Source organism: Pinus tabuliformis, chromosome 6, assembly GCF_031772625.1.
Source record: "Pinus tabuliformis cultivar Carrire ecotype Pingquan chromosome 6, CPIR1, whole genome shotgun sequence".
NCBI lineage: Eukaryota > Viridiplantae > Streptophyta > Pinopsida > Pinales > Pinaceae > Pinus > Pinus tabuliformis.
In genome coordinates this window covers 1,661,914,555-1,662,202,912 of record NC_142292.1, presented here as the reverse complement: position 1 = coordinate 1,662,202,912, position 288,358 = coordinate 1,661,914,555, and positions in this window count along the sequence as shown.

The window sequence follows — 288,358 nt, the reverse complement described above, 5'->3', positions numbered from 1 at the left end:
AGCATTTCTTGTAGTGTAAATACCATATAGAAATTCTTTCAAAAATGAAGTTGGTATTTTTGGAAATGATTTATTGCATATTAGTATTTGGAACAACTCTTAGTGAAATCCATATTCATTGGATCCAATGCACCATTACACCCACATGACAGTATATTAACATTTCTTGTAGTGTAAATAACATACAAAGTTCTTTCAAAAATGAATTTGATATATTTTGGAAATGATTTATTGCATATTAGTATTTGGAACAACTCTTACTGAAATCCATATTCAGTGGATCCAATGCACCATTACCCCCACATGACAATATATTAACATTTATTGTCATGTAAATACCATACAGAAATTATTTCAAAAATGAATTTGATATGTTTTGGAAATGATTTATTGCATATTAGTATTTTTAGTTACCTGTGTTTACTAATGACCCTAAAATTTTTCTATAGTCGAATATCCTTACTATATTTGGGAGAGAAAGAGCTCTTAAAAGTGAGAGAGTTGCATCTCAAGGTTAGTTGTGTTCTTTGCTTCCTATTAGAGAATTTCCATCAGTACACCCTGACACTTGATTTTATGATTCCACTAGTAAGAATAGATAATAGAATAAGCCAGAACAATTTGGAGGTTGATTAATCCTTTAGATCACTATGGTTCTTTGGGAACCAATCTATAGTCCATGTAACAATCCCTGACCCCTCAAAACTATTTGATGCTTGGTCTTACAAGAAAACGGTATATTATTCATGTGTAGCTATGATTTCATTCACCCTTAGTGTTTATATTTTTGGAAAAAAACTTGTCTTTATCTTATCAATAGATTTACATGGTCTGAGGGTATGGTGCAAATTACTCATACCTGGACATAGCTAAAGTCTATGACCCTGTAAGAGACCAGTGGAGTCAGCTTCCTAATATGCCAACTGCCAGAGGGGATCTCATGTGTGTCGTGGTTGCAAGGGAGATATATGTACTTGGAGGATATTATGATGTGAGTAAACTTCTAGACAACTTGTCCTAGTTTTCTTTTAAAATACTATATAATCATTAATATTCCTATATAAAAACAATGACAACTGATTTTCTTCATACATTCCTAGACCAATGTTTAGTTTTTTAAACTCATGAATTTCAGAAAATGGATTGTTAGTAGTTATATACAATTAGGTTTGCATGTGTAGCTATGATTTCATTCACCCTTAGTGTTTATATTTTTGGAAAAAAAATTGTCTTTATCTTATCAATCGATTTACATGGTCAGAGGGTATGGTGCAAATTACTCGTACCTGGCCATAGTTGAAGTCTATGACCCTGTAAGAGACTAGTGGAGTCAGCTTCCTAATATGCCAACTGCCAGAGGGGATCTCATGTGTGTCGCGGTTGTAGGGGAGATATCCATACTTGGAGGATATTATGATGTGAGTAAAATTCCAGACAACCTATCCTAGTTTTCTTTTAAAATACTATATAATCATTAATATTCCTATATAAAAACAATGACAACTGATTTTCTTCATACATTCCTGGATCAATGTTTAGTTGTTTAAACTCCTGAATTTTAGAAAATGGATTGTTAGTAGTTATAAACAATTAGGTTTGAACAGATGTCTTTGGTAGTCTTGTGTCAATGGTGACTTATGTAACAAGCATCAAAATTGTGCATGTAGGGTGGATTTAATGTGAATAATTCATTTTCAAAGAAAATGGAGTCCTACAACCCCACTTCTGCAAACTGGACATCACGACCTGACCTCCTCACAGTAAGAGGAGACGCAGTAATTACACTTCTGGCCTCTCCCACTTTATCATCTATGTTACACTCAATTTACTTTCCCACCCCAAGATATAACACCCACTTCTCTTAATACAATTAGTATATGGGATCTCGAGTTTGAGGTTGTTTAAATAGTTTAAAACCTTATTCTTGAATCTCTTTACGAAGTTCGACCCTTTTCTATATCATTCCTGTGATATTTCAAATCTTAATCAGTTTGACATAAAATTAGATCACTACCACTCCAAATACATGGCTGAAATCCAGTTTTCTGTACAGGGAATAGCTCTGCTTCCAGGAGAGAGAATTATGCTCATTGGTGGAGAAGGCCATTATAAGGACAATAGTGATTTCAAATACCCAAAGCATGTAAATGAGGTATACGAAACAGATGATCTAACTAAATGCACAGAGTGAATGCTCACATATCTATATGTTTAGTAATCCACAAAGATGTTTAATAAACAATAGGATCTCTTCCCATGATTTGTCAAAAAGACGCATTTTACATAGATTTGGACAATTCAACCTCTAAAGAGAATGAATTCGGCCTCCCCTTTTGGTGATGAAATTTGATTTCCTGAGGTAGAGAAGGATTGTTCTCAAAGGTTGATCAACTCGGGCTACCAAGAATTATTTCAGTCCAAAGTTGCATTAGTGTTCAACCTCTTGTATAGGATCTTTAGGTCGGCATAAAAGGCTCTATATTTCCTCAGAAAGATATCATCGCAAAAATATCACAGAATATTGAGTCTTCAAAAGTATGTTTCTCCAAAAAGTTCTCCTTGTCGTATAATTTATTAATACGACAATTTGCATATAATTGTCCCAAACACTACGGCCAGCTGGCCATTACACCAAATAACACATAATATATAAGTAAGTTCCCATAAAATATTTAAGAACACAGTCAAATGGAAGGCCCAGTTGGATAAGTTATTTTCTGAACAAAATAAAAACCCTAAGTTGTGTAGTTCGAGAAAAGGGTCTTGGCCTCACAGTCGAGCACCTTGGAAAAAGAAATTAAAATCCACATAAGAACTTGGGTGATTGTATGTCGAGCAATGATTCCCAGTTTAGGGAAAACCCATATCAAGATAACTATGTCAGGGTCTAGAGGAAGAGGTGAACCTGTAAAGACTGAGCACTGTGTTAAACCCTCAAGTAGTTGGAATACTCGAGGAGGAGAAATAGAACACTATTCAACACATATCCAATACCAAAGGACAAAAAAATAAAGGAGACCTTACCTTAATCATAGAGGGTACAGGGCTCTACCTTTTTGCTCCTGTGGTCATGATGAAAACACAAGGTTAAAGAAAGAATTTGTAAAATTGATAGTAAAGAAGAAAAACAACCTAGGGTTAACTGAGAACTCTTACAGAGCATTTATATGGAAGTGAACCAATGCTTTCCCCATTTGGAAGTAGAGGAGCTTAGTCTCAGAAGGGTTTTTCACCCTCAGAAACTTTTGGGAGAGCGATATCTCAGAAAATAAGCACAAAAACAAATATAAGCACTGAAATTTGCAAAGAATGGAAAATAATATTGATCTATCTTAAAAACCTACCAATTAAAAAAGACACTTACATGTTTCTGCCAAAAAAAGGAACGAAGAACCTAACCTAGAGAAGTAGACCCTGTAAGACTACCATCGCTTTATAATACCAAAGTCATGGAAGTCGAGCGAGAGAAAAGAGTAACAAAGAACTGGTTACTACAAGGGAAAAGCACATACATAAGTGTAACAAAGGTAGGAAGGTTGCAAAGCTCATTCCAAATGAGTGAAAGAGCAAGGCCGGAGTTGTCCATAAGAGAAATAACCACACCTGGCATATTAGAAGAGCACCTGTATTAGCTAGGTAGTCGGAGAAAGCCTGAAATAACCTAGATAACCTTCGTGCATGCGTACCTATACACCATTGACAAAGAAATGTAAGTGGGGTATTGAGGACGCATCAGGAAAATATATAAAGCGACTATCCAGTAGAGAAGACTGTGAACCTCACCTATAATAAATAACCTATGTGAAAAATGAAACCCCGGACGAAAGAAAACATGGGTATAAAACCCCAAGTTGGTTCTCATGTTCGAATTGAGAAAAATGCAGGAGGGTTCACTCCATGCACAAGTAACAAAGGGTTTTCCTCTCAACCCTGTTGGGGTTTTTCCTGAAATAACAGGACACGATGAATCTGGAGAATTTCCTTCTCAATCGGAGACCACAAAGAAATAACCACACCTGGCATATCAAAAGATCATATATATTAGCTGGGTAGTGGGAGGAAGCCTGAAATAACCCAGATAACCTTCGTGCATGTGTACCTATACACCATTAACAAAAGAATGTAAGCATGGTATTGAGGATGCATCAGGAAAATATATAAAGCAATTGTCCGACAGAGAGGACTGTGAACATCATCTATAAAAAATAACCTATGTGCAGAATGAAACCCCGAATGAAAGAAAACCTGTATACAAAACCCCAAGTCGATATTCATGCCCCAAATGAAAGAAAACCTGTGTACAAAATCCCAAGTCGATACTCATGCCCCGGACGAAAGAAAACCTGTGTACAAAACCCCAAGTAGATACTCATGCTCAGATTAAAAACAACGCTAAATGGTTTACTCGAAACAATGTAAAGATGTCCACTGGTGTTGAGGCTTTGGGCACTCGTCCTGCTCCAGCTTTTGAACTGAGAAGAAAAGAGAACTATTCCTGAGCATTCCATAGGTCAGGTCAAATTAATCAAGGAAAATCTAGAGTAATTAGTTAAAAACCTAGAAGAGGATGTATAAAACAATGAACTTACCCAAGTATCCAAATCGTTGATGAGATCTCAAAACTAGACCTCAACTTATTTAACATCCTTAAGGATCCAAATACACCAATAGAGGGTCGCAGGCATATGATGAAATTATTCCTTCAAGATTGTGTGAGTTTCACCTGCAAGAGAAAAGGAATTCCAACGAAACCCTATAAACCAAATCCAGAAGACACCCACAAGTTCAATATTTTTCATTTGATCATATACGCTCCACAGGACAAAGGCCTACACAGTGGCCAACAGATTTAAGCAAGATCCTGGATGACACAAGTCCTCACCACTCCCATGTGACATCTTAGAGCAGACATGGATCGTAGAACAGTGTTTCAGAAAACCTATGGAAGAGGTAAGATAGGTATAGTTTTAGTTATAACGAGAACTTTAATCTAATGGTGGCAAACATTTTAATCGTCTAACATCAAATCAGACAGATCATAGTAAGACACATAAGGCAAGAGGGGAGTTGATTTCAAAGGGGAATGGCTTATGGCATAATAACTAAATTATATTAAAAAATAAATTATAATTAAAATAAAATAAAAAAATTATATATATTGTTCATTTGATTTAAAAATACAAAGGTATAAAAAAAAATTATGGAGCATTGCATTGACATTTCATTTATTTCAAATAAAATAATCAAAGATGTTGAATGTAAAGTATATATTAAGCATTATGGCGTAAATCAATGATTTACTTAGTGTCTTTTCATCTTATGCATTGAATATCACTTTATTTTCATCCTATCAACAAGAAAATGCATTGAGTGAATCATTAGCCTAGTGCATGATAGTGATGAATGTGTTTCACTTTTAATAAAATCAATAATTCATTACATGTTTATAATAATTCTAATAGTAAATAAAAAATGTAATTATAAAAGTAAAAAATATATGAAATGAAATGGGTTTAATTTAGCTAAAAAAACATATATAATTACAAATTATCTTTAATTATATAAATTCAACAGAAATATTGTTTAGCAAACCTAAAATATTAACTTTTCAATAAATTCAAAAGTATTTATAACATGATCTACATTATACACTTTCTTCTGACCAATTCAAAATTGTGATATTAACAATGAAATTGTTAAATAATAAATAAAATAACTAAATTTCAATTCACAATTTACTTAGTGTCTTTTTAAAAGCTTTGCTTCTTTTAAAAATGAATATCAGTTTGAGCCGGCTATAATTTCATTTGTATTGCGATTTTATTATCTAAATTAGATTTTTTTTTTTAATTTAAACTGTGAGTATTTGAAAATGTTGGAAATAGATTCAGCATTTTCAAGAATTTTGGAGCACTTAAAATTTTGAATTTGAAAGCTGTAATTTGAATTTTAAAAAAATTGTCAGGTTTAGTCCAAATCATACCCAAAAGACCAGTTTTTAATGTTGATTTTGAGAAATTCTTCTGGAATATTGTGTAGTATTATTGAAGTGTTTGACCTCTAAGGCAAACACTTCACCCATCTTCAGAGATAAAAAACTACATTATTATTATTGATGTGAAAATCACAAACAAATAAATAAAAAGATATAAGATAATCAAGGTGTATATGGATATGTCCCAAAACCCAGAGACATCTCAGAAGAGTGAAAGTATGCTCCTTTGACCACCAGTAAAATGGCGTGCTTTGATAACAGTGATGAATCAACTTACATTGGCGATTAACACAGATAATGACTCTCATCGCTACTTTTTTTACATGGCCCAAAAAAACAGCAATCGCCTGCAACACAAAAACCCATCCTACAAGACCAAACCACGTACCGCCGTTAAGTCATCATGCAACACAAAAACCCGTCATACAAGACCAAACCACGTACCGCCGTTACAGTTATTTCAGTCCTTAATCTCTACTGTCTTTCCTCCATTCACATTGCATCTGACCACAATATTTCTTGAAAGGGAATGTTAAAATTCTAACTGTAGCGCCATGACAATACAGTAACCCGGTACATTATCCGCCTGCATTAAAGTATGTCAGGTTCATAATTTTACAATTACTTCGAACTCTTAAGTTGTACTCGTCCCATTTTTCTGACATAAATTGGCTGTAAATTTCATTGCCAGAACGCGGTTTCATATCCTTCGGGAAGGGCTGCAGATGGCGCCGACAGAAGCGGCAAAGCGAATATAATTCTGAACCACAAAGACATTGAAATATATCTCTGACATATACTTTATGATCTGTTTCAAATCCAAGTGTCATAGAGAATACTTTATGATCTGTTTCAAATCCAAGTGTCATAGAGAATCCATTAAATCATGTATACGACAAATATATTTTTATATCATTAAATCTATATTATTTATATGTTATTAGTTTATTTTATTTTTATTTTAAAAATTCCAAAAATCTACTCCATGATAAACTAGTTTCATTTTATTAATAATATATACAGTTATATTAATAACAAAATAGACAATAATATTTTCATATAAAATTATATTTATAACCATAGTTCATTAAGGTTTTTTTGAATTTTGAAAATCCAATTTTCTTTTATTTGAAAATTTATTGTTTCTTTTCCAACCATTGAAATGAAACAATGGAAGAGTTTATAGTTTCCCAAAAAACAATTCATTTTAATAAAAATCTACATACATATTTGCAAGGAATTAATTGGTACATATTTAAAAGGAATTAATGGGTACCACAAAGTCATTAATGGGTAACTTCAATGGATTATTGTACAACACCAAATAGACTAATCATCATTAAAAACAAGTCTGGGAAAAGGGCTCTAAATGCAAGGATTCCCCTTTTTAAATAAAACGTTCACAAAAATTCGGTACCGAATTTGCAAGGATTCTCCCTTTTTAAATAAAACTTTCACAAAAATTCTACCGAATTTGCAAACAAAACCGGTTTGTGACAAATTTTCAATTTATATTTAAGAGCCATTAATGGGTAGTGTAAGAACATTGCAATTTATATTTAAGAGCCATTAATGGGGATTGTAAGAAAATTGCATCGTCATTGAGATGGTCATTTACTAATACATATGGATGGATAGAAAGTTAATATTTAGAAAAGGTTGTTTCTGAGATTTTATGGCGAGGTATATTATAGATTTTTTTTCAATTGAAAAAAATATTTTTGGAGCAACTTTCAAGTATATATTGTCTTAACTAAGATTGGATCAAACCTCCACACCTAATCATTGGATCACATCCTCACGACATGTACACTATACATATATGGAGAGCAAACTAATTAATTTACCTAGAAAATATGGCAAGAAAATTTAGTGAAGAAAGGTAAAGAGGATTGTCACAAGAAAGCTTATCAACATACACTATGCATGATGGACAAAGTGCATAAAGAAATTGGCTAGTTTTTATAGATTTCAGTGCTTAAGTCATGCCAGTCCTCTCTTTTGTCCTCTCTTTTGATGATATTTTGCTATGATAAAATATCAAATCCCCACCATAATAAACCTATTTCATGCCTTAGCGATATTTTTCTATGATAAAATATCAAATCCCCACCATAATAAACCTATTTCATGCCCCTTTTGTTACATTTTGAATTTAATTTGATCAATAAACCACTTCTTAATGTATTTTGTTATTTTTTTTTTTGTTTTTTCAATTTCATGAAAATGTTTGCATTATAAATTTAGTTTACAGTTTTTTTACTAGAAAATAACGCTTTTCATAAATGTTCATCTGTTTTCATACTTGCAATCCAATTGGGAAAAACATAGACATGAGTTTTTTTGGCCATGATCCTGAGATATAGAGATCCAATCAACACACGGTTAACATGACTAGCCTTCCTACTAAAACACATATTTTGTGAAGAAATTCACCTAAATATGAAAAAACATCATTTTCCCATGATTTTGATGATGAGAAAGTCAAAATTTATCTATAAGAAGGCTCATATTAGTCTCTTGTTACACACAAAGATATTTGTTCGTAATTTATTTCAAATTCTGTGTATAAAAGAAAAACTAGTGAGCTTACTATACAACTTTTAGATTCCAAACTCTTAGATTTCTAATGTGATCTTAATCTTTAGAAATTTATCATTGGAGCTTTGATTTAAGCATCATTATCAACAATATATGTAGTACTTGTGAGTTTTACTAGTTGGTAGCCTTCCGTCTACATGCTAAGGCATGAATGGCCCTCGTTGTCTCAACGTGTTAACTTATTTGCATTGTTGTTCATAACTATAGATGTTGGTACATATTTGGTGTAATTTTCCTTCAATCTTATACATACTTAAGCAAGTAAATCATTACTTTCATGAAATTTTAACTATCTTGTCCATACTTGTTCATAGCTCCCTATTTTGAATCATCAACCTTGTTCCTTTTAGTCATCATATTTTCACTATTGTTCATGAAAAAATCGAGGCTTTATCAAGTCTTTTTATTATAAATTAGCCAATTTGTTTGAAAAACGATTATTGATAAACTAGGTAAAAGATTAGGAGAGCCTCTCTTTCAAGAAAAGGCCCTAATGCATGCATAGATTATCAAACTAGTCTTCCATGAAGCATTGTAATCATGTTTTCCACAAATTAGTAAATGTCTTGAGAAACAAACTTATTTATTTTTCGGTTAGAAGATTAGGATTGTCCATCCATTGAGAAATACCATAATGCATGCAAATTCCACCAAAGTATATTTATTCAAGCATTATTTCCATTTTTGAGTATGTCCTTTTATTTTAATACTTGAAATCAACTATGATGATAAGTACAAGACTAAGGCATCAACCATTGTAATTCTTTGAATCCAGAGAAACTAAAATTTATGGAACACTAGTTCATTCTTGATCTTCCAAAATATTTTAAGTAATCTTTTATTTTTGAGAAGTGTGATTAGTTTATTTTAGTTGTTTGGGTTGTTAAATCATAGTTTTGTTTCATGCTTTCTTGATTTTATCAGCTCAAGAGTTTTGGAATGTAGTTTGCTAAATTTCCTACTAGTTAACTTAAGAAACCTAGCTTTAATCTTCAAGGGAAGTAATATTTTTCTATTTATTAAATTGACAACAAATCTAAGACTAATTCCTTACATACAATTATGTGCTTCTAAGTTTACGAATACCTAGATTGATTAAAATACCATGTTCTAATTTATGTCAATTAGATTGACAAGCCACATGCAAATCCAAGGAATTGGGCATTCCACATTTGAGGGTTGTGATGGATGGTAGAATTCTCTTCCTACAAATTTGTGGAGTGTAACAACCCCGAGTTAAAAGTTCATGTAATAAATTTAATAAAGGGAAAATGAGACCAAGGTCATAGGAAATGTATTCCAAGTTGAATGTTGGGAAAAACTTCCTAGTGAGTATTCATTTGGTTTATTATGGCTAAGGGAAATTGGCAAAGGCTTAGAAAAGGGAAGAGGCATTAATTAGAATTTATGAAATAAAGGAAAAGAAGAGAAAAGGAAGGTGAAAGGTCACAATTTGCATGTGAGGAGGAAATAGAAGGAAAATGGAGTAAAATTAAAGAAAATAGAGGTCTCATTAATAAAAATGCGTCTGAGAATTATTTGACAGCCTTTTCACAGCTTTGGGTTGGAGCTCTCGTTTCCTCTATTCTCTCTCTCTCATACTCTTGCACACTTAGAGAATTCTTGGAGCACTCTAACATTGGAGAAAGGAAGGAAAAGGAAGGGAAGCAAGGATCAAGAAACGAAGAGTTGGATCAAGCGACTACAAAGGGATTACTTGTAGGTATCGAGTTGCATGTATGATTTCCTTGCTAGTTTTGGCATGCATGGTACATGCATGTGTGTATTTGGTTCTCTTGCTATCATTGGCATGGGATTTTCCTGGTGTGATAGTAGTTTCATCTTTTCCTTTCCATTTTTGGATAGCCATGTTGTGAGGGGTTATTTCATTTGGTTGAGTTGAATTTCCAGATGGTTTTGGAACTGGGTGAGGAGGTCTCAGGAAAATTCCCAAGGGCTTAGGAATCCCTTGACCGGTAATGGCAGGATACACAGTAAAGCCTGAAGGTGGAGGCGGGAAAATTCCTCAAGGTATTGCTGAAGAAATTCAGAGGTATCCATGCTTGTTTAGGCCTAGTGATCCCTTGACTAGTAATGGTGAGATTGCGGTAAAGTCTGGTAGTGTATGTTTCTTGTTTGGACCTAGAAATACCTTGAATGATAATGGCAGGATACAAAATAAAGCTTGGTTGTATAGATTAGGATTTTAGGCCTAGAAATCCATTGACCAATAAAGGTTGGATACGTAGTAAAACTTGGGGAATCCTCAAACGTTTTTATTACGAGTCCCACATTCATGCTTGGAATATGGCGCGGGGGTGATTGGCTAAAAGAAATATTTGGCCCAGCCCAATCTATGGTCGTGTGGTATGTGAAAGTCCCTGACATGGTCGGTTTTTGCATATGTTAATAAGAGATATTTTCCTCTTCCATTTCATGAGTATTTATAATTTCTATGATGTGGCTCTGATGGTTGTTCTAGCATTGTTATTATTTTGGTTATATGTTGGTTATAAACATGGTTTTATGACATACTTTAGTTATGGATCTCATCATGTTTTGATTAGTAAATGAATGGATTATGAATGCATGTCCTAATATATGTTATTGTAGCTATTGTGACAGGGAATTAGACCTTCTTGACGATTCTTAGATAAGTATCATACCCCTATGTTCAGATATGCATTCATTACTTGTAGATTACATGTTTTCGATATTTTTGATGAAATGTCTATCATGGTTAGGCGTAGTTAGGTCAATTTATTATCTAAGTTTTGTATGGAAGGCTTTGTCTTTGTTTCATTCATTTTTCTAGAAAGTTTCATTAAGTTCTTGGCAGTGGTCTGGAGACTAGCCCTAAAAAGGTGCCTCAGATCTCACGGTTGGAGGCATAGAACTGGGTGAAAAGACTATAGTCACTCCCTTGTAGGCTTATGCATGCAACTAGAGGGTTACAATATAATTTATGCAGTGTTGTGCCAACGTTTGGGAGTTTAGGACATTGAAAAATAGTCTTAACTCAGGTTTTGGGACCTTAAAGGGTGGTTTAACCCTTTGGGGTCCTATAGCACCTGAGGGAAGTTGGTAACATTTTGGTTGGGTGATTCCACTTACTTAACTATACCTAGGAGGTTGAGTCATATCATAGTAATGCCTCATCACATATTCACCTCGGTGGACTGATTAACTTGGGCAAGTATGGGAGGAGGGTGGTTACAGAGTGGTACCAGAGCATGGTTCAACACTTGGACTGGAATAGACGAAATGTCTTTGTCATGCATGCATGAAGATTTTATATGTTCTTGATGTGTATGCATGGTGGTGGTCATTGTTGCAGTTGTGTTGTCAATTAGAAGTTGATGATGTTGTTTTTGGGATGTGTTTGTCATGAGTGCATGTTAGCTGGATATGCATTTGTTATGCATGTGAGTGTCTATATGTTGTTGTGCATGAATTTTCATGGTTATGGTTTCCGTGCATGAGGTCAAGGTATGTAGTTGGTATTTTCATGCATGATGTTGATATATTGTTATCATTATGATTATACATGTATTGTGCTAAGCTGGTTGATATTGCAGGCGAGATATCCTCCCCTAAACCATATCGAGGTATGTTGGTTATGTTTATGTTTGGTTTATATGACATGATATATTTGTAGGAAGAAGAAGATTAAAGATGACTATCAAAATGGTCGATTACAGTTTATGAGACTCTCCCTACAGATCAGATGAACAACATGGTGATGGGTACTCTCTCGACATAGCAGACACTTTGAGAAGTTTGAAGCCAAAATTAAAAGTTGTAAAGAAAATAATGAAAGAATCATTCAATTACAAGAGATACTTTCTAGGGCATAGGAGAAACAAGAAGAGGTTAATGTAGTCATCCTTCAAAGCTTGTCAAACTTGCAGAGACATGGAAAACCATGGATTAGCTATGGATAAGAGGATAGGACTAATGGGTCATATGGTAGTAGGTATCATGGCAGGTATAGGTCAAATAGAGATGACATGGTCAAATATGGAAATTTCTTGGATACACCTGATAGGAGATGCAGTAGACATGGGATTTACTCTATTTCTAGTTCAAACTGGTATCAGGTCATCATCACTATCATCCTTACAAGAGGAATGATAGGGGATATTTGTTGGATGAGTTAAAGAAAGCCAACGCACCTACATTTGATGGTCAATTAAATAAGTAGGAAGATGTAGTGGCATGGTTGCTTGAAATGAAGAAGTTCTTCAAGTTTCATGATTAGACCGAGAACATGAACGCTAGGATACCTCTTTTCATCTTCAAAGGGAAAGAAAACATTTGGTGGGAAGATGTGAAGTGGGTCAGAGACATCAGGACAAAGGACTTGAGTTGTGTTAATTTTAGGTGTGTTCTATGCTTAGAGCAATTTATTTCAATTTTCATAGTTAGCTCAATATTTTTTCTAGATTAGTAATCACATCAGCATAATAGTAAATTACAAATAGAACATAAGCATAAATCACAGAAGATAAGCCAAGACAAGAGGACACAATATGTGGTGCTAACCGGGGACAAACCCCAATGTGGGGAAACCCTTAATCAATTCTTCTTATATGTTCCTCAATAGTTCAGCAGAGAGAGAGAGAGAGAGAGAGAGAGAGAGATAGTACATATACAACAGAAGTCCACACTTTTACTTATCTAAATAAGAGCATAGGTCATCTATAAGAAGATCATACATGAGGTAGCTAAACTCAGTTGAAGACATGCTGCTTCAACTGATTCTCCAAGGTGACTCCATCGCCTTGTTGCACCTATCATTGTGCTTCTCCTCATCATCATGTTGCACTTCACTATGCTGCACCATGCTACACCCATCATTACTATGCTGCATGCATGCTACAATACCTCATCATCCTGCTACTGCAATACCTCATCATTACCATGTTCTCCCATTGCTACACCAATGTCTAGCAATACTGATCTACACCATGTTGCACTATCTATGTTGCATTGTACATCATTCTATGCTCCTATGTGCACTATGTTGCATTGTACAACATGTACTCATTGTTGTCCCATGTACCATTGTTGCACCAAGTATCATTGTTGTCCCATGTACTATTGTTGCACCAAGTATCATTGTTGTCCCATGTACTATTGTTGCACCAAGTATCATTGCCCAACTTGGCTCCCACAGGCTGCTCAACAAACTGATCCAAAACTGGTCAACTCCTTTGACCCAACACATATCAAAACACTGTTGTTTGTGGCTCCTGCACTGCTGCAATTTCTAGGATTGGTTACGGCACACAATACAGTCCCTAACGTCCTCAAATCTAGCCCATAATTTACCTTATAAAGTGTGTTTGCCCTTCAATGGGAGGCTTCCCCTCCATGTTGCTCTTTTAGGGCAGATTCAAGCCATTAAACACAGACTTATCCTCCTAAAAAACAATGACATCCTACAGGTGTATAGACAGACTTGTGGCAGCCTCTTATGAGGACTGTCCACCCACCAAACAACCTCCAAACTAACTTGCTATCCCTGCCTTGACTGTGGAGTACAAGAACAAGTCCTCAACCCTCCCACCAATAGTTCTGTCCACAAAAACAAACCCCTAAACAAACCTTAACCCGCACTATTTCAGATCCTTTTTTGCTATGGCTAGGGCACATAATTATTCTCTCCAACGAGTTCTCTTTCTAAGGTACTTGTTTCGCAAGATTGGATGCGTCCTAGATCTAGGTGCATAGAACTGATAGGGCATCATCTAGGACTGTTTTTACACTTCATGCTAGGTTCCTTTCCTCCTACATCTATGGCTTCCTCCTCTTAGACTTCCCTTCCACTGAAACCCAAAACAAGTAGAGAGGAATCAAGAGTGAAGTGTGTATCCAAATGACTATCAAGTCACCTCCTTTTATACTAAAACGTTGATCACACAGGGGGTTATTTGGTTGTTGGCCGACCTTTACGAATTGCCCCATAACACAAATAAATTCATATCTCCATGAATACTTATCGGAATCGGATGATCTTTAGATCATTCCTACACCTCTTGATGAGAGGAATCCAAGAAAAATATCAGCTTCCATAAATAAGATGACCCACATGGAGTTTGACCCTAGTTTCCAATTTTAACACTCCCTCTCAACTAGTGAGAACTCCATCCACTGATCCATCTGCCAGACTGTATTATCTTTGCCATTAGTTCCCTACACTACTCTCCTATACTCTGCTCAGTTCAACCATGAAGAATAAGAATTGACCGAGAATGTATCATACCATTCTCTACTGACCTGAAGTTACTACCATATGAAGAGAGTGTGTCATACCACTTTTACTGATCCAAGATCAATTCCAAAAGAGAGTGAGTTATCTCACTCTTACTGAACTGAAGTCAATTCCAATTGATCCCAGATCAATATCAAAAGAGAGTGTCTCAAACCACTCATACTAACCTGAATTCAATTTCATTTATCCGAGATCAATATTAAGAGAGTGTCTCAAGCCACTCATATTGATGCGAGATCAATTCCAAGAGAGAGTGAGGTATATCACTCTTATTGACCAGAAGTCAGTTCCAATTGATCCCAAATCAATGTCGGTCATCCTAGCATAGGGAGTATGGTAGATACACGATGTGTCCATCGATACTACTATGGTCCCTAATCCCATTTCCCTACTCATTGGCCAAATGAGAGGTACTTCCCATGTGTCCTAGACTACATGGGTAGGATGCTTCTATAGGAGAACCACTCATTCTTTCCATAAGTCACAACGAGGTATCACAGGGGAAGGCTAAACCATTCACCCTATACAAAGCACACCATTAGGGGAGAGTGAGTCGCCCTATGGTTGCTTGTTTCTCCAAGAAGTACCCCAAGCCCCCCGGAGCTCCCAGAGATCAATGCATGCATCATCCAGGACCCTTACAAGAGGATGTCTCAATGACTCCAAGTCATTCTAGAAAGTCACAAATTTGACCTTTCCTCAGGACTTTGACAAAATGTCTACGACCTGCACATTAGTCCCAATGCGATGGAGCCTTCTTGCTCATCGATGTACAATATCCCAAATAAAGTGGTACCTGATGTCTATATGCTTGGAAGGATCATAACACATGAGATTCCTCAACAGTCAATTCCCCCTCTGGTTATCACAGAAGATCACGGTGGTATCCATCATGTGTTAAACATCTCACTGAAGAGCTTCCTCACTCAGGCAACTTCATACAAGGTCATACTCATAGCTATGTATTTGGTCTCAGTGGTGCTTAAGGCAACCAACTTATGCTTCCTGCTCATCTAGGATATCGAAGCAGAACCCAAAGAGAACCAACACCCATAAGTGCTTTTTCAATCCTCCACACTGCCTACCTAATGAACATCATAATAATCATGCAACTTCACATTTCTGACAGTGTATCTCAATCCATGAAATATTGTGCCCTGAAGAAATCTCAAAAGGTTCTTGGCACCAATCCATTGAGGCTTAACCATATATGAGCTCAACATTCTAACTAAAAAACATATATCCAGAAGGGAGTTCACCAAGAACATGAATGCTAGTATGAGTTTGTGAAACTCAAAGGCATTTCCCAAAGCAGGTCTGGTATCCCTACCACGTAACTTCTGAAAGTTAATATCCATCGAGGTATTAATGGGCTTGCATTTCACCATTCCAACTCGAGAATCCAAATCCCTCTTACTTTTTCAAATGAGACAGTTTGCACCTATCAGAAAGAGGTTGCCTTCAGAAGGTGCGAGTATGAGAGGTCTATCATCCATAACCTTCAAGCAGTGGTTTGGATCGTCTTCATTCCTAGTGAATCTCATCTTCATCAGACATCTATCAATCCTCTCATATCAAGTCTTCGATGTTAGCTCTAAATCATAAAGAGCTTTCTTCAACCTGCATATATGAGATTCATGATCATGAATCTCAAACCCCTTGGGTTGTTCCAAACTTGTGGACTTGCTACAATAGGGGAATGGTCCCCTTGTAAGGTTTTCCTTTGTTACATCTCGGAGATGTACCTTCATGCTCTTCCTGAATTCGGGCATCCCTATCACCACATGACTCACATCGGGTAGGGCCCCATAATAAGTAGACCTCCAGTGCTATAGATGAGATGTGTCAACTGACGTGGTCCCCAATGGACCATCCTATAATTTGATATAAATTTCCAATCCTGAACTCAAAGATAAAAGCATCTTTGAAAATTCTATTTTCAAACACATACATTTCCATCGATGAATGCCACCCTAAAACCTTTGATTTCCATTATCGAAATGGACACTAGTTTCTTCTTGCGATCAATTACATCAAAGATATTCTTGTAAATGAATAGATTTATCCTCATTCAATTGAGGGGTAACATTCCCTATACCCTTTCTTTTATAGGTGGCATTGACTCCAAGTATAATTTCACGATTGTTTCCATCTCTACCAATTTAAAGAGAGCACCCTTCTATCCAATGAAGTGCCTTGAAGCACTACAATCAATAAGTCAGATTCCCAAAGAGTCTAGAGGAGAGGGAAAATATGGGATAATGCTTCTTTATCTTATCAGAAACAACATTTGATTCTTCATACCTGGGGTTCCTTGCTTTCTTTGAAGAGTCAACTATTTCCTTGATGAACTGCATTACCTGTCATTCCTATGATCATTGAAGATGTCCCTATAATGATTGTTATCATCAAGTGATGTGTCCCTACCATTCAGACACTCCTTCTCATAATGGACGAACTTATTACAAACAAGGCATCTTCCTTTCATTCCACCCTTAGATCTAGACTTCCCAATGAAGTGATCTTTAGGTAGGCCATCAGAAGCTTCCGCTGCTCCATTCTCATAATATTCTCTGCTTCGACTTCACCCTTGGTGAATTTGAAGAGGGATGAGGAATCTAATGATACTTTTTTCCTTTCTAACTATCTTCGGTGATTGATCTTTCACTCTTTCTTGGGCTTTGTCTCCACCTCAACTCCGATACCATGTTAATTTTAGGTATGTTCTGTTCTTAGAGAAATCTATTTCAATTTTCACAGTTAGCTCAGTATCTTTTCTAGATTAGAAATCACATCATCATAATAGTAAATTGCAGATAGAACATAAGCATAAATCACAGAAGATAATCCAAGACAAGAGGACACAAAATGTGGTGCTAGCCAGGGACAAAACCCAATGTGGGGAAACCCTTGATCAATTCTTCTTATATGTTCTTCAATAGTTCAACAGAGAGAGAGAGAGATAGTACATATACAATAGAATTCAACACTTTGACTTATCTAAATAAGAGCATAGATCATCTTTATGAAGATGATACATGAGGTAGCCTAACTTAGTTGAAGACATGCTGCTTCAATTGATTCTCCAAGGTGACTCCATTTCCTTGTTGCACCTGTCATTGTTCTACTCCTCATCATCATGTTGCACTTCACTGTGTTACACCATGTTGCACCCATCATTACTATGCTACATCTCATCATGCTTCACTAATCACGACTATACCCATCACTATACTGTTGCACCATGATGAGATCTTCATTTAACTATGCTACAATACCTCATAATCCTATTGCTGCAATACCCCATCATTATAATGTTTTCCCATTGCTACACCAATGTCCAACAATACTAATCTACACCATGATGCAATATCTATATTGCATTGTACATCACGCTATGCTCCTATGTGCACTATCTTGCACTGTACAACATGTACTCATTGTTGTCCCATGTACTATTGTTGCACCAAGTATCATTGATATCTGATGTACTATTTCTGCACCAAGTATCATTGTTGTCCCATGTACTATTGTTGCACCAAGTATCATTTTCCAACTTGGCTCCCACAGGCTACTCAACAAATTGATCCATAACAAGTCAACTCCTTTGACCCAACACATATCAAAACATTGTTGTTTGTGACTCCGGCATTGCTGCAATTTTTGGGACTGGTTAGGGCACACAACACAGTCCCTAAAGATCCTCAAATCTAGTTTAGAATTTCCCTTATGATGTGTAGCTGCTCTTCAATGGGAATTTGCCCCTCCACACTGCCCTTTTAAGGCAGATTCAAGCCCTTAAACACAGACTTAACTTCCTAAAAAACACTGACATCCTAAAATTTTATAGATAGACGTGTAGCAACCTCTTATGAGGACTTTACACCCACCAAATAACCTCCAAACTAACTCACTATCCCTACCTTGGTTATGGCCTACAAGAACTGGGCTTCGACCCTCCCACCAACAGTTCTGTCGACAAAAACGGACCCCTGAATAGACCTTAACCCACACTATTTCGGATCCTTTTTTCTATGGCTAGGGCACATAATTCTTCTCTCCAACAAGTTCCCTTTCTAAGGTACGCATTGCACAAGATTGCATGCATCCTAGATCTAGGTGCATAGAGCTGTTAGGGCATCATCTATGACTACATTTAGACTTCATATTAGGTTCCTTTCCTCCTGCATCTAGGGCTTCCTCCTCTTAGAATTATCTTCCACTAAAACCCAAAACAAGTGGATATAAATCAAGAGTGAAGTGTGCATCCAAATGACTATCAATTCACCTCCTTTTATACTAAAACATTAAGCACACATGGGGGTTATTTGATTGCTAGTCGACCTTGACAGATTGTCCCATAACAAAAATAAATTCATATCTCCATGAATACTTAGCAGAATTAGATGATATTTAGATAAATGCTACACCTCTCGATGAGAGGAGTCCAAGAAAAATATCAGCTGCCATAAATAAGATGACCCACATGGATTTTGGCCCTGGTTTCTAATTTTAACGCTCCCTCTCAACTGGGGAGAACTCCATCCGCTGATCCATCTGCCAGACTATACTATCTCTGTCATCAGTGCCCTGCACTGCTTTGCTCTTCTCTGCTCTGCTGAACCACGAAGAAGAAGAGGTGATCGAGAATGTCTCATACCATTCTCTAATAACTCGAAGTTAGTCCTATATGAAGAGAGTGTGTCATACAACTCTTACTGATCCCATATCAGTTCCAAAAGAGAGTGAGTATGTCACTGTTACTGACCCGAAGTCAGTTCCAATTGATCCTAGATCAATATAAAAAGAGAGTGTCTCAAACCACTCATACTGACCCAAAGTCAGTTTCATTGATCCCAGATCAATATGAAGAGAGTGTCTCAAACCACTCATACTGATCCTAGATCAGTTCCAAGAGAGAGTGATCTATATCACTCTTACTGACTCGAAGTCAGTTCCAATTGATCCTAGATCAATGTCGGTCATCCTAGCATAGGGAATACAGTAGATACATGATTCGTCCATCGATACTACTATGGTCCCTAACCTAATTTCCCTACTCATTGGCCAAATGGGAGGTAATTCCCATGAGTCCCAGACTACATGGGTAGGATGCCTTCAAAGGAGAGCCACTCATCCTTTCCATAAGTTGCCATGGGGTATCACAGGGGAAGGCTAAACCATTCGACATATACACATCGCACCATTAGGAGAGGGTGAGTCACCCTATGGTCGCTTGTTGCTCCAAGAAGCACCCCAAGCCCCCTAGATCTCCCAAAGATCAATGCATGCATCATACAAGACACTCACAAGAGGGTCTCTCAATGACTCCAAGTCATTCTAGAAAGTCACAAATTTGACCTTTCCTCAGGGCTTCAACAAAATGTCTATGAATTGCACATCAGTCCCAATGTGATGGAGCCTTCTTACTCATCGATGTACCATATGCTAGATAAAGTGGCACCTCATGTCTATATGCTTGGAGCGGTCATAACACACAATATTCCTCAAAAATTGAACACCCCTTTGGTTGTCACAAAAGCTCATGGTGGTATCCATCATGTGTCAAACAGCTCACTAAAGAGCTTCCTCAACAATGCAGCTTCATATGAGGTCATACTCGTAGCTATGTATTTGGTCTCAACGGTGCTTAAGGAAATTGACTTTTGCTTCCTGCTCATCCAAGATATCGAAGAAGAACCCAAAGAGAACTCGCACCCAGAAGTTCTTTTTGGATCCTCCACACTTGCTACCTAATTAGCATCAGAATACTCATGCAACTTCACATTTCTAACAGTGTACCTCAATCCATGAAAGATTGTGCCTTGAAGATATCTCAAAAGATTCTCAACACCAATATAGTGAGGCTCAACCATATATGAGCTCAACATGCTAACTAAAATACATATATATGGATGGGATTTCACCAAGTAACATCAATGCTAGTATGAGTTTGTAAAACTCAGAGGAATTTCAATTAGGTCCAGTATGCCTACCACATAACTTCTAAAAGTTAAGATCAATTGAGGTAGTCGCGATATTACAGTTCACCATTCCAACTCCAGAATCCAACCCCATCTTACTTTTTCCAATGAGAGGGTCTACACCTATCAAAAAGAGGTCATCCTCAGAGCGTGCCAGTATGAGAGGTCTATTATCCACAACCTTCAAGCAATAGTTTGGATCGAATTCATTCCTAATGAATCTCAGCTTCATCAGATAGCTATCAATCCTCTCATATCAAGTCCAAGATGTTAGCTCTAAATCATAGAGATATTTCTTCAACCTGCATACATGAGATTTCTGATCATGAATCTCAAACTCCTCAGATTGTTCCAAACTTCTGGACTTGCTGCATTAGGGGAATGGTCCACTTGTAAAATTTTCCTTCGGTACATCTCAGACATGTACCTTCATGCTCTTCTTGAATTGAGGCATCCCTATCACCATTTGACTCACATTGGGTAGGGCCCCATAATAAGAAGATCTCCGGTGTTATATATGAGATGTATCAACTGGCATGGTCCCCAATGGACTATCATGCAATTTGATACAAATTTCCAATCTTGAACTCAAAGATAAAAGCATATTTGAAAATTATATTTTCAAACACGTACCTTTGCATCGATGAATGCCACCCTAAAACCTTTGATTTCCATTGTTGAAATAAACACTAGGTTCTTCTTTCGATCTGGTACATAAAAGATATTATTTTAAATGAATCGAGTTATCGTCATTCAATTGAGGGGTAACATTCCCTATACCCTTTCCAGGATATGTGGCATTGACTCCAAGTATAATTTCACGATTGTTTCCATATCTACCAATTTAGAGAGAGAACCCTTCTATCTGATGAAGTGCCTTAAAGCACTACAATCAATAAGACATATTCCTAAAGACTTTGGAGGAGAGGTCAATATAAGATAATGCTTCTTTATCTTATCAGAAACAACATTTGATTATTCATACCTGGGGTTCCTTGCTTTCTTTGAAGAGTCAGCTATTTCCTTGATGACCTGCATTACCTGTCATTCCTTTGATCACCGAAGATGTCCCTAGAATGATTGTTGTCATCATCAAGTGATGTGTCCCTACCATTCAAACCCTCCTTCGCATAATGGCATAACTTATTACAAAAAAGGGCATCTGCCTTTCCTTCCACCCGTAGATCTGGACATCCCATTCAAGTGATCTTTAGGTAGGCTGTCAGAAGCTTCTGTTGTGCCATTCTGATAATATTCTCTACTTCAACTTTACCCTTGGTGAATTTGAAGAGGGATGAGGAATCCAATGATCCTTTTATCCTTTCCAACTATCTTTGGTGATTGTTCTTTCACTCTTGTTTGGGCTTTGTCTTCACCTCAACTCCAATACCCTGTCAATTTTAGGTGTGTTCTATGCTTAGAGAAATTTATTTCAATTTTCACATTTAGCTCAATATCTTTTCTAGATTAGCAATCACATCAACATAATAGTAAATTGCATATAGAACATAAGCATATATCGCAGAAGACAAGCCAAGACAAGAGGACACTAGATGTGACGCTATCCAGGGACAAACCCCAATGTGGGGAAACCCTTGATCAATTTGAATTATATGTTCTTCAATAGTTCAACAGAGAGAGAGAGAGATAGTACACATACAATAGAAATCAACACTTTGACTTATCCAAATAAGAGCATAGATCATCTCTATGAAGATGATACATGAGGTAGCTGAACTTAGTTGAAGACATGTTGCTTCAACTGATTCTCCAAGGTGACTCCATCTCCTTGCTGCATCTCATCATGCTTCACTAATCATGACTGTACCCATCACTGTACTGTTGCACTATGTTGAGCTCTTCATTGCACTATGCTGCACCCAAATGCATGTTGCAATACCTCATCATCCTTCTGCTACAATACCTCATCATTACCATGATGTCCCATTGTTGCACCAATGTCCAACAATACTGATCTACACCATGCTGCACTATCTATGCTGCATTGTACATCATGCTATGCTCCTATGTGCACTATGTTGCATTGTACAACATGTACTCATTGTTGTCCCATGTACCATTATTGCACCAAGTATCATTGTTGTCCCATGTACTATTGATGCACCAAGTATCATTGTTGTCCCATGTACTATTGTTGCACCAAGTATCATTGCCCAATTTGTCTGCCACAGGTTGCTCGACAAACTGATGAAAAAATGGTCAACTCCTTTGACCCAACACATATTAAAACATTGTTGTTTGTGACTCGTGCACTGCTACAATTTCTGGGATAGGTTAGGGCACACAACACAGTCCCTAACTGTCCTCAAATCTAGCCCAGAATTTCCCTTACAAAGTGTGGCTACCCTTCAATGGGGAGCTGCCCCTCCACACTACTCTTTTAGGGCAGATTCAAGCCCTTAAACATAGACTTATCCTCCTAAAAAATAGCGACATCCAACAGGTTTATAGACAGACTTGTGGTAGCCTCTTATGAGGATTGTCCACCCACCAAACAACCTCCAAACTAACTCGTTGTCCCTGCCTTGGTTGTGCCCTACAAGAATAGGGCTACAGCACTCCCACCAACAGTTCTGTCAACAAAATCGGACCCCTGAACAGACCTTAACCCATGCTTTTTTAAATCCTCTTTTTCTATGGCTAGGGCACATAATTCTTCTCTCCAACGAGTTCTCTTTCTAAGGTACGTGTTGCACAAGATTGGATGCATCCTAGATCTAGGTGCGTAGAGCTACTAGGGAATCATCTAGGAGTGTGTTTAGACTTCATTCTAGGTTCCTTTCCTCCTGCATCTAGGGCTTCCTCCTCTTAGACTTCTCTTCCACTAAAACCCAAAACAAGTGGAGAGAAATCAAGAGTGAAGTGTGTATCCAAATGACTGTCAAGTCACCTCCTTTCATACTAAAACGTTTAGCACACATGGGGGTTATTTTGTTGCTGGCCGACCTTGACGAATTGTGCCATAACACAAATAAATTCATATCTCCATGAATACTTATTGGAATCAGATGATATTTAGATAAATCCTACACCTCCTGATGAGAGGAGTCCAAGAAAAATATTAGCTGCGATAAATAAGATGACCCACATGGAGTTTGGCCCTATTTACTAGTTTTAACAAGTTGGCATGAGTTAAAAAATATTTTCAGAAAGAAGTAATTGTCAGAGAGGTGCTATGACAGTAAATCCAAGGATTTCTATGAGTTAAAGGTAAATGGTCACCAAAGAAAACAAGACCTCAAGTTTACAGGTTTGCAGGTTTGGTTGTTTATAGGACGTTTAAAGGTGTTGGGTTGTGTTATATTCTTTCCACGTAGTTAATAGGGGGTTTGAGGGGCACCCGTAACCCAACTTTATGGGGTCTGGGGCAACGCCCCAGAAAATTTTTGTTTTGGACCCTATGTTAGGTTGGCCGGACCCACCTATGGTTTTGTGCATGATTTTCGCACATGTTTTTTGGACGCGATGGTTTTTGGTCCATGGTATTGGATTCTTTAGCATGTATAAATATGTATTATAACATTGAAAGGAAAATAATGAAAACTCAAGTTGGTAGTCTTGGTTTTGGGATCTAGGGGAAAATCTCTGTGTATATGTGTTCTACTCTCGCATTATTTATTTTCTGTGTTTTAGAATTCATATGCAGGTAATTTTTGTACGGGGTTAAAACCTACAAAATGTTTCTAGGCTTGTAGGATTATGGGTTTTCATTTTTTTGTTGTTTACAGGTCTTCAAGTTTGTGTTTGTAGTTTTGGTTGTTTACAGGTTGTTTATAGGTTTGCAACTTTGGTCGTTTATAGGTTGTTTACAGGTTTGCAGGTTACAAGTTATAGGTTACAAGTTGCAGGTTAGTGCAGTTGGATACAAGTACTAAGAAAATAGTTCATCATTGGGTAATATCTTGAGAAATTGAGTTGAATGTTATACCTACATCAATGCATCTGAATTTACTTATGTTGGGTTTATACAATATGTCTTTGGGTATGGATTGGTTTTATCTTCACGGGACTAAGGTGGATTGTTATGAGAAGGATATTGAGTGCTTGGATGACAATGGAGAACTAATAATATTGTAGGGTAAGAAGAAGGATACAACAATCAAAATGGCTACAACTATGCAGGAAAAGAGAAATCACAGGGAAGGATGTGTGTTTTTTGAAATTCATATCTCCAGTGATAAAGGTAAGTGTATTGAGGATGTAGAAGTCTTGAAGAGGTACCTGGTCTTGCAATAGTTTCAAGACATGTTTCCAGTCGATATTTTGGAGTTGTCTTCTCATAGGGAAGCACACTTTTCTATTGAGTTTGTACGAGGAGTAGAACCAACATCAAAGGCACCCTAAGAGAATGAGCACCCCAGAGTTAGTGGAACTGAATCTGTAGCTCAAGGAAATGCTTGAAAAGGGATACATAAGGCCAAATGTATCACCTTGGAGTGCATCAATGTTGTTCGTGAAGAAGAAGGATGGTACCCTCAAGTTGTGCATCAATTATAGGTAGTTGAACAAGGTGACAATAAAGAACAAATACTTGTTGGATTGATGATTTGTTTGATCATTTGAATGGAGCAGAAATGTTCTCAAAGTGTGATCTGAGATTAGGATATCATCAGGTACACATTAATGAAGAGGACATATACAAGACTATTTTCAGACCAGGTATGATCATTATGAGTTTATTGTAGTTCTTTTGGTTTGACTAAAGCTCCAACTACTTTCACGTGTTTGATGAATAATGTATTGTGTCCTTATCTGGAAAAGTTTGTTATTGTATTCATTGATGATATATTGATATATTCTAAGAATGAGGAAGAGAATTTCAAACACTTAGCAGCAGGACTGATGTTGCTAAGAGAGCATCAATTGTATGCCAATATTAGCAAGTGCAGTTTCTTTCAGACAAAAGTTCATTACTTGGGGCATGTTGTTTCCAAGGAAGGAATAATATTCAATACGGAAAATATAAGAGCTATCATGGAATGGGAAGCTCCTAGGAATGTGGATGAGGTTATATCATTCATTGGATTAACATTTTACCACAAGAGGTTCATCCAAACTTCTCACAAATTTCCTATCCTATTACATCATCGTAGAGGAAAGGAAAGAAATTTGAATGGACAGAAGAATGTGCAACAATTTTTAGTAGTTGAAGTAGTTATTGACAAACCCTCTAGTTCTAAAGATTGCAGATATGGATAAAGAGTTCATGGTATGTACAGTTCTTGCAAGAGAGGACTTGGTGGAGTCCTAATGCAGGAGGGATAGGTAGTATGTTACGAGTCAAGGAAACTGAATGAGCATGAGTAGAACTATATGACACTTGATCTTGAGCTGGTAGCAATCATCCATGCATTAAAGATGTGGAGGAACTATATTCTTGGCAAGAGGTATGTGTTGATGAGTGATCACAGTGGGTTGAGATATTTATTTGACCAACCTAGTCTAAATTCCAAGCAAGCTAGATGGTTGGCCATGATCAATGAGTTTGACTTTGAGATCAGGTACATTAAAGGAAAATATAACATGGTTGTAGATTCTCTTAGGAGAAGAGTACATGTAAATCACATAACATCTATGATTTCATATGGGACAGATTTATATGATCAGATCTTATAGGCAAGAAAGCAGGATGATAGGTATAGGGAGCTTAGGCGTAGCTTACAACAACAGGGTACAAGTGATCAGGATGTGGACTCTCATATCACAACGGATGGTTTGGTCATCTTTAGGGACAAGATATATGTGTTGGAAAATGATGAAATCAAGAATCTTATCTTCAAGGAATTTCATGTTGATCCATATTCAGGTCACCTGAGATATCAAAATGCATTGACAACAGTGAAGAAGTTCTACTATTGGCAGAATCTGAAGAAGGAAGTGGCAGAATTTGTGGGTAGATGTTTGGATTCTCAATAAGAAGATTGTAAGAATCTAGGTGGTCTACTATTGTCGATTCTAATTTCAAAGTGGAAATGAGAGGTCATTTCCATGGATTTCATTACAGGTTTTCTGAGGACATTTAGATAACATGATTCTATTATGTTTTTGGTTGACAAAGGTAGCACACTTCATAGTGGTTAAGTCTACTTATTCAACTAGTTAGGTAGCACAAGCCTTCATCAAAGATATAGTAACTTTGAATGGTGTTCCAAAAAAAATTGTGTCGGATGAAGATGATAAGTTCACTTCCAGGTTTTGGAAGGAATTATTTGTATGTTTCGGTACATAGTTGGCCTTTAGTACAACTTATCATCCATAGATAAATGGAAAAATAGAGAGGGTCAATAGGATTTTGGAGGACATGTTGAGAATGTATGTCATGCATCAACAATGAAAGTGGGAAGAGTATCTTCCACTTGTAGATTTCTCTTACAATAATGGGAATCAGAAGTCACTGAGGATGAGTCTGTTTGAGGCACTTTATGGCTGGAGTTGTAATACTCCCATCAGTTGGAATTATACATTGAACAGGGTACTTATAGGACCAAACATTATTATGCTCTTAACCTGTGAGAAATTCCATAATACCAAATATGTGAAGAAATACAACCCAGAACACAGTATAAAATGAGAAAAACAACAAGTATTTTATTATTCAGAGATAAAAGAAATGTTCACTTGCCTCTTCGAGGGGGAAACCTCCAGCAGAGCACATATCGATTACAAAATAAGACTCGATGATATTTTCCTTTTAACTGCAACTATTTATAGATAAATTACCTTCAACAACCTAACGACTAGTGATCCTTTGTATAACATGGGTTAACCACTTTATTTATTAATTATGGCCCATTTGTAACTAACTGTGGTCCCTTTCTTAAATGTGGGTCAAGCACTTACAATTATTAATATGGTCTTTATTGAATCTCTAAATAACTATGACTATGACTCGACCTTATTGGGTTTATCACATAAATAAAGGGGTTAGGGTTGGATCCTAACATGCCCTCCCCCATAAAAAATAACCTTTTTCTCAAGGTTGAAGATGTGGAAATTGCTGAAGAATAGTGGCTAGTTCCAAGTTCACATCTTCTGGAGAGTTTCTTTCCACTTGAAAAGGACTTCCTTGATTGTGTGACCACACGGATGTCTTTCATGAGTATCGAGGACCTATTCAGGTTGGAGCCACAGTGAACATTCCTCATCAAATTCGAGTAGATTGGTTTGAATTATGCAATTGTTATCCACCCCTTTCTTGAGGCATGATACATGGAAGACTGGATGGATTTTTGAAGTTGGTGGCAAGGCCAGCTTGTAGGCTAGTTCTCCAATGTGATGAACTATTTGATAAGGTCTGTATAATTTAGGAGCTAATTCTGGAAGCCCTTTTCTTTGAGTGATGTTTTCTTATATGGTTGTAGTCGTAGGAATACCTAATCCCCTTCTTGAAATGTGCACTCTGAACGATGCTGGTCTACCTGTTTCTTCATTCGATTCTGAGCTTGATGGAAATTATCTTTGAGACAAGCTAGCATGGTGGCATGGTTTTGTAGGAGTTGATCAACTGCGTGCACTGTCTACTCAATTTAATGTCTTAAATTGCTCTACATAAATTATCAATCCGGGTATCGTAAACTGATGAAGCGTGGTGCACCATATGTGCTTAGTTAACCTTTCTCTTACTTCGTTGTTTTATAGTTTATGTTGTTTTTTTTTTTGGGGTTTTGTTCTTGTTGGTTTTCTAAAGTGTTTAATGCAAATGGAAATCTTATTCTAAGGTCTTAAGAATACTTTTAAAGGACAAGTATGGATAAAGATTTCAAGACAAGGCCTATGTCCCTAATGGTAACTTCCAAAACTTAGCACTTCAAAAGAACTTAAAACATGTTATTGATGGAATTAATATTTAAGCAAAAGTGTAAATATACAGCTAGTTCAATCAAAATAAAATGCAATAACCAAACAATGAGCTAGTGACTATGAGACCCAGTATCCTTGCTGCTTCAGCAGAAGGACAAGATGATTCTATCATGTAATTAGTCATTAAAAGGCTATGTGCATCACTAATATACAATCAAAATATAATGCAACAACCAAACAATGAGCTAGTGATTATGACACCCAGTATCCTTGCTGCTTCAGCAGAAGGACAAGATGATTCTATCATGTCATTAGTCATTAAAAGGATATGTGCATCACTAATCTACAATCAACCGGTTGAACACACTTGCATGAATTAAAATTGCATGAATGAAAAATCTAATCTATCAAACTTGAAAGCAATCAAATAACATAATGAAATCAAAGCAAAATTGAACACACTTGCATGAATTAAAATTGCATGAATGAAAAATCTAATCTATCAAACTTGAAAGCAATCAAATAACATAATGAAATCAAAGCAATATTTACAAAATGAAATCTACTCTACCTTACATTCTACAAAGCAATATTTACAAAATGAAATCTACTCTACCTTACATTCTAATATGCTCCATGACATCTACTTCACATCTCCTTCCATGTTGAGAACATCAAAGCTTTATTCAAATTCTTCAAAAGTACAAAGTACAACAAAGCTCTCCAAAGCTTTCAAAAGCCATCAAGGAAGAACTACAAACTCACAAGCTAAAAAGACTTAAGAACTCCAAACTCTAAGCTAAAGAGGACTAACAAATGAAGGAGATAGATCTCCAATTTATACAAAAAGATGAGAGCCATCTTATTAATGAGAATCCATGAATCTCTCCCTCTACCTCTAGAGTCCTAATAAAAATAGGAACTGATAAGACACATGTCTTCTTAGAGTTACAATACAATTAGGAGATGTGACACATATCCTCATGATCCCATGATTCTTTCCACTCAAATTCGAATTTGGCCTTGGGGTGCCACATAAGGGTCTTCTAGAAGCCTCCTTTCAACCTACACATGTCAACAATCTCAACCCATCTGTTAGGTATAAGCATATGCACATTATTTTCTAATGTTTAACCACAAATTCACTTAAAAGGCTTAGAAATAATAAAGATTGGAAAAACATAAAGGTGGCCCAATGATAATGAAAGTGGGATGAATGTGGTGACATAGTAGTGAAATGGAGGTGAAATGGAGGTGATATAATGGACATAATAGTGAAAGTGTAATGGAAATGAATGAGATTTTCAAGGCTCAACATGCACCTTAGAGCATCTAGGGATATAAGAAATAGGTGAAGGTGGGATTTGTCCATACACTTCTTCATATGGAGTCATCTTGGTGGTTTCATTATAGTTAGTATTATACCACCATTGAGCTAAAGGGAGCCATTTTATCCATTGATGTTACTTTTCTGAAGTGAAGCACCTTAGGTATGTCTCCAAACATTTATTGAATGCTTTAGTTTTACCATCAGTTTGGGGATGATAGGCAGTAGTTAGTTGGATTTGGGCGCCTCGTAGCTTGAAAAGTTCTTGACAAAAGTTACTGGTGAAAGTCGGGTCACGATCAGACACATGGAAGTTGGCATGCCATGTAGTTTGAAGATCTGGTCCATGAAAGTTTGAGCCACCAAAGTGGGCGTAAATGGGTGGGGTAGAGAAAAAAAATGAGCATATTTAGAAAGTATGTCCACAACCACCATGATGATGGATTTGTTTCCTGACTTTGGGAGACCAATAATGAAATCCATAGAAACATCCATCCAGACGGAGGCAGAGATTGGCAATGGTTGTAAGGTTCCTGGTAACTTGATTGTTTCTCCCTTGTGGCATTGACACACATCACATTCACCTACAAAGGTAATAATGTCATTTTTCGCTCCCATCCAAAAGAAAGAACGACGAGTGTGAGCATAAGTCTACTGAAAGCTTGCATGCCCTATAGTGGGAGATGAGTGAAACTCTACCAAAATACGAGTTTTGAAGGTGGATGTTGGCGATATCACTACTCGACCCTTGTAGAGAATAATCTCATCCTTCCAAGAGTAGCCAACTGAAGAATTAGGATCTGCTCTCAAGTTATTAATGATTTGGGAGAAAGGGGTGTGAAAACCATTCCTTGCAGGCTTCTTCAATCCAATCTGGTACCGGAAGAGAGATTGATAGTAGGGTGCTTTCATCCTCAAATTGGCGCGATAAAGCATCCACTACTACATTGTCACACCCTTTCTTGTAAATTATCTCATAGTCATATCCCAAAATTATGGCCAACCATTTATTTTCCTTTGGTAAGGATAGATGTTGCTCCAAAAAATATTTGAGGCTTTGATGGTTTGCGCAGATTTGGAAACGCCGCCCCATTAAGTATGGTCTCTAGGTATGTACTACATGTAATATGTCCATCATATCTTTCTCATAGGTAGATTGTCCCAAATGTTTCCCACTCAGTTGTTGGCTGTTGAAAGCCAAGGGTCAACCTTCCTGCATTAAGACAACACTAATACTAGTACCTGAAGCATCACATTCAATCACAAAAGATTTGGTAAAGTCGGGTAGTGCCAATACAGGAGTGGAACACATGGCTTGTTTGAGAGCCACAAACACTTGTTGTGCTACATCAATCCAGAGGAATGAATTTTTCCTGAGAAGGTTAGTGAGGGGTGTAGCAATGGGACCATAATTATGGACAAATTTGCGATAGTAGCCAGTGAGACCTAAGAATCCCCTCAAACTCTTCAAGATTTTTAGTTGGGGCCAATCTTGCATTGCCTTTATCTTTTTGGGATCAACCCTGACACCTTCACAACCCACAATGTGTCCCAAATACTCGACTTCTCCACACCAAAAGAGAACTTGGACAATTTAACAAATAATTTGTGATTCTGAAGCAGTTGCAAGATCAAGTCTACATGATGAAGATGTTTTTCCCAAGTTAGGGTATAGATGAGAATGTCATCAAAGAAAAAAAAGGAAAAATGTTCAGAGATATGGTTTTAGTAGGTGATTCACGAGGCTTTGAAAAGTAGATGGAGCATTACAGAGACCAAATGGCATGACCAAGAATTCATAATGGCCTTCACGAGTGTGGAAAGTAGTCTTGGGAATGACTACTTCTTTCATGTGTATTTGGCGATAGCCAGAGGAAAGATCTAGCTTGGTAAATAATTTAGCACCATGTAGTTCATCAAGCAGATCATCAACAACTGGAATAGGGAATTTTCCTTTTCCAGTGAGCTTATTGAGGGCCCGAAAGTCCGGACACATGCGCCATTCCCCATGTTTATTTAGAACCATGACCACTAATGATGAATAACGACTGATGCTAGGGCAAATAATACCTGCTTGAAGGAGTTCCTTGATGATTTTTTCAATTTTATTCTTTTGGGCAAAAGGATATCAATATGGGCACACATTAGACGATTGGGCCCCTGGGACCAAACTGATGCTATGATTGTGTTCCCCTCGATATGGTGGAAGATCTTTAGGTTTTTCAAATACCTGCTGATGGCACTTTAAGACCTATTGCATCTCAGGATGAATATGAAGAGTAGTGGATTCTATGGCCTGGATGGCATTAAACTAGTAAATGACTCCATGATGGCCCTTTTTCAACAACTTTTCCATTCAATGCGAGCTGATGATAGAAGGAGCACCTTTCTGGAGTCCACAAAGTGTACGAATGTGTTCATTATGCTTAAAGCTCATATATAACTCCTGGAAATCCATTGTGATTTGGCCTAGTGTGCGAAGCCATTCAGCACCCAAGACAATGTCACAACCACCCATGTTAATCGCAAACAAGTGGGTCTTTAGGTGGTAGTCTTCCATCTGAAGTTTAATATTTTCGCATAGGCCTTCACATTTCATTATCCCCCCATCAACAATAAGGACCCATAAATTATAGATTTCCCTTACAAAACAATGAATAGTTTCGGCGACTCACTTATGGATAAAGTTATGAGTGCTACCACTATCAATCAACACTACTATTGGGTGATGTTTAAGAAAGCCTCTAATTTTGAGAGTTTGGGGCGTAGAAATGCTTGCCAAAGCATGTAGCAAAATAATTGGTTCATCTGGAATAGCTGTGAGATCATTATCCTGTTGGGTTTCCTCAACTTCGTCCTCTAGCCCCGTAAGGGGTGGGGCTTCCTGAGATGAGCTGTGATTAGTAACATCAATTTGAAATAATTTTGGCTCCTTGCATTTATGCCCCGGGAAGTATTTGTCATCACAGTAGTATCACAATCCTTATTTTCTTCTTTCAGTCATTTCTGTTGGAGACACCTTTTGAACCTTAAGTGTTTGGGTAGGGCCCTAAGCCTGGGTGGAATTCCCCTTGGCTACGAAATTTGGATGAGTAGACTGGGTAGCTAACGTAAGTTCTACCTCGACAACCTTTTTTTCATCATCTATCCATGTAGGTGGGTGGTGCATCCAGAGATGTGCTTGGATCGATTCTTTGAGACCACTAATGAAACACTCCAAGTATAATTCATCTCCTAGACCTTCCATTTTAAAGGCCAATGTCTCAAAGGATGTAATGTAGTCTTTTATTGTGCCTGTCTATCGGAGTTTAGTGGGATGGCCCAAAACATTAGATTCTCTATCAAAGCGGTCACCAAGGGCTTTTGAGAACATGTTCCATTTTATGTTCCTCGGATAACATTTCTGATGCCACTACCACCATTGCCATCTTTCTTGGTCCAAGTAAGGTGGCTCCAACATGTATTTTAGTTTGATGATCATGGATATCATTGAGGATGAAATATTGTTCCATTTGTGCTACCCATACTACTAGATTAGAGTCATCAAATTTATACATGTCCAGCTTGGGTGGCTGAGGGTGGGAATGTTGGTGATTTCCATGGAAGTGAATATGATGGCTAGATTCTCCTTCGAGGTGTTCATCAATACTAGGCACCTCCTGATGATACCCTGTCATGCTCTTGGTGAATTGTTCAAGCATTTTTGAAATGTCGTCCAGTTGTTCCTTGAACGAATCCAACCTTGTTTCAAGTCTCTTGATCTTCTCATTGGCCATGACTTGAGCTCTGGTTTCTACCATGCACAGATCCCGATCACTTGAAGTCACTCTGAAATTTTTTTGGGACCGCCCAAAAATTGAGGTTGACTAGTGAATGGTACCACCGAGATTAGCTCGTCATCCTGAATATTATGGGCTAAGTCTCTTGTAAGCGTCTTGGGGAGGACCCATAATTTTTTATTTTTTTTATTTTATTTTTTACTCTGAATGAAGTTTTACTCCCCGCAGATCAATACTGCAATGGAAAAATTCTAGAAAACTTGATCCTACCCAATGTCCTGCAAAAAATCAAGCCCAAACTATAGTAGCAACAAGCCTCACTACGCATAGAATCATATCTGCCTATGAAACCCCAACTACTGAATGTGAGTTGTACTGCGGCGACAGAACCCCAACTAGTGGATCTGATTGGTGCAATGGCGATAGAGCCCCAATTGCTAGATTTGAATTGTATTGTGGTGGTAGAACCCCAACTGGTGGATTTGATTGGTTCGGTGATGACAAAACCCTAACTGCTAGATCTAAATTTTACTACGGCGGTAGAACCCCAACTCGTGGATCTGATCTAGCATATAAGATAATGGGTGATCTTCAGAGAGCCAAGGGAATTATGGTCACAAAGGAGTGTTAGGTTCTATAGATCGCAATATATATAAGGGTCCAACAATAGTACTCGGCCCAATCTTTCATGGAACTAACTAAGGAGGATCAATCTTACCCTTAGCCGTACTACCTGACTACCCTATTGTATGCACGAGTAATCTCCTTGAGTGTTGTTCTTAGTGTACTGTAGCAACAAGATTATTGATAGCTTATCTAAGATGATGTTTTAGGTGAGCCTAGGGGGCTTCTGATATCCCAAGAGGGTACGTGGAAGTGCAGTCCATGCGTGGTTCTGTCTAATGCACTACTACTCAAAGGGGTACCCACAGGGGTTACAAGGGATTCCAACAAGAGTGACCACCTCTTGTATTTCCTACGTGCATGCCTCCCCAAATCCACAAGTTTATGCACTCAATGACATACCCAGTGGTTTAAAGATGCTGGAACACTTCTCTAGCCTAAAAAAAAATCTACAAAGATGGAGGTAACACTGGCCCTGGAAAGTGCTCTGATACCACTTGTTATGCTCTTAACCTGTGAGAAATTCTAGAATACCAAATATGCGAAGAAATACAACATAGAACACAGGATAAAATGAGAAAATCAACAAGTATTTTATTATTCAGAGATAAAAGCAATGTTCACTTGCCTCTTCGAGGGGGCAACCTCCACCATAGCAGAGCTCGATTACAAAATAAGACTCGATGATCTTTCCCTTCTAACTACGACTATTTATAGCTAAATGAATTTCAACAACCCAATGACTAGTGGTCCTTTGCATGACATGGGTTAACCACTTTATTTATTAATTATGGCCCATTTGCAACTAATTGTGGTCCCTTTCTTAAATGCACGTCAACCACTTACAATTATTAATATAGGATTTATTGACTCTTTAACTAGCTATGACTATGACTCGACCCTATTGGGTTTATTACACAAATAAAGGGGTTAGGGTTGGGCCCTAACAGACATGTTGGCAGTCATGGAATAGGAAATGCAGGTTATCAAGAAGAATCTAAAGGCAATACAAGACATGCAGAAAATTTATGCAAATCAACACAAGGCATTTAAGGAGTTTCGGATTGGGGAGCATGTTTATTTTCACATCAATCCCAATAAGATCTCCTTGATGATTGGTTCATGTGCGAAGTTGGCACCTCGTTATTGCAGGCCTTTCAAGATCATTGAGAGGATTGGACTAGTGGCCTACAAACTTGCATTGCCTATGATAGTGAAAGTCTCTGATGTCTTCCACGTTTCATTTCTTAATAGATATGTAAAAGATGTTGACCATATTATTGATTAGTATGTATTACAGCTTGAGAAAGAAGGTGAATTCTAGTAGGAACCTCAGTGCATTTTGTAGTGGAAACAACTCATGCTCCAGAGCCAAGAAATCGAGCAAGTTAAAGTGTAGTGCAAGCACTTTGGCCATGATGAAGATACATGGGAGATGGTTGATTAGTTGCAAGCTATTTATCCTTCATTATTTTCCAATGAAGGAAAATGAATTTTGGTATATGTACATATATATATTTATGGTTATTATTGTAAATACCGCAACGAGCTATGTTAAAGCTCCAATAAGCAGTATGTTATGAAACCAGCTTACAAAAAGATAGAAAAGATAGATCAATGCCTTAGAATTCAGCCTCTTCGAGGGGGAAACCTCCTTTACATTACACAAATGAACAATTCTTGGATGATACAAATGAAAAGACCTCCTTTCTATATATAGGAGTTTAAGGGGTCATAATATAATCAGAGCCAACATAACAATACTAATGTAAGGGCACAATAATAATAATAGTGGGCTTCTATGGGGCACAATAGTAACAATATGGGCACTACATGGGTACATCAATATAATAAGGGGGTTGTACTAATAACAATAAGGGGTCACACTAGTAGTATAGGGGCCTAACATGCCCCTCTCCTTCAAAAAGTGTTGTCCTCAACGCTTGAGTAGTTCTTGATGCTTCTGTATAAAATTCTTGTCCTCCCATGTGGAATCTTCAGTGGGTAAGTTCTTCCACTTGATGAGATTCTCTGAAATTGATTGATTTCATAGCTGTCAGATTCTTGTTTTTGTGACTGCTCTAGGTTCCAATATGATTTTTCCTTCCTCTTTAATTTTTGGCAATATTGTTTCAATTTCTCTGAAATTGATTGATTTCATAGCTGTCAGATTCTTGTTTTTGTGACTGCTCTAGGTTCCAATATGATTTTTCCTTCCTCTTTAATTTTTGGCAATATTGTTTCAATTGGGATCTTTTGCAACTTTTGAATAATTGGCCATACTTCTTCATCCTTCTTCCATTCATCCCTTTCTTTGTTTATCCAATATGGTTGGATAATAGAAATAGCACAAAACAATGCTTCCACATCCTCATCCTTTCTTGAGAGTGCATCTGCAACAAAATTTTGCTTCCATTTTCTATAGATGATGTTAAAGTCATAACCCAACATACTTGTGACACATTTTTTCTGTTCTTCTAAAGATAATAGTTGTTCTAAAAAGTATTTAAGACTATCATGATCCATTTTTACCTTGAAGTGTCTTCCCATTCGGTAAGGTCGCCATTTCTTAAGTGCATGTAGTATTTCCAACATTTCCTTCTCATAAATAGCTTGCTTGAGATGTAGCAGTAAATATACACAATCACCTACATTAAAACATTTTTCACTATGATGTTGATCTACCTGTTGTTTCATTTGATTTTGCACCAAAGTGGCATTATCCTTTAAAAGTTGGAGAACTTGTTTTTGATGCTCGATGTGATCTTTCACTACTTGAACCTTTTTCTTCTTGATATGTTCCTCTATCTTTAGAGTTTGAGGAGTGGTAATTTCTTCCAATCCTTTACAAGATATGGTTGGATTCATTTCTTGATGCTCGATGTGATCTTTCACTTCTTGAACATTTCTTTTCTTGATATGCCCTTCTATCTTGATAGTTTGAGGAGTGGTAATTCTGACCAATGAATTACAAGATATGGTTGGATTCATTTCTTCTTTCTCGATGTGATATTTCACTTCTTGCACCTTTTTCTTCTTGATATGTCCTTCTATCTTGAGAGTTTGAGGAGTGGTAATTCTTGCCAATTCTTTACAAGATATGGTCTGATTCATTTCTTCTTTCTCTGGGGTTGGGTCTTGGCACATATCCTCTTCTTTTGATGTTTCTTGATCCTTTTCTTCCTCCTCTTCATACTCTATGTAAAATAATTTCTTCTCAACACACTTATGACCTTTTGTGCATTTGCTATCACAATTGTAACAAAGCCCTTGATCCGGATTTAAACAGGAACGCAACACATTACAGAGATAACCATAAATACAGAGATGAGATAACCATAAATACTGAGATGCAGCGGAAATAATACTTCATTTCATTACTGTAAAATACTGAAATATGCTTACAACCAAAAATGGAAATAAACCAGCTAGGGCGATGGTAGCTTATCTCTGAGAAGAGATGTGCGGCTACATGCCTCTGAACTGTTCCGAACTGTATTACAATGAGGCTCAAAGGCCTATTTATTGTTGCGAAACAATGGAAAACCCTTCACATCCCGAAACCTAACCCTAGAAGACGAAACGCCAAATTGTGGGCCCCGTTTGGGTAAATTGGTACATCAATTTCCCAGGGTCGTAACTTTGGCATACGATCTCCGTTTGACGCGTATGATAGCTCGTTAGAAAGATCTATCTGAGTACTACCACTTTGGGAGGCAACATGGGTCCATGGACCCATGTTGCCCCAGATTCCCAAAAAAACGTCGTTTAGGGCCTCAAAACGGCTCCGGAAGTTCAGGACCCGAAAAACTGCTAAAAATAGTAAATTGTGATACAATTTAGGAAACTGAAAAGACTGAAAGAGACAGTTGTGGGGGTCCAAATGGGTTGGTGGGTGGCCACCAACATCCACCTGGATCATTCCTCCCCCCTTAGGAAGCAATGGTCCCCATTGCGTTGAGTTCCTCCATCTGCTGAACTTGTCCTGCAATCTCTGATGTGTCCAGTGATGGTGGGAAGCATGGTCGACGATGGTCCACATTGAACATTTGGTGCAAGCAAAGGAATGGAGGAATGTTGTGCTCCAAAGCATTGTTCCCCATAGCCTTGGTATTGCTGTAAGGACCATGTCGGTGTGGTCTGAGCTTCTGATGGGTTCTGGTAAGGCGTTCTTTCTGTCGATGCAGCCAGACTTTGTTGCCCACCTGAAACTTGTGTGGTACCCAAATGCGTGAGAAGTTGTTCCTGTGTTCTGTCATGACCGTATTCCTTTGCTGCTGCTGCTGCGTAGAGGAACCCTTTGCAGGGGTCATGGATGTAGAAACAATCTTCCCCTTACTTTGGGAGTGGACCAGACAAATGAATTTCCTAGTCTGTGATATGAGCTTGCTGCCTTTCTTGGTAGTGATCAAAGATGTGGTGGTAGGTGGGGCTACCTCTGGTATCCTGTATAATGATTTATTCAAAGAAATAATGACAGCACGAGGCCTGGACTCATACACAGCATGTCGCCTCCACAAGTATGGTTGGCCTAATAATACATCACAAACATCTAGAGGTGTAACATCACACAATACCTCGTCTATGAAGGGCTTGATGTTGTAGGGAAGGCGGCACTGCTGGCGAACTTTGAGATCTCGTCCTTCATGAAGCCACCCGATACTGTACGGCTGTGGGTGTGGTGTAGTTGGTAGGCCCAACCGCTTCACGACCTCTGCTGAAACGAGGTTCTTTTGGCTGCCACTGTCGACAATGAATTGTAGCGGCGAACCCTTCACCCACATCTGTGAGTGGAAAAGACGCTCCCCTTCCTCTGGATTTTTGGGCTCATATTTCTGGATCTTGGCGGTGGCAACAGTGGCGCTGGGATCCGCATCAATGATCTGCTTCCCTTTGCCATTCCCCTTGTTGGGTTCTGGCTCAGGATCAGAACATGCATCTGATTCGGAAGCCTTCAACTCGGCCATCAGCGACTGCTTGGTCTGACACTCACTTGTGTTATGAGTGGGACTCTTGTGGAACTCACACCACTTTCCTGTGTCCTTCTTCGGCTTCGTGGTGTTGTTCTTTTCTTGCGGCTTCGACGGGTTGTCTTGGGTCACCCCGCCTTGGCTTTGTCCTTTGGGCTTCGGATTTGCAGATCCAAAGTCTCGCTTCTTCTGTTTGAACTTTTGCTCGATTTTGACAGCGTATCGGTATGCTGTGCTGAGTGAGGGGATGTTCAAGAACCCCATCTCTTCCTGGATGTATTTGTGTAGGCAGCCATGGTATTTGAGTACCAGATGCAGCTCAGAATCTTTGATGCCCAACTATGTGCGAAGGGTATGAAAAATGTTTGTGAACTCCGGCACATCTTGGTCTCGTCCCTGCCGCAGTGTGGTCCATTTGATGTATTTGTCCTCATAGCTTCCGACAGGGTAATACTTCTCTTTGATGGCATCCCGGAAGTCATTCCAAGTGGGTGCGGCTGAAAATATTGAGCCTGTACTTTCATCCTTCTGCTCGCAGTAGGTTTCCCACCAGTCCTTGACGTGGGGGGCTGCTTTGAGAAGAGCGAAAACAATCTTTTCCCGACTTGAAAATTCGTGAACAGAAAAATACCCATCTAGCAGATTTAACCATTTATCTACGGCATCTGCATCTATTTGACCCTCAAATATGGGGATTTCAAAATTAACTTGTACCTTGAAGGGTGTGGCATTTCCAGAGTTGCTGTTGGAAGCCGATGCGTTGCCTCTGGGTAGCCGCTGAAGGATCTGCGCAAAGCTATCCATCATCGCGTTCCTTTGCCGCTCGAGCGCTTCTTCGAGCAAGATTTTGATAGGATCTCCTGCCCCCTCGTCTTTCTTCTCATCCACCATGGGAGGCCGTCGGGATTTGCGAGGCTGGTCTTGCAAAGGTTCGACTAGTTCAAGCCCTAACTCCTTATATCCCGACCTCGTTGGGGACATGCAAAGAAAAACAGAGAAAAAGCAGACCGCTCTGATACCACTGATCCAGATTTAAACAGGAACGCAACACATTACAGAGATAACCATAAATACAGAGATGAGATAACCATAAATATTGAGATGCAGCGGAAATAATACTTCATTTCATTACTGTAAAATACTGAAATATGCTTACAACCAGAAATGGAAATAAACCACCTAGGGCGATGGTAGCTTATCTCTGAGAAGAGATGTGCGGCTACATGCCTCTGAACTGTTCCGAACTGTATTACAATGAGGCTCGAAGGCCTATTTATTGTTGCGAAACAATGGAAAACCCTTCACATCCCGAAACCTAACCCTAGAAGATGAAACGCCAAATTGTGGGCCCCGTTTGGGTAAATTGGTACATCAATTTCCCGGGGTCGTAACTTTGGCATACGATCTCCATTTGACGTGTACGATAGCTCGTTAGAAAGATCTATCCGAGTACTGCCACTTTGGGAGGCAACATGGGTCCATGGACCCATGTTGCCTCAGATTCCAAAAAAAACGTCGTTTAGGGCCTCAAAACGGCTCCGGAAGTTCAGGACCCGAAAAACTGCTAAAAATAGTAAACTGTGATACAATTTAGGAAACTGAAAAGACTGAAAGAGACAGTTGTGGGGGTCCAAATGGGTTGGTGGGTGGCCACCAACATCCACCTGGATCAGCCCTTTTTCTCTTTGTTCTTCCAATTGTTGTGGTGTAACCCTTGTAGGTTGTGGAAGGCTAGGAGAAACAATACTTCCATCTTTATAGTTGTGAGGGGTAGACTTCCTTGTTGCCATAATTTTACTTCCCACTATGTAACAAATCCCTTTTACTCTTTCTAGTTGTTGTGGTGTTTCTCTAAAGAAGGTGTTGCTCTTTGTATCCTCATAATGTGCTATCATTTCCTACGTGAAAATTGACCACGTAACAAGTTGTTTATGAGAACAAAGCCCTTTATACCTTAAAAATTGATTTGGTTCTAAATATGAAGATGCAATACATATCTTTTGTAACAATGGTACACCATGTAGATCAAAATATTGCTCCATTTGAAGTATCCAATTTACCGGATCCTTGCCATCAAACTTCCTCATGTCGCCTTTTCTTGATTTTAGGAGCTCGATCTTGAAACGACTATAACTCTATAATTTCGGTTCTTCCAGTTCTGAAATTGTGACCTACAGTAGCACTCTGCGTCCTCTTTCCAATGCCACTAGTCTAATAAAATTTAGATTCTCCAATAAAGAGTTTTGCATAAATTCCTACGATGACCTGATTATATACCTTTTAAGAAGAGCGAACTTGTATGAAGTGCCACATGTCACTGTTTTGACCTTAGGATCTGAAAAATATACACAGGAAACTACAATCCGTCCTATTTTTGTAACTTCTTATGAAATGTCAATCTGAGGCTAAGAGAGACAGTTATGACTATTTTCCCAAGATGGGCTGTTTGGAATGTAATTCAGGGGTCTGCAAAAACCCTAACTTCCTCAGACTATATCTCCGAAAATATAGCGAGACAGGATCTGAAATTTAGAGCGAAGGTTCAGACCGATTTCTTCTCAAATGGGTTTTTTTCTTAGCTTCTGAAACGTCGAAGCGAAAGAGTTATAGTGAAAATTCCATGATGACTTGTTTTAGCTTAAATTCTGGAGCTTGCAAAAACCCTAACTTCCTCAGATCATATTTCTGATAATATAGTGAGACAAGCTCTGAAATTCAAACCTGAGCTTCAGCACGATTTCTTATCAAATGGGTTTTTTTTTTAGCATCTGAAATGGTGTAGAAAAAAAGGTTATAGTGAAAATTCCACGACGACCTGTTTGGAGCAACGAAACCCTAGAATCTAATGCTTTGATACCAAATGTTATGAAACCAGCTCACAAAAAAGATAGAAAAGATAGATCAATGCCTTAGAATTCAGCCTCTTCGAGGGGGAACCTTCTTTACATTACAAAAATGAACAATTCTTGGATGATACAAATGAAAAGACCTCCTTTCTATATAGGAGTCTAAGGGGTCATAATATAATCAAAGCCGACATAACAATAATAATGTAAGGGCACAATAATAACAATAGTAGGCTTCTATGGGGCACAATAGTAACAATATGGGCACTACATGGGTACATCAATATAATAAGGGGGTTGTACTAATAACAATAAAGGGTTATACTAGTAGTATAGGGGCCTAACACGGTATGGTTGTCATATTGTCATGTTTTTCATGTTGTGTTACTTTTCAACATGTTGTTCATTATAAATATTGAATCGAGCTAAGTTATAAAGCTCCATGGGTAGTAGGTTATTTTTTCAACAATTCGCTGGTCACAGTTTTCATAGAACACCGAGGACAGTGTTGCCCTAATGAGGAGGGGTTTGTAACAACCCTAGGTTAAGAGTTCATGTAATAAAGTAAATAAAGGAAAAATAAGACTGAGGTCATGGGACACGTGTTCCAAGCTGAATGTTGGGAAAAACATCCTAGTGGGTGTTCATTTGGTGTATAGTGGGTAAGGAAAATTGGCAAAGGAAATGACAAAGATTTAGGAAAGGGAAGAGACATTAATTGGAATTTTATTTATGAACTAAAGAAAAATAGGAGAAAAGGGTAAAAGGTCACAGGTTGCATGTGAAGAGGAAATTGAAGGAAAATTGAATATAATAGAGGCATGATTAATAAAAAGGATTCTGAGAATCAATTGACATCCTTTTGACAGTTTTGGGTTGGAGCTCTCTCTCGCTCTATTATCTCTCTCTCACAATCTTGCACACTTAGAGAATTATTGGAGCACTTTAGCATTGGAGAGAGGAAGGAAAATGCAGGGAATCACAGATCAAGAACGGAAGAGTTGGAACAAGCAACTACAACAAGATTACTTGCAGGTATCGAGTTTCATGTATGATTTCATTGCTAGTTTTGCATGCATGGTACATGCATGTGTGTATTTGTTTCTCTTGATATCATTGGCATGTGATTTTCCCAGTGTGATAGTGGTTTCATCTTTTCCTTTCCATTTTTCGATATCCATGGTGTCACGGGGTTCTTTCATTTGGTTGAGCTAGATTGCTAGATGGTTTTGGAACTGGGTGAGGTGGTCTTTGGAAACTTCCCAAGGGGCTAGGAATCCCTTGACCGGTAATGGCGGGATACATGGTAAAGCTTAATGGTAGAGACAGGAAAATTACTCAAGGTATTGGTGAAGAAATATGGAGGCATCCATGTTCATTTATGCCTAGTGATCCCCTGCCCAGTAATGGTGATATTGTGATAAATCCTAGTGCTGTATGTTCCTTATTTGGGCCTAGGAATCCCTTGACCAGTAATGGTGAGATACATAGTAAATCCTAGTTTTATAGATGAAGTTTTTGAGCCTAAAAATCCCTTAACTGGTAATGGCGGGACACACGGTAAAGCCTGAGGAAGCCCTGGTTGTTTTTGGTGTGAGACCCACATTCATGCTTGGAATATGGCACAGGGGTGATTAACTGAAAGAAATATTTGGTTAAGCCTTATCTATGGTCGGGTGGTCCATCGAAGTACCTGACTTGGTTGGTTTTTTCATATGTTAATGAGTTCTTTTCCTCTTGTATTTCATGAGTATTATAGTTTCTATTATGTGACTTCGATGGTTGTTCTATCATTGTTATTATTTTGGTTATATGTTTGTTATAACCATGGCTTTATGATTGACTTTAGTTATGGATCTCATCATGTTTTGATTAGTAAATGAATGGATTATGAATGCATGGCCTAATAGATTTTATTGCAGCTATTATTGAGAGGGAATTAGACCTTCTTGATGATTCTCAAATAAGTATCAAAATCTTGTGTTTATATATGCATTCATGACCTGTAGATTACATGTTCTTGATATGTTTGACGAAATTCCTATCATGGTTAGGCATAATTAGGTCAATTTCTTGTCTAAGTTTTGAACACTTTTTCTTTGTGTCATTCATTGTTATGGAAAGTTTCATTAATATCTGGGTAGTCTGGACACTAGCCCTGAGAAAGTGCCATTGATCTCATAGTCATAGGCATAGAATTAGGTTAAAAGGTCTGCAGTCGATCCCTTGCAGGATTATGCATGTGACTGGAGGTTACAATCAATATTTTTCAATGTTGTGCGAGCGTCGAGGAGTCTAAGAAATTGAAAAGGAATTTTAACTAAGGGCTTGGGCACTTGAAAGTGTAGTTTATCCCTTAGGGGTCCCGTAGCACCTGAGGGAAATCAATAAAGTTTTGGTTGGACAATTCCACGTCCTTAATTGTACTTAGGAGTTTGGGTCATATCATAGTAACACCTCATCACACATTTACCCTGGTAGACCAGTTAACTTGGGTAAGTGTGGGAGGAGAGTGGTTACATGGAGTGCAATAATAAGATGCACTTGTTAGGTGCACAAAAATTGGACACACATCCATTCCATGCACTTTTTGAGTGCACTCTTGCCAAGCTAACTTGGTTGTCTTGGGTACACTTGTTGGGCACATGGTACTTTGGGTGTATCACCATTAGACATTGGATAGTTGGTGGAAAAGCTATGAAGGGGTTAGAGGAACCATTGAACACACTTGAAATTATAAATGTGGGAACGTAGATCCACTTGAGAATGAACACAGTTCCACTATGCCTCATTGGATGAAAGCAAGGGGAGAGGAACCACAGCTTGAATGGGTACATATATTATGCAACACTTTGGATACTATTCCAATGAACTGGTATTTAGAAACAAAGCTATGACACAGAACCATGGAGTGGGACATTCTAAAGGAGAGATTTATGTTAACATTTAGTTTTGAGGATGGATTTTATTCTATTGATGAAGCATTACAAGAAATAAAGGCTACGATATTCAGAATGCCTATAGAGCCTATCACATGGGTACAACCAAATTGGAGTACGTAGCTGCGCCGTGCTCTAGAATGCTACAATGTTACCTCAGAAGAAGGTGAGTAAGACCCCAGGAATATCAGTATCCTTGAGTCAGAGGGACAACACGAAGTCACTAGGCATAAGGTGGAAGTTCCTAACATTTCAAAACCATTGAAAACCAAACAAGTGAACATTGGGTTGGAAGCGCAGCCAAAGTTCCGAATATAAGTGATTATTGGGATGAGGACACAGTTGACAAGGTCACGGAGTTATTATGGGAATATCAAGACTTGCTTCAGGACTTGGTCAAGAAGCTTACTCTTTTAGATGGATTCTTAGGTTATCACCAGATCAAAATCACACTAGAAGACCAAAGTAAGACTACCTTCACTACAGAACGGGGCTCTTTTCAGTATACAGTTATGCCCTTTGGACTTAAGAATGCCCCTGCGATCTTTTCTACGGTGGTAGTCATAGATTTTAAATCATTTATTCATAATTTTTTGGATGTTTACTTTGATGATTAGACAGTGTTTGGGTTTGGATACTTGTAGGAAGTATTAGATCTCCCTAAATTTGAAGAAGTGTATATTTTGCATACCATATGAGATGTTTTTGGGCCAAGTTGTTTGTAAGAAAGGATTGATGGTGGACCCTGCTAAAATTGTAGTGATTATTAATTTGGAGCCTCTGAGGAATGTGAAACAATTGTGCACTACATTGGGCCATAAAACATACTATAGAAATTTCATCAAGGCATATGCGCAGATCACTACACCCATGGAAAAAATATTGAAGGATCCGACATTTTGTTGGGATGATGATTTCCAGAAAAGTTTAGATGTTTTGAAGGAAAATATGGTTACAACACATATTCTAGTGTTCCCCAATTGGAAGAAAGAATTATATGTATTTGTAGATGCATCTTTCCTAGCATTAGGAGTTGTTTTAACTCAACTAGGCACAAGAGATATCGACCATCCGATTGCATTTGCGAGCAGAAAATTGTCTAAGGCAGAGAAGAATTACTCAACCATGGAGCGCAAAGGATTGATGATGGTATATGCACTCCAAAAGTTCAGGAATTATCTGTCGGGTGTGCACATCAAAATGTATATAGACCATTCAACTTTGAAGTACCTGGTCAACAAGCCTGTGTTGGGGGGGGAGGGTGAATTTGTAGGTGGCTACTATTATTTCAGGACTACGACTTTGAAGTAGTTGTGAAGCCTCGGAGATTAAATGTTGGACATAATCACCTTTTGCAGATTGAGATTGGAGAAGAAGATACAAGTCTTGATGAAGGATTTCTTGATGTGTAGCTCTTTGATGTGCTTCTTGCAGATAAAAATTTTGCAGATCTAATCCAATTCCTTTCTATAGGTACAGCTCCTAAAGGATATACAATGCAACAGAAAAAAAATTGGCTGTCAGGATTGTGGATTTCTCTATCATTGCAAGGAACTTGTATAAAATGGGCTTAGATGAAGTTTTGAGTAGGTATGTACTGGATTATGAAAGACAAAGTATCCTCACTAAAGCGCATGGAGGAGTTGTTGGAGGACATTATGCGGGAAGAGCGACTGTGCAGAAGACCTTGCGAGTTGGGCTATGGTGGCCAACTGTGCATAAGGATTCCAAGGAATATTGTAGGGTGTGTGATATTTGTTAAAGGACTGAGAAGCCATCGCAGAGGGATGAATCTACTCTAAAACCGCAAGTCTCATTACAGGCATTAGATAAATGGGAAATAGATTTTGAGGGACCTATTCAGCCACTGGGAAAGAAGATAGGAGCACGATACATCATCACGACAATAGAATTCTTGACCCAGTGGGGCAAGGCAGAGTCTGTGAAGGATTGAAACTACAGCTGCGACGTTTATACTTGAGTACATTCTATCTAGGCTTGGATGTCCTAATATTTTGATGAGCGATAGGGGTTCACATTTCCTATATGAAATGATTATTGCTTTTCTTGATGAATTCCAGATGTATCATCAGAAAAGCACACTGTATCATCCTCAAGAAAATTGAACAGTTGAAGACTTTAATAAGATCCTGGAGAATTCTTTGATGAAGATCTGTAATGAAAATAGGAACGATTGGGAAGTGCACATACCAGCTATTCTTTGGGAATATATAACTACTTGTAAGAAGTTGACTGGACAGACACCATTTAGGCTAGTTTATGGACAAGAAGCAGTGATGCCAATGGAGTAAATCATGCCTAGTTTGAGGATTGTTGTAGTCATTGAGATGGTAAATTGGGATATAATGGAAGAATGCCTCATGCAGATACTTGAGTTAGAAGAAGATTGCTTCTTGGAAGGCTTTCATCAGCAGGTGTAGAAGGCTCGAGAAAAGGCGTGGCATGATCACCACATTAAGCAGCACACCTTTACAAATGGAGATTTAGTATTGATGTATGATAACAAGTTTATGAAGATTCTACGAAAGTTTCAGATGAATTGGTTGAGACCATATATCATCAATTAGATTACGGATGGAGGTGTAGTTCAGCTCGCAAAGCTGAACAGGGAGCTATTTCCAGGAATAATCAATGGGAGCCTATTGAAATTGTACAGGGGTGTCCCGCTCCTACGTAATGACTATATGGATGTAGGATAGTCTTACCACTTCAGGAAGTTGCAAGGAAGTACCAAACTATAAACTGCACTGTCAGAAGGACAGTTGGGTGAAGTGAATGGGTTGCACGATGGTTAGGCGAAAGGCATAGATGTGAGCTACGATGAAGGAGCTACACTAGCAAGGTGGTTCCGGTGCAACCTATCCAGAAAGTAACTGTTGAAAACACTATAGATAATTGGATGGCTATTTTTGCTTGAAAGGGCATAGGGGGGGAGCAATTAATGAGCATATCTTTGGAAATATACCTCCAAAAGAGCATTAATGAAGGAGATCTAGAGGGAATCGATGGATTTGAATTCAAAAAGGGCTAGAGAGATTTCCTTGAGATTTTGCACCTAAGTTTGAGCTGAGACAATTGCTACATATCTGGACGAGATTGGCAAGAGATAGAGAAGGAGATTTCACAGCAAGGGCTTGGGTTTGAGGTGGATTTATCTGAGTTGCAGAAGAAAATATTTTAGGAGAGTATTGACAAAATGACTACAACACCACCAGTCCCTACTACAATGCTTAGGTCATCGAGGCCAAAACCTATTACCTTCTCAACAGGAGAGAAGAAGCAAAAGAAGCCACAACAAGCCTTGTTTCAGAAATCACTACACAAAAACCCAACTGAGGTTAGACAGAAGGGTTGAATGAATAAAAGAAAGCAACTGAGAGAACCTATGGACATGGATGAAGAAGAATTGACTATGGTGGTGGAATATATCGACGTCGAGGAAGCAGTGCCATTACTCGACTACCACCTTATGTACTCCCTAGGAAATCCACTACCAAGGTCACTAAGGACCCTAACTCGCTGAAGTACAAAGTATTCACACCATTACTGCTGGAGGAAGTACTTGTTGAGGGTGACTTATTGGCCCAGCTATCATTTCTAAAGATGGAGGACTCAGATCTAGGCGATCATGCGTAGTTTTCGTAGTTGGAACCCAGCAAATATTTGAAATCAGTCTACTATGAGGATTTGGGTGTCACAAGGCTTGAGCCAATGAAGTGGGCCACCAAAATTGAGCACGCAAGATTCCTCAATATGTTGTGGGTCCCACACTTTAGCCACAACATAATTAATACTATCTATGTGTGTCAATTGTTGGCACTGGTTTATGATGGGTGCCTTTGGCTAGGAGGGCCCATTCCAATTGATGATATGCTGGTCCATAGAACCACCTTGTTATCTTATCAGGGCTCAAAGCCTCCAAACGCTTTTGTAGGGAAGTTGTAGGAAAAGAAGCTAGCAGATCAGATGAAGAGCAACTTTGGGTTAGTGAAGAAGTCACAAGGCTATGCCATTATCTCTATCTCGGATGGAGCTATGCAGTTTGTTGCACAAATTTTGGTAGGAAAAATAATGCAGAAGTGTCACGTCGATGAAGTTCCACCCCCAATAGTATCTTTAGTTGTGCAGTGCAAAAAAGGGGTCCAATACAATTGGGAAAAGTACCTATGTCACGATTTCCTGGAGGATTGTCGTGAAGCCCGAGAGGATGGAAAGGAATTCCACTACGTGTGGTTACTTATGTTGTTCGTGCTGGTAGCATGGAGGATGCTTGAGGATAGCCAGTTCCTAACAGAGGTTCGACACTTGTGCAAGGATGAAAAATTCTCCTTGTTATGGATGATGAAGGATCCTAACCACATCATTGAAATAAAGATGTTCTTAGTATTGTCCGAGTCAGAATTGTAGATGGTGATAAACCAACGGGCATAGTTGTCACCTAGTCTGCATGCGCAGTACACAAGTATCGCAGATTTCAAGGCAAATTTCACAATCTATCCATATGCTCAAAGAAGGATGATGTAGGAACATGGCACAAGTTTCCATATCTAGTTGTGGAGGATGAAATTATGGGGGTCATCAGAAAATGGATGAGAAATTGGCTCACCACATATGTCAAAGCTGCAGGAACAATTAAGGTTGCAGAAAGATAAACAGGGAAAATAGCAACTGTAATAGTGACCTAGAAAGTCAAAGAGAAAGAAGCACGAAAGCCTTTTACGAAAGGCAAAGAAAACAAAAGGCTTCTACCAACGAAAAGGTAGTGCAAAAGGAAGAGGATTCAACAAAAGAGAAGGAAGTGCTAAAGGAAAAATCTATGCACACAACAACATCGCTGATCACCATTGACTTCAAGGAACCTGGGATGGAGCGCACTAATGTAGAGGTCAAAACCGGAGATGAAGAAGAAGAGGGTGCAGACCCCTATCTCAGATCGGAGGACTTAGAGTCCCCTTTTAGGGTCAGGAATAAGCAAAATAGAAGTTCCATCGGACCTTGCACGAAGCGAAAGTCTGATAAGTCTTCAAGTACAACATCATTGGTCCTCACAGAGGGGGACGTTGATGAGATAGGAGATGTTGTTTGCTATGCCACTGAAACCATATGGGGACACATCGAGGACTAGTACCACTAGGTATTGGACAAAGTACAACAGAGCCTGAAGGAATTGTAGGTCCAGACAGGGGTGATCCAGGAGAGCACGAGACAAGCGAGCGCAGATCAAGCGAGCATGACAAAGTTTAGTTCCATTGAAATTAGATACGAGCTCTAAGTAATACCACTACCAAGGGGCTCTCTCAAGTTTGAGACAACCGAAGACTAGGAGCGCGCAGTTTTGGAAAAATATAAGTATCAACCTTGTAGCAGTACCTATCCAAACCTTGCATGAGCTGCACTAAGGAGTTTCAGATGAGCTCCACGTCTAGGAGAAACAAGCATTGTTGATTATCGACGAGGTAAAAACTAACAATCAACAGATTTTTGCAAAGAAACTTCAGGCTTTGCAGGGTCACGATGAGGTGATGCAACACAATTAGTAGCTCAGGGCCGCCCTTCCCCAAGTATGAAACAATCTCCTTGAGCTCCAAATTCCGACAGAAGCAGTCTCAACCGAGAAAATTAAGAAGTCAGCTACTGCGGTGAAGGATTCCAAGGAGGAAATTGGAAAGGTTTGGTTTGAGTTGAAGTTGCAGATTTCTGAGCTTCAACTGAAGTTGTAGCCAACCACTCCTCTAAAATTCAAATAGTGTGCGGCTGCTATTAAAGAATATATGACCACTTTGGCCACTCTAGTCAAGGACTACAGCCAATTGTTTGAGCATACAATGGATATGTGGACCTCGTTGCTAGAGGATCCACACTTACAAATGATCGAAGCAGACATCTGTGAGAAGCAGCTGCAGTTTGATGAGATCAGGGTGACAACGTGGACCTTAGAACCTGTGCAAAGGTTCAGTAGTGTTAGGTCCCTAAAATACTAGTGATTCCCCCATTACTATTGTCATTGTATCCCTTATTGTTATTGTTGTGCCCCTATTGTCCCCATATTGTTATTATTGTACCCCATAGAATCCCACTATTGTTATTTTTGTTCCCTTATATTATTATTGTTATGTCGGCTTTGATTATATTGTGACCCCTTAGACTCTTATATATAGAAAGGAGGTTTTTTCATTTGTATAATTCAAGAATTGTTCATTTGTGTAATGCAAAGGAGGTCACCCGCTCGAAGAGGTTGATTTTGAAGGTGTTGATCTATCTTTTCTCCTATTTTGTGAGCTGGTTTCATAACATTTGGTATCATAGATTTGGATTCTAGGGTTTCGTTGCTCCAAATAGGTCATCGTAGCATTTTCGCTATAACATTTTCACTACAAAGTTACAAAAGATAAAACAAAAACCCATTTGAGCTGAAATCATTTTGAAGCTCGGGTCCAAATTTTAGATCTTGTCCATTGTATTTTTGGAGATATGATCTGAGCAAGTTAGGGTTTTAGCAAGCTCAAAAATTCCATCCCAAATAGGTCATCATGGAATTTTCATTATAAGTTTTTTTCTATGAAGGCTCAGACTCTGAAATTAAAACCCATTTTAGTCAAAATCTTGGTGAAGCTCAAGCCCAAATTTTAGATATTTTTTCGCTATATTTTCAGATATATGGTCCAAGACATTTATGTTTTTTGCAGGCTCTCAAATTACATTGATGAGTTGCATAAGAAGGCCTCCATTATCTCCTCAAGGACGTAGCCATGGGATGATGAGGAAAGCTAAATGTCACAAACCATCTAGAGAAAGTTAAAGGCTCTGAAATAAGCATAGAGAACCATGGGCCTTGTAGTTGAAGGTCCAACCACAGAGAAACTAGTTGAAGAAGTTCACTAGGCCGTCATGCAGGAAAAAATAGATCTTCAAGCATTGAAGATTGAGTTCAGTGGTCTGCAAGAAAAGAATGATGCATCACCTATAGAGTAACTCAGGACAAGTCATGACTTTGTGTTGGGGGCCTGTTGGGATAGGGTCCCTTGATGTTAAGGCCTTCGTTTTGAATTTTGAAAGTTTTGAAGGAATGAAGAGGGAAAAATAGGTGGTGGGTGCAACGGTCAAGTTGCAGAGAAGACAACTGGGAAAGGAATTATGACCATGTAGTCGCGGGGAAGTTGCAACAAGGTCTGAGGAGCAAGCGCAACAATTGAGCGAATAAGGAGGAGGACAGGAAGCAGCCGAGGGGAAAGACAGTCGAATGAAACTGACAATTCAAGTAGCAGAGGAGTAGATAAAAGAAGAATATTGCAAGGAGGAAGGGGTTGGTATCTAAGGGAGTCAGGGGAACAAAAGAAATAGATTTGAGGACTAGAGCAGCAGTGAAAGGGTAAGAGTTGGGTTCGATCTAATATCTAAGGCATTCTATGGCCATGGTATTTTATGTATTTGATCACTACATTATGTCGAATGTATGTTGTAATGAATCTTCTGTTGGGTTAATATGAACGAGTAAATGGACTAGTTGCATGGTATTATCTGTGTCTATTGTTGTGATTTATGTGTCTACTCAAAAGCTTTTATGTTAAGTGTCTTTCCTCATATGAATATGATATCCATAATGATATAATGTTATGATGAATGTATGCTTTAAGATGTATATAGAGTAATGGTTGGGTCGTCCTTGATATCCTCTTAAACCCGTCTTAGTTTTGATCATGGCATGCCTCAGGTGACACTCCTTATCCCTTAGGGTAGGGTGAAAATTTCATCGTTGTCCTAGACTATAGCAGACCCTTGTTGGTCCCTTGTGCCTGAACCTAGGGTCTTTCCCTGATGACATTTTTGTGCCAAAAAATGGTTCCAATTTCGGGACCCGAAATCACAAGAACTGGTTTGGAATATGGTGTCAAGGATATTTAAGAAGGAGATTCACGACTGGTGGGACAACCGAGTAGATGATTCTTATTAGATCATGCCCACTTGCCGAAGCCAACCTATCGCTAAGGTGAGCAAAGAAATTTTGTACTTAGAGGTTGTGCATGATTAGTACGAGATCTTCTGGTGTAAGTTCCCAGAAGACTTGTATAACTGGCTATGGAGGCTAAAAGTGAAGAGTCAGCCAGAAGGAACTATGCCAACTCATCGCAACTTGGTTCCCACAAACCTCACAACACTTCAACACATGGATCATGAGTTGACGAGGGCAGTATATTTCTGGGTACAGACTACTGTAGAAGGGTACATAGTTGATTTCACAGCAAAGAACTATTAGTCCTTTCTAAAGGTAGACAGAGTGTTTAGATCGAGGTTAAGAGGGAAACTAGTGAATGAAGTTCCTTTGTGGATTAAGATGTTCATGGCAGAAGAAGGATTGTTACCTCTACCTAGAGAAACTATGATAGTGTAAAATCCCAGTATTGGGGGAAGGGCATAAGGGGAGATTGCTACCATTTTGGGAAATGTAGATGCCACTGAAGGAATGGACATAGAAGGATCGCATAGAGATAGAGATATTAGGGCACAAAGGAGAGATCTGTTAGCATAAAAGTGGCAGGAAAGAGAGGTACAAGAAATGAAGAAGAGATGTATGGGACCCCACCCAGCAGGAGTGGTGTAAGGGAGCCCGAAATAAGGAAAGAGTATGGAGAAAGAGGTAAACAAGAAAAGGAATGTTGACTAGAAAGATAAGAGGCAGGAGAATGACAAGGACTCTCCCTTACAAATTGCGGGTAAGATGCAGGAAGGAAGAACTCACAACAATTATGAAGAGGAGACAAAATGTGAGATATGCGATGTGATGAGAATATTGTTCACCGAGGATGATACGTCAGCTACAATTCAATAGTAGAATCCCTAAATTTCAGGTAGTGCTCACCCTGACCTTCCCTTGGCGCTTTACAAAAACCTTGACAAAATTGTTGCTAAGTTGATTAAAGTAATACTATTACATAGTGTGCATGAAAAATATAAGGAGGGTTTTAATAAATCTAATAGCAGTGGGCCTAGAAGTGTTAGTAATCTAGGGTTACAAGGATCTCAACAACCTAGAAACCAAGGATTTGTGCCCTTAGCACACACTTGAATCAACATGGCAAGGTCCTTTACTAGATATCCCGAGTTTGTTGGCAGATGGAATGAAGATGTAGAACAACATTGGTACCTGTGTGAAGCTATATAGAGAGCACGCCAAACACCAGATAATGTAAAGTCGACTGAGTTCCAAACCACATTAAGAGAAATATCTCTAAGATGGTTTATCAAATGGGTAGAACAAAACTAGAATCCTTAAGTGGATGACATTAAGAGCGGCTTCGTTAAATAATTCAAGGTGCCACAAACAGATCAACAGGGACTGTCTGAATTATGGGAGATCAAACAAAAATAAGGAGAGACTTCTTGGGAATTGATGCAGAGGTTTAAAGATGCTATTGGCAAGTAGATCTATACCATAGATCCCAACCATCAAAGGGATTGCTTCATTAAAGCGCTCTTACCCCTTACAAGAACACCGTTGACACAACAAAAGATTGGAACTCTCCAAGATGCCCTAGAACAAGCATTGCACATAGAAGCCATAACAAGATACCCGCATGAGTATTGAGGAGGGACGGAATCACAAGATCCATTGATCATGGGCCTCCAAAATCAAAACGCTAGTCTGACAGAGAAACTAAAATACATACAACCAATTTGACTGATGCAACCCAATGCATGGTGTACTCACTATCGGGTGGAAGTCCATGCGGCGACTAACTACCCAAGTATGAGAGGCACAAATAGTTTAGGGGGAATTTTAGTATCATCAGGGACCCCGCCAATAGTAGGAGTTGCGACAGTGGGATCACAAGGAGATTTCTCGGGCTGAAACATGCAAGACTACTATAGAGTTTGTAGGAACTATGGAAATTTTCCTTGAGTATGTCTAATACTACAAAAGTATTCCAACGTACCTAACAAAACTTACTATGACTTTCATGCATCCACAATTCACCACGCTAATCAATGTCAAGCATTAGATGCCTTAGCAGAGCGGCTAGATAGGTCCACATTCAGATTCAATGAATTTGGTCGTGGGGGACGAGGAGGATGTATGGGAGGAGGAAGAATAGGGGGTAGAGGACCCATAAGGTTCTATAATTGTGATAAGGAGGAACATGTCACCAGAGACTGCTCACTCCCTATAAGGCCTTGGTGCTCACAATACTGGGTCAATGCACATTCCATGGAGGATTGTCTTAGGTTCCAACCCTAACCGCCTTATTTATGTAATAGGGTCGAGTCATAGTTATAGTTAAGTAAAGAGTCAATAAAGCCCATATTAATAACTATAAGTGGTTGACCCACATTTAAAGGAGGGACCATAGTTAGTTGCAAATGGGCTATGGTATTACATAGATGGTATTAATAAACCATGGTATTGATCCATGGTATTGCATGTATGAATCCTATATAAAGGATAGAGACTCCCCTCGAGGAGCATTGTGTCTTATTTTGTAATTGAGCCCAGCTCTATTGGAGGTTGCCGCCTCAAAGAGGCAAGTGAACATTGCTTTCCTTTCTAAATAATAAAATATGTGCTATTATCTTTTGTTGTTTTTTGTTCTGGGTATATTTCTTCGCATATTTGGTATTCTGGTATCTTCTCCCAGGTCAAGAGCATAACAAGTGGTATTAGAGTGCTTTCCAGGGCGAGTGGGATCTCCATTTTTAGCATATTTTTTTTTTGCTAGAGATGTGTTCTGGTGTCTTTAAACCACGAGATCTAGTGTTGAGTGCATAAACCTGCGGATTTGGGGAGGCATGCATGCATCAAATGCAAGAGGTAGTCATGCTTGTTGGACTCCCTTGTAACCCTTGTGGGTACCCCTTCGAATAGTAGCACATTAAACAAAACCATGCATGGACTGTCTTTCAAGTACCCTCTAGGTATATCGAAAGCCCCCTAGGCTCTGTTGAAACCTCACCATAGATAAAGCATCAGATGTCTTGCTGCTACAGTACACCGAGAACAACACTCGGGGAGATTACTCATGCGTACGATAGGGTAGTCGGGTTGTACAGCTAAGAAAACAGTTGATCCTCCTTGCTTAGTGCCCTAAAAGATTGGGCTTATTACTACTGTCGGACCCTTATGTATATTGCGATATGTAGCACCTGACACTCCTTGAGACCATAGTTCCCTTGTCTCTCTCTAGATCATGCATAATCTTTATCAGAAAAGATCTAGCAGGTGGGATTTTGTCGCAGCCGCAACAATTAGTTCTGCCATTCAGATCTCTCAGATTTGTCAAATCTGCCAATTAGATCTATCAGATCCGTCATCTAGATCTAGTAGTTTTGGTTTTGTAGCAATCACAACAATCAAATCCACCATTCAGATCTAGCAGCAGGGGTTCAATCACTGCCACTTTCCTACTCATACTCTGCAGTTGAGGGTTCGCCGACAGATCTGACTATTTGTGTGGGCCCCTATACCTGGGCCTAATTCTCATAGGACATTAGGCAGAATTTATTTTCTGGGAATCGACTACTATAGTATTCCTGAGACACTTATAGGAGACAGCCCATAAGAATCAGGTCGACGAGCTGAGAAAGGTGGTACCATTCACTTGTCAACGTCAAAATTTTGGGTGGTCCCAAATTTTATTTAATTTTTTTCACAGCAGCGACAAGTGCATTGGATCAGTGCATGGTACAAACTAGAGCTCAAGCTATGGCCAATGAGAAGATCGACAACCTTGAACAAAAGTTGGATGCATTAATGACAACGATCCAGACATTATCTGACACACTCACGACGGGAAAGTCCGGGGAACAATCAGAGGCATATGCTTTTAACGAAAACATTGAGGGTGAGTCTAGCCATTCACTTCACTTCTTTGGAAACCACCAGTAGTCCTAGTTGTGACCACCCAAGCTGGACATGTATAAATTTGATGGCTCTCATCCAACCACATGGCTAGCACAAATGGAGCAATATTTCACATTGAATCACATCAGAGATGAAGCGACTCAGCTAAGTATGGGTAGCATGTACTTGGACAACGAAAGATGGAAATGGTGGTAGTGGCATCAACGTTGCTATGGAAGGCCAGTGACTTGGTATGTATTCACAAAATCCCTTTTGGATCGCTTTGACCATGAATCTAATTTTTTGGGCCGTCTTACTAAGCTCTGACAGATTGGAACAATGCAAGAATATATTACAGCATTTGAAGCCTTAGCTTTCTGCACAGGAGGTCTATGAGATGAGTTCTACTTGCAATGTTTTGTCAGTGGTCTCAAAGAAGCCATACAAGCCCACGTCCGACTGCAACACTCAATCTCATGGCTCGATGCTTGCAAGATAGCTCATGAAGTAGAATGTGTGTTAGTAGCCCAGTTGACTTATCCAAATTTCATAGCCAAGGGTCACCCCACCCAAGCTCCAAGCACTACCTAAACACTTGAGGTTCAAAAGGTGTCACTAATGGAAATGGCAGAAAGAAGAAAGCAAGGATTGTGTTACTATTGTGATGAGAAATACTCCCTGTGGCATAAATGAAAGGAACCCAAAATCTTTCAAATTGATGCTACTGATCACAGTTCATCGGAGGAAGCCCCACCATTTGAGGAACCAGAAGAGGAAGATGAGGACAACGAGCCGGACAATGCACTCCTAGCTACACTTGACAAACCAGTTATCTTGCTTCATGATTTGGCAGGGATTTCTTCTCCCCAAACTCTCAAAATCAGAGTTTTTATTAAGCATCACCCTGTAGTAGTCTTGATTGATAGTGGCAGTACACATAACTTTATCCATCAAAGAGTCACTGAAGCAGTGCATTGTTTTGTCAGAGCAGTCTCTAATTTCCAAGTCCAAATTGCTAATGGGGGGACAATGAAATGTGAAGGGCGTTGTGAAAATGTCAAACTTAAAATGGGGGATTATCAGCTAAAGACCCACATGTTTGCCATACACATGGGTGGGTGTGACATTGTCTTGGTTGCTGAATGGCTCCACACACTCGGCCCAATCACAATGGATTTCCAAGAGTTATATATGAGCTTTAAGCAGAACAACCACACACATACCCTCCACAAACTCCAAGCGGGTGCTCCCTCTATCATCAGCTCGCATAGGATGGAAAAATTATTAAAAAAGGGCCACCATGGAGTTATAGCCCAATTTAATGCCATCCAGGCCTTCAAACCCACTTCTCTTCATATTCATCCTAAGATGCAACAGATCTTAAACAACCATCTGTCAATCTTTGACAAGCCTCATGAGCTTCCACCCTCGATAAGGGAACATGATCATAGCATTACTTTGGTCCTAGGGGCCCAACCACCAAATGTGCACCCACATCGATATCCATTCGCCCAAAAGAATGGAATTGAAAAAGTCATCAAGGAACTCCTAGAAGTAGGTGTCATTCATCCTAGCATTAGTCCTTATTCATCCCTTGTGGTCATGGTGCTCAAGAAAGATGGGGAATGGTGTATGTGCCCAGACTTCAGGGTCCTCAACAAGCTGATGGTCAAAGATAAATTTCCCATCCCGTTTGTTGATGATTTTCTGGATGAACTAAATGGGGCTCAATTCTTTACTAAGCTCGACCTTCACTTGGGCTATCACCAAATTCACATGAAAGAAGTAGACATTCCAAAGACTACTTTCTGAACTCATGAAGGCCATTATGAATTCCCGGTCATACCATTTGGCCTTTGTAATTCCCCATCCACTTATCAGAGCCTCATGAACCACCCACTCAAACTATATCTCAGAAAATTTGTCCTCTTTTTCTTTGATGAGATCCTCATCTATAGCCACACTTGGGCCACACATCTTCAACATGTAGATATTCTCTTGCAACTGCTCTAGAAGCATAAATTATTTGTCAAGATTTCCAAGTGCTCTTTTGGCATGGAAGAAGTTGAGTATTTGGGCCACATTATGGGGCATGAAGGTGTCAGGGTGGACCCCAAAAAGATCCAGGCAATGCAAGAATGGCCTCAACCAAAGACCTTGAAGAGCTTGAGAGGATTTTTGGGTCTCACGGGCTACTATCGCAAATCTGTTCGCAATTATGGTCGCATTGCTAGACCCCTCACTCAGCTTCTCAAGAAAAATTCATTTCTTTGAAATGATGAAGTGTAACAGGCATTTATAGCTCTCAAACAAGCCATGTGTTCCACTCCCATATTAGCACTACTAAACTTCACCAAATCTTTTGTGATTGAATGTGATGCTTCAGGTACGGGTATTGGGGTAGTCTTAATGCAGGAAGGTCAACGCTTGGCCTTCACTAGCCAACAACTAAGTGGGACAAATCTAGAAAAATATACCTATGAGATGGAGATGATGACCATCTTACATCCAGTGGATACCCAGTGACCATTCTTATTGGGGTGGCGTTTCCAAATCTGCATAGACCATCAAAGCCTTAAATATTTTTTGGAGCAACGCCTATCCTCACCACAACAAAATAAATGGCTCTTCAAAATGTTGGGATATGATTATGCGATAATTTACAAGAAAGGGCATGAAAATGTCATAGCAGATGCTTTATCACGCCAATTTGAGGAGGAAAGAACCCTACTTGCACTCTCCCTTCCCATTCCAGAATGGATTGAAGAGGCTTGCAAGGAATATTTTTCACATCCTTTGCTCTCCCAACTCATTAATAAATTGCAGGCAGATCCAAATTCCACATCGTGCTACTCTTGGTAGGATGGGATTCTTTGCTACAAGGATAGAGCCGTGAACTCACCAACATCCACCCTCAAAAATCACATTTTGGCAGAGTTCCACTCATCTCCCACTGCAGGCCATTCAGGTTTTTAGAAGACTTATGCTCGCACTTGACATTCATTCTTATGGATAGGCATGGAAAAGGACATTCTTACTTTTGTAGCTGAGTGTGATGTATGTTAGTGCCACGAAGGAGAAACAGTCAAATCCCCAGGCACATTACAGCCATTTCCCATCTCGGCCTCAATCTGGACGAAGGTTTCTATGGACTTCATTATGGGTCTTCTGAAGTCAGGCAATAAGTCTGTCATCATGGTGGTTGTGGAAAGACTTTCTAAGTATAATCATTTTTGCACCTTAACCCACCCTTTTACACCAAATTTGGTGGCTCAATCTTTCATGGACCATATTTTCAAATTGCATGGCATGCCCACTTCCATTGTGTCTGATCATGACCCGATATTCACCAGTAACTTTTGGCAGGAACTCTTCTGGCTAAAAGGTACCTAACTACAACTCATTACGTCCTATCATCCCCAAACTGATGGTCAAAATGAAGTAGTCAACAAATGTCTAGAGACCTACGTTAGGTGTTTCACTTCAGAAAAGAAACATCTATGGGTATAGTGGTTACCTCTAGCCGAATGGTGGTATAACACTAACTATCATGCCACCACCAAAATGACTCTATATGAAGCATTTTATGGTCAACTCCCTCCTTAACCTACTTCTTATATCTAGGGATGCTCGAAGGTACAAGAAGTGGATCAACTCCTATGGAATCACACAACCATGCTAGCCCACCTCAGAGAGAATCTCCATCAAGCTCAAAACCACATGAGGCAACAGGCAAATCAACATCGTTTAGAACACAAATTTCAAGAATGGAAGCAGGTATTTTTGAGGCTGCAACCATATAAGAAAACATCACTCAAAGACAAGGGTTGTCAAAAATTATCTCCAAAATTCTATGGACTGTATCAAGTACTTCAGTGCATCGGAGAAGTAGCCTACAAGCTAGCATTTCCACCCACTGCAAAAATCCATCAAGTCTTCCAAGTCTCATGCCTCAAGAAAGTGATTGGGAACCATTGCTAAATTCAAACCAGTCTACTAGAATTGGATGAAGAAGGTTTAATATGGCTCCAACCTAAACAGGTTCTTGACACGCAAGAATAGCACCTACGTGGCCGCACGATCAAGGAAGTCTTTGTCAAGTGGAAAGAAACCTCTCCAGAAGATGTGACCTGGGAACCACCCACTCTCCTTTAGTAGTTTCCATAGCTTCAACCTTGAGGACAAGGCTATTTATATGGGGGAGGGCATGTTAGGGTCCAACCCTAACTCGGTTATTTATGTAATAGGGTCGAGTCATAGTTATAGTTAAGTAAAGAGTCAATAAAGCCCATATTAATAATTGTAAGTGGTTGACCTGCATTTAAAGAAGGGACCACAGTTAGTTGCAAATGAGCCATGGTATTAGATAGATGGTATTAACAAACCATGGTACCGACCCATGGTATTGCATGTATGAATCCTATATAAAGGATAGAGACTCCCCTCGACGAGTGTTGTGTCTTATTTTTTAATTGAGCCTAGATTTATTGGAGGTTGCCCCCTCGAAGAGGCAAGTGAACTTTGCTTTCCTTTCTGAATAATAAAATACATGTCGTTATTTCTTATTGTTCTGTGTTCTAGGTATATTTCTTCGCATATTTGTATTCTTGTATCTTCTTGTGGGTCAAGAGAATAACAAATTCTCCCGAGTTGATTACAAAATGGGAAGAAAGAACCGAATAGAGGGGGACTAATTTGATTGATAGAGAACCATGAATTGTTGACACGCTTCTAGTAACTAATTTAAATATAGTTACCAGAGGGGGTAAGAAGATAGGGGATGATCGGGGTATGGTAGACCAACCGTCAATTATTTGGGTAGAATCCCCAAATCTGTCATACAACTCCACCGAACAGAAGCAATACTATCAGGAAGTGACCAAGTTGTTTGATGGGTTAATAGAGACAAAAGGAGACAAGAAACAGAATTCACGCATAGTTGGTAACACTCGACCAATCAAAGAATGGTTTAAGATATTTTTGCATATTTTTGATAATGAATAGATGCTACAGGAGTTGTGCAGGAGTCTGAAAGCAACATTACTAGAAGACAAAGAAAAAGGGGAAACAATATCTACAAGCCTACTTGAAAGACACTCAAGAAGGATATGACGAATAAGAAAATAATTGATAGAGAATGTTCGATTGATGCTCAAGTTGTAGTATTCTAGATTAAATATACAATGTTAGATGTGGGGTCAGACGTAAATATTCTATTGAGAAATATGTGGGAAGCACTAGGGAATCCGCAACTTAAATATTCACCAATACAACTACAAATGGAAAGTTAGTATTGCATCTTGCCCATTGGAAGGTTGTAAGATGTAGAAGTGGATGTAGTCGGGGTAAAAACTTATACTAAATTTGAAGTAATAGATATAATGGGTCAAAAGGACCCTTAATTAGCATTTCTTGGTATCGACTGGGCATATGAGAACTATTATATGATTGAACTAAAGAAGGATGTAATGATATTTGAAGTAGAAGGGATGTGGGTAATACAACTGCTAGATCCATATCAAGGACCAAGGTTCACCGAACCAGTGGATGATCGAGATGAGCCAGGAATGTTGGATCAACTATATAGGCTAATTGTGGGAAAAAGAGAGGACTACATAAATCCCACAGTAGGAGGATCGGTCAGTTGGAGCAGCATAAAAAGTTTAGAAGCAGGTTCAAAAGCCGCTTGGAATTCATGGAAACAAGGAGGATATGAGATTGATACCGGATGTTATGCCAAGATATGTAGAGTAAACAAGATTGGGGAAGAAATAAGCAATTATCCAACCCTTCACAAAATTGAATATGTAGACACTTTTTTGAATAATGTGGATAAGACTATAAGGGAATATCATAGAGTCCCACTATTAGATATCGCGTTACAAGCCACCTCATCAAGGTTGTGGAGAGTGCATCACAACACTTTGCATGAATGGGAGACTATCAAGTGAGCCATGAGAGAGAGGTTTATACAAGAAGGAGACCGACCGCATGACAATGTGAAGTATAGAGGAAACTCAAATCTTAGAAAACATTTAGAGGATTGCATAGAGAAATGGGAAAAAGAGAATGTACCAAAGGAAATCTGGGTGCATTTATTCATACATACCTTGGGTACAATACCACAAGCATGGTATATACAAGAGGAAATTCATAGAAAAATAGTAGAATGGGATGTCATGGCTAACCAATTCAACATCAGTTTCTCATTCAAAGATAGTGATCGATGCCTAATTGAAACCTTGTATTCCATTAAAAGAATCCTATTCACTCCAGGACAGTTATGGGAAGGTTGCGTTGATGAGAAATTCCTACAGTATTTCTATGAAGTAGGGTATCCAGAGTATATGTCTTGTAGAAAAGTAAATGCAAATCTAGAGGAGGATGATCTAGAAGGACTTAGACACTTGACATTTCAAGAAATGGAAGGTGAACGAGATATTCAAGAGAGCCCTTCAGGGGACACTGCACATTTTCTCCCAGTGAAGTTGTAGAAGCATAACATTGGCTCAGAGAATAAACCTAAGATGGCATCCATTGGAGATTATTGGGACGAGTAGACAACTAAGGAATTTTTTGACCTACTACATGAATATGAAGACTTATTTCCAGCCTCTGTGGCTGAATTAAAAGGAATAAAAGGGGACATTGGAGAGATGAATATCATGTTGAAACCATATGCAAGTCTAGTGAAGCACATATAATATAGGCTAAACCCAAGAGTGAAAGAGAAGGTTAAGAAAGAGATTAACAAAATGTTAGAAGCCAAACACATATTCTCGGTGGATGAAGTGGAATGGATTAGCCCGATTGTAATACAAAATAAGAAATATGCCACAGAAATCAGAGTCTATGTAGATTACAGGAGCCTAAACAATGCATGTGTACATGATCCGTTCCCAATGCCATTTAGTGATGAAGTTCTAGACAATGTTGCGAGGAATGAAGCATATTCCTTCACTGATGGATTTTCAGGTTATCATCAGGTTCGTATAGCGGAAGAAGATAAGAAGAAAACAACATTCACGACAAAATGGGGGTCATATGCCTATCATGTAATGCCATTTGGTCTGAAGAACTTGACAGCTGTTTTTTCACAAATTGTCATAGACTCCTTTAGAGATTATATTCACAGGTTCTTAGAAGTATACATGGATGATTGGATGGTCTACAATTTACTAATGAAACACACTATTCTACTACAGGTCATGTTTGAGAGGTGGAGGTAGTTACAAATCTGCTGGGAGTTACATTCAATTTCTCCATGGACCATCCAACGTTCAAAAATCTGGTAAACAAGCCACTGTTGGAAGGAAAGATCTGTCGATGGTTACTACTATTCCAAGAGTTCACATTTGAAGTGGTCATAAAATCAGGAAGATTAAATGTGGGGCTAGACCATCTATCAAGGTTAGAGTCAGGAGAGAGTGAAGGGCCATTAGATGACCAACTGCCAGACGCTGAATTATTCCAAATAGAAGCCATTCTAGAATACTTAGAAGAGATTATTATGTTACTAAAAATAAGATAATTCCTAAAGGGATACACATCGATGCATAAATGACACCTAATAGTGAGAGCAACAGATTATCACTTAATTGCAGGACATCTATACAAGTTGGGCCTTTATCAAATTCTTCAACAAAGTCTACCTCAAAATGAGAGACAAGAAGTGCTATTGGAGTGTCATGCTGGAGTTATGGGAGGTCATGTCGGGGGAAAATATACCGCAAGGAAAATATTGCATGTCAGTTTGTGGTGGCCTACCATCCACAGAGATGCTAACGAGTACGCAAAGAGTTACGATTTCTGTTAGAGAATTAGGAATCCATCACATTGGGATGAACTACCTTTAAATCTAGTTCACACAGTACAAATTTTTGAGAAGTGGGAAGTAGACTTTATCGGCCCTATCATTCTATCAACATGTCATTCTCATGCTAGATACATCATAATTGTTACAGAGTACCTTACACGATGGGCAGAGGTAGCACTATTCAAGGATTATACAACTGATACTACAACAAGATTCATCTTTGAGTGCATAATATCGAGATTTGGATTTCCAAAGAGCCTAACCAGTGATGAAGGAACACATTTCATTAATGAAACTGTCACTTCTCTCCTAAATAACTTTATGGTCCAACATCAAAAAAGAAACCCATACCATCTACAAGCTAATGGAATGACTGAGGCCTTTAATAAAATACTTGAGAGGGGTCTCACAAAAATTGTGTCAACAAACCGAGACAACTGGGATGAACAAGTGTCAGAAACATTATGGGCCTATAGAATGATAGTAAAAAGGAGACACAAGCAAACATTGTTTCAATTGGTATATGGTAGAGAAGTAGTAGTACCAACATAATTCATTGTCCCAAGCATTTTTATTTCTCTGGCCACCAAAATGATAGATGATACAGCTTTAAAAGAGAGGATGGAACAACTGATGGAGTTGGATGAATCAAAATTTTTAGTTGAGTTCCACCAATTAGTTAAATAAAGGAGATAGAAGGCTTGGCATAAAATAAAAATAAAAAGGAAATACTTCAAGGTAGGGGATCATGCTCTACTATATGACAGTATATTTCACAAGCTTCTAGGAAAACTACAAATGCATTGGTTAGGGCCATTAATAATTGTGGAAATTAAAGAATCTGAGGCGGTGAAGCTAGTGCACCTAGACAGGATAATGTTACTAGGATGGGTGAACAATGAATGCCTGAAACCTTTCTACAAGTCCACAGTCGCGCCATCAAATTGAAGGGGTCTTGGAGATGAGCCCGCATGTAGGTTTTAGTCAATAATACATAGTTAGTCCATAGTAATGCATAGTGAGTCACATGATTCAATAGCATATTCCTTTATAGTTCGTGTCTTTTTCGTTTTTCTGAAAATAAAGAATACATGTCAATAAGGTTGCGGCAATAATGCCGTGTCACCGCCACCCACTTGTGGTGGGGGGGGGGGGGGATAGTCACACGTTCTATGAGTCATTTCCACCGTACTACTGGTCTTTTCCATAATAAGTAAGCAATAATAGACCTGTCAGATAGAGTTCCGTAAAATATTTTCTTGTTGGGGAAGAAATTAGCTAATAATTACCCACCATTATGAAAAATTTATTAACCATGCGGCCCACTTTGTCATTTCCCATGCTACGTCATACCAATTAGATCTAGTTCATCCAACGATAGAATAACACAATTAAGTTGCATAGGGAAAGTTTTCATAGTAATTAGTTACCAAGTCCAGTTTGAAATGTCATTTCAAGTTTCTTCTACTTAATTTTCATGGCAATACAGGGAGTTATAGAATTCCAAATGCAGGTAATAGAAGAACTTCAAATTCTCTTTGAGAACCAACAGCAACAGAGATGCATAAACATTAAACCTCCGATAACGGTTGTCTACTAGAGATGTAGAAAGATGAAAAAAGAAATTATCTCAGTTCTAAAGGAATGACTGGAGGAGCCAATTAGAGTGTTAGAAAATATATATGGAAAGTATGACAAAGCAACATTAGTGGATAATGATCTCTCGGATTGTTTCCAATTTCTAGCATTGAAGCCGAAAGTATACACAGAGGAAGTCCCAGAAGGAGATGGCACTATGACAAGAAAGGTTAAAGAGGATTTCAGGGGCCTTAAGGGATCAACACTGATTAATCTTAGGAGCCTACCTATTTTCGGCACACAATTGGCAGCAATGTAATGCACAAAATTCCTAGCCAATAGGATGCATGGGGGGTCGCTATGGCTCAACAAAGAATAGCTAATTCATGTTGATGATATCCATCGAATGAAAGGACTCTTTGCAGGAGGAAACACAGTATATACAACATTCCAAGGAGGAACAAAGCTAGCAAATAAAGAAGGTGACAAGGATTATTACAAGAAATATAAGACTAAGTGCGGGGACAAAGGCGCAAAGATTGATCTTATCACTGAGGATGAAATAATATTCGCCTACTACATAATAACAGGGAAAACAATGAGGCATTTTTCCAGGAATGAATGTACCCTCGATGCGATCTTGGCTGTGGAACACTGCTATAGAGGGGAGGTGATTAATTGGATGACCTTTGTACTGAATGAAGTTTTTGAAGCCTGTGAGGACATTTACAAGAGAAGCACTTATTTCATATTTGGCTACATACTAATGACTCTAGAAATCTGCAAATAGAAGGCGCCGAGAGGAAGGGATATGATGAAAATAAGAGATGACCAACCCATAGCGCTCAAATACAAGCCATGGAGAACTTTAAGGGACCCTAACAGCAAAGAAACCAATGAGGTGTCATTTACTGAATGGTATGGGTTGATGATGATCACAATTAGGATGACAGAAGGAATACCTAGATAACTGTTGGAGGAGTTTTCGCAAGATATCTGGTTTAGGGCTATCCATGGGCACACATACCTCAGGCCAAGATGCATCCACCTAGAAACATTTCAAATGATGCAACATAAATTTACTTTATCAGAAGCAACATTCCATAGTTAGGTTGGTTTGTGGCTAGGGGTGGCATGCGAAATCACCGAGGGAAAATACAGATACTTATTTGAAGGAACAAGGCCACAACCACTAACAGGAGAAGTAGTAGGGAGCAATAGAAAGTGACAAGGTGAGGATAATCTGGAGCTGATGGTTCTTCAAATGGAGCAACAAATGTCTTTCCTCAAGCAAACAATTATGAACTTCATTAAACCCTTAGGTGAGGCAACACAATCTGTAGATTTTCAAGGTTCTACTCTATTTAGTCTGATAATGACCACTCCTATAGTTGTAGCAATTCTCAATGTTGGCCCCCATGCACATTCAAGGATAACAATCCCAAAGCCAAAATAGAAAAATGAAATTAAAAATTCGGTCACCAAGAAACCTGTTGGAAATAATACTGAGAGGGGGGGTGAATCAGTATTATCAAGTCAAATATTCCCTTTTTTCAAATCCAGATAATATACACTACTTCAGTTAATTAAACCTGCGTATATACGCAACTATGTAGAAGGAAACCCACATATACAATGCAAACTTATATTTTACTTTATCTATCAGATGTTGATTGTTAATCTGTGTATCAGAATCAAATAACCAGTAACCAGAAACAATAAAATAGAGCAGAAGACAATCACACACAAGAACACAAGATATAAGGTGGAAACCCAATGTGGGTGAAAACCACCTGCTGCAATTCGTCTCTATCTTCTTTTAATTAGAAACTTCTTTTTACAATGTACTGGTGCAGTCCTTTACCAGTACGCAGGCTGCAACTTGCAGATAGCTACAACCCTCTCTCGTTCTCCAGCTTCTCTTGGAAGGGAGATACAACCCCCTTAGCTCTTGCACTAGCCAAGATACTAGTACGTAGGTGCCGGCCTACAGAAGGCTACAACATTCTCTTTCTTCTAGGGACCACGTTTCATAAATTTTCAGACTGGATCCATGAACATCAATCAATCATCAAGAATTTCTACATCAAACAATCTCCTTTTCACCAATTAGAACTGAATCAAAATAAACACTTCTCTGACCACTGTACCCAGAACACAGTAACTGTAACCACACACCAATTCTGAACCCAGAACATTGCAGTAATAAACAGAAGCATCTAGATCACAACTCAAAAGATATACGCAACTTCAATAACCTGAAACTTGTCTACATACACTTCTGTGTTTGGACCAACCTACGTATATGTTGTTTGCATTCACTGAACCAGCGTGTATACGTGCCTTCACTTCACTGAACCTGCATACAGATCTATAAAGGATAATTCACTCTTTCAAATATTCAGACAGTAATTAACCGAGATTATCATATTTATAGATTAAGCTGCGGCACATATAACAGATCAAAATCATACAAAGATACTATCATTCAAGCCTTAAGATTATAACCCATCAATAGAATTTATCCTTTTCTTTGTGCTAAGGTTCATCCTTCATTCAGATCCAGATCTTCACCATAACCCCAATCACCAATATTTCAGATCTAGCACTTATCAGATATTCAATTAATTCAGATCATCCTTTGCCAAATGATCTCCTTCCTCTTTTATAGTCTTAGGCCTTTCACAATACCACGGTCCAAAACCATAATAACACAATACCATGGACCCAATACTTGTGATCAACACTTCTGACAAGATACCATGGTCCAAAACCATGAGTTCAAATACCAAGGACTAACTACCATGGACCAAAAGTAAGTTCTCCAACATATACGCGCTTTTCCTTGCATGAAAGTGCGTGTATACGCATACGCGGCTTTGTAACATCTAACCCACGTGTATACGCGTCTTCATCTAGATGAACATGCATATATGTCTTTTTCCTTCATTCGGAGAGCCTGTACTGAGATCTGTCACCAAAGTGAGTTTCCATCAAGGACAACACCTGTGCCATAGCTCTAAATCAGTGCCATAATGCCAACAATCTCCCCCTTTGGACTTGATGGCAACCCCAAGATCCTCAAAGTCATTCTCCCCCTTTGTCATCAAGGGCAAAGGGTTGTGCTCCCCCCGAGTACGTGCTGAAATCTCTGCCTTGCTGTGCTGACCATGCTCTCCCTGATTGTAGGCAATATCTGCAAAAGATGTTCTTCAAGAAGAACCATGACTTATACATCAAAAATGACCTTCCTATCACCAAAAGTCTGAATACATACATCCATCACCCAACCAAGTGGGGATACATCAAAAATTTACATATGACAACCAAGTACATTACATATTCATCCTAGGCATAGTGGGGAAACCAAAATAGGCCGTTACATGACCTTGACACCTTAAAGGAGATACATGACATAGAGACGAAATAACTAGAGCAAGACTTATGAAAGGCACCAATAATTGATATCAGCAACATTTGTCAATCACCATTCAGATCAGCAACCAAGATTTCCTTCTATTCTCCCTCTGCCTTTGTTCCACCTGAAACCAACAACAGTTGTGAACTAGAACCAAAAGCTTCTAAGATAATGCCAACAATGCACCATTAGAAGTTTATCTGCTTCCCCTGAACCTGTGCTGGATGGTCTCTGTCAGACGCATATCAAAATATCTTCAACTAGAGCCTGTCCCTACTGATATCCATCAAACGTCCATATACGCAACTGTCTCTGCACAAACCGGCGTATGTACGCGGCTCCTCCTCAGGAAACTCGCATATACCCATTTTCTCTGAAACATACAAGTTTTAATAGCAAGATGATGCATCAACTACTCCCAGCTTCTGTTTGAGGTATTCAAAAGTTTCCCTGGGTAGTGGTTTGGTGAGAATATCAACAACTTGTTCCTTAGAAGGAACATACTCCAATTTGACCTTTTGTTCCAACACTTGTTCCCGAAGAAAGTGATACTTGATCGGTATGTGCTTGGTTTTTGAATGCATGACTGGGTTCTTTGAAATGCTGATTGCACTTGTATTATCACATAAGATGGAGATAGGTGGTGTACAAGTGATTTGATAATCCTGCAAGGTCTACATCATCCAAAGGAGTTGAGTGCAGCAAGATGCAGTAGCCACATATTCCGCTTCAGCTGTAGATAAAGCAATCGAACTCTGTTTCTTGCTGAACCAAGATACTGATCTGGAACCCATAAAGAATGCACCACCACTTGTGCTCTTCCTGTCATCCACGCTTCCGGCCCAATCTACATTTGTATAAGCATGAAGTGTGAGATCTGTATCTCTGGGATACCATAAGCCATAGTTTTGAGTTCCTTGAAGGTACTTGAAGATTCTCTTAACTGCCTGAAGATGAGCTTCCTTAGGATTTTCTTGAAATCTTCCAACTATTCCCAATGCATGCATGATGTCTAGTCGGGTACCTGTCAAATAAAGTAGACTTCCAGTCATGGATCTATAGGTTGGTTGATGCACTGCTACTGATTCATCATTTGCACTGAGGCTGCATCCTGTAACCATACGTGTACATACTAGTTTTGAATCTTCCATGCCATACTTCTTCAAAATCTGCTTGAGGTACTTGGTTTGAGACAAAAAGATACCACCTTCATTTTGTTGCATTTGCAATCCAAGAAAGTATGTCAGTTCTCTAAGAAAAGATATTTCGAATTCTTTCTGCATCACCAAGGCAAAGCTTTGACTCATAGTTTCTTCATTGCTACCAAAGATAATATCAACTACATACACAACAAGTATTAGCAATTTGTCATTTTCAATTTTTATATAAAGATTGCTATTTGTTGATCCTTTTGAAAAACCTTGTTGATGAAGATATTTGTCCAAACAGTAGTACCAAGCCCTTGGAGCTTGTTTAAGACCATAGAGAACCTTTTTTAGTCTGCAAACAAGATTTGGATCATTCCCAAGAATAAAACCATCTGGTTGCTCAATGTACACTTCTTCTTCTAAGTCTCCATTCAGAAAGGTTGATTTCACGTCCATTTGAAATACTTTGAACTTCTGAAAGCTTGAGAGAGAAAGGAACATTCAGATGGCCTCAAGTCTAGCAACGGGAGCAAAAGTTTCTTCAAAGTCTATTCCTTATTGTTGAGCATACCCTTTACAAAAAAGTCTAGCCTTGTTTCTAATCACTTCCCCATTTTCATTCAACTTGTTTTTAAAGATCCATTTTGTCCCTATGACATTCTTATCTTTTGGTCTAGGAACCAACTCCCAAGTGTTATTCTTTTCGATCTGCTCAAGTTCTTCATCCATTGCCTTGACCCAACTTTCATATTTGCATGCCTCTTTTACATTTTGTGGTTCAGTGGAGGAGAGCAATGCCAAATAGCTTGAGGCTTCAGCAATTTTTCTTCTTGTTTGCATACCTGCCTCTTTCTGCCCCAAAATTTGAGATTCTGGATGATTCTTCTGAACGTACCTGGATGGAGTCTTCTCTTCTGTCCTTATCTGTTCCTCTGGTGCCTCTTGAGGTTCTTCTTCATCATCAATCTGATTTGAAGGATGGTCTTCATCCTCTTCGATATTTTCATAATTTACTTGCCTAGGAATGTTTCCTTCTTCATCAACCACTACATCAATGCTGTCAACAATTCTTCCAAGTCTTGTATTGTAACACTTATATGCTTTGCTGTGGGGAGAATAACCAAGGAGAATGCCTTCATCTGCTCTAGGTTCAAACTTGCCAAGATGTTCATCATTATTCTTAATATAGCATTTGCTTCCAAAAATTTTGAAATGTTTTACCGATGGAGTCTCACCATACCAGATCTCATGAGGAGTTTGAGTGCTGTTCACCCGGACATTTGTTTTGTTGAGAATAACAACCGCAACAAATGCAGCTTTCCCCCAGAAGGTTGCGGGAGTTCCAGACTCATCAAGCATAGCATGAGCCATTTGTTGAACCGTTCTGTTCATCCTTTCCACTACTCCATCTTGCTGAGGAGTCCTCGCTGTAGAGAATTCCCTTCTTATTCCATGTTCTTCACAAAAATCAAAAAATTCATTTGAGGTAAACTCCCCACCTCTATCAAACCTGAGGCACTTAATTTTGTGATCTGATTCGTTTTCAACCAAGGCTTTGAAAGACTTGAATTTTTCGAAGGCTTCGTCTTTATGCTTTGTTACACTAAAATTTGTCACCATGACTATCTACAGTTAGTATGGCTCTATCAATTGTCATACTATCCTCCTTGGAAAGTCTCATACCTCTGCTCATCATGTCAAACTCCAAGAAAGAGAGAAAGTCCTTAAAAAGTCAATTAACTCTAGTCACGCAGTTTCTCTTAGCCTTGCCTGCGTGTACGCACCTCCAGTTCATAAAACCTGCGTATTTGTATGCTCTGTATGTAAAGGGGTGGGTGCGTACTCCTGTAAAGGTCAAAAGGCACAAGTTTCACTTCAAAAAAGTTACTTGTGGTCATTTCTAGAGCATTCTAGAAGATGGTTTGACGTGGATTGAGTGCCTCCACATGGTTCATGAATCCCTATGTAAGAGGAACTTATCCCATGAAGAGGGGAGCTATCCCATTGAAAGAGGGGCTTATCCCATTCATGGTGGACCTGATTAACTTCCTCCAAAGCACTATAAATACAGGCATTGGGCCAGAGGAAGGGGAGGTTGAAAGCTGAACATTCCTAAGGGTAGATGCTGCTGAGATTAGGACTCCCTTATAGAGCTTGAGAGGAGAGATTCCCATCCTTTCTTAGCTTCATTTGGAAGTGGGTGAGCTGATCAAAGTAAAGGAGAACTCTTGCTGGACCCTGGGAGGGACCTGCACAACACCAAGGCTCAGGTTGTAATGGTTTCTTTTGTTTCCACTTAATACAATTAAGCTCATTTTTCTCAACAAGTTGTTATACATGATTTGTTTCATATACTCCTTGGTCTGTATGATGAATATGTTTTATTTTATGAGTTATTCAGGTGCTATGTAATCGTTTGCTTGTTAGTGAATGCAAGTTTCGAAGAGAAGGAGGAGCTCATCCAGATCGGCAAGGATGGACTGCTACAAAGCGTTGGACTAAAGGTATGTTATAAACACCTGATCACTTGTATTCTAAACGCATATTTAGGGAAAGATAGTGTTTAATTGTCTTGTTTGTCACTAGAAAGCCTTAGCTTCTAGGGAGGTCGGTTTTGTCTGCAAAATTGACTCTTTCCGCATGACAAAATGGCGACTCCACTGGGGAACTTCATTAATGTGATTGATTTTTCCTTTGTGTGAAACTTTGATCTGAGGCAAGTCTTTTTCTTTCTGGTTTTTGGCTGTCTGACTGTGCATTTGGGTGGCTTAGCTTAGGGTTAAATTAGATTTTAGTTTTTCTTGGTTTTGCTAGAAGTATGCATCTTCTGCGTTAAGCACAGTGCGTACCTGTACGCACTGCAGCTTTGTGCACAGAGCGTACACACACTTGTGCAAACAGGGTGCCTGCGTACCCTGTCAAAATTGAGAAAATTTCAATTTTCTCCTTTTTGCCTCTTAGTTTTTGTTTATAAGTTGTTTTTACTACCCAGATCCACTGGTTACCTGCCATAAATCTTCATCTAAACTTGTTTCATCAATGTCAAGAGTTTTAGTGAAATTCATAAGAGGTCCTAGCCTTAGGGTTTGATTTTTGCATTGGTCCTGTAGTGACTTTGGCTTTAGAAGTCGTAAAACCTTGGATATCCCTGGTCTTTGCAGTCTTCTTAGGAGTCGGACCTTTCATAGAATCCACCCTTGTGAGAAACCTTCCTTTGTGTTGTCTCTTTACCGAATCTCGAAAAAGTTTGTTGATTAAACTGTGAATTTCATTTTAAGAAAAAGAACAAAAGATTTTGATTTTTGTTTTTGGCTAGTTTTTGATTCTGCATTGACTAGTCCTTAGTTAAATCATGACTGAGTAAAACATCCTGGAATCATACTTGGTAGGCTTTGGCCTCATTAGATTTGCTTATTAGGTGAATTTCGCTTAGATTTGATTTTAGGTAAAATTGATTTGATTGTCATAGGTTTTTAAAATTTGATTTTTGATTTTTATATGTTTTGTTAAGTAGGAAAAAATCCAAAAATCTCTTTTGAAGAAAAGTTTGCTTTAGTAGCATTTGTGTCTTTGAAAAGACAAGGAATTTTTGCGAAATAATTAGTGGTCATGTGTTGTATGCTTTGGAAAAGATAAAGAGATTGTTTCTTTGATTTTCATTGCCAAGAAAGTTGTCTTTATATCAATTTTGCATTCTCCAACTTTCTTAGCTAGGGAATTCATTGAAAAAGAAAATTAGTATAAATCATCCTAAGTGCATCTTTTTAGTGGATTTGAGTTGAGTCTACACACCATCAGTTTCATCTCCGCTACCTTTTGTCCTAAAGAAAAGCCATAAAAATTAACGCTTAAAGTAAAATCAACTTAGTAACTTTTTATTTACTAGGGCTCTAAAACACCAATATAGATCAGGCTAGTGTCTTGGAGTAGGAGAGTAATTAACTCTCCAAGACAGTAAAACCAAACAAGTAGCTTATCTTGTGGTAGGATAAATCCAACTGTTTCATTTGTACTCTGGGAAAGCTCCTCTTAAAGGAGAAGCACGAGACCGTGTCCGAACCAGTGAGGGGATCAATCCTCCTTCATTGGGAAAGACGCCAGATACGCATGTACTACAAACGGTAAACCTCGGATTATTGTCGAGGAGGCTGGGGTCACTTGTCGGTAAACCTTGGATTATTGTGAAGGAGCCAGCAAGGGGATTGAGCTTGTTACTCTGCCCTTGCGTGCTATCGGGTCGTAGACTGTTCCCCCAGGTATATTTGTTGCTGTTGGTGACCTTAGTGACCATTATCTTTAGGATTCTACCCAAGGTGACGGTGGAGGGAAGATCCCACTGTACTTGGAGCAGACGTCGGCTAGACTCACTTGGATTTTCCAGGGGGTTCACTTCACTCAAGACGGTTAAAGTGGAGGAACTTGTGCCGGTCTATTCATTAAGCAGGTTGCCGGGGTAACTGTTCCACCCACCACTTCTGTACTTAATCCGGCGATGTTGGGTTTCATCACCAACTTTTCGGTCCGGAAGGTTACTGTTTGTGTTTGGTTTGATGCCCTAGATTCTTTAGGCATGTGATTCGAATTTGTTTGGTTCTTTAGAGACTTTAGGCGGTTTGCTTTGAGATTTTACTTTGTTTGCATGTGCAGTAGTTAAAAGTTTTTAACTGTGGCTGAATTACCGAGATAGTCCCGTAGACTTCGGGGCAAGTCTCCTGAGATTGTTACCGTGGCCGATTTGTTGAGGAAGTCCCATAGACTTCGGGGCGAACCTCCTGAAGACGTCCCGGGTCATTACGAAGGTTTGAAAGTCCTTGTAACTCCTAGTGGCAGTAAAGTAGGTTCACCTGAAGAAGGAGAGTCTTCGTTGGTAGTCCATCCAGATTACCAAAGTCTAGAAACAGATTATAATCCTGAAGCTGTTGCAGTTTCTGAGCTTGCTGGTAGTTTTTCATCTACTAGTGATACAGGCGAAGAACCTGAAATATCTGAACCTGTTACTCCGACCTCTAGTGTTCCAGATTCACCTAGGGTAGAAAGAGTCATCATCGAAAATCTTCCTTCTGGTTTGATAGCTATTGAAGAACTTGCTCCAGAAGAAGAAATAGGCGTCCCTATCCCTGAAGATCAACCTACTATTGATCTAAGGGAGCGTGAATCTATTTTTTACAGTCCACCTAGAAGTACTACTTGGTATCTTTCGTTAACTAATTACTTAGACAACTCAGGGTCAAGTTTTTCTCCACCTCGTACTCCTTATCCACCCGGAGGTATTTATACTCCTGTAAATATGTCTGGTCAGTCGTCTATGTTTACTCAATCTCCTGAATCTTTCTTGTACGGCGGTCCTTCTGTTCCTGCTGGGTATCAGTCACTTTCTGGTACTTTTGCAGGAGCATCTCCTCAACCCATTGGACATGGGTTATTAACTAGAAACAATGGTAATAAACCGTTGGGCGTAGGAGACATTTATGTGATGTCGAGTTCAATTCCCAGTTCTCAACCTCAAGGTGGCCAGTTACCGCCTGGGGGGCAGCCTCAATTAATGCCTGGGGGGCAACCTCAAGGTACACAAATGGCGTCTGGGGGGAAACCTCAAGGACAGTATGTACCCATGGTACAATACATTCCTCAAGGTCAACCCCAGCCTCAATATGTACCCCAAGGTCAACCTCAGTATCAATTTATGCCTTAAGGTCAACCCCAGTATCAGTACTTACCTCAAGGGTATCTACCCCAAGGTCAGTAGTCGAGTCAAGGTTATCAACCACCCCAAGGCCAATCTTATGTTCAAGGTACGGGAAATGTACCTTTCAATTATCAATCCTACCCTCAATCCGGTTATGGATCTCAATATCCTCAACCTGTCATGGGTCAATACCCCGGAATGAACATAGTGTGGGATCCATTGCAAGTTCAACAGGTGTTGCAGCCAAGCGTACAGTTGCCATCTCAAACTGGACAACCTTTAGTTTCTGGTTCCCCCCAGCAACCGGTCCAGTCTAATGTTCAAACTTCTGTACCTTCGGTAGTTACTCAGTCGCCCATTGCACCTAGTACTCCATCTCAAACGACTGCTGCAACTACCACAACATCTGTTCCTTCCACCACACTTACTTCTGGAGTATCGACAGCTCCGGTTTCTACTGTCTCTGCCACTACTCCTCAGACATCTTTACCATTGTCTGGATCCACGGTTCAAACTACGGTTCAGATGCCTGTAGGAAAGCCTAGTTTAAGTACGGTTGTCACTAGTCAACCACAATTCGTTTATCAACTGTACCAGGGACAGTACCAATACGGGCCTGCTGTCCAGCATCCGGTTTACCAGTATCAACCATATCCTGGGTACACTTATCAACAACCACAGTAACCCCAGTACGGTCCGGTTAATCCTGGTTTTCCGGGAGGATACAATATCCCGAATGTGATTCCTATTCCAAGTTATTCTGGATATCCTCCTCCTGGGACTGGTCTTGTGACCCAGAGTTTTAGGGATCCTAATTGGCAATTACCATTTATCGCAACTTTGGACTTACCAGACTTGACGCGCCTAACGAACGATCCAATCAATTATCTTCCGTTTTGGCCGCCAATGCCGAATAAGTTTCCCAGTGACATTCCCAAGTTTGAGGGTAAGTCTGGAGAGGATCCGTCAAATCATGTGATGACTTACCACCTCTGGTGTGCCTCAAATTCCATCTTGGATGATTCGATCCGTTTACGTCTTTTTCAGCGTACGCTCATTGGTCTTGCGGCCAAGTGGTACATTGAGTTGCCATGGGCCTCTTTTTATAATTTTAGTCAGTTAGCTACCTCGTTCTTAACTCATTTTCAGTTGCCGGTCAGATATGATAATGGCACCGAGTTACTAACTTCATTAAAACAGTCGACGTCCACTTATATTTCCGACCATATTCATGAATGGAGACGTCGAAGGCGGTTAGTGAAAGTTTTTATCCCGAACCAAATCTTAGCTGAATGGTTTGTTAAATCATTATTACCAAAGATTACTGAAGACGTAGCTAAGGCCGGAGTAGTTACTGAGGAGCAAGTGATTGCTCAAGCACAGTACCTTGACTTAGTTTATACTCAGTCGGGTATGTTACACGAAAATATCCCAGATCTTCCAAAGTCAAATCAAATCGCTGCTGCTCCTTCGGGATCTCATGCTGTTGATGGCATGATTGGTACGGTGAATACTAAAAGAAAGAAGAAGTCTTCGAAGAATTCTTCGCCCACTATAACCTTACCAGACTCCCCGACAGGAGAATCTTCTACTGAAGTTTCCGCTGATATTCACGCTGTAGAGTCATCTACGGCTAAATCAAAAAACGGTGGGAAAAAGAAAGGCAAGAAGAAGAATAAAGCAGACAAAACTCCAAAGGAGAAAACAGAAAAGTCGGAAATCAATGACGAAAAGCGCAAACCTCGATATCCTTGTCTTATTTGTGAAGAGGATCATTTTACAAGAGATTGCCCTCATCAGGTCGAGGTTGCGAAATTCGTCAAGGGTTCCCAAATTCCTGTTGTCTTGAAGGACCCATTTCCGAAAGATAGAAAAATGAAAGGTTCTTCCTCGAGTGCCACTGAAGAACCCATATTGATGATGTCTCATGTAAGGATTGTGACTCGGTCACACGATTATGGTAGTAAAAGTCCTGTTGATGGATCGAAAGAAGCAGAATCTTCTCAGTCAAATCCATCAACCTCAGCTCCCGGTTCCGATCCACTACAGATCGAGAAACCTAACCCTGACTTAGTAATCAAACCGCCCTCCAAGGGTGTACTTCAAAGGTCTGCTTTCAATCCACATGCGAGAGCGGCACAGAATTACAACATTGTTGAGGATTTAGCTGTTTCACCCTCAGCAATGTCGGCTTTAGAAGTGCTACAATCATGCCCAGCACAACGAAAATTACTTTTGTCGGCTATAGGAGCTGTTGATGTTCAGGACCCGAACCTAATAATCTTTGATCTAGAAAATAGTACACCGCGTTTACCTCATCAGATGGCTTTCCAGATCCCAGTGATAGTAAAAAACAAGCCTATTCATCGGACTGTAATTGATGAGGGGGCTTCCACGTGTATTATGTCGATACAGTGCTGGAGATCGCTTGGTTCTCCTTCACTAAATCAATCCCCGACAATTCTTAAGGCCTTTGATGGCTGTGGGTTCCATCTGTTTGGCATTCTACAGGATTTTCCTATAGGGGTTGAAGGAAAAACCGTTAGTCTGGATGTGGAGGTGGTTGATGCCCCTCTAGACTACAACCTTCTCTTGGGTCAAAGTTGGTCTTACGCTATGACAGCGATCGTTTCATCGGTCTTCAGAGTAATAAAATTTCCACATAATGGTAAGATCGTAACCATAGAATAACTGGCTTACTTTTCATCTGACCCAACCTCTTCAGAGAGTATCCAGCATGTCAGTAAAACGACTATCCCTTATAAGGATGTTGGTGTAGGATTAGTTAAAGATGCCGGTTTACTGGGAACTTTTCCTTTTCCTCCAATCAACGCCGTGTCTTCATTTGCATCTATTCATATGATTACATCAGATACCATTGTTTATGACGATCCTTGGATCGTTCCTTCTGAATCTAAAATAGACTCATTTGGTAATGCTATGCCTTTGAGTCCATATGAAATTGCTTATGAAGCCGTGCAGTCTTTTACCGACCCGCATTCAACCAAAATCGACCAAATGAATGTGGTCCGTGAGGAATCACTTTTCACGTCAACCTCGGAGTTAATAGCGTTTCCCGAAGTTGTGTCATCTGACGAACAACTTTGTGAAGTCCTGTGTGTAGACGATTTACCATGGGAAGATCTCCATCATAGATCTTCGTTTTTACCTGAGGATGATCGTTTTGAAAACGATTTCTCATCAATCTTTACAGCTGAATATGTCAAGGAAGCTCAGAGTCCAATGAAACATCCTGATTCAGAGCTGAATTTGGGAAACATCTCTCGCACTGTTCCCATTGACATTTCAGTCAAGCTCGGAATCATTGAAAACATTCATATAGGTGCCTCGTGTTCAGATGATGAAATTCAGATATACAAGGCCCTATTTCAAGAATTCCACGAGGTGTTTGCCTGGTCCTATGAGGAAATGCCAGGAATTGATCCCGCAATTGTTGTCCATGAGATTAAGACTTACCCGGACGCTAAACCCGTCTGGCAACATTTGCGTCAGATTCACCCACGAAAAGCGGCTGCAATTAAAGCAGAAGTTGAGAAGCTGTTGAAAGCAGGTTTCATTTATCCGATCCCGTTAACGGATTGGGTATCGAATATTGTTCCGGTAAACAAAAAACAGGGAACAATAAGAATATGCATCGACTATAGGGATATCAATCGTGCTTGTCCCAAGGACAACTATCCAACACCCTATATCGATCAAATAATTGATGATTGTGCCGACATTGAAATATTTTCCTTTATGGACGGTTTTTCCGGCTACAATCAAATCAATATTCTACCTGCCGATCAACCAAAAACAGCTTTCATTTGTCCATGGGGAACATTTGCTTATTGCAAATTACCTTTTGGGCTTAAGAATGCCGGAGCCACTTTTCAAAGGGCGATGTCTTATGCGTTTCATGACATCAAACACATTGTGCAACCATATCTCGATGATTTGCCCGCTCATTCACTACATCGAGCTGATCACCTTGTCCATTTACGAGCAATCTTCATGAGGTGTAGGCATTATCGTATACGATTGAACCCACACAAATGTGTCTTCTGTATAGAAGTGGGACGATTACTGGGGTTTGTAGTTTCAAAAGCCGGCATTCGCGTCGATCCCTCGAAGGTAGAAGCAATCATCAAATTACCTCCTCCTTCGAGTCTTCGCCAACTCCAAAGTTTGCAGGGGAAAGCAAACTTTTTATGCCGATTCATTCCTAACTACGCCGAGATTACAAAAGGTTTTACCCGGTTGTTGAAACAGAATGCTCAATTCTCTTGGGATGAGATAGCTCAGAAATCTTTTGATGCACTCAAGCACGCGTTGACCCATGCACCGTTGCTGCATCCTCCCAACTACAACTAGGATTACTTTTTGTACCTCGTCGTTGCTCATTCCACCATTGGAATGGTCTTAGTATAGGAAGACGAATTCGGAACGGAACATGTGATCTATTACCTTAGTCGGACGTTAAATCCAACTGAGCTCAAATATTCACATGTGGAGAAATTGGCCTTGGAAGCCGTTCAAGCTGTCCAACGTTTTCGTCACTACATTCTTCTCCATAAAACTACAGTCATTTCGGATTGAAACCCTATGATTTACATTTTGACTAAACAATTGCTAGGGGGAAAGTACTCTAAATGGATCGTTATCCTACAAGAGTTCGACTTAGAATTTGAAAAATCTAAGTCTAAGAAATCTTTAGTTTTTGCAGAGTTGATGTGTGATTTCCTGCGTGTTGACACAGAAACTATGGCAGAGGAACCCATTGCGGACGAATCTTTGTTTCTCATCAGCACTTTAGATCCGTGGTATGGGGATATAATCATCTATCTCCAAACCCAATCCTTTTGGCCCGAAGCTTCAAAGTCGAAACGTCGGAAAATTTGATTCCAGTCCCAACAGTACAAAATTATTGGAGATACTCTTTATCGCCATGGGGCAGACTTGGTTTTCCGACGTTGCTTAACTCACGAAGAGGCAGAAAGGGTTTTGAATGACTGTCATTCTGGAGCGTGTGGCGGTCATATGTCTGGGTATGCCACAGCTCAGAAGGTGTTGCGTGCTGGCTACTTCTGGCCGTCCATGTCTAAAGATTGTATTACTGCGGTCTGAAAATGCCACAACTGTCAAGTGTTTGATCGCAAGATGCACGCACCACCTGCTCCTCTCCACCCTATAATTGCTGTTGGTCCTTTTGCCAAATGGGGTATCGATTTTATTACATGTAACCCTCACTCAGCCGGGGGGCATGCGTATATCATCCTTGCGGTTGATTATTTTACTAAGTGGGCCGAGGCGATGCCTACATTCAAGGCTGACGGCAAGACAACAACAATTTTCGTATTCAATCACATTATTGCTAGGTCTGGTGTCCCACAAGCGATAATCACTGACCATGGGCACCATTTTCGAAACATTATGATGACAGAACTTACAGGCCAACTTGGTTTGCGTCACGATAGCTCAACTCCTTATTATCCACAAGCCAACGGTCTGGTTGAGTCCATCAACAAAGTTTTAGTTCTCATGATCCGACGAATCATTAGTATTCATCGGTCGAATTGGCACAACATGTTATTTTCCGTGCTTTGGGCATACCGAACTTCAGTGAAAACATCAACAGGGTTCACTCCTTTCCAACTAGTTTATGGTTTGGAAGCTGTGTTGTCCATTGAATGCGAAATCCCGTCACTTCAAATGGCTGTCAAATTACTTCCAGCTACTTCCGAAGAGGAGAAGCGTTTATTATACTTAGCTCAATTAGATGAGACTCGATGCTGCATTAGCAATTGAGACTCATGCAAAACGTATGAAAGCTCAGTATGATCGAAATGTGACCCCTTGAAATTTTTCGGAAGGAGACCTAGTGTTGTTGTATGATCAAGCTAACGATAAATTAGGTGCTGGAAAATTCGTTCCTATGAGCTGGTTGACTTTGACGGGGACTCTTTGGGTAAACCCAGAAATGGACTTTACCTAAAGAGGTATTATGCTTAAATGATGGGTGTGGAGATTTTAGTTAGGTTAGTTAGGTTAATTTTTCTTTCTAGCTGGTGTGTTTGTTAGTTTAGACAGTGTGCTTAGCTTAGAAAGTGTGTTTTTCGTCGTTATTCTGCTTATCTTGGTTTTACGCTTGATGTTTGCAGATGTCGATGCCTCTCCAAACATACATTGGATTCGCTGATGGTGCTTGCCATAATATACGGAATATCTCTTCCACAACTTGGGTTATCTATTCGCCCTCTGACGAGTTAGTTTCTATGCATGGGGTGAGCCTCGGTCAAACAACAAACAACATTGCAGAATACAGTGCAGTGATTGAGTTATTGTCTGAATCTATTTCGTTTGGGATTCGGAGTTTGATAGTGAGGTTAGATTCTGAACTCGTTGTATTACAGCTTAATAGAGTATATGCCATTAGAAATCCAGTGTTATTAAGGTTATTTTTGAGAGTGCGTCTCTTGGAACGTGAGTTTGATTACATTGAATATCAACATATTCCAAGGTATTTAAATACATTAGCAGATGCAATTGCTTCTCGAATGTTAAACAGACATTTGTGATAATCATACATGTAAATTTAAAAACATTTAATCACACATGTTTAACAAGATAAGCTGGTAATAATGATATATATAGATAGGAGTGTGTAAAAAATAAATCGTCTTCGATCATAGGTTGTAAAACACCTTATGATCGGCAAAAATGATAAGTACAAAAAACTAAAATGTCACATGTGTCTACAAAAACGATCATCCAATCACTGGTGATGATCTCTATACGACACCACTGCATGGGCTACCCTACACAAGAACCTTCTAAAAGGTCCTGGGACTCCGACTACATAGCGCTGAAGCCTGATAGGAATATCATCTATAGTAGTCTCTGGTATATCTGCCGTCAGACGCTCTAGGTCTTGTTCCAACTCAGCTAAGGTCTCTGTAGCCTCGTTCTGTGGGACCGGTGCCGGTGCAACTGGTTGTCTCCTCTCGAAAGGCCGGAGATTGGCTGGACGCCGTGGGCCTACATCTGCATTTTGAAAATTGTCACTGTCAGTTTTGAGACGATATAAAAACAAAAAAAATAGATAATTTAAAAACTTGTGAAAAATGAAGTACCTGTGTCATCCCACTGTTCTCCCGGTGGAAGAATCATGTCCGGATCACCACGAAAATTGACTCCGGCATAAGGAAAATCCTATATCGAGAAGACCTGGTCCTCTAACCAGTGAAAGTACTCCGGTCTAAATCGGACAACCTCCGTGCCCTCGTCAGGATGACGGGCCATCACCGCAACCCATCGCATCAACTTAGGCTCTCGAGGAAGCCCAACCTCAACAGTAAGCTGCTGCGGGATCAGCATCGGAACCCTCTCTAGAGCAAAACTCACAACTAAAGGCCCATAACCAAAAGTCTTGAGTTGCCCGTTTTTTTCCCTGGTCAGTTGGCCCTTTAAATTGACCAACACAGCATCACACCAATTGAAAATGGTGCCTCGATAGCAGTCAATCGCCATCCGCATTTGGGACCCGGTGGCAATGTGCAAAGCAGCAGCGCCGCAAAGTCTGGTAACTGTAAAAGCAATTACCATAATTTCAGGTCGGGATATCTTTTTAATTTCTATCCCCCTCTCCTGGTTCTGATTATTGCACCACTCTAGACGGAGACTAGCGATGGACTGGCCACCCCGCCTAGTCCCAGACAGAGTCAATTGTTCGCCCCTCTTGGGCAAACCAGTGAGAAAGTAAATATCTGAGGGCTCTATCTCAAGCTGGTGCCCTCCAATGTAAAAGCACTGATCCTGGACGTTCCACCTTTCAACCAGCCACTCTAAAAAGCGCACCTGGGCCCTCATGCCAGGTATGGCCCAGTATTTGTAAAGACCGCATGCCTTTAAAGCATCAATGGAAGGTTGGTGATTAATCGCGGCCAAATCAACATCTTCGTGTTCTCTTTCACGCCAATCAAGCATGGTGGGCAATCTACACACCATAAAACATCTGTTAGAGTCCATAAAATTGAAAGTTTTTGGTTCATTTTGGAGAAATGGGGGTTTGAAAACCCACTTCGCGGTGTACACAACCCGCCTTTAGAGACAGAGTGTGTGTGCACAGGTTCTCTTAAGGCAATCTGCATACGCCCAGCATTTTCCCAACTGAGAGAATGTCGGTGTACGCAGGTCACCAGTGGAGCACCTGCGTACCCCGAAAAGCGGACCTTGAAACCCCAAGGCCTCCAAAAAATGAAACTAAAGCTTAAAAACAAATTCTAAACGGATGGAAATGCAAGGGAGGATGTTGTAGAATACCTGATGAGACAGCGTTCGATTTCGACGGTCGGATTCTCCGCAATGACCACGAGAAGTTTCTTGCCAAAAGCCCTTTTTCTCTCCTCAACAGTAAAATGGTAAAAATGAAATGGTAAAACCCCTTTTTATAGGTTTTTTGAGTAAATGAATGTCAAATTTGTTTATTTTCCACCATGAAAAGGTGTTTTTCAAAGTATTTTTATTTATCTTTAAATAGGTATGAGTAATGTGTTGGTTTTTGTGCAGCATAAAGGATTTTCAGGGAAAATTGTCATTTTTCACAAACAAAAACATCAGAGTCATCTTTTAAGCCCTTTTCTGACTCCTAAAACATGAAAAGATTGCCGAGCGTTTCTTTTACACTTATTAAAACGGAATTAAAAGATGGTCCCCTTATAGCCCTTTTTCTGACCGTAAAAACAAGAAAAGATTGCCGGGTTTTTGTCGTTTCAAACTCGATATTGGAAATAAAACGACGTGTCCTTGATCGCTTTTTACTTTTCAGGTCAAAGACACTAACTATGAAAGTACTCCTTGATCGTAAAAAACCAAGCGGTTCTCTCAAGTATTATTTTATACTTTTTCAGGCTTGGGAGACACAAATTTACGAAAAAGTTCAACCCTGGAGTCTTCTTAAGTTTTTCAGACTCTCTAAAATTGAAAAACGCCGAGTTTCTCCTATACTGGACTCGTTAAAATTTCACAGTAAAGGACCTGTTCGATTACAAACAGGAACGGACCACTCCTTCTTAGGGTTCGAATCTAAACTAAGTTGGACTCATCCGAAGGATGAGCTTATAATCAAGCATATGTTATCCTCCTCAAGCTTGTAAAAAATAAAGAGGTACTTGCCAGAAATGGTGGGGGAAAAGAGAGGAAAATGAGCCTATTTGTTATCCTTTGTCTCAGGAGAAACCTTATCACCAATCTTGAACACGACACTTTTCATTCACCTGGGTTGGGAAATCTTTTGCCTCACAGTTGATTGAACCACATTGAAAGTCTTCAGCCGGGTATTAACTTTGGGTCAAATGCTACCAAGCCATCTGTTGTGTCGTTATGTGTTCAAGAGGTCACTGCAAATAAACCATTCATCTGCAAAATACCCGTCATCCATCTCGACCATCCCTGAGTCAGTCCTTACAGCTACATTTCTTCAACTTGATCTATGATTTCGTGTTGTGGGCTTGCCTGCAACGGGTCGCTCTCTGTCGACATCAGCACATTATCTAGAAAGATGACCTAGAAATCATCAGTACCTTTAAATCTGCATGCATCAATGGCAGGTTTCTTGCCTTCGACGACAGTTTACATCATTGACCTTTGATCGAAGGATTCCGTGACATGTTCGACATCAACACATTCATTCACATCTCATGGATTGTACTGGGTACTTTGAGAACCATTGACATCACTGGTGGTCTCTCTCACACTTGTTAAAAGTTTACATCATTGACTGGTAATCAAGTGGTTTCTACCATGCTCGGCATCAACTCATTTATTCGCATGGATAGAATCGTACTATTTCGGGAAGTAGAAATGAAGACCCTGGATCTAGTTTCCACCATCCAGGCTGCGAGGAGTTTTGTATTCATTGTATAGTAGACTAACTATAAACAGATGGCTGCGTCCATACTGTGTCTACATGAGTCTATGATTATGATGTACTGCAAAATCATTCCTGTATCAGAGCAGTAGTTAGTTTGCTAGTTAAAGTTTTTGATCTGAGTATGGGAATGCCTACCTCAGCGATGATATGATCTCATATATGTATTTTGTGTTGAATACTTGCAGATTCCAACCGGGCTCTCCACAAGATAATCCTTGAAATGATAAAGTACTTCACCCTTCCTAGATGATATGAAACCCTAAATCTACTACAGGCTTCGCACTTTAGGGGGCAATCTGTTACACTAAAATTTGTCACCATGACTATCTACAGTTAGTATGGCTCTATCAATTGTCATACTATCCTCCTTGGCAAGTCTCATACCTCCGCTCATCATGTCAAACTCCAAGAAAGAAAGAAAGTCCTTAAAAAGTCAATTAACTCTGGTTACGCAGTTTCTCTTAGCCTTGCCTGCGTGTACGCACCTCCAGTTCATAAAACCTGCGTACTTGTACACTCTGTAGATAAAGGGGTGGGTGCGTACTCCTGTAAAGGTCAAAAGGTGCAAGTTTCACTTCAAAAAAGTTACTTGTGGTCATTTCTAGAGCATTCTAGAAGATGGTTTGACGTGGATTGAGTGCCTCCAGATGGTTCATGCATCCCTATGTAAGAGGAACTTATCCCATGAAGAGGGGAGCTATCCCATTGAAAGAGGGGCTTATCCCATTCATGGTGGACCTGATTAAATTCCTCCAAAGCACTATAAATACAGGCATTGGGCCAGAGGGAGGGGAGGTTGAAAGCTGAACATTCCTAAGGGTAGATGCTGCTGAGATTAGGACTCCCTTATAGAGCTTGAGAGGAGAGATTCCCATCCTTTCTTAGCTTCATTTGGAAGTGGGTGAGCTGATCAAAGTAAAGGAGAACTCTTGCTGGACCCTGGGAGGGACCTGCACAACACCAAGGCTCAGGTTGTAATGATTTCTTTTGTTTCCACTTAATACAATTAAGCTCATTTTTCTCAACAAGTTGTTATACATGATTTGTTTCATATACTCCTTGGTCTGTATGATGAATATGTTTTATTTTATGAGTTATTCAGGTGCTATGTAATCGTTTGCTTGTTAGTGAATGCAGGTTTCGAAGAGAAGGAGGAGCTCATCCGGATCGGTGAGGTTGGACTGCTACAAAGTGTTGGACTAAAGGTATGTTATAAACACCTGATCACTTGTATTCTAAACGCATATTTAGGGAAAGATAGTGTTTAATTGTCTTGTTTGTCACTAGAAAGCCTTAGCTTCTAGGGAGGTCAGTTTTGTCCGCAAAATTGACTCTTTCTGCATGACATGCTTCATAAGTCCTATCCAAACCATCATGGAGAAGTCGTCAATGAATAATATAAAGTATTCTTCTCCTCGAGGTGACCTTTTCCTGGATGGACCACATACATCTGTATGGACTAGTTCAAGAGGCTTGCTAGCTGATCCTTCCTTCTAAGGGAAGTTAGTTTTGGTTTTCTTACCAAACTGACATGATTTGCATATTGTATTGTCTGGAATTTTGACGTCTGGAAGACCACAAACTGCTTGGTATTTGCATGCTTTCCTTATCTCTGAAAAGCTTAGATGCCCCAACCCCCGGTGCCATAACCAGTGTTCATCATTGTTTCTCAAATAGCATTGTTGTTGTCCTTCTTCAAATATGTATAAATTATTTGGAGTTTTTATGGCTTTGATCACTATTTTTCCTGTATCAAGATCACGAACACTACATCCATTTGATCGAAATATTACCTCAGTTCCTTGATCGCACATCTGACTAACACTCAGTAGATTATGCCTCAAGCCATCGACATACAAAACATTTCCAGCTTTGACTTTTTCTTTCAACTGAACAATGCCTTTTCCTTTTATGACTGCAGGGGTATCATTTCCAAAAGAAACTTTCTTTCCTTTTTCTAAAGCACTATATGATTGAAGTTTTTCTTTATCACCTGTCATATGCTTCGAACATCCACTGTTGATGTACCATTGATTTTACTGTCCTTCTCCATATAAAGCTATCCCACATCTTTCTGGTTGTGGTTCCTTCATTCTCCATGTTCTGGCACTTGAGATTTGTTCCTTCTGAGTTATCTTCTGAAACCTGCTCCTGCATTCAGAATCTTCATGACCGAAGTTATTACAAATAGAACATTCAATTTCATTTTCATGGGCGGAAAAGTTTTTATAGGTCCTTTTCATGATTCCAATCATACTTCTTTGTTTTTGAGCTTCTCTAGTCATGATTGTCTTATAGGCAACACATTGAGCTGCTTTGTGGCGAACGTTATGGCAAGAGAAACGTTGGCCATTGAAGAAACTCTTGCGATTATCAAATCTACCAGCCAAATGATTGTAGTTTCTATTGTCATCCATTCTTGAGGCAAATTGAGAAGATTTTACCTGTGGCTGGTTGTAGGTTTTGTTCATCCTTAAGGTGGATTGCCCCTGATTTACCTGGTATTCTTTGTTTATTCTTGATGTAAATCATCCCTGTTTTACCTAGTGATCTCCACTGGGCTTTTGCTCACTCCTCCTTGCTGCATCAAGATAACTTTTTGAGGTGGATGGTTTCTGCACTTGAGATGCTTCTTCAATATATCCCAGACCTGTCTTGATTAGTGGGGAACGCTGCACATTGATAATCTCATCTAGAGTTTCAGATCCTTCTAAGATTAAGAGCTTTAGTTTTCTCAATCTCTTTTCTGAGTCCCACAATTTCACATTCCAACTTTTCATGATGTTTTTCCCTTTCAGCTAGTTGACATTGCAGAGAATCGATAATCACATTTTTCTCTTCTAAACAAATTTTGAGTTTAGAAATCTCTTCATAAAGACCTTCTTCATCTATAGCATCCATGTAATCATCATCTTCAAAAGCCATTAAAAGTTTATAAAATTATTACCTCGTTCATCTTCGTCACTATTTGAAAGTCCATCACTATCTTCATGAGTGTAATATCTTTTCTTATTTGCATTTTGTTTCTTGTTCCATATAACAGGTTCCTTCCCCTTGTCAATCTTATCCTTATGAGGACATTTGGCAGCATAGTGACCGACTCTTCCACAAGCAAAGCATTTGAAAGGTAACTTACCTCGGAATCGTCCAGCACCCTATTGAAGGTTTTTGACACAATTTGATTCTTATTCTTCTTCTGACACGTGTCCTGACTCATAGTAATCTCCTTTGCCTGAAACCTTGAAGGCAACTTCTCTCCTGTCTGATGGTCCTCCTTTCCTCATTTCATAAGCATTCAAAATACCATGCAGCTGTGACATGGTAAGGTTTCGTAGATTCTCTTTTTCTTCTATTGTAAAAGCTTTAGATTCAAACCTAGGGGACAAAGCCTTTAGAACCTTTTCAACCACAACAGCCTCTTTTATTTCTTCACCCAAATTTTTCATAAAATTAACAATCTCATCTACACGAAGGAAATAGTTAGCCACACTTTCATCATTGTGCATTCTAAGATTTTCATACTGAATTATGAGGGTTTGAAGTTTTTCTCGTTTTACCTGTTCATCTCCTGCATAGCTCAGAACAATCTTGTCCCATATTTCTTTTGCGGATTTATACTGCATAACCTTCACGAATTCTGATTGAGATAGACATCTTAATAAAGTATTGACAGCCTTTGCATTTGTTTCATATTTCTTCTTCTCAGCCGGATCTGTAGGAGTTGCTGATGGAAAAGTGTACCCTGTATCTATGATATCCCAGACTTCTGTACCAAGAGATTGAAGATATGTAGTAACTCTTACCTTCCAATATACGAAGTTTGTCCCATCAAAAATTGGTGGCCTGATAAATTCTTCTCTCTCATAGTTGCTCATGATGATGGATCTTCCTTCAAGCGATCAAGCTTCTTCAAAAGGACCTGCTCTGATACCAATTGTTGGAAATAATACTGAGAGGGGGGGTGAATCAATATTATCAAGTCAAATATTCCCTTTTTTCAAATCCAGATAATATATGCTACTTCAGTTAATTAAATCCGCGTATATACGCAACTATGTAGAAGGAAACCCGTGTATACAATGCAAACTTATAATTTACTTTATCTATCAGATGTTGATTGTTAATCTGTGTATCAGAATCAAATAACCAGTAACCAGAAATAGTAAAACAGAGCAGAAGACAATCACACACAAGAACACAAGATATAAGGTGGAAACCTAATGTGGGTGAAAACCACCTGCTGCAATTCGTCTCTATCTTCTTTTAATTAGAAACTTCTTTTTACAATGTATTGGTGCAGTCCTTTACCAGTACGCAGGCTGCAACCTGCAGAGAACTACAACCCTCTCTCGTTCTCCAGCTTCTCTTGGAAGGGAGCTACAACCCCCTTAGCTTTTGCACTAGCTAAGATACTAGTACGTAGGCGCTAGCCTACAGAAGGCTACAACCTTCTCTTTCTTCCAGGGACCACATTTCATAAATTTTCAAACTGGATCCTTGAATATCAATCAATCATCAAGAATTTTTGCATCAAACGATCTCCTTTTCACCAATTAGAACTGAATCAAAATAAACACTTCTCTTACCGTTGTACCCAGAACACAGTAACTGTAACCACACACCAAATCTGAACCCAGAACACTACAACAATAAATAGAAGTAGCTAGATCACAACTCAAAAGATATACTCAACTTCAATAACCTGAAACCTACGTGCACACGCTTCTGTGTTTGGACCAACCTGCTATACACTGTTTGCATTCACTGAACCTTCATACAGATCTATAAAGGATAATTCACTCTTTCAAATATTCAGACAGTAATTAACCCAGATTATAAGATTTATAGATCAAGCATGTGCCACATATAACAGATCGAAATCATACAAAGATACTATCATTCAAGCCTTAAGATTATGACCCATCAATAGAACTTATCCTTTTCTTTACGCTAAGGTTCCTCCTTCATTTAGATCCAGATCTACACCATAACCCCAATCACCAATATTTCAGATCTAGCACTTACCAGATATTCAATTAATTCGGATCATCCTTTACCAAATGATCTCCTTCCTCTTTTACAGTCTTAGGCATTTCACAATACCACGGTCCAAAACCATAATAACACAATACCATGGACCCAATACTTGGGATCAACACTTCTAACAAGATACCATGGTCCAAAACCATAGGTTCAAATACCAAGGACTAACTACCATGGACCAAAAGTAAGTTCTCCAACATATACACGCTTTTCCTTGCATGAAAGTTTGTGTATACTCATACGTGCCTTTGTAACATCTAACCTGCGTGTATACACGTCTTCGTCTAGATGAACCTACATATATGTCTTTCTCCTTCATTCGGAGAGCCTGTACTGAGATCTGTCACCAAAGTGAGTTACCATCAAGGACAACACCTGTGCCATAGCTCTAAATCAGTGCCATAATGCCAACAAAACCAAAGACAACCACTACAGCCCCAATTGTTGACCTCACTGGAGAGGCCAGTCAATCAGTAATTGCATCACCAATCATTGAAGAAAAGCCTTAAACCTCATTCGCAGTCTCACCAGGGTCGCACGATCCATCCCCGCATATAGCCTCCACCTCTGTGACCCTGTCTGAAACCGTCCCCCCTGGTATGCATGTAGCGAGAGAAGATATGGAAGTCAACTCTACCCAGTAGTATAGTGAGCCTCTCCAAGGAAATGGCTCTCACACATCCTCACTGGTATCCCTACTTCTAGGGTCGAGCCCACTACCAGGGGATGAACCAATGGTGTCCACGCTGCAGTCAACGGGAGCTGAGCAGTACCAAATGATATTCTCCATAAATTTCCCGCTAATACCAAACCCAATTATCATTCCACCTACACCTTAGTTCACCCCATCTTCGTAGCCAACAAACTCTCCCCCATCCCACTCAAACAACTCAATTTCTAGTGACCTATCCATTCAAAAAAAAAAATTGAATCTAAATACAATGCAGGAAGAGACCCTACAACACTGGCCATTGACACTGTTGTTTGGATTCATCCAACAAGATGCATAGAGAGAAGAAAGATTACATGATGACCTCATCCATGAACATGAGTAGCAGAAAAGACAATTACAGGAGGTCACAGAAGAAAGGGATCAACTGAAATAGGAAAACAGTGGTCTATAGGCACAGGTAGATCTTGTTATAGATAAATTTTGGTCAATTTGGCTAAAAATATCAGATGTTATCGTAGAATCTCCCAAAGATATTACATCTTGCAAGTTGGCCAACTACTGCGACCACATCCAGGCAGCGTCCTCGAGTTTGGTAGAAACAAATGAAGACATGAAGAAGAAATTGGAGATAGTTAGATTGATGTTTCCTGATCCATTTGAGATATACGCCTAGACAATAGACGAGAATATCAGCGTCGTCGTAGCTGCAAAATAGTCACTTGGTGAAACACTTTCTGATGGGTTTTCCCTAATGGATAAATTACATGACTTGTTGGGCATCCTAGCCCTAAAAAAGCGACCTTCCTATCCTCTATGAGAATAGCTTCAAGTTTTATTTGCTGATATAAAGATATGCACAGACTCCGTTTGACTGCAAAATGTTGATGAGGTAATCGCCACCATTCAAGCACAAGTTGAATAGATAGAGGAGGAATCTACAAAAAATAAGAAGAAAATCAGAGACCTCAAACCTCCAGTCCACCTACATGTCCTTTCTCTGAAGGAAGTTTGCAACAACAATGAAGAAAAATGGAACAAACTATAAAGTAGCAACTCGAGTCAGCTAACATCCATCACAACATAATACTTCATCAAATAGGTTGACTCCATAGTGATTGCATGGCAAGAAACACTCAATGAATACAATAATTTCAAGTAGGAAATGTCAAAAGTTGTTCTTGAATTGGGGCCTTCGTTTGGAAAAGGAGCCCATCATATGGAAGAAGGAGTAGCTAAAGCAGTAGCCCCTCAGTAGATGGTAGAAGAAGGAATTGAAGCAGTATCTCCTCATAGGGAAGGATAGGAGTAGCCATAAGAAGAAATACCCATAGAAACAACAACATGATCCACAACACTTGAGATAGATTGACTTCGGGGCAAGTCAAAGAACTATGGTCGGGGCCTGTTGGGGCCTTCGTTTTTAATTTTGAAATTTTTGAAGGTATGAAGAGGGAAAAATAGGTGGCAGGAGCAATGGTCAAGTTGCAGAGAAGACAACTGGGAAAGGAAGAAATACCATGCAGTCGCGGGGCAGTTGTGGCAAGGTGTCAGGAGAAAGCAAAAACAATCAAGAAAACAAGGAGGAGGATGATAAGTAGCTGAGGGGAAAGACAGTTGAATGAAACTAATAATTCAAGCAGTGGTTGGTATATGAGGAAGTTAAGGGCATAGAAGAACAAGATTTGAGGATTCGAGCAGTGGTGGAAGGGTCAGAGCTAGGCTTGGTCTGAGATCTAAGGAATTTTGTGGCGACAATATTTTATGTATTTGATCACGGAATTATGCCGAATTTATTTTGAAATGAATCTTCCATTGGGTTAATATGAGTGAGTAAATCGACCAGTTACATGGTATTATCTGTGTGTATTGTTGTGATTTATGGGCCTACTCAAAAAAAATTATGTTGGGGGATTTTCTTCATATGAATATGATATCCTCAATGATATAATGTTATGAGGAATGTACACTTTAAGATATATATAGAGTAATGGTTGGGTCATCCTTTATATCCTTCTAAACTCATCTTAGTTTCGGTCATGACATGCCTCGGGTGGGATTCCTTATCCCTTGGGGTAGGGTGAAAATGTTGACATTGTCCTAGATTACAACGGACCATTGTTGGTCCCTTGTGCCTAAACCTAGGGTCTTTCCCTGATGACATTTTTGTGCCAACTCCTGGGTCAAATTTTGTAAAGTTTTGTTAAATAATGTAAATTCTCCGCATTTTGAGGAGTGGAGCATGAGTACCGCAGATCGATATGAGTCAAAGGGGCTTTTAGAATTTTAAAACCCCTAAGTTTTTTAAGAGTCAATCTATTTTGAAACCCGCCCATGGTATTGTAATGAAGAAGAATATAAAAGGAAGTCATAGAAGAGTCAAAGGATTAGAAGAGAAGTAAGAATAATGCATGATTTGGGTCTGATCTTATATATTCTATACTTGGGCAAAGGGGAAGGCTCCTACAGATGTGTGCACGGAGACCTTGGTAAGTCCACAACTGAGTTTGCATGCCCCTGCAGCTGTGTGTGTAGGGTTTGAAAGAAGTTTAATTAAAGATCTGAAGCATAATAACGGCTTATTTTAAAGAACTATCTGTGTATCTATGTATCACTGTTTTATCTCTTCATTTACCATATTTTTGGTCTGTTGAATGTACTTAATTGAGAAAAGTACCTAATAGATTCGCGAAGACATAGATCTATTTATTTATATGATGTTATGCATGTTTAGCGCAATCAGTGAAGGGCATAAATTTGCTAACTATTAATTACTGCAATTTCTAGGTTGTAAGGGTTAGGGTCCACGAAGGTTAATATGAAGCCCTAATTTTGGTAGAAACACATCACATAGATCTCTAGATGTAGAAACCTAGTTATAACATCCCCCAATACTGCCTCGGGTGAGACTGCAGCCTGTGCTACGCAGGTTGTTTCCAAAAGGGACGATAGTGTAGGGTTTTGTTGGTTAGTGCAACTAACTCTGAACTTGGGTCTAATCCCCCTCAAGCCAATAAGATCTCAGATCAATTTTTGAGAACACTTCTTCTCCCTTTAGCTGATTGAATAAATCATCAATCCTTGGTAAAGGGTACTTGTTCTTGATGGTCACTTTGTTCAACTACCTGTAATTGATGCATAGTCTAAGAGTACCATATTTCTTCTTCAAGAACAATACCGATGCACCCCAAGGTGATACACATAGCATAATGTATCCCATTGTCCACCATTTCCTTCAACTGCAACTTTAACTCAACCAATTCACGTGTGCTCATCCTATAAGGTGATTTCGATGATGTAGTTGCCCCTGGAACTAACACAATATAAAAGTCTACATCCCTATGATGTGTAAACTCTATAATTTCCTTAGGAAATACATCCTAAAATTGCTACAAAACTGGGTACCTTCTCAACACATTTTCATCCTCAACTTCCTTTCCCTTGTCACTATAAATGTGCACTGCAAATAACATACACCCTTTCCTATAGCTACGCTTTGCTTGCATAGTTGTCACCATCATAATTGATGTACCTTTATTCTTACCCTTTAAGACTCTTGGTTCCCCAATTTCATCAACACACTCAATGGCTTTGACATAATAGTGTACCTTGGTTCTATGAAGATACAACTAATCCATGCCCAACCACATATTGTATGATCCAAACTGTAATACATTCAGATGTGTTGCAGTAGGCATACCATTCAAATAAAATGCACAAACTCTTACCCAATGATGGACTCACTTCTTTGTACCTGTAGCTAGCTACACTAACCAAGACTTTGCATGTAACTCTTACTCAAACCACACTTATCCACCAAGTCACGACTAACATAGCTATAACTAGATCCAGGGTCAATCAAAATAAAAATAACTTGATCACAAATCTTATCGTCCATATCAATGACAGATGCCTGGTGTTCTTATTGTCTATTATCCATTACTACATAGATACGAGGAATTATCTTCCCAACATCCGCAATAGTCAACACCTCTTGTGGACTTTATATCTGAGGCCTACCACTTTGATTCTATGGACAATCTCTCTTAAGGTGTTCCTTCCCACATGTCCAACACTCCAACTAACCAGTGCCAACACCTCTATGTTGTTGATGTGATTCATGTCCTTGTCTAGATACATTAAATCTCTTTTGAGGTTCTACGTTTTCTTTGTCATTTGCATGCTGAGGCATTGTCCTCTTAGGTTTCCATTTACCTTTACCTTTGTCTTTTCCCTTCCATCCTTGCTGAGATTCATTCTTACACTTTGATTGTCCATAGAAATGCTTCAATTTCGCAATAACTTCCTCAAGTGACCAAGGCTCATCATACTCAATATGATCTCTAAATGCTAATGGAAAAAAACTGAAAAATATCTGAACTTTTTCCTTCTCCTCAGTAAGATATGGTACATAACTCAATAGCTCCAAAAACTTGGTCATGTACTCTTCATCTATCATTGATCCCATCTTTAGCTCATAGAATTGTTTGGCCTTCCTATCATAGTAACTCTCTGACAAGTACTTCTTCCTAAGAATCCTCTTGACCTCTCACCAACTCAAATCATCTGTCATGATGTCTTGTACCCATATAACATATTCCCACCAAATGTTTGCTTTACCTTTCAAGCTGAACATCACTACTCTAGCCTTCATGTTATCTGTATACTCATGCAACTCAAGGAATTTTTTCATCCCTAAAATCCAAGCCTCTGCATCTTCCATCTTCTTCACATATCCATCAAAGTAGGTGGCTTCACTTTCTTAAACTCATCTAGAAAGTATCCCCTATCATTCCTCCTGTAAGAATGATAGTGTTGACGATCATGATGTCTATCAGAACCAAAACTAGAATAGTACTTGTGCTCATGACCCCTTCTATCTGGAGTCTCCAACAACCTTCCATCTCTGACCATATCAAAAATGTCTGACCCATGTCTACTAGGAGACCCACTTCCATATGCCCCATTAGTTCTATCCTCATGTCCATGGTTGATTCGAAGCTGCCCTTGTTGATGAAAGTCTAACAAAATCTGAAGGAGTATAGCATTAACCTCTACTTGCTTCTCTTGTGCTTGTATGATCCTGTCATTATCTACCTTACAACTCCTTGTCTCTTCCTTTAAGCTTCTCAATGTATCGTCCAAATCAGAAGTATGTCCTACATCATGTTTCTGATATGATGTATAGGGATATTCTATGTAGTTTACCCCCTTATTATCCATTCCATCTTTTTCCTGCAATGCATAATATGTCAAATAAACCAAATCACAATAAATCAATGAACCTTAGCATAATTAGAGGAGGATACCTTGTCTGCAAGATCACCAAATCAGTTTTATACACTTATAACATAAACATAACATCATATATACATTCACAAATAAATGTATCAACATATAAACATCACTCTACTTAGGGTCTAGTCATCAATGCAAGGCCATATCAACAATTCATGTTATGACCTCATGCATGATAACAACCATTAATCCATTATACACATTGCCACATGCAACCATCGACATGCATAAGAAATGATAAATCAACTACGCATATGCATAAATGCATGTAGTCGAGCATAGGCAATCAATTCTTGTATTCAACCTACAAGATTGATACATGTAATCAAATCTACAAGAATGTAGCCTAACATACAAGGATGTAAGTAGGAAACATAAAATAAACATGTAAGCAACACATAACAATATGTAACCAATCATATGCTCATGACAAATGCATTCCACAAAATCAACATCAAATTCAACATGGCAACCTTACTACAACCATAATCAATCATCTAGAAAATGAAACAATCACATGGAATGCAAGTGTACAATACACACATGAAATTGACATGCATGCATGTCCAACGGACACCGCCCATCCAATCTGAGGGGTGAACCATGCTCTGATACCACTTTGTAACACCCTCCTCTCACATCTACCCAAGTAACTAGCCAACCGAGGTAAACATGAGATGAGAGGCTACTATTATTGGATTCGACCTCCTATGTGACCTTAAGGAAGTGGAATCGATGGAACATCACACACAGTCATCCAACATCAGCTTCATAATCCTTAAGAGACAAGTCATCCACTTAGACAACCTATCCCTAGGTTCCACTAATGATCTAGACATTTTATTCTTCAGTCGTTCCCATGCTATGGGTAAGAGAGTGTCTAAAAACCAAAATTCATTGTCATAGGCTTTCCTACATGCGACCAGAGACTAAAATTGCCAGTTTGTTCCAGCAACCCCACGATTTAAGCCACTTTTTCAGTCCCAGATCCTAGGTCACTACCCAGAATGGAGTGATAGATTAAAATCAGTGAAATTGTAGGGAAACAATGATGCCAAAGAAATAAGTTCAATAAGGCCTTAACCATAACCCTACTAGCCATAACAAGTATTTCATCAAACATATCATCAACATGTAACCTATAGGTGTAAACAACATAATTAATTGTAGGGATCTCATACTTATTTGAGAATCAATATGAACTATTGTTCCCTCATGTCATTTGCTACATTATCATATATTAGGCCATAGATACATTATCCATTCATTTACAAGTAAAAACATGCTGAGACCCATACATAGCTACTACAAAAAAACATACATATAACCAGCATAATAGGGACATAAATATCATAAGCATATCAGCCATAAAATCCACATATACATCAATACATTTACACATGCAAATAAAGGGAATGAATCTATCATTAATGAATGCAATAAACCAACTGGAGATGGGACTACCACATTCCACCCAACCATAGAATGGCTGAGCCAAATATCTCTTTAGCCATTCATCGATGTGCCATATTCCAAGCTTGAATGTAGTACTCAAACCAAGAGAACCAACCAGGGCATACTAAGGCTAAACCAGCTCACACTCATCAGTAGATACCAGCCTTTACTATCATCCATCTTGGATCACTAGGCCAACACAATGAACACGTCATAACAAGATTTACCGTGATCTCCACCCGATCACTCTACAAAATAGGCATGGATGCCACCATATTTCTCCACCTACACCATGCGGAATTTTCCTATCTCCTAGTCTATGAGGCTTTACCACAATCCAAAACCAAATCACTAGGCCCTATAATGAGACCCACTCTCCAGGCTTTACAGCATATCCCAAACCCAAGATTACTAGGCCCAATAGAGACAAAACCACCTCTACACTTTACCATATATCCTACCATTCACCGGCAAGGATTCCTAGGCCATGTTGGCTTAAGGCATCCTAACCCATGTTCGGAGTTAGTTGCACCAACCAACAAAACCCTACACTACTGACCCTTTCAGAAATAACCTGCGCAGCGCAGGTTACAGTCTCACCCAAAGCAATATCGAGGGATACAAGGACCAAGTTTTTGCATCCAAAATTGATGTGATTCATTTCTATACACCAAATGTGCCTTCGCACAGATCTAATTCCCTGATAGATCTTGTACCCTGAAACTGGTCTTAAATACTTTCAACTCCTTACGAAACCCTTCAATTGCGTTATTCAGACCCTAAGAATATAACCTTGCTACTTTCGTGTGCATAAGCATGCTTTCTAGAGTTTTGGTGGCCTAGGTCTATCTTCAGGCAAACCTTTCTTCCGATAATTATCTTACTTTATATCTATAACTTTGCAAATATCATTCAGTATCTTTAGTAAGAATAAACATATCCAGGTAACCCAATTCACGCGAAGGAAACACATTAACTCATGGATACAATATTTAAAGCAAGATAAACATGTAAACAAATAAACAATTAAAACACAGATGCAAATATTTCCAACCCAGAATTAGTGTTTATTAAATAGGTCCTTCATAGTACAGAGTTCAACTACCCTGTTAACTTAGCTACAAAGGTCCACACACTTAGCTATGGACTCTTCCAGCCCTCCGCGCACTCAGCTTCAGAGCCTTTCCTTCGCTACTGATAGGAACAGAGCTTCATGTTTATCAACCCTTTACAAATTCATTCATTCATACTCCTATTCTGCTATCAAAATTTATCTCTAAGACTCACTATGAATAAACTATTTATAGCTTTTATAATACAATACCATGGCCCCCGGCTCATGGGCAAGTCTTCAAAACTGACCAAAATAAGGGGCTAAGACCCCTTTGAATCCTATCTATCTGTGCACTCTGCATCCACATTTTGCAGAGACTTTACATCTTTTACAAAATTATTCACATAAAATGACTAATTTAATTCAATTCTACCCCTGGGGAACCCATCCCAATAGGCCCCGAACACAAAGATTGTGAATCTCCCTTGAGTCACTCAGTTGGTTGTTCCACTTTCTGGCAGAGCTTTCTCAATGCCTTGGTCAATGCCTAAAGCTCCGTGGTACTCTGTTTTGCTTCTTGTTGTACCTCCTGGACTAATTTCTATGTGGGTGGCCCCTCCACTACAAGTTGCGTAGTCCTTTGGGTCTACCACATGGCCTTCAGCTTCCCATGAACATTCTATGAAAGTTGGTTGGCTTCCTCTATAAAGGCTGAAGCCAGTCTCTTAGCGAGGACTAATTTTTCTGCAACTCTTAGATCTGTAGAAAAAACGCCTTGCCTTCCTGCAAGCATGTGAAGCACCATAATGGCGCCAACGTCCACACCATCATACTGATCTCATAATATTGTTGCTGCGCTTCCCTGATATCTATGTTCAACTTTTGCAGAATACGATCCTCCTGCAGTGTATCCCATAGGCCCATTTCCTGAGTGAATAGCTAGTCGCAACCATGAATTCTGACATCTAGTTTACCCATGGACTCTTTTGCAGTTGTGCCTCTTTGTTCCCGAACTTTTGGTGGTGTGGTTGCTTGAAGCTTGAGTTTGAGTTCGGATATCTGCATCTGGAATTCAAAAGTGACACGCCTAACCTCATCTTTGGGGTCATGCACTACAGCAGCTAACTTCTTGACTTTCATCTTGGCCTGTGCATCATCTAGGATATGCAATTTTGGAATTGTCTGGCGAGCTTGTTCAATAACTGATTCTAGGTTTTCACTGTGCACTCACATTTCCTCTTTTTCTTTTAGTGCCCGTGTCTTCTCCTCGTACATCTATGCATTTTTTACTTTACATTCACTGAGGACCACAAGGGTGCACCGCTCCCTGGTCTACAACTCATCTAAGACCCCCTGATGCAATGTGTGGAGGGTCAAGAGCAGTAGCAAGGCCACATTGATTCCAATATCATCGATCTTTTGTAGTGTGGCTTAGTCATCCTGGTTATCTGTTCGCAAGGATCCTTCTGGTAAAAGAATGACCCTCAAGTCCATGGTCTGTTCCACTTCTGGAACACTCACTCTCCCTTGAGTCTAGCTTGCTTGCACCGTGCTCGCTTGCCCAATGCTCACCTGGATCCTACTGGCCTAGACCTATAGCTCGCGTAGATCCTTCTAGACACTTCCTAGTGTCTGCATATACTGTTCTTCAAAGTGTGACCATAGTTCTGACGTGGTATCTCTAACTTTGTCAGTGATTTCATCTAAATCACCCTCTATGAGCACAAGAAGCCCACCTACAATTTCGTATCTGATTTCCTCTTCTTCCACGGACCTGTTGCTAGCTCCTTTGTGCGCTTCTAGAATTTAAAGGGGGTGGACACCTCCTCTCCCCCATCTCCTCATTGTGTAGATATTTCTTTCTCATCAGTGTGTTGCGAAGCTGATTTGTTGCTTGCTTCGGTATGTTATTTTTCCTTCTCAATGTGCTCTTTAGCAGTGCGCTCCTTTGCAACCTGCTATTTCTCTGTGGCTGCCTTAGCAGTAGCTTCCTTTTTCTTATGTTGGGTAGTATTCTCCCGTGTGACTTCTTGTTCTTGGTATTTCTTCTTTTTTGTAGCAGAGGTCTGTGCAAAGGAGCTTTCTCCCACTTTGCTTGTCCCAACATCGAACTGGGTAGGCTTGCACCACTCTGCTGGCCATCCCCCCACAACCTCCTGTACATCTGTATCAGCCACTAAGTAAGGAAGATTATGCCATCCCACTTGAGGCACATATGCTGGAAGCATAGTGATTGGTTCCACATCCTTGGCATCCAACTCCTCAATCCCATGTCAGAGTTCATCTTCGTTTAGATCTAGGGCACAAAAGGTTTCTTTTTCTTATCCATTTTGGCCTTCTGTCGCACCTCCTGCGAATTTTTCCGGGGTGAGTGGTGCACTAGTTCCACAACTGGCTTCTTTTGTTTTTACTTGGATGCAGACTGCTTTGGCCTAGGCGACCTTAGTAGCATAGGCACTACTAGTGTAACCTCTATGCCTGCAGCTTCCAAAGCTGGGGCCTCAAGCACCACAGCTTCAGAACTCATAGGCTTAGATATCATCTCCACAAAAATTTGGTGGACTATATCAAAAGACTGAACTAGCCCTAGGTGCCTTATCAAAACCTCACAATCTTCTTACTGCAGGCAAGAAATTCGTAAGCAACAAAGTGTTTCTTTGTAGACCAATAGGACATACTTATAGAAATTTTTGGATTCCAATCCAACCGTTCCCTCCATAAATTTGTCATAAATGCACCTTTGTTGTTAGATTTTCAAATATTTTAGCCTTAATTGCTACCTACCCACTCCTCGTAATGGAATTTTATCAGTCCAGTCAGCTACAGTGACTCTAACAGCTATTTTTGGGTTGGGTTGTGTGACACCCTCCTCCATGGTGCATCTTCTTGAGCGCAACTTCATTTGGTGCACCCTCGTCAATCTTTGCGCAACCTACTTGCTACCATGTCCTCCTAGATGGGAAATGTAATTTCGAGTCCCACACTCCCTTGCAACTACCTCGAGTGCTAAGGCTATCTTGCTGCCATATAGTCATGGCATAGGGGTAGGATCCCCTGTGTAAAGCTTCAACCGACTCCCATTGACTCTTCTCGTAAAGGTTCACCATTCAGCTTTGCGAGCTAAACTGTGCCTCCCTCTATAATTTCCTTGACAACATACAGTCCTAACCAATGCATCTACAATTTACCTAGAAACTTGGTGAACTTGCTATCATATAACAACACAAGATCATTTACCTTGAAAGTGCGAAGCTTGATATGGTGATCATGCCATGCTTTTTTGCGTTCCTTCTGTACTTGTTGGTGGAACCCTGCAAGAAATTAGTCCTCCTCTAACTTCAGTAGCTTGACGAGTCATTCCTCCAAAGCCTCTTGATCCACCATATCCGTCAAAACTACTATGCATAGAGTAGGTACAATGTACTCCATAGGCATCACTGCTTCGACGCCATAGATCAATCTAAACGGTGTTTTCCCTATTAGATTTTTACAGGTTGTCCTATAGGCCCATTGTACTACAGGTACGTGCACATACCTATCATTCTGCTATGTGTTACAGATCTTTGTCAACGCATTCTCCAAAATTTTGTTAAAAGCTTTGACTTCCCATTTTCCTGCGAGTGATATGGTGTACTCTTCTGATGGTAAACTTGGAATTCGTCTGTCATCGCACTAATCATTTCATTCATAAAGTACATTCCCCTATCACTCATTAATACTTTTGGACATCCGAACCATGTTAAGACATGTTCAAACAAGAATTTTGTTGGCGTAGCCCTTGTACAATCCTTTGTTGGTTGTGCTTCCACCCATCTGGTTAAATATTTCATCGCAGTGATAATGTAGCACGCACCCATTTTATTTCTAAGTGGTTGAATTGGTGCAATAAAATCAATCACCCACTTCTCAAATGCCTATAAAGATACCTGAGGATGTAGCAGTAGTTTGTCCCTTCACGACAGTTTACTAGTCCTTTGACATGCATCACACGCCTTACAATATGCTTTGGAATCCTTGTGTAATGTTGACCACCATAATCCTGCACACAAAATCTTCTGCGTGTTTTCTTTCCCTGCATAATGGCCTTCTGCACCTCCCCCGTGAGCTTCAATGAGAGTATTATCATGCTCAAAATCTAGCACATACCTCTGCAATATTTCATCTGCCCCCATTTGGTACAAATGTCTCGCAATGACTAAAAAATTGGTTGTGAAAACTACTAGTTCTTTCTTTTACTGATTTGTATATCCTTTAGGCATCATCCCTATAGTTAAGAAGTGAATAATGTCAACAAAATGGTCATCAGCTACATGTACCACAAAGAGTTGTGCCTCTTGCAACCCTTCCTCTAAATTACTGGCTTCTTCTCCTATTTCAATCCTTGACCGATGGTCAGGTCGAACATTCAACCTCCCCGGCTTCACAATCACTTCAAAATTGTATTCCTAAAATAATAACAATCACCTGCAAATCGTTTCCCCCAACACAGGCTTCTTGGCCAGGTACTTTAAGGGAGAATGATCTGTAGACATTTTGAAATGTCCGCCTAGCAGATAATGCTTGAATATTTGCAACATGTAGACCATGCCCAACCCCTCGCACTCTGTTGTTGAATAATTTTTCTCATCCTTTGATAACTTCCTACTTGTGAAGGCCATAGGATGGTCCAGTTTGCCTTCTCCTGCCTGTGTTAGTACTATCCTCAGTGCAATGCAACAAGCGTCCTCATGTACATGAAACTCCTTTTTCCAATCAGGAAATACTAGGATTGGTGCAGTTGCCATATTTTCCTTTAACACATCTAAGATGCACTGGCATTCGTCATCCCAACAGAATGTTGCATCCTTCTTTAGCATTTTTTCCATGGGAGAGGTAGTTTGAGCATAAACTTTAATGAATTTTCTATAGTATCCCATGTGTCCCAGCATCCCGCACAGCTGCTTAACGTTCCTAGGGGCCTCCATGTTCATAATCACTGCGATCTTTGCAGGGTCCACCATCAATCCTTGCTTACACACGACATGACCCAGCAAGATCCCAAAAGGAACACAAAATATACATTTTTTCAAATTCAGCACTATCTGGTATCTTTGGCATGTATCCAACATAAGGCACAAACTTACTACATGGTGCTTTGCCAATCCAAATATAGTCGAGTCATGGAAGTATACTTCCATAAACTTATGAATGAATTCTTCGAACACTGCTATGCCTATGTGGGAAAATATTGCAGGGATATTCTTCAATTGAAATGACATAATAGTGTACTAAAAGAAACCCCACTCTATCACGAAGGTGGTTTTTCTTCTATCCTCTGGTGCAATCTGAATTTGATGATAACCTGAAAATCCATAAGTAAAGGAATAGGCCTCCTGCCCTCCTACATTTTCTAACACTTCATCTATAAATGTATTTGGAAATGGATCATGAACACATTCCTCATTCATCTTCCGCAGATCTACGTAGATCCTTATTTCATCCTTTTGTTTCTTCTCTTGGACTACCATCGGGCTCACCCAATTGTACTCTTCAACAGGTTCTATAATGCCTACACCCAACATTTTATCTAGTTCTTAGTGAACCTTCCCCTTATACTTAGGATTAAGGTGATAAGGTCTCTGTTTGATAGGCTTTGCATCCGGCTTCAAAGTGATCCTCATAACACCCAAATCACCATGTATCCCCTTTAAATATGAAAACTTAGTGGGGAAGTGATCCTAGTATTCACAAATTAATTCAACAACTTTGTCTATTGTATCCTCATCCCAATAGTCTCCAATATTTTCGAACTTCAGCTCTTCTTTAGTGCCAATGTTTACCTGTCTTGTTTTGAAAGGTGTGGAGATTTCTAGGTCCTCTACTTGTGGTCCTTCGATTATGCGATACCCTTCTGTCTCTGGAGTATTGGTATTCCTCGGGTCTTCTTCCTCCTCTTCAGCGGTCACATTATAGCATTCCAATGCATGTCATGACTCAGTGCTCCAATCCAGTTGGGTCCATTCCATAGGTTCCTTCAACATCCTCAAGATAATTTCTTTAATCTCTTGAAGCACTTTTTCAATGCTTCAAACCCATCCTTGAAGCTGAAAGTCAATAAGAAACCTTCCTTAAATACATCCCATTCTGCAGTGCCATTGCAGAGCTCTGTTTCGAGATATCGGTTCATGGGGATTGTATCCAAGGTATGACAAAATGTATGTACCCATTTTGGCTGTAGCTCCATCCCCCACGCCTTAGTCCACCTCGCTAGGTGATCACACGAATCATCCTTTCCACTATACTTCTCAATCATTCTTGTATTATCATGCCCAAATTGTAACTTCACCATTTGCCTGTAAACTCACCATCCAGCAAAACTATCCTTATGCATACCCCACCATCGTGTAGGCATAGCGCACAATGCCAACTCCAACACTTGAAACCAGTGGTCATCAGGGACTTCACTCTCAAATTCATCTAAAAACATATCTACGTCGTTTAGACCATCATAATAAGGTAGCTTTCTTACCTCAACGAAACACAGCAGAGTGACTTCGTCATCATATTGCATTGTAATGTAGACACTTCATGTAAGTGGTTTTGCCAATCCTCTAGTTCCTCATCTAAGTCAGAGGTGCAGGAACTCTCCCAGTCCCATGCGATCCATCCATCTACCATTGGATTGATCCAATCCTAATCTTGCACTATTATCTTGTAGATTTGATCCAGCTCATCATCACTTTCTACATAACTGCAGACTAGCTCGCGCCCCTTCTATAGGATCTAGTGGCACTATAACTCTTTGCAACTTTCTTTCAAATGAGATTGTCCTCCTCTCCAAATTAATGACCCCATTCATATCGATAACCTAGTCAATTCCCAGGAGCATGGGGTAGGGATTACTATCATCGACAATTTCTATAACTTCGAAGTCCGCTATTGCACTCACAGCTTCAATATCGACCGTCACACCGTACAATCGTCCCATGGGGATGATTTTATGATGATTTTCCATTCAGATATGAATCGGAGACCACTGTAGTGTAGGTCTTCCCATCCTTTCCCATGTTTGTTCCAGCAACACATTTGCATCGGACCCCAGATCCAAAATTACTTGATCCATTTCATAATTGCCTATCTGTGTTGTTAGCCATATCTCGTGCATGGTTCGTGCCTTATGCTTACCAATCTTTCTAACTGTGCGTTGCTCCATGGGAGTCTTTTACTTATTGGTGCACTTGTTTATTAAGTCTTGCAATCCTTCCATGGACTTTCTATCATGCAATGACTTCAAGCAGGTCTCCAAAAAAGTAGTGAGTACGAAAGGATCAACCTCTTGTGTCGCACTGGTCTTTGGTGTCTTTTCCTGGCTTCCTGAGGTGGAGGCCTCAGTGAATCTCTTCTTTACTTCCATGAATGTTTCCTTAGCGCGATTAAGGTCAAAGGTGGCTTCTTTCTTAGGATTTTTCACGATCCATACGTCTTCTTCAGGTTGCTTACCTTTATCTACGCTAGTCGTCATACCACTTCTTAGCACAATATTAATGTTCTGGTCCTCCTCGCGGGTCTCAACCCTCATGATTTGTAAATTATGCATAGGATGCTTAGGATGCATTTTCTTCTCTTGCATTTAAGCTATTATCACTTGACATTCTTCTATGGCATGGTCAAATTGTCTACATTATTGACATGGAGGGTGTGTAGGATTCAGACAATCTTGCATGAAGTGCCCCAGTTGTCCACAGTTGTAGCAGATAACCTGACCACGACCTCTACCAGGTCCTCATCCTCATCATCATCCACAAACTTGAAAACCCTCGTGTGCTCCTCCTGTGCTAGGATCCTCAGGTCGGCTTTTTGCTTGCATATAGTAAGTAGGGCTCTTTCAATAATTAGCTCATAACTTCGACAATGGTGCTCATCATGGCCCACAGTTTTACAAAAATTTCAAAACAACTGCTTGGGTTTCTGGACGAACTTATGAAGTAAGTGGCATTTATTCATCACATGTTTTTGAGTGACTTAACAAATGGCACACCATAGCACAGTATAGAAATTCCCAATTTAGATCAATAGATTATGCAATATACTAAAACATAATACAAGATCTACTTCTACAACACTTTGTGGAAGCTTAATCAAATTGAGCAATATCAAGAGAACACACATAACTGAGAATGACAAATCAATCACACATAACACAAAAGAAACAACCTGGGGAAAAGCCTCAGCTTAAAACCCCAATCTCTGTATTATCATACAAGTGGAAATCTTGTTCAAGTTACAAAAAGAATCATCTCTCAAACTATCCTTCTCCCTCTGCAATCAAACAATACAGCTCACATATTGAATAGACATAGTTTATGTCCTCCTAAAGCCCTCCAAGCCTCCTATTTCCTTGTGCAATTTTCCTTGGGGTGCAGTGAAACTACATTTCTGAGTTGGCCTCACCACACTCATAAAACCTGAAGAAGTAACTAGGCAATCCTCAAGGAAATAATTCTGTCTGCATGCAAGGAATATTCACAATGGAATATTCTAGCAACTGATAGTACACTGTCCCTCCATCTAATCTCAACTGGGTTCCTGTCTGAATTGACATGCATGAGTTATTTATAACTTGCTCTGATACCAATGATCCGAATGGAAAATGGCATCAACCCATGGTACTCATCCATCCATATTATTCATTGACCCATGGAATTTACCCATGGTATTGTAAATGGCATCCGCCCGTGGTATTGTAAAATCCACCCATGGTATTCATTCACCCATGGAATTGACCCATGGTATTGTAAATGGCATCTGCCCATGGTATTTTAAAATCCACCCATGGTATTCATTCACCCATGGAATTGACCCATGGTATTGTAACTAGAAAAATACTATAAGTAACAAGTCACATTTTGTAAAAGGACAGATTGTCCGCCACAATGTAGCCTTTACAGTTATTATCGGTTTTAATAAAAAAATTTCTTTGTGGTTTTGTTTATTGGGCATTCTCCTATTTTTCTTCTGGCAATGCAAGTTTTCAGATCTTGGGGGTCTCTCCTCCCAAGATCCATTTCAATCTTTTAGATCTTGGGGGCCTCCTCCCAAGATCTGGATCAGTGGTATCAAAGCAGGTTATGATTCCATGGGAATGAGGGTTTGATGCATATTTCAGTTTCAAATTTTGCAACAATATTCAACAAACTTCAGGCATGTACTACGACCTCCACAAAGCACTTTCTTGGGTCAAGCAGGAAGCATTTTTCTTTTTTCATTTTTTGCAGGATTTTTTTTTTGGGCGGCGACTTTACAGATCAGATATGAAACATTTGGTACAAAATTTACAAAAACAAATACCTGATCTGGATTCCTCTCGAAAAATCACCCAATTTCAAAAAAAAAAGGGGTCAAATCAGAGTCAGGATGTGGGAGATATCGCTGATTTAAAATCAGCTATTTTATCAGAATTTTTGTGACGGCGGAACTGTTGCAGCGTGAATCTGAGATCTTAGAGTGCCCAGATAAGGATTTCCAACTCATGGGTTGATGCCATTTTCCATTCGGATCAGAATATTCAGTTATCTGAAGTGCAACAGTTACATGCATGCAAGCATTAACTAACTGAAGTTACATTAATTCAACAAACTGTTTGAATTAATCTAACTGGACATGACTTAGTTAACTGAGCCAACTAATTACAACTCAATATTACAACTCATCCTTATCTCTTTAAATTATGGATAAATTCCTCAATTAATGGAGAAACTGTTGCATGTCCCCACATAGACTTCATGTCTGATTTTCCTGAACTAATTAACTTAAGATAAATTAATTAATTATTTTACAAATAGCTACTAAAATCAAATTCGAATTTTACTTCACTATTTTAGTTTAGGGACTGACTAAAATAGGAAGGTATCCCAAAATGCTATTTATATAATGCTATTTTTAGCACTTCCATTTTTCATTCCTTTTTGCTATGTTCAACACTGGCTTAACTGCTATTTATAGTAGTGCTATTTTTAGCATTTCTTGTTGCTATTTTCAACACTCCCTCTCAGCAAGAAAGGGATTATTAGTAACCCCAATCTTGTCTCTGTGGAACTCGAACTTGCATTTTGACAATTCCTTCATCAAAATATATGCATCTTGTTCCTTGGTCGAAACATAAAACAACAACATGATCCTCTTGACCACACAGTCTCAAAGATGGTGATACTGGATATCAATGTTCTTGAACCTGTCATGAAAAACTAGATTCTCAGAGAGTTTGATACAACTCTGGTTATCGTAGTATATCACAATAGGATCCATCCTCTAACCAAACAATCCCACTAGAATATTCTACATCCAAATGGCCTCACATGTAGCTTGACTAGCAGCCATGTATTCATCCTCTACTGAGCTAAGTGCAATTGATCTCTATTTCCTGTTCTACCAGGAAATTGCAGCTGAACCATGGTTGAATATTCCTCCAAAAGTGATCTTCCGGTCTAATGGGATTCCTACCCAATCTACATCTGTGAAGCCCTGAAGCTTCACTCCCTCTGTCTATCTGTACCACAATCCAAACTGAGATGTGCCTCTGAGGTATCTCAACACATGGTTCGTTGCCTTCCAAAATAGCTTGGTAGGCTGAACCATAGCTTGAATCAGCTGGTTCATTGCAGAGCATAAGTTGGTCATGTGTTCACCATATACTTTAGTGAACCCACCAGCTACTGATAAACAGTAGCAGCTACTACCTCACCTGAGGTAGCATCCTCCTTCCTCTAGTTCCCAACTAGAGGAGTCTACATGGGCTTGCACTTCTCCATGTGAAAGGGCTTGAGTATCTCATTGGCATACTTGCCTTGAGACATAAATACTTCACCTTCTTTCTGCCACACCTCCATGCCTAGAAAGTAGTGCATGAGGCCCATGTCCTACATCTTGAACTCTCTTGCAAGGTCCTCCTTGCAAGACTATATCAGCTGATCATCACTTGTCAAAATCATATCATCGACATAAAGACAATGATTAATGCTTTACCTTCTACCATTATGTGGTAAAGGTTTGCATCTACTTCACTCTTGGTGAAGCCCAAACCAGTGAAATAGTTTTCGTTCCTGGTGTACCAAGCACGAGGTGCTTGCTTTAGCCCATACAAATCCCTCTTGGGTCTGCACACATGCGACTCACGATCAAAGGTCTTGAAACCCTCTAGCTGCTCAATGCACACCTTCTCCTCAATCTTCCCATTGAGGAATGTTGTCTTCATGTACATATGGTGGATCTTCAACCCCATCTGAGCTGATAGTGCCAATATTGATCTAATTGATGAGTACCTTGCTACAGGAGCAAAAGTCTCATCTTAGTTGATCCCCCCAACCTGTGAGAAATCCCGGGGAACAAAACTTGCCTTATGTTTCTCAACACTGCCATCAGCTACCTGCTTTACCTTGTAAAGCCATCTGGAACTCACCACTAACTTGCCCTGAGGCCTTGGGACAACATCCCACACACTGTTGTGAATGATAGAGTCATACTCCTCTACCATTGCATCAACCTAGACTGGTTACTACATTGCCTCCTTGAATGAAGAAGGTTTAGTATCTACACACTCCCCAATCAAGGCCATGTACCTAGTGTACTACTCAGGAAACCTCCTTTGTCTACGTTGAGAAGATGGCTATCCCACATTATCCCGCTCATCCAACATCAACCTGTCAGCTTCCCTTGAGCGTTTTCGCCCATCTCTGGAATTATCATCATGAGCCAATGTCTCCACTCCCGAATCCTCTAGATGAAGCTGCTACGCATCAATCTGAGGCTCCTCATCCTTAGGAACTAAAGGTTCCTCCTATGCATGCCACTTGAGCTCCCTCTCAAGTGACACTTGCATGGCTTTCTGCTCATCAAACTTCAGATCCCTGTGTACCATAGTCCTTTGAGTGCAAGGCAGGTACATTTGATAGTTGTGGGGTGTATCCATGTACCCCACAAGTATTCCCAACTCAGCCATTGGGTCTAGCTTGTTCCTGGCATCTTTGGTCACATGACAATAAATTAATGATCCAAAGATTCGGAAGTGACTTACATCAGGTCGCTTCTTGAGGCCTCCATAGGTGTCTTCGTTCCTAGAATACGGTGTGAGCTTCTGTTCTGCAAGTATACTGTTGTATTGCATGACTCGGCCCACAAATGCAGTGGTAGGCTTTCGTCATGCAACATCACTCAAGCTGCTCCTATAATGGATCTTTTCTTCCTTTTGGCCACCCCATTTTGCTGTGGGTTATGAGGTTCCTTCAATTCTTGTTTAATTCCTTCTGCAGTGCAAAAGTCTTTAAACTATTGGGAGAATTACTCTCCACTATTGTCGCTATGCAAGGCTTTTATTTTCTTTCCAGATTCTTTCTCTACCAAGGCTTTAAACTCACAAAGCCTCAAGAAGGTTTGATCCTTATTTTGCATAAAGTAGATCCAACAACTACGAGAAAAATCATCAATAAAAATAACATAGTACCTTTGCTTAGCGGTGGAGGCTGTAGAGAAAGGTCCACAAACATCTAAGTGAAATCGCTCCAGGATTGCTCTAGCTCTACTGTCTCAATTCGAAAGGAAGATTTTGCATACTTACCCAATGTACAACCTTTGCATGTACTCGTTTGCTCATGTTTTCCCTTGGGTAATCTAGTAGAAATCTACTGCATGATCTTCAGGGATCCATGGTGCAAGTGGTCCAGTCTTCTATTCCATAGCTCGCAAACATCTTGGCTCTACACCATCTCAGCCTTGGAACTCAAAGCAACACATTCATCTACCTCTAGCTTGTAGATATTCTTAACTTGACTCCCTATTCACTTTCCCTATCCAGTACCGATATGCCTTAGGAATACCTTTCCTTTACTAAAGACTACATCATAGCCTTTATCTTCTAGCATAGTGACAGACACAAGATTATTCTTCAGACCTAGTACATACTTTACATTAGTTAGGATGAGGGGAGCCCCATGCTCCCTTTGAAACACAATTGTACCTTCACCTGAAACATGGTACTTTCCATCATCACCCATCTTGATCCGCATCTGGAGATCCTTCTCCTCCAAGGTACTGAAAAGATTCTTGTCACCTAACATGTGGAATGAAACTCCACTTTCCAAGTACCAACACATCCCACCATGGATGAAACCATGCATGCAATAAGTGAGAAATCTAGCTCAAAATGTGAGGCCAGTGCCTAACCATCAGATCCCTTCAAGGGACCCTTCTTGGATTTCTTTTGTGGACAATTCGTAGCATAATGGACCACTTCATGACAATGAAAGCATTGAACTTTCGATTTGTCAATCTTATTCCCACCATGGGAAGAATCGGATTTGGATTGAGACGCCTTCCATTTCCCCTTCCTCACCTTACTCACTAAGGTTATATTTTCCTCATCTTCTTGCTTTGATAAGGATCCATCTCTAGTGCTTCTTCTTATTTCCTCCTGCATTAGGTCCAACCAAAGTCATTCCCAATCTGGCAGTTTTTCTCTTCCATTAACCGACTCTTGGTAGCTATGCCAGCTCTTAGGAAGACCAAGGAGTGCAAGACTCCTCATGTCATCATCAGTGGTCATGATCCCTACACTTCCAAGCTCATGAATACAGGTGGTGAGCTTGTTCAGATATGTAGAGATCGTGTCACCTTTTTCACACTTGATCTTATGAAGCTTGTCTTTCAGTGAAACCTTCCTATGATCGCTGTTGTTCTGATATAAATCTTTCAATGATTTCCACATCGAAAAAGGTGTCTCCTTCCCATGGAGGCTCGAGACAATGTGGTCTCAAACTCCCTCCAGATGGATTCTCCTTGCTCTAGTCACACATTTCTTCCATTCCACTAGTTGAGTACCATTACTCAACTTGGGGACTTCTTGATCAATGAAGTCCTTTAGACAGTTATCCTCTAATACTGCCTCCATGCGATCCTTCCAAGCTATATAATTCGAGCTGCCATCAAGGGCATACTCGAGTCTTAAACTGCTGAATGCCATAGGTGGAATTGAGATGTAATAAGAACTCGATTTCTATATTCAGGAAACACAAACTTCGAAATTCTCCTTCTTGTATATTGTTCCTCACCTTGATCACCTTTTCTCGAATACCATGTAGAAATTCCCACTGTAGAGAAACATGTTATGCAATATACTAAAACATAATACAAGATCTACTTCTACAACACTTTGCGGAAGCTTAATCGAATTGAGCAATACGAAGAGAACACATATAACTGAGAATGAGAAATCAATCACACATAACACAAAAGAAATACCCTGAGGAAAGCCTCAGCCTAAAACCCCAATCTTTTTATTATCATACAAGTGGAAATCTTGTTCAAGTTACAAAAAGAATCAGCTCTCAAGTTATCCTGTTCTCTTTGCAATCAAACAATACAGCTCACAGACTGGATAGACATAGTATATGTCCTCCTCAAGCCCTCCAAGCCTCCTATTTCCTTGCATAGTTTTCCTTGGGGTCTAGTGAAGCCACATGTGTGAGTTGGCCTCATCACACTCACAAAACCTAAAGAAGTAACTACCTAATCCTCAAGCAAAGAATTCCTTCTACATGCAAGGAATATTCACAATGGAATATTCTAGCAACTGATAGTACACTATCCCTCCATCTGATCTCAATTGGGTCTCTATCTTAACTGACATGCATGAGTTATTTATGAGAGTATTCAGTTAACTGAAGTCCAACAGTTACATGCATACAAGCATTAACTAACTGAAGTTACATTAATTCAACAAACTATTTGAATTAATCTAACTGGATTTGACTGAGTTAACTGAGCCAACTAATTACAACTCAATATTAAAACTCATCCTTATCTATTTAACTGATAGATAAATTCCTCAATTAATGGAGAAATTGTTGCATGTCCCCACATAGACTTCATGCTTTATTTTCCTTAACTAATTAACTCAAGATGAATTAATTAATTATTTTACAAACAACTGCTAAGATCAAATTCAAATTTCAATTCACTATTTTAGTTTAGGGACTAATTAAAATAGGAAGGTATCCTGAAATTCTATTTATAGAGTTCTATTTTTAGTACTTCCATTTTTCATTCCTTGTTGCTATGTTCAACAATCGTTGAACTGTTATTTATAACAATGCTATTTTTAGCATTTCTTGTTGTGATTTTCAACACGTAGCTCCTGTGCTCGGCCCAGCTAGGGCTTCTGGCTTCAGGGGGGCTGAGCCCCCCTATAAGATAATTCACGTACACTGGAAAATGATCTTTATTGTGCCTATGGCCCTTACACTTCGAGCACCAAACCTTTGTGTGCACTTCTGGCTTAGTCTCCCTCTCTTTGTTGAAACTTTGTAATTCTAGGTGCAGGCTTGCTAACTACAAGTGAATCTTTTGTACCACTAGGTTTGTATCTTAAATTGGTGATGTGTGCATCCTCATCATGATCTCAAAGGCTTTTGCTTGCGTTGCTATCTTCTGTTGTGATAGAGGGATTCTTAAATGCGGAAAAAGCAATGCGATAAACCAGTCATGATGCTGGGTATTTGAGATTTTCATGTTAGCCTGTCTGATCTGGCACTTCAATCTTTGATCAAACTACCAAGGTGTCTCATCCACTCTCATTAGGATCTCCTTAAATTCAATTTCCGAATGCGCCTAAGATTTATGCTTACTAAATTCTTTGTTTAGAGTTGTCCGAGTCTTTGCTAATGATTCCTAAGGATTATTGGCACAATACTTAATGTACCAGGTTAGTGTGCGATCCTACAAGGTGGTAACCAATTGTTCCTTCTTTATGTTATCATCAGTGATTTGTTGCGCTGTCTACAGAGTGTTTGCAAAAAATGAGAATTCCTTTATATCTTCACTTCCTATTCCCTTGAAGATCGACATTTCATTGTGTTTTCCATGATGAATGGTGGAGGTGGAGGCGGAGGTGTAGGTGAAGGTGTATGCGGTGGAGGTGGACATGGATGTGGAGTGGATGGATGAGATATATTTAGAATACCTTAAGTTGTTAGCTAAAAATTGCTTCGCAGTGTCAGCACCGCCCCTTCATCGTCACTTGAAGGAGGTTCAATCAATGGACTCTACTCTGGACCTGATCCGTCATGACTTCTAAATAATATTCCACTTCGCGTAGCTCTGAACATCAAGGTAATGGCATTACCCACTTTTCACATAACAACATTTTAATCCAAGTATTCAATGACCTTAATTACTCACCTCGCGGTCCTTTGAAGACTCTTCACTCCTCTTCGCTATAGCTAGTTGATGTGTCAACGACAAATTTAGTAAGAAATCCTCCCAGAATTCGATCAAGCCAATGATCGATAGCCCACATGATCTTGTTTTAAGAGGCCTCTAGTCGTCGCACGAATTCCAGAGTCCACACTATAGGACTGTCGAGCTTCCACCTCCCTTGACTGTTTGCCAATTTTTCTAACCACTCATAATTTTCATGGAAAAGTGCAAAATAAAATTTTGTGTATTTCTATATAAAGATATATATTCAACCAATCATCCTTCGACAGACATGGAATCATGTTTTCTTAAGCTTCAAACTCATGAATCTTCTGATCTAACAACTTTTTAATCTCTTTCTTAGTCAGATTCCAGTGATGCGACATCACACATCTCTTAAGTAGATCTTGTTCTTAGCAATGGAACCATTTGTTGGCTTAAGGGGCCCTAAACGAGGTTTGGAGTTAGTTGTGCCAACCAAAAAAACCCTACACTGTTGGCCCTTTCAGCAACAACCTACGTATCACAGGTTGCAGTCTCACCCGAAGCAGTATTGGGGGATGTAAGAACCAAGTTTTTGCATCCAGAGATGATGTGATGCATTTCTATAGCCCAAATCTTCCTTCATGAAGATATAATCCTCTGATCGATATTGTACCCTGAAACCAGTCTTAAAGACCTTCAAATCCTCATGAAACCCTTGAATTGCATTATTCAAACCCTAAGAATATAGCTCTGCTACTTTTGCATGAATAAGCATGCTTTCTAGAGTTTTGGTGGCCTAGGTATGCCATCTCGTAGACCTTTCTTTGGATAATTATCTTAGTTTAGATCTATAACTTTGCAAATATCATTCAGTATCTTCATTAATCATAAGCATATCCAGTTAACCCAATTCATGTAGAGGAAACACATTAACTCATGGACACATTATTTAAAGCAAGATAAATAGGTAAACAAATAAACAGATAAAACACAGACACAAATATTTCCAACCCAAAATCAATCTTTATTAAATAGGTCCTTCATAGTACAGACTTCAACTACCCTGTGCACTCAGCTGCAGGGGTCGATGCAATCAGCTGTGGACTCTTCCAAGCCTCCGCGCACTTAGTTGTGGAGCCTTTCCTTTGTTACCAATAGGAACAAACCTTCCTTTATATAAACCCTTTATAAATTCATTCATTCATACTTCTATTCTTATCTATCAAAAGTTATCTCTAAGACTCATTATGACTCAACTATTTATAGCTTTTCTAATACAATACCATGGCCCCCGGCTCATGGGTGAGTCTTCAAAACTGACCAAAACAAGGGGCTAAGACCCCTTTGACTCCTATCTATCTACGCACTCTGCATCCACATTTCACGAAGACTTTACATATTTTACAAAATTCTTTACAAAAAATGACTAAGTTAATTCAATTCTATCCCTTGGGACCCCATCCCAACAGGCCATCTGAGGCAACACAATCTTGGATTTACAACAACCCATAGTTTGGATTAGGGGCCACTAGGCCAGTGGATTTACCGTGATCCATAGTTTGGTCGAGGTACCACTAGGCGATGTGCTCTCTCATTCGAATATTCACCCCACTCAGCTTCGAATCCACCTAGCAATCCAGCTCAACCAAAAGATGAGAACCCCATCACACCATGGCTATCTGGAAATGGAAAGGCTAGGTGGAAAACACTTTTACACTTGGAAAAACCCATGCCACAACATCAAAGATCCACATGCAATACCATGCATGCCAAATATAGAAAGGAAAATTCACATGCAAATCGATACCTGCAAAGAATCCCATTGTAGCTGCTTGATCCTTGCTTTCCTTACTTGATATTTTCTTCCTCTTGCCTTCTTTGCCTTTCTTTCTCCAATGCCAAAATGCTCCAAGAAAACTCTAAGTGTCCAAGAGAGAGAGAGAATAATGAGAAAACTCTAAAACTCTACTGACAAAAAGTTACCAATTGTTCCTCAGAAGCCTTTTTATGAATGAGGCCTCTATTTTCTTCATTTTTCATTATTTTCCTTCATTTTCCTCCTCACGTGTAACCTATGACCTTTCACCTTCCTTTTCTCCTAATTTCCATTATTTTCATAAATAAATGTGCGAAAAATGCCATTTTTCCTTTCCAAAACCTTAACCATTTCCTTTTTCAATATCTTTAGCCATAAACAACCAAATGAACACCCTCGAGGATGTATTGCCCAACATTGAGCTTGGAATAAGTGTCCCATTAAACGTGGTTATTATTTTTTCCTTTATTAAATTTTACTACATGGAATTTTCACCAGGGTTGTTACATCCCATAACATTGATGGTGTCATTGAATCCATTGCATATCATCAACCTTCCACGTGTGCACCAAGATAAATGGTATATGTCCAGCCCTAAGGGGAAGTGGTACTTCATACAATCATTCCATCCTTTATCATTCTCGTGTTGCCTCATAACAGGGTGTTAGTAACTCATATTCATATATCCATCCACATCATCCTGTGCGTAAGAAAGCATGTAATCCTACCATATCATAAGAATGAATATCTATCTTTTTTTCCCATATCCAAGTGCTCCAACCCGTATAGCATCAACACCTCAATATCCCATGCCTCAACATGCACCACTTCAACAAGGCCAAGTTTGTTCCCAACAAATTTTCAACAATCCCCTTAATTGAAAGAAAAGGAATAAGGAGAACAAAAAAAAGAATTCCTATAATCAGGGAACCCAAGAAAGTAGGAAAAAAAAACAAAACAAACACTAGAAGAAACTCAAATACCATAACCCACAACCAAGAAAATATACCTAAGGAAACATGGTTATTCAAACAATTAATCCTTATGTATTTTGTAGCACTTATGGCCATTATACACGAGTGTATTCTCCCTTGGATATGTGTTGATTTTGGATAACCTGAGAGATTTCTAAGTAGGGTAACCAATCACATTCTACCTCATATCAACCCCATTTACATTTATTTGTTCTTTAGAACAGAATTCCTATTCAAGGATATGTGACCAATAATGATGGAAAAAATTATACCCCTATTCCACCTCCCAATCAACATGGGATTGGAATATATTATTTCCTGATGATGTATTTTTTTATTTCAACCTTTCCACTTGGTTATTTCAATACATTCCTCGACCTAATATTCGATTGACATTGTCCACATAGTATTTTTTGTCACCAAATGGAACCCTACAGATCCATTAACCATTGATTGACGTGCAACCTAATATTTCTAAGGGTCCATTACATCAAAATTCGACTAATTCCCTTACATGGGATACCCAAAATTATAGCATAGTAGATGACTTGGCACAATCCCCTCATTCGATGTCATCTCTAGACGTCTTTCAAATGTTCCCTTCATGATGATAGGCTCTATTCTATACTTTGAGCACTGTGGATCTTGTTGAGTCTTGAAAATGTCATTCATTTCCATTACACTTTCACTATTATGTCCATTATATCACCTCCATTTCACCTCCATTTCACTACTATGTCACCACATTCATCCCACTTTCATTATCATTGGGCCACCTTTATGTTTTTCCAATATTTATTATTTCTAAGCCTTTTAAGTGAATTTGTGGTTAAACATTAGAAAATAATGTGCATATGCTTATACCTAACAAATGGGTTGAGATTGTTGACATGTGTAGGTTGAAAGGAGGCTTCTAGAAGACCCTTATGTGGCACTCTAAGGCCAAATTCGAATTTGGTTGGAAAGAATCATGGGATCATGAGGATATGTGTCACATCTCCTAATTGTATTGTAACTCTAAAAAGACATGTGTCTTATCAGTTCCTATTTTGATTAGGACTCTAGAGGTAGAGGGAGAGATTCATGGACTATCATTAATGAGATGGCTCTCATCTTTTTGTATAAATAGGAGATCTCTCTCCTTCATTTGCTAGTCTTTTCCTTTAGTCTTTTCTTAGTCCTTTTAGTTTGTTAGTCCCATGGCTTTTGAAAGCTTTGGAGAGCTTTGTTGTACTTTGCACTTTTGAAGAAATTGAATAAAGCTTTGATGTTCTCAACATGGAAGGAGATGTGAAGTAGATGTCATGGAGCATATTAGGATGTAAGTAGATTAGATTTCATTTTGTAAATATTGTTTTGTAGAATGTAAGGTAGATTAGATTTTCATTCATGCAATTTTAATTTATGCAAGTGTGTTTAATTTTGCTTTGATTTCATAGGTAGTAGGGGGCCCCTGCCTTGTACAGTTTGAATTACTGCATTTTATTTTCTCCCGGGATTGTGTGTCTTTGTTGTATTTGCTTTATATCTGATGGTATTTTCAGTTGACAGATTCAAAGTTGCTGCCTTTACTTTGATTTTCTAGCTTACTTCTAGTTTAGTTTCTCAAAGTTGTATGTTAACATATGGATGGTCTCTTTATAATAAATTGTTTATCTTTTAGAGATCAGAATACTAATAAATTACAGCTGGCTTTGAGTACTTTTTAGACTAATCTTTAACTACTTTCTAATCGTGCTTTACATAGTACCATATGTTAGAAGCAGAGAGTTAGAAAGAGCTGAATATTATAACTAGTCTTTAAAGTGGATTTTTCTCATTTTTGATCACTTTTTAAACTCATCTCTAGCTACTTCCTAATCGTGTTTTACATAGTACCATATGTTGGAAGCAGAGAGTTAGGAAGAGATAAACATTATCATTGGTTTTTAAAGTGATTTTCTTACCTTTTTATTTGCAGCAGCATGAATGGTGTCTAGTGCCATTAGAAAGTGGTTTTTATGCTTTGCTTTCAGTTTCATTTCAAGTTATTTCTTTCAAGCTCTTTCTTTGCAAGTTTAAAGTTTGATTACTTTTTAGACTTATTTCTAACTACTTCTTAATCGTGTTTCACATAGTACTATATGTTGGAAGCAGAGAGTTAGGAAGAGTTGAACATTATAACTGGTCTTTAAAGTGGTTTTTCTTACTTGTCACCTTAGAGCTTGATTACTTTTTGGACTTATTTCTGACTACTTCTTAATCGTGCTTAACATAGTACTATATGTTGGAAGCAGAGGGTTAGGAAGAGTTGAACATTATAACTTTATAAAACAACGAAGTAAGAAAGAGGTTAACTAAGCACATATAGTGCACCACACTTCATCAGTTTACGATACCCGGATTGATAATTTATGTAGAGCAATTTAAGACGTTAAATTGACTAGACAGATCTCTCTCATGATTGTATGACCATCTTTGATTTGGATAAGGTATATGCTCATCGTCTTCCCCCATCCATTGACTTCCAAGTTCTAGTTTCCATCAATAATGTTATTATTTTAAGATGCATTATTGATGAAGGGTCATCCACCTATGTGATTTCTTCCCAAGTCTAGCAAAAGATCGACTCCCCCATCTATTATCACATTATGAGTGTATTATGGTCCTCCCTGGCAACTATAAGGCTTGGACCAAATTTTTATTATTGAGTTAGCCAGAAAGCAAGTCTTTCTGAATGTGAGCATTATTGGTGCCTCTTTATACTATAATATCCTCTTAGGATGTAGCTTCATTTATGCCATGAATTTTTTATACTCTTCTATATATCATACCATGATCTTTCGTCATAATGAGAATATTGTCACCATTGAACAACTTACATACTATGATCCTAAGCTTCAAATTCATCTTGAAATTTTTATCTCCTTGTTGGTTGGAAATGGAACTATGCCTTGTATAACTAAAATCATGCCTAGGGTCTACAAATAATATTCATTGCTTGGGTAATATTGTGGACCACCACCTATTATCACTACACCTAGCACCTTTCAGGTGTGCCTGGTGTCTAGGTCCTAAGATTCTAAAAATGCTAGGTCCTATTTCTAGTATCCATCTCCTCATCATTCTTACCCTACAAATTCAGCATCTATAATTAGTGGTGTTCTCCCTAGTCACTATCCATTTGGCCACATTTCATTATTCCAATAGTGTCTAGTACACCCAAAATTTCCACATTGAATTTTCCCAACATAACTTTTGGGATTCCATTTTGGTTCCTAGATCCTCCATCTCCAAACCCACCAAAATAACTCAAACCTTATGCAACTTTCACACCTATTCAATACATTTCTACAACACCTTTTTCTACTTTAATTCCACATCAATCTCAACTAGATTTTTCTCTTGTTTCACGAGTAACTATAAAGTGGGGGAATCCAAAAGGAAAGGGAGCAGTAGGAAGATAGCTGAAGCTATGGAAATCAAAACTACTACACTAAATAATTTAACTCCTTGTGCAAAGGTGTCATGAATTTGGATGAAATTCAACCAAACCCAAACATCCCAAAAGTGCAATTCAGTCTTCCTAAATCATCCAAGAAAAGAAAGCTCTATGTATAAACCACCTATGCACTTTGTGCAATAGATACATACATTAATCTCACCAGTGCACTCAAATTTAACACTTTTGTGATACCCTCATTATTCTTCATGAATTACATGCCATTCATACTAGAATTTCTACTCCTCTACTTCTGACCCTTGGTGCCTCTTCTTCACTAAGGTAGGGAAATGATCAACCAATCATTAATATTTCTCCCCAAATTTAGAAATGGTTGAAAATAGTGTGCACATACTTCATCTATCATCATCCATGAGATTACATCTTGAGAAACACTTTGAGATTTTGATAACGTATATCCAAACATGGGTCCTATGTCCCATATCACTTTGGTCTCAACATTACTGGAACTTCATTCCACTAGTCTTTAGTCTACCCTTGTAGACATTATGCATGTGAACCATGTTTCTCATTCAAATGGCGATGATTTATGATTCACTTCGCCTTCTTCATATGGTAGTGTAGGCTATGGTAGCATTATTATATCCCATTATGAAGAACTTCTAGAGTCCCATACCACTCCAATTCACATTGGGGATGATCTATCTAATCATTCCAACTTCTTATCTCAGTAGCCCAGTCCATCCAATAGTCATGTTATTGACTCCTAATCTTATAAAGATGAGATTTTTTTCATTATATCCCAAGCTAATCCTCGGTATGGTTACACCACTTTTTGCACCCAAAAAAATTGGTCCTTTTGACTCATATATGCAGTAATAAGTTAGATTGTCACTCCATTACTTCCTTTCCCCTATTGTGTTATTGCATCCATATCTAGAATATAACCACATCCATAAGATCGAAACAACACAAATCATATATATATTCATAATCATATTATTTATAACATCATATAACATCTTCATCCATAAAGTGTTTAGAGTCCACTACTCTAAATAAATTCAATATGTCCATATCATTCTAAAACCCAAGGGCACACTTGCCTTTATCTAATCCTCCTTAGATGAAGGGCCCCATGCTAGAAACATCACATCATTTCCAAATATTCACCCCTAATGCATATGTGTATGACCACTACTTAGGGTATGCCCCTATAATGCTACATACACATTGAGTTGGGGGCATCATTCCCACCTATGCATACCTGATCAATTACCCTCCATCATCATCTACTGAGGGGGGAAATCTCATGCTTGGGGGCATGCTGGCCCTTTCCCCTAATTTCCAAATTAATCAATATCTACCCTCAACCTAGGCCCCAAAGGCCTAGGTAAGTTAGATTATCCTCTCATTCATTGGGTAACTTATCCTACTGGCCTCTCTAGTGAGCCATCTCCACATTGCATTTAGTTGATGCTTACTACCAAATATTAAAATATTCTACTATATGCAGTGTCATTGTTACCTTCTCATCCCTATTTTTGACATGGTGTGGAGGATGACTCTCGACCTCCTCTGGAATTCATCCCTTCATCCTTTCTTTCTTTCAGTATTCACCAACAACAATATTTCTAGGAAGTATCAAGGCCATTTACTCCAACACCTATGGCCTTTTAAAAACAATTCTTACATAAGTAAGGAAACTAATCTAAAATTCATAGATCCAAATTCCATCAGTCAATTTTTTTGCAATTAGCTCTCCAAGATTTAGGGCCTCCTTCTCCTCTCCAAGGTATCCACAAGCCAATGCATAAATGACTTGTGTTATAGATATGACCCAAAAATATATGATAATATAAATAAACACAAGAATAACAAGATCTGAATATAGAAATGATTCACTTTATTGATCAAACCCTTAAGGTAGGGCAACACCATACATTCACTCCTTAAGGAAGGAGAACACTCCACAAGCCATATGCCTGTTCATACAATAATCCTTGACAATATTCCTTGACATGGAGTCTCTAGCCTCTATGTAGGCCTCATACATACAATACCATGGGTCATTACCATGGTTCCCTCATACCATCAAACTAATACCATGGGCCCATTACATTATTACTTACTTGTGGTCACTTACATGATATTCGTTACCCACCTTATTTATTACTATGGCCCATCCCATTATTACATTATTACCTTGGGTACCTCCCTTGGTACCCCATATTATCCCCCCTTGGTATATAACATTCCACCCCCCTTAGCATGTTTCGTCCCCGAAACATGGGAAGAACACAAATAATAAGATCTACTCAAAATAGTAGTCCATTGGTACCATGCACATGCATCTAGCCATCCAAGAGAGAGGTGAACCCTCGATCTCGCTGGTGCCTCACTCGCTTGAGAGGGAAGTTGACCGTGGTAACTCTTCTGTGTTGATGTGTAGTAGGTGGATCTTCGCTTCTCTCTATCTGTCCTACAGGGGTTTTTGTCCGTGTGGCTAATTGGTTGCCATCTTGATGGTTGTCTTGCGGGGTGATGTGGGTGATGATATGTTGAATTTTTAACCCACGATGGATTTTTCTTTAATTCACCCTGCTGTGGTGCCTGTTGTGGTGTCTTATTTTCCAATATGACTTCAACTACTGAGCCCTCATCTGATGTACCTGTGACCTTTTCTGCTTCAGCCCCTGTTTGTTTTTGATTGTCTATCATCACTGGCTCATCATCTAATATGTTAGACCCTGGAACATCTTCTGCTTCAACGTTTGTGGATTTTACCTGTTTATTGATGGAAATATCCTGTAATGTAATTTTCTTCTTTTTATACCAGAGCTTCAGGAATTTCTTCTGCACATTAATATTGATAGTACCCGCAGATTCCATCTAAGGATATCCCAAAACAACATCCATATTATCCATATCTGAAGTATAAAAATCACCATGCAACACATACTTATCCATAGAAAGCTTCAAATCCTTATAAATTTGAACATCCTCATCGTCAACCTGTGTATTTTCAATTTGTTTTGCTGGAACTTGCAATTTTTTTGCCAAATTAACATTGATGAAAATATGCTTGCAACTAGGATTTATAGAAACAATGATCTTCTTTTTTTGAATCAATCCATGAACCTGCAATAAGGAGATACTAGCAGAAAATAACCCTTTAGGTTCCTTGGTTTCCTTCTTTTCTGTAAAAATAAAATCTTTGCTAGGTTGTGTGTCTGTCCGTGTGAGCTTATCCACAATATTCGTTTTACGGTCAAAGTGGTCCATAAGATCTTTTGTGAATGTGTCCCAAGTCAAGGGCATTCGATAGCAACGTTGATGCCATTGCCACCATTGTCATCTTTCATTGTCCAAGTACAGTTTTCCCACACTCAACTGAGTCTCATCATCCATGATGTAATTCAATCTAAAATATTTCTCCAATTGTGCTAGCCATTTGGCTGGATGAAAGCCATCAAATTTATACAAGTCCCTAAAATTCTGACTTAGGGCCGCCATCACAAAAAAATTGGCGAAAATTTGAAATGGTCACAATTCCGTCAATATTGCTCAGAATTTGTATTATGCCCTATTTTTGGAAATGGAACAACCATTCTGCATCTGCCCATGTGATAGAAATCCTGATCCAGACACTGGAATTTCAGATCTGCGCTGCTACTCTCCTGCCGTCACCACAATTTTTGCAAAAAAGAGCTGATTTTAAATCAGCGATATCTCCCTCATCCGGACTCCAATTTGACTGATTTTTTTTTGAAATTGGGTATTTTTTCACAAAGAATCCATATCTGCAATTATATTTTGTAGATCTTGTGCCAGGATGTCTAAATTTGTGTCGTAAATTCACTGCCCCAAAAAATTGTCTGCAACACCACTGATTTTTAGATCAGTGATATCTCCTTCATCCGGACTTCGATTCAACCAATTTTTTTTTTTTGAAATCGGATGTTTTTTCACAAAGAATCCAGATTTGCAATTAGATTTTGCAGATCTTGCACCAAAACATATAGATCTGATCTGCAAACTCGCCACCCCTGAAATCTTGCAAAAAAAAAAAAAAAATCTCCATTGTTTGCCCAAGAAAGTGCTCTGATACGACTTGTTATAGATCTAAACTACAAATATATGATAATATAAATAAACCCAAGAATAAAAAGATCTGAATATAGAAATGATTCACTTTATTGATCAAACCCTTAAGGTAGGGCAACACCATACATTCACTCCATAAGGAAGGAGAACACTCCACAAGCCATATGCCTGTTCATACAATAATCCTTGTCATGGAGTCTCTGGCCTCTATATAGGCCTCATACATACAATACCATGGGTCATTACCATGGTTCCCTCATACCATCAAACTAATATCATGGGTCCATTACATTATTACTAACTAATTGTGGTCCCTTACATGATATGGGTTACCCACCTTATTTATTACTATGGCCCATCCCATTATTACATTATTAACTTGGGTACCTCCCTTGGTACCCCATATTATCCCCCCTAGGTATATAACAACTTGGAATTGGAAATAAAATCCCCTTTATATAAAAATTCACAATTTTCATTTGGCCATTGCAAGCTCACCCTATATTTATTTGAAAAACCATCAGAACCATTGTAAATCTCTTTTTTATCCCTCAAATGGGTCTTCCTTAGCTTTTTTCCTCTTTGATACTCCACCCAAAATCCATTTCTTCCTTTGGGTATCAAGGCCCCCTCTTTTCAAATATTCATATTTTTCTTCTTACTATAGCATCATCTTAATTTGTACTTTTTGACTCATGTGAGGAATTTTTTCATGAGTAGACTACCTTTACTCATGTTTATAGGGTCTCCTTTGGACTGATTCCTTATATCATTTTTCATAGAAGCAACATCACCCCATTCATTGCATTTTCCCATAATTCAATGGAAATCACCTTAGAAATCCCCACACTTTGATAAATGGATCAACCCATCCATCTCTTGCATTTTCCATCTGTTAGGTGTTAGAACCTTCCCCACATGAACATTGTAGCACCATTACTCCTTTTACCTTCTAGTGCCCATGTGATTCAATATCCTTTGGATTGGGAGTTTGGTTTGTATTCATATCAAAGACAATAACACCTACATTTCTCATTATCACAATGATAACCCATGTCCCTTGGAATCCCCCCATTTTACCTCTTTGTTTACTCTAAGTGGACCTTGTACCACTTGTACTTGGTTCAGTCAATGGTAGCATCATTGATTCAACCTTGTTTAGAGAATCAAAGGTGATTCACCATTGTCTCACGGAGTTTTTTCAGAACCACGTTGAATATTTCTATAGTATGTCAACCCATTTTTGAGTCACACCCATAATGTGTTGCTAACATTTGACCTTGATATGTCCAATTGGTTTACTAATGTCTTTAAAAACACTCTATCCTAGTAGTTAATAATTCCTTATGGATTTTTCTCAATCACTATTAGGTCAACCTTGCATATTATACTCTAACAAGGGAAGTCATAAGTTCACCCATCAAACCCATTTTCCCCTATTAGTCTTAGTGCCCATAAATCACATTATACTATGCACCCTGTGTCATTGTTTAGGACTTATTATTGCCTCATCCTTGATGGGCCTTCCTCTATTGACTTTATCACGTGTATTCCATGGGAGTGGCATAAAAAGTAATATAACTTAAATCCGTTTTCCTCATTACTAGGTGCCTTAAACAAAGCCTAAGTAAGACCTTAATCCCCTCTAACTTGGTTGTTTCTTATTATGTCTAGCAAAAAAAAAAACAATGTATTTCAATCATATAATATGCTCCTGACACTCATACACTGGGTCTTGCAATGTTCTCCTAACACTCATATATTGGGGGTTGGGGGTGTGGGGGGGGGTTCTTTCATCACAAAAAAAGTGATCACCTGCCCAAAGTGATTAGTTGGCTCAAAATATGCCATGATAGTATGTGTTTTACATAGTAAAACCTACTTTCACCTGAGGAAATAGCCTAAAGAACCACTTTCCCTCAGTTATTTCTATTAATTAAACCATTTACATGAGAATAGCCCATAAATTAACTAATATTATATTACTCTAATAATTTTACCTACTTATGTGAAATTAGTTTAGTTATTTTCATTCTTATTATTCAATTCCATATAATTTTATTTTTTTTCATTTTCTTAACCAAAACAATTTTTTTTGGAGAATCAATATCTTTGAAATATGGGTTTCCGCTATTACATCATATACAACTATTTCATAAATTCCACTAATGGTCCTACTACAACATGTCTCTGGAGACTTGAATCCACACAACAAGGGAAATGAATTGTTCACTAAACCACTTGAGCTATGATCATGTAAATTTAAAAAGTAGGACATGGGGTTGGGATTTTATCCACTTATATGAGAATGAGTCACAAAACCATTTAATATAGTCTCCCTAAGTGTAACCACATGTTCAACCACTACCTCAAGGTGTCCCCATGGCTCCAGAGAAGTCCTCATGGGAATTGAACTTTTCCCAATGGTGAAACAATCCTCACTCTCCATCATTGGACCCAACCCCTTTGGACCATAGAAATAATTTAATATATCAGTTGTTTTTTAATTATTTCTTAATGTTTAAATAGTCTCATGAAAGTAATTTATTAAATCATTATTTATGAAATATTTGCAACCTATTTTACCCTTTCAACTAAAAATAATTTAATAAATAACTTAATAATTACTTGCTTTTAAATATTTAACCCATTCAAGAGAAAGTAATCTAATAATTTATTTATTTATAAAGTGTTTTCATGAATTAACTCAATAAATCATTGTTTTGATGTAGTTACTAAAATAAAGGTCATTATTTTCTACCTTTTTATCTCATAAATAGTAATTAAATACTAAATTAGTTAGATTTTAATTTGGTCCAACAAATATTTTATAACATTTGACCTCATAAAATCTAGCTAGTATTTTATTATAAATAGGAGATATTTTCTCCTCATTTCACCATGAACCGTTTTCATCATCAAACTTATGATTTTAAGCTATTCGAGCTTTCTCCACTAGAAGCTTGGTCTTTATTTTCCTTTTTCTCTTTTTTGATCACTTTCATTTTGGAGAGAGGGAAACTATTGCTACTGACAAGATTCCCAACAAACCCTCTCTAGGATGAGGTCCTCAAAACCAATATTCAACAAAAACTTGTCACAAGTGACATAATAAAAAAACATTCTTGGGTTTATTTGGAGTTCATCACATACCATATGATCTTGTGTTTCTATTTATATTCACTGTTATTTTTTGTATATTTATAAGTAAACATATGAAGGTGTGACCATCCTAGGGTCTAATCACAAATCCTCAAATTTCCTTTTTAGACTATTTACAACCCATGACATATGTGATAGATGTGTTATTGAGATAACACTAGTAGATACACTAAATGAATAAATTGAATGGCTTAATGATTATCAAAGTTGTGAACAATATAGCTAGGATGTTGACAAATTTTTCCCTAAATAGCTCAATAGAATGATAATTGCAAAGGCACATGGCTAAGTGATGCATCCATAATTATGAGGGAGAACAAATGGATATAAATGATGCCAAGAGTGTTGTTAAGGCACATGAATATGAATTTTGGATATTATGATATATAAATGCATGCCTATCATAAAATACTAAATGAAAATTTGATATGGGTACTATTATATTTTATATGACCATGATTTATGAAAAAATAGTAATCTATATATTTGATGTGTTGAATGGGTGAATTTTATGGATAACAATGATTGTTAGTTCATTTTAGAAGCTAGTTGTATTTGTTGGAGTGAAAGGTTTGACTTCTATATTAGTTATTTAGAATGACTGTGATTATATTTAATGAATATCTATTGTGATGATGCATTCCTTTCCTTTTTATGGCATACATCTAAAATGATTAAATGATTGACCATATGATGGTTTTGAAATGAATCTAGAAGATATTGTAAATTATATATTCAAAGGATTTTATGAATAAGAAACTAATATTATTTGGCTAATTAAAATGTAGATTCTAGATTAAGTGCCTTGGGTATGGCATGGAATGTTAGCCCATGATGACAAATGGGAACATTATCACCTATGAAAGAACCAAATGTTATGATAAGAGTATCATGTTTGTGAGACATGTATTGTATATGATGTAAGTTTGGAAAACAATATTTATGATTTAAAAAATTAGAATATATCTCATGAGAGCTATATGTTATGATACAGGTGAAATGATGAAATTGTCCAAGAAGGGTAGATAAAGGGATGGATTAGAATCCCAGGAACAACAACGCTATAGTGGCATTAAATCCTTACAACATGCCTTTAGATTGTAATAATTAACTAAAAGTAAACCATGTTAGTGAAGGTGAGAGCGATGCCTCCACTATAAAAATCTAATAATATTTTTGGCCTTCCTATCCAAGGAAGCTTCAATCAAGTAGGTCATCTAAAGGATTGTGTCATAGAGAAGTGGATTTCCTAAATTTAAAGGGGTGAGTGACTACGTGAGGGTAGGAGACTTGAATGAAATAACTATGAAAATATTATTTCCTGTTCATTGGGATCATGAATGTGAAGGGGTGTGTCAAATGCAAGTAGTGTGATGAACTTGATACTTTTGGAATCACGATGAAGTGAAGGATAACCATACATATAAGTATTGAAATTAAATTTTAATTTTTCTAAGAGGTGCTCTATAGCCCAGTATGGGAGAGATGTGTAGGAATGATGTATGATTGTATGTGAACATTTTTGAAATGTAGGCTCTATTATAACTAAACAATACAAGTTGATGTTGGTTTCAAAATCACATGTAAATATATAAACAACTATAAACCATACATTAAATCTCCCATTCTATTAATCAATTAATCATATGTACTATGTACCCAATGGATTATCTTTCCCTCAATGAGAGGTTTTCCTGATCTGTCATCAATTGTGATAACACTGTGCAATGTTGTGTGCCCCAAATAAAATTGTGTAAGTGAACAAGTTCATTCTATTGTTGCAAACACTTTCTTGGTAGTTAAAAAAGTTAAATTAATTATAGAAAATATACCTTCTCTCCGTGTTTTTAATGGATACAAGATGTTTTAGGGAGTGAGTGGAGTCATGTCAAGGTTGCAGCATGTGAAACGTTGTATTGATTTCGACTTGTTATTGATTCAAAATAAAGAAGAACAATATCCCTATAACTACTCTTAACCCTAGTGTTGAGATTAAAGTCACTAGGAAAAGGAAAAGCTCAAGCAATCGATATGGAGTTAGTACTTCTTGATAATTTGAAGGCCACTATGCCCCAAACATTTTCCTTTCGAATTCTCCACTGCTAGATTCATGTACAACCGTGAGAGCTTCCTTAAATTCTCTAAATTTGGCAAATGTCCGCAACAATTTGGGGAAATCATTATGAATTTGTTCGCTAAATCCATCCGGCCATGAAAGATTATTATGATTGTTGGGTATGCTGACAAAGGTTTTAAGAAAAAAAAAATTGAATTTTTTTGTTATTTTTTATTGATTTTGATTTCTTTTATATTCTATTGGTGGTTTCTTCAACCACATATTATGTTCATAGACCAATTAAATAAAATAAAAAACCACCAACCCACCAACCAAGGAAGACATGGTTGCTTTATAAGCCCACATCGAGGTCGATCGATGTTCATGATGAATCTGGAAGTATTTTTTCTAATTAAGTATATTTACCTTGTAAGGTATATAGGGTAGAACATATATACATCATTGAATATAAATATGTTAAGAACTATAACATGTAGTTTTATTTTTTTCCATGGAATAAACCCCTAAAATGCTCTCATAATTTTGTATTATTTTTCCTTTTTACTCGAGTGTATACTCACACTTATTGTGCTGAATTTGGACATTTTGTGATGAATCAACCTATTTTGCTAGGTCAATATAAAGTGTCATCACAGAATGTGTAGTCCATTCCTTGATTTAGTGTTGGTTGTGATTTATTGTGGTTCCATAACTCAAAATCCATCGGTGCATTGATATTATGTTTATATCATATTATAATATTAAGTTATTAATATTATGCTATAGTATGGAATTGTATATGATATTAGGTTATCAAATATTAAATATTAAATATATTAATAATTTAAGGTGAAAATAATTAATATAATATTAATTTTAATGTATATTGTAATGAAAGATTAAGTGAAACAAATTTAGTGTCGTATAGGGTTTAATATTATATTTATTAAATCTAATATTAATATTAAATTTAATATAATATTGATTTTAATATAATATAATATTCTATATATTATAAGATATATTGATATATTAAGATATGTTAATATCATAAAATTAATATCTATATATATTATATATTAATATATTAAGTTAAATAGTTTTAAAATGATATTCCTCGATAGGGGTGTTATCTTATGTGACAAGGGTTCATGAGGGAGATTTCAATCCCCTCACAAGTGGTAGTTAATAGAGTGGCATGTTGGGGAAGCCTCCACTAGAAGGTAGGTTACAAACTTTCTAGAGGAAACAAGGGTTATATGGGTAGTTTGGTGGACATAGATTCTTGATGTTCAGTTACAAGTAACGAGAGTTCAGTCGTTGGGGGTGAACAAAGTATGCAGAGAGTATGGGGGCATCAATTGTGGTGTTACCCTGCAATCTGGGAAGGGAAGTTTCCATTGAATGAAAGTTATGGGTGCAATGTTGATAATTTAGTCAGGGAGGAAGTTCTTGTCAAAACTATATGGGATCCTAGTTCATGGGGGCGATGTTGGTTTAGGGAAATTTTCTGGTGTTAGTGCATGTGGAACTCGGCACCATTAGGGATTTCTTCGCAGTGACCAGGCAGGCAGTTTTTTCTTATTCAATTTAGGTATCATATTTGATGAGCCCTAGTATTGCACCAAGGATGTCGCAACTCCAAAGGCTTCTCAACTTAAATTATTAACCTGGGTTGGTACAAAATTACAGGTGACAATGTTATATGCAAAACAGGTTAGGTTCTACTCATGTCACCCTCAGTCATTAGATCAGATAAAGGTATTCAAAGAACACTCCTTCAGCTAACTAAAAAGAGAATTTCTTATGAAAGCATATCATAGTTGCAAGGAGATGAACATGATTTTAACTACATAAATGAAAATGTCATTCATTAAATGTAAATGCTAATTGAAATTCCATGAAAGGAAGAGGCTAGTCTAGTTGTAGAAGTAAACCATGCTACTCTATTTTCACACTTAATAAAATCAATAGCCTACTTATATGAATCATTTATCTATTTTCAACTTTCTTAAAAACGAGGAATTCAATCTTCAACACAACTATATAAAAAAATGCTAAGTCTAATTCTACTTGTTGTCTTATGTTTGTTGTGAGGAAAGGATGGGGTTGGAGTGGTATTAGAGTCTTTCTTAATCATGAAATCAAAGATTGGGGTCCATTATTCAACTTCAAAGTGTAAGGTTCAAAGCATGGAGCGAATTTGGTTGAAGTAAGAAATGCTACAAAACTACTACAGGAAGTGCTACAAGAGGCTGTGTTTTGCTACAAGAGGCCTTGTTTTGCCACAGGAGGGGGTCTGAGAGATTTTTTATGAAAATAATGGTATATTTAAGGTGAATGAAGGTGTATTAAGGTGAATTAATGGTATGGGAGCTTCTTATCCAATCTTAGTACCCGTCAGATGCCTATCTTGCACAAAAGTTTATGCCCACATTGTCCTTCATTTGCCCAGGAAGAGTGACCTCGATGGTAGAGTTTGGAAGAAATGTGAAGTGTCCAAAAGAGGGATGGAATAGTTAGGTGGATGTGGAATATTTTTCCCACCCCTACAAGTCAACAACAATCCCTGCAGACTAATCAAGTACATGCATCAAATAATCAATATTACATTGAAATAAATTAACATGGAAAGAATGAGTTAAATTTTATGAAAATCTACTCTACCCTACAATGAAAATCTAATTTCCAAATCAATTCTACTAAATTATAATTTGAAGAAACCAAGCATGCAAAATGATTACAATCCAACACTTAACAATTTCCAATAAATCATAAACACATGTTTTTGGGTTGTTGTAGATTTTCCAACCACTCTTTCCACAAGAGAGGTGATAGGAAAACCTGCAACTACAAGTTTTGTGATGTAATTCCTACTTAAAAAAGACAATAATTGAAATGAAATGAACAATAACAAGGAAGGAATGAAAGAGAGGGAATAAAGCCTTTGGGTTGGGCCCAAACCCAAGCGTTTCAACCCTCCAAAACTAACTCAGATGCAGGGAAACAGTGAACTTCTCATTGACAGAAAATAAGAGTCACATACATCATATGAAAGATGAAAATGACAATATCAAACACAAGGCTCTTGGTATATACTCCTATCTTCCACAAAAATTTGAATCCTAATGAGCCTTTAGGCTTGTTTATTTATACAAAAAGTAGTTGAGGGCAACTCCCTTGAAAAAAGGAGTGATTCCCTCCAAAATATTGAGATTGGTGGATTTGGTTCCCTTGGACCTTCCCATGCAATTGAGTTCCTCGGCTACTAGTGAATTTGATCTATTGGTTAGGAATATTGGATCTCAAGCCGAGTTGGGGAGTTAATGCAGTGGACACCCCCCTCCCCCATATTCTCTCTAGATGTCTCTAATCATCCTCTGCATAGTAAATATCTCCAAAGATGACTCTTTTTCCTACATATTAATCACATTAGGCCATGAAATACGACAAGAACCCTTTAGTCTTCCTAATAAGCATATTATGGTTAAAAAATTCAAATTAATGTGAGAAAAAGAGAGTTTTAAGGGTTCGAGGATAACACAATGAGCCTCAAAATATACCTATTGATGGGATCCATCATGACACCCTACTGAAGGTGTTTCTCACCCTTTGAGAAACTCATTCACTGATGTGAAGTCCATTTATGGTCCTAGTGGCCTCTTTTACATCCCAAGGCATCTCAAATTGTGTTCCTTCCTATGGACAGAAACCTACATTTGCTTCTATGTCTGTCCATTCCTTTTGTTATGACTAGTTTCTTCTCTCATGTAGGCCCAATAGTAAATAAGGACTGGTTTAAGTCATATCCACTTGATCTTCAACCTTTGAATGATTCTTTTGTATAGTGGGGTTCTCTCTAATGCATTCCTTAGTCTTTCTAGAGAGTGGTACACTCTGATTCAGAAACTGTGAGGTAGGGTATGCCATCTTCTTTGTAGATCCTACAAACTTTCTGTCCCCAGTGTTAAAAATGCAACAAGAAAATCCTAATTTAATTTTTCCCTTGAATTACATTAGGAATTAAATTGTGATTCGACATCTCATGACAACTTGTCATAGTTAACTAAGCTAATTTGACTTAGTTGGCTCAGTTAATTCAATTTGAGGGTCTAACTTGAGTCATATAGAGTGTATCCTACTTTTTAGGAGCCCTATTTGAGTTTATTTTGAGTTGTAATTATTTAATTCAGTTTGACTAAGTTAAACTCAGTTAAACTAGTTCCAACAGATGGAGGAATTAGTGGGAGATCCAATAGTGGGGTGTAACCTACAATGATCAACCAATAAACTAAATATTCACTCATAATTAACTCATGTATATCAGAACATAGAAAGACCCAGTTGATATTGGAGTTTTGGGACAGTGTACTATTAGTTGTATAATCATCCAAATTGTAAAAGTGGTGCATGCAATTAGAGGAAGGCCTATGAGGATTTCACAATTCATAATTGTGGAATTAAATATGGGCTAATTCCCAAGGAAACACCACAAGGAAGTAGGAGATTGGAAGGCTAGGATTTGGCTAAGGATTGGTCAAAGGTAGTTAGTTAGGCAAAGGATAGAAAATACTTATGCAGGTTGAGCCAAGCATATTGTATTCATCTAAGAGTTGTCTAGGAAGCAGTGAGATAAATATAGATAGTGCAAAGATTACTTGGGCTTGATAAAAGAATTGTAATCTTCTCATATTTTCTGATTAATGTAATATACAGATAGAAGGGGTTTTTATCTATGGACTTCCCCAGAAAATCATTGTGTTATGTGTGATTAAATTCTTTCTCTTTTATGCTTCATGATTCCATTGATCATTTATTATTTCCGTTGAGAAGTAGAGTAGATTCAAGTCATTTTTTTTTATCATGTTGCAATCTGCAGTTTGAATCTACAAGGAATCTCTACATGTCATCAGAGTTGAAATCACTATAGAAGAGAAGAATACGAGTTTTTCTTTTGTAGGAGAAATCGAATTTGCAGTATCATACTTCAAAACTAGTAGGATGTTGTTCTACGGATTGAGACTTGATTATGCCCTTAAGGGTAGTTCAAACTATATTTCTTGGAAGGACAAGATGGAGGTAGTGTTGGAAGACAATGGGCTTAAGGAATTCATAGAAAAAGATATTCCTAAGTGAGATGATGCTCAAGATCTAACATAATGGAGAAAATGTGTGGCAAAGGTGATAATGCTTATCCTAGAAGTAGTTTGAGATCATATTGTCTCAAACCTCCACAGTAATGAAACTCAATTTGAAACGTGGAAGGCCTTGACGGAACTATCTCAAAATAGTAGTGACCAAAGGAAGCTGGAACTAAAGGACAAGCTAAGAAAGATCAATATGGAGAAGGACGACACAATACCAAATTACTTGACCAAGTTCACTTAATGTTGGGATGAGATTGGAAATGTTTATGTTATAGTTACCAAAGACAATCTAGTGAGCCTAGAACTTCTAGGCCTTCCCAAGAGTCGGCACAACTACCAGGACTTAGTTAATGGGAGGGAGAAGCTACCAGAGTGGGAGAAATTATGGTCTGACTTGGTACTAGAAGAGATTTGTCATAACACTAGAGATGGATCCTCATCTAAGCATGATGGTGAGGAGAACTATGCCTTAGCTAGAAAGGCAAAGAAAGGGAAGGGGCAGTCATCCCATTACAAATCAAATTCCAGTTAGGGCGTCAAGAAGAAGGACATGTCGAAGATTAAATTTTTTCATTGTCACAAGTTATGACACTATGAGTGTCTACACAAGAAAGCCAATAATAAGCCCTTAGGAGTAGTGGAATGTGAAGCTCTTGATCCACAATTTGAACTATATTTCACCCTCATTTCTTGCATGGTGACATTAGTGGTGATTATTTTGTGGTACTTGGATAGTGGAGCCTCATTCCATATAACCGAAAACAAAGAGTTCATTAGTGACTTGGAGGAGAAGGACCTCTAGATCCACATTGAGATGGCAGATGATGGGAGGTATAATGTGACTAGCATAGATATTATTACCTTTTAGAGGGATTCTAGTTCTCCACTCACATTAAAAGATGGAATGTATGTTCCGAGTTTGAAGAAGAATTTCGTTTCAGTTTCCATGTTGAAGGATTATGGCTATGATGTAATATTTAGAAAGGGAAAGCCTTTTCTTCATCACATAGCCTCAGGACAGGTGAAGCAAATCGAGGTTCAGGTAAAGAACCAATAAAAATTAGATGTAGAAGATTGTACTACTTTGAGCACAAAAGCATAGAAGTTGTAGAGCCGAAACATTGGTCAGTTTGGCATAGAATATTGGGTCACTTGCACCACAGAGTTTTGAAGATCATGCAACAAATTTTTACAAGAATTCCCAAGGGTACACTAGAGTAAAGAGACACACGAAAAGGGTACACATTGGGGAAGTACACCAAAGCTTCTTTCGTGATAAAGAGCATCGAATGCAAGTGATCCTTGATAGAGTTCACTTATATGTGTGTGGATTGTTCTTGAGCATCCACGACCAATTACATGTATTATGTAATATTTTTTGATGATTTTTCTCGTAAGTGATGGATTTTATTCATGTAGAAGAAAGATTAGAAATTTACTAAATTTGGTGAATTTAAAGGACCTGTCGAGAAAGCTACTGGTAGGAAATTTAAATCTCCCAAAATAGATAATGGTGGAGAATATGTGTCAAATGAATTCAAGAACTTCTATGCATCAGAAGGCATTCGATGGGAGTTAATACCTCATAACCCATAGAAAAATGGGGTGCCTAAAATGAAGAACAAAAGTATTGTGGGACTTTCACAAGAAATGTTACATGATCAGAGCCTACCATTGCACTTGTGGGTTGAATCATGCAACACAGTTGTTTATTTGCAGAACAGAAGCCCTCATCAAATTCTTGGGATGAGTACACTAGAAGAAGCTTTTTCAGGTAAGAAACTAGAAGTGGCACACTTTAGGATCTTTGGTTCATTAGTTTATTGTCATGCTACCGAGGATGCATGGAAAAATATAGAGCCAATAATTGATTTGGGAATATTTTTTGGGCACATAGATACACCTCAAAAATATCGGGTGCACCTTCCATCTCATAGGATGACAGTAGTTTGTAGAGGTGTGAATTTTGATGAATAGAATGCCATGATGTGTTCCCCTGAGAGGGAGCTTTAGTTGCATGGATAAGATGAGCTTTTAGATCCAAAGGAAGAACCTGAGGATGATGTGGATCAACCACATGCTAAGTAGCAGAGAGTGGAAGCACCCACTCATGAAGAGACTTCCATAGATGGGAGGACGTGCACTAGAGAGGCTGGAAGATTGATGCATGATGCTGGAGAGAATGTGAGAGTGCCCACATCATAGCGTAGATAGAGGAGGTCACCGAATCAATACACTAACTACATGGCTCTAATGAGCGAGAGTGTAGATATTGAGCCAACCACATTCGAGGGAGGAGTGAAAAATATAGTATGGAGAATAATGGTGGAGAATATGTGTCGAATGAGTTCAATAAATTTCATGCATAAAATGACATTTGAAATGAGTTAATAGAACCCCATAACCCATAATAGAATTAAGAAAAAAAGTATTGTGGGAGTTTCACAAGTGTTGTTAAATGATCAGGGCCTATCGTTGCACTTGTGGGATGAAGCATGCAACACATCTGTATATGTGTAGAACAGGAGTCCTCATTGCATTCTTGGGATGAGTACACCAGAAGAATCTTTTCGGGGAAGAAACGACATGTTTCACACTTCAGGATCTTTGGTTCATCAATTTACTATCATGTTACCAAGGATGCAAGGAAACAGCTAGAGTTGACAGTTGAGTTGGAAAGATTTGTTGGGTACATTGATACACTTCACAACTATTGGGTGTACCTTCCTTCTCACATGATGAAATTTGTTTGTAGAGATCTGAATTTTGATGAAGAGAAGGCCACGAGATGTTCCCTTGAGAGGGAGCTTCAATTACATGCAGATGACGAGATTTTAGCTCCAAAGGAAAAACCTCAGAATGATTTAGAGCAGCCACATGCAGATGAGCATAGAGTGGAATCACCCACTCATGTAGAGACATCCAGAAATGGAAGGAAGTGCACAAAATAATATAACAGATTGATGCATAATTCTATAGATAATGTGGTAGCACCCACATCATAGCGCAATTAGAGGAGATCACTAGATTGGTACATTGGATATATGTCTCCGATGAGAAAGAGTGTATGTTTTGATCCATCCTCATTCGAGGAGGTAGTTAAACAACTAGTATGGTTTGATGCCATGGTTGAGAAGTATGACTCCATTATTAGAAACAATGTTTGAGAAGTGGTCCCACGACCAACATACAAGTCGGTGATGAGTTCTAAATGGCTTTACAAGGTAAAGCAAGCAGAACATGGGAGTGTGGAGAAACACAAGGCCAAATTTGTGGCTATAGGATTCTCTCAAGTGGAGGGAATTGATTATGATGAGACCTTTACTCCATTAGAAAGGTACTCTTAAATAAGATCTATTCTAGCACTCTCAACATAGATGGGTTGGAAGACAACATCATATGGATGTGAAGACAACATTCCTCAATGGTATGATTGAGGAAGAGGTGTATATTGAGCAACCGGAAGGATTTGAGACCTTCAACAGAGAGTCACATGTGTGCAGACTCAAGTGAGAATTGTATGGACTAAAACAAGCACCCTGTGCTTGGTACACCAGGATTGATAGCTATTTCACTAGGTTGGGCTTCGCCAAAAGTGAAGCAAATGTGAACCTTTACCATATTGTGTTTGAAGGCAAATTATTGATTATAGTATCATATGTCGATGATTTGATTCTAACAGGTGATGAGAGTTTGATAAAATCTTGCAAAGAGGATCTTGCAAGAGAATTCAAGATGAAGGACCTAGGGCTCATGCATTACTTTCTTAGTATGGAAGTATGATAAGGAGATGAGGAACTATTTACTCTTATGGAAAGTATGTCGACGAGATACTGAAGAAGTTCCACATGGAGAGAAACAAACCCTTGGAGACTACTCTAGTAGGTAATTGGACGAAGGAAGATGCTACTTTAGGTGAAGTAGTGGAGGCTACTATTTATAGACATCTTGTGGGTCCACTTATCTATTTGGTGAACACATGACTGTACATGTGCTTTGCAATTAACCAACTTTGTCAAGCCATGGTTAATCCAACCAAACTTAACTAAAGGTAGCTAAACATGTGTTGAGATACCTCATAGGCACCACTAAGTTTGGTCTTTGGTACAGACAGACAGAGGGAGTGAAGCTTCAAGGTTTCACATATGCATATTGGGAAAGGATTCCATCTGATAGAAAGAGCACATCAGGGGGAATCTTCAATATTGGTTCAACAACAATTTCTTTGTATAACAGGAAGTAGAGATCAGTTGCACTTAGTTTAGTAGAAGTAGAATATATGGCTAATAGTCAAGCAAATTGTGAGTCTATGTGGACGAGGAAGATCCTTGTTGGGTTATTTGGTTAAAAAATGGATCCTACAATGATTTATTCTGACAACCATAGTTGTATCAAACTCTATTAGAATCTAGCTTTTCATGATTGGTCCAAGCATATCTAGATTTAGTATCACCATCTACGAGATTGTGTGTAGAGGAGAATAATGTTGTTGGAGTACATTCCAACAAAAGAGCAAGATGCAGATATTTTGACAAAGGCATTGTCAAGATGAAAATTCAAGTTCCACAAAGGCAAGATCGGGGTAGCAAATAATCCCTTTCTTGTTGAGAAGGAGCGTTTAAAATGCAACAAGAAAATCCTAATTTAATTTTTTCCTTGAATTAAATTAGGAATTAAATTGTATTTCCACATATCATGACAACTTGTACTAGTTAATTAAGTTAATTTGAATTAGTTGGCTGAGCTAATTCTAGTTGAGGCCCTAACTTGAGTCATGTAGAGTGTCTCCCACTTTTTAGGAGCCCTGTTTGAGTTTATTTTGAGTTGTAATTATGTAATCCAGTTTAACTTAGTTAAATTTAGTTAAACTAATTACAACTTATGGAGGAATTAGTGGGAGATACAGGAGTGGGGTGTAACCTCCAGTGATCAATGAATAAACTGAAGATTCACTCATAATTAACTCATGCATGTCAGATAAGAGAAATACCTAGTTGATATTGGAGTTCAGGGTAACGTAATATCATTTGTATAATCATTTGAATTGTAAAAGTTATGCATGCAATTAGAGGAAGGTCTATGAGGATTTCACAATTCATAATTGTGGAATTTCCTAGTTAAATATGGTCTAATTCCCAAGGAAAAAATGCAAGGAAGTAGGAGCTTGGAAGGCTAGGAATTTGGTTAAGCATTGGCCAAAGGAAGTAAGTCAAGTAGAGGATAGAAAATACTTGTCTAGGTTCAGCTCAAGGTTGAGCAGAGCATATTGTATTCATCCAAGACTTGTCTAAGATGCAATGAGATAGATAGAGATAGCGTAGAGATTGCTAAGGTCTTTAGAAAAGCATTGTAATCTTCTCATATTTTCTAATTGATTTAGTGTACATATGGCGGTAGTTTTTAGCTATGGCTTTCCCTAGAAAATCATTGTGTTATGTGTGATTGAATTCTTTCTCTTTTATGCATCATGATTTCATCGATCGTTTATTTTTTTTTGCTGATGAGTAAAGTAGACTAAAGTCAATTGTTTTAGCACATTATAATATGCGGTTTGAATCAACAAGGACTTTCTACACCCAACATCCTAAAGGTGTCCTGAAAATTGGAGGATAGTTTGTTCTTAGGCTTCCATATACCAAGGTGCCAATTTAGTATCAGTGGAGATGACATTGTGGTTACTGATGGCGGCATTGGGGCTCACTAATTATGATTTGATGTATAAGGGATCCATCTCTTATTTTTTCATCACCCTCTTTACTTCTTCATCTCTCGTTTCCTCATGGGTAAACCAAGAGGATAATTCAATTAGTTGCATGTCCCCTAATCTTGAGTTTGGATCCAAGAAGTTCATGTCTGTGATGATCATGTTGTGCATGTAAAACTCAACCAATTTGGCTCTATCCTCAATACTTTCCTTTTTACAAAATTCAATGAACTTCTTGTAGTCTTGGAAAGGTAAAGACCCATACTATGCTAATGTCTTTATCTAGAATTGCAGACACTTCTCCTTGAGGATGATGGCATAGGATTTGGATTGTTTACTGCATCGTATGAATTCCATGGATAAAATTTCCATAGTGGCAATTTGTACCTATTTTTCTTGCAGCTGTTCCCTTATCCTTTTTTTTGTCTCCCTCATGATTTACTCCCTTAGCCTTAAGTTTTTCAATTCTTGGAGCATTTCATTCGATTTCTCCTCCATGAGGCCAACATCTTTCACCTTCTTAGATTTTTCAATTTGCATCCACCTATGAATCTTGCCCCTTTCCTTTTCCAATTCAAAGAAGAGTGATATAGAAAATTGATTAGGTATAATCCTACCTCCTTTAGTAAATTTGTAATAATATTCAAGTTTAGGTTGTGGATCAGGCTCCTCAAGTTCTTTGAGAACTTCTTGTTTTCCTTTTGATGTGGTTTCCTCTTCTTGTAGCATCTCTTGTTTCTCCTGTAGGAGTCCTTTTTTCTCCTATAGATCCTCTATTTTCTCTTGTAGTTCCTCTATTTTTTCTTGTAACAAGGTAGTTTGTGCTTTGAGCCTCTTATATGTGCCTGATCTAGTGATGGCCCTCCCTATGGGGGGCACAAGTTGTTTACACTTGGCTTTGAGAGAGGTAACTTCTTCAACCTTCCCTTCACTAGGTCCCACTTCTTCCCTTTTGTTTGTTGATTCATCAATGGTGATAGTGAATTTTGAAGGAGGCTAAGGCTTCCCTTACCTTATATTGGGGCTCTTCCTTGTTTTAAAGTACAAGGGGCCTTTCCTTTCCTACCTCCCCTTGGGCTTGAATTGTGTGACAAGTGTGGCCAATGTGGCACCCACCTCTTGCTTTGTGTTTCCTGGTGAGAGGATTATTTGTTTCCCTTGTCATTTGGCCTCTTGAGGTTTGGAGGTATCCTTAGGGTTATATTCCTATTCTCTTTGTTTCTCTCATTCTCTCTCCTTTTTTTTTCTTTCTCCTTCTCTTCCCTACCCCTAGTACTAAAGCTTGGTATTTACTCTTGTTGTGTGGGGTTGAGGGCTTGTGTTTCAATGAAAACCTCCTTGTCCATGTCTACAAAGTCAATACATCCATGACATTTAGCTTGATGAGGCCATAATGGGCAATGCACTAGTGCTTTCCTTCCCTCAGTTTTTGGCTCATTTCAATGATGTACTGTAAGAGGAAATGTGGGACACTAAGTATGTTTAGAATTGGTAACTTTGTCTAATACCCTAGCTCATAGAGTAGCCCAAATTGCTAGGCATACATAATGCTCAACCTCCCCTCATAGAATATGTACTTGAGTATATGATAGGCCACTTCAACATAAGGGTAAAGGAGGCTCTCTCTTCTTACTCCATTTTTGTCTTCCACAGACTTCTCTATATGTAGGAAGACCTTTTCGTGGTTATAACACATATTTCCTTATCCTCATTGCTCCATCGAACTCTTAAGGCTATGGTGGTTACTCTTACTATAACATTTGTGTTAAAATGGATTGCAAGTCCTCTAAAAATAGTAGTGGCACTATTTTTGTCCTAACAATTGAGGGCCATGGAAAATTCTTGATTTATCTTGTCATCATATCCATTTAATTGCTCAAAGAATCCCATCCACTTATGTCTCAAAAAAATGTCCATAACAAGGTGATGTTGATGTATTCTTTTGGTGTCTATGGGTTCTCTTCTATTTAATCCTCCTTCCATTGCTCTCACTACTCCTCTAGGTTATCTTAGGTGTATTTTCAATATTTTCCTCAAAGCAATCTCGAGTGCAGAGATAGTGGCAAATTTTCTTATTGACAGAGGAGGAGAAGGATGATTATTTTTACTATGGAAAAAACCTCTTTTTTTCCCTATCTTTCCTTCCTATATGTTAAATTCTCAAAGGAAATTATTTCACAATGGTTGCTACAAGGTACCCAATTTAAGAAGAATCCTTCATGTAGGTGTATGGAAATTAGAGAGGGAGGAGGCATCTTACCCTTTCCAAGATGTCTCTCTCATGTGCATGAGGGTTTGAGGGAAAATTCTAGTGGTTTTAGCTCCCTTTCTCCCCTTAGTTCGTCCCTATAGCTTCTTTTTTTGTACTCCTATAGCAATTCATATTCTCCTGTTGCACCTCCTGTAGCACTTGCAAACTCAGCCTGTAGTAGTTCTATGGCAACCTAGGAAGACTTTGATAGCATCTAGCTCATCCTTCAGTACCTTGGTGGGTCTCTCCAATTGATTTCTAGAAATGAGCATTTGTGCAAGTAGAATCGATCCTCATACTTTTATTCCCTTTTGTGGTAATGGCTCAAAGAGATTTGGTGACTTGGCCCTTGCATAAATTTCATTTTTTAACCAATGTCCCCACTCCTTGTAATCATCACCCCACTTAATTTGACTTTTCTACATTGCATGGGTGGCTGAGTGAACTGTATTTTACTAATCGAAGGTGGCCAAGTTTAGTGACCACCTCTAGCCCATTAAAACTCCATTCTCAGTCATTAAAAACATTTTTTTTACCATTATGTGCATAGGGAAGAGGTGAGGGGTGTCATAACTGAGCCTACATGTGATGTCGAAGTGCTGGAGAGGCATGCAAGATGTTGCTGAGGTAATGATTGATTAACTAAACCCTAAAGGTGATATCTTTCCTTGTTTACTTATGCACAGGTCTTCACAACATGATGAAGTAGTTGATTGATGAAATCTTTATTCCATGCATGTCTCCTTCCAGTGTTTGATATGTTGTTGTTGGAGTGGATGGATGACCTTACATATTATCTTCAAGGATGGTGTGACCTTTATAAACTTCAGGAATGGCCTCGTGATGCCTTGGGGTGGTTGGATATTCTACTTTGAAGATGTAAACAAAATTTAGTTCAAGATCTTGTTGGAATTGTGAAATTCGCTACAAGAATGATATCCTTCCTATAGAAGCCACTCAGTCCCCCCTCAAGACCTCATATTGCATTTAGAGATTAGGAAAAATCATAGTGGGTCTAGGGACAATATTAGAATCATTAGAGCATGGTGAAGGTGGTGAAAACGGTTAAGGCAGAGCCCTTTTGTTGTTTCTTTTCGTATGAGAAGTGGAATTTTGAGGAGGAATTTGGTTGAATGGGGTGGATGAGTGATGGATGAATTTTGGTGGGCCTATTGCAACATTTACCAAGGAAAACATGAAAGTTTGGCCACTTTTTCCAAGTGGATCTCCCTCCTATAGAATTTCAGGTTGCTCTTGTAGCAATTCAGGTTTCTCTTGTAGAAATGCAAGAAGGAGGAAAACAATGGTTTTGTTTCTTTCTAGATAATGGAGAGAGGTAGTGAGGTGGATGAATGAGTATGTGAATGTAGTGGAAGGTTGGGAAAATTGGAGAAATGGATTGTGCACTCTGTCCTATACCACTATCCCTTTGACTGTCTAGAGTCCTGTAAAAAGAAATGTTAAAAGAATTGAGGTAAGGACTCAACCTTGTGTCTTATTTTTTACTTTTTTATTTTTTCCCCTTTTTTTGTTTTTTTTAGACATGTAGACTGCCTATAGAGAGGTTTTTAGCCTGCATGCTTACCCCAAGCACCTCAGAGGATTTTTTCACCTAGGATATTTTATTTTTATTTTTTTTGGCTCTTGGGTTGCCTCGCAGAGTTTTTCAACCCAAGGGTTGGCCTTAAATTCCTCAATGTGGTTTTCATATAGGACCTTTTTTTTTTTGGAAGCATGGTGGACTAAGGGTTGTGAGCCTCCCAATCACATTCAATTCCTTGCTAATTGAACTAATAAAATTTTCTTTGGACAAAGGCTTTTTGTACAACTTCAACCGGGAACCATTAACAAGAAAGGGAATTCCTTCCTCATCAATTGTTTTGATTTGGACAAACCCATTCTCATAACATAGTTCCACCAGATAAGGACCCAACCATATTGTCATTAAATTTCCCATGAAATACTTGAATCTGGAGTCATACAAGAGGCACCAATCATTCTACTGAAAATTTCTCTCCATAATGTCTTTGTCAAGCCAAATACTTCTCTGTAGTTGGATTTCCTTAGTGTGCAGGAGAGATTGCAACTTGAATTGATCTAAATCATTGATTTGGAGTAGCCTCTCTTGTTGTGTTGCAATGAGGTCCAAGTTTAACTGAGCTACCATACTTAAGTTATTATATTCAAATTCAATGGACAACATGGCCTTCTTACCATAGACTAGCTTGAATGAAGTATTTCTAGTGGTGGTATTTCAAGTGGTGTTGTAGGCCCAAGTAACTTCTACCATTATGTCTTCCCAATCCTTTCTACTGTTGCTCAAAATATTTGTCATAATGTTCTCCAATGCTTCATTTGTGACCTCCACTCGCCCATTTTCTTGAGGGTGATAGGTAGTGGATGTCATGTGCTTTATGAGGTGTTGCTTCATGAGATCTTCGATCAGTTTTGATTTGAATTGTGTTCCTTGATCATTGAATAAATCCCTTGGAAAAGAAAACTTGTAGAATATATTCTCCCTCAGAAACTTAGCCACCTTCTACTTAGTCATTTCCTTTCATGCCTTTGTTTCATCCCATTCAGTCAAGTAATTAGTGCACACAATGATATATTTCTTATGTCCTGATGGAAGATCAATGGCCCCAATGAATTCCATATCCCATTTCTTAAATGGCTCTAGAGTCACCTAAGGTTGTAGGGGAATTTCATCCTTAGGTGTAGGTTTACCCATCCTTTCACACTAATCACACCTGGTGGTGTATATTTTTTCATCTTGATGTAGAGTGTGTGAATCGTAACCTTCTTATAGAACACTGAAGGTTTTTATCTTATCAGAAAAATGGCCTCCATAAGGTCCATCATGACATGCTGAGAGGATTTCAAAGACCTTATCTTCCCTCACACATCCCCTCAAGATATGATTAGGCCCCATTTTGAAAATATATCCCTGAATCCAAGTGTGTGGGGTACTTTTCCTAACAATATTTCTTTTCTGGATATATTAGGAGGGAACCTTCTAGAAACCAAGTAGTTGGCTATATCATCAAACCAAGGAGAGAGCACTGAGATGGAAAATAGGTGTTCATATGGGAGTTGGTCATATACCATTTCTTCATTTTCTACAGGGAAGGTTAGTCTTGACAAGAAATATGCAACCACATTCTCTTTTCCTAGTTTTTTAATAATAGTGACTGTATAATTTAACTCAACATTAGAAAGGTTCTTACTTATGAAATAGATATCATAAGAAAATTTTCTTTCCACTTGTCCTAAGGGAGCCACTACATATTTATCTAATGCATCCATGTGTATATTGAAAGGTAATTCCCAGTTGGGACCTCTAAGGATGGGTACAATGGTCAACTTTTCTTTTAGCACTTTGAAGACTTCTTGATAGCTGTCTATCCAACAAAAGTCTGAATCATTATCCAATAGTCCAAACAAAGGTGAAGCCAATTTACTAAAGTCTTTAATGAACCTTCTATAATACCCAACCAATCCAAGGAAGCTCTTGACATCTCTTTACTTTTGAGGAATAAGGACCCTTCAAATGATGAAAATTTTATTGGGGTCAACCTGTATCCCTTCCTTGGATATGGAATGGCCAAGGATAGTCCCTGCATTCATCAAAAAATTACATTTCTCAAGACTCAATGAAAGATTTATTTCAATACATTTCTTTAATATTTTGCACATATTAGAAAGAGATTTCTGGAAGTCACATCCATAGGGAGTGAATTCATCCATGTATATCTCAACAGTTTCATGAACAATTTCAACAAAGATATTTAAAACTTCCCTCTCAAAGGTATCAAGGGAATTGCACAAACCGAATGAAAGGACCCTATAGGCAAAGGTACCCAAGGACATGTGAACTTGGTTTTATCTTGGTCTTCAGGGTTGATCTGTGTTTAGTTCTACCCACTAAATCAATCTAGGAAGGAGAATATTTTATTCCCTACAAGGCCATCTAGGACTTAGTCAATGAAGGGAAAAGTGAAATGGTCCTTCTTTGAAGCCTTGTTAAGTTCTCGGTAGTCAACACAGATTCTCCACTTCCAATTTTTCTTGGGGACTAAAACAAAATGGGACACCCACTCACTATCTGAAATGGGGTTTATGAATTGCGCATCTAGTAGCTTTTGTAATTCCTCTTTCACAATGTCCTTTAGAGATGGGTTCATCCTTCTCCAGGGTTGGCACATAGGCTTTCATCCCTCTTTGATGTATATATGATGAGTGCATATTGATGGATGCAGACCCACCATCTCCTTATAATCCCAAGAAAAAGAGTCTAAGTGTTGCCTCAAAACACTACATAATCGTGCTTCCTACTTGGTTGAGAGAGAGGGGTTGATATTTAGAATTCATGATGAGATAATTTCCATGACCTTGGCATATTCTGGGCCAAATTCAGCAGATCACAAATCATTCCAAGGACTACTTTTAGGTTCCCTTATTAGTTCATCAACTAGCATGGAAGTGGGAGGTTGATTCTATAACATGTGGTCAATCATGTCATCTTCATCAAGGTTCCCTCTCCCTATAATATTGTCGAGTGTGCATATTATGTAGGGAGATGTCTAATAAAATTATTCCTCTTCCTCATCCTCTAACCACAATATTAAGTCATGCTCAATAGAAGGTTGAGTAGGAGGGTACAACATAATTTGTTTTTATAGATGCACATTCTTAATGGTCATGTTCCCAACCCTACAACTAATGTAGGCATCAACAGTGGCCAACCAAGGTATTCATAGGATGCAAGGATAGGCATTAAACTTGGTTTTGGGCTGGAGGACAAGGAAACAATGGAGTATTTTTAGGAGTCAATGGATACCATAACATCCTCAATAAATCCCTCAAGAGCTACTATGGATATATATGCAAGTTGCAATACTATAGTGGTATTCCTCAAGGCCCCTTGGAGGTTGAGCTTGATCATGGTTTCCCTGGTCATCACATTGATTACAACCCCAAGGTCAATCAAGGTATTAAGGACCATAATTCCATCATTGTGCACATCCACTACTAGGCTACCCTGATCCAAGTACTTTGGGGAGATGACCCTCCCAAGCATTAGGTTAGACAGTTGTCCAACAACATTGATAATGGGGGTATCTCTTCTTCTTCTCCTAGGTGTTCTGAAACACTCTTAATTGATAAGCTTGTTGTAAATGGGTACGTCTTTGATGGCCTAGGGAAGGGGTATTTTAAAACGAAAGTTATTCAATTCTCCCATAATTTTAGCCTCTTTTGGGGTGTGTTGTTTAGGGTGTACCAACCTTTCAGGGTAAGGAGGTGCATTGGCTTAAGGGGCACTCTCTTTCTTCTCCTCTTCAAGCTCTCCAGGTGGATAAGGTGGGTGATTATCTGGGATAACCTTCCCATAACAAAGGTTAATTTCTTGGATTTCCACAGCATAAGAAGGATCATATGTCTCCCCACTATAAACTTGTTGTGCTTGCTTATTGTTTGGGTTCAGATTTGGTTGAGCATGCATTTGAGGTTGCTTAGGTGGAGTATGGTGAGGAATCTATGGTTGAGTTTGAGGTGGGGGTAGTAGAGTAGGAAGTTGGGTTGTTTAAGGCCTCCACCTTGGTGATATGTTCCCCATTTGAAAGATTGAGGTGGATATGGATGAAAAGGAAGGTTAATAGATTGAGGAGGATATTGAGGAGCATAAGGCCAAGGATGAGCTGTGGGCCATGACAGATGAGTGGAAGGGTACCAAGGCCAGAAAGGTGCGTTATGATTTGAATTGTAATGAGGATAGTGTGCACCTTACATTCCCTGCTGATATGGTCAAGGGCCTTGAGGCCTCCTTTGGTTAATGAAGCAATGTTTCTCGAAACCACCTTTTTCCACTTGGTCTATAGCCTTCAAGCTTGGCAAAGAGGGAAATTTATTTGTTGCATGGTTTTCTTCGAAGACATAGTAAACTTCTATGAGATTCATTGGGAACTCATTCTAAAGGATGTCTCATAGTGCATCTAGGGCAGAAGATAGTTAGTGCCATTTATGCTTCCTCTTGCTTCCTTTTAAGTTGCATAGTATCCATATCTAGGGAAAAGGTATGCAACATTTCACTCTTGAAATCCTCCCACATAATTCCTATCTCATGTTTGAGGGCTGATGTAGAGGGACATGAACTAACTAAGCCTTTGCTAGACCTACCCTTTTTCTTAGCAGCCCTAGAGTGATTCCTAAATATTGTTTTGATGCCATCATAAGGAAATTGGGAGATGTCTTCTCTAGACAGCATGTTGAGGGTTTCCATTACATCCCCCCTGGTCTATCAGAGAATAGCTTTCTTGAGTGATTCAATATCAAGGTTATAGTTAGCCCTCGTATAATTGAGTTGGAAGTTTTACTCATAGTCCTATAAGGATTCATCTAGTCTTGGGTCATCCTAAGGATCTCCTCCTTTGTTTCGATGGACCTATGGTAATCGCTATAGTTGTCATTGAAGGCTTGTTGCATTTGGGCCTAGTTAGTGATGTTGCTTCCAGGTAAACTCATAAACCAACTCAAGGCTACATCCTTGAGGGTAGATGGAAACAACTTCATCTTTTTTCATCCAAGGCATAGTCATAGGTCCTAAAAACAACAACACATTCAAACATGAAGGTATCATGATCCTCAGAGGTTAGGCCATGGAAATGTGGAAGGGTAGCATGGCTTATATTCTTCATTTTTTGCCTCTCCTTTGGTTTCTGTAATAGGGAAAATCTCATTTTGTCTGTTTTCATCCATGGTTTGGGTAGGTGAGATAGGTTCTTCTTCCCCTACGGGTTCCTCAAAAAATTCAGGTTGCTTTCCTAGAGGGTCTTCTAACTCCCCTAGTGTCAAAGAGGGAAGTTCACAGTCACCAAAAAATAATGAAGGCTGATTAATTGAAGCGGTGGGTTCTTTTGGTAATAATTTCCCTTGACTATCCCTACTCCAACGAGGCATGAAAGAACTAGCTTTGTTTTTTTTCTTCTTTTTTTAGTGAAGCTTTCAAATCATTAAGACTAATGAAAAAAAAAAGTAAATCCTAAGTAGAAACAAAACCTACTTGAAAAATGCTCAGGAAATGGCGCAAAAAGTGATGATACCTAGTATTGCAACAAGGATGTCGCAAGTACCAAGGCTTCTCAACTTAAATTATCAACTCCGGGTTCATACAAACTTAGAGGTGACAGTGCCATATGAACATCAGGTTAGGTTCTACTCATGTCACCCTCAGTCATTAGATCAGCTCAAGGTATTTAAAGACCACTCCAACTAATTACAAATATAATATCTTATGAAATCATATCACAATTTCAAGGAGGTGAACATGAATCTAACTACAGAAATGAAAATGTCATTCATCAAATGTAAATGCTAATTGAAATTACATGAAAGGAAGATGCTAGTCTAGTTGCAGAAGTAAACCATGATACTCTATTTACACACTTAATCAAATCAATAGCATACTTGTATGAATAATTTATCTATTTACAACTTTCTTAAAGCTGAGGAATTCAATCTTCAACACAACTATATAGAAAACATGCTAAGTCTAATTCTACTTATTGTCTTATGTTTGTAGTGAGGAAACGATGGTGTTGGATTGGTATTAGAGTCTTCCTTAATCATCAAATTAAATCTTGGGGAGAATTATTCAACTTCAAAGTGCAAGGGTCAAAGTCTGGAGAAAATAGGTTGAAGTAAGTAAAGCTACAAGACTGTGACAACAGGCCGCATTTTGCTGGAGGAGGGGTTCCAAGAGATTTTTTAGGAAAATAATGGCATATTGAATGTGAAGGAAGATGGATGAAGGTGAATGAATGTGAATGAAGGGCATGGGTTCCCATTATCCAAGCTTACTACCCCTCAAATCCTATCTTGCACCAAATTTTATGCCCACAGTGTCCTTCATTTTCCATGGAAGAGTGAACTAGGTGGAAGAGTTTGGAAGCAATGTGAAGTGTCCAAGAGAGGGATGGAATGCTCTAGGTGGATGTGGAAGAGTGTTCCCACCCATTCAAGTCAACAAAAATCCTTGTGACTAATCAAGCACATGCATCAAATGATCAATATTGCAGAAAAATAAATTTCAATGGAAAGGATGAGTTGAATTTTATTAAAATATACTCTACCCTACAACACAACTCTAATGCCAAAATCAATGCTACTAACTTTTAAGTTGCATTAATAAATCATGAAAAATTATTACAATCCAACAATTAACAATTTCCAAGAAATCATAAACACATGTTTTTGGGTTCTTATTGTAGATCTTCCAACCACGCTTCCCACAAGAGAAGTGATAGGAAAACCTACAACTATAAATTTTTTGATGTAATTCCTACTTAAACAAGAAAATAATTGTAATGACCTGAATAAGAACAAGGAAGTAATAGAAGAGAGGGACTAAATCCTCTTGCTTGGGCCCAAACCCAAGGGTTTTAGCCCTCCAAAACTAACTCAGACTTAGTCCAACAATGAACTTCTCATTGACATAAACTAAGAGTCACATACATCATATGAAATATGAAAATGATAGTCTCAAGTATTAGGCTCTCAGTATCTACTCCTATCTTCCACAAAAATTCAAATCCTAATGAGCATTTAGGCTTATTTATTTATATAAAAAGTAGTTGAGGGTAGCTCCCTTGAAAAGAGGATTGATTCCCTCCAAAATATTGAGATTGGTGGATTTGGTTCTCTTGGATCTTCACGTGCACTTGAGTTCCTCGGCTACTAGTGAATTCGATATTTTTGTGAGGAATATTTGATCTCAAGCCGAGTTGGTGAGTTAATGCAGTGGACAAGCCCTCCCCTATATTCTCTCTATATGTCTCCAATCAACCCCTAAATAGTAAATATATCCAAAAACACTTCTTTTCCCTACATATTAATCACATTAGGCAATGAAATACTACAAGCACCCTTTAGTATTCCTACTAAGCATATTATGGTTAAAAAATGAAAATTAATGTGAGAAAAAGAGAGTTTTAAGGGATGGAGGATAGCAAAATGGGCCTCAAAATATACCTATTGATGGGACCCATCAATATTCTTATGCATTTTTAGCGTATGTTTGGCCTTTGCATGGTTGGTGTTCTATGGAGGAGTTTGGATAATCCAAGGGTATAGTAGGGACCATTAATGTGGTTGGTGGTTTTGCAACTTTGTTTCATGATCCTTAGAGTAATTGTGCAATTTATGTGGTGGCTCCTTGTGTCTCAGTCTTAGTGGAGAAGGTAGGGTATTAAGTGTTGGATGAGGGGTTCTATAATAGTGCAAGCTCAAGCTGCTAGTGTAGGTGGGTTTCTCATGCTAAGAGAGGTATCTAGTCTTGTGTGGTCAAGTGGACATTGAGAGGTAGCCTTTGTGTCAAGAGGAATTTGGGATCTATAGTACCTAAGAGGGAATTTGGAGGTTATGGGAGATGATCGATTGGTGTGGTGACTTAGGACTGTAATATTGGTAGTGGGGGATCTAGTGGACAATGGCATAGGGGTTCTGGTGGTCTATGTGTGGAGACTAGTGAGAGCACCATACATTGTCAGCATGGTAGGGACTGGAGAGGTAGGGTACCTCAATGTCAAGGGGTAGTGCACATGGTCAAACATCATGATGATTAGGAGGGGGTCAACCCACAACTAGTCAACTCGCCTAGGAATGTGGATCACCCCCCGCCTTTTAATTCATTAGAGGAAAATATTTGTTAGGTTTCAGAAAAATTGGAGCATTTGGCCCATGACAGGCATGACAATCACAATGAGGTCATTTTCTTTCTTAATGGTATCTACCACAACCAATGGCACATGATGGACAAGTTTCTCTCTATTCATCGAGGACAAAAGTAGATGCAATGGTAGTTGGACAACTTGGAAGGTTAGCTAGCTCATACAGAGGCCCATGTCCATGAATATTTTCAATTTCCATGTGAAAAAGATATAGGTGACCCGGCTCTAGGTAATTTAACTAATTAAGAATGAAGGCAGGATGCATTTTGATACATGGGAGGTTTTGGCTATCTTGGGAAATTTGTATATGGGATGTATGTTTTTCTTTCTATTTTCAATTCATTTTTGTCTATACAATCTGGCCAAAACTTTTGGTGCGAATGTGGTTGATCTTCTCTTAAACTTAAGTTCCTTGTGATGTAACAACTTTTTGAATTAATAGAACACATTGACTTACAATATATATGTGTGTGTGCGTGTGTGTGTGTGTGTGTGTGTGTGTGTGTGTGTGTTGTGGGGGTGGGGGGGGGGGGGGGGGGGGGGGTGGTGGCAGCGGGGGTGAAGAAACTCAATTGGCCATCACCGCATTATGAAATATAATGCAAACCATGAGATTCACTTTTCAAATCCATTGTGGTTCAAACCAACTTAAAAAATATTATGTTTAATATAATATAATACATAAGTAACTTATAAATGCATGAATATTAATATTATAATATATATTAATATATAAGATAATTTTAGTATAATATTACATTTAATATAATATAATATTTTATTATATATTATTTTTTATATAATAATAATACAATAAGATTATATTAAACAAAGCGTTGTAATATTCAACATAGTATTATAACATTTAAAGATAAAATATTATATAATATATAATACCATCCTAGATCTGTCTCAATTCTGAATATACTAAGCGCCAAGGGCTATCAAATCTCTTGAGATTCAAACCTCTTTTAGAATGAAAAGAAATTTGATCCCTCTTGCTGCTTGGTGTATTCAGAGTTATGATTGATTTAGGCTAGTTTTATTAAAATGAATGCTTCTCTCTGTGAGTTGATATATCTTATGGAGAGGTTAATGTCTATATATGGTAATAGTAATAACACATATGTTCTATTGGTTTTCTATTGTAGGTACCAGTGAACCTTAGTATTATAGCAAGAATGTTGCAACTCCCAAGGGTATCGACTTTAATTATCAGCCTAAAGTTCATGCAAACTTAAGAGGGGTTGGCAGTATATGTGCAACATGTAGTATCTTCTTCATGTATTGATCTTAGGCAAGTGAAAGAATTGAGGAGAAATTTACATAGATATCATTATATTGTCTATGCTATAGGAAATATTCAAAATTGTAGGAAATGAAGAATAGTAAGAAAACATATACTATTTGTAGAAAAGGAACCAAATCAATTCAATCATATTGAAATAAAATTAGGTTTATTATATTGTACATTAGAACAAAATTGCATCTATGACAAATCATAAAAATATCAAACCCTAGAGAAAAGTGAAATTTTCCTACAACAACTACGTCAAAGGATATATGATGTCTATTGGTTTCCAAATATCATCCTCATGGTCTTAGGATGTTGTAACATGTGTAGGAAGGCTAGCCATTCTTTGGATAAAAATCTAGATGAGCTTTTGATGCGAAGTGTGGGTTTCTATAAGAGCCCTTGTTTTACCATAGTAGATAATCCAATGAGTAGAAAAATGAACTTCGGATGTGGTTTGAAGGAATAAGGAGCCAAGGGAAGGATAAAGGATGGTTAATAACTCTTATCCATGTCCTTATGCCTATGATGGAAAATATATTCAGTAAAGGAGAAGTTCTAAGGTTTCTTGTAGCTCCGCAAAACAAGAAATTGTGCAATTGATAGTATACAAAAATGCATGAACAATAAATCAAGAATAGTAATGAAAGTAAGATAATGCATGGAAAGGAATGTCAAGTACATATAACAAAAAATTATAATATCTACTAAAACATGATGTAGAAAAAAAAGTACTTGTAAACAAACTAGTTCATTAACCATGTAAGAAACAATGTTCAAAAATGAAATTATATAAGTGACTATCTAAACTGATGCATGAAAAATATGAGTACAAAAAGGGATTTTGAGCACATGGGGTGGTCCCTAATCCAAGGAGACTCAAATACCTGAAGAGATATTAGGAACGACAAATTCCTTACATTGATTAGAAAATGTGCTTATACATGGAAAGTTGGAGAAATGGACTTCTTAGGCTAATGCCTCTACTTGATTATAGTTTACTTTCTACCTCAAAAATTTGACTCATGGTGGGATAATTAAGCCCTTTGTTTATACAAAATAGCTAAGGGGAAGCCTCCTTGAAGACAGGGTTACTTTACCTCAAAAATACCTAGAAAATAGGATCTTTCTCACTAAGTGACCTCACAACTACATGAAGGAGTAATGTTTGCTTAAGCCGACCAAATTGGGTCATGTTGTAAGAGGAGACAAGTTCCATAGTTTCATTTGATTTGATTCCCTCATGATATGTACCAAATATGCTCAATATCTGCACCATAAACATATTATGCACACAAAGTATGGTAAACATCTATAACCTTCCTAAGAACTTATTAAATATAAGAAATATGTTTTTAAGTGTAGAAGGAGAGGTTTAAAGTTCATAGGAAAGTTGAGATGGACCTAATGTCACACTTAACAGGAGGCCCATCATACTCTCCTACTAAAATTTTTTCTCATCCTCTAAGCAACCTTTTCATCTTCTAATTTCTTCTTATTTTCTTCATTTATCTCTTTGATGACCTTCCTAAATGTCCCATGTAGTGCTGAATGGGGTTATCCCTCCTCGATAAAATTATACGCTTTCCTCAATTTCCTTCCATTCCTTTGAATCTTCCTGTTTTATTTTATATTCCATAAGTCCCATTAGAAATAAGGTTCAAATCCAAGCCCTATCTATTGGATTCCAAGCTTTTGGATGATTCTCTTATAAAAGGGATTTCCTACTAGTGTACCCTATAATTTTTCGAGTGATATTCCCTAATTTTCATGCTATAGGGAAATGTCTACCATATACTTTAGAAGGCATGCGAACTTTATTCTCTCAATATTCTCATTGTATCCTCAAACTACAGGATGGATTCCTCCTAGCTTTTCTTATAAACTACAACCCCTTGAGGATCTTTTTATAGAAGTTCTTGGTTGCTAGTGAATACATGTGGGAATGGTTATTCTAGCTTGGTCAAGAGAGGTTTTTTCAACTCCATGTATAATGATATCTTTACTTCTTCTACCCTTATTTCTTCATGGCTTATCCATGATGTTGATGCCATTAGTTATGCATCACCTAAATAGGAATTTTTGACCCATATGTTGATATTAGGAAACACTAAGTTGTGAATGTAAAACTATTCTATCTTGTCCTTTTCCTCTATGTTGCTATAAAGGAAAAAGTTAATAAATTCTCTAACATTTTGCAGAGAGTGAGAACCCTTCTTTTCCAGCATTCTAATTTGGAATTGGCACCATTGATATTTTAAAGATAGGGAATAGGTCTTTGAGGGGTGCATACATTTCAAATATTCTAAAGAAATATAGGCTATGGTGCCCAAATTTGTTTCTAAGGTGGAAAATTGGATTTCTTTTTCCTATAGCAACAATTGTGTTTGTTGCAACTAGGACCTTAGTTTCTTATTTTCCTTTTCCGGGTGGTATATTTTGTTGGCTTCATAAAATCAACGAACGGTCATCTCATTTCTCATATTTTTCATTTTTTCTTCCATTATTCTAACATCAATGACTCCCTTAGACTTTCCAATCTTCTTCCATCTGTGGGTTATAACATTTTCTTCCTCAATCTCAAAGAATAATACTTGTGTGAAGTGAATTGGCTATAATTTCCCTATGTCAATCCAAGAGTGGTAGGAAGAGTATCCTTTTCGATCTTCTTATGGCTTTGTTGTATTTTCTTGTGGCTTAGTTGTTTGATCCTATATTTTTGCAAACTATTCTTGTAGCTTATCTATTTTCTACTATATTGCAATAGTTGAGTGCTTGGTTCTCACTGTTGTAATTGCAACTTCCCTCCCTTCAGAGATTTCATTTATTTCCACCCTTTTTCTTTTTGAGTATTTTCTTTCCTAGGGCTAGGATATTTTCAATGGTTATTGGAGTGGGATATGGAGTCTTAGGTTTTCCAGCAAACCAAATTTTATTACTCTTTCTTCTTCTAAAATAGATAGGACATTCTCTTGGTTTAATTTCCTTGGGTTTTATTGGAGTGATTAGGGCTACTAAAGTAGTGTCAACCTCCTCCCTGGTATTTCCTTACCCTTGAGTGGAAGTTCTTTCTTCTACCACTTTTATCCTCCTTTTAGTTGGCTTTATTTGTGACTCAATTTACTTTTGAGGCTCTAATGGCTCTAACTATCGTGATGGTACTCTATAAAAGCAAATATAATTATAAATAAAAATAAATAAAAACAAATATAAAATACCTTTAGATTTATTTTTATTCTCAATAAATTGAAAATAATTAAAAATCATTTTCATTCTTATTATATAATTAAATATTTCAATTTAAATCATTTTATTCTTATTATATAATTAAATTAAATCCAAATATTATAAAACAATTATGGCAGGGTTGGCTTCCATTCCCATTACATCTCTTAAGTCTATTTATCCATTCCAATGAGATCTGTCTTACACACTTACTGATCTATCTTGATGATGAGCCACAGTGGATGGCTCGAGACATCGATTCAAAAAATTATGGATGTGAGAAATCCGGGAAGAAAACTACACGCAAAGTACTAATTGAATAAGCCTCGAAACAATGATTTTATTCTTGTTGTTGGTGTATTTTAGTGCTACCGCTAGATACTTTGATGCTTATGTTGTTGTTGTTCATGGATTTTGATGCTACTACTAGAGAATTTTATGCTTCCATTGTTATTGCTAGTGGATAAAAGACCTTTTGATAGTCTATATGATATCTTATAGCTACTCAGGTTGATTTTATTTTCTTGGGATACTTCTGGAGATGTGGGCCTTTCTGACAGGTAGTGACCTTCTTCAAGAGTGTTGGAGCCTTCGGCCTATAGGGCCTCTGAAGGCTATTACAAGACTGTGTAGTCTCTTGTAGCAGTCATAGAGATTCCTTGGGTTCATCATTTTATTTTTAGAGGCATCATAGAGTTCTAGTAATTCAAGGAGATACTAGTGGTAGTGTTGGAGATGTTATGGTTGGTGACTGAGAGGGACAAAAATAAGGATGTTGAGTTGTTGTGGATAGAAAATGATGGAAAATGAAGGCGAAAATGTAGGGTGATACATGCTAATGGATTGGATGATTTTTATGAATCCTTTGATTCCTTTCCCTTGCTTACAGGTAGATAAAAGCTTTGATCTATGTATTTCTATCAATCTCGTGACACATTGTAGTAGTACATGATTTTCCTATAGAAATTCAAGAAACCATTCAAAAAGAAAAAAAAGGAGATGAAATGATTTTTTGGGTGTTGGGTAATGGATGAAAATGATGTAGGGAGGCTTCCTTATTATTCTAATAATGAACTCATTGGTTCTTGGAGCTCATGCACGCTATCCTTCTTATTCTTCCTTATTGATTTCATTTTTGTGGCACTTTCACATTCTTTAGAGTAAGGAAAACAATTTTCACTTTTTTTTTTTTTTTGAGGCCCATTAGCTTCCTTAGGGAGGTTTTTAGCAAGTAGGTCATTCCCTAGGAGCCTCAGAGGATGTTTTCACCTAGGGATCTTTATTTTTGTGTTTTCTTCTTTTTATTATTAGGATCACAAGTTTTCTTAGAGAGGTTATTAGTAAATGGGCCTCCCAAAAGTTCCTTGAAGGCAATTTTCACTTGAGGTTCTTTTCATTTTCTCCCTTTTCTATTATTTTTTTCTTTATTTCTCTATTGATCAGAGTGATCGACCTCTAAACTAGACATAAATTAAGGCCCATTTGACCATTCTTTAACACATTAAACCTCTTTTTTTGCATTAGATAATTAATTTTTATCTTTACTATGTTCATTAGGAATGTTTATGGATAATTGCATATTTGTGCCTAATATTATTTATTTTTGTGGAATATTGTGAGAATACTAGGCAAATTATGGAGATTTGGAGGAGGAGATAATTTAGGGACTTTATCCTTACTACAAGGGGATCAATATTAAATAAATATATTATGAAATTATTGCACAAATTCTTGAGCTCCAATGATTGAGAAAATCTAGGAATGTGTTCCCTGCCATTTAATGTAGATTCCTAGTATTGGGAACTAGATACACTATTTGAGGGATTTTGGTGGGGAAAGCTTCCTCATTTCATGGGGAATGCTTCTTAATCATTTTTTATAAGTACCAAGATGAATTTTCCTCTAAGAGTTGATGTTTGTACTCTTCTTGTGGAGAGAACTCATATTTTTGCATCTCCATTGTCATTTCTTGCAGGGATGTAATTGTATTGATGGAAATAATGAAGTTTGGTGCCATGTTCAGCTTCTAAGTCTTGGTATCCTCCTTAGGACTCTGATTTTACTCGGGCTTGGTCATCCCCTGAGCCTCAGATCCCTTTTGTGTCATCTACTTTTCATCTTTTCACTCTTTATTCACATGCACCTCTTGTTCTTGTCTTTTTTCTATTTCTGCATTTAGTATTAATGATTTATTGTTGTAGGATTGGGTTAAATGGTTGAATTAAGTTATTTTTTAAGATAAAAAGCATAATTTCATCATTGGAACAACTTTTTAAGATCATAGTAGTCATTGAGCTACTTGGATTAGTTTTCTTATTCGCAAATCTAGATTTATGGAAGTCCCTTGTGGCAAATAATAGTACATTTCTGCTATTTTTTAGAGCATGCTAATGAGCTTCAATATAGTTGATTCCAATTGAATCAGATCAATAAAAAATTCTAGTTAATAAAAAAGATTAACCCATTGCATTTGCACTTTATTAGGTTAGGAATTTGATAGATTTACTAGCTCACTAGTTCTCGAATTTCTAGATTTTGGACAATTAATTTTCTATTATTTTTTAGCATGGGTTAAGAGAGGTATTTTTGAGTGATTCCACTTGGAATGGAGAACTAAGACATAATAGTCAATAATTTTTATTTTTGATATCCAAATTTGATTTTATTTTCTTAGTCATTTGGTGAATTATAGTTTCCTGTAGTAAATCTACAGTTTCCTGTAATAACTACATGATCTCCCGTAACAACCTTCCAACATGTATATACATTCCTGGATTCACTCAAGAAGCTTGGTTATTGTCTCTTAGGGTTGGATAAAGTCCCCTAGGATCTAAATCAATGATTAGGGAATACTAAAGACCACTTATGACTTGCTTCTTTACCCATGCAAAACATTTCAACAATTTGGGCTAATGGACATATTTATGAAATGAATAATACAATGATCATTGCCACATCCGATGAACTCTACTAATGGATCTAAAATATTTGAAATGTAATGGCTGAAATTTATTTCATGATATTTAATTTATTCAGATAGAATAGGTTTCTTTCCTTTCATTTTGTTTCTTGCAATAGGTTAAGGTTTCCATTTCGAGCATTACATTTTCTACAATTAGTTTAGGATTTGATTTCATTACATGCACTCCATTACATCATGACAATGAAGGAAGGAAACATTGTATGATGCACATATAGTGCCAATACCTCTTGAGTTTGTATGAAACCTAGGTTGATAATTAAATTTGGTAGCCTTAGGAGTTGCAACGTTCTTGTTGCAATACTGAGGCTCATCACTTTTTGGTATTGTTGTCGGGGAGGTGTCAAAGTATTCATTGTTTTCTTCCCTAGTTGGTTCATTTTTTTTTACTTTTTGAAAAATCAAAAAAGATTTTCATTAGACATATTTCATTTCAAAAATAGAAAAGTGCATTTCATTAGTGTTTTCATTCAATCATAATAACGAAAAAGCATCCAACACCAACCCACCCCTCCATTTGATCATGTGGTGCAGTAAGAGCCACATCACCATCCACTTTTGCAAGTAGAAGAATAATAAATGCCAAATAATGTAGAAGAAATGGATGGAGATGATGTCAATGACGAAGATCCTCTCAAATTTCCCATTCAGGGTACTGATGTTAGTGTGCACATGAAGAGCATCCCTCCATCATTTCTTCCAGAATTTCATGGTCTAAGGTCATAGGATCCAGAAACCTTTCTCCTTGAATTTGAAATACTTTGTTGATCTTATAATACTTACTAAAGACTAAAAAATTGAGATTGTTTCTGACAACATTGAAGGATATATATATCTCTTAAATGGCTCATGATTTTAGGGACTAATTCAATAAGATCATGGAATGAGATGCAAAAGATATTTCTAGAAAAATATAAAGATCTTGATCTTAAAGAAGAAATATTTAGAATGAATAAAAAAGAAGATGAGAGTCAAGAGGATCTAATAGAGATGTTCATGTATAAAGTTAAGAGGGAAAAACTACATCATTTAGGATCTGACACACTAAAAATCCTCTTACTTAGAACAATTATGGATGAGTGGATTGATCTCCTTGATCTCATGAGTAGAGGTGATGTATACCAATTATCATTTGAACAAATTTGTGAAACATGCAAACACATATCAAGAGGAAAGGCAAGAGTAATTCAATCAACATCAAGATTGATAAGTCAAGTGCTTGGAATTTGCTTGATATCTTTAAAACAAAAATTCTTACCAATCTAAGTGAACAAGTAAAAATGTTAAGAATACAAAATGAGAAAAAGGAAGATGTTGATATTTGTGTTGTCCATGTAGAATCACATGATGTTAAATATTGCCCCTCATTACCAAGGTTGAAAGAAGTTTACCAAGAAGAAAATGGACCAAGTCAATTGTCAATACATCTATGTTATGTAGCTCTAAGAGGACCATGACAACCTATTCAACCTGATATGATTCAAGAACCTAATTCACAATTTCAAGCTAATGCACATCCATCTCAAAGTAATTGTAACACACCTTTTCCTTGGAAACTTTGGCCATATCACCCCAAAACCAAACTTGGCAACAAGGTTGGCAAGGAACTTATAGGAGCCATCCACAATATCCTCAATATTTTCCTGAATATCCTACATACTCAACTCCATGTTATCCCTACCATCTAGCTACACCACAACCACAACCAAAACCACATCCATCTCAAATATCCACTCCCACTCAACTACTTGTACCACCATTTCCGAACCCACACTATGAAGTAGCTTAGCCAAATTAGAATGCTAAGGTACACCACTTCCAAACATATCCTCTTGATCTAAATTGTATTCATCTTAGCTCAGGAAGAGTATCACAAAAAATATATTCTCTTGATATCATTGAAGGACAACATGTAGAAAAAGAAGATTCAAATGAGAAGACCAAAGAATCATGGGTTGCAGTTGATGAAGAGAAGACATAAGAACGAGAGATTGGGAAAGTACCCTCATGTTTACCATCCCATACTCTATGTTTTAAAGAGAATAATCAACAAAAAAATAAGATTTTAATTTCATGGAAGAAAAAGACATCCAAGATGATCTAAATCAGCAAGTGGACTAGGGGTATCAAAACTATATTGAAATATGGTTTGACACAGTCACTAAGTTGTAGCAATAATCTCTTCTTCATTTGTGCTTGATATCATCAAAGTCAACATTTGGTCTCTTACATTCAGGTACATGTCAAAGAATATGGTTTGAGCCTACACATGATTTCATTTTTCATCCCGTTATGCAAGTGGCTCCACTGGAAGTATTCCTACCCTTGAAAATGATTTTGTTTTTTGAAGTAGAGTAGGATAGGAAAAAAAATAAAAAAATGAAAAATAAGAGGGAAAAATAAAACCTCCTTTGAGGTGCCTAAGATTGGCTTATTGATTCAAAACCTCCATGAGGCATCAACGGGTTGGAAAAAAAAGAAAAAAAGAGAAAAATAAAATATCGTAGGTGAAAACCTCCTTTGAGGCACCTAGGTGGACCTACTAGTTTAAAACTTCATTGAGTTGGCTAGTAGGCCTAGAAGAATAAAGAACAAAAAATAAAAATCTTTGCTCCATGTATCTCTCTCTCGTGAATGCAGGTGTTCTCAAACCTCTTCAAGCAACAAAAAAAAGTTAGACACGAAAATAAAATGTGATCCAAAGCAGAGTCAAAGGAAGTCAAACTTGGACTTTCTCCTCCTTTTCTCAGATGATCCAAAAGGACCAAGGCCATGCCAATCCATAACCCTCATCTATTTCCACCGTCCACTCATCATTCCCAAACTTTTACCACTCATTTTCCTTGTTGTCCCAAAATACTACAGGAAGATCTTGTAGTTACTACAGGAAACAAAAACAGATAGAGTAGAAATTTATTTTTTTTCGTGTCTTGAAAACCATGCATCCGTTTTCCAAGATGTTTTAGGGGAAGGTTCATATGGATGATAGTAACATGCCCAAGCAATTTCAACAAATTCTGGCACACACTTTTCTAGAAATTGACCTCCATCATCTATAGCCATTTTTTATTTTTCTCTATATTCGTGCATCCATTTGCAATGTTGTTTCATGGGGAGATGCATATGGATGATGGTAACATGCCCACACAATTTTAGAAAATTTCAGTTCATGTTTTTCGAGAAATTGAACTCCATCACCTACAACCATTTTTTATTTTTCTCAAGATTCATGCATCCATTAGCCAATATGTTTTATGGGGAGGTGCATAAGGATGATGAAAACATACTCAGAAAATTTCAAGTCAACCCACTCTACCATTTGGAGATATGGACAAAACAAGTCTGCTACGAGAGGTTGTCTTGAATTACTATAGGAAGATCCTATAGTACTACAAGATGGTAGAGAAGAAGCTATAGGAGGCAAAACGATTGGAGAACGTAGTCAAATGGTCATGTATTCTTTATGGAATGCTGATATAGGTATCCCAACACCACATTCATCACTCATCCACTCCATCTAACTAAAATCCATCTTCAAATTCCGCCCTATCTTACATGAAAAAATAAAAGAAAAAACTTTGTCATCAACTTTTCCACCACATACACCACCTCTTGATGATTTTAACCCTATCCTTACACCTCCTATGACTTCCATCAATCCCACATGCATAAATGAGGTCTCGAAGAGGGATTAAATGACTGATATGAGAAGAGGATTCCTCCTATAAGCAACCTGCACAATTACAACAACACTCAGCATCAATTCTTTTTTGACTCACACAACAGAATATCTAGCCACCTTGAACAACAAGAAGAAATTTATGAAGATTGAAAAGGGGGCACACCCTCCTTAGGAAGCAGTCCATGCACTCCACCAACAGAATATTGAACACTGGAAAGAAAATTTCACACAACAATCTTATCAGTCAAATAATCAACAAGCTATGAAGACCTATGCAGAAACAAGTAAAGAAAATTAGCACCTCTGGGGAAGTATGGATTGATCATCAACCTAGCAGCAACATGCATGCCTCTCCAACAACCATCAGGTAGGTATAGGTATGTAATATTCTTGACCTCTTCTCTTTAGCATATTATAATTAGAAATTTGTTGTCAATGCATGACAAGTGAGGTTCTATAAAGCTAATGATGGATCAACAGTCTCAACCACCCTCAACTAGTTAATTGCAGCGAACTCCCTCACTCATGCAATCTGGAAAAGCCAAATTAGGAAGGGTGACGATTTTGAGAAGTGGGGACAACCGTTAAAAGAGGAAATTTGTGCAAATTCCAAGTCACCAAAGCACTGAAATCCCTCCATCCACTTCATAGCCACTATCTATCCATCATTCATCCATCCCACTTCATAAGAAAAAAATAATATTTTTCAAGAACAACCCCTACACTTTGTCTCACACTATAAATTTCTTGAAAAAAAACACACTGAGCACATCCTCTCCATTTTCACAAAACTACACTACTCCCTCCAAGCCCTAGCATCATCTTCCAAACCCTCTACATAATTTCTCATCACTCATATACAGTTAGAATCTCACACTTATTGTTTTCTTTCCACAGGGGACCACAGGAGAGCTTAGTCATTGATCCAACCCTGCAACGCCCATTATTTCTCTATACCAAGAGAACTTCTCAATGCTCATAGACTTTGTTAATGCATCCATAGCATTCTTCAAAGTGTCCACCTTTACTAGCAACACCTTTTTGTCTTCTACCATATTCCTTACAAAGTGATATTGAACATCAATGTGCTTTGTATTCGAATGATAAGCACAGTTCTTTTCCAAGAAAATTTCACTTTGGTTGCCACAGTCTATCCTTATATCTCGTTGTACTAACCCCATACTTGAACACAATATTTGCAACCAAACTACTTCCTTGCTTGCATAAGTGGTTGCCATTTATCTTGCCTCTGTAGTTGAGAGTGCCACTACAGATTGTCTCTTACTCATCCAACTGACTGCACCTCCAAATAGGTTAAACGCATACCCAATTGTAGATCTTCTCTGATCCAGATCTCCAACCCAGTCTACATCAACAAAGCCATGGATGTCCAAAACTCTATCCAATCATGGTCTTCCTTGGTAGCACAAACCATAATCACTAGTGCCACACAAATACCTAAATACTTGCTTCATTGTTATCCAATGCTCCTTCCCTGGTTTTGACATAAGCCTTCTCAATACTCCCATTGCATGTGCAATGTATGGTCTAGTACATACCATCGCATACGTCAAGATACTAACTGCACTTGCATATGGAACATGAGACATGTCCTCTTCCTCTTCTTGTGTCTTGGGGCACTATTCAACAGATAACTTTACACCTACAGGAATAGAAACCTTCACTGGTTTACTATCCTGCATATTAAACCTTTGCAGTATTGTCTCAACATACTTCCTCTGGTTTAACCAGAGCTTCCTCTTTGCCCGATATCGTTCAATTTCCATGCCTAAAATATAATTTGGAGAACCAAGATATTTCATGTTGAATTTGGAGTACAATTTGGTCTTCAAATCCTAGATAATTTCTTTGTCATTTCCAGCCAGCAACATATCATCCACATACAAGACCAAATAAATAACCCAGTCACTAATTAATTTAAAATAGACACAGTGATTTTCTTTCCTTTTGGTGAAGCCAAGTCCCCATTTAAATGCATCAAATTTCTGATACCACATCCTTGGTGACTGTTTTAACCCATACAAAGAATTTTTTAACTTGCATACCAGTTCTTTCTTACCCTTCACCGCAAAGCCTTCAGGTTTCTTCATGTAGATATCTTCTTCCATATCCCTATGAAGAAATGTTATCTTCACATCCGTTTGTTCTACCTTAAAATCAAAAGTAGCAGGAATAGATAAAAGTAATCTAATAGAAGCTACCTTGGCAACAGGAGAAAAAATATCACCAAAATCAATTCCCAACGCCTGGGAATAATCTTTTTCTACCAACCAAACTTTGTATTTCTCCACCTTTCCTTCTACATTCATCTTTTTCTTGAACACCCAATTATTTCCAATGGGTTTCCTTCTAGTCAGCAACTCCACCAGATCCCAAGCCTCATTTTTGTGCAAAGATTTCGTTTCATCAACTATGGCCTCTTTCCATAGTTTTCCACCTTTTAATCAAATTCTTCCTTCATAGTTCTGGGATCATGATAACTCATAGATAAAGAAAAACTTGAACAGAAAGAAGATGGTCTATACCTTTCTGGTTTCCTTCTTTCTCGAACTCATATTCTCACAATTGGAGTTTGTGGTTCTTCATCTTCTGATTCCTCTTCTACTGTCAAGTCTGATTCTTCCTCTAGCTCAAACTCTATATTCTGAGGTTCCTTTTGTAGGACTTCATATTTAATAACATCTTTCACCTCTCTAGACATCACATCTCAGATGTACACTACCTTCCTTGTTACTGGGTTCCAGATTTTATAACCTTTAAACCATCCTTATACCCAATAAAGATGCAATTTTTAGATATACTATCCATCTTTGTTCTTTTCTCCTTTGGAACATATACATATGCATCACATCCAAATACCCTTAGATGTGAAAGAGAAGGTTTCTTACCAGTACATACCTCTTGTGGAGTCTTATCCTGCAACGATGATGAAGGTGATCTGTTGACCAGGTAACATGCAATCTCCACCACCTCTGCCCAGAATTCCAATCCTAACCCTGCACCACTAAGCATGCTTCTTGCCCTTTCCATCAACGTCTTGTTCATTCTTTCTACAACTCCATTTTTCTCAAGTGTGCATGGAGTATTCTTCTACTGTGCTATACTACACTTCTTATAGAAATCTTCAAATTCCTTCTTGAAAAACTCTCCACTGTTATCTGCCCTCAGAACCTTTATCTTCTTCTTTGTCTTGTTTTCCGCCAGAGCCTTAAATTATTTAAACCTATCAAAGAATTCCAATTTCTTCTTAAGGAAATATATCCATGTATTCCTTGAGAATTCATCTATAAATGATACATAGTACATAGAATTACTCAGTGATGGAACAGACATAGGTCCAAACACATCACTATGCACAAGCTCTAATATATGTTTCGCCCTCTTACCACGAGAGGGGAAACTTACCCGATTCTTCTTCCCATATACACAATTTTCACAGAAATCAAAATCCAGAGAGCTATTAGACATACCTTCTACCAAACCTTTACCACAAAGTATTTGAAGACCCTTCTCTCCAATATGTCCAAGCCTTTGATGCCATAGCATGGTATTTTCTCCAAAGACCACTAGATTTTCTCCTCCACTTTCAGGAACCACAAAAACTATTGCACCCATTAATAACAGTGCTACCTTATAGCTTGTACAGAGTTCGAATCTGAACTCCCTGCATCAATACCAGTGCTAACCAAACCATCTTGTAGGTATCTTTCTCGAACACTGTTTTTACACCTGCATCATCTAGCTAGCTTACAGGAATCAGATTTCCGGATAATGCAGGAATATGAAAAACACCTAGAAGTGTTCTAATCCTTCGACCTTGCAACTTCAACTTTAATTTTCTACAACTAATGATTCTAGCCTTCCTATCATCCCCTAAGAAGACATCAACACCATCATATTTCTCATACTCGTAGAACCACTCTCTATGGGGAGTGAAGTGAAAGGATGCACCTGAGTCAATCAACCATGCCTCATGATCTACATGTCTACTTGAAGAAGAAGCCAAATACACTTCCCCACCTTCATTTGAGGTGGTTTTCACTGAAGGAGCATCATCAGATCCCTTTACTTTCTTAGGAGCTTTAGATTTACAGTCCCTTTTGTAGTGCCCTTCCTTTCCGCATTTCTACAATACCTTTACAGGTTTTCCTAGAGATTTAGATCTCCCACTGGAGGACTTATTTTTGTTTCTATTCTAGTATTATCCTTGTACATAAAAGGCATCACCATTTTGGCTCCCTATATTTTTCTATCCCATCTCCTCTATTAGCAAGGATGAGACTATTTCATTAAACTGCAAGGCGATTGCATTACTACTGATTGTAACAACTAGACTATCCCACCAATCTGGTAGAGAACACAACAAATTGATGCACTTATCTTCATTCGAAATTTTAATATCAATAGATAATAACTCGCTTACCACATTATTAAATGCGTTCAGATGCTCTATCACTGAGTCTCCATATTTCATCCTTAGGTTATACATCTTTTTCCGTAGGAACAATTTATTCACCAGAGACTTAGATTGGTACAAAGTTCCTAACTTATCCCACAAATCCTTCGCCATATCTTCCCCTGATACATTCAACAATACTGAGTCTGAGACACGCAATTATATTGTGCTTTTTTCCTTCCCATCCAACTTCTTCCAATCTTCATTAGACATTGTCATTGGTTCAGTACCCGGATCTACTGCAATCCACTGATCTTCATCCACCAACAGATCCTCCATCTTGAGTTTCCACAACTGAAAACAATGACCATGAAATTTCTCGATCTCTATCTTTCCACTACTTACCATCTTCTTTCACCACAAGGATTGATCCCGCAGATCTCCCATTGAACAAGGTCTACCATAGGCCTGAGAAAACCCATCAGTAGCAAAGGCATCCCTTGGAAGCCAAAACAACTATGATACCAAATGTAGGTTTTAACCTCGTACAAAATTTACTTGCATGTGAATTAAAAAAAAAAAAAACAGAAAATAAACAATGGTGAGAGAATAACACATACAACAAATATACATAGAGATTTTCCCCTGGATTCCGAAACTGGGACTACCAGATTGATTTTTCATTATGTTCCTTTAAATCTTACAATACATATATATACATGCTGAAGCATCCATAAACCTTAATCCATTAAACCTAGATTAGAACATAACTATAGTTCCCTTGAATGATGTTGAAAATAATACTGAGAGGGGGGGGGTGAATCAGTATTATCAAGTTCTTTTAACAAATCTTCCTTATTTACACTTTGAATTATTTTTGCATATCAGTACCATAAAATAATGAGCATGAACAAGAAAAACAGATAGTCACACCAAAGAACACCAGATATAAGGTGGAAACCCAATGTGGGTGAAAACCACCTGCTGCAATATGTCTCTATCTTCTTTCAAATTAGAAACTCCTGTTACAATGATTTTGTACTGGTGTAGTCCTTTACCAGTACGCAGGCTGCAACCTGCAGAGAGCTACAACTCTCTCTCGTTTTCCAGTCTCTCCTGGAAGGGAGGTACAACCCCCTACTTATTTTCTTTCAAGGACCACTTTTCATAAATTTTCAAACTGGATCCAACAACAACATTGAAGCTCATAATCAAACAACCTTCTGAATCACCCAATCACCAGATCCATACATATACAATGATATTATGAGAGTTATCAACCAGATCTAGTACATAAAGATAAGTCATTAATCATGATGTTATCTGAACTCAATACTAGTAACCAAACATCAGTTATGCACCCAAAACCCTGTAGAATAGTCAAAGGCAGTTAAAACAAATTTTAAGCAGGGATCACAACTTCACTGGTATAGATCTGCAGATATCTGTACTACCTCCGCACATGCGCCTTCTGTGGCCCTGCGACCACCGCACCTGCACCTTCTGTGGCGCCTCCGCATTGCGCGTTCTATGGCGCCTCCGCACTGCGCCTTCTGTGGCACCTCTGCACTGCGCCTTCTGTGGCGCCTCCGCACTGCGCCTTCTATGGCGCCTCTATGGCATCTCCGCACTGCGCCTCCTCACTGCGGCTTCTGTGGTGCCTCCACACTGCGCCTTCTGTGGCGCCTCTGTGGCGTCTCCGCACTACGCCTTCTGTGGCGCCTCCGCACTGCGCCTTCTGTGGCGCCTCTGTGGCGTCTCCGCACTGTGCCTTCTGTGGCGCCTCCGCACTGCGCCTTCTGTGGCGCCTCCGCACTTCCGCAGTTGCAGCGCTTGAGAGATCACCCTTCACAGATTCGCTTTCAGCTTCCCTTTCATAGATCAAACTTTTAAAACAATAACCCAATATTTTAGATCTTAAGATATTCGATTTGCAAGAATGAATTAGCCAAGTGATCTCCTTTGCTTTATATAGGCAATCTTCTTCCTAAAATCATGGATCAATACCATAGATAACCAATACAAGGGGCCCAAAAACATGGGGCTCAATAATACCAAGGACTAACCACCATGGACCAAAGGTAAGTTCTCCAACATATGCACACTTTTGACGAGGTACCATGGTCCAAAACCATAGGTTCAAATACCAAGGACTAACTACCATGGACCAAAGGTAAGTTCTCCAACATGAAAGTGCGTGAACTTTTTCTCTACATGAAATAAACTTTTCTCTACATGAAATAAACTTTTCTCTGCATAAAAGTGCGTGAACTTTTCTCTACATGAAATAAACTTTTCTCTGCATATAAGTGCGTGAACTTTTCTCTACATAGAATAAGCTTTTCTCTGCATATAAGTGCGTGAACTTTTCTGCACTATAATTTATCATCTGAGATGAGTGGGTTGCCATCAAGTACAACATATGTATCATAAAGCCATACCAGAATCATAATGCCAACAATCTCCCCCTTTGGACTTGATGGCAACCTCAAAATCTTCAGCTCATTCTCCCCCTTTGACATCAAGGGCAAAGGGTTATGCTCCCCCTAAGAGCATGCTCCCCCTGAATATGAACCAGATCTGTAAAGAAGAAACATAATCCACCAAACACCATAAATGACCATGAAAGAGATAGAGACATATTGCAGTAATATTCAGATCAACATCCATGATCGCCTTCTGTACATCCTCCATAATGCCAACAATGCATTATAAGCTCCCCCTGAACCAGTGCTATTTGATCTTCAACCAATCCGCAACCCAGCACATGTACGCATATTCCCGTACAACCAACAATCAGAAGAGATTCAACAACAAGATGATGCATCAACAACCCCCAGCTTTTGCCTGAGGTATTCAAAAGTCTCCCTGGGCAATGGTTTGGTGAGTATATCAGCAACTTGTTCCTTAGAAGGAACATACTCCAACTTGACCTTCTGTTCAAGCACTTGTTCCCGAAGAAAATGATACTTGATTGGTATGTGCTTGGTTTTTGAATGCATGACTGGGTTCTTTGAGATGCTGATTGCACTTGTGTTATCACATAAGATGGAGATAGGTGGTGTACAAGTGATTTGAAAATCCTGCAAGGTCTGCATCATCCAAAGGAGTTGAGTGCAGCAAGATGCAGCAGCAACATATTCTGCTTCAGCTGTAGATAAGGAAATCGAACTCTGTTTCTTGGTGAACCAAGATACTAGTCTGGAACCCATAAAGAATGCGCCACCACTTGTGCTCTTCCTGTCATCCACGCTTTCGGCCCAATCGGCATCTGTATAAGCATGAAGTGTGAGATTTGTATCTCTAGGATACCATAAACCATAATTTTGAGTCCCTTGAAGATATTTGAAAATTCTCTTCACTGCCTGAAGATGAGTCTCCTTCGGATTTGCCTGAAATCTTCCAACTATTCCAACTGCATGCATGATGTTCGGTCGGGTACCTGTCAGATAAAGTAGAATTCCAATCATAGATCTGTAGGTTGGTTGATGTACTGCTGCAGATTCATCATTTGCACTGAGGCTACATCCTGTGACCATGGGTGTACATCCTGGTTTTGCATCTTCCATGCCATATTTCTTCAAAATCTGTTTGAGATACTTGGTTTGAGACAAAAAGATTCCTCCTTCCTTTTGTTGGATTTGCAAACCAAGGAAATATGTCAGTTCTCCCAAAAAGGACATTTCAAATTCTTTCTGCATGACCAAGGCAAAGCTTTGACTCATAGCTTCTTCATTGCTGCCAAAGATAATGTCATCTACATAAACAACAAGTATTAGCAATTTGTCATTTTCAACTTTTATATAAAGATTGCTATCTGCTAATCCTTTTGAAAAACCTTGTTGATGAAGATATTTGTCCAAACGATAGTACCAAGCCCTTGGAGCTTGTTTGAGACCATAGAGAGCCTTTTTCAATCTGCATACAAGATTTGGATCATTTCCAAGAATGAAACCATCTGGCTGCTCAATATATACTTCTTCTTCTAAGTCTTCATTCACAAAGGTTGATTCCATGTCCATTTGAAATACTTTGAAGTTTTGAAAGCTTGAGAGAGCAAGGAACATTAGGATGGCCTCAAGTCTTGCAACAGGAGCAAAGGTTTCTTAAAAATCTATTCCTTCTTGCTGCGCATACCCTTTACAAACAAGTCTGGCCTTGTTTCTAATTACTTCTCCATTTTCATTCAATTTATTTTTGAAGACCCATTTTGTTCCTATAACATTCTTATCTTTTGGTCTAGGAACCAACTCCCAAGTGTTGTTCTTTTCGATCTACTCAAGTTCTTCATCCATTGCTTTGACGCAACATTCATCTTTGCATGCCTCTTTCACATTTTGTGGTTCAGTGGAAGAGAGTAATGCCAAATAGCTTGAAGCTTCTGCAATTGTTCTTCTTGTTTGTACACATGCTTCTTTCTACCCCACAATCTGAGATTCTGGATGATTCTTCTGAACATATCTGGATGGATTCTTCTCTTCTATTCTTGTCTGCTCCTCTGGTTCTTCTTGAGGTTCTTCTTCTTCATCATTCTGTCTTTGAGGGTAGCCTTCATCTTCTTCGATGTCTTCATGATGTACTTGCCTAGGAATGTATCCCTTCTCATCAACCACTACATCAATGTTGTCAACAATTCTGCCAAGTCTTTTATTGTAGCACTTGTATGCTTTGCTATGTGGAGAATAACCAAGAAGAATGCCTTCATCTACTCTAGGTTCAAGTTTGCCAAGTTTCTCATCAGTATTCTTAATATAACATTTGCTCCCAAAGATTTTGAAGTGCTTTACCGAAGGAGTCTCACCACACCAGAGCTCATGAGGGGTTTGAGTGCTGTTAACACAGACATTTGTTTTGTTGAGAATAACAACCGCAGCATGTGCAGCTTCACCCCAGAAAGTTGCATGAGTACCCGACTCATCAAGCATAGCACGAGCCATTTTTTGGACTGTTCTGTTCATTCTTTCCACAACTCCATTTTGCTGAGGAGTTCTAGCTGTAGAGAATTCTCTTCTTATCCCATGTTCTTCACAGAAATCAAAAAATTCATTCGAGGTAAACTCCCCACCTTTGTCAGATCTGAGGCACTTAATTTTGTATCCTGATTCATTTTCAACCAAGGCTTTGAAGGATTTGAATTTTTCGAATGCTTCATCTTTGTGCTTCATTAGTCCTAACTAGACAAACTTGGAGAAATTGTCAATGAATAATATCAAGTATTCTTCTCCTCGAGGTGTTCTTTTTCTGAATGGACCACATGTATCTGTATGTACTAGCTCAAGAGGCATGCTAGCTGATCCTTCCTTCTCTGGAAAATTAGTTCTGGATTGCTTTCCAAACTGACATGATTTGCATATGGTGTTGTCTGGAATTTTGATATCTGGAAGATCGCGAACTGCCTGATATTTGCATGCTTTCCTTATTTGTGAAAAGCTTAGATGCCCCAACCTCCGATGCCATAGCCAGTGTTCATCATCCTTGCTTAGATAGCATTGTCGTTGTCCTTCTTCAAATACGTATAGATTATTTGGAGTTCTTTTACCTTTGATCACCGTTTTACCTGTATCAAGATCACGAACAAGACATCCATTTGTTCTAAATATCACCTCGGTTCCTTGATCACACATCTGGCTGAGACTTAGAAGATTATGTTTCAATCCATCAACATACAAAACATTTCCAGCCTTGACCTTTTCTTTTAACTGAGCAGTGCCTTTTCCTTTTATAGTTGCAGGAGTATCATTTCCAAAAGAAACTTTATTTCCCTTTTCTAGAGCAAAATATGACTCAAGTTTTTCTTTATCACCTGTCATATGCTTCGAACATCCACTGTCAATGTACCATAGATTTTCCTGTCCCTCTGCATAGAATGATATCCCACATCTTTCTGTTTGTGGTTCCTTTATTCTCCATGTTTTGGTGTTTGAGGCTTGTTCATTTGTCTGCTGAAACCTGCTCCTGCATTCAGAATCTTCATGACCAAAGTTATTGCAAATAGAACATTCAACTTCATTTTCGAGATCCGAAAAGTTGTTATAGGTCCTTTTTGTAATCCCAATCATACTTCTTTGTTTTTGAGCTTCTCTAGTCATGATTGTTTTATATGCAACACATTGAGCTGCTTTGTGACCAAAGTTATGGCAAGAGAAACATTGTCCATTGAAGAAATTTCTGCGGTTATCAAATCTACCGGCCAAATGATTGTAATTTCTATTGTCATCCATTCTTGAACTAAATTGAGAAGATTTTACCTGTGGCTGGCTGTAGCTTTTGTTCACCCTTAAAATGGATTGCCCTTGATAGTCTCTGTTTGCAATTCGTCCCTTCCTTGCCTGATGGTCTTCATTGTGCTTTTTCTCATTCCTTCTTGCTGCATCAAGATAATTTTTTGAAGTGGTTGCTTGAGAAGTTTCTCCATTATAGCCCAGACCTGTCTTGTTTAGTGGAGAACACTGTACATTGATAATCTCATCCAAAGTTTCAGATCCTTTGACAAACTTAAGATTAATAGCTTTTGTTTTCTCAATCTCTTTTCTAAGACCAACAGTTTCACCTTCTAATTTTTCAAGATGTTTTTCCTTTTCATCAATTTGAAATTGTAGAGTATCAATGATCATATTCTTTTCTTCTATACATCTCTTGAGTCTAGTAATTTCTTCAAAAAGGCTATCCACATCTATAGCATCCATATAATCATCATCTTCAAATGCCATTAACAGTTTATAGTCATTACCTTGTTCATCTTCATCACTAATTGATAGACCATCACTATCTTCATGAGTGTAGTAACTTTTCTTGTTTGCACTCTGTTTCTTGTTCCATCTAGCAGGTTCCTTTCCTTTATCCTTATAAGGACATTTTGCAGCATAATGACCTACTCTTCCACAAGCAAAACATTTAAAAGGTAACTTACCTCTGAACCTTCCAGAACCCCTTTGAAGATTTCTGACAAAATTTGATTCTTCTTCTTCTTCTTCTGGCACGTGACTTGCTTCATAGTAATCTCCTTTGCCTGAAGCCTTGAAAGCCGCTTCTCTTCTGTTTGATGGACCTCCCTTTCTCATTTCATAAGCAGTTAGAATTCCATGTAGTTGAGACATGGTGAGAGTTTGTAGATTTGCTTTTTCCTCTATAGCGGACACTTTAGATTCAAACTTGGGGGACAAGGATCTTAGGACTTTTTCAACCACAATAGCCTCTTTTATTTCTTCACCCAAGTTTTTCATGCAGTTAACAATTTCATCTACCCTAAGGAAATAGTTAGCCACACTTTCATCATTATACATTCTGAGATTCTCATACTGAATCCTGAAAGTTTGAAGTTTAGCACGCTTTACCTGTTCGTCTCCTTCATATCTCGTGACAGTTTTGTCCCATATTTCTTTTGCGGATTTATAGTGCATTACCTTCACGAATTCCGATTGGGATAAGCATCCCAATAGAGTATTGTCTGCTTTCGCATTTGTTTCATATTTCTTCTTCTCGGCCGAATCTGTAGGAGTAGCTGAAGGAAAAGTGTAGCCTGTCTTTATGATATCCCAAACTTCTGTACCAAGAGATTGAAGATAGGCAGTAACTCTTATCTTCCAATAATTGAAGTTCGTCCCATCAAAAATTGGTGGCCTGATTGATGCTTCTCTCTCGTAGTTGCTCATGATGAATGATCTACCTTCAAGCGATCAAGCTTCTCTGAAGGACCTGCTCTGATACCAATTGTTGAAAATAATACTGAGAGGGGGGGGTGAATCAGTATTATCAAGTTCTTTTAACAAATCTTCCTTATTTACACTTTGAATTATTTTTGCATATCAGTACCATAAAATAATGAGCATGAACAAGAAAAACAGATAGTCACACCAAAGAACACCAGATATAAGGTGGAAACCCAATGTGGGTGAAAACCACCTGTTGCAATATGTCTCTATCTTCTTTCAAATTAGAAACTCCTGGTACAATGATTTTGTACTGGTGCAGTCCTTTACCAGTACGCAGGCTGCAACCTGCAGAGAGATACAACTCTCTCTCGTTTTCCAGTCTCTCCTGGAAGGGAGCTACAACACCCTACTTCTTTTCTTTCAAGGACCACTTTTCATAAATTTTCAAACTGGATCCAACAACAACATTGAAGCTCATAATCAAACAACCTTCTGAATCACCCAATCACCAGATCCATACATATACAATGATATTATGAGAGTTATCAACCAGATCTAGTACATAAAGATAAGTCTTTAATCATGTTGTTATCTGAACTCAATACCAGTAACCAAACATCAGTTATGCACCCAAAACCCTGCAGAATAGTCAAAGGCAGTTAAAACAAATTTTAAGCAGGGATCGCAACTTCACTGGTATAGATCTGCGGATATCTGTACTACCTCCGCACCTGCGCCTTCTGTGGCGCCGCGACCACCACACCTGCGCCTTCTGTGGTGCCTCCGCACTGCGCCTTCTGTGGCGCCTCCGCACTGTGCCTTCTGTGGCGCCTCTGCACTGCGCCTTCTGTGGTGCCTCCGCACTGCGCCTTCTGTGGCGTCTCCGCACTGCACCTCCTCACTGCGGCTTCTGTGGCGCCTCCGCACTGCTTCTTCTGTGGCGTCTCCGAACTGTGCCTCCTCACTGCGGCTTTTGTGGCGCCTCCGCACTGCTTCTTCTGTGGCGTCTCCGCATTGCGCCTTCTGTGGCGCCTCCGCACTGTGCCTTCTGTGGCGCCTCCGCACTTCCGCAGCTGCAGCGCTTGAGAGATCACCCTTCACAGATTTGCTTTCAACTTCCCTTTCATAGATCAAACTTTTAAAACAATAACCCAATATTTCAGATCTTAAGATATTTGATTTGCAAGAATGAATTAGCCAAGTGATCTCCTTTGCTTTATATAGGCAAGCTTCTTCCTAAAATCATGGATCAATACCATAGATAACCAATACAAGGGGCCCAAAAACATGGGGCTCAATAATACCAAGGACTAACCACCATGGACCAAAGGTAAGTTCTCCAACATATACACACTTTTGACGAGGTACCATGGTCCAAAACCATAGGTTCAAATACCAAGGACTAACTACCATGGACCAAAGGTAAGTTCTCCAACATGAAAGTGCGTGAACTTTTTCTCTACATGAAATAAACTTTTCTCTCCATGAAATAAACTTTTCTCTGCATAAAAGTGCATGAACTTTTCTCTACATGAAATAAACTTTTCTCTGCATATAAGTGCGTGAACTTTTCTCTACATAGAATAAGCTTTTCTCTGCATATAAGTGCGTGAACTTTTCTGCACTATAATTTATCATCTGAGATGAGTGGGTTGCCATCAAGTATAACATATGTATCATAAAGCCATACCAGAATCATAATCCCAACAAATGAATCTACAAAATACCATGTACTGAATATTAGCATGCCCAAAACCATGTACAGAATCCATGCATAAAAGCATAGGTAGGTCCACCCACCTATTATAGGGTCCAAAAAGAAAAATTCCTGGGTGTTATAGACATTTTTGGTCACTACAACCCAAATCAAACATGTCCATAAACCAAGGGATCCTGAGTCCTTAAAAGTGTTGTTTCATACCCTAAAGGAATAAGGTCAACTGATTACATCATCTCCCAGAAGTTCTCCACAGGAAACTGCTCAGAACTAGTCAAAACTGGACCATACAGGTTGCTCAGTGCTAAGGGTGCGATGCATCCCACCTGCCTAGTGTAAAAGGTGTGATGCATACTGAAAATCCTTTCTGTAGGGTGCGATGGGTGAGAGTGAACAAATGGTAGAGACAGTTTGCGAGGTGGATGATCATAGAATCTTCCAGAAACTTCTCCTATGACACTTGCCTCTCTGAATTCGCCCAGGGATGAGTAAGAGATCATCAATCTCCAAGTGGAACCAATAACTATCAGAGAGAGGAAACTAATCAAAATCCCAGAAGCTAACTCACCCCCCTACAATCATCTATATATGGATCCCTCATCCAAGAGATCCAGAGGCTGGAATTTCGTATCTTGTAAGGAAGTGTTGTTGGTTTCTTATTGGAATATCATAGTGTTGGGTGATCTAAGCTTTTCATGAGGTGAAAGAAGGGATTTCATGCTGGAGGATGATGTTGGGTCAGAACAATTGGTTGCAATCCTCTTTGCTTATTCTTGATATTAATAAAGCTATTCAAGTTTTCCTACACATTCTTGTATGTTTGATGAAATATGCATTTGTGTGGTCAATATATATCTGGTCCTATATTGTTTATGATTGTATATCTCTGTTCTTCGATAGTATTATGCTGCTTTGATTCCATAGGTGCTCTTTGAAGCTGGGTAGACGAAGAAGGAAGCGGCAAGGATCTGTCAGAAGGGAGAGGAACCGAGCAAGGAATCAAGCACAAGACTGAGGTTGGTGTCCTTCATTCCTCTCTTATCTACTTCTCATAAAGGAAAATGAAAGTAGTTTTAGTTTGTTTGTTTCTAAGATAACTACCAGTATTAGTGGGACTAGCAGCTCCGAGTGGACACTAGATTTCCCGATAACAAAATGGCGACCATACTGGGGAGCGAATAGATTGTTTGTTTGTCTATATTTGTTTGTTTTATAAACTTACAGATGGAGCCTGAAGTCAAGCCAATACGGACTTGTGCTCCCACATACCGTCGAGTATATATTGGGAGACCACAATAGGCAATATCCTTTATGCATAGGAAGTCGTGTATGCTGCCCTATCGATTGCAATGCACTGAACACAACATTCGGGAAGATTGACTGCCATACCATAAAAAGTATTCTGCAGTTTTGCGATTGGTTTGGTAATCCCTCTGTCTAGATTTCTAGAGTAGTCTCTTTCATTCCTTTTTAGACTCCTTAAAGGAAAAGGTCCATCTGAGTACTTGTCACTTCATGCTCATTAAAAATCGAAGGCGACTAGGGTCATCTTTTGTTTTTTCTCAACTCTTAAAAATTGAAAAAACAAGTTGTGTCAAAGCGTCTAAAATTTATTTTAATCAGAATAATATCACCATTCCCGCGTTGGTCTTAGGTTGAGAAAAATGGAGTCCACCAACCAAGGAGTTCCCCTCAGAGGGAATCCTAGTCCTTTCTCCTCTTGGGGAGATGTTGGTGCACCTCATATGGCCACGTTGTCACTTCCAGGATTGACTATTGGCTTGCCAATATGGCTCTTCTCGACCACCATTGTTCAGAACACCCTGATTCCTGAACAATTGAGTCAAAAACTGGATGATACTAAAGTTACCCCCCAACCTTATACTTCATCCGATTCTCCCTCTCCTCCTTCCTCTTCGCTTGATAAAGCTGGTAAGGCCAAAAATCAAGTAACTAAGAAGGAGAAGAAGGGGAAGGAGAAGAAAGAGAAGAAGAAGAAAGAACCAAAGGTAAAAAGGTATAACCGGGTATCGTCACTACACTGTCTAAGCCTAAATCTCCATGTGTCATTTGCAAAGGAGACCACTATCATCGAGATTGTCCTTGCATCCCTCAGATCTTAAGGGACTGGTCTCCTCGATTGTACAATCCGATGTCATCAACCTCTGAAGATCATGTTGAAAGTACACCATCAACTAGTGAAAGCGAAGCATTTGGACCGAAAAGGAAATGTAAATTTCCTTGTAAACTATGTGAAGGCGATCACACCATCTGCCATTGTCCCTTCCTAGACGAAGCTAAAAGAGTTTTGGATGATCGTTGCTTCACCGCTACAGCTCCCTCCTAGATACAAAAACTCTCGCCGAGTCCATCACTAGTTGAAAATCTGATCGACACACCGTTATGGTTGGTCAAAGCATCTATCATTGAAGATAAACCCGATGAATCCATACCAGACGAAGGTCAAATGGTTGAGGCGACAGTCGACCCGGTCTTGTCTTCAGAAGGTCCATCTTCAAATGATACAATCACTGAAGAGAATGAGAACAACACGGTTCAAATTCTTTTCATAAACACAGACTCTGATGAACATGGGGGCAGTCTACCCATTCCTTTACCATAGGAAGGAAGTTTGTCAGAGTCATATCTGGCCATCTATTAGGTCCCACCTCCAAGCAACCTAGTTGTTTCCTTCAATTGGAATCTACTAGGCAGACCCCGTGTACCGGCTAATGTACCATTCTGAATCATTGTACAGGCTTACAAAATGATCATGGTCGGTACCATCATAGACGAAGGGGCTTCTGTGAGTATCCTTTCCTCAACTGCTTGGGAAGTGCTTGGTTCACCATTGCTTCTGCCTGAGATGAGAAATCTGACAGGCTTCGACAAAGGAACCAGTCAACCGTTAGGGATCCTTCCCAATGTGCCCATAACATTGAGAAGGAAAACCATTTACGTGAATGTAATGGTAGTTCTAGGACCTCTAGATTATAATCTACTCCTTTGACGCGCCTATATTTATAACATGGGAGCCATTGTCTCCTCACTCTTTAGAGTAATGTGTTTTCCGCATGAAGGCCAAGTGGTCAAGCTCGTAGACCAGCTTTCATTCCCCAACTCACACATAGCTAATAGTCAAATTCCATCCCTAAATGGTCTTTTCACACAAGGAATGTCTCATCAATCTCCAGTCCGTCCACCTGAAGAGCACGAGTGATTCAGGAGGACATGACTGAAACCCAGGGGGCACGCACCCTGGTCTGTTTCGGTAGGAAAACCTTGGGTATAGGGTAGGTTTCCGCGAAGGATATATGACTAGTTGGACACACCCGTCCGTTTAGGAAAATGGAATTAGACTGGAATACGATTCCCTCATCAAAGTTATGTGGGTGGAGGCGAACCGCGCCACTCACCTTTGTCTATTTCGGTAGACATCGCCAAGGAAGCATTTTGTCTGCAATGCGGATGGAGAGCTTTCATATGGTAGCCTAGAAACTTTTCGCTATACTTGGGGGCATGCAAACCTTTTTGCATGCAAGAGAAGAGCGACTGTTTATTTTCTTAGTTTGTAGTTTCTCAACCCTTTAAACTTGTAGGATTGGTCGTTCCTAATTGGCATAAAGAAAGGATCCGGGGAAAAGCTTTGAATGGTTCAAGCTCCATAAAAATGGCATCTTAGATGAGATATCCTTATCATACAACTGGCACGAGTAGTTTTTATGTGGATTTCAAGATCGTTAAAAATTAAACCTAAGTAATGATCAAATGTTTCCCCCAGAGTTTAAGCTCATTAAAAAATGAACCAATTTCCTGTAAATAACCATTATGAATGCATTATCACCAGCTTTTGAGCCCTGGTCGTGTTCTCATCATCACCTCCACTCTATTTTAGCCGATCATTCACCTCCATTTGATTGTTTACCCCTTTTGAGGAAAAATTGCGAAGAGTGATCCTGTTAACCATCCTTGTGACACTGTCGTGATTGGAAAATTCCAAACATTACCTAGAATTAGTTACTACATGGAATTATCACTCATTCCAAAAAAACGAGTCTCCTTTAAGCTCTTTTCACTTGACTCGTAAAACATGAAAATATTGCCGAGCGATTGGCCTCTCCAGCTCGTTAAAGCGACCGGAAGTGCTATCCGTCCTCTAAATTTTAATCTTTTTGGACCTGAGGGATTATTACACAAAAAGATCGAGCGCTTGTTTTGTTCAGCTCGTTAAAAATACCGAAAATTCATCCCTTTCGTATTATTTTATACTTTTTCGGACTTAAGGGATTATATGACGAAAAAGGATTATTGGAGTTTCCTTTAAATCCCTTTCAGACTCTCTAAATTGAAAAGGACCAAGTTATCTTTGTTGTTAAACTCATTAAAACCGAATAGCGACAAACTTGTCCATATAGACAAGAACAAGTTTCACTGTCGCTAGGCTCGTTAAAATATAGCGACGGGTTTGCCTAAAGGGAAAATTATAGAACAAGCATATGTTATCCTCCTCAAGCTTGACAAAAATAGAGAGGTACTGGTCAGCAATGACTGGGGAAAAATTTGGAAGAAAAATTGAAGAAACTTTATTGGTAGCAAGTCGCTCTTGAACATGACACTTTCACTCCGCATCCGAGTCGGGTTGGGTTGTTCCGTTCACCGGTCATATCACCATTGGTCCACTGCACCATCCATATTTGGGGTTAACGCTACCAATCCATGTCAGTGTCGCCGGTATTTTCAAGAGAAGTCACTCAGAGAATTCACTTGTGTCTCATCTGCTGCAATACATTCACGCTCCATTCTTTCATGACTACCACCCTGAACCCTGTATCATCAAATCGTTTTCACCTCCAAAATCATTTACTTTGTTCCGTGTCATAGATGTGGGATTCATTAAGGCCCTCCTACGATGGGTCGCTTCTTGTCGACATCAGCTCATTATCCAAGAAGTCGACTTAGGAACAACCCTTTCGATAATTTGAAGCTTGCATGCCTCAATGGCAAGTTTCTCACTTCCGGTGACAGGTTTACATCATTTGGCTTCAACTGAAAGATTTTGCGTGATGTTCGACGCCAAGTCCCTTTTCACACCACGTGAATTGTACTGTAGTACCTTGAGGGTCATCATCATTATCGGTGATTCCTCTCGTGCCTATTAACAGCTTACATCATTGGCTAGTAATCAGGCGATGTCTTTCCATGTTCGACCCCAGAACATCTCTCACATGGATCGACTTGTACTCCGAGTGAAGATTGGACGAGTTTGAAGACCCTGGATCTAGTTTCATCCATCCGGGCTATGATATATTTAGGAAAATAAAGACATCAAATGTACATTGTTGCTGCACAAATGATCATCTGAATCAAAGGATGATGACTCTATCAGAATCATCAGTCTCCCGCACAGACAGTTGTCTATCTTATGTACATGAAAATGAATTTATAAATTTGGGCATGGGAATGCCCACTTCAGCTAGATCATGAAAAATATTATAAGATAATGTATTTTATTGTATCTTATTACAGGTTGCCTTCCAGCTCGAAAAAACTTTGGATCCTTGTGATAAAGCATTTCACCTGACATCAAAAGATTAACGACCTCATGCTTTAGGGGGAAACTGATATAGACATTTTTGGGCATTGCAACCCCAATCAAACATGTCCATAAACCAAGGGCTCCTAAGTCCCTAAAAGTGTTGTTTCATACCCTAAAGGAACAAGGTCAACTGATTACATCATCTCCCAGAAGTTCTCCATAGGAAACTGCTCAGAATTGGTCAAAACTGGACCATACAGGTTGCTCAGTGCTAAGGGTGCGATGCATCCTACCTACCCAGTGTAAATGGTGTGATGCATACTAAAAAGCCCTTCTATAGGATGCGATGGGTGAGAGTGGACAAATCGCAGAGACAGTTTGCGAGGTGGATGATCATAGAATCTTCCATAAACTTCTCCTATGACACTTGCCTCTTTGAATTCACCCAGGGATGAGTAAGAGATCATCAATCTCCAAGTGGAACCAAGAACTATTAGAGAGAGGACACTAATCAAAATCCCAGAAGCTGACTCACCCCCCTGCAATCATCTATATATGGATCCCTCATCCAAGAGATCCAGAGGTTGGAATTTTGTATCTTGTAAGGAAGTGTTGTTGGTTTCTTGTTGGAATATCATAATGTTGGGTGATCTAAGCTTTTCATGAGGTGAAAGAAAGGCTTTCATGCTGGAGGATGACGCTGGGTCGGAACAATTGGTTGTAATCCTCTTTGCTTATTCTTGATATTAATAAAGCTATTCAAGTTTTCCTCCACATTCTTGTATGTTTCATGATATATGAATTTGTGTGGTCAATATATATCTGGTTCTATATTGTTTATGATTTTAGATCTCTGTTCTTCGATAGTATTATGCTGCTTTAATTCCACGGGTGCTCTTTGAAGCTGGGTAGATGAAGGAGAAAGTGGCAAGGATCTGTCAGAAGGGAGAGGAACCGAGCAAGGAACCAAGCGCAAGACTGAGGTTGGTGTCCTTCATTCCTCTCTTATCTACTTCTCATAAAGGAAAACGAAAGTAGTTTTAGTTTGTTTGTTTCTAAGATAGCTACGAGTCTTAGTGGGACTAGCAGCTCCGAGTGGACACTAGATTTCCCGATAACACTGGGGTGCTGACCCGGACCCCTTACAGGGAGGCTATCGCCCCCCTCAAACTTCTCGATAGGGGGGTTGTCACGCCCCCTCTAACCCCCCATCTTAACTACTGGGGCTAGTCTTGCAAATAATATAACACAACCCAACATAGAATACCCTAAAAGAAAAGGAATGACTGCAATAAGAAGGAAAAATGCTGCTACAAGAAGGAAGAAAGGAATAAATTGTGTTAAAACCCAAAATGGTATTTCCTAAGAGAGACCTAATCAAAATAGAGAACACCAAGGCCATTAGGCAATCATCTAGGCCACAAAATAGAAGAACAAGGAAATAAAAGGAAAGAAGGCATTCACCATCAAAATATATCTCAAACTACAACAATGAAAAGAGGCTTTCTAAGAGATCTCTAATCTCTTTCTGACTTTTTTCCAAGACTTAAAAGATGTTATAGAAAGGGGATAAAGATATGGAAGTCAATTTGAGGGCCTACCCTAGGCTCAGATTATCATTTCTGCTCAAAACAAGTTTAAATGCGTTGCTACATGTTTTCTTGTAATTACTACATGAATTACTACAGGATGTCCTAGTTCTCATCTAAAGGTGTTTTGAAGGTTTCAAAGGTGTCCAAATGGTTGAAAAAGGTAGAAAGAGGTTGGAGAAGGATGTGGAAGACCTTTCCAAACTAAAAAATATCCAAGAACCCTTATTAAATAAGGGGAAGAAGGCATGCCAATGCTCTAAAGAAACGTTGTGATTTTTCTATGCACAAATAGTTTTGGAAAAATGAGTGAAAATGGAATGAAGGTTTCAAGGGAGAGGATATGAATGAAATGGATCTACAAGCCAACGTAGTTCACCTGCAAAGAGGAAAGTTGTGTTTTTTTCTTGAAAGATTGTGAAACAATCATAAAAAGAACAACTACATTTTCGTGCTTGTCCTTGCAGAACTTACAACCAAGATTCTTAAGAGAAAGGGCTGAGAATGCACAAGAGAGAAGCCGCCATGGCCATGAATGAGGCACAATGAGGTCACTAAGTTGCTCAAAGGATGAGGAACACTTTCAAGAGGGGGGTATGATGGGTCTCTAAATTAGACATAAATTAAGGCTCATCTGACCATCCTTCATAACATTAAACTTCTCTTTTTGCATTAGATAACGTATGTTTAACTTTAATATGTCCATTAGGAAGGTTTATGGATAATTTCATATTTGTGCTTAATATTATTTATTTTTGTGGAATATTATGAGAATATTGGGCAGATTATGGAGATTTGGAGGATGAGATAATTTAGGAACTTGCTCCCTAATATAGGAGGATCAATATTAATTACTAAATCAAGAAGATATTTTGATATTAATGCATAGATTCTAGAACTCCAACGATTGAGAAAATCTAGGATTGTGTTCCCTGCCTTTAATGCAGATTCCTAGTATTGGGAATCATATCCATTATTTGAGGGATTTTTGTCGGGAAAGATCCCTCCTTTCATGGGAATGCTTCCTAATCATTTTGTATAAGTACCAAGTCTAATTTTCCTCTAGGGGTTGATATTTTTAGTCTTATTGTGGAGAGAACTCATATTTTTGCAGCTCCACTATCATTTCTTATAGGGATGTAATTGTATTGATGGAAATAATGAAGATTGGTGCCATGTTAAGCTTTTAAGTATTGGTATCCTCCATAGGACTCTAATTTTCCTTGGGCTTGGCCATCCCAAGAGCCTCAGAGTCCTTTTGTATCATTTACTTTTCTTCTTTTCACTCCTTTTTCATTGCATCTCTTGTTCTTTTTTTTTTTCTATTTTTGGATTTAGTATTAATGGTTTATTCTTGTAGGATTGGGTTAAATGGTTGAAGTAAGTTATTTTTCATGATCAAAAGCATCATTTAATCATTGGAACAGATTTGGAAGGTCATAGTAATCATTGAGCTACTTGGATTAGTTTGCCTATTCCCAAATCTATATTTCTAGAAGTCCCTTGTTGCAGATACAGTAAATTTATGTTATTTTTTAGAGCATGCTAACAAGCTTAAATCTAGTTGATTTCACTTGAATTAGATCACAAACAAATTTTAGTTAATAATAAAATCTACCCTGTTTCCTTTTCACTTGATTAGGTTAGCCATTTGATAGATTTACTAGCTCAGTAGTTCTCGAATTTGTAGATTTTAGACTAGTACTTTTCTGCTATATTTTAGCATGGGTTAACAAAGGTGTTTTTGAGTGATTCTACTGGAAACAGAGACGTAATACATCCTATTCAATAAAAAAATGTGTCCCATCCAATTTGGATTTGATTTTCTTGGTCATTCGGTGAATTATTTTCCTGTAGTAAATTTGCAGTTTCCTGTAGTAATTAGAGCATCTCCTGTAGCAGCCTTCCAACATGTATATATTTGACCAAATTTCCTCAAGGATCTTGGTTATTGTCCCTTATGGTTATATCAAGACCCCCAGGCTCTAAATAAATTATTTGGGAGGACTGAAGACCACTTATAACTTGCCTCTTTACCCATGAAAAACATTTCAGAGATTTGGGCTAATGGACAAATTTATGAAATGGATAATACAATGATGATTTCCACATCCAATGAACTCTGTTAATGGAACAAAACTCTTTGAAATTTAATGGTTGGAATTTATTTCATGATCATTAATTTATGTAATTAGAATAGGTTTCTTTACTTGTATTTTCGTTCTTACAATATGTTAAGGTTTCCATTTCGAGCATTTCATTTTCTGCAATTATTTTAGGATTTGATTTCATTACATGCACTCCATTCAATCATGACAACGAAGAAAGGACACATTGTATGTTTCAAATATAGTGCCGATACCTCTTAAGTTTGTACGGAACCTAGGTCGATAATTAAATTTGGTAGCCTTGGGAGTTGCAACATTCTTGTTGTAATATAAAGGCTCATCGCAGAGGCTTAATGGATTGAGAGCCCTGATGTTCTCAATCAAATTCATCTCTTTTCTTATTGAATAAACAAATTTGGCCCTTAAGAGGGGCTTCTTGTATAATTTAAATTTGTAACCATTCACCAGAAGTTGGATCTACCTTTAATATATTCTTATGATCTACACTAAACCATTATAATGACATTTTTCAACCAGATAAGGTCCCATCCACTTCATGAGTTTCCCTTTAAAATTATTGAACATGGAGTTATACATGAGTCCTCAATCACCTCCTAAAAGGCTCTAGTCTTAATATGCTTATCATGATGCATATTTTGCTATAGCTGAACCACTTCAATGTGTAGTAGGGATTTCATTTTTTACTAATCAAGTGCCTTTAATTGTTGTAGCCTCTTTTCTTGTGATTTGGCGAGATCCATGTTGAGTTATGTTTCCATTCTAAATGTGTTATATTCAAACTCATTAGATAATAGGGTCTTATTTCCATATACCAAATCATAGGGGGTAAACCTAGTAGTGGCCTTCTAGGTGGGTGTGTAGGCCCAGATGGCCTCAATAATACTTTATGCCCAGTATTTTTGTTTTTATAACTACCTTATTTATAGTGATTTACAATGCACTATTAGTCACCTCCACTTTGTCATTTCTTGAGGTTGATATGGGGGTATATTTTATGTGTCATATATGATGTTTCCTTATGATCCCCTCTATTATATTGTAAGTGAATTGGAAGCATTTTTCGTCACCAATTTTATTGGGAAATGAAATTTGTAAAATATGTTTTCCCTCAATAATTTTGTTACCTTTTTCTATGTTTCTATCTTCATTTATTTTACCTCAGCCCATTTAAAAAATAGTCCCTATACATAATGATGTACATATTTTGTCTAGATGGACGATTATTAGAGCCTATGAAGGCCATGCCCCACTTCTCAAATAGCTTGAAAGTCATTTGAGGTTGCAAGGTAATTTCATCCCTATGGGTAGGTTTCCCCATCCTTTGGCATCCATCACATTATGTTTCATATCTCTAGGCATCTCTATGAAGCGTAGACTAGTAGTATCCCTCCTACAGGATTTTGTAGTTTTTCCTCTTAGCAACAAAATGACCCCCATAGAGTCCATCATGACAAGTTGAGAGGATATCATAAATATCATCTTCCCTCACACATTTATTAGGATTTTATAAGTCCCTAACCTGAAGAGGTTACCCCCAATGCAAGTATAAAGGGTGTTTTTTTCCTTAAGGGTTGCTTTTCTTGACAATATTTTGTTTCTCATTTAAATATAAATGAAATGGAAATTTGAGAGTAGCTAAGAAGTTAGTTATGTAAACAAACCATGGAGATAAGAGTGACATTGTAGAAATATGTTCATCATGGTGTTGGTCATCCACCATCTCTTCATTTTCTGCAACAAAGTTAGCCTTGAAAGAAAATCTGTAACAACATTCTCTTTTCCAGCTTTTAAACAAGAGCTACCAAATTTTTGTAGTGGTAGTAACCACCTATAATGTGAGCATTTACATAATTTTTATTCACCAAATACTTAGTTGTTACATCATCAGTATCTACAAAGAGTTGATAACGAGTAATGTAGTGTCTAAATTTGTTCAGAGAATGTACACCAAATAATAATTCTTTTTTGGTTACTGTGTAATTTTACTCAACCTCATATCTATCTATCTATCTATCTATCTATCTATCTATCTATATATATATATATATATATATATTCTTTCTAATTAAATAAATGGAATAAGGATATTTACCTTTCAATCTACCCTAGTGTTGCCCAAACCACTTTATCTGATGCATCTATGTGGATATGGAAGGGAAAGGTCAAATTTGAACCTCTAAGAAATGGTGTATTCATCAGTTTCTCTTTAATCTCTTCAAATTCCTTTTGACATAGATAATTACAATAGAATTGTAAATCTTTTATTAGTAAAGAAAAGAAAGGTGAAGCAGTTTTGCTAAAATCCTTGATAAATCTTCTATAATACATAGAAAGACCAAGAAAATTTCTATCATCTTTTAGTCTTTTAGCAATAGGAACCTTATTAATGATGGATATTCAATTAGGATCTACCTAGATTGTTTCCTTAGAGATGAAGTTCCCTAAAAAAATTCCTTCATTCATAAAAATTTGGCACTTTTTAGGGCTCAAGTAGAGATTCATATCTATACAGCTTTGCAAAAAATTTCATAGGTTGGAAAGAGCTTCTTGGAAAGCATCTTCATAAGGTGTAAAATCATCAATATACATCTCTACCAAATCATGAACAGTATTAGAGAAAATGCTCAATACATCCCTCTAGATGGTAGCAGGGGCTTTATGTTGATTTTGGGTAGCATCAGATGTGATCTAGCTCCAAACATTTGTGGAGGGGCTAGAATACATAAGATCTCCAAGATCCAGAATCATTTGGAGAAATTCGACCCAGATTTTGAGTTATTAAAATAATTAATATTTTTAATGGGTTTCTAAGTCTAAAATTAGGAAAATAAAAATATCGATGGGTATTAATAAACATATGGGTGAGAAGCTTCTAAGAGGCGAGGATCAAGTCTATTTTAATCTTAGCCATTCATTAGGGACTTAATCTCGATTTTTCATTCATCAATAGGAAAAGTATAAGAGGAGGCTTGAGGGTCAGTTGGAGATACACCAAGTGATCAATCAATTTGATTTTTCTGGGGCATGGTTTGCTGAGAAAATTGAATAGGTGATCTTAGTTGCAGCGAGAGGGGCAGTAGCATAGATTTGGATAAGAAAGGAGTTCTAAGCCAAAGAGTACTAGGTAGAGAGGAAGAATTAGGATCAGAGAGGCAGCACAGAGGCCTACGTAGTCCAGGAAGGGGCTCACGCAGAGCTGACGCAGGACAAGAGGGTCTCTTGCTGTGGAAGTGCTAGATAATCGTCAGAAGTTCCAGATTGTGCCGAAGAAGTGAGGTTCTAAGCCAGGAGGGCTGAATAAAAGTATTCCTCTAGCAAATAGATCTAGCAGAAGGAGTGATGCAGCCTCCCATAGGCAAGACACTGACCCATGCAGTGATTCCACTGGGATGTTCGTAGTGCTTTTCAAAGTCAAGCCACTCAGTGGATCAATTTTGACTTGGAGAGCGAGGTGAACCCTCGTATGTATTTCTTACTTCCGAGATTTCTCTGAAAGGTTAGCCAGTGTGAGAGGAAACCTATTGTACTCAGATTCCTCTTGCTTAATAATACAAACCCTCTATATATTGCACCAATTTTCCCACATTGGGTTTTTCCGGGGACGTGTTGTCCAAAAATAACAGTGTCCCTTGTGTGTTTGGCTCATATATTGTCAATTTATGATCTGTATGTCATTGTAGTTTGCAGTAGTATTTTTCATCACTATTTATAAATTAAATAACTTGTTGAATGTAACAACAAGTAGGAGATGATAAACCAGTGATTGCAGTAGGATTTCTAATGTGTAGATTCAGAAATTTTCACATGGTATTAGAGAATTACAGGTCATAGGACGTTGGGACCACCAGCCAGGAGATCCAATGAATTTGCTTCATAGAAGAAGCTATCCTGAGTGACAATGTTATTTTAGAGGCAAAGGAGTAGCTGAAGGAGTGACGCAGAGGCTCATGCAGTGCCTGCATCAGCATTTCAAGCTTGTAGAGGGTGACGTAGTGCGTGAAAGGAGCTCATGAAGTGATTGCATTAGCTCTCTGGATCAACACAGAGCCTGAGAGGCTCAAATCAGTTAGTTACTAGGGCTGTAGGAGAAGATAAGATTCAATCTGAGGAGATGGTGGAATATTGTTGTTGTCAGTGCAGAACAATGTTTGTTGAGACAAATCAAAGGTAGAGGGAGTCACTACCTTGACAGATTTCTAGCCAAAGAGATCTAGATGCAAGTTGCAGTAGTAAAGGAGGATTAGAGGGAAGTGATTCGCCATTTGGTGGGAGTATTTATGTGAAGGAAATCAGGACTTAGAGGGAGTCTAGAGGATCTTGCTCCTTAGAGGATTTATAGCGTCGAAGAAATCTAAATATGATTCTTACTGGAGTAGCATCAGGAGAGGGAGAAGAGAACCAATCCTATTTTTTTAGCAGAGATGGAAGTAAATGGAATGATGGATCAGGAGAGATTGGATGGAGCATCCAACTTTGACATCTGGAAGGCTAGGATCCTAGCAGGCTTGGAAAAGAATCTCATCAAGGATTATTCCTTGAAAGTGGTTATTGTATCAACCAATGTTGATCCTCTCAAGAAATACGAGGAGGCTTAGGCAAAGGCGAAGTGCATGATCTTGGATGGGGTCAAGGATCATGCAGTCCCACATATTGCTGAAAAGGAAACAATAAGGGAGATGTGGGAGGCCTTGACCACCTTGTATGAGGGAACTTCCATCCAACAGAAGATGTTGCTTGAGAACCAACTGAGATAGTATCAGATGCAGAAGGGAGAAGAAATTTATCCCTTCCTTCTCAAGTTGCAAGGGATTTGAGACCAGCTGAATTCTATGGGGTCTACACTAGATTCTGAGTTCATGGTTAGGACTGCCCCAAATGCTATCACTAAAAACTAGGAGATCTTTGTCTAGAATATCCTGGGTAGGGCTTCTCTCCCCATTTGGGAGGAGATGTGGGAAGCTCTTCGACGTAAGAAGATTAAGAGGTTAACCAAGGTAGCAAGTAGCGGCAAAGGAGCCAAAGTCAAGAAGGAGGAAGGGGAGGATGCAACTCTTGCATCAGCAGGACAACTAGGGTAGCAAAAGAGGAAGAAAAATGATATATCCAAGCTCAGATGCTTCAGGTGTAGGGAACTAGGACATTTTGCCACTCTGTGCCCCTGGAAGAAGGGAAAGGAAGATGCTTCTAACTCAAATGTTGCTCCAATGAAAGATGACAGGGAAGGTGAGGATGATGATTGTGCCATGAGTGCTCATGTGTCTCTGGAGAAGAGGTGGGGTGACATGGAGTTGTAGTCAAGAGAACTACATGAGGGGCAGGATACTTAAGGTTCCCAAACTCTTGGATCACATACAGCTATGCGAGCCCTTAATGATAGTAGCAGAATGACGAGAGTTAGTTGGTGTGAGGGATGATGGAGCAACAATGGTAGAGCTAGAGTGCTAGAGTCTGAATCATCACAGTGGAAGTTGCAGCAATGTGGGAGGCACAAAGAAAATTGCAACAATGGAGTAGCAGTAGAGGATCAACACAAATTAGTAACAAAGGCAACTTCAACATCATGAGGCATCTAGTCTGACCATTATGTCAACTTTTGGTGGCTTTTGATTTGCTTAATTCTCACCAACTGATTTGTCGTGCAACAATTAGCATTGGCAGTGCTATAGGTAGCATGATGCAAAATTTTGAGAGGGAATTGTAGTACATATGTGGTAGTGGTAGTGTCATGGGAAGAAGTACAGGTAGCAGTTGTGCAGTGGATGAAGGGTAGCAAGCCGAGGATCAGTAACACAGAGGACCGATGTCATGGATTAGTGTGATACTTCTATTGGGGAGTATTTCTAGAGCACATTCCTCACTAAGAGGGTGTGTTGATTTTGGGTAGCATTGGATGTACTGTAGCTCCAAATTTTGTGGAGGGGATAGAATACATAAGATCTCCAAGAGCCAGAAATCATTTGGAGAAATACCACCCGAATTATGAGCTGTTAAAAGAATTAATATTTTAAATGGGTTCCTAAGTCTAAACTTGGGAAAATAAAAATATTAATGGGTATTAATACAAATATGGGTGAGAAGCTTCTAAGAGGTGAGGATCAAGTCTGTTTTAATCTTATTAATTGATTAGGGACTTAATCTAAGCCGTTGATTCATCAATAGGAAAAGTATAAGAGGAGGCTTGCAGGTCGGTTGGAGATACACCAAGTGATTAGTTAGTTCGATTTTTTTGAGGCGTTGTTTGCTGAGAAAATTGAATAGGTGATATGAGTTGTAGTGAGAGGGGTAGTAGCAGATATTTGGATGGGAAAGGAGTTTTGAGCGAAAGAGTACCACCCAGAAAAGCAGTAGTATCATCAAAGAGGCAGTGTAGAGGCCTAGGAAACTGAGGAAGGGGCTCATGCAGAGCTGACACAGGCCAAGAGGGTCTCTTGCAGTGGCAGTGTAGGATAATCATCATAAGTTCGAGATTTTTTTGGAGAAGTGAGGTTCTAAACTAGAAGGGCTGAACAAAAATCTTACTCCAGCAAATCGATCCAGCAGAAGGAGTGACAGAGTCTCCCAGAGGCAAGATGTTGGCCCACATAGGTATTGTGCTAAGGTTTTCACAGTGCTTTCAGGAGTCAAACCACTCAATGGATCAATTGTGACTTTGAGAATGAGGTAAACCATTGTATGTATTTCTTACTACCTATATTTCTCTGAAAGGTTAGCTAGTCTGAGAGGCAACCTGTTGTACTCAGACTATGCTTACTTAATAATACAAGCCCTCTATATGTTGCACCAATTTTCCTGCATTGAGTTTTTCGAGGGATGTGTTGTCCAAAAATAATGATGTCCCTTGTGTGTTTGTCTCATATATTTTTAGTTTATGATATGTATGTCAGTGTAGTCTGCAGTAGTGTTTTTCATCATTGTTTATAAATTAAATAACTTGTTGAATGTAATAACAAGTAGGAGATGATAAACCAGTGATTTCAATAGGATTTATGATGTGTAGATTCAGAAATTTTCACACTTTACAGAGACCAAATTGAAGAAACTTAAAGGAAAAGGTTGCTCATGGTCATGCAAAATTGGTTTTATCCTAATATTGAGGGTTGATCTAGATTTGTGTTACTCGATAAATCCATCAAAAAATGTAAATAATTTTTTCTATAAAAGAACATCTAAGACCTAGTCAATAAAGGGTAAGGGAAAATTGTCCTTTTTGGTGGCTATGTTGAGGTTCAGTTAATCTATGCAGACTCTCCATTTTACATTCTTCTAAGGGACAATAGCTAAGGGATACATCCAATCACTATCTAAAATCAGACAGATGAATCGTGCATCTAATAATTTCTACAATTCTTCTTTTACCATGACCTTTAATATAGGATTCATCTGCCTATGTGGGTGGTGAACAGATTGTTGGTCCTCTTTGATGTATATATGATGAGTTCATATAGAAGGTTTTACTTCCTTAATTTCCTTGTAATCCCATGCAAAGGAATGAATATTCTACCTCAAAACAATGAGCATTTTATCCTTTTGATCAATTGAAAGAAAGTGGTTGATTTTCAGAGTTTTGGAGGGGTTGATTTCTGTAAGTTTTACGCTAATTTGTCGGAATAAATAGTTACTATATGTACGCATGAGCTATCTTGAGAGTTATAGGTTGCCTTATATATTATTCTTTGAAGCCATCAATATTCATGGTAGCAGGATATTTATTTTTCAAAAAAATTATCATTAAAATTATCTTCGTCTTATTTCCTACATTCAATGGTGGTTTCTAATGTTAAAATAGGGTAGGGTGATGATAGATAAAGGTATTATTCTTCTTCCTCTTCTACCCAAATAAGGAAATCATGCTCAATGAGAGGTTGAGCAGGGGGATATACTACAAGTTGTTTTTTAGAATGCCCATTTGTGATTTCCATATTTCCAACCCTACATCTAGTGTAGACATTAGTAGTGGAAAACCAAGGTCCCGCGAAAATATGAGGGCATCCATTAAATTTTGTCTTGGGCTGAAAAACAAGGAAATCTATGTGATTCCAAAAAATTAATGGAGGCCATGACATCTTCAATGATTCCTTCAAGTGCTAATGTGGATCTATTAGAAAGTTCTGGCATTGTGGTGCTCTTCCTTATGGATCCTTGGAGATTGAGCTTAGACATAATCTCCTTGGTCATGATATTTATGAAAATCCCAAGTCAGTGAGACTGTTGGGATATATAATATCTTCAATGTAAACATCTAATACCATGCTTTCAAGATCTAAATAATTTGAGATGATGAGTTTCCCAAGAATAATATTAGCTAATCCCCATGTGACATGATAGTAGGGGCATCTCTCTTCCTCCTTCCTAGCCTTCTAACACATTCCTTTTTGATGAATTTTTTGTATATAGGAACATTTTCATGGACTATAAGAGGGAAATCCTAACATAAGCTTTTCAATTCTCACAAAAGTCCAACTTCTTCTGGGGTGTGTGCTTTGTGAGTGGTCAACCTTTTAGGGTAATGAGGTTTATTGCTTTGAGGTATGAGTGTTATAGACATATTTAGGCACTGAAAACCCAATCACATATGTCCATAGACCAAGGGCTTCTAAGTCCCTAAAAGTTTTGTTTCATACCCTAAGGGAGCAAGGTCAGTTGATTACATCATCTCCTAGAAGTTCTCCATAAAAAACTACTCAGAACTAGTCAAAGCAGGACCATACAGACTGCCCAGTGCTAAGGGTGCAATGCATCTCACCTGCCACATGCAAAAAGTGTGATGCATACTGGAAAGCCCTTCCGTAGGATGCGATGAGCGAGATCAGAAAAATGGCACAAACAGTTTTCTAGGTGGAGACCCTGAGAATCTTCTAGAACTATTCATTTGACACTTGTCTCCCTAAATTCGCCCATGAAATCTCCAAGTGGAACCAAGAACTATCAAAGAGATGACACTAATCAAAATCCCAGAAGCTGACTCACCCCCTGCAAATATCTATATATGGATCCCTCATCCTAGAGATACAGAGGTTGGAATTTGGTAATTTGCAAAGAGGTGCTGCTGGTTTCTCTTTGAAGGCATTGTTGGGTGATCTTGCTTTGTATGAGGTGAAGAAGGCTTTCAGGTTGGGAGGATGGCACTGGGTCAGACCAAGTGGTTGTAATCCTCTCTTCTACTGCTTTTATCAATAAAGCTATTTTATTTTTCCTCCATACTCTTGTGTACCTTTGAATATTGTATTGATATATGCATTTGTATGGTCAATATATATCTGATCCTATATTGTTTACAGTGATAGATCTCTATGCTTTGATGGTATTATGTTGCTGTGACTCTACAGGTACTCTTTGAAGCAGGATAAGCAAGGAGGCAGTGGTAATATTTTGTTGAAGGGGAAAGGAAACAGGAAAGGAGCCAAGCAAAAGATTGAGGTTGGTACTCTCTGCTTCTTTCTCATATCTCTCTCGTAAAGGAAAACACAAGTAACTTTAGTTTGTTTGTTTCTAAGATAGCTACCTGTCTTAGTGGGACTAGCAGTTCTGAATAGACACTAGATTTACCTGTAAAAAAATGGCGACTCCATCGAGGAACGAATAGTTTGATTTCTTGTCTCTAATTGTTTGCTTCATAAACTACAGATGAAGCCTGAAGTTATGCTAGCTAGCCTTTGAACTGCATTTGCTATGCAAGTGCAAAGTAGATCAACGCTGCTTTAGTCAATCTCCAGGTTTGTTTCTGAACTGAACAATTAACTTGCAAACATCCTAAGTGCCCTAGAGGTAGCTTAAGTAACCTCATTAGATCAACCCCTATACTTTGTATTTATTGACTATCATTAGCTCGGCCTAAATCCCTGCACTAAGCTACAAATTATGACCAAAAACCAAGCTAAAGTCTCACGCCTAGACCATCGCACCATCTCCTCTTGTCAATATGGATGCATCGCACCTCGCAGTAGGTGAGATGCATCCCTGTTTCCCTGTGTTACAGGTGCGATGATCAGATAAGACTGTTTCTACCTCTAGATTTTGGTTTTCTCTTCACTGTCTTCAGCGTTATTAAGGAGTTTTGGGTTTGTGATCAGTAGACCACTGTTGAAACCCCCTTTCTTTGCATCATCCAACCTCCATTGTACAAATATTTGTGAATGTTTTTATGTATTTTTCACCATTCACAGTTCTCATTTACAAAATGGTAGCTTAATCGAACTATCGTCTTTTGATTTGAAAGTGTCATAAGTGTAGTTTTCAGTCAAGGAAAAGAATCCTTCTCTTTTTGATAGTCGATTACACAGTTACTCTTGTATTTGATCTAAATTAATAGTATTTCAAGTGTCAAAAGTAGTTTTCAATTCAAAATTGCAAAGTGCTGTCTTGTCTCCTTTTCATTTTTGAACAGAAAATCGTTAGTACTGTCACTTTGAAAGAAGATATAATTCAGATTTGTACTTAGCATTCCTTTTTTTCATTCACACATTAAGAAAGTGAAAAACAAATACATGCATCTGCATTTACATTTAGACTGCTTGTTGATTTTGATTTAGGACAGTGCATCTAGTGTGTGCTCTCTGCTCTATGTTGAAAGGATTTCGTTTCTCTTTCCTTAGTAGCTAGGATTTTCATTGCATAAAGAAGAGTAAACAACTATTTATCATCTTAGATTGCATATTTAGGAATTATATATCTACATCACGCAGTGAACCTTAAAGGAAAACTTCTTAAGAAAGATCAACTGTAAAATAAATTCAATGAACATAAAAACGCTTTGGAACCTAACGCACAACATCTAGAAGTCTAGGCTAGAGACGTATTCGGGTGTCATAAAGCCTGGTAACTATCACTTTCATCGTAGGTTGGGTGATTCCTCCTCTTTGAGATGACAAGTGCCAGTATGGAATTGTACTCCCAGGTACCGTCAAGTATATATTGGGAGACCACAATAGGCTATATCCTTTATCCTTAGGAAGCCATGTCTGCTTCCCTGTCGATCGCAATGCACTGAACACAACATTCGGGAAGATTGACTGCCGTATCGTAAAAATTATATCCCTCTGTCTAGATTTCTAGAGTAGTCTCTTTAATTCCTTTTTAGACTCCTTAAAGGAAAAGGTCCATCTAAGCACTTGCCACTTCAAGCTCATTAAAAATCGAAGGCACCTAGAGTCATCTTTAGCTTTTTCTCGACTCTTAAAAATTGAAAAAGCAAGTTGTGTCAAAGCATCTAAAATTCATTTAATTTGGAATAAAATTTTCCCCTCTTAGTTTGAGTTGATCAAATAATCCGCAACCGTGGAAGAAATTCAATTAAAACCCCATCGTTCACGAAGACTGACAAGTCAACCGTCTTTGACTCTGGAAACGAAACCATTCCAGGCCAAGCGAACTCATATAACTGGGTCAAAGTCTCCTGCTTTGTTTGAAACTTGTGTTTTAACATCCTGTGAGACTCCAGTTACTCCAACCATTTCTAGTATCCTTGCCTCTATAGAAGAAGTTCCGCAGTTACAAGAGGACATTGGAACTGATCCTAGTGTAACAGTAAACACTTCGATTCCTGGACTAGCTCCATGTAGAGTTGATTTGGAAGGTGTTACCCCTCCAGCATCTGTCGCTGTAGAATCTATACGTTCTTTGGCACCAGAAATATTTTACAGACCTGAAGGTCTGCCTCTTCCACCTGGATTGATTGCTATAGAAGAGATTACGGAGGATCTTCCATCCAGTACTCCATCACATTTTGGGATTGGGATCCACCTATATTCTTCTACTTCAGAAGTTAATACCCCTTCATCGCAAGCTCCTATAGAATCGCTAGGAAATCTTTTGGATAGACTCAATATGTCTGGACAACCGTCAACATCTAGGATTGTGTCATCTGATACAGTGGTAGAAGAACCTCCTGCCACCACTCTAAAAATGTTCGTTGGTATACCATTTGTCCCAACTAGCTCTCAACCGCTAGAGGGAGTCCACCCAGGGACTGTTTCGACAGTATGGTCTGTTCCAGTTTGTTCGTCTGGAATAGTATCTAGAATTTCTTATGTTGAATCTCAACAAATTGATCCTTTGCAACAGTATCAGTTTGGTCATTCTGGTCTCCAAAGACCAATCATTCCTTTGAGCACTGGATTGCCGCCATATGGGGGGCACTATACCCTTTCATTGTTCCCTATGGGAGAACAACCATATGAGAGTTCACAACCGAATTTGGGTCAAATTGGAATCACATCTAGCGGTTGGGTGCCAATACTGCCTCAACAACCAAGAGTTGTATACTCAATACAACCGAGTCTACCTATGTCGAACATCCCCACTAAACCAGCTATTGTGACAGTGTCGCAAGTACAAGCATTGCCTGTTGTATGTCATCCTCAAGTTTCTCAGGTCGTAGTACAACAGCCTCTTATCTCCACGACACAACCGCAATCGCCAGTTAGTGGCTCCTTAATTGGAGCAACTCAGGCTCAAATGGGTACTATTATCCCTCATCTTGGTCAAACATCCAGTATCAGGCAAAAGCAAATGGTTTCACAACCATGGCTAGTACAACATCAACAACCGCAATTCCAACAAGCTTACGAAGGACACGAGCAACAAAGCTTTGCGGGTAATGGGCAGCCGTATATTCAAAAAGGTTATCTCCAATCATCCCAAATTGGTTATGCCCAGCAACCTTATCAAATTTATCAGCATCAAATGCATTATGCTGGTATGCAAAGACCCACTTCTCAGGCGATTCCATCTTATCCTAGGTATGCTTCGCTGAACCTGAATCAATAGTTGCCCTTTATGGCGACTTTAGAGTTACCAAATCTAAATTGGCTAATGAATGATCCAATTGCTTATGCCCCTTGGTGGGTGGCGATTCCTCATAAACTTCCATCGGATATTCCTAAATTCAATGGAAATCCGGTTGAAGATCCATCGAATCATGTGATGACATTTCATCTATGGTGTTCCTCCAACACTCTAAATGACGATTCGATTAAGCTTCGCCTTTTTCAGTTAACATTAACTGGTCTAGCAGCAAAATGGTACATCAAATTTCCTATAGCTTCATTTGATAACTTCGGCGCCCTTGCCACCACCTTTTTAACCCATTTTCAGTTACCAATAAGGTACGAAATAGGAGCAAAGCTTCTTACCAATTTCAAACAGATGATGGCCACTCACATATCTGATCATATTCATGAATGGTGACATCGTCGTAGAATGGTAAAAACATATGTCCATGATCAGCTACTAGTTGAATGGTTTATTAAGTCTTTGTTACCTTCTATTACAAAAGATGTGGGAAAGGGAGGACTCATCACTGAACAGTAGGTCATTTCTCGTGCGCAATATCTAGACTTGATCTATACTCAGTCTGGCACGCTCTATGACAAAATCCCTGATGCTCCAAGGCCAGAATTTTCCGTTCCTCCTCCTCCTAAATCAAACAAGGATTCTCATGCCAATGATGGTGTGATAGGTACGACAAGCACGAAATTGACAAAGGCTACATCCAAGAAAGCCCGTAAGGTTTCTAGTCAAGATGAAAATGAAGAAATTCTCGCCTTAGAGGTTAATGCCATGTCGATCGACAAAGGGAAAGAACTGAAGCAACCAGGGGGCAAGAAGAAAGGGAAGAGAAAAAAGAGGAAACAGGATGATTCGTCTCCCAAGAAATCTTCTACAAACCCTTCTGGGCAAAAGAAACCTAGTCAGCCATGCCTCATATGCGATGAGGATCATTGGACGAGGGATTGTCCATATAAAGCGGAAGTTAAGAAAATCTTTAAGAATTCAAGAACTTTAGCAGTATTGACTAACACATTTCCTAACCAAGGAACCAATGTGGTCACTAGCGAAAATGCTTCCCCATCCCAAATGCTTAGGTTGTCCATTTCAAAACAGCAGAATGATGCTTTTATATCGACAAGGAATAAAGATTATGGGAATCCACAGCTGTCGAACAACAAGACTACTGATCAACCTAGTAGTTCGACAACAACTTCGATCGAAGTTGTGCCACCCATCATTCTTGAGCTAATGATAAAGTCACCAAAGGGAGTAGTACACAAATTGACATTTAATCCTCGTGCCAGAGTGGGACAAAATTATAATATAGTAGAGGACCTGGCACAATCGCCATCCGCTATGTCGACACTTGAAGTACTACAAAATTTCCCCTCCCAAAAGCAAGCTCTATTATCAGCAATAGGTGGAATTGACCTAGCAGATTCCAATATTGTGGCCTTTAATCATAAAGGATATGAACCTCAGTTACCAGCTCAACTCTCTTTCCTCATTCAAGTGAAAGCCCTCAACAAAACTGTTCATCCAATAAGTATTGATGAAGGGGCATCTACATGTATTATGTCAATGAGTTGTTGGAAAACTTTAGGATCACCACCCTTGTCGATATCGTCAACGACGTTAAAGTCATTCGATGGGCGAACATACACTCTATACGAGATTTTGAGTAACTTACAAGTTGAACTGGGGGGTAAAACAGTAGAAATTGATGTTGAAGTTATTGATGGAAATCTCGATTATAACATCCTACTGGGAAGGACTTGGATTTATGCTATGGCCGCTATTGTTTCAACATACTTCAGAAAGATTGCATTTCCTTTTAAAGGAGGAATTACAATCGTTGACCAACAAACATTTCTCCCAAATAGTTCACAAGTTACGGTAAGCATCCCGATGATCCATGGAAGCTCTCAGTTGCTTCAAAATATTGGAGTAGGCCTGCTAAAAGACCCTACATTGATGGGTACTTTTTCCCTACCACCTCCAAACAACCTGGTGGAAGTGGCCATAGTGGGAACCTGCAATATGGTATCTTCCAGTTAGAATATGTTCGAACATGATATTAGCATGGATCATCACCAGGTATTGCCTTCAAGCCCAATAGAAATATTGTAGCAATCAATGTTCTTGGCATGGGAGGAAAACCCAAATGAACGCTCATCAAGCGTTTGGGTAGATAGGTTTAGAGAGTATGGTACCTCTTCAGATCCTTGGTCACATGTACATACTACAGACGAAGGAATTGTTCAGTCAATGAATATAGAGGGGGCACCATGGGAAGATTACCACCATCGTTCCCATCTTCCAGATTACAACGAAGATTACTCCAAAGAGCTTAATCATCTATTAGTCTTTGATTTTCTATCAAATACTGTAAATATGGTGGATTCCGAGCGAAATCTGTCCACTATTGAAGAAACTATCGCCATAAATATATTGACCAAACCAGATGTTGTAGAAAATATTCATGTCGGCAAATCTTGTTCTTCTTCGAAACAGGAAGTATATTATGCTCTCTTTCTCAAGTTCAGAGATGTCTTTACATGGTCATATGAAGAAATTCCAGGCATTGACTCAAGCATAGTTGAACACGAAATTAATATGTATCTAGATGTCAAACTAGTAATACAACGGCTTCAGCAGGTGCACCCAAAGAAAGCCACTGACATCAAGGCAGAAGTTGAGAAACTTCTCCATGTTGGTTTCATTTACCTGGTTCCTCTAATTGATTGGGTATCAAAGATTGTTCCTGTGATGAAAAAGCAAGGAACAATTAGAGTGTGCATCAATTACAGGGATGTAAATCAAGCTTGTCTGAAGGATAACTACCCTACACCCTTCATCGACTAGATAATTGATGAATGTGACATATGCAAAATCTTTTCATTTATGGATGGATTTTTCGGGTATAATCAAATAAATATCCACCCATAGGACCAGTCAAAGACTGCATTTATCTATCCGTGGGGCACATTCACGTACCATAAGCTACCTTTCGGTTTAAAGAATGCAAGGGAAACTTTTCAGAGGGTAATGAATTATGCCTTCCATGACATCAAGAACATTGTTCAACCATACCTCGACGATCTTCCGGCTCACTCATGAAAGTAGACCGATAATACGCAACATTTGAGAGCAATATTTTTACGTTGCCGACACTACAAAATAAGACTCAATCTGCACAAGTGTGTGTTTTGTGTCAGTTCTAGTCATTTACTTGGCTTTGTAGTTTCAAAGGACGAAATTTGCCTCGACCCGTGCAAGGTTCAGGCAATCATTGATTTGCCTCCACCTTCAAATTTTCTTCAGATTCAGAAACTCCAAGGGAAAGAAAACTTTTTGAGGAGGTTCATTCCAAATTATGCCGAACTTGCTAAAGGTTATATGCGTCTATTGAAAAATGAAGTATCCTTCAACTGGGATCAGTTCGTGCAAGCTTCCTTTGATGCTCTAAAAGAATCCCTAATAAAAGCATCATTAATGTACGCTCCTGATTATCAAAGAGACTTTAACCTGTATCTGGCTGCAGCAGATACGACCATCACAATGGTTTTGGTTCAAGAAGACAATGGAATCGAACACCCTATTTATTATTTAAGTAAAAACTTAAATGATACAGAAAGCAAGTACTCATATGTTGAAAAGCTAGCTCTCGCGGGTGTTCAAGAAATACAGAGATTTCGACACTATGTTCTCTTTCGAAAAACTACCATTTTGTTAGATTGCAACCCCATGACTTACATCTTGTCACGACAGTTGCTTGGGGGAAAATATTCAAAGTGGATAGCAATTTTGCAAGAGTTTGATCTAGAATTCATAAAATCCAAATCAAAGAAAGCTCTAGTTTTTGCGGAGTTACTATGTGATTTCCCATTGTCATCCAATGATTCAACATCCAAAGCAACAATTGTGGATGAATCTTTGTTTCTGATATCTTCAAGCAATCCATGGTATGGAGATATAATCATTTATCTCCAAACCCAAACGTATAGGTCTAATACCTCTCGCTCAGAATAGCGACGTACTCGAAACCAAGTAAAAGACTACATGATCGTCAGTGATACGCTTTACTATCATGGTGTTGATACAGTTTAGCAAAGGTGCCTCACCCATGAGGAGGCCGAAAAAGACCTGAATGATTGTCATTCAGGTGCATGTGGGGGGCATCAATTTGGTTATGCTATGGCACAAAATATTTTACGAGAAGGATACTTCTGGCCAACAATGTTCAAATATTGCGTAACTGAAATCGGAAGTTTCCATGCTTGTTAAATCTTCGACTGCAAAACCAAAATACCACCCACACCTCTGTAGCCAGTAGTTGTTGTTGGGACATTCACCAAATGGGGCATAGATTTCATGCAATGTAACTCCACCTCGGCTGAGGGGCATGGGTATATCATAGTTGCAGTTGACTATTTTACAAAATGGGTCGAGGTGATGCCAGCATTAAACAACAGCAGCGAAATGGCCGCTCTCTTCTTTTTCAATCATGTAGTCTCTAGGTTCGGTGTTCCACAAGCTATAGTCACAGATCATGGATTGCATTTCTGAAATCACATGATGGTTGAATTGGCTACCAAATTAGGACTGTCCCATGACAGCTCTACTCTGTATTATTGGCAAGCGAATGGGCAAGTTGAGGCGATCAACAAAGTCCTGAAATGCATGCTACAAAGGATGATTGGAGTCCATAAACGGAGTTGGCACCTAATCTTGTACTCAGCCTTGTGGGCATATCGGACATTGGTAATAAATGCGACCGGGGTTACACCCTTTCAGCTGGTGTATGGCCTGGAAGTGATCTTACTTGTTCAGTGTGAAATTTCGTCTCTCAAGCTCGCAGTTGACCTCCTCCCCAGAACTTCAGAGGAAGAGGCTTGTTTCTTAGAGTTAATCTAACTAGATGAAACCCGTTGTGATGCCAGCATGGCTAACGAAGCACATAAGAAACGGGTCAAAGCACAATTTGACAAGAATGTCAAACCCCACGTTTTCTCAGAAGGTGACCTGGTCTTGCTTTATGATCAAGAATCTGATAAATTAGGAGTAGGTAAGTTCCAGTCTTTGTGGATGGGTCCTTACATTGTTAAGCATGCATTATCAAAAGGAGCCTACGAGCTAGTAGATTATGATGGGATTCCACTGTCGTAACCCTGAAACAGGTTCTACCTTAAGTGTTACTATGCTTGACTCGGTGTGGTAACCTCTTCATATGCTTTTGTTACATTTTTGTTTTCGTTAAGAGTGATTGTTTTGGTTAGGTAATCCACTTTTGCATTTTGTTGTAGATGTCAAACCCATTGGAATCATTTGTTGGATATGCCGACAGGGTGAGTCGTAGTACGCGGAACTTATCTTCTGCAGCTTGGGCCATCTTTGATCCAAGAGAAAGTTAGTGAGTTTCAGAGGGGTGTGTATTGGTCAATCAATGAACAACATCACTGAATATAGCACGTTGATAGAACTCCTCTCTGATGCCATTGCACATGGAATACACTAACTTGTCGTCAGGCTAGACTCACAACTCGTCATTCTATAGCTTACTGGCATCTATTCCGTTCGAAACCCAACTATCTATCGTATGTTCCTAAGGGCCAAGATTTTGGAAATGCAGTTCGATTCTATTCAATATCAACATATTTCCAGAAACTTAAACACATTAACCGATTCATTATCAAATTATGTGTTAGATAGACATTTGCAACATTTGTAAAAGAAAAGCATTTCATCAATAACTGCATCAGGATCATATAACTTAACCAAAACAAAGCTCCAAAAATAAAAAATATATATAACTGTTTATAGTTTGTAAATAATGTTATGTGTCCAGGAAAAAATTGGTCATATGACCCAAAAACTCAAAATGCAGGGGGGCACCCTAATCTAATGGTGACAGTGATAACTAGTCACCGCCTGTGCAATCATGCGTAAGAGCCTAGTCCATCGGCTCAGCACACCAGTGGTATGGCACTGTAACCTCAGAGGCATCTCATCAGTCCTCGCATCCAGAATACCAAGGGTGAGACCCTCAATCTGATCCTGCGACATTGCAAGGGTCTCAGATGTTAGAGTCGGTTTGTTCAGTCCTCCGTCAAAGATCAAAACTCTTTAAGCATTTCATTTTTAGGTGTCCCGCTCCATTCACTTAGCTGCATTCCGCTAGGACATGCCATAATCTGACGGAAAAGGTCATGCTAGTCATTTCCCCTCATGTCTAGCTCCTGCTGGCTTAGGTCTTTGGTCAATGATCACTAAAGTCCATGACAGTCAAGGTCTGGTCCTTTAACAGACAAAAGTCATTTTCGATCATTAGGTCTATGGATCAATAAATTTGGTCTTCAAATATGTCCAGTAAAGCCATCCAGGCCAGAGTGAGGCCCTCACAAAGTAATGATTCAGAGAGCTTCATCGTCATATTGATAAACTTTGACTGTTCTTCAAAACTCTGTTTTGAAGAAAAGTCAAACAGTGTCATTGGTGATAAAATTTTCAAAAAGTCATCAGTTGATTTCTTCAGATGCATTCATGGTTTCCGTGGCCAAATGTCCTGTCATGCAATTCCTGCAAAAAGTGCCACAAATTTCATCATTTTAGCCAAAATTTCAAAGGAAAGGTGAAAATCAGTGTTGCTTTAAGTTAGTGAAAAAGTGTCAAAACATAACATTAGAAAAATGGGTTTTTGAAAAGAAAAATTTAACCCATGACTTCCAAGTCTTTATATACAAGTTTCCACCAAAAAATCAAAGTCAGTGTGCAAATCAAGGCATAGGGAAACATTGCAAAGTCTTTGACTGTGCATCGTGCGCATTTGGAGTAAGGTTGGAGGCGGTTTTCAAGGCGTGGCGCATGTACACAGGGGCGCGGCGCACACAGAGCTAACCCTCAGTGTATTTTTCCAACGAGCACGGCGCACTGGGTTTTGCGCATGGCGCACACAGACAAAGCGCCAAAACAGTGCCAAACTTCCCCAAATTTTTTGTGAAGCCCCTCAAATTGACAGGTAGGCTCTATGATGTGACTTGTTCCTCAAATTTTATAAATGATATGGTGGTTTATGGCAATGTTTGAAATGCAACAAAACTCATAAAGTCAGCCACAAGAAAACACCAAAGGCCATTGTTGCTAGGGTTGGATATTTGTGGTATTGAAGCCAAGGTTCCATTTTCATCCACCATTTTTCCCTCACCTACCATTTGTAGGTTTTAACCCTGTACAGAAATTACCTGCATACGAATTCTTAGATTGCTACAAAGTCCCTAACTTGACCCACAAAGCCTTTGCCGTAGCTTCCCCTGATACATTTAGCAATACTGAATCCGAGACACACAATCGTATTGTGCTCTTTGCCTTCTGATCCAACTTCTTCCATTCTTCATCGGTCACTCCTGATGGTTTAGTACCCGGATCTACTACAATCCACTGATCTTTATCCATCAACAGATCCTCCATCTTGAGTTTCCACAACTCAAAATTCTGACCATTGAACTTCTCAATCTCTATCTTTCCACTGCTCACCATCTTCTTTCACCACCAGAATTGATCTCGCAGATCTCCCACTGAACAGGGTCTACCACAGGCCCGAGCGAAACCCCTCAGCAACAAAGGTGTCCCCTTGAAGTGAAAACAACTCTGATACCAAATGTAGGTTTTAACCCTGTACAGAAATTACCTGCATACGAATTCTTAAACAAAGAAAATAAACAATGTGAGAGCATAACCCATAAAACACATATGCACAGAGATTTTTCCCTAGATCCCAAAACCGGGACTACCAGCTTGATTTTTCATTATGTTCCTTTCAATGTTACAATACATATTTATACATGCCGAAGCATCCAATACCATGGACTGAAATCCATCGCGTCCAATACCATGGACCGAAAACCATCGCGTCCAAAAAACATGTGCAAAAATCATGCACAAAACCATAGGTGGGTCTGCCCAACCTAACATATGGTCCAAAACCTAAAGTGGGGTTACGGGTGCCCTTCAAACCCCCTATTAACTACGTGGAAAGAATATAACACAATGCAACAATCTCCCACTTGTTGTTTTCTTTCCACAGGGGGGCCACAAGAGAGCTTAGTCATTTTTCAGCCCTGAGATTCCCATTGCTTATCTACACCAATAGAACTTCTCAGAGCTCACAGATTTTGTCAATGCATCTGCAGTATTCTTCAAAGTGTCCACCTTTACCAGCAACACCTTTCTGTCTTCTATCATATCCCTCACAAAGTGATATTGAACATCAATGTGCTTTGTCTTTGAATGATAAGCAGGGTTCTTTGCCAAGAAAATTGCACTTTGGTTGTCACAGTCTATTCTTATAGCTCCCTGTACTAACCCCATACTTGAACACAATCTCTGCAACCAAACTACTTCCTTGCTTGCATGAGTGGCTGCCATGTATTATGCCTCTGTAGTTGATAGTGCCACTACAGATTATTTCTTACTCATCCAACTGATTGCACCTCCAAATAGGTTAAACACATACCCACTTGTAGATCTTCTCTGATCCAGATCTCCAGCCCAGTCTGCATCAACAAAGCCATGAATATCCAACACTCTGTCCAATCATGGTCTTCCTTGGTAGCACAAACCATAATCACTAGTGCCACACAAATACCTGAAAACCCGCTTCACTGTTGTCCAGTGCTCCTTCCCAGGTTTTGACATAAACCTGCTCAATACTCCCACTGCATGTGCAATGTCTGGTCTAGTACAGACCATTGCATACATCAGGCTACCCACTGCACTTGCATATGGAACATGAGACATGTCCTCTTCCTCTTCTTGTGTCTTGGGACACTGTTCAGCAGATAACCTCACACCTACAGGAATAGGAACCTTCACCGGTTTACTATCCTGCATATTAAACCTCTGCAGTATTGTCTCGAAATACTTCCTCTGGTTTAACCAGAGCTTCCTCTTTGACCGATCTCTTTTAATTTCCATGCCCAAAATATAGTTTGCAGCACCAAGATCTTTCATGTCGAATTTGGAGGACAATTGGGTCTTCAAATCTTGGATAATTTCTTTGTCATTTCCAACCAGCAACATATCATCCACTTACGAGACCAGATAAATAACACGGTCACCAATTAATTTAAAATACACACAATGATCTGCTTTGCTTCTGGTGAAGCCAAGTCCCCGTATAAATGTATCAAATTTCTGATACCACATCCTTGGTGACTGTTTTAACCCATACAAAGACTTCTTTAACTTACATACCATTTCTTTCTTACCCTTCACTGCAAAGCCTTCAGGTTGCTTCATGTAGATTTCCTCTTCCAAATCCCCGTGAAGAAATGTTGTCTTCACATCCATCTGTTCTACCTCAAAATCAAAAGCAGCAACAACAGATAAAAGTAATCTAATAGATGTTACCTTACAGGAGAAAAAATATCACCAAAATCAATTCCCGGCACCTGGGAATAACCTTTTCCTACCAACCGAGCTTTGTATTTCTCCACCTTTCCTTCCGCATTTGTCTTCTTCTTGAACACCCATTTGCTTCCAATGGGTTTCCTTCCAGCCGGAAACTCCACTAGATCCCAAGCCTCATTTTTGTGCAAAGATGCCATTTCATCGACCATGGCCTCTTTCCAGAGTTTTCCATCCTCTGAATCCACTGCTTCCTTCACAGTTCTGGGATCATCATCAGTAACAGACAAAGCAAAAGTAGATGGACTATACCTTTCTGGTTGCCTTCTTTCTCGAACTGATCTTCTCACAGCGGGAGTTTGTGGCTCTTCATCTTCTGATTCCTCCTCTGCTATAGAGTCTGATTCTTCCTCCTTTGGCTCAAACTCTATCTTCTTAGGTTCCTTTGGTTGGACTTCATGTTGAATAACATCTTTTACCTCTTTAAACACCACATCTCGACTGTACACAACCTTCTGTGTGACTGGGTTCCAAAGCTTATAACCCTGTAAACCATCCTTGTACCCAATAAAGATGCACTTTTCAGATTTACTATCCAACTTGGTTCATTTCTCCTTTGGAACATGTACATATGCATCACATCCAAATACCCTCAGATGTGAATGAGAGGGTTTCTTACCAGTCCATACTTCTTGTGGAGTCTTATCCTCCAACGCTGATGAAGGTGACCTGTTGACCAGGTAACATGCAGTATCCATCGCCTCTGCCCAGAATTCCTGTCCTAACCCAGCACCACTGAGCATGCTTCTTGCCCTTTCCATCAACGTCTTGTTCATTCTTTTTGCGACTCCATTTTGCTGAGGTGTATATGGAGTAGTCTTCTGCCTTGCTATACCACACTTCTTACAGAATTCTTCAAATTCCTTGCTGCAAACTTCTCCACCATTATCTTTCCTCAACACCTTTATCTTCTTCTCTGTCTGATTTTCCACCAGAGCCTTAAATTCTTTAAACCTGTCAAAGACTTCAGATTTCTTCTTAAGAAAATATATCCATGTATTCCTTGAGAAGTCATCTACGAATGATACATAGTACACAGACTTACCCAGTGATGGAACCTTCACAGGTCCAAACACATCACTGTGCACAAGCTCTAATATTTGTTTCGTCCTCTTACCACCAGAGGGGAAACTCACCCGATTCTGCTTCCCCTATACACAATTTTCACAGAAATCAAAATCCAGAGAGTTATTATTCATACCTTCTACCATACCTTTACCATGAAGTATTCGAAGGCCCTTCTCTCCAATATGTCCAAGCCTTTGATGCCACAACATGGTCTTCTCTCCAGAGACCACTAGATTCTCTACTCCATTTTTAGGAACCATAGAACTATTGCACCCATCAACAACAGTGCTACCTTGCAGCTTGTACAGAGTTCCAATTCGAACTCCCTGCATTAATATCAGTGCTCCTCGAACCATCTTGCAGGTATCTTTCTCGAACACTGTCTTTACACCTGCATCATCCAACTTGCTTACAGAAATCAGATTTCTGGCCAATGCAGGAATATGTAGAACACCTGGAAGTGTTCTAACCCTTCCACCTTGCAACTTCAACTTTACTTTTCCCCGACCAATGATTCTGGCCTTCCTATCATCTCCTAAGAAGACATCACCACCATCGTATTTATCATACTCGCAGAACCACTCTCTATGGGGAGTGAAGTGAAAGGTTGCACCTGAGTCAATCAACCATGCCTCATGATCTACATGTGTACTTGAAGAAGCCAAGTACACATCCCCACCTTCATCTGAGGTGGTTTTCGCCTCTGTAGAAGGAGCATCATCAGATCCCTTTCCTGTATCAGGAGCTTTAGATTTACAATCCCTTCTGAAGTGCCCTTCCTTTCCGCATTTCCAGCACACCACCTTTGTAGGTTTTCCTGAAGATTTAGATCTCCCTCTAGATTTAGATCTCCCACTCGATGACTTATTTTTGTTTCTGTTCTGGGATTGTCCTCGTACAGACAAGGCATCGCCATTCTGGTTGTCCATATTTTTCCGTCTCATCTCCTCCGTCAGCAAGGCTGAGACTATTTCATCAAACTGCAAAGCAGTTGCATTGCTACCTATTGCAATAACCAGACTATCCCACGAATCTGGTAGAGAACACAACAGACTGATGCACTTATCTTCATCTGAAATTTTAATATCAACAGATAATAACTGACTTACCACAGTATTAAACGCATTCAGATGCTCTATCACCGAGTCTCCATCTTTCATCCTCAGGTTATACAGCTTTTTCCGCAGGAACAGTTTATTCACCAGAGACTTAGATTGGTACAAAGTCCCTAACTTGACCCACAAAGCCTTTGCCATAGCTTCCCCTGATACATACAGCAATACTGAATCCGAGACACACAATCGTATTGTGCTCTTTGCCTTCTGATCCAACTTCTTTCATTCTTCATCGGTCACTCCCAATGGTTTAGTACCCGGATCTACCGCGATCCGTTGATCTTTATCCACCAACAGATCCTCCATCTTGAGTTTCCACAACTCAAAATTCTGACCATTGAACTTCTCAATCTCTATCTTTCCACTGTTCACCATCTTATTTCACCACCAGAATTGATCTCGCAGATCTCCCACTAAACAGGGTCTACCACAGGCCTGAGCAAAACCCCTCAGCAACAAAGGCGTCCCCTTGAAGCGAAAACAGCTCTGATACCAAATGTAGGTTTTAACCCTGTACAGAAATTACCTGCATACGAATTCTTAAACAAAGAAAATAAACAATGCGAGAGCATAACCCATAAAACACATATGCACAGATATTTTTCCCTGGATCCCAAAACCGGGACTACCAGCTTGATTTTTCATTATGTTCCTTTCAATGTTACAATACATATTTATACATGCCGAAGCATCCAATACCATGGACCGAAATCCATCGCGTCCAATACCATGGACCGAAAACCATTGCGTCCAAAAAACATGTGCGAAAATCATGCACAAAACCATAGGTGGATCCGCCCAACCTAACATATGGTCCAAAACCAAAATTTTCCGGGTCACTGCCCCGGACCCCATAAAGTGGGGTTACGGGTGCCCTTCAAACCCCCTATTAACTACATGGAAAGAATATAGCACAACGCAACACCATTTTTCCCTATCCTCCATTTCTCATTTTTCCCATTATCCCTACCCTAAAACACTACCAAACGCTATTCCCTTTCCCCTCCTCTTATTTGTCAACAAAACACCCCAGAACCCTACCTTGTCAAAACCCCAAAAACCTACCCTATCAAATACCCAAACCCCCTACATATCCCTAAACAAACTTCTCCCCATAACCCCTATTCCCATCACATTACTCCCCTCCTAATACTCCCTTTTGTTTCATTGTTCCCCTTGGTGTCAGATATCACAACAACACCTAGTTTCACCATCATCAAAGGGCAGTGCAAGCACAATACATAAACAACAGTCATGGCATCTGAGGGTTCATCAGAGTATGAGGTGGAGACTCAAAGTGATACATCCCCGGAAGAACAGGCTCCCAGGAGACATCACAAGAGTGGAAAACATGTTAGGGATGAGCCAAACACCCTCACTTAATTGCAGACATGCCCTCTTGCCATGTCATGTTTCCAGCACCTAGCATGTTTTGAATTTTGTCAAAGGGTGGCTAATGTTAGAGTTCATCATGATTTGTCCCATCTTTTTGTGCTTCACCTCCATTGAGGTTAGTCTATCTTGGCTAGGGTCACCTTCACATTGACACCCGAAACTATCTCAGTGGCAACATGCATACCAAATGTTGGAGAACAGTGGCATAAGAAGAAGAAGGTGGATAGGCAGCATTATGAGCCTTACATTAAAGCCAGTTGTTTGAGGCATCTCACAAGATTCTTTCCATTCCGATATTTGAGAAATGAGTATGCTCCACTCATGAGGTTGATCATGAAGTACTTCAGCTGTGAGTGGAGGTTCTCTCATCTATATGCCTATCACATCAGGTTTCTCATGCACTTTACTAGGGTGTGGATGATGAACCTCCCATTTTACATTTGCAGGAACATAGAGAGGATGAACACTTTCATGCAGCATAAGACCCCTCAGCGGCAACTTAACAATGTTTATCACTTTGCTCTTATCTGGATTTTGGTGGATCATCAGTTGGGATTGCAGGGCATTTCTTGGGAGGACTTCATCTCCCGTGACTTCTTCAGCACTCCATAGGTATTATCAGAGGTAGAGCATGAGATAGGTGGTCCTTCTCACTAGTATGAGCACCATGAGGCTGCTACTATGCCAGTATTCATCACCTATCAGAGAGGCAGTAGACATTTGTTTGCAGCGGCAAAGCGAGTGTTATCTCCACCCGGGGTGGAAGGGGCCTCGCTTCCAGCATCGATGACACAGGAACAGGACAGAGGTAAGTAGACAATGCATGATGAGGGCCCTTCAAGTGAGCCATCAGGTGAACGAGATACCGAATTCGTTCTCCTTCATGATGATGAGACAGATACATAATCGACAAATGCAGAGCTTAGAGAGATCATCCAGGAGCAACAATCAGAGATTGAAGCCTTGTCCCTTGATTTAGAAAGAGCCAAATGGAACATAAAATATTTGGAACAAACAGCTTGAGGATTGGCAAGCAATCATGGAGCTACAACAAATTCGTGAGCATCGCAAAGATGCACAAAGGAGAAGAGTTGAGCTCACGTCATTGGAGCAAGAGATCAATGAGCACCGGGAGGAAAATCTCGAGAGAGTTAACATGCACTTGGAGAGGCTGCTGGAAAATTCCAACAAGGACCATGCCTTACTGAGACACATGGATTTCCATTACACGGCACGAAATATGAGTGCAAAGGCCCGAATGAAGAGCTTGAAGGCAAAATTGAGCAAAGCAACAAAAGAGGCAAAAGAGGCAAAAGAGCAAGATCAGCTTCGAATCTTGGCTGAAGCTTCTTTTTCACAGTATAACACTTCATAGAGAACCTCCACCCCAAATTTCAAGAAATTTGGGGTAATTTTGGTCACATGGTAATTTTTTGGTCAAAACACAGGTTTTTTCTCCTTGTGCGTCGCGCCACTGGCGCAGCGCTTAGAATTGGGAGCTCAAAATTGGAAATGGCTTGTATTTTTGGATTCAGCATGCAAAATCATGACTACTGGTGCTTGGACAAGAAATTTGGGCATGATTTGAGTCTCCAAGAGGTCAAAAACAACCAAAAAATGACCTCTCTGCCCCTATTTTGACACACAGAAAGCAGTCTTGGGAGAATGAAAATTTGGGGGGGGGGAATGAGCACCAAATTCAGAAATTCCACTTGGGTTGGAAAGTAGATGGGACATGATTTCCAACAAGCACACTTGGGAACATTTTGGACTCCTACAAGTGCCTCAAAACAGGCTCCAAATTGGCACAACACATATAGGAAAAAAGGCCAATTTCACCTCTGTTTTGTGAAATTTCGATTCACAACTTCTCCAAGTTGGCCCGATCATCTACATTTCAATTTTTTAGCACCTAAGGTGGAATTTAAAGTATTTTCACTCCATATTGGCTTCTATCCAAGTGGCAAAGGAAGACAAACAATCACCCAAGCCATTTGTCATGTTTGTAACGCTGCACCTGTAGCTAATGGTTGGCTTTCCACCTCCATTTTGTAATGATTCGAGTAAATCCCCAACCCTTGGGCGTTCTATCTCTTCATGGCGCATTCTATATATTATATGCAAACTATTTGCAAAGGGTTGGTTGGCTGGTAACTTCTGGGAGACTGTGGGAAAGAAACTCTGTTTCTTCATTGTATATTTTGACAGAGAATTAATGAAAGGCAGCGGCTCTATTTCATGAGATTCATGTGGTTGTGAGTGTAGCAAATGTGTCTCTTATGTTTCATATGTATTTCGTTATGTTTCACAGTTCATTTCATATTCATTTCTAGTGAAATTTTCTAAGTTAGATAAGGTATAATTCATTTATATTGCTCTACCTGTGGGAAAATTTCATGTTCATTGTTATTCTTCCATTGAAAATGATTCATGTACTTATGCCCTTTTCACTCTCCTAAGCAATCTTTCCATTCTGCATTATTTCGAAATAAATTTCTATACTTTCCGCCGGTCTTGCCTCACGAAGTAATTTGTGCCTTTGTATTAAATTCTCTATTCATTGTTGTCTGTTGGTCCCATACCATCCCAGAAACTCAGTCATTCATAAAAAATTGTTTCTTGTATTCATATTCACTTACTAGCCTAAGATCAATATTTCACTATAAGTCATCTTAGACCGTTTCTCTTATCTATTCAGTGAGTGTGACTCGGAGAGAGCCCTCCCCTATTCTGGTAGGGATAGCTACCAGACTGAGCATGGTTTGTGGTTACCCTAAATCTTGCCTTCCTTCAGCCCAAGGCAGATTTAGGGGCTAACATTGGATACATCCAAGTCACGAAAAACGGTCCTCCCTATAGCCTCTCTTGCTAGAATGGCAGCTGCTGCTCTCGGGCGCACTGCTGGTCGCACTGGCCCGATATCTGCATAAACACATGAGTTTTGATTAGTCTTGATAAATATTTGAAAAGCACAAGAAAATTATAAAAACAATAAACAGAGATATGGTCAGATATTTTTACCTATGACACCCCACTGCTCACCAGCCGGCAGCACCAAATCTGGGTCACCCCAGAAATCCATCCCAGCATATGGATACTCACCATAAACCATTTGCTGACAGTTGAACCACTTGAAGAAAGCATCAAAGAATGAAACCTATGATTGACCAGCATGTCTGGCCATGAGTTCGATCCATCTCTGCATTCGTGGCTCAATCGGTGGTGGTAGGCCAAGTGAGATGTACTAGGGCTACATTAGTGGGATCCTCTCCAAGGCGAAAGCGGTCAGAATAGAACCATAGCCAAAGTTCTTAGATCTTCCTTTTTTCATCTTGGTAAGTTGTTCTTTGATCACTGGAAGTACTGCATCACACCAGTTGAATACCTTGGGTTCGATACATTCCAAGGCATACTGCATATAGGACCTATTGGCCAAGTGAAGGGCTGCGCTACCAGCCAATCTAGCAAAGGTGAATAAAATAGTCCTCAAGGACCGGTCGGTGACATCTCTGATACTGATCTTGTCGTCCCTGCTTGGCTGAGATCCTTCTCTACAGTATCGACAAATATAATCCCTCACAGATTCACCCCCACGGGAAGAACTTGATAGTGAGAGAGGGGCACCACACCTCGATAAACTAGTCAGGAAGTAGATGTCCTCAATAGTCATGGGGATGGATTTTCCTCTTTTGTACAACACTTGGTTGGTAGGATCCCATGCATCGAGGAAATATTGCAACAAGTTGATTTGTTGCCTCATGCTAGACATGCGGAATAACTTGAGCAAGCCACAGTTCCGCAATGCAGTTACCATACCCAGATCATGTAGGGAAACCATGTCCTCTTCTTCATGCTCGTGTTCACGCAATGTAACAACCATTTTTCTCTGATGAATCTCTGAAAAACAAACAAGAGAAGAATTAGGATCCTGATTTGGCAAAAAACTAGCAAAATTTCCATGAAAAATCAGTGCAGAAGTTTTCCTCCTTACACCCATCGCACCCTAGCTATGTACTAGGTGAGATGCATCCTAACTGGCTAGTGGCCAGCCTAGGATGCATCATACCCTTTGTTGTATACTAGGTGAAATGGGGGCAGAACGAAATGTTCAAACCCCAGGGGCCCAGAAAAGCAGGAAAACATGCTCAGAATTCAAAAAGGAAAGAATGCAATTGAAGAGCTCAGGTTTAGCTCCTACCTAGTCCAAACAACACCGAAAATCATCCATAGAATCTCCTAAAATTAGCTGATGAAAATCAAGGGGGAAAACACCTCCAGAGCTCCAACAGTCACAACTCCAAATGAAATGGTAAAATGACGGGTAAAAAACTATTTTTAAAATACCTTTCACGTAATTTAAGTAGGGTATTAGTTTTTTAACTCATTTTTCAAGCATATGTCCTCATTTCTAATTAGTTTGATGGAGCAATTGAACAGGTAGTACAACCGTCAAAAGAACACAGTGTTAATGGTGAATCAAATATCAATGACCATTATCATGAGCAATTTTACGTGAAGTTCAAGCTCGTTAAAAATTAAACCTAGAAATGAGCATATGTTCCACTAGAGTTTAAGCTCATTAAAAAATGAACCCACCTATTGTAAATAACCATTGTGAATGCATTATCATCAGCTTTTGAGCCTTGGTCGTGTTCTTACTATCACCTCCACTCTGTTTTAGTCGATCATTGGCCTCCATTTGATTGTTTACCCCTTTTGAGGAACAATTGCGACGAGTGATTCTGTTAGCCTTATTTTTAACACTGTCGTGATTAGAAAGTTCCAACCCTCACCTGGAACCAACTGCTACCTGAAATATCACTCGTTCCTAAAAAATGAGTCTCCTTTAAGCTCTTTTCATCTGACTCGTAAAATATGAAAAGGTTTCCAAGAAATTGGCCTCTCTAGATTGTTAAAGTGATTGGAAGTGCCATCCCTCCTCTAGATTTTAATCTTTTTGGACCTAAGGGATTATTACACAAAAAGATCGAGCATTTGTCTTGTTCGTCTCATTAGAACTATCAAAAAGTCATCCCTTTCGCATTGTTTTATACTTTTTCGGACTTAAGGGATTATACTACGAAAAAGGAATATTGGAGTTTCCTTTCTGTCTCTTTTTAGACTCTCTAAAATTGAAAAGGACCGATTTATCCTTGTCGTTAAACTCATTAAAACAATAGCGACAAACTTGTCCATTCAGGAGCGAGTTTCACTGTCGCTATGTTCGTTAAAACATAGCGACGGGTTTGCCCGAAGGGACAATTATAGAACAAGCATATGTTATCCTCCTCAAGCTTGACAAAAATAAAGAGGTACTGGTTAGAAATGACTGGGGAAAATTGGGAAGAAAACTTGAAGAAGCTTTATTGGTAGCAGGTCGCTCTTGAACATGACACTTTCATTCCATCACCATGATTGAGTCGGGTTGGGTTATTCCATTCACTAGTCACATCACCTTTGGTCCACCGTACCATCCACTTTTGGGTTTAACACTACCAATCCATTTCAGTGTCGCTGATATCTTCAAGAGAAGTCGCTCAGAGAATTCACCTACCCAACTTGGGTCTCATCCGCTGCAATACCTTCACGCTTCATTCTTTCATGACCGCCACCCTGAACCTTGTATCATCAGATCATTTTCACCTCTATAAAATCATTTGCTCCGTTCTGTGTCCTAGATGTGGGATCCATTAATGCCCTCCTATGACGAGTCACTTCTTATCGACATCAGCTCATTATCCAAGAAGCCGACCTAGGGACACCCCTTTCTGTACATTGAAGTTTGCATACCTCAATGGCAAGTTTCTCACTTCCGGCGACAGTTTTACATTAATGGCCTTCGACCGAAAGATTTTGCGTGGTCTTCGACATCGACTCATGTATTCACACCACGTGAATTGTACTGCAATACCTTGAGGGTCATCATCATCATCGGTGATTCCTCTCACGCCTGTTAGCAACTTATATCATTAGCTGGTAATCAGGAGATGTCCTTCCATGTTCGACATCAGAACATATTTTCACATGGATCAACTTGTACTTTCGGGTGAAGATTGAACGCATCTTGAAGACCCCGATCTAGTTTCATCTATTCGAGCTGTGATATATTTAGGAAAATAAAGACATAATGTACATCATTGCTGCCCAGATAATCATCCAAACTAAGGGATGATGGCTCTACCAGAATAATCAGGCTACACACAGACGGTTGTCTGTCCTATGTACATGAAAATGAATTTATCAAGCTGAGCATGGGAATGCCTACCTTAGCTAGATCAAGGAAATATTATGAGGATAATGTATTGTATTGTATCTTATTACAGGTCACCTTCTAGTTAAAAAAACCTCGGATCCTCATTCTAAAGCATTTCACTCGACATCAAAAGATTTACGACCTCATGCTTTAGGGGGCAACTGTTATAGACATATTTGGGCACTGCAACCCCAATCACATATGTCCATAAACCAAGGGATTCTAAGTCCCTAAAAGTGTTGTTTCATACCCTAAAGGAGCAAGGTCAGTTGATTACATCATCTCCCAGAAGTTCTCCATAAAAGACTACTCAGAACTAGTCAAAGCAAGACCATACAGACTGCCCAGTGCTAAGGGTACGATGCATCTCACCTGCCACATGCAAAAAATGCAATGCATTTTGGAAATCCCTTATGTATGGTGCGATGAGCGAGAGTAGACAAATGGCACAAATAGTTTGCTAGTTGGAAACCCTGAGAATCTTCTAGAAGCTGTTCATTTGATACTTGCCTCCCTGAATTTGCCCAAGAATGAGTAAGAGATCATGAAATCTCCAAGTGGAACCAAGAACTATCAGAGAGATGACACTAATCAAAATCCCAGAAGCTAACTCACCCCCTGCAAATATCTATATATGGATCCCTCATCCCAGAGATCCAGAGGTTGGAATTTGGTAATTTGCAAAGAGGTTTTGCTAGTTTCTCTTTGAAGACATTATTGGGTGATCTTGCTTTGTATGAGGTGAAGAGGGCTTTCAAGCTGGGAGGATGGCACTGGGTCAAACCAAGTGGTTGTAATCCTCTCTTCTACTACTTTTATCAATAAAGTTATTTGAGTTTTCCTCCATACTCTTGTGTACCTCTGAATATTGTGTTGATATATGCATTTGTATGGTCAATATATATCTAATCCTATATTGTTTATAGTGATAGATCTCTATGCTTTGATGGTATAATGTTGCTGTAACTCTACAGGTACTCTTTGAAGCAAGATAAGCAAGGAGGCAGTGACAAGATTCTGTCGAATGGGAAAGGAAACAAGCAAGGAGCCAAGCGAAAGACTGAGGTTGGTACTCTCTGCTTCTTTCTCATCTCTCTCTCATAAAGGAAAACAAAAGTAACTTTAGTTTGTTTGTTTCTAAGATAGCTACCTGTCTTAGTGGGACTAGTAGTTCTGAATAGACGCTAGATTTCCCAGTAACAATGAGGTATTCCTTCTCTTCTTATTTTCCATTAGAGAAATGGGTGAGCATTCAAAAAAACCTTCCCAAAATTGTGGTTGATTTCTTGAATTTCTACAACATAATTTGGATAAGGGTTTTCTCCACTATAGACAGGTTTATCTTACTTATTGTGAGGATTTGGGTTCATGTGGATAGGCATCTGAGGTTGTTTTGAAGGATTATTTTGGGGTAATTTTTTTTGAGGAGGAGTAGGCATTAAGGAAAGTGGTTGGGCTTCCTGAGGCCTCCATCCTAAAGATGGGTTACCCGATTAAGGAGGTTGGTGTTTCTATGGATGAAAAGGAGGAATGAAATTTTTTAGAGGATAACACCATGGAGTAGGCATAAAATGGGGTTAAGAGCTAGGTGGATACCAAGGTTGAAAATGTGCATTATAACTTGTATTTAAAGAGGAGGGGTAGTTCATACCTTATTGGTATTGTCTAAGGCCTTGTGGCCTCTTTTGATTGACAAAGAAAAATTGCTCCATGCTCCCTTCCAATCTATGGTACACAGATTTCAAACCTAGCAAAGATGGAAATTTGTCAGTTGACTAATTTTTCTCACATACAAAATATATATCTATGACATCTAGGAGGCACTCATTATTAAGATGTATTTTAGTGCATCTAAGGAAAAATATATCTAATTCCCTTTCTTCGTATTCTTGTTTTTTTTAATCCATAGTGTGTCCATATGCATAGCAAAGGTGTGTAAGATCTAATTTTCTAAATCCTCTACATATCTCCTATCACATTCTTAGTAATTTTCGTGGAGGAAGAGAGACTTACCAAACCCTTGTTTTCTCTCAGCCTCTTTTACTAGTAGCTCTAAAATGACTTTTGAATATTACGTTTATGTATTCATAGTTGAGCTAATAAATATCTGTATTGGCCAGCATGTTGAGGGTCTCCATTAGTTCTTCTTTGACTATCCATATCAGTACTATTTTCAAAGAATCTAGATCTAGAGTGTAGTTAGGTGCTCTTTTGAAACTTAGTTGAGATATTTCCTTGAAATATTCTAAAGATTCATTTACTCCTTGGATCATTCTAAATATATCATCCCTTATGTATCTTGCTCTACATTATTCGTTGTACTCAATGTCAAAATATTGTTTCATATGTCCCCATGAACTGACGCTCCCCCCTTTTAGGGTCATGTACCAACAAAGGGCTACATATTTGAGGGTATAGGGGAATAGTTTTAGCTTTTTCTCATCTTTTTTCTAATCATATGTCTTGAAAACTATAGAAAAATCAAACGTAAAAGTGTCAGGGTCTTAATAGCCAAAACATGAAAGTGTGGGAGAGAAGATGGGCTAATATTTTTATTTTGGCCTCCCAATTTTTCTCCCTTGTAGGGAAAACACCAGGCTACATTTTTCCAACCATGGTATTAGTAGACGATGAAACTACTTCTTCTGATGAAATATCCTCAAAGATCCTAATTTTCTCACCTAGAAAGGCCTCAATATCCTTTGTGGACAGAGTAGGGGGTTCACGGTTAGCAAGAGAAGGTTGGATACTTGTGGATGTGGGGATTATTTTATTAAAACATTATTTTGTTATTCCTAATTCTACGAGGCATAAAGAAATAAATATTTTTCTATTTTTTTCCTATTTTTTTATGTTTTAGATGAGAATTCTTATGTAGTGTACTTTTTTCTATTTTTGGAAATTAAAATTTTCTAATGCATATTTTTTTTGCATAAATTAAAGGAAGTGAATCAACTAGGAAGAAAATAATGCATTATTTGACACCTCCCAGACAAAGCCTCCAAAAAGTGATGGCCCTTATTATTACAATAAGAATGTTGCAACTCCAAAGGGTATCAACTACAATTGTCAAACTAGGGTTCATAAAAACTTAATAGGGGTTGGGACAATGTTTGTAGCTTGTATTATCTTCTTCCTTGATCATATGTAGGTGAAAGCAATCGAGGAGATATTGAGTTACACAGAGACCATTTTTTTGTCTATGCTATAGGAAATATTAAAAATTGACGGAAATGAAGAACAATAAGAAAACCTATACTATTTAAGGAAAAAGGAAGAAAATAAATTGCATCATACTAAACTAAAATTAGGTCTATTCTACTAAACATTGGAAACAAACTTCTTGTTGAAACAAAACATCAAACCCTAATTGATAGAAAAAAGAAATTTTCCTATAGAAATTAGGACAAAGGACTTATGAGGTATCTTAGTTTCCAAATATCATCCTTAGGGTATTAGGTACGTTGTATCATTTCAAGGAAGGATAATCAAGCTTTGGATGAAAATCTAAATGAGTTTTTGATGAAAAATGTAGGCTACTACAAGAGTCCTATTTTCCTACACTAGACAGTCTAGTGAGCAGAAAAATACATGTGGTTTGAAGGAATGTGGACGTAAGGGAAGACTAAATGATGGTAAATAACTATATTCCATGTCCTCATGCCTATAATGTACAACTTTATTCAATAAAAGAGAAATTATAGGGTTTTGTGTAGCTCTGCGGAAGAAGATATTGTGCAATTGACAATATGTAGAAGTGCATGAAAAATAAATAAAAATTAGTAATCAAAGTAAGATAAAGAATGGAAAGGAATTTTGACTACATATAATAACCATTTTTAATATCTACTAATCCATTATGTCAAAAAATACTTCTAAGAAAACTAGCTTACTCACCTTGTAGGAAACAATTTTTAGAAATGAAATTATAGAAGTGACTAACTAAAATGATGCATCAAAAATAAGAGTAAAAAGAGGGGTTTCGAGCACCTTGGGTGGTACCTATCCAAGGAGGCTCAAATCCTTGAAGAGATAGTAGTCAAGGAACCAAAAATTCCTTTCATTCATAGAAAAAATGTTCTTATATGTGGAAATTTGCAAAACTAGAATTCCTAAGCTAATGCCTCTACTTGAATGTAAAAGACTTTATACTTCAAAAATTTGACTCCTAGTGGGCTAATTAACCCATTTATTTATACTAAATAGTTGAGGGTAATCCTCCTTAAAGAGAGGGTTTCTTTCCCTCCAAAATCCATAGAAAATAAGATCTTTCTCCCTAAGTGACCTTGCAACTACTTTGAGGAGTAATGATTTCTTAAGCAAGCCGAGTTTGGTCATCTTGTAGCAGGAGAAAGGTCCCATAATTTTCTCTTGAATGGATTCCATCATGAATTGTACCAAATATACTTAATATCTACATAATAAATAAAGTAGGCACATAAAGTATGATAAACATATCTAACCTTCATAAGAACTTAGTAAAGCTAATAAATGCCTTTTTAAGTGTAGAAGGAGAGGTTCAATTTGCTCAGGAAAGGTGATATTGGAGTTGTGTTGTACCTAATTTGGAGCCCCATTAGGTACTAGATGATGGAATTATATAATTCTAGAAGTAAACATGTTGTGAATACAAATACCATTTGTTGGGATGGGGTCCCCTGGATCAGTTTTGGGGTTAAAATAACCCATGTTTTCATGTAATTTTTGTAAAAGATGTAAAGTCTCCATGATTTGTGGATGCGGAGTGCGTAGATGGTTAGGATTCAAAAGTGTTTTAGCCCTTGATTATGTAAAGTTGAGTCAACTTTGAGATCCACCCATGGTTTGCGGACCATGGGATTGTATGTAAAAAGCTATAAGTAGGTGTGTCTTAGAGTGTCTAAGAGAGATATACAATGTAATGATAGAGGTAATGGGTGAATAGAAGAGAAGTCTTAGTGTAGAGTAGAGGGCAAGATAGGAGAGAAAGGCTCTACAGCTAAGTGCGCAAAGGACTAGGTAGAGTCTGCAGCTAAGTGCGCCGACCCCTGCAGCTCAATGCGTAGGGAAGTTTTGAGTCTGTATTCTAAATTGGAAATCAATAAAGAAGTTGTTTCTGGAGAAATATTGCGTATTGTTGTTTACTTCTATTATAACTTATGTTGTTGATGAACTAATATGTTTATTAAATATTGATCTAATGATGTGCGAATCTATGGAATAAGTCTTAATAACTGTACGAATTATATGTTAAGTATTTTCAAAACGATTTTGATACATTGTCTTATGTTTATTAAATACTTAAGTAGATTTACACGAGCTTAGATCTTGGGCTATCTTTTAATGCGCGTAAGTGGATGATTCAACTATTAAGGGTCCACAAAGACCAGTTGTAGAACTTCGCGAAGTTCTAGAGGATGATTAAAGGGAGTTGCGGTACCGAGCCCTAGGGACTTATAGATCTACGTGAAGGCAGATCTAGGACACTAAAAGACATCACACTGATCTCTTGATGCAGAACATTGGTTCCAAAATCCCCCAATACTACTTCAGTCGAGATTGCATCCTGTGCTATGCGGTTTTTTGCCAAAAGGGCTAGTAGTGTAGGGTTTTGTTTTGAGCAATTAACTCTGAACCTGGGTTAGCACCCCCTAAGCCAAAAAATGGTTCTATTGTTGGGACCAAGATTTTCTTGAAGGAGATGTGTGATGTCGCATCACTAGAATCCGACCAAAAAGGAAATTGAAAAGTGGTTGGACAAGAAAAGTCACGAATTCGTGACACAAGAGAACAGGAACCTGTGCCTATCAAAAGAGTAGTGGTTGGATAGATATTTGTATACGGAAATTCATGAAAATTTCTTATGGAGCTTCTCAATCGAATTATACAAATGGTTAGCTAAGTTAGTAGATGGCTAAGGAATGTGGAAGATTAACGGTCCAATAGTGTAGACTACAGAGCTAGTGCAAAGATTGGAAGCTTTAGAGGATAAGATCGCACGAGCTGTTGATCATTGGCTCAATTAAATTATAGGAGGATTTGTTACTGATTCCGCGGTTGATACCTCAGTCGGCTACAATGAAGTAGAGAAAAGGTTTTTCAAGGGACTGCAAGGTAATTATTTAATATCTTTGAATAACTGTATTAAAATGTTGTTGTGTGAAAAACAGGTTATGCCATTTCCTTGATGTTCAGATCTACGCAAAGTGGATGAATCTTTAGAAACCGTGAAGGATGAGGACTAGAGTATAGTACCTTGATTGGACCTCCTGTAAGTGGAAAGGAAGAGGCAGAGAGGAACCCGCCACAGAGTGTTATTCATCTAATCACTTAGGGGTTTCCTCAAATAAGTCATCCATCAACTCCACCTCCACCTCCACCTCCACCGCATACACCTTTGCCCACACCTCCACCACCACCACCACCATTCAACATGTCGAATATAATGAAGCTACTGATTTTCAAGGGTATAGGGAGCAAAGAAATAGATAAATTTTGGTTTCTTGTGAATGTTGTGTGGACAATGCAACAAATTACTAATGACAATATAAAGAAGGCACAGTTGGTTACCGCTCTACAGGATTGCGCGCTGACATGGTATATTAAGTATTGTTTTGATCATCCTATGGAAATAATAGCAAAGATTAAGGATGCTCTAAACAAAGAGTTTAGTAAGCCTAAGTCTAAATCGCAATCAACAGTTGGATTTAAGGAAATCACGATGAGGGTTGATGAGATGCCTTGGGAGTTATATCAAAGGTTGAAGTGTGTAATTCATGAAGCTAACATGCATCTCACAGATAATCAACACCACGAGTGGTTTATAGCTTCACTTCTGCCCCATGTGAGGATTTATTTGTCACAATAGAAAATAGGAACTTAGGCAGAAGCCTTGGAAATCACGATGAGATTGCATACAACACCCATTTGTAGAGCCTCTGCTTGGAATTGTAGAGCTTGAAGAAAGAGAAACAAACTAAACTAGAGGTGTGTGTGGAATTCTGGTGTCTGAAGTGCAAGAGCCAGCGGCACAATAAACATCACTGCCCTATCTTCGTGAATTATATTACAGGAGGGGGACCAATTCCCCTGAAACTAGAAGCCCCGGCAGGACCGAGCATGGGGGCTGCGCTATTTGTCAGGTGGTTGGAAAACACACAATGAATAATTGTCATTTTCTTCAAAAGTTCATTTAGACACCGCATCAGTTTTTATGTGACTTCTTTAAATCTGTGGGCGATGATGAGCACCACTATTGCAGCTATGAACGGATGATGGAGAGAATGCCTACGTACTAGATGCAAGAAAAAACACAACCTCCAGATCAGGCTGCCGAGGGAGCACATGGAGGATATTAGGGAAGAGGATGAGGCCACCGAGGAAGAGGACCTGGTAGAGGTCATGGATAGGTTATTTGCTATATTTGTGGAATGCCAAGGCACCACGCACAAGAGTATCAGAATAAGATGTGCCCATCATATCAATATTGCAGCCAGTTTGACCACACTATAGAAGAATGCTCCGTGTTGATAGCCAAGATGCAGGAGAAGAAGGCACAACCTCAACAACCTACACACAACTTACAAATGATGAGAGCTGAGCCCTACAAGGAAGACTAGAATGTGAATATAGTGTTGAGGAGCAGAATAACAACTGGTGATGATAAGGGAAAACAACTTGAAGAAGATGGATGGGTCCACAAGCCTCGAGAAAAGGAGGCTGGTTTTGATTTGGAGTGTGTGAAGGAAACATTTATGGATGCCAAGATGAGCTTCACCGAGGCCTCCACCTCATTAATCCAAAATAAAAGTACAAGAAACCAGCGCACCTACAGTGGTTGATCCCTCTGTCCTTACTGTTATCACTCAGGTTGTCCTTAAAGCTCTAGAAAAGGATACGGCCGAGGTAACCACAGACCAACTTTGGACTGCAGGTTATAGCCTGCTTGCAGTCAGAGAGGGCTCTCTCTTTTAGATTTTGCTTTGTTTAATGGATGATTTTAGGCTAGGTATGATGCACAAGGGTTTTTTATTTTTTTTGGTGGGAAGGAAGACATTTCAAGTAGAGAGGCAAGACATAGTCTGGTAAGTTTTCAAACCATTGGGCGTGGAGTTGAGGAGTGGGACTGTTGGTGCGTTTTCTTGGTCACATGAGAAATAAGGAGCAAGGTAGCTGCTCATGAAACAACACTGAAAGCTTATAATGATGGGACGAGGGATAAGGAATGAGAGGCAACAAAGAATCTCTCATTAAGCTTAAAAGAGGGAAAGTGAGTGAACTCTATCTAGGAGCAATTAAGAATTCCTAGACAACTGTCAAAGATGAATGGATTAGGGGAAATATGAGCCAAAGGGAATTCATATTCATGACTGATCCAGAGGAAAAAATAAAGAAACAGCAGAAAATGAGCATAGAGGGCAGTTAACCAATTCTAGACTATTCTTTCTTTCTGCTATTTAGACGGTATATCAATGAAAAAAAACAACAGAGATAGGAAAAATTATTGAGTCATGTTGCAGCACAAGAATTCCAGATTCACTTCTTGAAACCATTAGACACAGAGCAGACAGTCTTTCCTCCAAGATTTTCAGTAGTCTTTGATTACAGAAAACACGTCAGGTATGCAATGCGAGTCTCTACTGAAAAACTATCAACCAACCAACCCTTAAAACAATACAGAGGGTGGTATATATAGGGAAGATATATCCGAAATTATCTATTACAGCCGACCTAACAGGTCCGACAGAAAATTGATTACTTTAACCTAATCTTATCCAGAAATAAATGCCAGAAAATATCTTTGAGCTGTGCTGGGGGCAGCTGTGTCAAAATGAGTTAATATCTGTCCAGGTGGCTCTGTGCTTTTCATCTGTCATAATTGTGCATTGGTCTTTGCACCATTGCTGTTCGACGGTATTGAATTCTTTTTACTGTGATTTGAGAGCTAGGATGGGCTTACTCCTCTTTGATTTGACTTTCTGGGGGGCTCATCAATGTTCAAGTGCTTCGAGCCCCTAAAAAATCTTCAGCGGATACTCTTTCGCTCTCCTTCCTCCTCTGATACTCTTTGGCAATAAATTGATGCAGTTCTGTCGTGCTGTGGGTCTTATTCACAATTTAATGGCCACTGCTCGACCTCTGTTTCTTTCAAAACCGTTTTCTGGTCCTTCCGGCGAGATTCGTGAAGAAAAATGGGTCATTCGGCGCCTTTCGGGCTTGCTGGGGGCCGCAGAATAAAAAGATTCCCCATTCAGGCCCAAAAAATCTAGCAATGAGCGATTTGTGCTAGGCGCAAATCGCTCATCAAAAACTGCCTCAGAATCGGATTCTGGGGCTCCGAAGTGCGATTTTCGCCTCTACGCGCAAAAAGGTTGATGATGATGTCAGCATGACGTGATGTTGTACGACGGGTGATGTCAGTAGGATGATGTGGCGAGATGACGTCAGCATGACGTCATCATGTACGGACGATGACATGGCAGTGACACATGGCAGGAGGCCATGCAGGCAGGTGACTCGACATGGTGACTGGTTAAAGGGGGTGACGCAAGCGATGACTGGGCAGAGGGTGACGTGGGATGTGACGTCACGGGCGGTAAGCAGTTTTGTGGAGCATTGCTTATGGGCAAAGGCGGTCTCGGGGGAGGGGGCTCCAGCACACCCCAGAGCTTGACGCGTGGCGGGAGTACGACGGCAAAACCGCCGAACTCCCGGATGCTAAAGCTTAGGCGTGTTGCATATAGGAAATCCCGCCCACTGTAGATCTGTGGCGGGCCAGATCTAACGACTGGCGGTAGATGGGTAACGACAGTGGGTTGGAGGGTGGGGATATTCGCGGGAATATTCCCTTTTTAATGTATCGTGGCGGTGGGTTGAAACATAGGGAATGGGGTTTTTATGTGAAAAAAATAGCGCGGGTTAATATTTTATGCACAGAACATAGGAAAAAGGTGAAAAAAATGGGTTTTTGAAGGTTTTTTAGGGGTTTTGGGGGGGAGGTTATTAATCTGGCCAGGTGTCAGATTAATCCTTGCTATGACTCGGATGGGTTAAAGACAACCCCATATGGATTGTGATTCCTCGGACTTATAGGAAATATGGCTATATTGCCAGGGAGGGGTATTTACATAGGGGAGTTTTATATACATGATTTTAATAGGGAAAGGGAAAAACTGATAGGGGAGTTACATAATAATGTTAATAGTTAATATGGAGATGCAAAGAGGGCGCTAAGGTATGAGACCTTAGGCTTTGTTGGGGAAAAGAAGGCTCACAGATGATGAGTGAGCAGTCCTTGAGTAAAGCAGATCCTTACCAAGGCGAATGTCATGGAGATGATGAACCTAAGAGGCTCAAGCAGATCTTGACCTCTTGGGGGATGTTAGTAAGTGACTTGGGGGAAATGAGAAGAAGGGGAGGTTAGTGAATTCTAGCTTGAGTACCTCCTTTGAATGCAAAACTGCCTGATAACTGTGATAAAAAATGGAATACAACAGTGGCATTTGGACCAGGATACTTTCATGGCATCTTCATTGACCTGTTCTGGAAATATGGAACACTGCAGCCTGCAAAGTATGACATATTTGGCATGTGGAAATGTCAATCATGAAAAATGAATACCTGCTGCAGCAGGAGGCTAACAGTGGCTCCACTTGGGGATGGATTTTCCTTGTGAAAAGTCAAGAACATCAGGTCAGACTGCCTTGTATTCAATTGCTGCTATATTCTGCAAAATTTGCTTGGCTGGTTGCCTTATTAATCCTACCTACCTACACTAACCAATACTTTCTCTGCTGTTAGGTGTAATGAAACAGCCAATGCAGCCACTTAAGCATTATAAATATGAATGGCCCCTGCTGCTTATGCTTGCTGTTACCTGAAATGGAGATCTTGCAATCTGATATGGCTTTATTAATCTTTGAGAAGATCAGGAAGCTGCTGACCTTCTTTGTTGAAACAAGAAACTGTACAAAAGGGTCCTGTAGCATATATACATTATTGCTAGACTGACTTGAAGAACTGTACAAAAGTTTGGGATAGCTATCATGCTTTGAAATTGGTGAATCATCCACAACTCGATTTTGAGCTTTGCAGCCTGCTAGCGGAGAAGAGCAGTGATTTACCTCATCACACAACTTGCCCTCAGATGGGTTGTGCAACACATGGAATGGAACCTGTAATTCTCTGAAAGCCTGCTCAGATGGCACCTGACAGATTTGTGCTGACTGTTCTTTTTCTTCTTCAAATATCTGAGATGGCTGAAAATCAACAGGCAGGGAATCCAGTTGGATTTTTTGGTCACATGTTGCCGCTTCTGAGTCTTCTGCAATCTGACACTCACTGGCACTTTGGGGCTGCAAATCTAGTGTTAATGCATTAAGAGCGGGGCCTGGACTCTCCTCTAGCCGGTCAACATCAAAATATGGTGATACTCGATTATAAATGGCATGATGATTTCCCCTAATAAACTGAAGAGACTTGAAACAAAATGGTAAAGTTCCTTCACTGAACTCAATGCCCTCTGTGTTTTCCTCCTTTTCTTCACAGCTAAACTGGGCCTGCTTATCATTGGGTTCAAGCAAATGAGCTTGAACTGTGCTTTCTACCAAAATAGGCTCTCATTCCTCTGCGAAGCTGATTTGGTCGTTAGGTTCATAATCATCGTCATACTGAACATATTTGGGCAGACAGTTGAAGGAAGAGAAGCTATTATATTCATGTGTTATATCAAGAGATTGCTCCATCATGTATGGCTGCATGAATAAGTCATCTGTTTTGTAGTAGGTTTGTTCAGGAACACCATTACTTTCTCTTTGTAAAACAGATCTTTTGTGGTGCTCTAAACCTTCAACTTCTATTGTGAATGTCTGCTTTAGTTCCTCTGCTTTCTTTAGCAAGGTATCCAGTTTACCCTCTTTTTCTGCTTTCAACTTCTCCTCCCTAACTTTCAGATTAACCTCTACATCTATCGCCATGTTCTGCATCTGTTGCATAGTAGAGGGGCCCCTTTCTCTCAGATGGAATTCTATTTCTAGATCAAATGCTGCTGGATAATGTAATAGGGCCAAATCAGGGGGAGGTCTTATATTCAATGGTTTTGAATTGTAAACTTGATTGAATCGGTCAAAAAATTGCTGAACAGATTCAGATGGGATCCTTTTTAACTGTTTATATTCTTCTATGAGCATGAGAAAATTGACTTTGGTCATCCATCTATCAAGGAAGAGTTTGAATAGCTGATGGAGATTTGAGATGCTTGCCTCAGGCAATGCTTTAAACCAAGTCCTAACTTCACTTTGCAAAGAAAGGGCAAACAGCCTAACACTAACATCCTCATCTTCTACCTCGAAAATGTTTAAATAATCTTCAAAAGCCTGGATATGCTTTTGGGCAGTAACTCCATTCTCTCCATCAAATTTTGGGAGATATATGGGATGATTTTTGGGCAAAGGATTAAGCACGGGAGGCAAAATGAGTGGATTATATCTATCAGGAACCTTACGAGGCACGGGATTGCGTACAGGGGCTAAATGATTGGGTTCGGTATGAACAGGGATAGGATGATTGGATTCGACAGAAGTGTCCCCCTTGACCATGAGGTGAGCATCAACAACATTGAGAGGTTGTTGTTCTAATGTGTAAGGAGGGCTTACTTCAACATTTTCTAAAGGAAAAGCATAAAAGTTAAATTTAAACAATATGTACAGCAAAATTTTATGGAAGAGAAAGAACATGACCTCTTGGATCAAAATCCAGGTCAAAAGCCTGATCTGCTCATACATTTCTTTTGGGTTCCTTCTTCCAGTGGAGCCTTTATTATGAGGATGATGTGGAGTCGCCAGGTGGATATATCAACTTTGAGTGCCTGATCTCTGTCCACCATCAACGATCAGAACTAGATTTGAAGAATGGCTATGAAGGTTTGGTTCCTCATAGTGGAGCTTTCCAACTTTGTTTGTGAAACTTTGTGAAATTATCTGAGGAAGTTCCCCAGTGCAGTCGCCATTATGTTATCACTCAGGTTGTCCTTAAAGCTCCAGAAAAGGATACGACCGAGGTAACCACATACCAACTTTGGACTGCAGGTTCTAGCCTGCCTGCAGTCAGAGAGGGCTCTCTCTTTTAGATTTAGCTTTGTTTAATGGATTATTTTAGGCTAGGTATGATGCACAAGGGTTTTGTATTGTTTTTGGTGTGAAGGAAGACATTTCAAGTAGAGAGGCAAGACATAGTCTGGTAAGTTTTCAAACCATTGGGCGTGGAGTCGAGGAGTGGGACTGCTGGTGCGTTTTCTTGGTCACATGAGAAATAAGGAGCAAGGTAGTTGCTCATGAAACAACACTGAAAGCTTATAAGGATGGGATGGGGGATAAGGAATGAGAGGCAACAAAGAATCTCTCATTAAGCTTAAAAGAGGGAAAGTGAGTGAACTTTATCTAGGAGCAATTAAGAATTCCTAGACAACTGTCAAAGATGAATGGATTAGGGGAAATATGAGCCGAAGGGAATTCATATTCATGACTGATCCAGAGGAAAACACAAAGAAACAGCAGAAAATGAGCATAGAGGGCAGTTAACCAATTCTAGACTATTCTTTCTTTCTGCTATTTAGACGATATATCAATGAAAAAAAACAACAGAGATAGGAAAACTTATTGAGTCATGTTGCAGCACAAGAATTCCAGATTCACCTCTTGAAACCATTAGACACAGAGCAAACATTCTTTCCTCCAAGCTTTTCAGCAGTCTTTGATTACAGAAAACATGTCACGTATGCAGTGCGAGTCTCTACTGAAAAACTATCAACCAACCAACCCTTAAAACAATACAGAGGGTGGTATATAGGGAAGATATATCTAAAATTATCTATTACAGCCGACCTAACAGGTCCGACAGAAAATTGATTACTTTAACCTAATCTTATCCAGAAATAATGCCAAAAAATATCTTTGAGCTGTGCTGGGGGCAGCTGTGTCAAAATGAGTTAATATCTGTCCGGTGGCTCTGTGCTTTTCATCTGTCATAACTGTGCATTGGTCTTTGCACCATTGCTGTTCGGCGGTATTGAATGCTTTTGACTGTGATTTGAGAGCTAGGATGGGCTTACTCCTCTTTGATTTGACTTTCTAGGGGGCTCATCAATGTTCAAGTGCTTCGAGCCCCAAAAAAATCTTCGGCAGATACTCTTTCGCTCTCCTTCCTCCTCTGATACTCTTTGGCAATAAATTGATGCAGTTCTGTCCTGATGTGGGTCTTATTCACAATTTAATGGCCACTGCTCGGCCTCTGTTTCTTTCAAAATTGTTTTCTGGTCCTTCCGGCGAGATTCGTGAAGAAAAATGGGTCATTCGGCGCCTTTCGGGCTTGCTGGGGGCCGCAGAATAAAAATATTCCTTGAAGATTCCCCATTCAGACCCAAAAAATCTAGCGCTAGGCGCAAATCGCTCATCAAAAACTACCTCAGAATCGGATTCCGGGGCTCCGAAGTGCGATTTTCGCCTCTGCGCGCAAAAAGGTTGATGATGACATCAGCATGACGTGACATTGTACGGCGGGTGACGTCAGTAGGACGACGTGGCGAGATGACGTCAGCAATGTACGGACGATGACGTGGTAGTGACGTGTCAGGAGGCCACGCACGCAGGTGACTCGACATGGTGACTGGGGAAAGGGGGTGATGTAAGCGGTGACTGGGTAGAGGGTGACGTGGGATGTGACGTCACGGGCGGTAAGCAGTTTTGTGGTGCACTGCTTATGGGCAACGGCGGTCTCGGGGGAGGGGGCTCCGCCACACCCCAGAGCTTGACGCGTGGTGGGAGTACGACGGCAAAATCACCGAACTCCTGGACGCTAAAGCCCGGGCGTGTTGCATATAGGAAAGCCCACCCACCGTAGATCCGTGGTGGGTCAGATCTAACGGCTGGCGGTAGATGGGTAACGACGGCGGGTTAGAGGGTGGGGATATTCGTCAGAATATTCCCTTTTTAATGTATTGCGGCGGTGGGTTAAAACATAGGGAATGGGGTTTTTATGTGAAAAAAATGGCGCGGGTTAATATTTTATGCACAGAACGTAGGAAAAAGGTGCAAAAAATGGGTTTTTGAAGGTTTTTTATGGGTTTTGGGGGGGAGGTTATTAATTTGGCCAGGTGTCAGATTAATCCTTGCTATGACTTGGATGGGTTAAAGACAGCCCCAGATGGACTGTGATTCCCCGGACTTATAGGAAATATGGCTATATTGCCAGGGAGGGGTATTTACATAGGGGAGTTTTATATACATGATTTTAATAGGGAAAGGGAAAAATTGATAGGGGAGTTACATAATAATGTTAATAGTTAATATGGAGATGCAAAGAGGGCGCTAAGGTATGAGACCTTAGGCTTTGTTGGGGAAAATAAGGCTCATAGATGATGAGTGAGCAGTCCTTGAGTAAAGCAAATCCTTACCAAGGCAAATGTCATGGAGATGATGAACCTAAGAGGCTCAAGCAGATCTTGACCTCTTGGGGGATGTTAGTAAGTGACTTGGGGGAAATGAGAAGAAGGGGAGGTTAGTGAATTCCAGCTTAAGTACCTCCTTTGAATGCAAAACTTCCTGATAACTGTGATAAAAAATGGAATACAACAGTGGCATTTGGACCAGGATACTTTCATGGCATCTTCATTGGCCTGTTCTGGAAATATGGAACACTGCAGCCTGCAAAGTATGACATATTTGGCATGTGAAAATGTCAATCATGAAAAATGAATACCTGCTGCAGCAGGAGGCTAACACTTACCACATTCTTGGAGACCTGTATGAAACTGTTGCGCAATAGAAAAGTTGTGAAAGGTCTGCAGGAGCTAATAAAAAATGCTCTAGCAAAGAGAATTTCCTTGATGGACATTGCATAGTCAGAAAAATTGGTAAACATAAGGAAAGAATAGGGCATGAGATGAGGCTCACTACATAGATAGGGGACTATGAAATGGATTAGGTCATTTTTTATCTAGGATCTGATTTGAACGTTTTCCCAAAATAGACACGGGAAAGAATGGGGAGACCTGTGCTGTAGTTGTCTCTGATCAAGCTCATAATGGAAAACTAGTAGAAGATCATCCTTATGGAACGATTACATGGAGTCACGGTTGATATAGAAGGGGCGATCATGATGGCTAATTTTTAGGTGATAGAGATCATTGATGATAGTAATACATACCCTGTGCTGCTAGGAATTGACTCGGCCATTGACATGAATGGAGTCATAAACTTAAAGAAGTGGACAATGTCCTTTAAAAGGAAATCGTTTCAAGTTGTAGTGTCATTTGACCTTGCATAAGGGGCGCACTACACTGAACTAGTCCATGACTATGAAGAAAGTGAAGATGAACTAGATCCGCTATATTAAATAATAGAGTGAGACTAGGGCTAGATCAACCCGATGGCAAATGGACAGATTTCATGGGACTGGGAAAGTTCCCGCCCCTTGGATTTAGATGAAGAGTTGGAGCATTGGCAGAATCAGCTACATGAAGTATCTACACTGTGTTGTAACATGATGACTAAATTGCTACGCTGTGCCTCCTCGGAGGTAAGGAATTTACCTTATTATGATGGTTTAACTGACATAGATAAGTTTTTGGATGCATTTGAGCGTGAAGTCCCTGAGGATCATCGCTTCCAAGCACCAAATTTGGCACTGCGCACTACACCCAAACGATGGTGGGGTATGCACAAGGATAGCTTTGATGAATGGCGATATTATAGAAAGATGATGAGGTTATGGTTTGGTTGCCCTAACACTCGATTGGCTAAAAAATATGACGGGAGAGATGATCCGTGTGATCACCTAGCAAGAATGATCTGCGCAGAGAAAATATCGCATAGAAAGAGATGATTTCAATGGATTGACTCAAGAATGCACCTGCGATATTTTCTCATGTAGTCATCACAACATTCAAGGAGTTTATTCATAACTTCTTGGAAGTTTACTTTGATAATTGGATGGTTTTTGGTTTAGTAAAGCGCCATGTAGCAAGTCTGTACCTGATGTTGGATACGTGTCGCAGATACCAAATCACATTGAATATGAAGAAGTGTTTATTCTTTGTCCCCTTTGGGATTTTGCTGGGTCACGTGGTATGCAAGCAATGGATGATGGTGGACCCTTCCAATATCGTGGTGATAGTGAATTTGGAGGCCCCGAGGAGTGTTAAGTTGCTATGTGCAATGCTGGGACATACACGATACTATAGGAAGTTCATCAAGGCTTATGCTCAGATTACTCTTCCCATGGATAAGTTGTTGAAGAAGGATGCTACATTTTGTTGGGATAAGGAATGTCAGCGCATTTTTTATGTATTCAAAGAGAATATGGTCACTGTATTGATCGTGGTCTTCCTTGATTGGAAGACAGAATTCCATGTACGTGTTGATGCATCTTGCATTGCATTGGGTGCAGTGCTCACACAGGCCAATGAAGGAGAGATGGACCACCCTATATCCTTCGTGAGTAGGAAAATATCAAAGGCAGAGAATATTTACTCAACAATGGAGCACGAAGATTTGGCTATGGTATATGCACTGTAGAAGTTCAGGCACTATCTGTTGGGCAGACATTTCAAAATGTACACATATCACTCTACCTTCAAATACCTAGTCAATAAGAATGTGTTGGGGGGGGGATATGTAGATGGTTGTTGCTATTTCATGAGTATGACTTTGAGGTGATTGTGAAGCCAGGGAGGTTAAATGTGGGACCTGATCACCTATCGAGAATTGAAATAGGAGAGGAGCCTACTAATTTTGAGAAAGGGTTGCCAAATGCGCAACTCTTCATGGTGAACGTAGTAGATAATAATTTTGTATATATTATCCACTTTTGAACTATGGGGATGGCATTGTAAGGATATACAAGTCACCAAAAGAAGGAACTAGTAGTGCGCACGACAAAATTCTCAGTGATTGTAGGAAATTTATATAAGATGGGTGTAGATGAGATATTGTGAAGATATGTGCCAGATTTTGAGAGAAATAACATGCTCCTTGAAGCCCATGGAGGGGCTATGGGAGGTCATTATGCAGGAAAGGTGACTGCGCAGAATATTTTGTGTGCAGGTTTATGGTGGCCTATATTGCATAAAGATTCCAAAGCGTATTGTAGGGCATACGATGCATGTTAGAGAATGGGCATAACATCATGGAGGGAGGAGTTTCCATTGAATCCTCAAGTATCGTTGCAGCCATTTGAAAAATGGGAAATTGATTTCCGTGGGCCAACTCAGCCCCCACGAAAGAAAATCGGTGTATGCTATATCATCACCATGATGGAATATTTAACTAGATGGGTAGAGGCACAACCAGTTAAGGATTTCACTGGGGCTACAACAGCAAAGTTTTTGTTTCAGTATGTATTAACTAGATTTGGCTACCCGAAGGTGTTGATGAGTGATTTAGGTACAAACTTTTTAAATGAGACAATCAATGCATTGACTAAGGAGTTACAGGTCTATCATCAGAAGAGCACGCCGTATCATCCTCAAGTGAATGGAACAGTTGAGGCCTTTAATAAGATTTTCGAGAACATGTTGACGAAGATTTGCAGCATGTAGCAGAATGACTGGGATATGCACGTACCTACATTTCTATGGGCTTACAAGACTACTTGTAAGTATTTGACAGGGCAGACACCTTTTAGATTGGTATATGGTGTAGAAGTTGTGATTCCAACTGAGTATATCGTGCCTAGTCAATGCATAGTGACACTGATGAATATGGTATATCGCGAAGCCTTGGAGGAACGCCTCGTGCAACTGATGGAGCTTAAAGAGGACCGATTCTTGGCTGGATTTCATCAGCAAGTACAAAAGGAATGTGAAAAATCCTGGCAGGATTGTCACATCAAGCTTCACACATTCAAGGTAAATGACCTGGTATTTTTATATGATAGTAAGTTCACTAAATTTTTGGGTAAATTTCAGATGCATTGGCTAGGGCCTATATTATCAACGAAAATACAAATGGAGGCATAGTTCAGCTTGTGAATTTGAATGGAGAACCTTTTCTGTGAAGAGTGAATGGAAGTCTATTAAAGTTGTAGACAGGGGATCCTGCACGATGACTATATGGCGATAGGATAGTCTTAGTGCTCTAGGCAGATGCAAGGATGCGTGGGACTATAAACTACACTGTTAGGTTTGGAGGACTATGCAGAAGGAGGCTATGTGGAAAATGGTGGAGTTGCAACATATGGCGTTGTGCCATGAAGGGAGGTGTCATACAGTGCAGTAGGAAAGTGACCATTAAAGTCACTATTCATGACTTGACAGCTAAAATTACGGGAGGTGAAGCAACTCCTCTCATAGGTCGAGGCAATGTAGAAGGAGGCCTTGCTTAAGGCCGAGCTAGAACCTTGGTTAGAGGAGGCTTATCAAATAATGATTAATATTCAGGAAAAGCTAAAGGGCTTGCAATAGATGTAGTAGATAGTGAGGTTGGCCGCAAAAGGACCAACTACAGAGAAGCTCATTGAGGAGGTCAAGCAGGAAGCTACGAAGAGTGCCATCGAGGTTGCAATAGTTCGGGTGGAGATAGAGGATCTTCGCATCAAGATTTCAATTCCAACCAAGTGACTCGAGGGTGAGTCACGACCTTTGTGTTGGGGTCCTGTTGAGATGGGGTCCCCTGGGTCAGTTTTGGGGTTAAAATAACCCAGGTTTTGATGTAATTTTCATAAAAGATGTAAAGTCTCCGTGATTTGTGGGTGTGGAGAATGTAGATGGTTAGGAGTTAAAAGGGTTTTAGCCCTTGATTATGTAAGGTTGAGTCAGCTTTGAGATCCACCCGTGGCTCGCAAACCATGGGATTGTACATAAAAAGTTATAAGTAGGTGTGTCTTAGAGAGTCTAAGAGAGATATATAATGTAATGATGAAGGTAATGGGTGAATAGAAGAGAAGTCTTAGTGCAGAGTAGAGGGTCATATAGGAGAGAAAGGCTCTGTAGCTGAGTGTGCAGAGGCCTAGGTAGAGTCCGCAGCTAAGTTCGCGGACCCCTGCAGCTGAGTGCGTAGGGAAGTTTTGAGTCTGTATTCTGAACTAGAAATCAATAAACAAGTTGTTTCTAGAGAAATATTATGCATTGTTGTTTACTTCTATTATAAATTATGTTGTTGATGAACTAACATGTTTATGAAATATTGATCTAATGATGTGTGACTCCATGGAATAAGTATCCATAACTGTATGCACTCCATGTAAGTGGATGATTTGACTGTTAAGGGTTAGCAAAGAGTAATTGTAGACCTTCACAAAGGTCTAGAGGCTGATTAAAGGGAGTTGCAGTACCAAGCCCTAGGGGCTTATAGATCTAAGCAAAGGTATATATAGGGCACTAAAAGACATGACACTGATCTCTGGATGCGGAAACTTGGTTCCAGTATCCCACCATACTGCTTCAGTTGAGACTGTAGCCTACGCTATGCAGGTTGTCGCTGAAAGGGCCACTAGTGTAGGGTTTTGTTTGGTGTAATTAACTCTAAACCTGGGTTAGGACCCCCTAAGCCAACACCATTGAAGAAACATTAAAGATAAGGAACATGAATAATGATGCTAATATCCAAGAGAAATAATGTTGGTGCAATTAGAAATAATTAGTCAGCATATTGTTGCACTGATAAGTAGGTAGACGGAATGGTGTGATGCTAAAAAGGACACTTTATATGTTGTAATGATGCCAATAATGACACTTGAAATTTTTTGAACATCAATAATATTGTTCATTTAAGGGGTATGGTATTGTAACACACCCTTTTAATACCAAAATTTTGTAATATATAATTAAGCCTGATACTATTGGGATGATCAACATGGATATCCAAGTTTCAATTGATGTAAATAGTAATCTTTATTTAATATATTACTAAAGTTAAAGAAGAGAAAAACCAACATACATATCTACACCTAATGGCAATTTTGGAAGCTTCCTATATTACCTTAACTAATTGTCTATATTTCCAATTTGGTAGTTGAACTACCTCACTACCATTAGTTATGAGAAAAATCTGGGAGTGCTACTAAACTACTCTAGGAGTATGTGATACAAGTTGATTTTGGAGACTTCTAGTTAATCATGTAGCATAAGGATGGATCCAAAAGTATGAAGCTTATTAATGTAGATGTGGGGTGAGAAAATCAAATATAGAAATAAACAAATAGAGAGACAAAGAGCAAGAGAAGAGGGAGAAGTGAGGAGAGAGTAGTGGAGGAATGCAAGGGTGGTGTTAGAAGGCCATAGAATGTGTGCAAGTGAACTAGACAAAACAAGTGGAAATGAAATAGAACCACATGTGGTTTTTGAGAATATGACTATAAAAAGGAGACAAATTAACTAAATTATGATTATAACTAAAGCATTTAAGGAAATCAATGAAAAAGCCTTCAACTTGAGTCAAAGGGATATCATGAAATTTGAATGGTTTTACTTAATCAAGCATGTATGGCATTGAAAAACAAGAGAAGCATCAATGGACTACTAGATCAATCAAAGGACCCCTTTTTGTTGTGCATAAATGTGGTGTTCATATTTTCCTGTGTTGGTAGGCAATGGTTCAGTTGTTGAAATATAGAAAAATGGTTCATGTATGTGAAGGAGAGTGGCCTTCATGTTCTCTATTTTCATTTGAAATTTTTAAGACCTTGAGATAATATTCCTCTTAATACATTAGATTTATCTTGTTGTTTATAGTTGCAAGAAAGCTACAGTAGAGTCATGCCTATGGTTAGCTAGAGAGGGGCTCACTCTTCTTCAATTTATAACAAGTGTAAGTGAATTATTTAATTGTATCTATTTCTAAATTAATCAAATTAAACTCACTAGTGTTTCATGGTTATTTCTATTCCAGTTACCGTGTATGTAATGATCAGATAAAATTTTTGGTCAACGATTTTTTGTTAATAGATGTGAATTACTTTACTACATAATGCTATATGGAAACATAATCTTTAAAATAAAGTAATGTGTGATCAATATGAGATGTTTGGTTTAGTAAGGGAATGTATGAGTTGACTTGAGCTTTGAGGATTTTCTTGTATTTTGTACTATGAATGGTCTTTACCAGGCTAGTTATGGGAGGAAACGATTGTGATTGTATCCCAGTTTTGAATGAGAATACTTGATAGTTATTTAGGGATGGGAGACCTTGTTTCCGAGATAGGTAATCGAAAAGGCTATTCCCTATAGTTGTAAGAGTCTAGATGTTATATTGGAATGTTGTAGCTAATAGTTCATAGGAGTGAGAGTATTTCTTCTCAATTGGATGAAGTTGATAAGATATGTTCATTGACTATTTTATATCTTTCCTTTGTGTATATATAGGTTCAAGGCAGTGATATATGATGCCTACATTAGCTACATAATATTTTTACATCTTCAAAAGTATTTGGGTTGGATTTATGCCCTATAATAGTCCATTTTAGTCCTTTAAAACTAGCTTGGGAGCTTAGAAGAAGTTTTAGAATTTTAGGGATGACCCTTCTAGTTTTCAAGGTTATTAGCAAACATTTTGGAAATTTTTGGATTGAGGCCTTAACCTTATCTCCTAGTCATACGGTTTGGTTTGGGGGGAGGGTAGCATGACCAATATATTATTCAAAAGGAGCTTAATATTGGACATATGGGATGTCAAGTTGTTGGGGTATTGGGTTATCAATTGTTAGGTAACAAATTGAACACCCTCCAACACAAACCCTTGATACTAACAAATATTGAAATGTATGTTGAGTTTCATGGGTGAACATTTTCTTTTTTTTGGTGGCTTAGTAATCAGGTTAACAGAAATGTCAATTGAAAAAAATGTAGTTATAGCAAATGAAGATTCGTTAATCAGATTAATTGAAATTTTTTGAAGGCTCTTTTAGTATTTCCTGGTGGCTTAGTGGACTATCACGGGGGCTTCATTCAATGAACTTGTAACATATCACATGCTTTCATGGTATACTAAACAATACCCTTAACTTGTCTACATATTGGAAAATACCTCTAAAAATCACATTCTTTAACCCCCTATCAATACAAACCCAAAACACCTTCGCAGTTTAAAAAACCCCTACTTTCGCTAGATATTGTAGATATCCATTTTTTCATTAACATTTTTGACACCACTTTATATTTTTTCATTAACTTTAAGCTCCATTTTTTATACATGCCAATATTAAAACCCTTTACCCCCTATTATATGCTCAATATATTATGTCATTTTTTCCTCAATATATATCCCCCAATATGAATGCACATGGTATGGTATTGATCCCCCAATGAATCCCTCGTGTGGCCTAGTGACTAGGCTAATGAGAAATCCTATTGGCAGAGATTAGGACATTGACTATTGGGACTTCATACTATTAGCTTTTGGGATATTGAATGATCAAGTATGAAGAGGCTGGGATTTTAGATATTGAGATTTCACACTATCAAATTTAAGAACACCAAATGATGGGGTGCTGAGAGTTTGATACATTGGATATTAAATTTTCCTCCCAATATCGATGAGACCTGATACCCTAATGTGGCATGTTGGCATGGAAATTAAATGTGGCATGTGGCATGTTGGCTTGGTAAGATGATGTGGCATCTTAACATGCTCATTAGGTGTGGCATGTAATTATATGGGGGGAATAAGGTAAAAGGTATTTGCATATTGTAATGTTACAAATTCTAACAAAGAATTGGAGAACAAATTTTCAAATCAACATAACTTTGTGTCTAGAGGTCATATTTTGATGAAATTAATATCATTGGAAAGCTCTTGAAAAGTAGAAGAAAGTGATGGCATCAAAAAGGAGGTTTAGCATGGTTAGAGGACGAACAAATTTTATAAACACATATCCATAAATTAACCTTGGAAGTGAAGTCTAGGTACCACGTATTAAATTTCCAATACCAACCCTGATTTATTTATACCTTAAAAAGTTTATTGCCATAAAATTATTAAATAAAATTATGTATTTTTGGAAAATAAAATCACTAGTATTTAACTTTTGAAAAAATAATTTACATCACAAATATAAAAATAAAGAGATCAATCAAATCACAACAGTAAGTATACACCCATAGCAATTTTCCTTCGTTAACATTATCAAGAAAATCTAAGCATAGACTCACAAATAAAATAGACAGAAAAATGAATTTTTTGAACTCATAACTCGAACCCACTGGGAAAATCATCCTAAAAAAATATTCCCACAAAAAAATAAACCTCTTGAATAATTTATCCTTATAGAAAATCATCCTTCACCACCCGCAAATCAAATCCCTTTTCTTCCTCATATGGCTCCTACACACTCAAGAAAATTGACCCACAAGAAAAATTTGCCTCCTTTGTGTTTCAGTTAGTCGGCCTCCTGAAAATACTCCCAAATTTTCCCTACACTCTTCTTCCATTCTCTTCAATCTATTGGAAAATCATATCCCTCTCCCCTTGAGAAAATCACTCTCTTAATGTTGTGTAGTCGTGTTGTGTCTCCACCTCTCCATGGCTTCGTTTATAACTTCATTAAGCCAAATTCCTAACAATAATATCCTAAATGATTGATGGCCAAGATTATATCTTGCCTCACTTGATATCAATGGTTGACATCATATCTAAGTCACTTAAATAATTTTATTATTTATCCTTTTTACTTTGGCTTAATAGTCCACAATAATTAATTGAATTTAATTATTATAATTTTCCTAAGTTAGACTTAAGAAATAAATCATAAATCACCTACTCCACTAGGAAAGAACCTAAATAGGAAATCAACCATATTCTACATGGTAAGACACAAAGATCATGTAGAATACCTTCCAAAGATACCAATAACTTCAACACTCCCTCTTAGCAAAGAATATATTCTTCACAACTCACACCTTGTCCTTGTAAAACACAAATTTCTATTTTATTAGAGCATTGGTGAAATTTTTTCTACTTGTTCCTCTATAAAAATGCACTAGAATCTCACAACACCTCTCGACACCCTATATCTAATGAAGTGATATATGATCTCTATACGTTTGGACTTGTCATGAAACATAGGATTTTCAAGAGCTTAATGTAAAATTTATTATCATATAGAATCACCATGGGCTCCAACTCAAGGCCATATAACCCAAGATCATCTTGTGAAGCCATGTGGCCTCACTACTTTCCAGATTCACTTCCATGTACTATGTAATTTCTAATATAAGTTCCTCTAACTAATACCTCTTGCTACACCACAAGGTCATGGTTGATCCCAAGTTAAAACAACACTCAAACATGGATTTTTTGTCCATGGCACTCCCTGCCCAATCAAAATTTTTGTGTAACCCTACAACTTTAGTCCCCAACTCCAATATATATCTATCCAAAGTCCATTATATCTCATAGGAATCTAATTTATTTTTTCTTCCACTTAATGCACCTATCTCTTCTCCACCGTGAATAGATTGAGTGTGTTAAAAAAAAATAGATATCTATCCTAGTGTTGACCAAATGTATCGAGGACCAAAACAAATGCTTATACAATATGGGAACCACCAACTCACCCTAATAATCACTTGTGTTCTTCAAGTTGGTTTTCATTGGTGTAGACATTGGCCTGCAATCTTCCATCCTAAATCTTCTCATGGTCTCAATTGCGTACTTTCCATTTTTTATGAAAATCTCTCTCACTGTTTCCACACCTCGAATACTGAAAAGTAATTAATACAACCAATTTCCTTCATTTCAAACCCTAAAGAAAGGTTATCCTTGCACATCCTTATGATATTTTGTGATTCGTCAAGAATATATCATCCACATAGATGACCAAGATAAATGGTTCACCCTCAAAAAGCACATAGTATAAGTTAGATTCTTTTTCACTCTTCGTGAAGCCCATACCAAGATGATATCTATCGATCCTAGCATACCATGTGTGTAGAGCCTACTTCATCCCATAAAGGGCCTTCTTCAACCTACATACATGAGAATCTCTACCATTTACCTGAAATCCTTAAGGCTACTAAACATACATCTCTTCCTCAATCACCCCATTGAGGAAGGAAATCTTCACATCCATCTAATGTATCCTCCACTTCATATTTAAAGTAATAGATATGAATTCCTTAATAGATCCACATCTAATGACAAGAGAAAATGTCTAATAATATTCCACTCACTCCTCCTAGGAGAATCCTCTCCCCATAAACCTCTCTTTGTACTTCTCAGAACTACCAGTAACTGCATGATTGATCTCAAAGATCCATCGAGAAGTGACCACAAACTTCTTTGTAGGCCTTGGCACCATGTTCGACACATGATTCCTAATGATGGAGCTATAATCATCCACCATGGCACCCCTCCAAAAATTCTCATATGTAGCCTCCTCAAACAAAGGCATGTAATCACTAATGTTTCTCATCAAGGCCAAATCACTAGAAAATATCACAGGTGGTCTACTCTTCCAAATGGTGCTTACTCAACCCTCTTAGTTTTCTTTTCCCTCTATAATGCTAAGGCCTACTATAAAACCCTCCTCCCACATCTACCCAAGTAACCATCCAATTAGGGAAAACATGAGATGAGAAGTTACTATAATATGATTTGACTCCCTCTATATTAGTTAAGGAAGTGTAACTAGTGGAACACATCACACAAACTTTCTACATCAGCAACAAAACTCCTAGGAGCCATCCCAACCACTCAGGTAACCAACCCCTGAGACTAACTGGAGTTTTAGTGCATCAACCCCCTGGAATCTCCCTTCATATGAACAAGGGTGCGTTTGGAAGGCTCGAGATGCCCCCACAGGTAGGGAAAGGGAGCTTCTGGTGACCTGTTTCCCCAGCGTTGTGCCTGCAAATCTAGGATTCTGACACTTTTTTTGGCTCATAGCCATGGTCACTGCCCAGGACTCGTTGACACCTTCAAAAATGAAATTTACCAATGAAAGAAAGATACATTTGCAAAACATCAACAAGGACTACATTGGACCCCTACTAGCCATGACAACCATTTCGTCAAACATATCACAAATATAAAATCTATAGGTCTTAACAATAGTGATGAGCATATGTGTCTCATACTTATATAAGATTCTATATGAGGCATTGTTTCACTATCAAATTAGTTGCATTATCATCTATTAGTCCATAGATATATTGTTCATTCATTTACAAGTAAAAGCACGATGAGAGACATACATAGGCACTATCATAATACATGTTCATAATCAACATAATAACAATAGAAATACCAAGGAAACAACAACCATATAATCCACATACAAACTAGTATAATACTCATGAATTAAGAAGGAGAAATAATGTCATATTAATGATGCAAATGAAAACCAAGTTTGGGAATTCCACGAACCACCCGACCATAGACATGGCTAAGCAAAATCTCGCTTCAACCAGTCACGCTCGTGTCATATTTCAAGAACGAATGTGGGATCTCATGGAACAATCAATCAAAAACTGAACTAGGGCTTCTAGAGGCCAATCCACATCAACCCATCAAATAGTGATTCCACCTCATGGCCATACATCATAAACCATCACCAGATTGGTCTCTATCTAAGCCTTCTAGGGCTCTAGAGCATTTGTTCCAACCAAGGCTTATAGGACTAGTAAGTCAACCCACAGTTGTCACCGGGATCCAAAGTGTTTGTCTAACCAAGGCTCCAAGACTAGTAACTTAACCCACCAAGGGCTCCAAAGCATTTTTCCAACCAAGAATCCAAGATTAGTAACTCAACCGAAGTTGTTATAGTGCTTCAAAGTGTTTGTCCAACCAAGGCTTCCAGGAACTAGAAACTCAACCCAAGCTAAAGGAAACATGAGAACCAACTAGAAAAATAAAGAAATGACCCACAATGCCATGGTTATCCCAGAATGTAAAGGTTAGGAAAATTCACTATCAATGTAGGAAGTCCTCCATGCCAATGACATATGATGACCAATAAACCACATGCATATTCCATGCATGCTAAAACTAGTGAGGAAAACATACATGCAACTCGGTACGCTGCTAATCCTAATTTACTCTTGCGCTTTCATCCTCTTCCTTTTCCTTCTTGATTTAAACATCCAATTATACCGCACTCTCCAAGAGTGCTCCAAGAAAACTCTAAGCGTCCATGAGTATGAGAAAGAGAGAATATAATGAGATCTCCAAAAACTGAATTGACAAAAGGATTACACTAACCAAGCCTTAGCAAAAGCTTGCCAATTGATCCTTAGAAGCAATTTTATCAATAAGGCTTCTATTTTCTTCATTTTCCTCCTCACATGCAACTTGTGACCTTTCGCCTTCCATTTCTCCTCTTTTCCATTATTTTCATAAATATGTGTCAAATACATGCCTCATGCCTTTCTATAGCCTTTTCCATTGCCTTTGCCAATTTCCTTTGCCATAATAAACTGAATGAAAACCCACACAAGATGTCTCGCCCACCATGCATATTGGAATACATGTCCCATAACCATGGTCTTATTTTTTCATTTATTAACTTTTACATGGACTTTTGACCAGGGTTGTTACAGAACCCTTCACCTTGGAGGAACACTATCCTCAGTGTTCAATGACACCTATAAACCAACAAACCTCTAAAAACAAAACACACTACCCATGGAGCTTATAACATACCTCGTTTCAATATTTACAATGACCATCTACTAAAACATGAAAAACATACCATTTACTAGAGCTTTATAAAACATCTCATTATGGTATTTACAATAATAACCACATATACACACATACACATTTTCTTCACCCAAAAAATAATCATATTGTCTATGGAGATTTATAAATATAGCTTGATACATAATTTATAATAATACACACATATACACATATGCACATTTTCTCAACCAACAAATAAAAGGATATGCTTCATGCATCTGTAACAAGGGAATCCAGAGGCTCACACGTCCACCCTCAAAGTAATACCAGGATTCAGTTCCTTCCCAAGAAGTCCACAATCCACTGCAAAGTCAAATCTGCATCCAATGTCCAACGTTACAATCCTGTGCCACTTGTCCTCTCAGTGAACAGTTAAAAAATCATTGTTCCAGGCCACACTCCCAATGTGGATTTGATTCCATCTAGAAATGATAATTACCAAAGAAAATATCTACTTGGCCTTCCATTCTCTTCTACACAATCCCTCAAGAAATACAATCACCCCCTTTCATGCAGTCACACACCTTCCAAGTTCTACTGGAATCCCCATCCTGGGAAATCCATCCCTTGACAAGGTTTCCTCACATCGGAAGTTCCAAAATCTAAGTCATGTCCCTGCCTTCAAACCATCATACCGGTCATAGGATGCTCATGGAAATCAATGGACGCTATTGGGTACAAGTGTCCCATAATGGCCCTGCTCCTAAATGCTTTACCAACATATTGTTGCATGTTCCAATTCCTTTTGTTGTTGCTTCTAATGCTTGCCGTCAGTTTCGACCACCTAGCCAGACATTTCCGATGATTTCTTGTACCAAGCACATAACTACCATTAGATTTAAATTGAAATAAATTCACATCATACCTCATTGGTGGCCCATCAACAAGGTACACTTGCAATTTTGTTCGCTTCCTATCACAACAAGTCAAACTAACATCTTTGACCAAATCATCATGTATAACATAATCACATTAGGTTAGCTCAAAACACAACCATCATAGGTCAAAATCATAAATCACATGTAGCCATCATAAACCAGAGTCATAGATCACATGTAATCATCATAGACCAGAATCATAAATCACATGTATAATAAAACTGAAATAAAATACTGATACTTATCCTTTAATCAATCCTTATCTTCCATCTTTTTATTTATTTTGTATTCACACCAGATCGGTTTCCAAACCCGACAAACACCTAGTTCCTTCTCCTCAACCATGTGCACATACACATAGTGTGCATCACACACATAAAACCGCACATGACATACAATGGCATTCAATACATGCACCTACACTTGACGTACCACACATACACCTACACCAAATGTACAACACAACACAATACATACTCCTACATCTAGTGTACACAACAACACAATACATACACCTATACCTGGTGTAGAACACAAAACAAATACATACACTAAGTACAACACAATGAATACATATGTCACGATACCACAACTATACAATGCACATACATAGTACTGCATTCCTACAACACAACATGTACAACATGTGCACAATACCACATGTACAACAATACCATATGTACAACATGTACATGGTACCACCTGTACATAACACCACCTACACAACATGTGCACAACATCACATGTACACAACATCACCTACACAATGCGTACACAATGCCACATGTACACCACACCACCTATACACCGTGTACACAATACCACTTGTACAATGTACCACATGCATGACATGTACACAACATCACATGCATGACATGTACACAACACCCCCTACACACAACACCACATTTACAACTTGTACATTGTTGGGCATGGGATCCCCCGCAACAGGTTTTTGGGATCAAAGCCCAAGTTTTGGTCAATTGTATTGTAAGAATCCGCAAATTGTGGGCGCAGAGCATGAGGTCTAGGATGAGTCATAGGGCTGTCCACCCTAAAATATTGTAATTTAATGTAAAGTTGTGTCAGCCTACCCATGGTCCACGAACCATGGGATTGTATAAATAAAGTGAGGCTCTAAGTGTAAAGAAAGCTAAGATTAATAAAGAATAGATAGAATAGCGAATGCATGGTTAGAGCCTAGAGTGGAATGTGAAGTGTACTAGGTCATAGTAGTAGGAAGAGGCTCTATAGCTGAATGCACAAAGGCCTAGTAGAGTCTGCAGCTGAGCACACAGACCCCTGCAGCTGAGTGCACAGGGTAGAGTCGGGTTTGTACTTGGAACTGAAAGCTAATAAAGAGAAGTTTATTATGTGCATCTGTTCTCGCATCCTTATTTTGATGTTATACATTACTTTTACTCTATTTATTTACTACGCACACTTGATGAATACTCGTATGAATGCTTATATTTGAATTTAATCTAAGTAGTCAAGTAATAAAGACTAATTAAACAAGACTTGGGTAAATAACACGGGTTGCGCTACAGCTAGACTTGCGCAAAGACAATATCACAGGGCGCAGGGTGCCCATAGGTGCACGTAGTGCAGTAAGTGTGAAGGGTGGACCACGTACCAATCACCTCATATCAGACATCTCCAAGGTGCAGAAACCTCGTTCTAGCACCCTCCCATACTACTTCAGGTGAGACCTCAGTCCGCACTCCACGGGATATTGCCGAAAGGGCTAGTAGTACCAAGATTTGCTTGACTAAATCACTTTCGAACCTGAGTCAGGCCCCACTAAGGCAACAAATGATTTCGTTACCAGGATTGGGATCATCATAAGGGATGTCTGATATCATTCCATTGGAACCCAACAAAGAAGTAAATTGAAAAGTGGTTAGATAAAAAGATTCACGAGTTCGCGGCGTAGGAAAATAGAAATCCGTGGGTATCTAAGGAACAATAGTTGGACCGCTACTTGTACACTGAAATCCATGAGATTTTATTTGCATATTTTTCATTGGAGTTGTATGAGTGGATCGCAAAGTTAGCAGACAGCCAAGGAAGGTATAGGCTCGACAAGCCAATAGTGTGGACTCTGGAGCTAGTGCGTAGAATAGAAGCCTCAAAAGATAAGATCACACAGGCTATGGACCATTGGCTCAATCGGATAATAGCGGGATTTATCATAGAGCTTACAGTAGACATGACCATGGGCTACGGCGAAGCAGAATGACGCTTTCTTAAAGGACCGCGAGGTAAGTATATTAATTCTTTGAATACTTGTTACACTAAAAAATGTCACCATGGCTATTTACAGTTAGTATGGCTCTATCAACAGTCATGCTATCCTCCTGGGCAAGTCTTATGCCTCTGCTCTCCATGTCAAACTCCAGAAAAGAGAGAAAGTCTTTGTAAATGTGTTTATCTTTGGGTACGCAGATTCTCTCGGCCTTACCTGCGTATACGCACCTAATGTTCACAAAAGCTGCGTACTTGTACACTCTGTATGTAAAGGGGCAGGTGCGTACCCCTGTAAAGGTCAAAAGGCGCGAGTTTCATCTTTAAAAAGTTACTTGTGGTCATTTCTAGAGCATTCTAGAAGGTTGTTTGACGTGTATTGAGCGCCTCCAGATGGTTCATGTACCCCTATGAAAGAGGAACTTATCCCATCAAGAGAGGAGCTATCCCACCCAAAGAGGGGATTATCCCATTGATGGTGGACCTGATTAACTTCCTCTTGAGCACTATAAATACAGGCATTGGGCCAGAAGGAGGGGAGGCTGAAAGCTGAACATTCCTAAGGGTAGATGCTGCTGGAATTAGGACTTCCTTGTGAGAGCTTGTGAGGAGAGATTACCATCTTTACTTGTTTCCATTGGGAAGTGGGTGAGCTGATCAGAGTAAAGGAGAACTCTTGTGGACCCTGGGAGGAGCTTGCACAACACCAAGGCTCAGGTTGTAATGGTTCCTTTTGTTACCTTTAATACAAATTAGTCCATTCTTCTCAACAACTTGTTATTTATGATTTGTTTCATATACTCCTTGGTCTATATGTTAAACATGTTTTATTTTATGTGATATTCAGGTGCTATTTAATCATTTGATTGTTAGTGAATGCAGGTTTCGAAGAGAAGGAAGAACTCATCCGGATCAACGAAGCTGGACTACTACAACAACGTTGGGTTATAGGTAAGATCTAAAACACTTGATTTCTCATAGTATAAATGCATATTTAGAGAAGGATTGCTCCTATTTGTCTTGTTTGTCACTAGAAAGTCTTAGGCTTCTAGGGAGGTGGACTTTGTCCGCAAAGTGCACTCATTCCGCCTGACAAAATGGCGACTCCACTGGGGAATCCATGAATGTGTTTGAGTTCTTTTTGATTTGTTATTTTGATCTGAGAAAAATTGCTTGTTTTCTGATTTTTGGCTGTCTGACTGTGTATTTGGGTGGGTTAGCTTAGGGTCAAATTAGTTTTTTATTTTTCTTAGCTTTGCCAGCAGTACGTAGCCTCTGAGTTAGGCACAGTGCGTACTTGTACGCACTGCGGCTTTGCGCACAGAGCGTACCCGCACCTGTGTGAACAGATGACCTGCGTACCCCTGTCAATTTTGAGAAAATTTCAATTTTTGCTTTTTTGCTCCTTAGATTTTGTTTTTAATTTGTTTTTACTGCCCAGATCCACTGGTTACCTGTCAGAGATCTTCATCTAAGCTTGTTTCATTGGCATTCCTGCTCTAAGCTTTCATCAATTGGGTGTTTTGAGTCTCTTTTTTGAGAAATTCTAAATTTGATTTCCTTTGGTCATTACTTGGAGGTTTATCTCAGTCTTTTCACAATTTTGCATCTTTTTGCTTTTGTTTTTGCAAAACAATTTCCCCCTCATTCGCCGGGGGGGGGGGCTAAATTGTGTATGAGTGTTAATCGCCTTTGAGTGTTTTTATTTTTTGATCTTTGGAACTCTCACCCAATTTTCTCAACTTGCACTTGATTGGTTCTTAGATTACATTAGAATCATCTTGTGTTTGAGAATTCTCTTGCATAGATCACATTTGCATAATTAGAATTCTCATTTTCAGAATATGAATGAAAAATGTGCATAGATTACATTTGCATACTTTTCAAGTGAATTGTGCATAGATTACAATTGCATCGTTTACGTTCTGAAAAATCAATTGTAGATTTAGATCAGTTTTCTTTGATTTGAATTTACACAAAAAAATTAAAAACTGTTTGGGAATTGATTTGCATTAGTTTTTCTTGATGAAATTAGTGCATTAGAGAATTTGTTATATTTTCTCTTAGTGATCAATTTTTGCATTGTTGGAAGTGAATGGAAACTCTCTCCTTACTTTAGTTAGGATTCATCGAATTGAAAAGATTACATTATCATATTCGATTGCATTCAGTTGAGTCGGGTCATAACACCATTGGTTTCGTATCCATTTACCCATTTGAGTAATAACAGCCTTAATAACACAGCGCTTAATTAAAATTCATCTAGTAATTTTTACATTTCTAGGGCTCTGATACACCAACTAGCTTAGGCTAGTGTCTTGGATTAGGATCTAGTTAACAATCCAAGACAGTAAACCAAACAAGTAGCTCATCTTGTGGTAGGATAAATCCAACTGTTTCATTTGTACTTTGGGAAAGCTCCTCTTAAAGGAGAAGCACGAGACCGTGTCCGAACCAGTGAGGGGATCAATCCTCCTTCATTGGGAAAGATGCCAGATACGCACGTAATACAAACGATAAACCTCGGATTATTGTCGAGGAGCCTGGGGTCACTTGTCGGTAAACCTTGGATTATTGTCAAGGAGCCGGCAAGGGGATTGAGCTTGTTACTCTGCCCTTGCGTGCTATCGGGTCGTAGACTATTCCCCCAGGTATATTTGTTGCTCTTGGTAACCTTAGTGACCATTATCTTTAGGATTCTACCCGAGGTGACGGTGGAGGGAAGATCCCACTGTACCTGGAGCAGACGTCGGCTAGACTCACTTGGATTTTCTGGGGGGTTCACTTCACTTGAGACGGTTAAAGTGGAGGAACTTGGTCCAGTCTATTCATTAAGCAGGTTGCCGAGGTAACTATTCCACCCGCCACTTCTGTACTGAATTCTGCGATGTTGGATTTCATCCCCAACTAGTGTTTTCGGTCCAGAAGGTTACTGTTTGTGTGTGGTTTGACTCCTAGATTTGATAGCGCGTGTTAATTTGTTTGTTTTTACTTTTAGAGACCATGGGTGTGAATTGTGAATTTTAATTGTTAGGTGTGAATTGTGAATTGTTAATTTTAGTTTTAAATTGTTAATAAAATTCATTGAAGTTGGATATAATGGCAAATGTTCCAGAATTTATCAACCTAGGAACCCCTCCTAACGAGAATCCTAGTACTTTTCCTTACTTTGGAAATGTTGGTCCTCCTTATATGGCTACTTTGTCATTACCTGGATTTACAATAGGTTTACCGATATGGTTATTTTCAACTTCGTTGGCCCAAAATACTCCAATTGTTCCATCTCAACCGAATGCTTCACCTCAACAGAGTTCACCATCTCAACATCACCAACCTTCTGTTGACCCTTTACCTTCTTCGCCTAATTTTTCTTCGTCCATTTCTTCTTCTTCTCCTGGTAAAAGCCTTGACGCTAGTAACCAGGTGTCTAAGAAGAAGAAGAAAGGGAAGAAGAAGAAGAAGAAGAAGAAGAAGAAGCAAGATAAGAAAGAAGTCAACCAACCAACCACGGCTGTAAGTGTTAGTTGTGTTGAGGAAAACTCCGACATGCATCGTAAACCCAAATACCCTTGCAGGCTTTGTAAGGGTGACCACTTCCTTGTCAATTGTCCTGGTATTCCAAAGGTCTTGCAAGTATGGTCAGAAATTCTCATCAACTTTCCATCGATCCATCAACCAGTGATAGTCAGGTTCCTGGGAAAAAAGGTAAAGTTAGGTTTCCTTGTAAGTTATGCAAAGGGAGTCATCAAACTCACATTTGCCCTCACATGGATGAAGCCTCAAAACTGTTGGAAAACCTTACTGTTCCACAGCAAGAATTTCCAACTGGTTACCGTAAACTTTCTCCCAACCTACCGTCAACTGACGGAGTGATTGATCAAATTTCAAGTACGGTCAATCACACTCGTGAAACTCATGTCACTCAGGTTGATGATCCATTAGTTGATCAAGTGGTCGATTCAACTTCACATTCGGTCGATCACACTCTCCCTTTCGAGAGTAAATTTCATACCGCTGATGTTCTTCTTGTTACATCAGATTCTTCTATGTCGGGGGGCATTTCACCTGTTTCTACAGAACCCCCTCCAAGTACTAAGGTCTTTTCCTTTGATTGGAATAGACTGACAGAACCTCGTCTTCCTTCCTCCATCCCTTTCCAAATCATTGTCAAGGCTGGTGGTAGGGACATACACCGTACTCAGGTAGATGAAGGTGCTTCTGTTAGTATTTTATCCTCAACTGTTTGGAAAGCTTTGGGTTCCCCTCAGCTTGCACCTATTACGCAGAATCTGAAAGCTTTTAACAGAACCATTAGTGAACCTTTAGGGATCCTTCCTAAGTTTTCTATTACCTTGGAAGGTAAAACTATCTGTATTGATCTTATGGTAGTTCGAGGTCCCTTGGATTTCAATTTACTCCTTGGGCGAGACTATGTTTATGCAATGAAAGCTGTCGTATCGACACTTTTTCGCGTGATGTCTTTCCCTCACAATGGCAGTATTGTGATTGTAGACCAGCTTTCGTTCCCTAGTCTTGTTTCAACTACCAATAATATGACACCCCTAAATGTTCCTGATTCTAAAGTGGTATCTACCCTGCCACGGGTTAATTATGTGGCAACTAGTCCCATGTTTTCAGTTACCGATGAAAGTGAGCCTCTCACTGTTTGCTCATCTTCCTTTGATTTAGATCCAGTAATTGACATGGAAAACTCTATGGGATTACATGAACATGATGTTCTTATCCCTTTTGAGTCCCTTGACATGTGTTCCTTCCAAAGAAGTATTCTTCCTTCTGATGAAGACCTCTTGGAAGCCATGATCAAGGTGTGTCCATTGACATGTCTTTCTTCTAGTTGGAAGCCATGATCAATGTAGTGAGGAAAGTTCCTTTTACTGTATCAACCTCGTTAAAAAATGAATCAGTTAGTACGAGGATAGTTTTTTCCTATATCAACCTCGTTAAAAAATGAAATAGGCGGTTACGAGGAAACTTCCTTTTACTGTGTCGACCTCGTTAAAAAATGAATCAGTGACCGTGAGGAAAGTTCCTTTTACTGTGTCGACCTCGTTAAAAAATGAAACAGTGAGTATGAGGACAGTTCTTTTCTTGTGTCAACCTCATTAAAAAATGAAACAACTCCCTTTTCAAGTCAAATCTTTACAAGATCTTGAAAGTAAAGCTTCATTCCATCCAACTGGTTGAATGAAATGAAGCTTGGGGGACATGTACCTTGATTTGCGTCATTATGCTGGGGGCATGCGAACTTCTTGAGCATAGTTCCTTATCTTGTGTCAAGCTCGTTAAAAAATGAAACAAGGATAGGTTAGATAGGTAGATTTTAGAGAGTAGTCACGAGCAAAGTTCCTTGTCTTGTTTCAAGCTCGTTAAAAAATGAATCAAGGATTTTATGAGCATAGTTCCTTGTCTTGTGTCAAGCTCGTCAAAAAATGAATCAAGGTTTTTAGAGTAGATTTTTTTTTTGTTAGGTAGATTGTAGAGAGTAGTTATGAGCATAGTTCCTTATCTTGTGTCAAGCTCGTTTAAAAAATGAAACAAGGGTTTTGAGGATAGTTCTTTTCCTGTGTCAACCTCACTAAAAAATGAAACAACTCCCGCAAGTCTTTCCAAGATCTTGAAAGTAAAGCTTCATTCCATCCACCTCATTGAATGCAATGAAGCTTGGGGGGCATGTACCTCGTTTTGCGTCATTATGCTGGGGGCATGTGAACTTATAACAAGCATAGTTTTTCGTTTCTAGCTTGCGTAAAAATGAAACCGAATCCGAGCATAGTTCTTTTCCTGTGTCAAGCTCGTTAAAAAATGAAACAAATCCTCCTCTAATTGAGTCGAGAGTTTGACTAGATCTCATAGATGTTAAGTTGTATATTTAGGTTAGTTATTTCAGTTTTTTGTTTTAGGTCCAGTCTTTCAAATGATCTCGTAAGTCAACCTTCATTTCATCCAACTGGTTGAATGAAATGAAGCTGGGGGGCATGCACTCTAGAAGTCATTCTTAGGGGGCATCAAGCACAGTTTTTTCTCTGTTTCAAGCTTGTGTAAAAATGAAACTAATTTGAAGCATAGTTTTTCTCTGTTTCAAGCTTTTGTAAAAATGAAACCTATCTCGAGTCAATTTCAGTTATTTTCAAGACTCGTTAAACTCATGAAAATCCCGAGATTATTTTGCTATCTTTCATTCTCGTAAAACAAATGAAAATGCCGAGTTCTTTCTGTCTTTTCCTGCTCGTAAATTAAATTGAAAGTCGGCCATATGAGTACATTTTTATCATTTTTTCGAACTCATTAAAACTTACGAAAAAGTGAAAAGCATGAGTACATTTTTTATCATTTTTTCGAACTCGTTAAAACTTACGAAAAAGTGAAACCTCAGAGTCATCTTTTAAGCCCTTTTCTGACTCCTAAAACATGAAAAGATTGCCGAGCGTTTCTTTTACACTCGTTAAAACGGAATTAAAAGACGATCCCCTTATAGCCCTTTTCTGACCGTAAAAACAGGAAAAGATTGCCGGACTTTTGTCGTTTCAAAATCGATACTGGAAATAAAACGACGTGTCCTTGATCGCTTTTTACTTTTCAGGTCAAAGACACTAATCATGAAAGTACTCCTTGGTCGCAAGACTAAGCGGTTTTCTCAAGTATTATTTTATACTTTTTCGGGCTTGGGAGACACAACTTTACGAAAAAGTTCACCTTGGAGTCTTCTTTAGTTTTTTCAGACTCTCTAAAATTGAAAAACGCCGAGTTTCTCCTATACTGGACTCGTTAAAATTTCACAGTAAAGGACCTGTTCGATTACAAACAGGAACGGACCACTCCTTCTTAGGGTCCGAATCTAAACTAAGTTGGACTCATCTGAAGGATGAGCTTATAATCAAGCATATGTTATCCTCCTCAAGCTTGTAAAAAATAAAGAGGTACTTGCCAGAAATGGTGGGGGAAAAGAGAGAAGAATGAACCTATTTGTTATCCTTTGTTACAAAAGAACCTTATCACCGCTCTTGAACACGACACGTTTCATTCACCTGGGTTGGGAAATCCTTTGCCTTAAAGCTGATAAAACTACTTTGAAAGTCTTCAACCGTTTCCGGGGATTAACTTTGAGTCATTTGTTACCAAGCCATCTGTTGTGTCATTATGTGTTCAAGAGGTCTACAAATAAAACTTTCATCTGCAAAATACTTGTCATTCATTTTGACCATCCCTAAGTCAGTCCTTACAACAATATTTCTTCAACTTGAACAATGATTTCGTGTTGTGGGCTTGCCTGCAACGGGTCGCTTTCTATCGACATCAGCACATTATCTAGAAAGATGACTTAGAGATCGTTAGTACCTTGAAGTCTGCATGCATCAATGGCAGGTTTCTCGCCTTTGACGTCAGTTTACATCATTGACTTTCGATTGAAGGATTCCGTGAAATGTTCGACATCAACTCATTCATTCACATCTCATGGATTGTACTGGGTACTTTGAGAACCATTGACATTACTGGTGGTCTCTCTCACACTTGTTAACAGTTTACATCATCGACTGGTAATCAAGTGGTTTCTACCATGTTCAACATCAACTCGTTTATTCGCATGGCTAGAGTCGTACCAATTCGGAAAGTAGAAATGAAGACCCTGGATCTAGTTCCCACCATCCAGGCTGCGAGGAGTTTTGTATTCATTATCTAGTAGACTAATCATAAACAGATGGCTGCGTCCATACTGTGTCTACAAAAGTCTATGATTATGATGTACTACAAGATCATTCCTGTATCAGAATAGTTAGTCTGTTAGTTAAAGTTTTGATCTGAGTATGGGAATGCCTACCTCAGCGATGATATAATCTTATACATGTATTTTGTGTTGAAAATTGCAGGTTCTGACCAGGCTCTCCACGAGATAATCCTTGAAATGATAAAGCGCTTCACCCTTCCTAGATAATACAAAACCCTAATCTACTACAGGCTTCGCACTTTAGGGGGCAATCTGTTACACTAAAAAATGTCACCATGGCTATTTACAGTTAGTATGGCTCTATCAACAGTCATGCTATCCTCCTGGGCAATTCTTATGCCTCTGCTCTCCATGTCAAACTCCAAAAAAGAGAGAAAGTCTTTGTAAATGTGTTTATCTTTGGGTACGCAGATTCTCTCGGCCTTACCTGCGTATACGCACCTAATGTTCACAAAAGCTGCGTACTTGTACGCTCTATATGTAAAGGGGCAGGTGCGTACCCCTGTAAAGGTCAAAAGGCGCGAGTTTCATCTTTAAAAAGTTACTTGTGGTCATTTCTAGAGCATTCTAGAAGGTTGTTTGATGTGTATTGAGCGCCTCCAGATGGTTCATGTACCCCTATGAAAGAGGAACTTATCCCATCAAGAGAGGAGCTATCCCACCCAAAGAGGGGATTATCCCATTGATGGTGGACCTGATTAACTTCCTCTTGAGCACTATAAATACAGGCATTGGGCCAGAAGGAGGGGAGGCTGAAAGTTGAACATTCTTAAGGGTAGATGCTGCTGGAATTAGGACTTCCTTGTGAGAGCTTGTGAGGAGAGATTACCATCTTTACTTGTTTCCATTGGGAAGTGGGTGAGCTGATCAGAGTAAAGGAGAACTCTTGTGGACCCTGGGAGGAGCTTGCACAACACGAAGGCTCAGGTTGTAATGGTTCCTTTTGTTACCTTTAATACAAATTAGTCCATTCTTCTCAACAACTTGTTATTTATGAGTTGTTTCATATACTCCTTGGTCTATATGTTAATCATGTTTTATTTTATGTGATATTCAGGTGCTATTTAATCGTTTGATTGTTAGTGAATGCAGGTTTCGAAGAGAAGGAGGAACTCATCCGGATCAACGAAGCTGGACTACTACAACAGCGTTGGGTTACAGGTAAGATCTAAAACACTTGATTTCTCATAGTATAAATGCATATTTCGAGAATGATTGCTCCTATTTGTCTTGTTTGTCACTAGAAAGTCTTAGGCTTCTAGGGAGGTGGACTTTGTCCGCAAAGTGCACTCATTCCGCCTGAAAATACTTGGATTAAGATTCTATTATGTGAAAAAGGGTCATGTGAATACATTAATGTTTGGGACTACGCAGAGCAGAAGAAGCTAAAAAAGCAGCGTAGAATTAGAAATCAGTCCTTTAATTTCACCCTCACGAGAGAGCAAGGATGGACTCGCGAAGGTCTCTCTGAGAAGCGTGGTTAGTTTGATAAGACAACGCATTCTGCTGTTACCACTTCCACCCACACTGCCACTTGCTTCACCTCCCTCACCTGCATCTCCACCCACTCCACCTCCACTGCCTCCATAGTTCAGTATGGCGAGTGCGATCAAACTACCAGTATTCAGAGGAGTAGGGAATGAGGATCCAGAACAATTTTGGTTCGTGGTAAGAGCAATATGGGAAACACAAGGTGTCACGGACGACAATATTAAGAAGGCTACATTGGTGAGCGCACTACAGGATCGCGCATTAACATGGTATATCAAGCATTCTAACAACCACCTAAATGCGGGGATAGCAGAGATCTAGAATGTGCTGAATAGGGAATTTAGCAGACCAAAGTCAGAAACACAATCAATCATCGGGTTTAAAGAGATTGCGATGCTCCTGGGAAAGACCCCCTAGGATCTAGATCAATGGCTGACAAGTACAATCTGCAAAGCCAATATGACATTGATAGATGGAAAACATCGTGCATGGTTTGTACCATCTTTGGCACTGCACTTGAGGATGGTGTTATCACAACAGAAACTTTCTACCTAGGCCAAAGCATTGGAAGTGGCAATGAGATTATATGAGACCCCAATACAAGACCCTGGGCTAGGAGTTCATCAAATCCACATGCAACTATAAAATCTGTGTTTGTAAATGCAAATCTTGAAGCAAGATAGGGCACCGCGACTAGAGGCGCGCTAGGAAGTATGGTGCATAAAATGCAAGGGCCAGGGCCATGACAAGGATCATTGTCCAGTGTTCGCGAACTACTTGGTAGGAGGAGGGCCAATGCCATTCAAACTGGAGGCACAGGCAGGGGCGAGCACAACACCCGCTTTATGGTGCGCAATCTGTCAGATAGGAGGGAAACACATAATGGACAATTGTCATTTGCTGCAGAAGTATACACAGACACCCCAACAATTGTTTTGTAATTTCTGTAGGTCGGTAGGCCATGATGAGTGCACTTACTGCAGTTATGAGCTAACGATGGATCAGACCCCAGTCTATAGGATGCAGACCGAAACGTGAGCCCTTGACCCAGATGCAGGGATGGAGCGTGCTGGATTCCAAGGGCGAGGTCGAGGACATGGTGGAATGGGACTAGGAAAGGGCTATAGATAGTTAATTTGTTACAATTGCAGAGGACCACGGCAATATGCCTGTGATTGTACCAACCCAAAAGGGATATCCTATTTGTATTGTGCTCTGTTTGATCATGAAACAATGGACTGTCCTATGTTCATCACAAAGATTTTGGAAAAGGGGGTAGTCCAGCCTCCCACGACTTAGAATATACAAATGATGAGGTCTGAGTTGCACGAAGAAGACCTGAAAGTAGACATGATGGTCAGAAGTGGTATGGCCATGGGAAAGGATACGGGGAAACAACTAGAGGAAAGTACATGGGTTCACAAGGCTCCTGCGAAGGAACCTAAGTTTGACTTAGAACGCGCAAAGGAGACATTAATGGAAGCTAAGAAGAGCTTCACAGAGGCCTCCACTTCAAGTAGTAAGGATCAACCAGAGCCAGGAATGGATTCTTCAATGCTAACTACCTTTCTGGAGACATGCATGAAACTACTGCACGACAGCAAGGCAGTTAAAGGACTTCAGGAACTGATCACCACGTGTGCAGGGTCAAAGGAACCACGTGTCCTCTGGGAATTAGGGAAGTATGCATTGCGCACTGGAAGGGAAATGAGGTTGACTACACAGTTCAGGGAATATGAAATGGATCAGGTGGTCCTAGATCTAGGTTTGAACGCGAATGTATTACCGAAGGAAACATGGGAACGCATGGGTAGACCCACGTTACAATGGTCCCATATTCAATTATGAATGACAAATCAATAGAATATTTTTCCCATGGGGACGTTGCAAGGGGTAACAGTTGATATTGAAGGAGCGAGCGCACAGGCAAATATTGAAGTAATAGAGATTGTCGATGACAACAATCCCTATCTTCCATTGTTAGGAATAGATTGGGCCACCGATATGAACAAAGTCATCAATTTGAAGAAGCATAAAATGATCTTTGAGAAAAAGTCACTACGCGTAGTAGTCCCACTAGACCCAGCTGAAGGAGAGTGCTACACTGAACTAGTGTGCGACGATGAAAGTGACGATGATCTTGATTGTATTTACAAGATAACTACACAAGACCAGGATTGGGTGAATCTGACTGCAGATGGGAGGATCTCGTGGGAGCGCGAAAGCTCCTGCACTTCAAATTCAAACGAAGAAGTAGAGTGCTAGAAAAATTGGTCATACGAAGTGACAATGCTGAATTGCAACATGATGGTTAGGTCACTATGCTGCATGACAACGGAAGCATAAGAGCTACCGACATATGATGGATTGACAGCGGTGGATGAATTCCTAAGAAAATTTGAAAGCACAGTACCAGAACAGGAGCGATTTGATGCATTGAAATGGGCATTGCATGTAACACCCGCACAATGGTGGGGCACACATCAAGGAAATTTTGAGGACTAGTGCAGATGTAGAAGGATGATGCGCCTACAATTTGGAAACCACAACTATGGTTAGAAGACAAATACGATGGACGAGATAACCCACGCACGCACCTCGCGAAATGGACCAAGGTCTATGGGGAAGAACCATAGCCAGAATGGGTGCATCTATTCTACCATACCCTAGACGTCATACCAAAGAATTGCTATACAAAGATAGAGCTCCGCTATGGTACAGGCGAATGGGATGTGTTGTGTGAGGGTTTCTTGTTAACATTGACATTTGAAGATCATTGGTCAGATACTTTGGATGATAAGCTACAAGCGGTGAAAGATGCTATCTTTAAAATGCCACAGGAGCTAATGGAAGTGCTTCAGCCAGAATGGGTGATGCAGTTAAGTAGCACACTGGAGTGTTATAACGTGAATGTTGAGGAAGATGACGAGGACCCACAGAACATTAACATTGTAGAAACGGAAGGCTTGCGTGAAGTTCACGGACCACCACTTAAAGATCCCAATATCACCGTGCCACTAAAAACAAAGTAGGTAAACATTGGCATAGAAGCGGAGCCAAAGTTGCAATGCTTGTGGACTATTGGGACAATGTGACGGTAGATAAGGTCACTGAGTTACTCCGTGAATACCAGGACTTATTCCCGACCAAAATCACAGACTTAAAAGGGATCATTGGTGACTTATGGATGATGAAGATCACTCTGAAACTGGATGCGAAGCTAGTTGAGAAGCAGCCTTACCGATTGAACCCAAAGTATAAATAAAAGGTCCGCGACAAATTAGACAAAATGCTCATAGCCAGAATTATTGAACCAGTGGAAGAATCTGATTGGTTGAGTCCTATGGTAGTGCAGGAGAAAAAATAGAAGGGTGAAATTAGAATATGCATAGACCTAAGGAAGTTGAACGATGCCTATGTACACAATCCATTCCCAACACCATTCACAAATGAAGTACTAGAGAATGTTGGTAGCCAGGAAGCATACTTGTTCACTGACAAGCTCTCGGGATACCATCAGATCAAGATCGTACCAAAAAATAGGAGCAAGATGACCTTCACAACCGAATGGGTCTACTTTCAGTACACCATTATGCCCTTTGGACTGAAGAACGTGCCAGCAATATTTTCGCGCATAGTGCTGGCGACGTTCAAAGAATATATCCACAAGTTCTTGGAGGTCTATCTGGACGATTGGACTATCTTTAGATTAGTTAAGCACCATGTAGCGAGCTTATGTTTGATGTTGGATACTTGCCGCCAACACCAGATTGCACTAAACCTTAAAAAGTGCACCTTCCTCGTTCCCTTTGGCAACCTATTAGGCCATGTGGTCTGCAAACAAGGCCTGATGGTGGACGCTGTGAAGATTTTTGTTATTCAGAATCTAGAAGCACCATGCAGTGTCAAACAATTACGCGTTATTTTGAGCCACACTGGCTACTATAGGAAGTTTATCAATAGTTATGCCCAAATAACTGCGCCAATGGAAAAGATAATAAAAAAAGATGTGACATATCGCTGGAATGATGATTGCATGAAGAGTTTGGATGTTTGTTGTGGTAAAACATAACCCGCCCACCCCCCCATTTTTTACTTGTTCACTTCAAATAATGGGGACCCTCTCTATAAATTTTTGGCTAAACGCCTTTTAGGATTTTTATTAAGTTGATTATCCTATAGTTTTGTTAGTTTTTCATTTTCTTTAGATTTTTGTTTTGATTGCCTTGTTAAAATAGATATTTTATATGCTTCCCATTGACGTTTGTTTCGCCTCATTTGGTCAATTGATTCGTAAATGACACTCCTTTGAAGTCTAATCATTTATGTTGCCTGGGTTAAAATGCATAAAATGTAAATATTTCATTTTTATAAATAAATTAGTTCAATAATGCGTTTATTTCAAATATTAACCCCTAGTTAGTTATTACTAACATTTTTCAATTTTTACTTATACATCCAAATCATGAAGCATCAGGATTTAAAATGTTTACTTCAATTTCCAAATTGATTACTAATTTCAAAAAACCCAAAATATGAAAGTGGCTGTAGTTTATTTTTATTTTTTAGATAAGCAAACCAGGGTTTCAAAAATTTCATAACTAAACTAAACATCATTAAAATAAAACCAAAATAAAAAATTGATATTTAACATTAAATTTCAAGATTAATTAAATTAATTATTATAATAAAATATAATTAATTTAATTAAAATCAAAACTTAATATTAGAAAATATATATACAAATAAAAAACAAAAATACAAAAAATTATATCGCATATCACAACCATCGCAATTTCATAACAAAACCCCAACATCTCCATTCCTCGATCACGAATAAGTTAGAAGGCCTCAAGCATTAAACATAGTGTTTATAATTCTATGGTTTGTTTCTAAAAAGGCACTCATACGTGAGTGAAATAGGAAGGGTAGGTTAGTTTTAAGTTAAAATAATATTAAATTAATATTTAGTATTTATTAATTTAAATAAGTAATTTTGAATTAATTAAATAAATTAATATGTAACATATAATTAAATTAATTAAATTAGAATTAAATTGTTATTTGAGTAGTTAATAACTAGTTAATTACATATTAATTAGTTATATTTATATTAATTAATAAATATTTTATTAAATAATTAGTTTAATTTATAATTAACAATTAAATTAGAATTAATTATTAGATAATTAGAATTTTAATTTATGATTAAATTTTTAATTAAAATTTCAGATTTTTTAGCGCAGTAACAAAATTCCAGAATTCTGACAGTTTTGGCCCATCAATTTTGGAAGCTCATAGATTGAGTTATACTTGGCCAAATGAGACCCAGGATGGTTCATTGGAAAGATAAAACCAAGAAGAGCATTTCTGAGGAGATTTCACTAACATATTTACTCATTCATTAGGTCAAAAATAAGGCAAAAGATCAAGCTCCGAATTTTGATAACAAAATCAATTTTCTGAGTTTTATTTGCTTCATTTTCATTTACCCAAGCCTCTTCTAATTGCAGATTCACTCATCAATGATATCTTTGGCCAATTAAACTATTCCAGGCATCAATAGAGAACTTATATTTTATTTTCAATAATTTATTTAAAATAAACTGGATTGGATTTGTTTTAATGCTAGAAATGGTATTTTGATTTTATTTATTACATCTTAATTTGTTTTGATTTCTTTTTGTAGGAAAACAGTAGAAGGATATGGAGAAAATATATTAATCAATAAAAATGCTCCAGCAATTAAAAGATTGGAATTTTGAGCAAATAAAAGTGATTGGGCAGATTTTCTTCAACAAACTTTCATCTCAAGAATTATTTTGCAAGTATTATAAATAGCAAATTACAAAATGTAATATGGGTTGCTCTCCTCTGCAATTCTGACATTCTAAAAGCACTTTTGTAATAGGGATTTAGAGTTGTAGGTGGGAGGAGTGAAATCTTAGATCTGGGGATTATTGAGGTTTTTCTTCTACATTCCGGAGTTATGTATAATGAATAGAATTTGCACTATTGTAGCTCTGGTTTTGAAAGTAGAAGCTCGGACATTGTAAAGGACTATTAGAGACTAGAGCTAGAGAAATGGATTTAATAAATTGGTATTTTGAATACTATTATTTTAAATGCTAGTTTTATGTTATGATAATAAGAATTGTGTCAATTTACTTACATATTTATGCACTTTTGTCGGTATGAGTAATTTGCCTCTATTTTATGTTGTTATTTATCTCTGCACTTATGTGATGAATTCTGATTTCTGAGTAACTATTTACTCATAATTTGTTTTTTAATATTGGATTAATAAATAGTGATTTGTTGTGAATTTATTCCACATATAATTGTTTAATAATTCAAGTTAATGATTAAATGATCAAAATCACTTTGTGAACTTCTTCCTGAGTGATATTGATTGATTATTTTCAGTTAAGAGGTTTCAATAGGATGTGTTTTGCTATCCATAATGTCATTTAATTGAACTACTTCATTACCTTGATATTCATTATAAACAAGATATATTTCAATCCCAATATTATAAATATCTACTCTTGGTTGGATTAGATCTATATCTACCTAATTAAGATAGGATTAAGATAGTTTCTTTTGCTTACATCTTAGAACAAGTTTGCATTTAGAGTAAATTCTACATTCTTTTAAGTCCTCTTCCCAAAGAGGCAAACTTTAGTAGTGGATTGGCTGAGCCCTAAATCAGCTTAAGGATCACTTTCTTACCTGATCAGGAAGAAGGTTGATCTGATGTCTCTTTTCCATTGGTGAATGAAAGTCATATTTTAAAGCCATTGGAGATTGAGAGAAGGTAACTAGAATTAATTGAACAAGTTGGAACCACCATTCCAAACAAAAAAGGAGCTGCTTTAAGGTCCAGACCGGGTGGTCATCCCCCATGTTGTTGCAGCGAATTTTGAGGCTTCAACATTTTGGTGCTAGAAGAAGGGCCTGAAACTTGTCGTCTGTTGGAGTCTTTTCAATTTTAACATTTTATTTAATCACGAAGGCTCCTCTTAAGCTTCCAATTTGGAGTTGTATCCATGGATGTGCATCTTCAAATACTTCACCCGAAGTGATAAGACTCTTGTCTGAGGTAAAATTTAATGGTAAGAGAAATTCTTCTGTTTTTAATCATGTCCTTCAATTTATTCAAAATGTTTCAAATTATGATTTTCAAGGAATTGATGAAGGCATCTTATGCAGGCTTTTTACTCTCACATTTGCAGCAAAAGCCAAAAACTGGTGTAGAACTCTTCCGGTTGCCTCAATTCACAGCTAGGTTCAATTTGTTACAATTTTCATTTGTAGATTTGACGACTATGATTATGATCAGGTATATGATGAAATTGAATATCTACAAAAAGAAAATGAGTCTGTTAGAGATTTTAATATTCAATTTCATTTGAATTATTTAAAATTTAAAGTCAAAGATAAACCTACGAAAGAAGAATCACTAGATTGGTTTGAACATATTTGTTCTCTTCCTCCCATTTCCGATCCATATGAAATTAGTTCAAATTTTGTTCCATCCCCTTCTAACATAAATGATAATTCCAATATGGATGTCCAAATAAATTGTGATGAAATGGTTTCATAAGGCCTGGAAAATATTTCTAATCAAATGCAAGAAGACAACAACATCAATTTTGGAGAAAGAGCTGCATTGGAATTTGAAAGTTACTTTGCTTTAAATTCAGAAAATCAGATTGCAAATCAGCAAGTGCAAGCAACAAAAAAAGTAAATAATAGCATGCAAACTGCTGTACAAATTTCTGAATCTTTCCATGATGAGAAAATGCTGAAATCATAGTAGCAAAGGAATCTTCTTCAAAAAGGCATGAGTACACAAAGGAATGATCTGCAATCTGAAATTTACAATGAGCATAATGCATAAGAGTTCTCAAACTGAGACATTTTTAATTGCATTATTCCCTTATCCTGATATTTTTAATGATAGTAATTTTTCCCCTCTTGATATTAATGATATTTCAGAAATTAAAGAGGATGATTTAAATGAATTACCAATAAATTTTTATCAAGATAGAGAAACAATAATTGATCATTCTTTTGCCATTAATGAACATGAAATTCTTGTTCCTCCTTGTTTGGATATATTGGATGAGATTGAAGGGAATTCTGGATAATCTTGTGAAGTCATTTATGATAGTTACTCTGACATTGAGGATAATTATTTCTATTTTTGTCAAGAGAATCCTCATAAGAAGATTCAAATAACATCTGAGAATGAGGGACATTTTAATTTAGAAATTATTCTAACCAATCCTCATTCTAGAGCAAAAAATTATCTTCATGATTTCACTATTTGAGAAAATATTCCAATTTATGATTCATATTATGATCAAGCTTTTATTCCTATCTAGTCATAAATCTCTTTCTAATTCACAAGTTGGAATTCGAAATTACTCAAATTCCATAATTCTGGCCAATTCTTATGAAAAAGAAATGATTTCAAAATGATCCCAATTGTGTTATAACATTAGTTGTAACAATAATGATTTCACTTTATTTTTGTTTCCTCACTTCTTTTGTTTAAAATCAGATTTTAATTCTAATTTTATTTTTCAGATTTTTGGTACTTTATGCTGGCATATTGAGCACTTTACTATGAAACATTCAATTAATGCATTGCCCTGTTGGAAAATTCAAGTTTTATATTATAATCATGAGCATCAAAAGCTATTAACATTTCAATTTCAATCAATGCTAATGTTTCATCAAAAGCTTCTATCTTCTCAAAAGCAATGTCAACAAGAGAATGTAATTTTACAATCTGGTCAGCAATCCAATTCAATTAATAATTTTCCATTTTATTTGACAGATTTCCATCTATTTTTCATTAATTCATTTGAAAAATATTTGAAAAAATTTCCTTCATGGAAGATTATTAATAATTTAACATTTGTACATAATACTAACAATTTTTTCTAGGCCTTTGAATGTAAAAGTTCATATCCACAATCTAGCCTTACATCTCTTCTTTTAAACATTTCCCAATTATTAATAGAAATCCATCTAGATTTCTATGATCCAATTGGTATTCAACTGGAAAGAAAATTTCAAGAGAAAGAGATTTTAATTAAGTTGTTAACAATAATTGTGCATTCTATTTATAGATCTATCTTTCTTAGTTTAGTTAGATTTGTATTTTTATTACTAACATTTGAATTGTACATAGATGCAAGAATTAAAATGACAATTTGGTTACACTGGAAATATGACTATACCTAGTCATTTTCATGTATATGGTTAGAATAGGAGTAGAATTAATGTAGTTAATTTATTTTCAATAGTTCTGTAGATATAAATAAAACAAAGCAATCAACCCTTCTCATATCATATACATTTTCAGTGAAACATTTTCTTCCTATCAGAAAGTTTTAATTATTGTTTTCCTTTTTAAAATTTCTTGCAGCAATACCTCTACCCATGAATACATCTTTGCCTATTTCGAATAATGTATTGACATAATTTAATTGAGTATGCACCTGGCACACATTTAAATCTGTGTTGATATTTTTCCACAATTAGTGGCTTTATCTCATTCTGGTCTTTAGTTTATTATCTGATGTTGCAATACGCATCATATTTATTTACTGAAGGCATTATTGAACAGTCACTATAACAATACAGATTTTTCTTAGGTTAATTCAGAATGAGCAAAGGTAATAAATTGCTGTTGAAATTCAAAAGGGAAGCATAGTTTCATATTTATTTGTAGTGAATTTTATGAATTTCATATTTCTCGAACATGAATAATTGATTTCCTTCAGCTTGATTGCCCACTCTAATTTAGAATAAATAATAAGATTATCTTGAACAAAGTTAAAATTTTGATAAATCGAAGGAAGAATTTGAAGATTCATGAGGTAAAAGCTATAGAAAATTTCCTTCCAGGTACACATTTACAAGTTCATTTTCATCTATTATTAGTTTCTTTTTTCCTTAGTTTATTTTGATTTTTGTTCTGTTTTATTTACAGGTTTTCATTTGTTTTCAAAACTTGAAGTAAACAGCAAACCCATTTCAAATTGCAACAGGTTCAGGGAAATTTTATTTGTGATTCATTAGGATTTGAGCATTTTTTAATTTTTCTTTCATTCATAATTTCAATTTGATTTTCATATTGCTAATACTACGATGAATACATATTCACAATACTACTATCCCACTCATGTTCATCAATAATTTCATTCCAATATCACATCATCCACTTCACAACTATTTGTAGCGAAATACTTCATCGGAAGTAGCTTTTAACATTTTTGGTAACAAATTGTTCATAAAAGATCTCGACGTATTACCTCACTCATATATCATATCACATTTCGCATATCGGAGGTTTGCAGTTGAATATACTTTTATTATCATGAATCGCCGATCTCCGATAAACGACTTTACTGATATTGCGATGACCACATAATTCCAGACCCGATATGAAATTCAAATCAAGTTTATAAAATATCACGTCCATTCAATCGCAATAAAAGTAGGGGCATCATTTTAAAGGGCCAATGTCTCGGATCCGATATGTTATTAAATTTTCATCATAGAATTATCGGGTCCACTCTTCATCGCATATCGGCGTATTGAGATTTGTTACCTCATGTGCTTAAGATCGTTGATCGCTGATTAGACATGTCATCCATCGCATCACCGATATCGCAATCGCTTCATCACATTTTTATTTATGCTCACATCACAAATCCGAATCTGCGTTGTGCGTTGTGCGATGTGGGAAGCACAATGTAAATATTCCCCGATCCCCAATATAGTATTTCTTCAATGATGCGATTGCTCCATTTCATCACACATCTTCTCATTGCATGTTTTCATATCGGCAATTTTCCATTGCAATCTCCGATGCGATAGCTCCCAATGCATGCCTCTAAGCCATTAACATTTAATCGATATACAACATAGCAACAAAGGTGAAGTCTCGCAAATTAAACTTGAAGCATGGTGAAGAAACATGTGATGCATATCATCCGATATGACAATGTGTTCTTTTAAAAGTGATCTTGGGTAACTGATGAGCCCCAAAAATGGATAATTATTTGGGCTCATTCAACCTCCTAATTTGACTTAATCCACCATTCTCATTAGTTTATTGCATGTTTTTGATTATATTTATGTTAATAGAGTGAATTTGGTTAGTCATTATGCCAACAAGTCTAATGGGTGCGTTGTGTAGCCTTTTTGGTCAACTTGGAGACAAAAATGAAGGTCTGAATGAGCACTTGGCAGCCAAATTCGTGGGAGAAAAAGCTAGAGGATTTGTAGGAAGGTGTCCCCCTCATTTATGGGCCCTTACCTCGAATTCTCCACCATCAACTCGGAGTTCAAAGGCCACCAAATCAATGAGCACAAGGGCAGCCAAGCAAGTCAAGTAGGACTGCTGTTAACTACAAGTCTTGGGCAGTCAAGTCCCTAAACTTTAGGAGGATTGTTGGGTCCTCAAATTGTATAAATAAGAAGGCTTAGGGCCTCATTTGGGTTAGCTAGTTGGTAGTCATTTTTGTAGCTAGTAGTTAGTCAATTTGGTTTTTGTTTTTGTAAGCCAGTTTGGCATGACATTCGACTTTTGATTATGAATAAAGGCAAGCAGATTTGGATCTAATTCTGAGTTTTTGAGGGAGCTATAGCTCTCAGGTTAGGGCCCAACCTGAGAGCAATAGACCTCCTCTTCCTTGTACTGTTATTTCCTTTTCCTTTTAGCACTTCATTCCTCTGTTTTGACATGCATTTAGAAATTACAGTCTGCTGATTTGATTTCTGTTATGTGATTGAAGTAGAATTAGTTTATGGTTCAAGTGTTTTTTCTTAGATTAGAGTAGATCCACCTATGCATTCTGATCTTGGACAGTACTTCTTTATTCCACTTCCGTGCATGAGTTTCATTTCTTGGTTTTCCATTGCTGTTCATAGGTTTCATGGCACAGTTATCATAGGTTAGTGAATTCTCGTTTTTGGTGCACAAGTCATTTGTTTCATTTATGCTGCTCCATATCATTCCACTTTCTTCTTCTTCTTCTTGATCTCTCCTCAAGTCACCCATTCGGCCTCTGTCCAGCTCATTTACCCTCCAGCTCTTCCATTACTCACGAAGCTCCATTTACTTAACCTTTCGTTGATCCCATCCTTCCAGCCATCAACCCACTGCATGCACTCTTTCTCCATCTGACTTCTCTGCTCCTGAGCCATCACCAGTTCCCTCTACATCTCACATATCCTCCCATACCATTCCATCACTTCACCATCACCCAAAACACCCACGGTAGGACATCCTGTAGAAATTAATAGACTTCCTGTAGAAATTCCTGAGTTTCCTGTAGGATCCCCTGCAGACAACCTGTAGGAGCCCACACACTCGGTTGCTGAGCATCTGAACGTGAGGAACCTCTATGAACGGATGCTAAGGATCCCTGGGGACCTCTCCTAGCCTCCCCAACCTTTCCCAAGCTTTCCTTCCTTCTGCACCACCTCTGCACAACCAAACCCTAATAAGAATAAAATCACAATCACTCCAACCATTCAAGCAAAAACATAAAAACAATGTCGTTTTTCATGAAAGTAGTTTGAGTTCATGCATTTCACATAACTAGAGGTAATGGCATCATTCTTAGACATCTGCACTCTCACTATTGCATCATAGAGGTTAAACTAGTCAGATTAGGGTTTCCTAGTGTTTCCATGCTTTGGTTTGCTTTCAGTTCATTTTTGCCAAGTAGATTAGTTTTCTTTGAGCTAGCTTTCGTCCATCATTTAACAAGCTTCTTCTGAGAGCCTATAGAAGTTGGCTTGAGCCCTAGCGGACTTGTGCCAGCTGACCAAGTGACAGCTGCGACAAGAGCTAGTACTTGTGCATACAGCACCGTCGCTTCCAAGTTTGTTACGAACTACCGGGTTGATAAAATTAAAGAAGGGAGTTCCAGGAGTTGTAGCATTATTGCTACAATACTGGGGCTCACCATCTTTTTGGTGCCGTTGCCGGGGAAGCGGCAGAGTATTGGTGATTGTTGCTATTCTTCTATTTTCTACTACAACCTTCTGCTAAGTAGTTTATTTCATTTCCATTATGCAAGTTCATTTATGCAAAATTAGATTAGCATTTCTTGCTTTCATAGATTAGCATTTCAATTCCGCAATTTCATTTATGCAAGCGTAGATTAGCCTTTCGATTCTGCAAGCGTAGACTAGCATTTCCATTCCTGCAATTTCATTTGAGCAAAATAGATTAGTCATTTCCTGCTTTCATTTCAATTCCGCATTTTCATTTTCGCAAGATAGTTGCAGTTCAATTTTTTCAGTTTTGCATGTAGAAGTAGGAAAAAAACAAAAATCAATCAAAAAGATTTCATTTCATGTCTTGTAGGAGTAGAGATAAGTTAGAAAAATGATTGCACAACCCCCCACTGCTTCACACATTCTTCGCTCTTCTTTGATGGCTGTGACTAAGAAGAACCCCTGGGTGGATATCAAGGCATATTTAAAGAACCTCTAGGGGAGAAGAAGAAGAAAACATTCCTCTAGAGCAAATGGCTACAAGTAGAGATGTTGGGAGCAACATCTTGTCCAAAGATGAATTTGAAAATCAGATCAAAGATTTCAAGAGTGATATGAGGCAGTTTCTTGCCATGCAACTGGATACCTTGCAGATCCAAAAGAAGCAAGAGGAAGCCAAGAGGGCTTTGGTCATATTTTGTCCTAGGTGCCTTAAAAAGCATCCTAGGAACGAATGTTCAATGCACTCCCTAGAAGTGTGTTTTGTATGTGAAGAATACCATCCTACAGATCAGTGCCCTTCCTTGCCCAGAATCAAAGCTGCATATCAAAGAGCCAAGGGAGCCACTGAATCACTCTATTATATGAACCAAAGTTGGCCGCATGAACCTAGATCTTACCAGCAGGAACTGCAAGGGACACCTGAGACCTATTATGACCCTTATCAAGCCACTTTCATGCCTTCTTGGGGTCCCCCTGCTCATCCTTCCTGGTCTACACCTCCTCCTTGGTCATATTCTCCTTGTTCCTTCACAGATCCATATTATGCCCAACCAGTTGCTCCTTCATTTCACTCTTATGCTCAGTCACAGCCTCAGTGGAATGCACCTTATCAGGAGTGGAGGCCCCAGTACAACTCTCATCCCGCTCATTTTCCTCCACCACCTGCTCATCTACAACCATCGCCTCCTCCTCCACCAAGGCAACCCCAAATGCCTACCCAACCACAATGCCATCCATCTCCATCTCAATTTCACACTTCCACTCAGCTACCCATACCACCATTTCCAAAGCCATGCAATGGAGTAGCTCAACCCAATTGCAAAGCTGAGGCACAACATGTGCAAATGACTCCTTTTGAGCTCAATGATGTTCACCAAAGCTCAGGAAGAGTGTTGCATAGTAGAGATTATATTGACAACATTGAAGGACCAAAAGCAAAAGAAGATTCCAAAGAGGAGATCAAGGAACCATGGGCTGCACTTGATGAAGAGAAGAGATCTAAATCAGAGATCGAGAGAGTTCCCTCATGGTTATCATCAAATCCTCCATGTACTCAAGAGAAAGATCAACAAAAAGAGGAAGATCAGAAGGCCATGATAGAAGGTGACATGAAGAATGATCGAGATCAGCAAAAGGACCAAGGATATCAGAGCTATATTGAGATATGGTTTCAGAAGGTCACTAAGTTGCAGCAGTACTCTCCTCCTCAGCTATGTTTTGTACTTTCAAAGTCAGATCATTTTGTCTCTGAAAGTTGGATAGTTGTCAAAGCATGCATTCCGAGCCTTTACATCATCTTTTCTCTAATCTCGATGTGCACATGGCTCCATTGGAAGTATTCTTATACTTGAAAATGATTTTGTTTTTCAAGTAGGGTAGGGTAGAAAAAAAGAAAAAAGAAAAAATGAAAATAAGAGAAAAATAAAAATCTAAGGTGAAAACCTCCTTGGAGGCGCCTTAGATTGGCTCATTGATTAAAAACCTCCATGAGGCAGTCAATGGGTTGGAAAAAAAAGAGAAAATAAAAATGGAATAAGATCTTTGGGTGAAAACCTCCCTTGGAGGCGCCCAAGGCAGGCAATTAGGGTGAAAACCTCCATGAGGCGCCCTAGTTTTTTTTTAAAAAAAAAGAAAAATAAAGCTAATCTCCATTGAATAAGTTCATGTTGCAGCAATGACATTGCAGGTTAAAGAAGGACATTTCATGACAGGAGGAGCACTCAAATCAAGGTCAAAGGACTCTTTCTTGTGCCTTATATAGGAAGCTTTGTATTTCTACAGGAAACATCCTGTAGAACCTTTGGACAAGCCAAATCCAATTTCAAAAGTGAATCTGATGGTGGGAATCTATTGATTAGGCCTACAAGCACTTGTGTGTCCATCCCTTGCCTTCATCCATCATTTTTTTCACCTCCTTGTGCTTCTCATTGTGCTTCTACAGGAACTTCCTGTAGAAATTGTGGGAAACTAGGCATGCATTTCAAAAAGTGGTTTGGCGAACATGGTAGCTTCCTCAAGGGTTCAGAAGTCCTCATGCAGTCTTCCAACTCCTCCTCCATCATCTCTATACCTGCATCACGACCAAAACTCATTTTGTCATCCCATGCAACCATTTGCAAAGTGCCTTGAAGCAAAAATCCATAGAACGAAATTTGTTTTTGCCATAAACTGAAAACCATGCATCCATTTGACAAACCGTTTTGTGGGGAATTGTACAAGGTTGATGACAACATGTCTGAGCAGTTTCATGCAATTCCGGTGCACGGTTTCCAAGAAATTAGCCTCCATCACCATCAGCCATTTTTGCATTTTCTCCATAACCGTGCATCCGTTCCAAAACTTGTTTCATGGGGATATGCATGAGAGTGATGGTAACCTATCCAAGCAGTTTCAGCCGATTCCGATGCACGGTTTCCGAGAAATCGAGCTCTGAAATCTTCAGCCATTTTCCATTTTTCTCGAAATCCGTGCATCCATTGATCACGAATTTGCTATGGGAGATGAATAATGATGGTAGGAACATGCTCACCGAGTTTCAGATCAAACCGATCTACCGTTTGGGAGAAATGGCAAAAAGAAGTTCTGGTTTTGTGACCATGCAGCAGCAGCAGCTTGAACGGGCAGAGTTGAATGTGGAAATGAACTCCTGCAGCTTAGATCCGTCCAGAGGACACCTGCACAAGAAAAAAAAGCCATAAATCATCAATCAAGCCACCATACATGCAGCAAATAAAGATCAACACATGCATGCAGCCAAAAGCTTCACAGCAGCCAGTCGACTTGTAGGTACGTGACTAAACTAATTCCTCTGATTGCATGAATGTAATTTAGAAACTGCATGAGCAATGAGATGGTCTGGATTAAAAAATTTTGGTGGCCAGTTAGCATCTAGTTCAACAGCGCTCGGTGGGTGAGTAAGACACGTGCGCTCCGCCATCTCAGGAGGAAATTGGGAAACCAGTAATGATGACTGTTTGACCTTCAACGTGATTGATGGAGTAATCATAGGTAGGGAACGTGATGATTCGTGACAACACTTCTGTCTACATGGCCAACACATGTTCTTGCCAGCTCACCACAAATCACGCAGCAACTCAAGAAGGCTCGGCTGAAGTTCACGAACTGTTGTTCATCTGCACTTGCCACATCGTCAACTGAAGTCTGCACAATCTATTAACTTGTCATCCTCCACCAAGCTTTCTCGGCCATATTTTTTAAACCCACCTATGCAAGAGCGTTCTACAGAAAACGGGTGGGTCTTCTACAGGAAGTATGACACAGCCTTCAAAAGCAGAGAAAATGGATTTTTTCTTCGACAAATTGGAGTTTCGAAGAGAGGTAGGCTTGAAAAACGCCATACCTGTGCATGAAATTTCAAAAGGTGGTAAATTCAATTGTTTGGAGTAGGGAAAGTTAAAACAAGTCTTCCTGTGGGTCAAAATAGCAGTTTACTTGTGGTTTCATGAAATTTCTTCGTTGCTTCTGCATCAATATTCTCCTCCATAGTTCCTGTTAAAACATTTTTTTCTCTTGTAGAAAAGATAAATCACTGTCAGGGCTGACCTGTGTGAAAAATGTGAATTTTACATGGTTATATGTATGCTAGTGGGTGTGAAAATTAAGCTCTGCACTCTGTCTGTGAGAGCCTAATTTCATTTTGACAGTCAAGTTTTGGGGCAACAGCAGCAATATAACCAGGGAATTGGTGAAAAGGGAGATACAAACATCTGAGAAACCCTGTCTTGAGAATCAAAGGAGGAAACCATACACAGAATTCCCCTTCTGATCAGAGCACAAGCCAAAACAGAGAATTATATCTGAATTCTGGCCAAGGAACTCACTTCATCCAGCAGTGAGGAAAGGGAGCACATTGAGGCAAAAGAGAAAGCCAAGGGTAAGGAAACCCAATACAGACCACCACAGGAAAAGCCACAGGTAAAGCAACAGGAAAAGCTAGAGGAAAAGCAAGAAAAACTACAAGCTGCTGAGGCCAAAGCTGTGGGTGGAGTAAAAACATAGGCGCCAAGGGAGAAGCGGTTGCAAACCTGGGCGGAGAGGACTGAGAATGTCCAAACAAATAAGGGCACACCCAAGGCAACCAAAACACAAGTCAAAGAGAAGGCGCCCCCAGCTAAGCAAGCCAAATCAAGGAAAACTGTTTCTACATGAAGCCAACTGACTGCTTCTACAGGAAGCCAGAAAACGGCCTCCCAGCACAAGCAAAAGGGTCCCTACCAAGTTCCCAGGCATCCTCACATCCATCCCCTCCATGAACACTCATTTTTTTCAGGGTTCGAGCACAATTTAGTCATGGTTCAACCTTCTACAGGAAGCTACAGGACTTTCTACAGGAAGTTCTGTATTTTTACCAGAAACATCCTGTAGAAGCCTTTGGGCAGGCCAGAATCAATTATGGAGAGGGATTTGAAGCTTGAAGTTTGTTGAGGAGGCATGCAACCACTCTTTTCTTCCATCCTCCATTGATTTCATCTCCTTTCACCACCATTGCCACCATCAGATTGAGTATATTTGCACAATCATACCAAAGCTGAGAATTCTCTAGAAAAAGGAGCAAGTAGTGAGAAGAAACAAAGAGAAAAGCATGGTTTCATGACAGAGAAGAGGACATCACTTCAGAAGCTTGGCATGACATGGAGGCCACCAGGGCCATCAAAGATGAGGAGATAGATTGGTTGCTCAGAGGATGAGCAACACTTTCAGTAGGGGGGTGATGATGAGCCCCAAAAATGGATAATTATTTGGGCTCATTCGACCTCCTAATTTGACTTAATCCACCATTCTCATTAGTTTATTGCATGTTTTTGATTATATTTATGTTAATAGAGTGAATTTGGTTAGTCATTATGCCAACAAGTCTAATGGGTGCTTTGTGTAGCCTTTTTGGTCAACTTGGAGACAAAAATGAAGGTCTTAATGAGCACTTGGCAGCCAAATTCGTGGGAGAACAAGCTAGAGGATTTGTAGGAAGGTGTCCCCCTCATTTATGGGCCCTTACCTCGAATTCTCCACCATCAACTCGGAGTTCAAAGGCCACCAAATCAATGAGCACAAGGGCAGCCAAGCAAGTCAAGTAGGACTGCTGTTAACTACAAGTCTTGGGCAGCCAAGTCCCTAAACTTTAGGAGGACTGTTGGGTCCTCAAATTGTATAAATAAGAAGGCTTAGGGCCTCATTTGGGTTAGCTAGTTGGTAGTCATTTTTGTAGCTAGTAGTTAGTCAATTTGGTTTTTGTTTTTGTAAGCCAGTTTGGCATGACATTCGACTTTTGATTATGAATAAAGGCAAGCAGATTTGGATCTAATTCTGAGCTTTTGAGGGAGCTATAGCTCTCAGGTTAGGGCCCAACCTGAGAGCAATAGACCTCCTCTTCCTTGTATTGTTATTTCCTTTTCCTTTTAGCACTTCATTCCTCTGTTTTGACATGCATTTAGAAATTACAGTCTGCTGATTTGATTTCTGTTATGTGATTGAAGTAGAATTAGTTTATGGTTCAAGTGTTTTTGCTTAGATTAGAGTAGATCCACCTATGCATTCTGATCTTGGACAGTACTTCTTTATTCCACTTCCATGCACAAGTTTCATTTCTTGGTTTTCCATTGTTGTTCATAGGTTTCATGGCACAGTTATCATAGGTTAGTGAATTCTCGTTTTTGGTGCATAAGTCATTTGTTTCATTTACGCTGCTCCATATCATTCCACTTTCTTCTTCTTCTTCTTGATCTCTCCTCAAGTCACCCATTCGGCCTCTTTCCAACTCATTTACCCTCCAGCTCTTCCATTACTCACGAAGCTCCATTTACTTAACCTTTCGTTGATCCCATCCTTCCAGCCATCAACCCACTGCATGCACTCTTTCTCCATCTGACTTCTCTGCTCCTGAGCCATCACCAGTTCCCTCTCCATCTCACCTATCCTCCCATACCATTCCATCACTTCACCATCACCCAAAACACCCACGGTAGGACATCCTGTAGAAATTAATAGACTTCCTGTAGAAATTCCTGAGTTTCCTGTAGGATCCCCTGCAGACATCCTGTAGGAGCCCACACACTCGGTTGCTGAGCATCTGAACGTGAGGAACCTCTATGGACGGATGCTAAGGATCCCTGGGGACCTCTCCTAGCCTCCCCAACCTTTCCCAAGCTTTCCTTCCTTCTGCACCACCTCTGCACAACCAAACCCTAATAAGAACAAAATCACAATCACTCCAACCATTCAAGCAAAAACATAAAAACAATGTCCTTTTTCATGAAAGTAGTTTGAGTTCATGCATTTCACATAACTAGAGGTAATGGCATCATTCTTAGACATCTGCACTCTCACTATTGCATCATAGAGGTTAAACTAGTCAGATTAGGGTTTCCTAGGGTTTCCATGCTTTGGTTTGCTTTCAGTTCATTTTTGCCAAGTAGATTAGTTTTCTTTGAGCTAGCTTTCGTCCATCATTTAACAAGCTTCTTCTGAGAGCCTATAGAAGTTGGCTTGAGCCCTAGCGGACTTGTGCCAGCTGACCAAGTGACAACTGCGACAAGAGCTAGTACTTGTGCATACAGCACCGCCGCTTCCAAGTTTGTTACGAACTACTGGGTTGATAAAATTAAAGAAGGGAGTTCCAGGAGTTGTAGCATTATTGCTACAATACTGGGGCTCACCAGTAACCACTATGGCAATAAAGCAATTAATGACCAATTTGCAACATATTTAAATCATTTCGATTTCTCATATATTTCAATTTTAAATGTATAATTCCATAATTAAATATGGAATTCAAGACCTCTCTATCTTCATATTTAAACTTTATTATCTTGGATTTGGTCTTGATTTTGGAAAATTTATAAAATCATGGAGTTTATATGAAACTTATAATATTTTGAGAAATAGTCATTACTTCATATTCTCATTCTCATTTATGATGCATTTATTTTCCCTTGAGCACTATGAATTCCATTTTTTCATTTTACTACTTGCTTTAGTGTAAATAAAATAAATAATGATTTTGGTTAGTTTGACTTCTTTATGTTTTTAATGATAATTAAAATAAAAAATCAGCCAGTTTGGAGAAACTGATACCTTTCAGGTAAGATAAAAAACAATTATCCAATGGTAAGATTCATATATCCACTTTCATTAATTCCCATTTCATTACTTTAATTTTTTTCTTTTAAATTACACTGATATAGAAAACTATTTTGCAGCTCTTCATAAAAGCTTTCAATCCTCCGTCAGATCATATTTTCAAAGTCCTACACTCTTCTCCTAGTTTTATTTCAAGAAGCAGTGATAATATTCATTGAAACAGCTACACTAGGAAGTTTTTGAACCTTTAGTTTGTTTATTTAAGCATCCATTTTATTAGAAAATGATTAAGATGATGCTTTGAAATAAGAAGATTGACATCAGACAAAAAGTTTTCATTGCGGCTGAATTTTATCATCATTGCTATCCAAAAAGCTAAAACACTTACAACCCTACAAGGTATGATTTTTCTAAATATCAACATAAGAAGGAATGATTACACGATTATTTTCTTCTTTACTTCATGTTGTTGAGACATTGGTATAACCATTCTTGTTAGAGTTTGTATTTCAAAACTTGGATTTTCCTTTCACTTTTCAAATTTCTTCATTTCTATTTTTGTTTGCTGATTTCTTTTCTCACTTTAGCATAAGAATTTTTTTCCTTTGGTTTTCAGTTTTGATTTTGGTGACTTTGTCATGATTTCTATGGAAGACCTTTTTGTTACCTAACTATGGTCGGCATACATAGGAAAAAATAGCTAATAGTCACCTATTAACTTTTTCTTAAATCTCTTAGTAAAGTTTGATTTTCTTATTATAAAGGTAGACATACTTAAGGAAGAGATTACCAATTTAAAGAAGTTGACGAAGTATCATAAAATCTGGAGAAATTTCTTTTCATCAAAATTGTAATCATTTTGAGATTTCAAAATTTTATTAGGATCTTTCAAAGTTTTATTATCAGTGAAAAAAAGTTATTTTTAACCAAGTAAAGACACTTTATAGCAAAGCACTTTTCAACTCTGAAATTGTCATTCTTAACTCTTAAAGAGTCAATGATTCTCCCTGTCCCAAAGAGTCTTATTTTTCTAGAGTGTAATCCAGAAATATATTTAAACTTAAAAGATAAGAGGTCTCATCATGAGCCTGCTTACCATGATCATAGGGGGAAAATAGGCTGACATTACCAACACTACTAAATAAACCAGGGTAATGGCTTATGATTGCAAACAATTATAAGACAAGGGGTCTCATCACGATCCAACTTGTTTAGTCCAATTATAACCAGTGAATGCCTTTGTCAACTATCTGGTGACCAAACCATGACAATGGCTTTTAGGAACTAAAAAATAAAAAATAAAAAAAGTAATACATATATAAATGGATTTATCGATGCGTGGTGAAGATACAGGGAGAGATGGCCATTGCTGAGGTTTTCTGCTCTGGTAACGAAACCACAGCCACTGCAGTCGATGGTGGAGGCGATGCAGGGCTAACCACAGCCACTACCCTACTCTGGACCAGCCTCAAGAGTGTGCGATCAGAAGAATATCGAACTGCCGGCACGGGCTTGGCTAAGCGGTCTAACGCCCCTGAGATAGCAGATAACCCTCGCCCAAATCATTATCAGCTCGATGGGCAAAATGTATCAGAGGTGGATCTGGAAGCGAAGCTTGCCAAGAGGAATGAGATTAGGAATCCGCACCCAAAACCAGCTTTTGGGTTCAAAATCCACTGTGGAGGCGGAAAATCGTCAGGGCTTGGGCTTATCGCTCACGCCAACATTATCTCTCCCCTCGAGACTTCTGCATGCAAGGATGGGGGACTGAGGGATGAAGATCTGATCCACCACAAAACCGGATGGCCCAAACTCAGCAGATCTAGGACGGATCTACCCGATCTGAGCCCTAATCTCTGCAGATCTAGGTCGGATCTAACTGCCCAAGAACCCAGGCGGCAGATCGGAGGACATTCGTATCGATTCAACAGAGGGATAGCAGACTGCGTCGTGCAAATGGGAGATAGCCCCAACAGGAGCTCTGATATGGAAAATTGCTCATCAGATCGGGCTAAATATTGCAGATCCGGGGTGACTCTACTCGATCTGCCCAGATCCAGGCAGAAGATAGATGGAAGTCCGACAGATTCAGAAATCCAATCTAAAAAACTGGAAAGGGTCAAGGTAGACTCAGCGGATCTGAAGCAAATCTTTATCAGATCAACAGAAGGCAGACACGTTTGCGTGCAGACCTGGAAACAGATGAGTGTATTGGAGTTAAAAAAAGAGATCCAGGACAAACTGGGAATTCCAGTTGCATTACAAAATCTATTATTTTCAGGGCTCTGCTTACAGGATCAACACACACTCCAGCACTATAGGGTTGCAAAGGACTCAACTATTATCCTCAATCTCCGATTACGAGGTGGATCCAAGGGAGCTCCCTCAAAACCTACAGGTACTTATCACGATGCAGCCAAAGGGAAAGAACCTTTTAAGGGGAAAGAATTTACAGCTGCTAATGTACCTCCAGGGCAGTATATCGTGGATCAATCGCCAGAGAGCCCCACCACCTCCCTGGATATACCAGAGGTAAATTACATATTTTCAGATTTACAAAAAAATGTTGTTATCTGTAGATTTAACGGCTTTTGGCCTAGAAATGATGCATTACATCAATGGATCCACACGGTTTGGACAGAAAACTGCCAAATACACCTATGCTCTAAGGGCTTCTTCATAGTAACCTTTCACTTAGAAGAAGAAAAGGAAAAAATTCTCAATCAAGGGCCATGGTTCTGGGGCAGTGGGGGACTTTTTGTTACCCCATGGTTCCCGGAGTTTGATGCAAACACTATGGTGGTATCAAGGATGCCAGTATGGGTGAGGCTGCATAACCTCCCGATACATTTTTGGCACTCCAAAGCCTTAATAATTATCGGGAATACCCTCGGGAGAATATTAAAGATTGATAGAGAGAGACATATAAAAGGAATCTTTACTTTTGCTAGAATATGCGTCGAGGTATATCTTAGCCAAGGATTACCTGCAAGCATCATTCTGAATTTCAACAATTCGCAGTGGGAACAATCTCTGGACTATGAGAATACAGCTTTTAGATGCAGGGGATGTCAACAAACAGGTCATCTGTACAATGCATGTAAAAGCCTCAGCAAGAGCAAGCCTCAACAAAGGAAGCCTAAAGGATGGCAGAATATAGATGATGTCGTAAAGAAGAGAGCCTCGGAAAAGAAAGCCCCTCCGATACCAGAAGACGAAGAATCAGAAGCAGAAGAGGATGATACCATCATAGAGGAAGCTAAAATAGGGAATCAGAAGGAAAACATATCAGACAACAAGACTCCACAGTTCCATCCAAATCAGGCAGAGAAGTTAAAGGATGACCAGAACATGGGAGGGATAAAACGATACCACCAATCAGACACATCAGATTCAGATAAAGAATCAGGCTCGCAGAAAGCCGAAACACAGTTAGTCATAGCCACAGTCAAGCCCACCCAAGGCGAGTGGCGAAAGGTCGAAAAGAAAAAAGGAAGAAAAACTTGAAGCATGAGCTTTTCTCACATAAGTATTTTCAGCTTTTCTAGTTTTCCCTCTCTCTCTCTCTTTTCTCTTCTCATCATTTTTTGCACGTTAGTCATGTAACGTTGCGTCGGGTGCCATGGCACTGGAGCCCATTGAGCAACTTATGGAAATGCATCAAGCATCTGCAATTGTAACTTTTCATTTTTTAATAAAAGGTTACAGATTTTTCCACTGGAAAAAAAAATATAAATGGATTTATCTCTAGGCTAATAATTCTTGAAGAGATGGGATTCTGAATCATTGATGATTAAAAGGTAACCCTGTCGAGACTGTAGATGTTTATACGCAACAATGGCTCTACTTGTGACAAATGAGTATATTTTAAAAGCTAAGTGATAAAGTGACCCCTACTTTATCTATACAACTAATTAAGGACTGATATAGACTTTTGAAATATTTTAATTTATGAGAAATTTTAAGAAAAATTGTAGTTAGATGATTCTTGCTTTTATCCAGACTAATGAACCTAGTCAAGCATTTAAAAAAAAAATCATTTTCTCTTCTTTAATTATTTTTACTTTGATTTTAAGAAAATTTCATCAAATAGAGATAACTAGTTCTTCTCTCATGTGTCGCCATTGTTGTGGTAAAACACAACCCCCCATTTTTGACTTGTTCACTTCAAATAATGGGGACCCTTTCTATAAATTTTTGGCTAAACACCTTTTAGGATTTTTATTAAGTTGATTATCCTACAATTTTGTTAATTTTTCATTTTTTTTAAATTCTTGTTTTGTTTGCCTTGTTAAAATACATTTTTTATAAGCTTCCAATTGACGTTTGTTTCGCCTCATTTGGTCAATTGGTTCGTAAATGACACTCCTTTGAAGTTTAATCATTTATGTTGCCTGTGTTAAAATGCATAAAATGTAAATATTCATTTTTGTAAATAAATTAGTTCAATGATGCATTTATTTCAAATATTAACCCCTAATTAGTTATTACTAACATTTTTCATTTTTTACTTATACAACCAAATCATGAAGCATTGGGATTTAAAAAATTTACTCCAATTTCCAAATTGATTACTAATCTCAAAAACTGAAAATGTCAAAGTGGCTGTAGTTTATTTTTATTTTTTAGATAGGCAAACTAGGCTTTAGAAAATTTCATAACTAAACTAAACATCATTAAAATAAAACCAAAATAAAAAACTGATATTTAACATTAAATTTTAAGATTAATTAAATTAATTATTATAATAAAATATAATTAATTTAATTAAATTGGAATTTAATTATTATTTAAGTAGTTAATAAATAGTGAATTATATATTAATTAGTTAGATTTATATTAATTAATAAATAGTTTAGTTTATAATTAACAATTAAATTAGAATTAATTATTAGATAATTAGAATTCTAATTTAGGATTAAATTTTTAATTAGAAATTCAGATTTTTTAGCTCAGTAACAAAATTCCAGAATTTTGACAGTTTTGGCCCATCAATTTTGGAAGCTCATAGATTGAGTTATACTTGGCCAAATTAGGCCCATGACGACTCATTGGAAAGATAAAACCAAAGAGAACATTTCTGAGGAGGTTTCACTAACAGATTTAGTCATTTATTGTGTCAAAAATCAGGGAGAAGATCAAGCTCCAAATTTTGAAAACAAAATCAATTTTCTGAGTTTTATTTTCTTCATTTTCATTTACCCAAGCCTTTTCTAATTGCAGATTCTCTCATTAATGATATCTTTGGCCAATTAAACTATCACAGCATCAATAGAGAGCTTATATTTTATTTTCAATTATTTATTTGAAATAAATTGCATTGAATTTGTTTTAAAGCTAGAAATGGTATTTTGATTTTATTTCTTGCATCTTAATTTATTTTGATTTCTTTTTGCAGGAAAATAGTAGAAGAGATATGGAGAAAAGATATTAATCAATGAGAATGCTCAAGCAATTAAAAGATTGGAATTTTGAGCAAATAAAAGTGATTGGGCAGATTTTCTTCAACAAACTTTCATCTCAAGTATTCCTTTGCAAATACTATAAATAGAAAATTGCATAATGTAATATGGGCTGCTCTCCTCTACAATTCTAAAATTCTAAAAACACTTTGTAATAGGGATTTAGAGTTGTAGGTGGGAGGAGTGGAATCTCAGATCTGGGGATTATTGAGGTTTTTCTTCTACATTCTGAGTTATGTATAATGAACAGAGTTTGCACTATTGTAG